Below are 245,924 nucleotides of genomic sequence, written 5' to 3'. Positions count from 1 at the left end.
GCACAGGATAGGCCGTGAGCCGGCTCCCGCTTGCCATCATTGTAGCAGCCTACAAGATTCGGCTTTACACACCCTTGCAGACTGTCCAGCTTGGACTGACGAACGTGGACCCCTCCAGAGCCTGCTGGGAGTAGACACCCAGCTGACTCTGCAGACTCTTGTAGAGACCATGGTCTCCTCCGACGGTGACCGCGCATGGAAGATCGTCGCCACTTTCTGTGCGACGGTAATGAAGAGAAAGGAGGACGCAGAGAGGGCCCGGGAAAACGACCCAGGGGCGGATCCTCTGCGACGACGCAGACCCGGCAGGCGCAGGCGTCTATATGACCAGCGCCAGCCGTAAAACACCCTAGAGAGAAATGGCCGGGGGGAGGTTTTCGTAGATACGCGCATACTAAAGCTATGCCCGCGGCAAGGAAACCGGATCCCCCCGTGACGTAAGGTTAGGATAGGTCCGGAATGGAACGGCGATATTGTTTAATATCGGCGCCCATTACACGCTCCCGGGCCTCGGAGGGTCGCCAAGACGCGGCAGTCGCCACGCAGACGGCGGGGGTATAAGGCCTGGCTGTTAACCCCCGTCGTTAAGGGTGATGGACGGCCACCGTTGGGTTTTAGTGGGTATGGCTTCGCAGCGAGTCCCACATACCCCCTTGGACAGTAAAACTGCCGAGGGGGATGCGTAAAAGCATTTCCCAACGATAAAAAAAAAAAAAAAAAAAAAAAAAAGGTTCGTGTTTTTTAGAACTATACAGAACTGGGAACTTTAAAAAATTCATTTTGTTACTTTTATTAGTAGGTACGATCCTTATAAGTATTTTAGTGTATTCAACCAACTTAAAAAAGTGGGACTATTTTACAACAATTTGAATATGAATTGTATTATTGTATACAATATCGAAGCTTTTTAAGAAATGTATAAAATACTTTTTTAAGAATTATTATCATACATAATATTATGTTACCGGCAATATATTAAACCCGGCATTGTATGCAATTCTTAGTAAATGTAGGTATGTTATTCCGAGAAACAGTCGGAATTAAATAAATTAAATTCGTCACATTATCTATATCTTTAAATCTGAACTTTTCCTAAGTAGCAAACACATTTGCAAATGTGGGTGGTTTTTGGGGTAGCTATTAACCAATATGAGGTCAAATCTAAAATCCAAAATGGCGCCGACGAAAATTTGACATCATTTCGTCATGGGTGTCATTTTCATGGTTTTTGGGGTAGCTATTAACCAATATGAGGTCAAAACTAAAATCCAAGATGGCGCGGCCGAAAATTTTACATATTTTCGTCATGGGTGTCATTTTCATGGTTATTGGGGTATCTAATATCTATTAACCAATATGAGGTCAAAACTAAAATCCAAGATTGCGCCGACGAAAATTTTACATCTTTTCGACACGGGTGTCATTTTCATGGTTTTTGGGGTAGCTATTAACCAATATGAGGTCAAAACTAAAATCCAAGATGGCGCGGACGAAAATTTTACATATTTTCGTCATGGGTGTCATTTTCATGGTTATTGGGGTATCTATTAACCATTATGAGGTCAAAACTAAAATCCAAGATGGCGCGGACGAAAATTTTACATATTTTCGTCATGGGTGTCATTTTCATGGTTATTGGGGTATCTATTAACCAATATGAGGTCAAAACTAAAATCCAAGATGGCGCGGCCGAAAATTTTACATATTTTCGTCATGGGTGTCATTTTCATGGTTATTGGGGTATCTATTAACCAATATGAGGTCAAAACTAAAATCCAAGATGGCGCCGACGAAAATTTTACATCTTTTCGACACAGGTGTCATTTTCATGGTTTTTGGGGTAGCTATTAATCAATATGAGGTCAAAACTAAAATCGAAGATGGCGCTGACGAAAATTTTACATCTTTTCATCACGGGTGTCATTTTCATGGTTTTTGTGGTAGCTATTTACCAATATGTGGTCAAAGCTAAAATCCAAGATGGTGTCGACGAAACTCTTACATCTTTTCGGCATGGGTGTCATTATCAAGGTTTTTGAGACAGCTATGTAGGTATTACCAAATCCCCAATGTAACCGTCGATAATTAGGTATATTTTTCTTACTCCTTTAAAGTAAACTTAAATAAAATAACTAAAACGTTAAAAACTACAGTTTTGTAGAAAGTCTTAAAAAAAACAATAGAACATTGAAATGCATATGCATTTCAATGTTCTTTAAAATTGTGTGTTGTGTTTTATATTACATTTCTAAATTCTAAATATTAGAATTTAGAAATGTAATATAAAACGCAACTCTGTGGCAATCATCATCTGTGTTTATATTCTAACAGATATTATTAACTTTAAATATATTCGCTAAACTTTTTTTAAAATAAAGTTTATCTAAAACATTTAAACGAAGATAATAAAAAAAAGAACGTGTGTGCCGAGAAAACGTGTCAGATTCATAGATACCAAAATCGCCGCCTTGCTCCATAACGCGACAGTATTACCATGACGCGATCTTGAAATTCGACGACCATCTTGGATTTTAGTTTTGACCTCATATTCGTTAATAGCTATCCCAAAAACCATGAAAATGACACCCATCACGAAAAAAGTCAAATTTTCGTCAGCGCCATCTTGGATTATAGTTTTGACCTCATATTCGTTAATAGCTACCCCAAAAACCATGAAAATGACACCCATGATGAAAAGATGTAAAATTTTTCGTCGGCGCCATCTTGGATTTTAGTTTTGACCTCAAACTGGTTAATAGCTACCCCAAAAACCATGAAAATGACACCCATAACGAAAAGATGTACAATTTTCGTCGGCGCCATCTTGGAATTCAGTTTTAACCTCATATTGGTTAATAGCTACCCCAAAAACCATGAAAATGACACCCATGACGAAAAGATGTAAAAGTTTTGTCGGCGCCATCTTGGATTAGAGTTTTGACCTCATATTCGTTAATAGCTACCCCAAAAACCATGAAAATGACACCCATCACGAAAAAAAGTCAAATTTTTCGTCGGCGCCATCTTGGATTTTAGTTTTGACCTCATATTGGTTAATAGCTACCCCAAAAACAATGAAAATGACACCCATGACGAAAAGATGTACAATTTTCATCGGCGCCATCTTGGATTTCAGTTTTGAGTTTGACCTCATATTCGTTAAAGCTACCTCAAAAACTATAAAAATGACACCCATGACGAAAATATGTCAAATTTTTCGTCGGCGCCATCTTGGATTTTAGTTTTGACCTCATATTGGTTAATAGCTACCCCAAAAACCATGAAAATGACACCCATGACGAAAAGATGTACAATTTTTGTCGGCGCCATCTTGGATTTCAGTTTTGACCTCATATTCGTTACTAGCTACCCCAAAAACTATGAAAATGACACCCATCACGAAAAAAAGTCAAATTTTCGTCGACGCCATCTTGAATTGTTTTACCCCACCAATCTATTCAACAACCCATAAAAAAGAGCATCTGAAAAGTATCAAATATTTCAAATCACGAAAACGACAGTGCACGCACAATAATGTTTTTCTAATTCGTTTTATTTTTGGGACAAGGAGCGATACACCCGTCCTTCCAAGAGCGCTTCTGAGCGCGGTCTGACGACCCGCGAGAGCAAAATGTATGAAGAAATCGACAAGTATTTTTAATTTAGCTAATAATTGAAATAAAATTTTGATTTAGATACAAAAAAATTATCAGAATCTATAAAGACTATATTACAATATCCCTCAATAATTTATAGGTAAGAAGATAAGAATAAGAATAAGAATAATTTATTTCGCCAAAAGCCAACAACAGATATAATGAAAAGAATAAGGAATACAAAAAACACAGAAAAAGACAAAAGTGTGGCAGACCTTTAGCAAAAAGATAGATTAGGCTTTTAATTTTCTTAAAATTGTACCGTTTTAGAGCCCATTTTTTTGCATTTTATGCGATCATTGTGCTGGGAAAATCGTATTTCAGCGACAATTTTGTATGACGTCGTACAATTTTTATAAGATGATCGTAGATCTGAATATATTATCTTTAAATTAAGATATTACTTTGTTCTCACGTGTAATTGCTTTGAGTTAAAATGGTACCGTAAAATAGCGTTTTTTGTTAAAAATCGGTAATAGCACCCTTTAATAAATGAAAATTTGATTTGATTAAATATAAGTTGATTTAAGAAATGTTAATTAGTAAGATATTATGAACATATTATTATTATTTTACGGTAAGACTGTTACCCGATTGTCTCAATAAGTGCTATAATAAAAAAAATAACAACGTGTTTTATTACAGAAATCATTAATTACTTTATATACATTTCCTAATACGATATTGGAATTATATATAATTCCAAGGAAGATTATACATTTACTAGGATATTAAAATAATTTTTTTTTAATAATTAATAAAAAATATCCTGTCCAGGATTTTTCCAGTCAAACCATTTTTAATACACTTAATTTATTATAAAATTGGTCTCATTCTATTATCACGCCGTTGCATTTCGACTTATATTCGGATCTTAGACCACTAGGATTTGTATAATTAACAATTCCTTGATTTCATACATTTCCGGTAACATATACATAATTTCATTTTATTTATTTACATTAAGTATATACATAATTACATACTGATATTATATCTACCTATACATATATATATATGTATATATATGTATATCATGTTTTAACTGATGTATTTATTTATTAGTATTTATCATATTAATAGAAATATATCTTTCACATAATATACTCATGTTAAATTATCATTATATACAATTCTAGACTGAAACTCCAATAGTCACTTGGGGTCACTGAAAATCAGTGGTGGTGAGGTATTAATCACCTTGCCATCATATACTGAGTTGGCTCCATTTGTCAGGTCACTCACTGCCACATTACAGTTCTTAGGAATAAGATTATTTTTATTTAATTATTTTTCTTTTTATTTCTTTTTGTTTTTCCTTCGTTTATAAATGTATCTCGTCGATCGACCTAGAAAATAAATATGTTTTATTTATTTATTTATTTAATGTCCCTTACTGCATGCTTTTCATGCAGTTGTCCGCACAATATGTATTGTGGTCTTTGTCCATACACACTTTCTCCAAAGCCCTGCTTTGGTCTTGTTTGATGTATAAGCTCCTGTATATTAGTAAAAGTTAATCAAATATTTAATTCTTATTTCTTGAAATTTGGTATAGTATTCTTTGTGTGATACAAATCAAAACCAACAGTCAGGTTAGGTAGACTACAATTTACAAAACTGGCAGGGTTGCCATGCAATGGTTGGTGGTTAATGAAACACTTGACTCGACTGTAAGCTTGTATTGAACTGCTTAAACTGTAGAACAACAGGACTATATATTCTAGACGCACACATACAATAGATTACACACTACACTGTAAACTGTAGAATTAATATTAAAGACATAGTTCACTATATATTTTGTAGTCTTTGATTATTTATACAACAGACTAGAAATAAATACTATGTATGCGATTATACCTATTCTAGCCATCCATTTTCGTGTTCCTTAAAATTAAGTACATCTTAGTCAAAGGGCAACTTATTGTGCCCTTGCCCGTAATGCACTCATAATAATTTTAAGTTGAATGTTTGTCATTCTTTATGTACCAAACACAGTCACGGCCACGGCGCTCATTCCATTTTACTGGTATTAAAACAGATGAAATCCTTCATGATCCCATATCCTTCTTAGTAGCAAATGTAGAAATCCATAATCCATAAATCCATAATTGTGTCTACAATGTTTTTGTGGAGAATCGTATTTACATTTGGGATGGATTAATTCTTCTCCTCTCTTGAACAAATTTGTTATTGCGAACGTAAGCAATAAGTCTGTAATAAAACAATCTTATATTGGGTTACAAATCCAGAAACCAATCATTAAAAATCATGTTTGTAAAAATTTATGTTCAGAGAAAATATCAGTTTACCATATAAAGCTTATTTTCTGCCTGTAGATTCTACATAACCTCACTCCTCCTCACATCAATCATATTTAGCACTTATTTTTAAAATATTAGTCAACAATTAAAAACGAAAACAAACAAAGCTTCTCGTTTTGGTTTTGACAGAATCTCGTAAATAAACTGAACTAAATACCAGTCATAATAATGTAGGTACATACTCTGTGAGTCAGCTTTGTCTAATTAAAAATCCGAGTAGGTACAAAATCAGTGTTGCCAACTTTTTTTTTCGAACCCACATATTGGAGCCTCGTGGCCCACCAGAAATCCACTAAAGTAATCGGTCTTTAAAACCACCAGAAAAAACACTAAAAAATATCCAGAGACATGTAAATATTGAATGCCCGTTGGCGAATTTTTTGCGAGTTATTTGTAAATAACATCTATTTTGAACTAAGTAATTTTTATTTTTGTTACAATATATGTATTTAAAGATCATCTTCAGAAGAATCTTCTTCTAGAGTTTCAGTATGTGAAGAATAAATTTCTATGAAAGAAATTTTTGTGTGGTTTCGGCATATTTAATGTAAAACCCTTTTAAGGTAAAACTATATTACTTCACAAAATTAATTAAAATACGACAAGCTAGAGGCTACCGCGCGGCCGCGGCATTACCAATACCGACTGATTGTTTATACAGATTGTTTTTGTACACAAATATAGAATGTACAATGTACATATAACCTTTTGAATCAAATCATACTTTAGATCAATAGTTATAAAGTCTATAATCAAAAATATTCAAGCAATAGACAAACAACTTTTGGGGAATTCCCGTATGTTCGTTCTGTTACCAACATGACACAAAATCATACCCTTGTTTCACATAGTTCAAGTCGTTCTTTTTGAGTATTTATGTAAATCTTTCTATTGGTTGAAACTCGTACCTTACCACTAATTGAACTCATCTAAACCACTAGGAAAATCCACCAGCCACTAAAACCAATATTTGTCCGCTAAATGGGGGAGCTAAACCACCAGATGTAGTGGAAATTCCACTGAGTTGGCAACACTGTACAAAATATTATGTTGACAGTTGACAGTTGTCAAGTGTGACGCCAAAGACTTGAAAATAAAAGGTACGTGTACATATATTTACATTAGTGCCATCTAGTGGCTCTAGAAGGAAAAGAACATCAAGTCTGTGTTTAACGTGCCATCTAGTGTGTTAAAAGCAAAATACCAAGAGATATAATCGAACATGTAGTACGTTTATTCCCCACTGGCGCTTTAATTGCGTAAATTTATAGTGCATATTTTTTTGTATGGAGTGAACCGTCTGTTGTATACGTAGTATATTATTATTAGTCTGTGATTTAAGCAAACTAATTTAAAGAGATCACCAATAAATCATATTATGTTACTAAAAAATTAGGGTTGTCATCATCGTTTCAACCAAAAGATTCTGCTACTTAACTAGACTCCCAAGGTTCTAAATTTCCACTGGTAGTATAAATTATATTTAAATAAAATTTTTAGCAGAGTAGTAAATAAAACAATTACTAAAGTCAAAATAATCAATATTTATTGTAATAATATAATATAATTATATTTATTCTTAAAAATAATAACCACTGAATAATCAGCTCTGGTTTAATAGCTGGCTTATGGCTAGCATAATTGTAGATAAAACACTTAATTAAAGTTAAAATAATCAATTTTTAAAGCGCGCCAATTTGTCTCCGCCCCTTTGATCATTTTTTCATTAAAATTATAAATTGATGTATTAAATTGGTAACGAATACTATTAATTTAATATCTGAACAAATAAAATGTTACTACTGTATTGGTGACAAAATATCAAATAAAAAGGAGTCGCAGTCAGGGATCGATAATCGATTTATTTGGTGACAGATCTACCATTCTGAGCACAGAGCTATTATCTAAGTAACAAAACTGTTATTATAAGAACGAAGTTTATATTCATGTAATGCAATATAATTTTATTGGTTATCGATCTCTTATTTTACACATATATTAACATTAATTTGATAATTCATACCTGGGAACAATTTCTGTTTATCTGAGAACGAAAATATTTCGTGGTGATAGATCTATTTATTAGGTGATACAAATTGATGACAAATATAAATTTTGGTGATAGAAAATATAGTTCCCGTACTTTATAAGTTAATCGGAGCATTCTGGGTGAAAACACGAAGCGCAGCTACCACTAGCACTAGGACTTTACTACCCACGTAATAAAGTTAAATCTGAGTTTGTATACAGCTTTATTCGCCATTATTGATTTGCTTCTAATCAGTTTAGTAGTATTTGGAGCGTAGCTTACTTAAAATTGATTAAGTACTTTCTTATCAGAATAAGTCCATGACGTTTTGATAGGTAATGAAATGAAACACAATATATCATAATAAATATATATTTAAGAAGAAAACAAGAATTAAAGCTTATAAACACTGGATAAAATAAATAAACGGTGGAATGATTTTTGTCTTGACATGTCAAAAATTATATTTTTAAACTCTAAATAATCTCTTATTCTATTACAACAATCAAAGCACTTTTAGGCTTTTCTAAGGCCACATGAATTGAGGAAACATTACGTACAATAAATATTCTGTCTACAAATATTCCAATCGTAGCTTTAGTAGGATGTTTAAAAGATTAGTACCTTACAAATACTTTCGTAAACATAGTGTATAATAAATATTAAAACAGCAAAAATTTCGAGATTCCTATGAATCTAAAAGCTGCTAAAACTGTTCCTAAAATCTTGTTTAGGCCGGGCCAAGTAGTGCGATGAGCGCCTTTCTGTAGTCGCCCGAAGTTTCTCCCTGCTGTCGAGTCGCGAAACAGAAAGTTCCATTTTCATCCAACAGATGGCGTTATTTTCAAATGCGTGTTTTTGCGCAAAAGTTTTCATTTCATTCCGTGGCGTGTTGGCAAGCGGCGCGGACGTGCGTGTGGAAGAAACGCGACAACGTTAGTGATTGCAAATGGGAAAGATATTTGTGAATATGAATTGTTAGAGAGGGATAAAGCTATTTTAATAAAATATTGATATTCGACTATTGTTTTGTTTGATTCGATTTGACTATAGAAATTTATCTCATATAATAAAATAAAATATTTTTTTATAGAAAATACTAATTGTGTATGTAATTTAATTGCAACTAAACATGAAATTCATAAAAAACGAACTTTGGGCACTTTCTTTTTATTCAGAACACATTAAAATAATTATAGACATGCAGATTGACGTGGAATAGACAAAATTGAATATTTAAATAGATAATTAATATAAATAACAATATATTAGCGTTACATTACCTCCTGATCCGATGAGAAGCAGTTGAAGAGAAATTTTACATTTATTAATACACATTACGGATATAACAAAATAAATTAAAACAAATCTTGTACAACATTTAAAGCAATAATTTTTTATGATCATATTTACAAATAATGCGTATTAATAAAAGTGGTTAAAAACAAATTCTAGCGAAAGCACAAAGCTTCTTGTAAGCTTTAAAGTATTATAGACTAAATGCATATATGTATGTATTATCTTTATTTATTAAGTTTACAAGTTATTTTGTGTGTCAAAACAGTTGAAATAGCTGTCTGTGTCTTTTTCAGCTAAAATTTTTCTGACTGAAAATATTTGATGGTAAGTAAAATTAGTAATTACCATCAAATATTTTCATAATTTATAATTATTCAATTATTATTGAGAATATGCGCAACAAGCGAAATACATTAACTGCACACAATGCTGCTAAAAAGCGACTTATACAAGTATGAAGCAAATTATTTAAACAATGTTTGACCCATTTCCATGATAAACGTGGTTTTGTGATGTCAAAGTTTTTATTTGAATTTTACACAAAATACAATAAATAAAAAAAACGTCGAATTTGCCGACTTTCTTAAACGATTTTGCCCTTTTTAGTGTACTGTCTAACATTTTTTACCATATACAACATTTACGTTACCAAAAAAGTAGGTTTAAATATAATATCATCTATTACTTCGATATTTTTATTTTCATATTTAAAAACTGCAACGCCCACAAAACCACGTACACTTACCGCAACATCGCTGAGCAGCGTCTTATCGTACAGCACTTCATACTCCCGTTTGACAGCCTCGAGATCGATCTCGGATCTATTCACCAGGATCCTGACTAGGATCCGATCCTCAGTGCCCCCCCCTTGCATGGCATCCCGCAACCTTCGCGCGAACCATGCGGGCGCGTTCTCCACGCACTCCACTGCAACAAATACCTACATACAGGAACCCTTCTTTTTTTCTTTTTTTTAAAGTGGGGAAATCTTGCATAGATCCCTACGGCCGGTAAGAGCCGTGGGTTATGTCGGATTCTTACCGACTAAAACCCCACTGTGTTCCGTCGAGCCGCTATCACTATGGGACCGCGGTTGAAATTCTGCGTCCAACACGATATAGGTTGATATTCTGCGTCCAACACGAACGCTAGGATGTAGGACGTACCCTAACTTCGCTGGCCAGGGTTTTGTCGTACAGTCTCTCGTACTCCATTTTGATGGTGCCCAGGTCTAGTTCGGCTCTGGAGACCAGGATCCTGATGAGTCTCCGGTCATCTGTGCCCATCCCCTGCATGGAGTCCCGCAAGCGTTGCGCGAACCACGCGGCCGCGTTCTCGACGCATTCCACTGAAATGTGCCGGATACACGTGTTCCGTGTATTTTGCTTTCCTACTTTGTTTTTAATAACTCAGGCCCCGGAACCACAGACATAATAGAAAATCTATTGTGTCTGGGACCGATCGGGCCGCTTGGGGCTCAATGGGTTATGTGCAGAGTCTCACGAGAAAGTTGTAGAAGTCACACACACGTGGGAACAAAAAGTAAATCTCCTATTCACGACAAGGACCGAAATTGCCTAAAAGCTGTTTTTTTTATTATTATTATTGATATCTTGAAAATATGCTCACGTGATAATCTATACTAATATTATAAAGCTGAAGAGTTTGTTTGTTTGAACGCGCTAATCTCAGGAAAGACTGCGGTCCGATTTGAAAAATTCTTTCAGTGTTAGATAGCGAATTTATCGAGGAAGGTTATAGGCTATGTACAGTAGAAATATTTTTAAAATATTGTAATTTTACGAGAAATTTAAGATCAGTGTATATTCTATTCTTTATTGTATCAACTTTTTCATTAATTTAAACAAGTTACAGAACTCTCTACTTAAATTAAAAAAACTTTTTCACTAAAATAACTAAGAAATCGCTAAAATACAAACCAATAGCGCTCAATGCCTCAGCGAGTTCCCCGGATATCTCCGCCTTGATCGCCTGCTCGATCGTGCGACCCGAGATGTTCTTGTAAGCTTCGAAAATGGCGCGCAATTGGCCGAAACTCTCGTGGGCTAGGATCTGAGTGCAAATATCATCGTTTAATTATACAAAACTAGCTTTCCGCCCGCAGCTTCGCCCGCTTTGTCTAAAACCTGATAAAACCTTCCTCTTGAATCACTCTATCTATTACAAAAAACCGCATCAAAATTCGTTGCGTAGTTTTAAAGATTTAAGCATACATAGGGACAGAAAAAGCGACTTTGTTTTATACTATGTAGTGATGTTGTATAAAACATTTATGTTATAAAAGTGGCTATATTGACTAATTTTTTTATTATGGGGTGGACTTAAGAACATTACTTAGAAGAAGTAAATTTATGAAGTAAGATGGATTGATTTTTGTTTCTTTTACGCGCACTTGACGGTCAATTAGCATTTGCAAAAGCAAACCATGTGAATAAATGTAGCTTTTAAACAGCTTAATCATTTTTAATCATTCAAATAATTTTAGAGCTAGATAAAAAACACAAAGTATTAAGTAGGTACTTTATAAGATTGTCGTCAAAATCGCTCGAATACATTTTAACTTACAAACAAAAACTTTCTACTCAAATCTTTCCTCTTTTAATTTCTCTTACCTTATTAAATATCTCCTCATCAGTGCCCCACTTGGCCTCTCCCGCCTCATACAGTTGCTGAGCAGCCTCCACAGCGCGAGTCTGGTCCACGCCAGCCTCCTCATCTCTCGCGCCCTGGGACGATCTCTACTTACTTCGTGTTGTGTGTTCGGGGCCGTATCGATGTATTGCAATACTTTTCTAGCTACTTTGCTTTTAACCGACTTCAAAAAAGGAGGCTGAGAACTGCCTCCTTTAGGCTTGTTTTTTATATATGTACACCGATTTCAGAGGGATTCTTTTTTATCTAATATGAAAAATACCAGACATTTTATCTATTATGCGAATATACTGGAGATTGTTTACAAAATCTACTGGGCAAAAAGTCAGAATGACTCCTACGCTACTTTGCGAAGTTTTAGGAAAATCGTGAAAATGTACTTAGCAAAATAATACGAGAATCTAGAAAATGCACTTTGCAAAACGCCAGATTTTCAGTGGAAATTATAAAATGCTATATTTCCATTTTCACTGACTTACACTGTGTGACAGAGATTGTTATATGCTAACTGCTATATCGTTCTCTTTCACATACCGCCAGTAGAAAATGTTTTCTGAACAAAGTACTAGAGTCTTTCTGTGTGATGCTATATTGTTCTCTTCGACAGTGTAATATAACTGATAATATAACCTACTACTATTTAGCTGCGCAGTTGATTGCAATAACATGATACGGCCTCTAGTCTCGGTATAGTTGGTATGATGTCAGGAAATGAAAAAGGTCAGGAATATGAAGAATCAGTTTAAATTGCTATTGCGACAAATTAAGATAGTATCTGCTTTACGTGTGGGATAGTTTATAGATACATCGACACCAACTATACCGAAAATCAAATATAGCAGAAGCGATAGAAAGAATACATTGAATATTGATTATGCGTAGAACTTAATTAACTATAAATCTGTTAATTATCTTTAAACAAAAGTTTTACGTTAAAATTATAAATTTTAACGTAAAACTTGACAAAAAAAATTGTTTCATAAATATACAGAAATAAAATCGACCAGTGAACAATGTGTTAAAATTTCGCTAGAAAATTCATATTAAACAAAAACAACACAATATACATGATGTATAACAGTTAAACTTTGTATAGACGTATTATCAAGTTGTTCAAACAAATGTTTGTTTATCCAAGTGTGATGTATTTTAGTCTCAATATTTTATCAGGTTAATATTATGTATTAGTAACGATAAAAGTGGCTCAAGCTGTAATAGGTAATGTTAATCAACTGTTTTGTTAGCCATATTTTATTAAGAATCAGGTGTGCCACAGGGATGTAAACAAGGGCACCTATTATTCCTTAGTTATGAAAATGGTTTACATTTCAGAGGTACTTAATTTTGGTTTAAACTTAAAATTAATATTGGAACAGATAAATTTGTTTGTTTAATGGCACATTCTTATCTAAATTTGAATTTACTAATAAAAGTATGATTTGAAACTTACAGTAACAATAAGAGTAAGTAGTCTGCGGAAATCCCCAGAGGTCTCTGAACACATGTGCTCAGCTAAAGGTCGGTTGTACACTGAAATAGAAAAATAAAACTCTATTTGAATAAAGTAAAATATAAAATAAAAAACGCATATCCTACTAATATTATAAATGCAAAAGTTTGTTAGCTAGCTGAAGACCCAGAATAAGACATATTAGCTACTTTTTATCCCGGAAATCCCACAGGAACAGGAAGTATGCGGGGTTTTCTTTGAAAAAGCGGGCAAAGCCGCGGGCGGAAATCTAGTTAAAAACAAGATTTTTATTTGTTTTTTGTTTAGTTTATGTTCAAAAACAAATTTATACATAATTTTAATTTTTTACGGTGACTCGAAACAATAAATCAAATTCAAATTTAAATAAGTTTGATCAGAAATTTGTACATACTTATGTGACAGTTTGTGTTTTATGGTCTTCAGTCTTCACAATATGCGATAGAGTCTATAATCATCACTTATTATCCGCTATAACCTACCCAAAAAATCAAAACCAAATCAAAAAACTTCAAACCTACATACAAAAAGAAACAAAAACTCACATCTCTCATAAGTCTCAACAATCTCTGCTATTTCCTTCTTAGTGCGAGTGCACAGTATCTCCACGAGCACCTTCTCATCAGTGCCGATGCCATCCATGCAGTGATGGAGCTCCCTGCAGAGGTACTCCGCTGGGGGCAGCATCAGCGCAATGATCACGTCTTCGAAGTGACCACCGAGCTCGGATTTTAGGTCTTCAATTAAATCCTAGAATAGATTGAATTTTATCTTGGAGCGAAAAAAAATATGTACGTTTGACGATATTATTTCAATGTTTATATGTTTAAAGTTACGAATAATGATTCATATTCCTTGAGATGGTTGTTTAATTATCTCAATAGATGGCGTGGGGAGTCCCTTAGGCACATAAAACCGAAAGAGTAGAAGATATTCGATTGCTGAGGCGGATTCACGGGTAGCCGCGAAGCTAGGCGTTGCCCCGGTTTGGCGTACAGGCGCGGGTTCAAATCCCGCCACGTAATCGATGTTTTCTATTCTTTGAAAATTTCTTACACAGATCAAACCTTGGATTTTATGGGTACATGGTCTGTACCATGTACCCATTAAATCCAAGGTTTTCATTAACACTATGCACTAGAAATTTTTATCAACTTCTATATTTTATTGTTGTTGTTTTTTTAAGCCCCAAGCGGCCCGATCGGTCCCAGACACAATAGATTTTCTATTGTGTCTGTGGTTCCGGGATCTGAGTTATTAAATAATAAGTAATCATTAATTAAAGCTCTAAGTTAAATTAATAACATGATCAATAGGAATTGACAGGTTGCATTATTCATTAATAACATGATTAATAGATTATACAATATAATTATAAAACTATGATACAATTACGTTTTTATTCATGAGTCATTTACAGAGTTCATATAAAGTATGAGAAAATGTGATGATTCATTCGGCATTGTTTCAAACCTAATTTGACCTTCATAAATGGTCTTTATTGGATGTGTCTATTGTTCATTGCACTTTTATTTAAACTACCAAAAATTTCTTAAATATATTGTTTAATTATCTGAAAGGTGGTGTCTTTTTTTTCTTTTTATTAATAACTAGCGGTCCGCCCCGGCTTCGCCCGTGGTACATATTTCGCAATAAAAGGTAGCCTATGTTCTTTCTCAGGGTCTAAACATTGTCTGTGCCAAATTTCATCAAAATCGGTCCAGTAGTTTATGCCTGAAAACCATACATACATACATACATACATACAAACCTTTCCTCTTTATTATATTAGTATAGACTAGCTTTCTGCCGGCGGCTTCGCCCGCTTTGTCTAAAACCTAATAAATTATATACTAAAACCTTCCTCGAAAACCACTCTATCTATTAAAAAACCGCATCAAAATCCGTTACGTAGTTTTAAAGATTTAAGCATACATTGGGACAGAGAAAGCGACTTTGTTTTATACTATGTAGTGATTAACCAATTTGTATTGCATAATACAGAATCATTTGTTTAATAAATCAAGACAATCGCTAGTCTTCTCACTGGGGATTCAGTGGATATGGCATGCATAATGAATTTGCTTATTTGTGTATTTTACAATCACAGTGACACCTGCAGAATTACTAATAACATCTATTATAATCAATTATACTTCATACAAAAAATATATTTGAATACTAAAAATATATAAAATATATTTATTAGAAGAGATCACTCTTTAGTGATAAGGCTGCCCTCTGTGCTAGTTTAGCTATAAGTTTTAGTTTTAAGTAATTTGTATTATTAACTAGCATAGTAAAGTGTTATAAATAAATATATTAATTATTAACAGTTTTGTCTCGGAGGCCAAGACCCACTTCGGGGTTTCAGCGCCACAGGAGTAAGTAAATAAGTAAGTAATTATTAACAGTTTAGCATCGGAAATAAAAGAAAGTCTTACCCTCCCATATTCATGTGTGAAGGCCTGCGATATAGCCTGCCTCTGAGCATTAGATCTGCTGGTGAGGATAGCGATGATAGCATTCTCGTCAGTGCCGAAGCCCTTCATGGCAGCGCGGAGGGCTGCTGCATCCTCCACTGCATTGAACGGAGTCACACCCACTACTGTTGGATCACGCTGGAAATGTGTAATGTTTGAAATGTTAATAATGTGCAACATTTTAATCTGATTAGAGCTATGCAACTTTATATGATTAAAAACTTAAAAAAATAACTTTTTTTTTATGTTCTGCTTCGATTGGTTATACCAAGATAAATTTAGTTTTATAATTTTCTTTGATAGCTTGATACAGCACAAAAATAATATTTCAATTCAAACTAGTAGTTTATGTAAGTATTTATGGTATTTTATATAGATAAATAAGTTGTTTCTGAATACTGAATTTATTTCATTCAAATAAACTTTTCACATTCATTATAGTTATTACAATATTTATCAAATTTGATAATGTAGGTATATAACACATGTAAATATTACCAAATACAGGTTGTATGAGTCATGTTTCACATTTAATATTCATAAAAAAATACTGGTATTGAAATAATTCGAGCATTTTTGGTGTGTAAGCTCAAGGGCTACTACATTAACGGTAATGATGCTTCGTCTTCTTTCTAAAGACGTGACCTCAATTTATTAATTGAAGACAGAATGAATAAGTTTTCACAAGGGAAATGACTTGTCAAGGCCAATTCCACACCCTATAGAAAAGCACTGCCCTTTAGATAATTGCTTTTGTCTCTGACATCATCACAACCGCCCTTATTGAACAATTTACTATTTACGTTTATATAAAAAAACACGTACCTATATTTTCGAAATAAAGTTTTACTTACCACGGTAGCCATTATGATGTATAAGAGTAGATATCAATTAAAACAATGATAGCAGCAAGATATCCGTATAGTAGACTTCGAGTAGCACTTTTATTCACACTTTTATTTATAATTTTATAGCGGCAATTAGCAACACAACCACAACCCACACGTATCAAATCAAACTGTTTGACATTGACATTTGACTTCGATAAAGATGACGTTTAAACTGTTGACAGCTGCTTTTTTTATCACGTACTATCTATGCAAGGAGCATACTCTTTTTGCCAGTTCCAAATTAAATATCGGTAGAGACCTCGAAAATAGATATTTGCACATTAGCAATTTATCCACTTTCTCCATACTCTCTTATTTAGCCACTAAAATATAATCTTCATTCGGTTGTTCATGAACTAAAAGCACCAAAAATTATTTGGAAGTCCGAGCAAAATAATTCTGGTGCTATTGGATCAGTCTGTTGTACCTACGCTGTTTAGTATTAAAAATATATTCCTGACTAGCTGCTCCGCGCGGTTTCACCCCCGTGGCTCCACTCCTGTTGGTCGTAGCGTGATGATCTACACTCTACAGGGTGTAATCGTTAAGTGTGCACAGGCCAAGGCACAGGCGATGTTTCCGTAAGTATTACAGATAACAAAAAACTTTAAACTGATATCGAAAGTACTTAACCTAATGAGTAAAATGGCCGTAATAAATTTTTAAAAATAAATCGAGAAATATCAAAAAAATTATCTTTAAACCCTCCCATACATTAAGTATGAAATATGAATATCCCATATACATTTAATATGAAAGATTTTAGCTGTCTTTTTCTTTTTTGGTTTTCTGCTTTAATTACTTCGCAAATTTGAAGTGGCATTTTTTTTCCACGCTTTTTCCGGACATTTTCACGCATTTTCCGGATATTTTTCGGGGATTTTCCGAGCATTTTCCGGGCAATTTCCAGGCAATTTTCCACGCTTTTTCCGGACATTTCCACGCATTTTCCGGATATTTTCCAGACATTTCCCTGGCATTTTCCGGTTATTTTCCGGGATTTTCCAGGCATTTTCCGGGAATTTCCCAGGTATTTTCCGGGGATTTTCCGAGCATTTCCCGGGGATTTTCCGGATTTTTCCCATACATTTTCAGGACATTTCCCTGGCATTTTCCGGGGATTTTCCACGCATTTCCCAGACATTTTCCAGACATTTCTCAGGCATTTTCCGGGGATTTTCCAGGCATTTTCCGGATAATTTCCTGACATTTTCACGCATTTTCCGGATATTTTCCAGGCATTTTCCAGGGATTTTCCACGGTTTTTCCGGAAATTTCCACGCATTTCCCGAGCATTTCCCGGGAATTTCCCAGGCTTTTATCGGGGATTTTCCGAGCATTTCCCGGGGATTTCCGGATGTTTTCCAGACATTTTCCGGACATTTCCCTGGCATTTTCCGGGGATTTTCCAGACATTTTCCGAGCATTTCCCGGGGATTTTCCAGACATTTACAGGCTATGTCAGGGAAATGTCCGGAAAATGCCTGGAAAATTCCCGGAAAATATCCGGAAAATGCGTGAAAATGTCCGGAAAAACGTGGAAAATGTCACTTCAAATTTGCGAAGTAATTAAAGCAGAAAACCAAAAAAAGAAAAAGAAAGCTAAAATCTTTCATATTAAATGTAGGCTAATTAAATGGGATATTCATATTTCATACTTAATGTATGGGAGGGTTTAAAGATAATATTTTTGATATTTCTCGATTTATTTTTAAAAATTTATTACCGCCATTTTACTCATTAGGTTAAGTACTTTCGATATCAGTTTAAAGTTTTTTTTTATCTGTAATACTTACGGAAAAATCGCCTGTGCACACTTAACGATTACACCCTGTATAGCCTTCCTCGATAAATGAGCTATATACTTAACACCGAAAGAATTTTGCACGCCTCATAAGCGAAGCGTTGAGGTGGGTACTACTGTCACTTCGCGCAAAACATCTGATTTTTCAAACTTAAAATGTCTTTATGTATCATACATTGCACTTATAAGATAATACATACACACACATATTAAGAAAAAACACTATTTTTAACGTTCATGATATTTTTGATGTCATTTTTGTTATTTAAACTAGTTAAAAAACAGTTTAAAAAATTTCTGTCTTGGACGTCCGTGTGTCTGTATGTGCGGATCCTTTTTCTTGTTAACACGATAGCGACCGAAATACTTTACTAATCGAGTCTTTTTTTTTCTCTTACGCTTGAGTATGCTCAGGAATAGAACCCTTTCATTTTTCAGGGTCTGATTCGATGTGGTTTAATTGTTATTAAATAAACAAAAATAATAATTAATAAATATTTATTAAAAAAAAATTATGAGGCGTGCACTTTTGGATTTTCCAAATTTTTTTTCAAATCGGACCAGTAGTTCCAGAGATTAGCGCGTTCAAACAAACAAACAAACTCTTCAGCTTTATAATATTAGTAGTTATAGATTTTTGTTTTGAATTCAGTGTCTTCTTTTTATAAAAATTTTCAACTTCATCACCATTCCAAAGTATTTTGAAAAATCAGTAAGTATACTTAGTAAAAGGATTAAATAAAAGACCAATTTTATTATTAAAATATATTTAATACACTATAATAATTAATACGAATGGAATAAATTCATGCGAAAAAATACTAAACTAGAACATGTTAAAGTCAAAATCATAATTTTAAGTTCTAATTTACTAAAACATGTACTCACTGCTCAAATACCAGTTTACACATAATGTCAAACGGATACTTATAAATTTATAATTATTATTATGGTGATTATGTCCTGTAACCGTACAATTTAATCACAATAAAATACAATACACAGATCATGCAGTGGTAGTATATTTTTAATAAAACATGTAGCACTAACTAAATAATAATTACTACTACGTAACGTCTACTTATCTAAATAATAAGATATTTAAAGAATTCATTCACACCGAGTCTCTTTACTACGTTACAGTCGATGGACTTTCGATGATTGCATTGTTTTTACTTACTTTATACTTAAAATTACATTTTAGAAATATATTTTATCAAAGAATATTATAATATACCTACTTATTTTGTGACATTTAAAACACTCCATTAATATTTAATACTCCTATGAGTTTACAATTTGAGATACATTAATTATTGTTTAATACATAAGTACATAACATAATGCATATGTTAAGATTAGTACCTATACACTAAAATAAAATATCACTATTCAATAGATTACTTATTAAAACATTAATTAACTATTAAATTATATCTCGAAGTATGCATAGGTTTTATTTCATTAAGCGTTATAGTATGTGAATATTGAAAATCCTGAAATATTACTACATATTTGTAAAATTTTTAAAATAGATGAGATAAATTATGGCTGTATCACGAATTTATTTTTACATTCTCAATTTCACATTCTATCAAAATAGTCTATAGCTGCTAAAGGATTTTATTGAAAAATAGTCAAACACATTTAAAATGTATACTTATCTGAGTCGTACTATCTGTAAATCTTGCCAAAATACCAAATTTCAAGTTGCGCATTTATATCCCTCAATAATAATTATAAGTCATGTTTCTTCTCACATAATATGTTATCCATACTCAAGTCATACAGATACATGAAATATGCTACTTGTACTACTTAATTTAAATCTAGCGTCAAATTTCTTTAGCGCTGAACCTGCGCAGAAGTAAAAAATAAAGTATCTGTGTAATAATTGAATGATGGGCGCGACAGACCTAGTAATCCCCTCCACATTTCACTTAGCGCTACAGTTATTTGCCGCCAAAAGTACTGTCAATTCAACTTTATTTTTTATCTACATTATGCTACTGCCACACGACGACTCGATAGTCCGGTTCGACGCTATCTACGTAGAAACCATTCATGTATGGACTCGGCAAGATTTCACCTAGCTGGAATAAAATATGGTAAAATAATTAAATATGTAATTTGTTCATAAACTAGTCCTCCCAAAAAAAAAAAACATAATGTTTAATTGTACATTTATTAAGCGTTTCTTCAAAAATATACATCTAAAAAGTATATCTGAGTTGTATGAACTGACTGTACTAATAGGTCCTTTTGTGTTTTTATGGAAGTGATTTAATGACATACACAAGAACTATAATTAGGATGTAATCACATGTAAGATGTGAAATGACTTATTAACACATGTAATATATTTTAACATCCTGTATGAGATAGTTTCCTTCATTTACAGTACCGACTGTAGTTTCATTAATTTACAGTACCTACTGTAGTTTCATTCATTTACAGTACCTACTGTAGTTTCATTCATTTACAGTACCTAATGTAGTTTCATTCATTTACAGTAGGTACTGTAAATGAATGAAACTCATTTCCTTATTCTAATCTTGCAATCTTTCAACTGAGGCTGCTAGCCATTTTATAAAAATATTGCTTTGTGCATGTTAAGCATTAAGGGCGTTCACAAAATAAAAAAACTGTTTTACTACATATCACAGATTTTATTCATAAACTTACATATTAAATTACAGTCTTCACTTAAAACAAGAACTTCTTAAAATTAATAATGAGATTTTAAAATTATATTTATTTTTTTAAATAATTATCAAAGCAAAAAATCTACAAATCTATTATAGAAAATACATAGTTTTTCATTTTATATTATCCAATTATTAAAAAACACTGAACTGAAATAGTACCTAATTGTTATTTTATACATTTATCTGGACAAATCTCACTTCTACTTTAATTATTATATATTAAGCTCTATAAAGTTTTATTTTCATATTAATTAACAAATAATCTGTATACTATAACCTATAATAAAATTCATTGACAAAATTTTGAGCAATATTTATTCATAAGGCACATACGATCAGATGCCAATATCTATATCCATCCCTGTCGAACCCATTGAAATTATGTTAGCTAGAGCGAGAAAAGATGCTTACAATTTTGTTGTTGTGTCTTCTTATTTGTGTAAGAAAGGGACAGATTCATATTTGAATTGTTATATCTTTATGCATAGAACATATTTAGTTACCTGTGACATTAACTGGAATCAAAACAATCATGATATTTTGATATGAGAGACAGAAGTTAATATTTTCTTGTCTCCTTGTTGTATATGGCCTCAAATCTAAATGAACGAAATGAAATGGTATATCGGATATACCATTTCATACTATATCCACCAATTTACTATTACTTACTTCTATGGCTTGAGACAAGTAGGATCATTTTTCATATCTCCCCATCTGATCATCTAACATTCTAACACATTCCTAAAATTTATATAAGTTTATAACACCAAATATCAAATTAATGATGAAAAACATACACAATTTCTCCCTGTCTAACACTATAAATTTAATACAAGTTTCTTTCTTTAAATGCCAACTGTCGAATTTAAGCTGTCAAACCGAAAAGAGAACATTTTTAAAACTCCCGCCCTGTTCAACCATTCAAATGTCTACAATAAAGCGCAAAAAGCGCTGTACATCATATATTATCGCTGCGTACAGCGCGTGCGTGCAGCGCTTTCATCTGCCAATGGCGTCGTTTCATGCCCGATGCGACATTCTGTAAGAGATATTGTACAATTGAAAATGGACCGAATGCCTTGGGTATAAGGATGACATTCGGAAGAATTGGTGTTGTGTGTATTTTGTAAAAATTGTAATTTTTCTTTTTTTATTATAATAATTGTCAAGATGTACGTTTGTTGCTTTTCCCCAAAAACGCTGATCGAATAGTCTGGATAACCATAGAGGCTAGTTTTGAGTCATACAAGTGGTGTCTATGTATCGGTTACTTGTCATGTCAGAATCGTTGTAATTAGATCCATAGCTTATTAGATATAAACATTTAATGTTATTTTAGATATATTAATTTTGTTACAAAATAAATCTCGCTCTAGCGACCAGACCTTGATAAAAATTGTACTATGAACCCAATGGAATGCATAACTAACTTATACCTTAAATAACTAATCACTATAAGTAATTAATTAATAATTTTCATGCTTAATTAAACTAATAAATAATTTCCACACGACAAACGACTGATTGTTTTTAGCTTTTAATTAGAAACGCTTAATTAGGTCACGTTATAAACTATTTTAAGTTATGCATCAAAATAACAGAATCTAATCTATTTATATGATTACCTAACTAGCTGTGCTCCGCGGTTTTACCCGTAGTGCTCCGTTCCTGCAGTTGGTCTTAACTCTTAGCGAGATGATATATAGCCTATAGCCTTCCTTGATAAATGGTCTATCTAACACCGAAATAATTTTTCAAATCGGACCAGTAGTTCCCGAGATTAGTGTGTTCAAACAAACAAACTCTTCAGCTTTATAATATTAGCATAGATTCATAAAAAACAATTATGAAAAAAAAATACTTTGTTCTTTGTTGTTAAAAATACTTCAACCTACCCACATTTTCTACGTGTTCAAAACTACCAATATCTTAATATCTTAATATATATAAATCTCGTGTCACAATGTTTGTCCTCAATGGACTCCTAAACCACTTAACCGATTATAATAAAATTCGCACATCATGTGCAGTTCGATCCAACTTGAGAGATAGGATAGTTTAAAAATGTAGGTACCACGGGCGAAGCCGGGGCGGACCGCTAGTATGTATATATATAAATCACATTAAAATCCATAAAAAATTAACTTCCTATAAATAAATATTCCACTTTCACAACGGCCTATTAAATTATAACATTATCTATAGAAAACAAAACTATACAAAAACAGTTGTTATAATGTGAACGCCCTCAGTCGCGACTAAACATAGATAAAAAAAATGTCTTAGAAACCCCAAGATAAACTAATATGGCAAAAATAGCACGTGACTAAACAATGTTTTTGTATGTTAAACACGAATTAGTATCATTAATTGATAATTTTAATGAGAATAGTATGAGAGAAATGAAAGTACTACCCGTGCTCAATAAAATGGCGTATTATTAGAATTTTTTGTTATATATTCTGATAAGGGGTTATACGAGTTATAGCATGCATGGAGTGTGTGTTAAATTATATGTATTTAGTCAAAACGGCTGCAACGATTATAATTAAATTCAGTCAATTATGTACTCACACATTTATACTTTTTTTTTGGTTTCGATGTGTGCGACCGGAAAATAAAAATCTAACTTTTACAACTTCTTTACGCGACCATAAAATAATATCAAATCAATGCAGCCATTTTAAAAATTGATATGTGTAATCTGATTTAATAGTGACATGAATGATGGATTAATTAATTGTTTTGGTAAATATACAAAATAAACTTACCACATTTGATGCAACTTTTACTGTTTGTAATTCGACAGCACTGGGTTGTTCCTCATCATCGTTAGATACTTGTCCTGGAAAATATACATAAATATATAAACACTAGAATACACATCTTGTTTCATTAATTGTATTTTTTTCCAGTTAAAACATTTTTAAAAAATTCATAGAGAATGTGATTTTGTTTAAATATTATTTTTGCCTTCTGCTTCGCTTGTGTACCAACACTTTTCTTCACTACATAGTATAAAACAAAGTCGCTATCTTTGTCCCTATGTCCCTATGTATGCTTAAATCTTAACTACGCAACGGATTTTGATGGGGTTTTTTTTAATAGATAGAGTGATTCGAGAGGAAGGTTTTAGTATATAATTTATTATGTTTTAGACAAAGCGGGCGAAGCCGCGGGCGGAAAGCTAGTTTCAAATAAAAGTGTCAGCCAAAAACTGTCTAGATATGGAGATATTAAAAAAATCTTTCGTTTTTTCATGAATGTTCTTTGTTATTACAACCAAAATATAATTGAACATTATATGATCTGTAATCCAAAAATTCAACACGATTTACTTTATCTATATTAATAAAATTCTCCGTAATAATAATAGACGATAACCCAAATTAACAGTCACTTCCGAATAATATATTTTAATCACTTGTTTTGAAAAGCGGTGAACAATAATCGTCTCGTATCATCTATTTGTAAATAAATATAGTATCAATACAGAATTTTCCTATTTGGATGTTAACGACCTGCATGTTTCTGTTAGATATTTTTTGTTACAACTACCTACTATAATTGGCCAATATTTTTTTATTAAAACTACTATCTTGAGCTACAAATAGAAATATTTTGACTCTGAAGAATTTTATGATGATCAGGATACATACATACATATAGGAGAACGCATCTATCAAATTTTTATTTTATATTGAACTAGCTTACCGCCCGCGGCTTCGCCCGCTTTGACTAAAACCTAATAAATCATATACTAAAACCTTCCTCTTGAATCACTCTATCTATTAAAAAAAAACGCATCAAAATCCGTTGCGTAGTTTTAAAGATTTAAGCTTACATAGGGACATAGGGACAGAGAAAGCGACTTTGTTTTATACTATGTAGTGATCATCATCATTTCATTTGTCTATTTATAACACCCTGCATAAAACGGCCTAATTCTGCATTTAACCCATTTAGCATCCTTACAAGACTGGCATTACTAAAACAATTTAATATGGTTAAAAAAAAACTAATTATCGTATCGATCGTTGATATATGTACAAAGTTTAAATGAAATCTATCCGTTTAAAGTGGGTTGAAATTAAAATCGAGTGTAAAAGAGTCGGTTACATACAAACATACAGATAAACTAATTAAAGCGTATCAAACTTACCATCCGTAGGCAATGTAAGCCAGAACTGCGACCTGCACATATACCACAACCCTGGCGGTAATGCCGTCTGTCTGTCATTCCTTAACGACGCTGCTAGTATCTTAGCCGCGTCCACTAAAAGCGAGGCGCGCCAGGAGGCAGCGTATATTAGCAACATGCTCGATTGTGCTGCAGTTGAACATAGCATAGGGTATAGCGCTTGGTGCCTTCGCAGGTTGTAGAATGATATACCTGTTGAAGAACATCCTGTATTATTTATTTATATATTTTATATATAACACTTTATTGCACAAACTAAATTATGACAAAAATAACATTAATACAAAAGAAAGGCATAGTTTGTACAAGTGGCGTCCTTATTGCTAAGCAGCAATCTCTAGGCAACCTGATGGGAAAGGAAATGTATGTAGTAAATGGGATAGTGCAAAAAGAACAAAAATATTAAAAGAAGATCGAAATAAATGATGCTAAAGTGAACTTCGATGTTTTATTAACACCATGTATAAAATTCAAACGTCACGGAACTTAACACTTCCACTGTAAGTAATCGCAGGAAAACTGTTCTAGATGATCTTTAAAATTTACGAAACATTTCCGTGTGTAAACGCAAGAAATACCATTTCTATAAAAATATTGCATTAAATCCTTTGTTTAAAATTTTACCAAACAACACTACATTTACCAAACAAGTTAGTTAACCAACAATTTAAAAAACGACACAAAGCCATGCGTTTAGGTCAACTTTTTTTTTCTTATTTAGATCGTCGAATTTACTTAATTTTCATATATTTTATAAGTGGAAACACATAAACCTTTACTCATTTATATGATAATTTTACTGAATATCGAATTGAAAATTTCGTCACAATTGCACAATATGATTATGTACCCAGTACCTGGAAGCTGCAGTGTTATCTTAAACCTGATGAAACACATGTATACGTTACTAGTAGTTTTTACCTCAAGTTAATTATATATCTTCTGTTATGCAACGGATATTACATAAAAATGTTAGATGAGGATAATCCGCGATTTAAAACTATACTAAAAGGTTTAATCTTCTAGTATAGTTTTGAGGATTGATTCTAAACCTAAAGTTTATTTCTTCTTAAAAATCCTGGTGATCATCCTTTGAGCTCGAGTTTGGCTATGTCAGAGGGAGTTTTATGAGTCACAAAAATGCCGATTTTCTGTGTATGAAGTATGTAGTTAAAATGTATTCTAAATGGTATAAAAACTACTCAACCGTTTTTAGTAATTTATTTACACTAATAATCTACTTAATCTACTTTATTCGTTGATTTCGCATCAGCGAATAAAGTAGATTGAAAGGATTAAGTTTCACCAGTTTTAATCAGACATAATTTAATTTAAAACCCTAGTTCCTACTATATCGGCCCTTAATACTCGATAGCTACAATCAAGCCAATGATAAACTAATATATAGATAAACATCCGAGTGGAAACTTAGGGTACAATGTTAAGAGGTTAAGTGCACTTTATCTAACTACAATGTATTTGGCGTCTTATCGTCGCGTCATATTGGACGGTAGTTTTGAAAAAACGTATAATCGCGAAACTTTTATCATCGGTTTAAATAAAGTGCGTTCAATAAAGATCCCAGGCTATTTATTAAACGGCTAGTTTAATCAGTTGTTTGTGACGAACGGCTAGTTTAATCAGTTGTGTGTATAGACGATTAACTTGTACATATTTGTAAAGAATTGATTCCATTGTTTGTAATTCTTTTGACATTTTAATAATCCTCATATAGATAAAACTATAAACACACTACGTATATTGTTATTAACGCGGGTTTATCGCACTTTATCTAGCCACTTCCGTTCCCCTTTTTTTTTTTTTTTTTTTAGTGGGGAAATCTTGCATAGATACCCACGGCCTCCGGGGAAGAGGCCGTGGGTTATGTCGGATTCCTACCGACCAAAACCCCACTGTGTTCCGTCAAGCCGCATCAACGACGGGGCCACGGGTATGTGTAGAATTCATCCGTGACCCCATCAGCGGCAGCCCGTCGCCGGGCCCACTTCCGTTCCCCTCACATTTTGTTATTAGTTATTTATTAGTTAATACCTACCTACATAAAAAATATTGTAATAAGTATTTATTTATTTCTGTTATCATAAATATTCTAACGTATATTTTGCCGTTGTTACACAAAATAATTCCATTTTACTTCCAAACATTTTTTAAGCTATTGCATAGCGTCTATCGCGGGCCTTGAGCGCGGGGACCGAATCCAGAAATTGCGTAACGAAAAACCTCACGCTCCCCACTCCGACGTGCGGAGGTGTGGCCTGAAGGCATAGCATGCAATAGCTTTACCGCGGCAGTCCCCGATTGCCACACGTCTTTTTATAATTTTGAAACATCCTGTATATAACGACTAACTGCCATAAATCATAAACATACGCCTGATTAACCTTGATTGACCGCAACCGAGTGCAACGCATCGACAGGCGCCTTTATCATGACTAACAACATAAAGATTATCATCTATTTAATTTATTACATATTATCATATGTACTTTTTTCCGTAAACATCTATGATGTTCTATCTATACTAGCAAAAACTTAACCCTTAATTTGGTATAGTCCGGTGTGACGGACACTTATTTAAAATAAATCCTGCCAAGTTTTTATTTCATGTTCATCGATTTTTAATCGATTAAATGTTTATTTATACCATAAACAAATAGTAAAAAATTAAGTAATGATTGTGACAACATTGCATATGTCAATTGGGACGTAAAATGTCTGCGAAAATGCAGCCACCTGTTTTGCTCAAGGTATTTATACCTATTTTTCTTATTTTTTGTGGAAAAATGAATTGAATTATATATTTATTTATTAGATAATAAACATTTCAATAATTATTTACAAAAACATACACACTTTATTACATTTTTATGGTGTTTATTTGTAACCAAAATGTTTTGTTCGTCACAGCGGACATTGCTAATTGTATAGAAAAGTACCACTTTATTACTATGTCCGCTGCGGCGGACACCGCCAAAATGTGGGTGCTTCTGCTTGTTTGGTTATGGTTCTGAGTTTGGATTTTTTTTCTTTGCCAACAGCCTAACCGCGCAAGTAAAATTATTACTTTGCACTATTAACATGCACCTTCCGATGCTAGCGAAATATCAGATTCGGAAACTGAATGGCATGATGCAAGTACTAATTCTTCCACCCCTTGTTTTCTCCTGCACCATATTCCCTTGCTAACGTAACAATAGATACATCCGACGATGAAGAATTACACTCCGAAGATTCTGATAGACCTGCTGATGACCAGAGTCTTTCGTGCGTAAATTGGCGAGTCTTTTTATTAAAATGTTCTATCCCTATCTGCTATTCCTAGATTGCCTGCATCGCCTATAACACCAATAGATTGATTAGCACCCCGAAAAATAAGTACTAAGAAACCACCCACAGTCAAAGCCAAAAGACCAAAAAAAAACAACTTTCAGCTGACTTACAATTATTATTGGAGAGTAACTCAATTCCGTCACCAAGCGACAATAGAAGAAGGTGAGGAGGATGATTACATAGACATGCCAGAATCACCTTTGAGTTTCTTTCACCTTTTTTTCTCAAGATATTTTTACTAGTTTCGTAGAGCAGACAAACTTATATTCAGTTCAAAAAACCGGCAAGTTAATTCAACTAACAGAAGAAGAATTTAGACTACTTTTTTAATTTTCATACAAAATAAACATGAATTGTTTTTTTTTTAATTTCCATATAAAATAAACTGTACTTCGGTATCAAATAGTTCTAAAATGTTCATTTCTGTATTTTTCTTTAGTAAAAAAAATAAAATTAACTGTGGTTTTTATTTTCCGTAATTTGGCAGTGTCCGCTGTGACGGACACCAGTTTTCCCAGCAGTGGGCAATGGTAGATTTTTTTTTTCATTTTTCGAGAACTTTATGACATACTCCTGAAACCACAAAATTGTCAAATTCATATATTTTGAATATTTTTATCGGTGCCAAATTAAGGGTTAATAAATAAAATCAATCGCGGAAAACTTAATAAAAAAACAACAAATCGAAGTATTTTTCATTTTGTGTATGTGATGTCCCATATTCGTAATGCAATTTATATGGTAGTAAATGTGTGAATGCGTGCGTGCGTGCGTGTGCGTGCGTGCGTGCGTGCGTACGTGTGGGTGTGTGTGCGTGCGTATGTGTGTGTAGGCGTAGGTGTGTGTGCGTGCGTGTGAGTGCGTGCGTGCGTGCATGTGTGAGCGAGTGTGTGTGTTTGTGCGATGACGTCACTCACCCTGCGCCCGCCGGTTCAAGTAGAACTCGAGCGTGCCCCGCCACATGTCCACGCGCACGCCCACGATGCTGCCCCTGCAGAAGCCGGGCATCTCCCGCATCTCTGTCGCATTGTGTTTCACAGCGCCCGTGTATGAGAAACCGTACGATTCGCCATCTTGGCCTAATAGGGATGTGAACTCGAAGTTCGTCGTGTTCACTTTGTTTGTACCGAGGCCTACCATCTGTGGAAGGTGGGATAGTATTTTTATTATTAACTAATTTATAGAAAAGATCGAAAAACAAACTCAAAATCTGGGAAAAAATTTATCGGCTATTGGTAGTTTGTAAGTTTTCTCATAGATATGTATGTAGATTAAAATATTGAGTAAGTTCGTGTAGACATAAATACTAACATTACTCGCATATAAACATGCAAAAATACAAACAATCATTATTTTGATAATTTGACAAAATTATTATCGTAATTTTTATCTAGATCTATTTTAAAAACATTCAAGTAGAGAGATTACGAATGATAAATAATATAACGCTCTATTTAAATTCACACGTTTAATGTTCATTATCTTATCTTTTGATTGTTATTGACTTAAATTTATTAATCTCGTTAAACCTTGCTTAGACCACTAAGCTAGATTATTAGGGGTAAACAAACTACTATTTATTACGCATGATACACGTGGAGCGCGATTATTACAATAAAATAGTAAATAAACGAAAGCTATATTAAAATTAACAAAAAATTGTAATTTTAGGTAAAATGGTGCTTATCTACTTACAAACTATTGTTTCTTTAAAAAACATAACCCCGCTACGCAACCTCGCACATCTCTGGTAGAAAATCACCATTATCATCATTGAGAACAATATCTTTGACCATCACTATAATCCACCAACCAAAAATACTTCTTCGATAAAACTTCGTTTTAAATGTAGTTGATAATAATTAACCATCAATATTAAACGCTTTTTTTTTATAGTGGGGAAATCTTCCAAAGATACCCACGCGACGGCACCCGGGGAAGGAGCCAAGGGTTATGTCGGATTCTTACCGACTAAAACCCCACTGTGTTCCGTCGAGCCGCGCAGTAAGCCGGGGCCGCGGGTACTCTTAGAAATCGTCCACGACCCCGGCAGGATATTAAACGCTAATACTGTTTGATTAATTAAAATTTATTTCTTACAAATAAATTTAGTCAACAACTGATCGCAGATGACAATTGAAAAAAAGAAAAAAAATCTTTCAAATAAGGAAAGGTATTATAGTGTTGTGTAGGTGTCTCATTTTACACAGACAAAGCCGTGCTTTAACTAGTATTATGCATATAAATAGCATTAAATGACCTAGATATTTAATTGTCAATTGGTGATTTATGTAAACCGCAGACGTCTGGTCACAATCAATTGAAATATCACTCACTCAAAAAATGAGGAAAAAGGTATATTGATTTAAATTGGTTAAAATAAAAGTCAGTCAACCAGATAAAGCTTAAATCTAGAGCAAAACAGAAGATAATAGGCGACTAATATAGGTTTTGTTCAGTGATATGTTAGTAATTTAAGGCAATATAAAGAAAACATTATTTGTGTTAACAACAATAATTCATGTAATATCTAAGGAAGTGCGAGATGTTCTATCACAAGCATATAATTACTTAAAGGGTGTCTCAATTAAAAAAAAAAAACGGTAAATACACAAAATTGCTATTGAAAAAATATTTTTGATTGTGAACTACTTACAATATCAGTACCATAAGTTTCCGTGAGTATCTTGATCTCCCAGTAGTAGTGGTAGTTGTGGAGCAGGGGTGTGTCGCCCTTAACCGCGGCGGTCCCAGAACTGTAGAACGGGTGGAACGTCACTTGCTTCTTGTCTTCGCTGACAATCACCCAGCTGGAGCCGATGCCGTTTGGCAGCTCCCATTTCCATTCGCTGACTGGAAGGATTATTAAGATTATTAGCTTAAGTAGTAGGTAAATGTTATTAAATATGTAATGACGATTCGAAAGTGCTCCTTAAAGAAGTCATACTCAAGTCTCAAGAGTCTAAGAGTTAGGGTTTTTGTCAGTTATTATTTATTCAAATAAATGTTTGAGTTTGAGTTAGGGTTTTTGTCAGTTGAGATCAGACACATAAGTGAAATTTTGTTTCTCCTCTATCTTTTTGTTAGTTTATTTAAAGTAGATGTATAAAAAGGTCTTGTTTCGCCTTATAGGATATAGTCCATTTCACTGATAAATTTTCTTCACAGACATGGCGGTGATTAACCTTCTGTGCCTTGCTAGACCAAGAACTTTTCTTATAGGAAATCAAATATCTTTGGTTCTATGCTCATATATTAACCAATATACGCAGTAAGCGATCAAATCAGCCAATACTATAATAAAATTACTTAAATTTCCTTAAACTACAGCCTGTAGAGTAGTAACTAAAATAAAATAAGATGACGACAGATTGAATGCAAATATCTATCATCTAGTAACATCGATACACAAGCTATTTCAGCCAATACAAAGACAATCTCACTACAAAGCAGTTGAAACTAAGTATGGCGAGATTCCAACTACTTCACTGTCAGGGTCGCACGGGAGGTCGCGCGTAAATCTTCAAGACAAAGTATAAATGAAATACCTCAACTACATAATAGTTAATACATTTTAGGATTCAGTTAATCCTAATATACTATTATAAAGGCGAAAGTTTGTATGTATGGATGTTTGTTACTCTTTCACGCAAATACTACTGAACCGATTACAATGAAATTAAGCACACATATAGAGGGTAACTTGGATTAACACATAGGATAGGTTTTATCCCGGAAATCCCACGGGAACGGGTTTTTCTTTGAAAACGCGGGCGAAGCCGCGGGCGGAAAGCTAGTCTATATATATAAAATTCAAAGGTGACTGATATAGTGATCTATCAACGCACAGCCCAAACCACTGGACGTATCGGGCTTAAATTTGGCATGCAGGTAGATGTTAGGACGTAGGCATCCGCTAAGAAAGGATTTCCCGAAATTCTTGCGGGAACGGGGAAAAACGGGGATGCACGTACAAAGTCGTGGGCGGAAGCTAGTATGGTATAAAACGAAAAATGTCTTTTGCTGCATAACAAGTTTTTTATTTTTGCATTTTTATCCAGTTTGATGACCAATGTTCGACAAGTGAATTTTCATTAATCTTTAAATGCGATTCTATTTCTTTTTAAAAATAAAGAAATATTTCTTTTCAGCGAAAATTTATTATCTCCAGTATTTTAAGTACTTTTCCTCCAGGGCTCATAGGATAAATATTCTCAATCTGTATAACATGCATAATTGCACATTTGCATCCATTTATTTGCGTATAGCTGGTAACTTGTTATATGGATGAAGAGCTTTTGATATGTTTTATATGTATTGTATGATCTATTTTGACTAGGTTATTCCTATTGAATTTAAATTATAAAAAAAATTAATTAAATGCAATAAGAACAACATCAGAATATTATTTTGCGAATCATTGTTTAATAGTTGTGTTAATTTGAACAAAACACATTTATATCAAACTAAAACAACATGATGCCATTGACCCCAAAGCAATGTTTTGATGATAAATCAATTAAATTTAATGAAATTTACTATTTGTGTAGTTTGTGGTTTATAAAATATTATTATTATAATAACAACAAAATTTGCTACACGAGTTTGCATACAAATATATTATATAAATTATAATGTATTTTGTAAATATTTAAATGTTTTTTAGATTAGTTGTTAATTTTGAGAAATATATTTCTGTAAGTGTATTTAATTTTTTCTTGCAATTAAATAAAAATGATTGAGAAATACCTTATAAGAATTTCAAAACTAAAGAAAAAAAAAACCTAATTCTAGCTAATGATAAATGTAATAAAACTAGGTATAAGGTATGGCGAGTGGCCAGACTTCATTCTACTGGAGTGATGAAAACTAAACGCAATTCTAAACATAGTTAACCAGCATAACCACTAAGCTTCAGTCAGCTTATACAATGGTAACACTTGGCTTTTATTTATGAGTACTAATTTAAAACTAAATTGGTATGTAACTAAAAACTTTAAAGCAAAATTCTTTTTAACTTATTGTTATTTAATAACAGCTTCGCTTCATTTGATTACACATTTTTCTAGTTCTATAAGCATTGTAAAAATTGAATTGATTAAAATATTCTTTTAAAGTGTATTCATTTTGCATTTTCTCCAGTAACGAATTAAGCCACAGATTAGATTGAAAATTAATGTAACGCATATTATTTGAATTGATTACTTATTAATATTCATACTTTATCATTAATTACCATAACGATTGTTATTTTAGTAAATCACTGTTCGACGGTGTGCTATTGTTCTATGATATGTGCTAATTTTATATTCAAAATAAACATACCGTCATTATCTTCTCCACAGGTACAAGATCGTTGTGTCCACGACACTGGTGCCTTTTTATTCCAGCACTGGCAGTAGGGTTTGGCACGTCGTTCGCGATCATTAGTCCGAGAAGGTGAAACTGATCGAGCCACCAGCATTGTGCCTCACTGTTCTTGCACTTTACTTGAATATATACTACGTGTTGCAAGTTTCACAGATAGTTTATTATCACGTTATACAAGCACGATTAGTACATAGTGAATTATTAATCAAAATTCGTATTGTTGGGACAATTAACACACAACATAACCGACACAAATCACACAACTGTCGTCTGTCAATTGTCAACACAAATAAATTCTGATTTTTGCCAACTGCCAACCACTAATACCTAATCTGTGCTGCCAACCAGCGAATTGGCCCGTTTCCGCACGTATTTATACACATGTCCGTTATCGTTCAAAAACTTTTTATGTATAGATGGTATGTATAGGTATTTATTACTTTAAAAAATATTTAAAGGACAAATAAAATGCATATATAATATTGTTTAAAGGTTATTGGTGATACTATGTAGTATATATTGTAAATTTGATTAATTAACGTCTTATTTATAATTTTCTTAAATCAAGTTTTGACACGCTTCAAAAGTTTTTGAACGAAGATATAGAATTTTCCGGAAACATTCCCCCTCTACCTCGCTTCGGCCAGAACAATAGAATGTTTGGCGGTAAAGTTAAACAACTTTATTATTGTGACAAAATTTATGGATACAATTGGTGTTTACAATTGAACGTAAGTGTAATATTCTTTTCAAATATAAATACACATTTACACTTAATCTCTGATCGAAATATTACTTGATATAATATGGAAAGTCGCAATGTGAATTGGGAAAATTGCAATGGCAACCCCTTCCTTCTTTCTGACCCCACCCCATCCCCGCCTTCAACAGCTGAAAAGCCCCAGCCCCCAAGTTGAAATGCGAATAATGGCTGTCATAATTCGCGTATATTTCGCTTCTATTTAATAATCACTTAACTGCTTTAAATTTATATTCTTATATGTTTTTATCAATTCCGTGTTATTCAACTACATTATTTCTCTTATTAGTTGTGTTTTGACGGCAAAACTGAAGGATCTATACTGTTGAAATTGTGGTTATTGTTTTTGTGAAATAAAACAATTTAATTGTGAAACTTAATGCTTCCCGTATATTAAATTATTGCTATCGCTATGTGTATCTATAGTAAATATGCTAGTGTTGAGGCTTATCACTAGTTATTGTTAAAATTAAAGCTTATTGTTAGGGTAGGTATAACAAACTTTATTCCAAATGCATTTTTGGATAGATAAACGTAGTCAGTGCTATAGTGGTCGTCATAGAGTGCCGTCTTCTTTATCTGCAGGTAATTAATTTTACAATAGCTTCAGGAAATAAAGATATAATTTGCTATCCATACAAACTGCATTTGACATTAAATTATTTTTTGGCAGTATTAAAGACAGGAATTATTTTTGATAACAGCAATTCATAGTAGACATTCATATAATAAGAATTGTTAGTATACTCAGCAGTCAGGGGTACACCCCTGTATCCTTCCTTCCTATCCTTCTAATATTATAAATGTGAAAGTTTGTGAGGATGTGTGTGTGTTTGTTACTCTTCCACGCAAATACTACTGAACCAATTACAATGAAATTTAGCACACATATAGAGGGTAACTTGGATTAATACATAGGATAGTTTTATTCCGGACATCCCACGAGAAAGGGAACTATGAAGGGTTTTCTTTGAAAACGCGGGTGAAACCGCGGGCAGAAAGCTAGTGCTCTATAAGGCAGATACATTTCATAGTAGGGGAGCCCAGGATGCTAAATGTGGATTTACTCGAGCGTCACGGGAACCTATTAGAATTGGTAGATTAGACCATAGCGAGAAAAAAAGGTCCTATAATGTTTTCACTTTTAGCGGTGGGGAAGGGTTTTTTGATTTTTTTTAATTTAAAAAAGAAAAAAATTGGCTTGGAAATACTCAAGCGCGTTAGATATTGATATTTTGCATGCTCCAGGACGTCACTGAAAAAAAGTATACGTTAATCTGTCGATTTAAGTGGCGATTTAATCGCTATGAAGAAAGGGTAATAAATTTAAGTAATATTATTCGAGCGCGTCAGATTAATATATGGGGGGGTTAATTACAATATAAGAAGTCCCCATTTCGCTAATCTGACGATTCGAGCTCAACCTTAGGAAATTATGGATTTTCCAGCGGGGCCCCTGAGCGCACCCACCAACCATAACTGCTCATATTGACTAGAGGTACTAATGAATAGCTAAGGTACCGTCCCTTATAGTAATCTGACGCGCTCGAGTAAATCCCAAAATCCCCTCTTGGGCTCCCCTACTATCATGTCTGTTTCAATGATGTATCTCTTTATGGTCATGTTTGTAATTAAATATCTTTTGTCTTCTACATATATTTTTTTGGAGCGAACCCATTTCCTCTACTGTGCGCTCATACTTAAACTATTCTATCAATTGGTTGTAAATAAATAAAACATATTTGTTTGAATTTTACTAAGATAGAGTTCACATTTTGTAAGTAATATAGTCCTAACGATTTGATTGCATAGCCGTATGAAGTATAATATCAATCATGTAAAACATTTCTTGAAAATTGATTTCTTTAGACAGTTTGTGCCTTAGGTCATTATGGGATATTACATACATGCCTGTGTGTGTGAATTTGTCCCATGAGTATTTTTTATTTAAATTTGTTGGGATTCTTTTATTTCTTCCATTTTAATTAAATTTCTTCTAACTAGTTGCTACTTATAAATTCATAATTTACAAACTTCTTGGTCATATTTGGTTTTTTCACCATCATAATAGTAAAATTTATAGTATTGAATTATAATTATTTCATTTGCCTAGCACAAAAAGCGTTATAAAGTTTTCGTGAGCTATAGATTATTTATCGAGTGTATCTGGTTATCAGGGGTGGGTAGATCACGCGGTCGTGTGTGCGCGGGCCCGCCGGGCGGCCGCAAGGGCATGGCGGCGCCCGTGCACCGCTTCGTGCCCGTTGACTGTGCGCCCAGGCGACCGCGTACACAGAGACAGTATAAGTAAGTCGATAGTAATAAGTTTTTAAACCGTTTTATTTATGTATCGTGATCATTTTTGCAGTATGATGATGGAATACATTTCTCTTTTGGCAGGCATAAATATTTTTTTTACCACTTAGGTACCCTCTCATTTATACTTTTAACCATCTATAATTTTGATGATTTTTGGAATTAATTTCATGACGATTCACTACTTCTTTCATCGAAAACATACATTCGAAGTGATTCTCAGTATGTATTCATAATCACAATGAATTAATTTCAAATTAAATATTTGAACGCATTTGTGAATATTGCAACCTTGCAACTTAAACAAAACTAAATCCTTTTTCATTTGCTTTGCAATGCATTTGCAATTATTGTTTTCACTACTTATTATTGAATGTTTTTTTTTCTGTCGTGGATGCCTACAGTGAATGTTATATTCCGAACAGCCCGCCACCAGTGCCACCCGTACACACTTCCCGACGGACGGTAGAAGAGCCAAGCATGTACGTGGAGATACCACTGGAACCGCCACAACCAACTATAGCCAGCCTTGCTGCTGCTAGAAGTGTTACCCCAGATACACTATTACGTACTGCTGCTCTTGGCCTACAACATTCGCCCATGATGGCCCCACATTTGAAGTTTGGGATACTAGTGTCGTTGGCGCTCGCTACAGTGTTTATTGCTGGAGCGAAGTACTATTTCGATCGACAGGTAAGTTCTATTGAAAATTTTTATTTAGAAGTTTTAACTTTGGCTTTGAAATCTGAAGTCAAGTCGTTACTTCGAGTCGTTTTTTAAATTTTAGTAAACCAACGAATATGGGAGGAATAATATCTCGTGTGCGTATTTTTAACTGTAGCATCTTCAAATGTTTTCTACACACGCCCATTACAAGTGTGCACCCTATCCCAGTTTAATATCCATATACCGGGCTTCAACAAAAACTTCCGGGCAGTTTTCCCATATCCATATAGTAGGGTTCAATCACAACTTCTGTGCAGTTTTTTCCATATAGGCCACTTTTCTGCAGGTAATTCACGAAGCGGGTAGTAGCGAAGCGGGGGTAATGTACACAGCTATAGCGTGCGTGTACAATATGTGGCGCGCGTATTTTTGACTTTAGAATCTTCAAATGTTTCCAATACCTTTCATCTTCTCATACAGCTTATAGCATCCCCTTATATTTCCGTAGGTAATTCACGAAGCGGGTAGTAGCGAAGCGGGGGTAATGTGCGCGGCCATGGCGTGCGTGTGTGGCATGGGGTGTGCGCTGTCACTGTGCCGTCCCCGCGCACCCCCGCCCCCAGCTTTCCCACCGGATCGAGTGTGCTCTACTGGTACTAGGGATCGGATGGTGAGTGGCCTTATTTACAGAATTTGTTTATCATTATCGTCCTAAATAATTAAAATGATACCTATTCTTAGCTTTCTACGTATAAATTTATACAATTGGCGGGCTTAACGGTTAGATATTCTATACATATTTTGAAAAAATTCTTTTAAAATTAAATATCATTTCTGTGTAATATTTATGTAACGTGATCAATTTGGCCCAGAAATTTATCATAATTGATATTCAAATACACGCAATGCGAAAATTTATTTGTATGTGTGTGTGAACTTAATTAGACGCCACAAGCAAATTTTTAACATGTGGCTTACAAGATAGATATTTTTTAATTATAGTAATATTTTGTTATCTGAACATTGTCTAACACGTGTCTATTCCATTGCAGCCGCCCTCCGAGCCCTCCGAGGACATATCGCTAGCCACTTTACTCCAGGGCTCGGAGCAGGCGGGCCCCTCGTCCCCGGAGGCCCCGCCGCCCTACCACATCGCGGTGCTGCTCCCGGGGCGCGACGCCCCGTCCCCCCCGCCCCCCGCCTACTCGGCCCTCAGCTAGCTACACTCGCCTGTGAGCCAGGAGTTTATCATATAAACGTATTAGAAAGAACTTTCTTTCTTTGTTATGCGAAGAAAGAACTTTCTCTCTTTGTTATACGAAGAAATAACTTTCTTTGTTATGCAAAGAAAGAACTTTCTTTCTTTGTTATGCAAAGAAAGAGCTTTCTTTCAAGTTTATATTGTAAACTTGTGGTGCACTGGCTCACTGTGCTCCCGGGACCTTGTAGTTTTGACTTTTGAATCGATTTTAGTGCGGGTAGTTTCGGATTTTTTTTTGTCTTGCGCCCTGCAAACGAGGAGTTTGTCATATGAATATGGTACATGTCGTACGCTGGCTCACGGAGCCTCTTAATATCATATAATCCTCGATTTTAGTGCGGGTAGTTTGGATTTTTTTCGTTTTACGGCCAAAAAGAGGACTTTTTCATATAAATGTGGTATACGCTGGCCCACGGAGCCTATTAATACTTTATAATACTCGAATTTAGTGCGGGTAGTTTCGGATTTTTTGTGTGTGTGTGTGTGTTTTTTTTTTCTTTTTGCGGCCTGTCAGTCAAATAATTACGCTGACTCACAGTGCTGGGACCTTGTAGTGTTTCGATTTTAGTGCGGGTTTTTTTCGTCTTGCGGCTTGTGAGCAAGGAGTTTGACATATAAATAAAGTATTGGTATACTGCGGCTCACGAGCCAAGTTGTATCCGGGACCTTGTTGTACTCGATTTTAATGTGGGTAGTTTGGTGTTTTGTTTCGATTTTTGGTTTCGTTTTTCTTTTTGCGGTAGTTTGATATTTGGGTTTCGTGTATTAAATTAAATTTGTTATGGTTAAGAATTAAATATCTAAATGTTATATACGCCTAAAATAAAATATACGAAAATCTAGTCTCTATTTTGTTTCTGATTTTGCGGGTAGTAAGATGTTTGTGAAGGATCCGCGAGAGTTGCTCATTCACTTTAATATTGTTTAATTGATAACTTTAAACGTGAAAACTCGTATACTATGACTTTCCATTAACTTTTATCGTATTACGAGGGTAATTAGAAAAAAACATACCCATAGGTATATATTTATTCTATTTCACACGATCTCAATATGAATCTTAATATACGCACAATATGCATTTTAATAAAATAGCTTTTTCCTTTTCTTTTTTTACTTTTTCCTTGAAGAAAGAAATATTTGCTAGCTAGAGATAAGAAGTTGAAAGAACTGATGGAAATGTGTGAGCAGTCGGCTTTTTGGGTAATTAGACTTTTTAGAAAACTATCGATGTAAGTATTACAATTTTATTTGATTTTGAGTTTACCAAAGCTGTTTTGATCTCAGTAACTTATTACAAATTATTTAGCATTTATTCTATTTTATATTTTATTTTTTATTGTTTTTTTACAACTGAACAGAAGGTTCTGTTTTAAAAGTGCACAAAATTACGACAATTTTAAGGATTTTGGATCCTTTTGATCCTAGGCCATAAACTATGCTATGTGTGTTAGATTTAGTACTTGTATAAGTCGGGAAAAACATGTAAATAAAATGTTCGTAACCAATCGTAAATCGTAATTTTTATTTATTAATAATTTATTTTTTATGGTGTAATTTGTTTGTTATTCACATTACTCATTACTAATAGAAATATAACGTACATTTTTGAACATGGTAATAATATACAAGCTTTGTATTATAGCTCTTTTTGTTATGTATAACGTATTTTATACTATAACGGTAGTTATGTGGATAAGTGTGTAGAAAAATAGTTGTGTGTATAAAATTTAAGCTAAATTGGAGGGAATGTAACCATTTATTTTTATTTCTTCTTCTTTCTTTCTTTCTTTCATTTAAATATAATTTGATTGCCAAGTCAAAAAGCGCCGTATTCATTTAACAACTTTTATTGACAAGTGTAATGTCCTTTGACATTTTAAAACTTTTTTTCTTTTTGAATTTTTGACGTTTGTCAAATTTCAAGTTGGAGGGAAAAAGTTGATTTTTCGTTTTTACCATGAGTAAAAACTAAAACTCAACTTGGCGGTTTTTACTTCGAACGGAATATGTGTGCTTTACGGTAAATGTTCGAAATAAAATCACAGAAAAAGTTTAAAGTTCATAGTTTTCATAAAGTCTTAGATATTATGTGAAATTAACCCCAATAGATTTATAATAAACATATTTCAGCTTGTTACTTAAACAACGATGATGAATGCAGCCTTATGTTCCCCATGATTTATACTCGAAATACAGATAATAAACGGTTATTATTATATCCTCATTATTTATTATATGTATAAAATAAGCAAGTATGTATGTATTATTTGAAAAAGTATGCGATACAAAATTTGTTAATCTTTAAAACATTCCAATGTATGCTCATTTGCACATTATTAATAACTTACAAAATAAATTGTTAATTTGTTGTTTGTAAAGTTGAGGCCAAATGTAATATTATTTCGTTCAATTCAAAATTAGATACGCGAGCTTTGACAATGATATTCAAATATAGTTCTTATAGGCAGATAAAATTCAGCAGAATGCCGTCCGTCCTTGAACAGACCCTACACCTATCAGAATAAGGACTATATTTCAATGAGCATTGTTAATGTTGAAAGTATTATACGGCCGATTTACAAATGCATCTGTTTTGCTCACGGTTCATGCTATCCTTGTCTTTCTCTGTATAGATAACAGAGATAGCGTTATTTCTCTTCAAAAAGCTAATGACTTAAAACGGCCAAGGTTATAACAATGTATAAGACTAACGTATATAGTCTAGTCATAGCAAAATAATTGATGTGATGTAATTATTTTAGTACTGTTATTTTTATATTTATGTATGGTATAGATAAAATCGTCTCTGTAACGGACGCTTGAAATAAATTTTAGTACACGTGATATTTTTTATTTATTAACCATTAAAAAAATAAAACAAACAAATGAAGCTCATATTTCCATTTATTTTCAATAACATTAAGTACATTAGTGATATTATAAAATAAATAGATTTTAACATTATTCTATATAATATTCGACGTAATATTAAAAATGCATTTTGTCATCAGGTATACTTTGTTTCAAAATAAAAAAAAGGAATGGAGCCAATATAAGGTTTAACTTTAACGCCGATTTCTACAAAGGCGGGAAAATTTTAAATGGAATGATAATAAATATATAAACAATTCATAAGAAACATTTTAACAGAGATCGAATATATTTCATTGTCTATGAATTAAAGCATAATTGTATGGAAATTACATCAAAGTACACACACACTGAAAGTGACTAGACCTACAAATAATAAGAAGAATAAAGCATAGATTCATAGAATAAATTTAAAATTTTAACACCTTAAAAATCAAAGTAAATTATTCTAAAGTGCCTCAATCATTCACATTCACTTTATATTACTTTATTTAAAATGCAAAGCAAAAATATTTTACTAAAGTACAGGATATAAGTTATCACAAGGATAAGAATTTAGTCTATTATGCCTTTTTAAAATACGTATATAAACAGGTGGAACAACAGTCTAAATTTATATAAGATTTACATAAAAATGGTAGTTTCCTAAGCCACAAAGTAAATTAAAGCGTAATGTGTTTTAACATAACTATAATAATATGTATTATTTTAACATTGTCATAAACCTAATTTAATTTAGTCGCATTATATGTACATACAATATAAATAAAAATGTCATTTTAACTGTCAAGATGACATTTCACGCATATTATAAGTAATGTTGCTGTTCGTCCTTTATAACAATTAAATTAACTTGGTGTTGGTAATTTCTATATATGTATTGTGTTTCATTTTTTGTTTTGTAGATATCTGCGCTTGACTGATACATTTGAGCTTCTTATAAATCTATGAGATGTAAAACTATCCACAACGTGACATTGGCAAAATTGTGGCAACGCAGCACTGCCATTCATAAAATAAAATTGAATTGAATTGAACGATATACGTGAAATGTCAACTTGACAGTTTAGAAAAGTACAATAATAATTACGGAAATCCGTCCTCACTGGGATCGGGAGTTGCCACTTGAAAAAAGAAGAATTACGTAAATCAATTTCATACTTTTCAAGAAGTTACAAGTCTTTCCGCTTTACCCTATTGGCTTCAACATTCCTTCTAATGTCATATATGAATCCACGTAAACTCGCTACCTTAGTTATATCAATCTAGTTATTATTATTTATTTATTTATTTTATTTAATCATTTATTGTACCACACCATTTAATATTACAATGTACAGTATAATATATATCTGTTTGGATGCGGAGTACAAAATATAATTATATAATTATCTAGATAGTTACAGGCTTTTATAAGCATGTTCGAATACATATAATGCGACTAAATAAAGTTGGCAACAACAATTCAATTTGGAAGTATAAAATGAATATTACGTATAAATTGCAACTAATAATATATTCTAAAACTCAACAAAACCAAACATTGGTTGTGTATAGCTGTAATAACATATACATTGTGATTAATAAATAACTACTTGAAATTTTAAATATAATTTATCTATCTCAAACCCGTTGTATTTCGAATAGCTTGACGTCGGTGTCGTACCAAATCGGCGGATCCACGTTTCTGTAAGTGAAAAAAGGCTTTAGTTCTAAAACATGAAAGCATTTGTTGTTCTCAACTAGCTTTTTCTCCTGTATTAACACGACTTATAAACTTTTTCATCAATGATTGAATTTTTTTATTGATTTCAAATTAATTAAAATAGTATCACTGATACAATTAATCAATGAAATATACAAAAAGAATCTTATCATTTCTTGTGTAAGTGTTTTGTGTGTAACATTTTTACTTTCAGCTGCTTTCAAATGTGTAATTGCGGTTGTGTTCGTGCGCGTGTGTGTACGCGTTTTATGCGTATGTCTACGTGCGCGTTTGTGTGTGTGTATGTGTGTATGCTCGTTTTTGTGTGTATCAATACGCACCGTATATAAATAACGCCCCACATATAAGTGCGGAACCAGGCAGCTGTACCGGCATTCGGCTGGTATTTGCGGATGAGGATCGGATGCGGTACGGGCAACAGGCCGACCAGGGTGCCGTGTTGGAGGAAACGCAAGATCTCGGATTCGTCGGTCAGGCCCCTGGAATTTTTATCACATGACATTAAAAAAAATGGCTACTTAAAACATTGCAGAGTTTTTGAAGAAACTGAATTTCTATGTTTTTTTTTGTTGAAGTGGGGCATCGAACTTATTATATTATTCTAATAGTAAGCGATCACCACATTGCAGACAATATTTGCAGACGTTGGACCTCTAGAAATGCGTTTTATGGGATAAAGAATGATTTGAAGACGGGTCTAAAGGAATCGATTGATCGGTGAAGAAACAGACTAGAAAAGTGACGATTGATCCTTAGATCGAAGGATGAAGACCACCTTTCGGGTCTCTTCGTCCTTCTCACTAGAGATACCCCCTGGAGCCACTCACTTGTCAATGCAGATCTTCTCCACCTGCGGCACGAGCACCTGCAGCAGGCGCATGATGGTCTGCAGCGGCAGTCTGCCGCGCCAGCTCGCCACCCACTCGCTGCTGGCCTTCCAGCCTTCTGGTTTTTCTTCGTCCTTTTCGCTTACGCGGAGGCTATCCCTCTGGGGATATTATTAAAATATTATTAAGAATTTTGTGCTGTGCGCATTTTATTGAAAAATCAGTTAATTTATCATGAAATTTGGTAATGAACTAAAATTTAAAACATTCTTAAACAATCAATTCAACATATTATACAACATAGTATAATAAACGGGACGCGTATATTCACAAGTTCTATTGCTACTTATATTAAAAGCGCAGTTCCATTGCGACTTATACTCATTAATTTTCATTAGAAGAGCCGTAATTTCAATTATAATTTTTACAAACTATCTTTCAATTACAATATTGTCTTTTTCCAAATGTATCAAAACGACACAAAACTGCGTTAAAAAAAATTTCTACAGAATAAAGTCATTTACAATTTTTTATTTCCATTATGACTCAATCTCCCCACACTCACATGTGCCACGCTCCTCTCCTCCCGCACGCCCTCCCCCTCCCCCTCCCCCAGCCCGCCCTCCTCCCCGTCCCCCGCGCGGCGCGGCAGCAGCTGTTCGCGCGCGGGTGGATGGGCCGATTCACGCTCTGTCATTGTCGCGATCGCTGCCATAGATATATAGAGATGACGATATAATTAAACGTTTATTCATCGTACTACCATAGATATGTAGAGGAAATCATAGATATGTGGAAGAGACCATAGACATTTAACAGATAATAGATACGTAAAAATAACCATAGAGTTGATAGACTATAGATATGTAAAGCAATTTCCTTACCATCATAGACACGTAGAGAATACCGAGAATTTAAGCATAGATTAAAAGCGTTTACATCGTATGGCAGTTCATACTATGTGTATGTAGTATTTCAAATACTTTTTGAAAATTTTAACTGAACAATTTTGATGAAATTTCATACCTTAAGGGTGCACTCACACACATCAGTCACCGTCAAGTCACCGATGACTGATCGGTGACGGTTTGTGTACGTATCCACAAACACCAGTCACCGTCATGTTGTCCGTCAGTCACGTCGCCGGTTTGACTGAATCATTGAACACATACATCAGGTTAGTCAGTGATTAGACGTGTGTCACGCTAGAGAACATGTAGCAATTGACGGTAGCACGACGCTGACTGAACTGAGACGTGACGGCACCGGGTGAGTGGGGATAAAAGTATGATACATGTATGGAAAGATTATTTGACGTGCCTGACCGGTGACGTCACTGATAGATTTCGTGCCGGCGACTGTCGTGTGGGAACAGAGTCATACTAGAACTATTGATACATATTTTTTTTTAATCCTGTCCGGTGACGTGCCGTGACGGTGACTGATGTGTGTGAGTGCACCCTTAAACAAGATACATATATGTCTAAAAAGTTTGTTGAAAAAATTTTCTTAAAAATAACGTATCTGTTAAATTAGCGTACCTAACTGTTAATAAAAAAAATACCATACTACCAAAACAAAAGATTAGATATTTCGGAGAACATCTTATAAATGAATAAATGAGACCACTAAAAGAACATCAATACATTATACAATGTATCTTTTATCAAGTGAAAAGTAAAATTTCTCACCTGGTATATCAGGTAACGTGGGATTTAGTGTGCCGGGTTCTGCAGGTTGTGCCGGTCTCGAACCTTCCATCGCCGCTTCCACAACTGACTCTGCACTACGAGACCTGAATAAATTAAAGGAATTGAAAAAATCGCTAAGCTAAACGAAAGAAAAGTTTTAACACTGCAAAATATTTACAACTAGGTTTCCGCCCGCGGCTTCGCCCGCGCAGTCAAAGAAAAACCCGCATAGTTCCCGTTCCCGTGGGATTTCCGGGACTGCGTCATTTTCCCGGGATAAAAAGTAGCCTATGTCCTTTCTCGGGTATCAAAATATCTCCATACCAAATTTCATGCAAATTGGTTCAGTAGTTTAGGCGTGATTAAGTAACAGACAGACAGACAGAGTTACTTTCGCATTTATAATATTAGTATGGATATGAGTATGGATGCGAAGCGTTATAAAGTCATTTTATCGAAAAGTACCCTCCAAACTCGACAGCAAAAACGCAACGAAAAAAGGATCGGGGGAGTAAAGAAATGAACTGGGTAAGGTAAGGAAAATAATTTTCTAACGATAATTATTGAACACTATCTCGCAGATACGAAAAGATGGCAAATGGATATTGCCAGGAGACACAGAATAGGAGTTTGTATCAGAATTCATAACATACTTTGAAGACAATTTTTATTAAACTTCGGCAACACGCTCATGGGACATCGCGACACATGCTCATGGGACAGCTTCATCAGCTTGCGATAGACGTCCACGCTCGCTACAGTAGTTTCGGTAAGTAGAAAAATTCAAACATCATATCACGAAAATGCATTTTTACCCCTGTTTCTTGCCTTAAAAATTGCACATTGCCCCTGGTTTCTGCCCTATGTACCAAACGTCACTAAAGTGCTCTTTGCTTCCTGCCCTGTCTCAAAGGCCTATTTTCTACCTTTTTTTTTAAGTGGGGAAATCTTGCATAGATACCCACGGCCTCCGGGGAAGGGGCCGTGGGTTATGTCGGATTCCTACCGACCAAAACCCCACTGTGTTCCGTCAAGCCGCATCAACGACGGGGCCACGGGTGTGCTATTTTCTACCTGCCCTTTGCCCAAAAAGGCACCAATCTGGAAGCTTGGTGACCCGTAACACAAGTATTTTATACTTATCGCGGGCACCAGTCTCTCACAAATGTTAGTGTTATGATATTATATAGATTAACAATAAATATATATATTGTGCATTTGTGATGAGAAAAATAAATAAATTATTAATTATTTAATTATATAATTATATTTTATATATTTATATAATATTATAAATGTGAAAGTTTGTATGGATGTATGGATGTTTGTTACTCTTTCACGCAAAAACTACTGAACCGATTACAATGAATTTTAGCACACATATAGAAGGTAACTTGGATTAACACATAGGATAGGTTTTATCCCGGAAATCCCACGGGAACGGGAACTATGCGGGTTTATCTTTGAAAATGCGGGCGAAGCCGCGGGCGGAAAGCTAGTAAATTTAATAAATTGAATCTGCCCCTGCCCCCTCACCTGGGCAGCGCGGTGTGATCCCTTGCGCGCGAGGCGGCGGCCAGCGAGCGAGCAATGGACGCGTGCTCGTGAGGCAAGTTTGCCAGGTTGTGGAACACCCCCCGCTTGCGTATAATCGTGTACACTAGGTTCGAGTTGCCTGCGAAATGGAGCAAAATTTTTAAACTACCGTCATAAAAAAGGTAAATTTTAAAACTACCCCCAAAGTAATAGGAATATTTTAAAACTACTATCCTCATGTAAAACTTACAAAATTCTAATTTAAAACAAACCATATCGAAAAGAAATAACCAATTACCGCATATGTTACCCAAATGACCCTTAATAATGTTTCCGTATAAAACACTTTAAATTTTTAAATAGAAAAAGAACCCTTAAATTTTAACAAGTTTTGTAAAGGTATATTAGGAAAAGCTGGAACGTCAACACATTTACACATTGCACATGTTAGGCCGGGAGATACTGACACAAAATTTCGGGTCATTTGTAACAGGATGGCGGTCTAGAGGGGTCTTAGTACGCAATGACAAAAAGAAAAATGATGGTCAGAACGCTGGTACCGGCGGACTAGTCGCGTGGGCGTTAGTCACACTCGTCGGATAAATAGCGAAAGTCCAACGATTTGTAACACAAAAATTTTAGAATTTACCGATAGCCCTTAAAAAAGATGTAGGCGGTAGTGTCATGCCATACAGTTACGATGTGACTTACAGTCCGCCATACCGACGTGAATGCGTTGATTTAAAAAAACAATTCAACCATTTGTACCGGGCTCACTTTTGCACAGGTAACCATCGTCGTGCAGCCATTTACTAAAATCGCCATGCGATACTTTTCGGACGATTCCAAATGGTCGCCATACCGCGGAAAATCTGTATATATATACTATTATGCACAAAAACGAAAAGAAAATACCTTTTTTCGGTATAAAGTTTGCTTTTGTGATAGTTATAATAATAATACTAATTTTTCAATTTTTTCATAAATTTTAATTGATTTTAATATTTTTAAAAAGACCGCGCGGTGAGAGTGGGATATTAACGTTTACACTGTGCCGCTAGATGGCACCCGAGTGGTAAACAACCATCAGGTATTATTTACAAGCCCAGAATAACTTAAAATGTTGTCACGAAAGTGCAAATACGATGCTGATGCATTTTGTTTTATATGAGGTGAATTTATTAAAGTTCGAGACGTGAAATATGAACTAAAGACATCTCACGTTCTCTGTGAAGCCTATGAAGCATATTTGGACTGTCCTGTACGGAATCAAGATAAGCCATGGGCTCCACATGTTGCTTGTAGATATTGTAAATGGTGTTTGGAAGGTAAGGCAAATTCCAATTACAAATATTAAGGCCATGGGCTGCAGGATGTCATTAAAAGTTCATATGCTGCATGCTCATTTGGATAAATTTAAAAACAATATGGGAGCCTATTCCGAAGAGCAAGGAGAACGTTTCCATCAGGACATCATGAATTTTGAACAACGCTATCAAGGCCAATACAATGAAAACATGATGGGCGACTATATTTGGGGTTTATTGAGAGAAAGTAGCTATGAACATAAAAGAAAAAGTAAAAGTGTGCACTTTTAAGTTATTTTCCACTTTTCTGTAAGCTAATTTGATAGTAAAACTTAATAAAAATAATAAACATTTTTATTTCAATAGTTTTATTTTCAATCAAAAATTAAAATCCGAGATTTTTTAAAATTTCCTTCAATCAGTCTTCTAAGCACAAAAGCAAAGTTTTTCATGCCATATATTTTTTTTCCGTCTAATTACGACCTAAACTACGAAATTTAATGCTTTGCAATCAAAGTCAAATTTCATGGTGACCCGTTGTAATATTTCTTAGATATCTTTACTCTACCAAAGTCAGGAATTTAATTATTATTTGATAATTGAATGATTATTAATACTTTTATCCAATTGATTATTATTAGAATAAATAATTAACTTCATCAATTGATTTACTTTTAAATTATAATTTTACAGGTAAATTATGAGAGCTTTCATAAGTAATTATATTTGCATACTAGATTTCCGCCCGCGGCTTCGCCCGCGTTTTCAAAGGAAAACCCGCATAGTTCCCGTTCCCGTGGGATTTCCGGGATAAAACCTATCCTATGTGTTAATCCAAGTTACCCTATATATGTGTGCTAAATTTCATTGTAATCGGTTCAGTAATTTTTACGTGAAAGAGTAACAAACATCCATACATCCATACAAACTTTCGCCTTTATATATATATATATATATATATATCTACAACGCACTCATTTTACAATTCAAGTCTAAAATGAAACTAGAGTCGCATTTATTTTTGAACATACTGTAAGTGAAATTGCATAAGTGTGAGTACTGTGAACATGCCAGCTTTCCCTAATTGACCGATATCAAAATTGAATTTGAATTTGATATTTTTGGTTTTATGGCATTCAAATGTTTTATAAATTTATATTTGAATTTCTCAATTTCCACATAACCCCACTTCATCACGGCTCACCATCAAACTGATACTGTATCATGTTATTGAACATCTCGAGCAGAAAGAACACCAGGTGATGGTTCTGCGGCTGCGAGAACAGGAACCAGGGAGTGCTGAAGGCTTCCAGGAGGTGGAGTAGCTTGGTTGACGCCACCATGGATAGCGTCTTGAGGTATGGGGACACTGAAATTTTCATGTTTAATATGATTTTTTGATGTTTCATGCTGCGCCATCTAGTTATAACAAACTGGTATTATTTTTCTATAGTAATTATAGCTATTTCGTAACATAAAGTTAAATTATAAGAAATCTGATGTTATTTATCTATAGTAATTATATCTATTTCGTAACATAAAGTAAAATTCACACAATCGTACCACTGATTATACCGTACCAGTGTGAAATATTTACGCGCAGTGAGAATAACTTAATAAACGTATTAATAACGTTTATGCTCATCAAAATGTTCAAATAGTCAAAAAGTGGGCGAATTTTATATAATTTACGACGTTTTTCGTCTTCACATAGTAAACATACAACTAACTGCTCTTAATAACCAAGAAAAACCTCAGAAATCATTGAAAAACAAACATACTTTAAAACCAAACTACCCTCAAAAAAATCTCACCATTAACCAAAATAGTCAGCAAGCAGTCGAACAGCGGCTGCAGTCTCTGGTGTCCAGTAGTTACAATCTTATGGAACACCACGACCAATAAATCCGCATGGGTTCCCGTAAACACCGGTATGTCCATAGGCACAGTAGCCGTGTAGGGCTTGTTCAGACGGACCCCAAAGTTCCGTTCCCCGGATAGTAAGAGGAGAATAAATACCCCTATGTGCATGAGCCCTACGCGAGCTGTAGGAAATTAAAAATATTTTATGGTTGTAGCTAAATGCCGTTTTATGTTCTGTTCTCTTTGTGTACTTAAAAAAAATGTAAACAATAGTTATTTTTTTATTTTAACAATGAAATTATTATAAGCGTGTTAAAAACGCAGTGGATATTGCAATTGTTTTAACTATTCAACTTCCACGGCATTTTACTTTAAATTGAAAATTACAATAGAAATCATAATAAAACGCAAGGGTGTTCCACAAGGTTGAGTATTTGGGCCTTTGCTATTTATTATTTATATGATTGGTTTTATGTGTAAAAAACGATATCGAATAGTTAAATGTATTAATTATTATCTAGAACGTGAATCTTAAGTTAATATTTAAAGTCAACAAAAATAAACGAGGACTACTTACATTGATCTGCTCTTGAATCGTTAAGATGATATAGTATAGGCACAAGTACTTCTAACACGTCGCTACTCTTCAAAACGTAGTACATGAATTTCTGTAAATGAAAGTGAAGGTCAAATCAGACCATATTCTTTAGTTCAACATTTAATCCTAAAGCCTTGTATTCATGGTAAACATCTATTATAGCAACAGTTGATCAACTTGTTGGTAACTTTGTTTAGATGTCGCTTCTCAGGCGAGTACTTTTCAATGTTCATTTTCACCTCTCAAACACGTTATGTTGCCAGCAACACCGCAACATGTTGATTCAACATTATTGCTTAGCAAATTTTAACCATGAATGAGGCTTTAAGTGATCCTTGTAGTTACTTTTCAGATAAATTGTTAGGTGAAAAAGTTTAAAGTTTATTTTCCTTATATGTATTGCTTTCATATGGGCATTTTTCTCTCACCTTATTATAGTCGCACATCTTCCAGAACAGCCCGAGCAGTTCCTGGTGCAATGCGACCTTCCTACTCGAGTTTGGCAAGTAAGTCTGCTGTAGAGGATTGTTCAGAAACATTCGAACATTATTCATTCATTCACTAACCTTGTTATAGTCGCACATTTTCCAGAACAACACCAGCAGTTCCTGGTGCAAGGCGACCTTCTTACTCGAGTTTGGTAAGTAAGTCTGCTGTAGAGGATTGTTCAGCAATCTGGTGACACCGCGGAGGACCAGACCGAAGTCCTCGTCCCGGTGGATCCGGGATAAATAGTTTATGAATAAGTTGTCCGGGAGACTCTGCGAAACATTGGGTCTGGTTTATTGTCGCCAGGAAAAGGTGTAGGACGCAAAAAATATTAACCCATTGAGCCCCGAACGGCCCGATCGGTCCACGACACAATAGATTTTCTATTGTGACTGTGATTCCGGGGCCTGAGTTATTACAGATATTTAACTAACTCAATTAAATTCTTCTTAAAGCTATAAAGAATAACTTTATTGGAATTAAATATTCAACATTTTACAAAGATTAGAAAAGTGTTGTTTGTAAAGTATTCTCATCTGTCTATCCATAACAAAATTTATATAAAAATTGAATTGAGCTGCATATTATTCACACATACTTACCTCATCTGAATCTTCATTGACTACATTGCTTGTATCGTGATCTAATGTGACGATTAGAACTTGTAATGCTACCTGAAAATAAACAAATTAGTCTCTTGAATACCATAAAAAAAATTGATAGTAAATACAAAATAGTTATGCATATTGTGTTATCCCATACATTTACTCTATTAAAAAAAGGTTTTAAACACTTGATATAGTGGCGTGAATAGTTATTTTATTTTTATATTGCAATAATTGAAACATACACAAAGTATTGTCGTGAATAGCGGTTTTATTTCTAGCTAACCTCAACCAATGGTTCTAAAGTATCAGCAAACAACAAGTGGTTGTAAGGCACGCCCAAACCGACGGGATCGTATGAACACACTGTGTTCAGTAGTGATGTGAATAGCGGTAGTGCGTGACGATTTTCCGAGCTTGTGAGATATCTGTAATAAAAAAAAATGTTTTGTTGGTTTATGAATATTTTTCATTGTAGGTATTTTTTTCTTCTTCATTATGATAAAATAACGATAAAGAACACTGATGTATTATAATATTTTCATATTAGAGCTTTAAATATGTTTTCTTGTATATTTCTAAACAGCAATTCGATAAAATTTTCAAAGCTGTTTCAGTGGTTAATCAAACTGAGATATACTTTACTTAAACTTTTGATTGTTTTATCCGTCTTTCCGAAAATTGACCAACTTTCGCATTCGAACTTACCTTCATTTTTAAAACGCAACAAACATTAATAAATTCTCTAAACACTCACGCGATCCACTTATTATGATGCGTCGCGGCTTGCTGCGGAGGCCTATACACAGTTTCACTGCAGCATGTAAGCAATAATCTCAACAGTTCAGTCCTAGCTGCTTCATGCTGGGCGGAGCTCGCGGGGCTCCGCGCAAAGCCGACCCCGCCCGCCCAGATGTATTCGCAACTGTCGAGCGAGGATAGTTCTTCGGCACGCTCCTGGGTGGGTAGCAAAATTATTTACTTGAGTGTTGAGAAAATTTTTAGTATAAGTACTACAGTAGTACAGAATTTTTGAAGTGAAAACTTCTTTAGCGGCGTTGAGCACTTTTTCTGTAATGGGTATAAAATCTTAAACTCGCGTCCGGACACGTTGCCGAGGTTTGTGAAGCAAACATGCCGTGGGAACCCACCTTAAGGGACACCCCATATTAAAACATTTCCTACTAATATTATAAATGCGAAAGTTTGTGAGGATGTGTATGTGTGTGTTTGTTACTCTTTAACGCAAATACTACTGAACCGATTACAATGAAATTTAGCACACATATAGAGGGTAACTTGGATTAACATATAGGATATATTTTACCCTGGAAATGCCACGGGAACGGGAACTATGCGGGTTTTTATTTAAAAACGCGGGCGATGCCGCGGGCCGAAAGCTAGTATATTTATAAAACATTTGAATGCCATAAAACTAAAATTTAATAGATTGAGTAGTTTTCTTTTTGTAGCAATGGTTTGGAAAGCAGATTCTATATTGGCATAGAAAAATGTATATCTCTCTAATATATAAAATTCTCGTGTCACAGTTTTCGTTGCCATACTCCTTCGAAACGGCTGGACCGATTTTCATGAAATTTTCTGTGCATATTGGGTAAGTCTGAGATTCGGCCAACATTTATTTTTCATATGTAGGTACCACGGGCGAAGCCGGGGCGGACCGCTAGTTTAATATAAGATTTTGAAGATGATAATGATATACTTACTGGACCTGATCTCTTTGTGCTGGTTACTGTGAAATCTGGGCAGAAGAGCAGATCCTAAAATAGAAAAAAAAACAAATACACATAAAATTCGTAAGATGAGCACAATTTTTAAAATATTTATTTTTATAATCATCATCAGACCTTTATGTTCCCAATACTGGGTTACAGACCTCATATTTTTATAATAGCTTTTAATAAATTACATTTATTAGTACAATTTGTAAAAGGACAAAATAATATCACAATCAAATCTAATCTATACTTAATATTATAAAGCTGAAGAGTTTGTTTGAACTCGGTAATCTCGGGAACTACTGGTCCGATTTGAAAAATTCTTTCAGTGTTGGATAGCCTATTTATTCATCAGGAAGGCTATAGGCTATAAATCATCTCACTAAGACCAACAGGAGTGGAGTATTGCGGGTAAAACCGTGGTGCACAGCTAGTAAAATTATAAACTAATTATTTGTTGAGCACTAATATTCTTGTATTTTTTTTCTTATAAGAATAAAACTTAACTTCCAAAACTTTTAAAACATGAAATAATATAGAATCAACACTGGATTAAGTTTTATTTAACAACTTACACAAATAGCATTTATGAGTGACTGGGCAAGTGGTATAGATTCATTCTCAGCGGCGGCTGGTAGTGACGACCAGAAGAAACTGTGCCACTCTGGCTCCTCCAGCATATATGGTAGGACTCGAGTCAGCAATCTTGCACAGTTTAATGCTAGAACAATAAAATAACATGAAGGTAATAAAAATTTGATTTTTTAATAAAATGCTGTAAGGACAGGGGCGTAGCTACCGCCATATCTGCCGTATCAATTATATGGGGCCCACGCGCCAAGGGGGCCCCCAACGTGCGCTTTTGTGAGAAATCTTTACCCTTCCTAAGGGCCCCCAAACAAATTTTTATACGGGGCCCCGCCAAGGCACGCTACGCTTCTGTGTAAGGATATAACAATTTAAATTTATTTGCTTGAAAAATCTTTTAGAGGCAATGATTTTGCAATTTAAAAAGGAAATAGTTCTTATATTATACGAAATAGTATGAATCAGATGATGAATAGGCAATTGTTTTTGTTTAGTAACAAGTTCCTTACAAGTTTATTGTAATCCATACTAATATTATAAATGCGAAAGTAACTCTGTCTGTCTGTCTGTTACTCAATCACGCTTTATCTACTGAACCAATTTGCATGAAATTTGGTATAGAGATATTTTGATACCCGAGAAAGGACATAGGCTACTTTTTACCCCAGGAAATAGGATAGGTTTTATCCCGGAAATCCCACGGGAACGGGAACTATGCGGGTTTTTCTTTGGCTGCGCGGGCGAAGCTGCGTGTGGAAAGCTAGTATTTATATAAAAATACTGAACATGTACCTGTATGTTGATCACGTTGCGTGCGACAGCTGTTATCTACAATTTTAACCATTTTCTCCACAGCTTTATACACCAGCGTCGCCAAATTATTTGGCGATTCTTCACGCAAGGCACGAATCTCCGCTCCCGGAACCAAAGCGAACACATCTTGGACATTCGTCACGCTTTCCGACCAAAACTGATCCCAGAAATTATCATCAGAAGCGTCGATAGGCTGGAAAAATAATCAAAATCAATAAACACAATCATCCATATCTGAGTGGGTTTATCTATTATCATAAGTGCCCATTACTTGATTCTTCGATGTTAGCTGAACTACAGCTTTTCGGAAGTTCAATTTTGTGTCAGCATTACCCATTTTTGTAATGATATATTACAAAACATTCAAAACATTGAACTTAAGGACATTTCATACGTCTACACAAAACAAATCGAATTTGGCAAATATGAGGACAAGACAGGAGATTTATGACAGCTGTGCGATGTAGGATCAATGTCAGATTGACATCAATTTATTTAATTGACATTATTGCAGGTGTTTCTAGACGTAAAAACGGGTATCCATAATTTTTTTCTTGTTTATTTTGATTTGTTAAATTAAAAAGGAAACAAACACGAATAAATTATTTTTTTCTCGCTTTGAATAATTATTAATATAGTATGTAAAATAGGTTCTCATTGAAAATCAAGTGTTTTGTATAATTTTGATATAATTCGAATGTCCTAGTATCTAACACTCAAAATCTTTATCTCTGTGGGAAAAAAGTAAATCGGTTCCATTCTCAATTTTATTTCATGTCAGTGAAAAATATTGAAATTTGAAGCCAAAAAATGGCTGCAGTGAATATTGTCCGAAGTGCTGTAAGTGGATTACTCCGAAAATCCACCACAATTAAAACTCCGGTAGTATGCCGGCTATCCACTGTAGCTTTACAACAAAAATTCCATACCGTCAAAGCCATCGCTAATCTTTACAACAACAACCACATACAAAATGGGGTAAGACATTTTATCTAGTTGAGGCGATATCTTTTCTTAATTTTTAACTGAGATAAAATCATTATCCGGGTGGCTCAAAACTTTTTTTTGCAAGTTCATAATTTGTTTTTTCTCGTAACTTTAAAGCAAATATAACCTCAAATGTATTGCATAACGTATGTGTAAAGAAGTGCTCCAATGTTTAGGTGCATAGAGCAAGTCGACAATATGCAACCGGGCCGGTGCACAAAGTCACTCAGCAGGACATTGCGGACCGAGTGATGAAAGTTATCAAGGCATACGACAAACTAACTAGTGTGCAGGTACATATTCATATATTTTTCACTTGTTTCAGAAGCCGAAAGTGGCCGTACGAAACTACAGCGGTGGCCCACCGCTAACAATCGATCTTATTAAAAGTAGGGTGCTCCTTGTTCTGCAGCTTTATGATAAAGTTAACCCTGAAAAGGTAGTCGCAAGCTATTTCAGAATCTTTATACTGATATTTTTTCAAATATATACAATATACATCTATATATTGTAGCAAATATTTCAATGTGTAGCTAGAAGAACATCAAATAAATACATTTTTCTACAGCTAATCTCTATAAGTTTATTTCATCAATATCGGTTGAGAATACAGCAGAATATAAATAAATTTAGTTTTTAATTTAGCGAGTACTTAGGTATAATAAGTTGAGTTAAGTTATGCATTAATTATTATATTTTGCTAAGTTAAATGAATATTCTGCAATTTCATTGTAATAAATAATAAACAGTACATATAATTTCAGTGGTCATCATTGTTTTCATATTCCTATAAATATATTATATAATAAATAAAACATGTAATAAAATTTTAATGTATTTATTTTATTGCAGCTTTCCCTGGACTCACACTTCATCCAAGATCTGGGTCTGGACTCCTTAGACCATGTCGAAGTTATAATGGCCATGGAAGACGAGTTTGGCTTTGAAATCCCCGACGGAGACGCGGAGAGGCTCCTACGACCTAAAGACATAGTACAATACATTTGCGACAAGGAAGACGTTTTCGAATAAGCTATTAGACCAGTAATATTCCATTTGGTCTACTGATCAGCTTAGCAACTAGTTTTGTTTTAATTTTAAAGAACAAACATCAAACGGCTGGACATCAAGGGATGTAAAAAGTGTAAATTGTTTATCATTATATGCCTGTTAGAGTAGATCATTGGTTTTTTATTTATGCCCCATTCCCTGATACATCACTACATAGTATAAAACAAAGTCGCTTTCTCTGTCATGTCCTTATGTAAGCTTAAATCTTTAAAACTACGCAACGGATTTTGATGCGGTTTTTTTAAATAGTTCGAGACTCTAGATTCTAGAGTGATGTCCCTTTGTACGACACCACTCTAGATTCTAGAGTGATGTCCCTATGTACGCTACAAAGTGACATAGGGACAGAGAAAGCGACTTTGTTTTATACTATGTAGTGATGATGATAGTGATTGTTTAAGACAAAGCGGGCGAAGCCACGGGCGAAAGCTAGTATATGAGGAGCTGAGCAAGTATAAAAATTTGGTTTGTTTATGGTTATAGGGATTTTTTTTTTTATATTTCACATTTAAAATGTTCATTTTAGAATTCGAATCTACAAACAAATTTGTTTACAGGAATATACTTGCATTTTATTATATACTTGGTGCATTTGAAAACTAATTCACGTTCCAATTAAGCATCAGCATAATTCGACATTGTGCGCCACTGAGTCGCATTATGCTCTGTAATTGGAAAACTACCAAGATTTTAGGAATTGAATTGCTCCGATGTATATTTGAATTTGAATAGATAATAGGAAATAAATAAGAATTCTCTCAGAATAAATAAAATAACTTATTAAAATTATCAGTTTTTATTTTTAAGTATTATTTTTTTTATAAGCTGGGATGAACATCTTTACTTATACTTGATTCAGATTACAAAACTTAGGTAGGATTTAATAGCAGCTGTAAAAAACCCGTTAGTTAGGTACCGTTATTTTACTAAATTTTTGGTTAGCTACCCATAAAGTGCGGTAAATAACGGTTAGTTATCCGACTGCGACCTATAAAAATGGTACTGTGTTTTGTTTTTTTGTAAGTTACTTAACAGTTAACGTAAACTAAACACAATTTATGTATCTAAAATATTCACACTACAAACCTATACCTATAATAAATAACATAACATAAACGACTGATACCTACCTACTATACATATTGATTAAAATAGATTCTTTAATCATTGCAACATATTAATTATTATGAAATGAATAGCCTAAAAACGATAACCTTTCATCATTCACGTATTATTTCATCATTCAGGTATTATTGCATTGATAGATAAGTACAGTCCTTATTGGAATACTGAGCTACACCTACCTACCTACCTACCTACATAATTTGGAGAAATGACGCGATGTTGCCGCTTTGATATAAATATAACGCACGTGAAATTAGTGAGGGGTGACTGGCGAGGCGAGGGGAGAGAGACGCCGCCGCCGCCCGCGCCGGCCGACCCGACTGCATTCAACAGTCAACTCGCCCCGCACCTGTGTCCTGTCGCGAGTCGCGACTCGCGACGGGCTATTCAGTATTCCACGGTGAAAAGGATTGTGCGGTTGTCATTTGAAGTGCGGAGCGCTACACTGATTCGCTAACTAAACATGCCGCGTTATATTGGTGCTGTTTGGGATTACTTTTTAATGATATCGGAAAGTGATAACAAGAAGTATGTATCTTGTAATTACTGTAACGTGCAGTATAAATTTGCCCAAGCAACAAGACTTAAAGAACATTTGTTAAAATGTAAAAAATGTCCAATTGAGGTGAAAAAAAAGTTTCGTCCTGAAAAAAGTGATAATCGCGCCAATATTACGGAAATTCCGGTTTTATCACCTGCATCAAGTTCGAGGTCAAGCGCCTGCACATCGACAGCTTCCTCATCATCAGCGACCACATTACTACAAAATACATCGACGTCATCCGATTTACAGTCATCAAGTCGCGACGTGATTTCGTATAGTCATGCAGACGTTGACACTGTTGTAGCGAGAGCCATTTACGCTAGTGGGGTTCCGTTGTCGCTTTTAGAATGTGAGTATTGGAAAGACGTTTTTAATGTCTTAGATCCATCCTATACGGTGCCGTCAAGACATGCGTTAAGTAATCCCCTTTTACAAGCTGAGCATGTCCGAATAAAAGAGGAAATTGGAAATAAATTACAGAAGTCTGTCGCACTTGGTCTAATTTGTGATGGATGGACAAACATTGTTGGTAAAGGGGTGATAAATTTTATGATTGCAACGCCGAAACCTATTTTTTATAATGCCATATACTGCGAGACACAAAAAGAAACTGGTCAATTTTTGAGTGAGCAAATGATCAAAATTATTGAGGAAGTTGGCCCCGCAAAATTTGTGGCAGTAATAACTGATAATGCCGCTAACATGAAGGCAGCTTGGGCTATTGTAACAGCCAAATTCCCTCACATTGCTTGCGTAGGATGCGTAAGTCATGCTTTGAATTTGATTTATAAAGATATATTTAAAATAACTCTGTTTGAGGAGGTCCTACGCGATGTAGTCAAAGTTATCCGATATATAAAAAGGGCGCACATTGTATTGGCATTGTTTGAAAAGTTTCAAATTGAAAAATACGGACGAACCTCATCCAGCCTTAAATTGTTTTCAAAAACCAGATGGAGTGGTGCTTATATTACAATTAAATCGTATAAAGGAAATAGAGAGGCGCTCGAGTTACTTGCCAAATGTCACGAAACCGACATCCTGTTACAAATAAAAACCATTATTTTGGACAGCCAGATATGGATAAAAATTGACGAGGTGGTTAAAGTCCTTGAACCAATAGCCAAGGCTATTTTGATATCTGAAAAGAACAGTGCTCTACTTTCAGATGTGCCTTATATTTTCAATTTGGTGAGTCAAGAGTTAAACAGTGAATTAGAAACAGCAGAGTTTTTAAGTCAAGTGGACAAAAATGTGATAACGACCATTATCCAAAATAGAAAAAAATTTTGCATGAAGCCAATTCACTACACGGCACACCAACTGGATCCGCGCTATTGCGGCGTTTGTCTAACTGATGAGCAGCTAAGTACGGTTGCAGAATATCTACGAGAAGTTTCTACAATGTTAGGCATTGAAGCTGGTAGAGTACTGAAAGATATGGCAGAATTTAGAGAAAAAGAGAATTTTTTTGATGCTACGAAAGCTATTTGGACCCCAGTTAAGGAGTTGGAACCCAGAATATGGTGGAAAACTTTCGCTTCTAATTCGGCCATTGCCAAAATAGCGCAAAAGATTCTGAGTGTGCCCCCATCGTCAGCTGCTTCCAAACGTAATTGGAGCCTTTTTTCCAGAACACACACCAAACTCCGAAATAGGCTACACAATTCAGGAACTGTGAAATTAATATCCATTCGGTCCAATTTAAACTTATTTCGAAGGGAAAGCACAAACAACGTCACTGTTCCTGACTTATTAGATGAAGACAGTGACGATGTTAGTGATAATGAATGCGAAATTACCGACCGCGATCCTCTTTTGTAATATTTTATTATTTTTAAATACAGGCCGCGCGACGGTTTAAGATCGCTTGGCGAAACTGGTGGGGCTAATTTACGATACAATCGCTTCTTGTATGTACCTACAGTCAAGTGCAACTCAACTTACATTTAGTGCACGTCAATCTTTACACTTTTGCACCTTAGTCCTTATGTGAACCGCATAAGTTGCGAAAGTGTAAAGATTGACGGGCACTAAATGTCAATATTAACATGAACTCGACGGTACATTCTGCCTCTTCTGCTTTTCTCGCCACGCGACCTGTAACTGTAACTACACTACAGCCCCCCTAGACAAGTGGCTTTCTATTAGCGTAAAGTTCAATAGAATAGATTATGAATGTATGAGATTGACGTTTGATTACGACGACGACGACGATTGATTACGTCAATCTCATACATTCATAATCTATTCTATTGAACTTTACGCTAATAGAAAGCCACTTGTCTAGGGGGGCAGATCACACCACATCATATCACACCCACATCTCACACATACATACACACCACACATATTTGAGATGTTACTTTATATTACATCATATCACATATACAATATACATACACACTACACATATTTATGTTACTTAAGGTGTACTTGATAGCAATTAAAAAACATTGTTTTGTTATAATCATAAAGTAGGTATATTGATCTACATTATTCGAATAATTATTTGTATCACTTTTTAAGTCTTATCATTATAATTCTAAGGTACTTACTTATCGTAATTTTTTTTATTACAATTATTTTTTTTTTAATAAATAAAAGTTTTAATTTTTCTTTTTCATTGCTTCTGAAAATTTTTTGCATCAAATCAAATCTTTCATTCCCTTCGCATTTATCGAGTTCGTGAGAAATAAACTTGCAAAACATTAGGTTGCTTATCCTTGAAAAAGCAAAAAAAAAACGGTTAATTAACCGTTAATAACGAAAAATGCATTTTAAACCGCACGGTTAAAATCTATAGTTACTAATATTATAAAGCTGAAAAGTTTGTTTGTTTGTTTGTTTGAACGCGCTAATCTCGGGAACTACTGATTCGATTTGAAAAATTCTTTCGGTGTTAGATAGCCCATTTATCGAGGAAGGTTATAGGCTATATATCATCACGCTACGACCATCAGGAGTGGAGCCACGGGGGTGAAACCGCGCGGAGCAGCTAGTCGTTAATAACCGGCTTTACATCTATGGGCCCCTAGGATATACCTACACTAGACTAGAATCATTCTCTAATCATTTTTTATGTAATGTAACATTCTTATTTCAGTCAAATTAGACCTGAAAATTAGTAGTTAAGTATTGAACAAATATTCCGACAGAGCCAAATTTTCACAATTTCTGTTTTTTAGGGTTCCGAACCTCAAAAGGAATAAACGGAACCCTTATCGGATCACTTTGTTGTACGTTTGTCTGTCTATCAACACCCTTTTTCTCCAGAAAGCGTGGGAGGTATCAAGCTGAAATTTATATCGAATACTTAAGTATAAAAAATATAACTTATAAGATATCGCAATCAAAGCATACACCCGTAAATATGCTGAAAATTTCGACATTCGCAAGGGAATCAAAACCTACATTGTAGGTACTTCCCGTGAACACAGTCTTGAAATTTTGTTAAAATCAATGTCTTATAGCACAAATAGAGGAAAAATTTCTAATACATACCTACATTTTAGAGTTAGTTACAATATAATAAATAATAGGTTTGTTCGGAGCTCTCGGTGCGCAGGTCTGACTCGCACTTGGCCGGTTTTTTATTTGAGTTTTTCTCGAAAACGGTAAATTTTATAAAAAAAAGACCTCAAACCAAAGTGCTGATCTTATATTTTATAATTCTCTTCCTAAATGGTCTCAATGATTTATTTCCCAAGAGTTACCATTCCTAGGTACATATGAAATAATAAGTGAAATACAACATACATAAGTAGTGGCAAATTAACATTTACGATCTTTACGATACAGTAATACTGTAACAATCGAATATCGTATCACGTAGTATATTATTATTTAGTCTGTGGTATCGCACAATGTTCGTACCTCTCTTTGCTCGATAAAATATAATAAAGCTGATAATCTACACCGTAAGTATAAACTACATGAACTACACGAAGTAGGAAGTCTTCTCGGATTTATTTAACACTAGCTGCTCCGCGCGGTTTCACCCCCGTGGCTCCACTCCTGTTGGTCGTAGCGTGATATGTAGCATATAACCTTCCTCGATAAATGGGCTGGGTATTTTATAGGTTCTAGCAAGCATCCTATTATGCACATAATATATTAGTCGAATATCTAATACATAATGTAACACCGATGACTCAATAAATAATCACTAAACATTTACACGGCACGGCTAGCTACAGCTACACATAACACAGCACAATATCTACAGGAAATGCCTTTGATGTCGCGCGATGCCGCCGCCAGTGTAAGTACTCACCATCACGCTGCCTCGTGTAAATATGCTAGGGTTGTCACCAAATGGGAAATAAAACAATTTTTATCATTACTATTAATATGTAATTATTTATTCACATGTACTTACATTAAAAATAATTGTGATAATTGAATCTAATGTAATTATTTATACAGAAAGTGTACAGAAACATAGCTTCTATCGCGGGCCTTGAGCGCGGGAACCGAATCCAGAAATTCCGTAACGAAAAACCTCACGCTCCCCACTCCGACGGGCGCGGAGGTGTGGCTTGAAGGCACGCTATGCAATAGCTTTACCACGGCAGTCCCCGAGTGCCACACGTCTTATTTTTTCAACGTTGTCCTTTCTTTGTACGTTAAAACTTATACGCATGTGGACTTGAGTAATAAATATTTAAACAAAACATTTTAAATTCTTTAGATTTTAGAATATCTGTTATTTCTAGAATGAGGTTTTAAATTCTGAGATTGACTTGTGCTTTGACAATTTGACTTAGATTCGGTGATAAGAACTTGTCACATCCTCGTAAGAACTGTTCATAAGTGACGTCCGTCGACTTAGCTTCTTCCATCAACTTTAACTTTGGAGTCTGATCTGTCAATTTTTTTGTAGTCTGCGATGCTTGGGCACTAGTGGATGCTACAACTGATACGCTTACGGAAGCACAAGCGGTCTGTTGTTGAACACCTCTGGTTGTCAAATCTTTTATAATCTCTATTTTTGCAGTCTCAGTTTGGGTACTCATAGGATGTATTGAAGCAGACGGTAAGTTTGCTACGGGAATAGCAGTGCTCTTTAGTTTTTTTTTCATATACATCCATCTTTCAAAGTGTAAACCACATACATACTTGCGATATAATTGTTCAACTGTTTTACTCTTCAAGTCCGGTCTTTGACAAGCTTCTATCCATAATTCGCGCCTGGAAAATAAGTAGGTACGTATAAATTCAATAAACAAACGCATACCTATAAAATTTTAAAGAATAGAAAATATTTGATCACGAGGTGGGATTCGAACCCGCGTCTTCCGCCATTTCGGGGCAACGCCTGACCACTCGGCCACTCGTGATCCCGCCAGATCAATCGAAGGAAGAAAGAGCAAAGAGTAGAAAAAAATTGATTGCCGATTTTGATTAACTTATCTAAGAACCACCGCTGGAAAACAAGTTTTCCAATAAAAAACCGCATCCAAATCGGTTCACCCATTTAAGAGCTACGATGCCACAGACAGGCAGAATAGCGGTCAAATTAATAACACCCCTTTTTAGTCGGGAGCTGTGGTCGGGAGTTAAAAATATGTATAAGGAAAAGTGGCCGGGGGTTAAAAATATAAGTTTAACCGTAAAATACCGTTTATGCGGTATCACGTGGACTTTTTTCTTTATATATTACTAGAGGTCCGCCCCGGCTTCGCCCGTGGTACATATTTCGCAATAAAAGGTAGCCTATGTCCTTTCTCGGGTAGAGATTGTCTAATCTAAAAATGAACGCCCCTCCACTGTGTTTACGCTCACATTCAAAGTACGTGTATAGACGCAATACACACAAATTGGTCTGCCTCATTGGTCGTTCAGTCCTCCAGTCCAATCCATGCCCGAACGACAGGACCAGTTGGCCAACTAGTGCATAAATGACGCGATGCACGACAGAACGGACGTGTCATTCCGTACATAGCGCGCTCTCCCCGCCATACAATGCTAGGCACCTGAACTGATCGCCCGATTAGTTGACAAATCAGTGCGCGAGTGTCAAAGTTTGCAGTAGAATCGACGCGCGCACACATATAAAGTGGTTCAATAATTATTTGTCCTCACACATTGAAACAATTAAGTTTAGTGGAGGGGCGTTCATTTTTAGATTAGACAATCTCTATCTAAATATCTCCATACCAAATTTCATGCAAATTGGTTCAGTAGTTTAGGCGTGATTGAGTAACAGACAGACAGACAGAGTTACTTTCGCATTTATAATATTAGTATGGATATGTAATGAAATAACATTTTATCATTATTCAAATTTGGCGCGCTTCGCGTGTTCATGTTATCTGTGGCTCAGATTGACGTAGCAGAAACCAGAAAGAAAAAATGGCGAAAAAGCGAGAAACGATTAAACTTACGAATAATATTGTGTGCTTGTGTGCAACGCAATTTATAATAAAACTTAAAGATAGAAGGGATATAATTGAGGATTTATTATAGGATTTGTTAAATGTCGTTTCTTTGAAATTGTGAGATTACTATATTGTTGTAGTAACAAACTATTTGTATGTTAACTATTGTGAAAACTTTCAAATAAAAACTTTGAATTTACAGAGAAACATATTGGTTTTCTTGAAAATCCTCAATAATATATCTTATAATAACTTAAAATATGTATATATATAATTGTTACAAAAAATCATTGACATTTTCTTGTCTCCTAGAGACAACCCTATCTTTGATTTTGTACTAAACAGAATTTGAAAAACCTACCTCTCATCGCGAGGAAATCTATGAAACTTCATGTCCTTGGATTTAAATGTAGATTTGCATCCATGAACACAACAGTTTGTGCGCACAACCATTATAGAATACGTAAGTATAAATTATTAGACAAAAAACTGAAGCGTCTGCCCTTCGCGCTAGGTAAGGCAAACTAAGCGTGTTTGCACTTTGCCAGTTGCGCGGCCCGCGTCGCCCGACCCCCCGCCAGTTGCCCTCCGTTTCTCTGCACAAGTACATTCGTCGCCATACTGTAGGAAATATGGTAATACCACGTAATACTGTGACAATATATTGATCGTAGACAGGTTAAGTAAACTTATACGCGGCTAGTTTATTGATGGGTCATCAACTCATTGTGGCTTTATAGAGCGCACTTAGAAAGCGACTATTATTATTGGTAAATTATGTTCCGTCGCATTAGCACAAGTAAAGAAACTTTAGGTATTTGGTTGTATGGAATAATTAATTTTAGGTAACTATGATCTCATTGAAATTTAATACTAACCGATTTTGACTTATATTTTAATAATTGTTATCGAGTTATCATCATTGTAATTTGTAAGACAATTAAAAGGAAAATAATAGTATTCAGTAATAAGTTTGTAAATCAACACAATTTTTCGGTCTCCTCTACCATTAGTCACTTTTGATGTACTTATCTACTAAACTACTAAACAAATTTTGATAAAATTGACACTGTTCCATGAAATGAATCGTATTATTTTTATTACAGAAACTCGTAATCAGTTTTATTTAAATAAATACAAATAGTTCATATTTCATCCACGTAATAAGAATGTTTAAGGTATTTTGAAAATGCTATAATACTTATATGTAGGATGTAATATTTTAGCCGTCCTTGTTCAAGTTCATGTTAGGTTATTTTATTATTTATTTTATTGTATTATATTATTATCCCGAGACTCCCTCGTGACCACGTTCGCTGCGAAGTTTGCGAAACGTCGGGATAATAATATAATGAATAAATCGCATTCAAAATCTTGAGTTTCTTCATGTTAGGTGTTTAGCAAGTCTATTTCGAAGCGAACTAATTTATTTTGTAGCTTATGCCCCGACTTCACCGATATCTATACTACTACACAATACTTGGATTATCTATTACCGCTTTTTTTGGGAATTTTTCGTGATCAATAGTTTTTGATAGTTACAGGAATAAGTTTAACTTTTCTCTAACACAATTCCTAAATGAAAATTAAGCTAGCTTGTGCCAATTAAAAATATTAGTGTATACTTTTCATATATTGTAGGATATAGAGAGGGATAAATAACAACAAATTTTATGAGTAATTATTTTATTTATACAATGTTACTGATGAACTGACAGTAAACAAATTTCATTTCAAGAAAAGCAACATACTTTAAGCATACGAAAACATTTATGTACAGAGTAAGCTCGCTCTTGAGACACTCTTCATACAACCACAACATTTATACTAAATAGATAACAAAATTTCTAAGTATATTATACATATATTTACAACGGCTACACACAGCCTCGAGACATAAATACTGAAACTTTCATACTAAATTAACATTCAAATAATATAGCTCCAGTTTATAAACATACAAAATAAATATATATTTAATAAGTTATTTTTAGGATTATTTCAGATGTTTCAGACAGACATCGAGAGAATGCAGTATCATAAATTGAACTAATTCTAGGAATTGCATGGTATCGAATTATGCCTTCACATATTATTTAGTATGTATGTGGATTCATATTGAAAATACAAATCGGTTTTTTGAATACGCCGACATTTTAATATTAGTCGTATTCAATGAAACAACACAAGTAACAATTGGTAATCTATTATACACAGAAAGTGGAATCTAAAACATTTAGATAAAAATCTTGTGATACTAATCAATATCACAACTTTACAGGAAAAAACAATATATTCACATCGAAATTCAACATCTATTTGTAACGGTAGCAAAAAAAAATGGACACCAATGCGTCTATATAACACAGATGTTACGGAGAACTACACATAAACTGTCAACTTTGTACCGGTGCTTCAACATCTGAAATTCAATTGTCCTAGTCACTTATTTAGCCACTAAGTCTGGTGGGGGCCGGGCGCTATCTGAACTTGCTGGAGCGAGCCCTGCCAGCCGAGCGGAGCCTTCGCCCCGCACTGGGGTCCACTCTAGCCACGCGCACTACTGGCAGCCAGTCACAAAGTCCCTGCAACGCTCGCTTCTTCTTCTTAAAGTCCACTTTCTCCTCGCCTTCAGACGACGTCCGTTTCTCGGATTCCTTCGACGACCGCTCGCTACATTTATTCTCTATTAAATTCTTATCTACATTCTCAGACTTATTCTCTCCCACGTCCATGGGACACGCCAGCTCGAGCTCCTCAGGATCCGACGATTTCTTATTAGCTACGGGTGTTTCTTTAGATTTCGACTCTTCGGTTAGAGTGTTATCGTTTTCAACTTCTGAATGGTTCTCGTCTGCTTCGCTGAGCGTTTCGAGATCTGGTTCAGCCGACGATCTGTCCAAACTGCCATCCACTTTTTCCCCCTCTGTGCTGCTGTTTCGGGAACCTTTCTTCTTGTTCCTCTTCGTCGGCCAGCCGGTCCGGTTCTTCTTTTTGAATTTGCCGCGTCTGTCTCTCGTCTTGACCGTGTCCTGTTTTATTTCGTTCCGGATAAGATCGCAGTTTTCGCACTCTGACACTAAACTGGACATATCTAGGATCGCTTTCGAGGTAATAACGGACGCATCGCAGTCCATTAATTCCTCTGATACATCGTAATCCGACGCGTCTTCGAATACTTCAGACAGGAATTGCTGTAACCTCTCCGAAGCCTCTTGAGTTTCTGTAAGTATTGGTTCTACTTTGGAGTGAGTATCACTAATTGTCTCTTCGGAAGCTGTTGATTTAGAGTCGTCAACATTTTTCCGCCGATGCAGGAGGCCGGCTGAGCCTAAAATGGCTAACGTAGAAGCATGTTCTCTTGGAGATTTCCTGGGATGACTTTCAAGTGCTAGAATGGCGGCTGTGCGCTTTCTAATCTTTTGTTTTTTCATTCCCCTAGTCCCGTATGAACGTGAAGGCCCAGGTTTTTCCTCGCGGCGAACGAGGTCACTTAACGGACAACAATTTGGCTTCAAAGGTGGTAATTGACCAATTTCGTATGGTAACTTTGGTGACTTTGAGTAAAGCGCTGTAACAAAAAAAGGTAAGGTCAATAATAATAAATTTAAAAATATATCTAAGCTTTAATTAACTAAATAATCCATACATATATTATAAATGCGAAAGTAACTCTGTCTGTCTGTCTGTTACTCAATCACGCCTAAACTACTGAACCAATTTTCATGAAATTTGGTATGGATATATTTTGATACCCGAGAAAGGACATAGGCTACTTTTTATCCCGGGAAAATGACGCAATCCCGGAAATCCCACGGGAACAGGAACTATGCGGGTTTTTCTTTGACTGCGCGGGCGAAGCCGCGGGCGGAAACCTTGTACTAATATTCATGCTTTAAAATCCATAGTTAGTAATTCATATTTACCGAAATACTGAGGAACATTCTTAGCAACAACCTTGTCTTGATCCTGCCGCTTGAACGTCTCAAACCAAGGCTCGCTATGTGGCACAGATTCGAAAGCAAACTCCAACTGTTCTACTGCCGGAGTGTATTTCAATTTTCCGTCTTCCCATTTCATACACTTTTCTGAAGGTTCTTCTCTGAGTGGACTGACTTCTGGCTCCGGTTGTGGGGGTGTTTCTTCAGGTTCAGGCGGTTTACTCGGTGGCTGTAATCTTGGTCTACCGCACCCTCTCTTAGCCCTTTTAATCACTGGTGGTGCCCGTCGCTTCCTTCTCTTATCTTCTTCCGGCCAGCTATCTTCTTCTGAGGATTCTTCTTTCAACGCTACCGGCCTGGCAAGCCTTTGCCTTTCGGTTGCGGGCGGAATCTGCGGCGATGCCTTTTTCCTTGTTTTTGTGTTGATTATCGCGTCATCATCATCAGACGAAGTAGAACTAGTGGAGCTGGCCCGTTTTGGAAACATGAATTGTTCAGCCTCATCGCTCAACACTGATAGTTCTGAACGCCGCACTTTCCTGAACTTAACCACTAGTGGTTTTGTTCCATTACAAACGGGCAATTCCTTCTTCTTGGTGAATCCCCCGCTCGACCGTAACTTTGTACTCACGCCGACTACTTTATAATACTGGCGGTCTTCTGACTGTGTGGACTCACTCGTCTTCTTACTGCATCTGGTGTTGTGTTTCTTTTCCTCATCGAGGCCGCCATTTCGTCTAGGGCTTATATTGCCGTTGATAGCGTCTGGCGATTGAGATCTTTTGGAACGTCTGTTTTTTGGTTCGGAATCACCGTTGCACAATTTGCGCAACGATCGTCTTTCACCGTTTACTGGAGTGGCTTTGTCAAGGAAGGTGTTGACATCTGCGCCTGAGGTTATAAGAGAGTCTAGAGCTAAGAAGTTAGCGTGGTTTCTGACGAACGCAAGATGGTGGGGCGTCCGTCGATGTGTGGTGGCGTCTGGGTAATCAACATTGCACATTTCGCAATAACCACCCTTCTCTTCTTTTATTTCTTTTTCTTTTATACGAGGTCGACTCTTCCGCGTCATTCTGTAACAAGACAAACATTACAATAAATAAATAACGAACACATAGAACACTGTTACAATCAAATTCACAAGCCGTAATATACAATTCTTAGAAAAATTTACATTTCATGTTAAAAACTTACTTGTGACCGATATTATTGTTAGAAGGAATTGCGACGAGATTCTCCGGCGACTCTTTTTTCTCTTTCTTCTCCTTGGGAGGGTCTGGCTCTAGTGAGATCTGTGGCCACTCATCAAATTCCTTATACACAGGTCGGCACGGTCTGCAGAAAGAGGGAATTTATAAATACCATTGATCGCACATCGAATTTTTACTTCATTATAGGGGTCCATACTTGTCCAAAAATTCAATCTTGATAAAATGTTTACTGAAGAAGTTGACCTGCGCTTTACGCTGCGTGAAGAATGTGTCATACAGTTTATCCAATAGACTTATAGCCTGAAAGATGATAAATACATTGTAAGGATATATAAAATATATAGCGAAGAGATTGCGTATTATTTCCCAACCTTATACTATTAAAAAACAAATATTAAACTATATGAAAAACGAACAAAAATTATTTTCTTAGTTGTTTATTACTTGCAGGTTGAGAAATAATAAGTTAAGAATATTAGTAATAATAGTTAAGTTGAAAAAGGGAAATATCTAGCACAAAGTTATTTTTATTAATAGAATTAGTTGACATGCAAATTCTTTAAGTTGCAACTATGCAATTTTTTATAGCACAAGAAACAACAATAAAAGAAAACACTCGCAAGGGTTCTTCTATAGCAGTAATATTGCAAAACTACAATAGTTCACATGTATTTTTATTATTTACAAAAATTCAGACATATTGATTGCAAAATCCTTTCCTGAACATTATTTTTAACTTGTCATGCAATAACTGAGTACTTAAGGTTTCAATTGAATATAGGAAACTCTAAATACACCAAAAATTTACAAAAACAACATTAGAAGCACTATGCTCAAGTTTTTAAAACTATGCACACATTTAGACTAATAGAGATTAGACACTTTACTTTACACACGATAGAAGATTGGACACTTTTTTGTAGATTTAATTGTTAAATAAAAACAAAAAAGATTTATAACCACTTGTTATTACATTTTTTTGTATTTTTTAATATTCTTTGTAAATTTCGACGACCAACCAGGACAAGCAGTTTTTGTAGGGTGTAAAACACTAGTATATCAAGAGTAAATTACTATTTGGTGACCATTGATTAGGTGTTGAGTTTAATTTTTCGAAGCGAACATTGGTACAGAAATATATATGTTATGATTTTTTTTTGTAAATGTATCAGTAACACAATTTTCTCTGTATTTTGATTGTTAAGTACAAGCTGGTATATTATAGTGTACAGGTATCACTATATACCTGCTTGTACTAGTCATACATGTACAGTGTATTGCAATGTGTAACTTGTGAAGATATCAGTATTACAGGTAAAGTAATCAGATGACTAGCGCCTTCGTTGAATGACTAGGCTGAACAATGATTTAACTAAAGTAACTCAACGTCCGACTAGTTAGCTGATTGTAACATATTTACATCTCCTTTTAGTTAGTTAGTTGATTAAAACATAGCTCTTTGAACAGAGGAGATACAAAGCTCGGTATATTGTTGAATGCCTAGCGCGTACATTGAATCAAGTCTCCACTAGTCATTCAATCAAATAGCAGATTCAACCATGTGGCGGCGACATGAACATTCCTATTATACCTGCCAAAGTGTATCGCATATGTAGCGAACACCACATACCTTTTGCACGGTGAGCTGCACGTAATTATGTTGCGCGTGCTTCGGCGATTGCGCGCGCAGTCTCTCGAGCATGGCATCGGCGCGGGCGCGGCTCTCACGCCATACCGCCGGCCGCTCGTCCGCGACCACGTGGGTGACGCGCGATGTTAGGAACACTTCTTCGCGCTGTTGGGGGAATTATAGCTATAGAATTGTTGAAATTATGTGTATACTAGCTTTCCGCTCGCGGCTTCGCCCGCGTTTTCAAAGAAAAACCCGTTCCCGTGGGATTTCCGGGATAAAACCTATCCTATGTGTTAATCCAAGTTACCCTCTATATGTGTGCTTAATTTCACTGTAATCGGTTCAGTAGTATTTGCGTGAAAGAGTTTGTATGTATGGATGTTTGTTAAAACATCCATACATACAAACTTTCGCCTTTATAATAGTATATTAGGATTAGGATTAGGATGGGGTGGATTTTTGAGACGGGTCAGTAAGGGCAGGTACCTTTACCGTTACAGCTATGAGTGAAGTTATGGGTGAAATGGTTCGCTTTTATTGTCCTGGATTAAGAACCCGGCGGAGGCCGCTCGCAACTGCAATTCGAAGCGAAGTCAAAATACGCTCGAATATTGTTGTCTCTGTTGCACAATTCCCGCCAGCCCCACGCTTGAATGCGACAGCACGACGACCGATGAAAATTTGTGATTAATTTGAATGTGTGCCGTAATACCAAAAATGATGAATGAAAACTCGATGCTTTTCCAATTTTTTTTGCATATTGTGTAACTTAACAATATAAGCCATGCTTCCAATTACATTATATTAAGAATATTGCCGTTTTTAATACAGAATTGATGAGTAGAAAACATATCATTTATACTTTAAAAATGTGAGAAATACAAATTGTTTACAATTCGTTGTATTTAAGTATTTTGCAATAAAAATCATTTGGGAACCTAGATAGATACTGTCTTATTCCGAATAACAGCACAATAAAGTGGAAATATGCTCAAACTGAAAATGATTTTGGTATTACGTTTGTATGGAAAAATTGTCGTCCGCCGGCCCCTTAACACTGACAAAGCCGCTAGTATTTTTAATAATAATTAAATCAAGACTAGAAAGAAGACAATATTGTTTCCACTGCTTATGAATTGATCATGAAGTTAAAGGTAGATTAGTTATATTAACCCTTTTTTAAAGTACAATATTGTATTCATGAGTTCCAAGTTGAGGGTAGTCTTATCTTTGTAATGGTATTGAAATCATCTTAGGGAAGAGACTGTGTGTTATCTGCTTAAGTTATTGGCTGCTAAGTCCCATGTAAGTAAAATGTGTTAAGACCACAAAGGGAAATACATGTACATACAATCTTCAAATCAATAGTATCATCTTGAAAAATATTATCAAGTCAACCTAAAATGTGGCATAATGATAAAAAAAATTCAAAGTTAACGAAAACTCATGCTAAATTATGGCCTCGAGACTGTCTTTGGGTATAGAATGTGATATAGGCACAAGCTGTATTTTGACAGTAGCGACTTATAGCTTTTATAAAAAAAGCCACCATCTTTAAGTCATTTCATTAATAAAGTCACAGTCTAAGTTATTAATTGTTTATTGTTTATGAATTTAAATTGAGTTTTATCCAGTGTAAACCAGCATGGTGACATATTTGATCTCGTCATTCTCAGTTCTTAAGTAGATATATGAGCGATCTTCTGTTAACTTTGTTCAAACATTATTGATTATTTCAAACTGGAATATTTTATTTCTAAACATGGATAAAAATATCATCTATACTCAGTGAAGATATTATATTTATTACTAGCTGTGCTCTGCAGTTTTACCTGCATTGCTCAGCTCCTGTTAGTCTTAGCATGATGATATAATATAGCCTATAGCCTTTCTCGATAAACGGGCACACTGAAATAATTTTTCAAATCGGACCAGTAAGTTCCTGAGATTAGCGCGTTCAAACAAACAAACAAACTCTTCAGCTTTATAATATTAGTATAGATTTGAACTTATTAATATTATTTTATAAAATTTTCAAATGTTTGGAAATTACCCCACATAACTATCTACTTAAATATTTTCTACAAAAAAGGTCACCAACATTTCTGGAAGTGGTCCACTCCAGGGTTTAAAATGCTAACAAATGACATCACTTCTCTATTCCTATGATTATCAAATACAGAAATAATCATGTCAATAGTTTGAAATCAGAGTTATCAAGTATAATAAACTAGTGGTCCGCCCCGGCTTCGCCCGTGGTACATATTTTGCAATAAAAGGTAGCCTATGTTCTTTCTCAGGGTCTAAAGATTGTTTGTGCCAAATTTCATCAAGATCGGTCCAGTAGTTTATGCGTGAAAACCATACATACATACAAACCTTTCCTCTTTTTAATATAATTTAGTATAGAGAAGTTGAATTGAGTCATTTGAAATTGTTCCAACAACTTACTTAGTAGTTTTAAATGATACATTCATATATTTTAAACTTATAGGTATTGTAAGCATTGTTATAAATTATAATATACTAGCAATGCCCTGCGGTTTCACCCGCTTAGATAGCGATATCGTTACAGTGAAAAGTCTACTATAGGTCGGACTATAGGTTTAATTTTTAATCACTTGAAAATCACCTTTATCCCGTCCCGCACTACGGCCTTTTTTTTTGTTTTAGTGGGGAAATCTTTCATAGATACCCACGGCCTCCGGGGGAGGGGCCGTGGGTTATGTCGGATTCCTATTTCCTACCGACCAAAACCTCACTGTGTTCCGTCAAGACGCATATTGGTAGAATTCCTCCGTGACCCGCGCACTACGGCCTGCTCGAACAGTATACCTACTATTTTCTGTAGATTGACACTTTTAAAAATTCGTTATATCTTTTGAATGGAATATCCAATTCTTTTCATTTAAAAAGTATTTTGCTGGTATTGAAACAGTCTATAATAAAACATCATTTAATGGGATAAGGATTAATATATGTGTATGGATAACATGGTTTGATTACTGTCGGCACTTCTATTTACTTTGAAAACGTAAAAAAGTTGCTGTAGTAACATAACTACTAAAGATGGACATATGGTATCGCGGACTTTCTTGTAGATATTGATCCATTCTTGAATACCGTAGAACATTTTTTTGTTCTATCTTCAATAGATTCCGCAGCGCACGCGATGACAGAAGTTTTATTGAGGATTTTTTTACACCTTGGGTTACATTATTGCATTTTTGGTAAGGATCTCTAATTTTTTTGAAAATGCAATATAGCCTATGTTGCTCAGTAAAGATGCAGCTTTCTAATGGTGAAAGAATTTTTGAAATCGGTCCAGTAGTTTTTGCGTGAAAACCATACATACATACATACATACATACTTACAAACTTTTCCTCTTTATAATATTAGTATAGATTACTGATAATATGCACCAGGTAGATAACCTGACTGACCCATCATATTATGTCTATATGTCTCTGTATATATTTTTTTTTGTTTTAATGATGACTTAAATCATGTTGCTGCAATTGAATATTGAATTTAAATTATTTTTATAGACTTCATATTTTTTTTAATGTAACTGTTAAAAATAATGATTAATCTGTAACAATAATTAACAAAAAATTGCAATTTGTAAAAAATGGATTGGATATGTTTTAAGTACTATTCATAGACCTTTGTAATATGAAATACCTAATTTTTTAATTATATTAAATGTATTAAAATGTACAGGTTTGATAAATTATGTTAAATTAATTAAAAAAATTAAATAACAATATGCTGTGTTTTTATTCACTTTACTGTTTCTTGAAAGTAAATTCATAAAAATATATAAATAAGTAATTTAATTTAAAACAAACAAGTAAGAATTATCATAATTTTTTTTAAACTTCACAAAAGTATTTGCAATTAATAAATAGGAATAAATAAAGATTTATTAGTGAATAAAAAAATCACTGATATTAATATTGATAAATACAAAAAATCAATTTAATATTTTTGACATATAATAATTATTAAAAGACACTAATTATACTGGCAACTCTTATAAGAACTGTCAAGACAATTTGAATTGTTGTGACATATTATTTTGTTTGATAAAATGTAATTTGAAAGTCATCAAAAACACGTATTTTGACCTGAAAGGTGCACGTATGTGATTTCGTAACGTAAGAAAATTCCGTCCAGAATGCTGACGACGACTTTAAACAGACTCGACAACGGACTGTTTATCAAAACAAGAGAATTACGTGTCGTGGCACTCAAGTGACCGATTATTTCTATGCAATCCGAGTCCGTGCGCAATCATGGAGTTTTCCTTGAAATACACACGGCGAAATTGACGCCAGAACGAGCATCGCGCGGTACCCTGAATCGCGCCAACCGTCCCGCGCAAAAAAATAACACACTACCATCTTACATGCTATTTTCATCCTTAGCTTGACAATCTTAAGAATCATATCGCCTTGACAGTCTAAAAGCAATATCAACTGTCAAAAATTAAGCATACACACGCGTTAGCCAAAGAAAACTACATTTCAAACAGCTTTTAAATGGATGTATTGCAACGCAGCGTGATCGAACGCGGCGCGCGGCCTCGGCCCGTTGCATTTCGCTCTGCGACAGCGGCTCTAACGCGAGCGTACAAAAGATGACCTAAAATCGAACGCAAGCTACGCGCCTAACAAGCCGCTACAACAACTTAATTTTAAACTATTTTCTTATTAATTGTAACTAAAACCAAGTATAACACGGCATATGTGGATATTGGTAGTCGCATATACTCACACAAAAGCCGTCCGGAAGGCCCCCGCGCACCGCTTATCACAAAAATAAGTAACTATATACTAGTCACCGAGACGGGACACTTCGTCACTGCTTGAATTACATGGAAACACAATGTACACTTCATACGTCCACTGCACTGAATATTGTTTCCAAGCACTATCACATACAATCGCGTAATAACTACTTTTTAGTCTTATTTATATAGATTTGCCTAATAAAATCGAAAAAGTAACAACAAACACAAATCTGTCATACAAGATGGAGATATTTTGCTGTAGTTTTTGTTACAGTCACTGGCAGCGCTAGTGTCGCTTGGAAGGGGAAAGGCATGCGATTGGCCGATTCTGATTACGTTCCATTCTATGTATTTTTTGTATATGAAATTATGATTCTAATTTTACATTTTAATTATTAAAAATGATTATATTTAATATATTCACATGTTTTTTCGCACTTCATTTTACATTAATTATTTTAAAACCTAATAATTTAGTTGCATGAATTATTGAAAATATAAGTTTTGCTTTTCTAAGAAAAAATATTGTGAACCTGAACGTGCACGATGTTAAGAAGCCAATTCAAATATTCATTTATTTGTTTGAAATGTGAGGAAATTAATGACGTATATTATGAAACATCTTAGTCAGATTGTATCTATATGTATAACCCAAAAAATTCTAGGAATGCATAGCAAGGTTCTCAGGCATTAAAAACAAATTATTTTCGCGCCAAAATGAATAAAATACTTACTAGGCCCATGTCTTGCAGTCTTCGAGATAGAGATCGCGATATAGATGGTTCTTGTATATCCAAATAAAAACAGAAGTTTTTACGAACTGTAACAACAGAAAAGCTTAGGAATCGTTTCTTATGTAAAAATATATCAATGCTATAATTTATTATTCATACTCTTGTTATATTTTTCTTGTAGTTGCAAAGTCGAAACCATCGTGTTCATGAATAATATTTGTCACCAATATCTATCTATGCGTTGCACTACCACGTAGCAATGTTAAACACATGAAATATATTGCACTTATATGCCATTTTATTTACATATTGTAAAACGTTATATAATTAAAAACTAAACAAGACTTTAAAGTGCAAAATTCACACTATTTTTCGAATGACCCTTGTTTCGTTCGACCCTTGAAAGATGAAATGTCAGTGCCAGCTGTGATGACTTATGACAGATAAACAAAAATCGATGATCTATGGCAGATGATCAATAAGACAATCGATATTTATCGATGTTACTCTTTAAAAATTTAAGTATCCAAACTAAATTGTATTTAAATAATTATTTATAATTTAGATCAATACAATTAGGTCATATTGATCCAATTTTAAGGCTAATTTTTAACGAAGAACAAAAATTATGTAAGTACTTGATTTTATTTACAAATAAATTACGTGACTGCATTATTTATGTATAATAATCGTGACAATTGTAAAGTACTTAAGCACTTTCTGTAGGGAATGCAATTGTCATATCCATAAATGGGGCAGCTCCATTCATTTTATAGCCCGTGATTCTGTAGCAAATGCTACACCGAATGACGAGCCCCGGGGCAGAACATAGGTAGGTACATCGTTTATATATACGTGCTTTATTGATTACTCGTGTTCAATGCTAGGCGTTTATGTATTGGAGTGGACGTCTGACGCACCTACACTTATATAGATATATGTAATACCTATGTACTGTTACATGTATACCCGTTATAGACACGCATAGGTAGTTGGGAATATGACCTATTTCGTAACAAGTTAATCTAGGTCATATGAATGTTACACTATAATGTATTCAAATATCAATTTTCTAGATATTTATTTTTAGAAATATGAAATGTTCAAAACAATGTTCATCTAATGAGCGGCAAAAAATTTAAATTAACGTCTCTGACTTTTGGTAATTAAGTTTGGATCTGTCTTTGCATAAGTGAATCAATAGGTACGTATTTCTAATGTAGGATTAATCTAAATATTATGATCGACGTCTCGAATAGAATATTTTTCATTTTTCTTTGGAATTCATTTAACTAAAGGTATTATAAATATAAATGAATTTATACATTACTTCAATATTTAACCAGAATAATAATTGATAATAGGTATAAGTATAACAATATTACATACTTCCAAGGCACTTATTTCTACCCAACTATTTTGGGCTGTTTCTATTCAGGCATACAAATTGCATAGTAACAAAATAAATCGATACTCAATAGATATAGGTAAGTACCTATTTATTCCGATGTCTGCGCCGCGCCAGTGTATTCAAGGTTGAAATATAGAATTCACGGTAGAATAGATGGCGTTTAAACAAATAACAGGGGATATATTTTGGACCACTTTTGGACACATTTTGGAAGATTACCATCACAGATAATATAATAAATACTAGGTAGTAATTATTATTCAATAATTATTGCTAACTTATTCTCTATGGACACAGGACACGAATGAAATAAGTTATTCCATTCTTTGCTCTAAAATGAGACATTATTTTATACTTATATAATAGGAGCATATAAAACACCATTTTTATATTTGTTAATCCTCACCACTGAGCCACCACTTAAGATGTAGGTACTTATAATATAACACTAGCTTTCCGCCCGCGTTTTCAAAGAAAAACCCACATAGTTCCCGTTCCTGTGGGATTTTCGGGATAAAATCTATCCTATTTGTTAATCCAAGTAACCCTCTATATTTGTGCTAAATTTCATTCTAATCGGTTCAGTAGTATTTGCGTGAAAGAGTAACAATAAACAAACACACACATACACATCCTCACACACTTTCGCATTTATAATACTAGCTTTCCGCCCGCGTTTTCAAAGAAAATCCCCCATAGTTCCCGTTCCCGTGGGATTTCCGGGATAAGACCTATCCTATGTGTTAATCCAAGTTACCCTCTATAATTGCGGTTCAGTATTTGCGTGAAGGAGTAACAAACACACACACATCCTCACAAACTTTCGCATTTATAATATTAGTAGGGTTAGTAGGATAGGATTTAATTGGTCAGATTTTTTTTTATATTATCTTTTGGCATAAAATATCAGTTTGCATTCTACAGAAAAGCAGTTATAAAAACAGCACTAGGTATAATATTATAATAATTAGTATATTATAATATGCCTTTTTTATTTAAACATATAATAAATCTGTAGAAGGGTCATTTCTGTACATTGAAAATATTGAAAAAATAAATAGCAGGGGGTGTTACTGGATCGATACCAAACCCAAATATGTGATTAAAAAAAATTTTGTCTGTCTGTCTGTATGTGAAGACATCACGTGAAAACTACCGGTTCGATTTCGATGAAACTTGGTATACCTTATTATCCTGGGCTTAAAATAAGATACTTTTTATCCTGGAAAAATACGTAGAAAAAAAATTAATCTTAATTTTTCAGTTTTATCCATAGACGTTGTTCTGTAGAACCGCGAACACGTTGCGTATTATTATAGGCCTAGCCGTATTTGGGTCCAATAGATATTTATAAGATGTCATTGTCAGAGTTACTCAAAATGGAGAAATAAACCATCCACGCGAAGACCGACATCCGCGCGGACGGAGTCGCGGGCGGAAGCTAGTTCTTAATAAATTTTAATGTAGAGCAACTTAAATGGTGTGAATTAAAACCAAAAATAGTTATAAAATATAAATTTAATATTGCAGATTGATTTTATAAAATTTTCAGGAGAATAAAAACAACAGGTTCTCTTATAATAAGCTTATATTTAAAATTTAAATAAACAATTACAATAATAGTACAATTAACGTATAGCCACTTTGTAAAAACCCTTATAAATAAATATTATAATATTATCATTAAGATGACGGAAGTATAGACAAATCGATACTTTATAAAAAATATACAACAGCGGAGTCACATACAAAAAAAAAGACGGGTTGCACTCCGGGAGTGCCGGCAGAGGTGAAAACTTGATTATTAACGTTGAGCATGTTTGATATTTTGGAATGGTATCCGTCTTATTACGCTTTTTCGATCAGGTCACGTGTCCTGACGCGAGATTAAGATTTTATACCCATTACAGAAAAAGTGCTCAACGCCGCTAAAGAAGTTTTCACTTCAATATAGAGAAATAGGCTTATGTTTCGATGTAAAAATTAATAGTTTTTAAAATATGAATACTATGGTGTTTTAAATAAGTTTAGGAGTATTGTCAATTTTGACAGTGACATAAATGTCTTCAGCCTGTGATTTGGAAAAAAAAAATCAACTTATAAACTCATACATCGAAACACATTCATCAGTATTTAAGGTGGCATAGAAACTAGAGCAGGATATAACAAATCAAATCTTTGGTAAAGATTAAGAAGTTTAGTCGGTATTTTATACCGAAATTAATCTCAAGAGACTAGTAAATATCTGAAGTATTTTATTATAATATGTTCAAATAATAAACCAATTTAGTTCCATAGGCCGTGTAACGGTTTTTTGTGTTTATACACATTGTCCAATAGCGTGCCTTCGTCTTACTTGAAATTGATAAATAATGCACTTTCTTTTTCATTCTTTTGGAGTAACTTATTGAATTTGTTATTTTATTTCTTCTAACTCTTGATTAAATAAATATGTATAAATATTTCTCAACTACAAGTATAGGAATTATTTTTCTATTGCAATAAAATAAAAATATTTAAATTTAATAAATATAAATGTGACTCCGCACTTTTCATAATATATACAATGGAAATTGATGAAATTTAATTTCATTTTTTTTTACTTTTTATCATGGCGTTTTTAACATGACTTAAGAGTACACTCACTTAACATCAGTCTCATGTCGACATTCTGTGACTTCCCTGGCAACCCAAAAAATATATATTTATTTATGCTAAGAAAATATAACATAATCCTGAAAAAATACAATTTTTTGGAATAATAAAGTAAAATACGAATACCCACTGAGGGTACAATATTGAAATTGGATCAATTAAACGTACTTTTTATAAATATACCATATTTAAAATATTATATTATGTATTAAATAGAAGGTCGTCAGGTGATTGAAGTCATATGCCAGCATATTTACCATTCACGATTTATTGGTCAGAAGCTAAAATGATAAACTTGTCTATGGTGATTATCTATCTATGTTAATGTTGATTGTCTTTATCTTCGCCGTTCGTATCGCCATTCAAAATTGACGGGACGGGAGGCTTTATAGGCGGGGCTGGTATCACCTGTAATAATATAATTTGTTAGTTAAATACAAAATCGATATTTTCAAATAATACAAAACCAATAAAACCATAGACACCTAAAACCATCCGCAACCCCACATAAAAAAAGTAAAAGTGACAGATGACAATGTAGGTAAAAAAAGGCGCGAAAATAACTGTCATAATGAATAGAACTAAATATTTGTCAAACTGTGCAATGTGTGTCGTGATTTCTAAACATAAAAAAACTAAACTAAAAAATAAGAAAACCCCATCCAAAATTCACCAAATACCACAAGCAATTCAAATATCCTTGACAATAATGGATGCAAAATATAAACTAAGTGCCCAAGCTTTCCCATTTTGGAAATTCACACGAAAACATCACACTATTAAAAAATTCCAAAAATATCCACATCCGTATGTATAAAAATTTTGAAAAACTTAACTTCAAATGTGATTTCTTGCGATATTCATACATTTTTGTCTACTAGAGAGATGCATTGATACTTATTGTTCTGAGTTTGTTACCTATAATAATAAGCGATAGTGTTTTTAATATAATAGATACTTAACTATATATATTTAGTTGAAAGTATAGAACTTTAAATATAGGTACTAGTTTATATAAAAAAACTTGGTTGAGATCACTGAGCTATTATTACTACGTATAGAGAAGACACCACGAACAAAATCTGTGCGGCGCGGGGCGGCTGTGAGTCATAGATTAAGCGATGTCTTAAACGACATGAACGCAATCATCGCGCTAAAGCGACTGAGTGCAGTGTGGCCGGTTGACCTCTGTTGAGCGGAACATAAGTGATGTAGGCGGTGTCTTCTCCTTACGTAGTAATTGTATCTCAATGGTTGAGATAGACATTAAGATTCAGTACTTAGTATAACGTAAAAATTACAATATTTTGTTAAGTCAATATTAATTTTATGTTATCGTGCAATATATTATATAAAAATACAACACATCTACTATATAAAAATAAGTCAGGTTTTCCTTTCTGACGCTATAACTCCAGAACGCACGAACCGATTTCCACGGTTTTGCATTTGTTGGAAAGGTCTCGGGCTCCGTGAGGTTTATAGCAAAGAAAAGGTGTCTCTGGTGGCGAAACGGAGTTCGCCGGGTTTGCTAGTATTATGTATAATAAACCATAAATACATATATAAAATATGCTAAAAAATATTTTTTGTACTGGATTAATATGTGTTTTGTATTGATTTATGTTATTGTTAGTCATAGCTCATAAAATAGGTAACATTTACTCATTGCATACGTTATTTTCGACGGCAGCGTCGTCTGCATCCTGTTAAATATTGTAAAGTAATGAATGTTTTAGTAAGTTACAGTTGAATTAAGCTTAAAACAATGAAAACAAAACATAAAAAGTTACAAGAATCCATAACCTTTACATTCAAAACATTTTTTATTTATTTTATACAACCAATATTTTGTTGGTTGATAATATTTTATATGCACATGCTTATGTATTTGTTTGTATGTTATTTAAACTGTACAATATTTGATAAATTCTTTTGTCACATTTTGTGTTGTGTTAAGTGTGCTTTGATTGGTCAATAACATATTAAGCTTGTTATTGATTGGTCAATACAATGCCGTCTCTGATTTGTCTGAAATTATGTATTATAAAAAAAACAAAGACGGGTTGCACTGGGGGAGTGCCGGCAGAAGTGAAAACTTGATTATTAACGTTGAGCATGTTTGATATTTTGGAATGGTATCCGTCTTACGCATGGAATATAAGGGCTAAAAAAAAAAGTCCGTCTTACGCTTTTTCGATCAGGCCACGTGTCCTGACGCGGGTTTAAGATTTTATACCCAACGCCGCTAAAGAAGTTTTCACTTCAAAAATTCAAAACATAAGGGATTAACATAGCACATAGGGCAATCACATCGCTTATCAGCGGTCAATAACGTATTAGCTCGTGAATGGTCGATTGATATTGTATGTTGCATATAGTGTATTTTGATTAGTCAAATACCATGTCTTCTTGCTGTTTGTTAATTAGTTTGTTGAAGTGAAACTTCTTTGTGCGCGTTGTGAGTAAAATTTCATGGTCGCGTCATGGCAATACCGTCACATCATGTAGTGGCGACGATTTTGGTATCTTTGAATCTTCAAAAGAAGTTTCACTTCTGACACGTGTGCTCAGCACACACGCTCTTTTTTACATTGTGTTATGATTGGTCACCGCCACTTTAACTTGCTAATTAGTTACTCACAGAGGGTTTAGGCCGGTGTGTGTCCACGGCATCAACGGATAACTTGATGTGTTCTTCTCTACACCCGTAAGCGACCGGTGTGAGCTTGATCACAGTATGGAGTGGTACATGCAGGTAGGGGAGCTCTTCTGTTGATTATGTTATTTAATATTAATATTTAATTTACCAATTCTACTACTATTATAAATGCGAAAGTAACTCTGTCTGTCTGTCTGTTACTCAATCACGCCTAAACTACTGAACCAATTTGCATGAAATTTGGTATGGTGATATTTTGATACCCGAGAAAGGACATAGGCTACCTTTTATTGGGAAATATGTACCACGTGCGAAGCCGGGGCGGACCTCTAGTTACAAATAAGTAAGGTCGGAATACGGATACGGAAATTTCCAATTGTTATATTTTACTAGTTGACTCATGCAAATTTTTCTACTCTCAAAAGTAACTTCAAAAGTATAATAATACTTCCTGATATTATGCTTAACGTTTAATAATAATTAACGTAAAAGATTAAATTGTGTATTTATCAATAAAAATAGCTTCTTAGTAGTACAGTTGAATAAATAAATGTATGAGTAAGATTATATTTTAAATACTATACATTTTTCCACTCTACTAATATGATCTACATATGCATGTCGTGATTGTAATAAGCCTAATATACCGTTTGTATTCTTTAAGTGTGCACAGGCGTTTATTCCGTAACTATTGCAGATTAAAAAAAAAAAACATTGAATTGATATCCAAAGTACTTAACCTAATGAGTAAAATGGCAATAATAACTTTTTAAAAATAAAACGAGAAATATCTAAAAATTTAACTTTAAGACCTCATAATCTAATCATATTGTAATTTATCAACGATCTGTTACCACGACAACTATCACTATCAAAAATGCCCGTATTATTGGTTGCCATCTCACCAGCGGACTTATCCAGGAAGTAAGCCAGCAGGCACCTCATGACCGCCTGGTGGGAGACCACCAGCACGTTGCCCTGCCGCTCCAGCTCCATGATGACGGGCTCCAACCTCGCCACCAGGTCCTCGTAGCTCTCCCCCCGGGGGTACCGGTATGCGAACTTGTTCGCGTCTCTAGCGTTGAAGTCTGTCGGGTATTTTTCCTGGATTTCAGCGTATGTCATCTCTTCGCAGATGCCCTGGATTGATAGGAAATTGTTGTTACATGTTTTTGAAAACAAAAAAATGTAGATGTAGATTTGATGTTAGAAATTTTAAGGTTATCATTTGGTTGGAAGTTATGGTTTGTTACGGTAGATTTGATGAAATTCAGTATTGTTACTTCATAAACGGCTTGTATTGAGTATGTAAAAACATTGATTATATATTTTGTGAACAATTTTGACAAATGATTTTTTTAAATACTTAATTTTAATTAACAAACGTTGTAGAGCTTGAGAACGCAATAAATATAGCTTTTACTAATTCGTGAAAATGTGGGCGTAGGAGAATAAACCTACGCATGCGCACCGCCACCAGGCTACAAACGCAGTAAACAAACAAACAGATGCGTAAGTACCTATGCGTTTCGTCTGGACACGACGAATTTTCAGGTGTATTGTATGGAGTTTGCGCTACTGTCCGCGTATGTACTGTTGGGTCGATTACACCTAACGAGTACAGTGGTGAGTCAGTAAATAAGCTCTCGGCCGATAGAGTTGCCGAACCGAATGGGTGTTTACACGTACATATTTACACTAGCGAGTCAGTTTAGTTTGCAATGGATCGAAAAAAAAGACGGGTTGCACTCCGGGAGTGCCGGCAGAAGTGAAAACTTGATTATTAATGTTGAGCATGTTTGATATTTTGGAATGGTATCCGTCTAACGCTTTTTCGATCAGGTCACGTGTCCTGACGCGAGTTTAAGATTTTATACCCATTACAGAAAAAGTGCTCAACGCCGCTAAAGAAGTTTTCACTTCAATAAAGATTTATTTATTTATTTATTGTACTCGTTAGGTGTAACCGACCCACGTGTAACTGTTAGGTGTAACCGCCCCATGTGTCACTCACCGCATCGATCTCGTTGAGCGCCTTCCACCGCTCCTGCGGCGCGCGCACGTCCTTCACCGTCTGTATGGCGCGCTTCATCCACGAGCTCCACACGCGGAGCCCCGGGATGTGCTGCTGGTCTATGTACCCCGCCAGGGCGCTGGCGTACTGCTGGCCCCGGGTAGAGAGCGAACTGTCCCCGCCGATACGACCCACCAGGTTGTGCATGCTCTCACCGTGCTGGAATATCAATGATAAATAAATAAATGTTATGAAATAAAATTTCATCAATATTCAAATTTGCCGCGCTTCGCGCGTTCATATTATCTGTGGCACGGATTGACGTAGCGGTAAGAAAAAATGGCGAGATACGATTGAAGTATTGTTAGCTGGTGTGCAACGCAATTTATAATAAAACTTAAAGATAGAAGGGATATAATTGGGGATTTATTATATGTGGACTTTAAATGTCGTTTCTTTGAATTTACAGGTGAGATTACATAATATTTTAAGTTGTTGTAGTAACAAACTTGTACATTAACTATTGTGAAAACTTTCTAAAATAAAAACTGAATTTACAGAGAAACAAATTGGTTTTCTTGAAAATCCTCAATAATATATCTTATATAAATATTAAACTATTGCATAGCTTCCATCGCGGGCCTTGAGCGCGAGGACCGAATCAAGAAATTCCGTAACGAAAAAAACCTCACGCTCCCCACTCCGACGGGCTCGGAGGTGTGGCTTGAAGGCATGCTATGCAATAGCTTTACCGCGGCAATCCCCGGGTGCCACAGGTCTTTTTTCTGGACAATTTTCACATACGGCACGATCTGATCCCATACTAAGCTTTCGCTTGTGTTATGGAAACCAGATGGCTGATAAACATACATATATATATATCATCTTAAATAAATACTTATATAGATAGAAACTTTATTGCACATAATTTTTAAATTTCGAGTCAGAACGGGACATTATTAAAATGGAACCAACAGAAAAGCTCTAGCTTTCAAATAAAAAAAAAAACAATGATCAAGATCGGACCTTCCACTTAAAATAATTGAGATAACAAACTCAAGAAAAAAAAAACAAAAACCGTAAAATTGAAAACCTTCTTTATAGAAGTAGGTTGAAAATACATACACATATTCCACAAAGAACCACTATTCAAAAACCTATTTAAAAAATATGTATCCCAATCTGTTGCATACTTTAAAGATCTAAGCATACATAGGGATAATACAAACAGCAACATTCTTATAATACCCTATGTTTTAGAAAAAAGCACAGAACTCACCCTCGTCAAATAAATAGTCCTTGGAACTATGTGTATATTCATCAAGTAGTAAACAATTCGGCTCTGTATATGCCCTTCGTGTTTATGGACCACCACCTTCTCGCCCGTATCATATATCTTCATGAAACTATACTCTGACTCCAGGTTTTCGTCGAGCGGTTCATACTTTTCCATGTAATGCTCTATGCGAAGGAGGAAGTCGTTTAGAACGTTGTCTGTGTTCTGTATGTTTGTGTAGTCTGGACTGCTGACTTTTACTTCCTGAAAAGGTAAGGTTTTTTGATAAATAAAGGATTGAATAAATAAGATGTTTTAGATTTTTGATTTGAACATTTTTTAAGCTATTGCATAGCTTCTATCGCGGGCCTTGAGCGCGGGGACCGAATCGAAAAATTCCGTAACGAAAAAGCCTCACGCTCCCCACTCCGACGGGCTCGGAGGTGAGGCTTGAAGGCATAGCATGCAATAGCTTTACCGCGGCAGTCCCCGAGTGCCACACGTCTTTTTTTTGATAAATAAGATGTTTTAGATTTTTGATATTTTATAAACATTTTTTTTTATTTATTACCAATACATATTTGTAGGAATATTTTATTCACCAATGACTTTCATGGTAATAAAAAAGACAATAGTTTACTTACATATTTTTATTTAATTAACCTTAGTACACATAAAAGTGTTTGAAGATTTGTCAGATTTTTTTTATGTTTTATAGCATTAAATATCCAAACCATATTCGCATCTATATCCTTTACATAAGGTTCAATTTCCCATACTCACCATAATATTCTGCTCAATGATCCTAGGGTCGTCACAGATAGACTCCACAAAGAAGAGTTTAAAGCCCATTTTGTGAACAACGATGTCACGGATCATCCGCCGCCGCTCCATCGTTGAGTTTGTCGCGTCGAACACCTGGAAAGAGGTAATTGCTATTTAAAGTTTTGAGAGATAGAAAAATACACAAAAAATAAAGCAATTTTTTTTTTGAAGTGAAACTTCTTTATCGGGGTTGGAAAAAAAATAGTGTAACATTTTTTCGTTACGCGTGACATTTTTCCGTTACGCACCATCTTTTTCTTATCCCTACCACACGTGATTCGACGTATTTCTGTAAAGTTGCATATAGTAAATTATTTTTTTGAAAAATAAGGTCATAAAGAAGTTTCACTTCTTACGTGTGTACACACTAGTACACGCACACATTTTCTTTTATATGGTGATGTCTACTATTTTGGTCATTATGGTTGGTATTTGACTGGCTAACTGACGTTGAACTGCCGAAATTATTTGGGTCTAGCAGGATATCTCCTACTCATCTATATCAGATGTTTTTTTACAATTTATTGACTACATGTGAAATGCACCTTCTCCATCACCTATACCATCCTGATAGAAACAACATAAATGAAAAAAGGAGCAGTAACATATTTTTAATTCTAAATAAGTAATTATATATTCATGAACATACATAAAAAAATATACCGGCCGAATTGATAACCTCCTCCTTTTTTGAAGTCGATTAATTAAAAATTATTCTAGTCTTAACACCCAAGATTCAACAGCAATAAAAATAAAATCAGTCGACTTCGACTTGTAAGAAAACCTATCAAATTCACATTAAGATAATTACTTAGGCCATTCTCCCATTGCGATACGCACAGGCGATTCAACTACAAGTCTGCAAGTCTCGGAGACTAGTCGCCGCAGAATATCTCACATACATTGTACCGGTAGCGTAGTGTGCGAGCCTACAAACAAATGTGTGTGTGCCTGTGCGTATCGTAATGGGAGAATGGCCTTAGTAAGGATACTCACAGCCACCTCCCCCCCCTTGACCAGCCACTCGCACACATCATGCAAGGCGTCCAACGCACACTGCTGTCTGATGGCCATCGCCTCTTTATTGTCAGCGCGGAAGAACTCATGACTCGTGTACGCGGTGGTCGCATGCCGTCTGTACTCGCCGAGGTTGAATACTGAAATATTTAATAGTAAGTTTTATAGCATTTATTAATATTTTAAGAAACTGTAAATTTATTATTCAATTTGATCATTCTTTATTCTTAACTAGCTTTCCGCCTGCATAGTTCCAGTCCCAAATTTCCAAATCGGTTCAGTAGTTTAGGCGTGAAGGATAGACAGATAAACAGAGTTATTTTTGCAATTTATAAGTAATATTAATAATATTGGGAGGGTAAAGTAGTTTCTATTTTTATTCATTGCCAATTTCGTTATCACATTATTGTTGGATTATCAGTATGTACTTCAAGTATTGATTATCTCATTTTAATAATGCATGTTTTGACTAGATAGCACTGTATTCAAACTCAAACATTTATTTATTCAATTAGATTTCTTCTAGAAGCACTTTTGAAACGTCATTACATATTTTTAACATTTACCACCGATTCGGAAAGCAGTATCTACGGAGAAGAACCGGCAAGAAACTCCATAGTTGTTCTTTTTAATCATGTCAGTTTTACAATTTAATTTTACAAAATACATTTGTAACATCATATTATATTATCATAATATTATGACAAAGAACTGTACAAAACAAGTTATTGAGTCAGAAACTTGAATCTTGTTTATTCTTTCTGGAAATCAATATCTATGTAATACAATATAACATAATATGATAGACTCTATATATTTAACTAGCTTTCCACCCGTGGCTTCACCTGCGTTGTCTAAAAGTTAACAAATCATATACAAAAATATTTCAGAACAGCTCTTTTTATTAAAAAAACGCATCAAAATCCGTTGCATAGTTTAGAAGATTAAAGAAAACAGGGACGGATAGGCAGCGATTTAGTTTTAATAAACTATGTAATGATTTGGGCCTTTATATAGTACCTAAACAAAAATTCAACTTGTTCAATAGAAGATTTTAAAACTAAATTTACTTGACAAAACAATTATTATCGACATAACAACTTACCCCTGGTATTTATTCCAATCCAATTAAGGTACCGTGACAGTTTCTTTGAGATATACGTCTTGCCGCGCGCAGGCAGCCCTACCATCGCGATTACATGGGGAATGTTAACATAGTTGGCCCTTTCACCTGGAAAGAAGAAATACATAGTTAAAATCTGTTCGATTGTCGATTGTTGAGACATGGTAAGTATTTTTTGAACAGTTGATTATTAATGACGCTAGAAACTTCGTTTAAAATATGTTGATGCTCCTCAGGAGAGAAGTTTGATTGTCTATTGGTATATTTTTTGAGCAACAGTTCATTAATAACTAGCTTTCCACCCGCGGCTTCGCCCGCTTTGTCTAAAACATAATAAATTATATATACTAAAACCTTCCTCTTGAATCACTCTATCTATTAAAACGCATCAAAATGCGTTGCGTAGTTTTAAAGATTTAAGCATACATAGGGACATAGGGACAGAGAAAGCGACTTTGTTTTATACTATGTAGTGATATTGCTGGAAACAATGTTTAAACTGTGGGGATCCTCAGGAGAGAATGAAATAAATAATTTAAAAAATCTATTTAATAATATGTATGTTAAATATTAATACAGGTTCATCTTTAACTTTAGTAATGGCTTAGGTACAGAAAGTTAAGAAGAGTTAAGTTTACATAGTTAATTTTCTTGTAATCAGTACTAAAAAACAATGAAACAGAATGCATCAAGCCTTTTTTTTGCATCAACCTTTCTTTATTTCAGTTATTTCTATGTAACATTGGTTGATGTTTAACCCATTGAGCCCGATCGGTCCACGTCACAATAGATTTTCTATTGTGTCTGTGATTCCGGGGCCTGATGGATTAAGCGACATTTGATTATATGTTTATGTTTTCTTTCCATAAGAACCATCCTCGTACTTCAAGGAATATTATAAAAAGAGAATTATTGAAATCAGACCATCCCTTCACGAGTGATGTTGTGACCAAGGAAAACGGGTTTCATTTTTTATATACAGGGTTACTTGTAAAACACCAGCAACCTCGCGCAATCATAAGTAACAACATTTGTTTTACGACTTTGGATAATTTGTTAGATTTTATTCTCATACAAAAATAAATATTCATTTAATTTTCCGTTTGAATATTATAAACTCTACGCGCATCCCAAAAATTACATAAACAAGAAGCGAACGAGAGGGGGAAGGGGGCGTCGCGTCGTCCTTTCGATAATGAATAGAACATAGACTTACAAATGTTAGGAGAGTACAATAAAAGCTTAAAAAATCATTTAAAAATAATTTATTGCGTTATGCCAATAGTCGTAGAACAAATGTTGTTACTTATGATGTTAGCTATCTTGTCCTGTGAGGTTGCTGGTGTTTTACAAGTAACCCTGTATATAGATTAATAAATACACAAGTAAACAATATCACTTTGATATTGAATTACATTATGTATGCAGTAGTTATATCCTATACCTAGATGTGAGTACTAAGTATATACATTTTATTAGCACATTTGACAGGTGTTAAGTCTTATGTATTATTGTAATAATCTAACGTTGAAAATATTCCTTACTAGCGGTCCGCCCCGGCTTCGCCCGTGGTACATGTTTACGTTTTCTCTACATAAAAACCATCCTCGTACTTCAAGGAATGTAATAAAAAAAGAATTATCGAAATCGGTTCAGCCGTTCTCGAGTTATGCGCTTACCAACACATTTTGCGATTCATTTTTATATATAAGATTTCACAGGTGTTAAGTCTTATGTATTATTGTAATAATCTAACGTTGAAAATATTCCTTATTATGATTTAGTATATTTGTAGTTTCCTTTAGGGATTTGTATTTTTCTCTATTAAAAAATTCTATAATAAATTTTTTTTACTGTAAAAAGTTACCAAAGTTAAAACAAATTTAAATTAATATTTATACAAATAAAATCTAGATTTTTCAATTTAATAAACTTTACTGTACTTTTATGAAAGAAAGAAAGAAAGAAAGAAAATACATTTATGGTGATACAATCTTATATGATTTTAAATACAATATGGATTCTTTAAACTTCAAGGGTGTAGTAAGTTCCTATATAAGTACTAAGATTTGGCGATCAATAAAAATCTTTGATGGTTCAAAATAATTTATTGAAAACTAGCTGTGCCCCGCGGTTTCACCCGCATTGCTCCGCTTCTGTTGGTCTTAGCGAGATGATATAGAGCCTATAACCCTCCTCGATAAATGGGCTATCTAACACCGAAAGATTTTTTCAAATCGGACTAGTAGTTCCCGAGATTAGTGCGTTCAAACAAACAAACTCTTCAGCTTTATAATATTAGTATAGATGAATTGAAATCAAGGAAAATTAGTTAAATCACAGCAATGTTCTACATGCTATGCACAAGATTATGTCGAAAAGGTAGTAATTATCTTGTGTACTATATAATTATGTTTGCTTTATTGATAACCATTATATAATAAAATCCTTGATAATAATCACTTGAAAATAACCTAAACAAGGGCTATTATACAAAATTGTACCGTAAATTGTAGGTACATAGTATGGAGTATGTATGTTTAGGAAAGTATAATCAATAAACTAATGAAATGCTAATTATTAAAATGAAAACAACCAATAAGTCAATTATCAGCATACACCCATCTTCATATACAGACTAAGCAGTATTCATGATTAATTACATAGTTTATATGACGAGTAATTAGCGATAAAGACAACAAGCCAATATTGTTGTATATAAGAAGCAGATAGAACACCTTTTTGACCCCGTCTCTATTATTCGAACGCCTTAATCATATCAAAGTCTAAACGTGTATCGTAATGAAAACAACAATTTTCATATAAAATCTCGTAGTCATATCAAGACGGATTGACGAGGAATCTAAATATTTCCAACACATGTCCTTGATATTCATAAATTCCTTGATTACACCTTTCCACTTTTTGATTGATCTCAAATTATACAAACCATCACCGAAATACTGTTTATTTAAATATTTCCAGCCTTCAGCACGATTATCTTCTAGATCCATTGTAACCACTAACTTTATTCGCAAAAGTCTATGATAATATAACTAATTAATTATAATTTATTAATTTAATTCACTGCTTTAATACAACTCACAGCCGTATCACTTGTATACTTATTCGCGACTGTCAAGTGTCAGCGGTCAGCCGATTTTAATCAATTCAGTGTATGTCACATTGACTTAAGACTTTGATGCGTAGACAGAGAAACCAATAGACAAATTGATATCTTATGTCGCATTCACACAAGAAAAAGAGCAACTTATGCCGGTGTTGTGTAAAGAAATGAGAGAGAACGATAAAATTTTTTGTTTCACCCAGCGTGCCACTTTTTTCAAGAAAAGAAACCTACTTTGCTAAACAAAGTTTGACAGCTAACTATCGTCTTCCCTAAAAATATAGTTTTTACATGTTATAAGTTAGAAGTAATTCATTGTGTTTGGTTTTGCATAATTTAAACTTACCGTTAATACCTTATAAAATAATACCATGGTGCGGTGTAGTGTTAAAGGGTGTAAAAGTGATAGTGGAACGAAAATGCCTGGATTGTCTTTTCACTCGTAAGTATACAACTCTTTATCAGTTAATAGGCCTTCATGATACTTTAGCGTGTTAATATATTGTGTATCACGTGCTGTTGACTTGAATACATTGTTTAAAAACCACAAAAATAACAATTATAAATTTTAACCTAAAAAATTTTGTGTTGCCAACTTTTCTACAAATTGTTACCCACTATTATGGGAAATCTTAATATATATAAATCTCGTGTCACAATGTTTGTCCTCAATGGACTCCTAAACCACTTAACCGATTATAATAAAATTCGCACACCATGTGCAGTTCGATCCAACTTGAGAGATAGGATAGTTAAAAACATGTAGGTACCACGGGCGAAGCCGGGGCGGACCGCTAGTAATAATATATATTCTGCAGTGTGTATTTAATTAAATATCTGAAATATTCAATGGCTTTTTCCAGTTTTCCTGGACCGGATAATTTACGAAAAATTTGGATTGTAGCTACAGGACGAACAGCTTGGAAACCAAAACCGTCATCAAAAATTTGCAGCAACCATTTTGAGAAAAAAATGTTGATCCAAAAGAAAAAACTTACAATGCTATATCCTTATGCTGTACCTATTCTGGTAAATATTTAGTGGCATATTAATCTTATCATTTAAAGTCTCAACTTTTATATTATGTTTTATGTTTTTAAAATTTAATCACCTGTAGAAAAACATTATTTTGTGCATTTTATTACTTTTATAGACATTTTATTATTATATTATTTTATTATATATATATTATTTTACATTTATAGACAAATGTTAATATCTAACGAAATTTTTTTGAACTTCCGTCCTTATTGCACATTAAAAAATGTTAAAATAATTGTCGGTAAAATATTTCACTTTTTGGAGCCCTTCATATAAATATACTTAACAAGATCGCGCCATAAAAGTTTAAAAAATGTTAATACTTTGTTTATAATATTTTTTCAAGTTAAGTAACTTGAACAAAAAACTAGAAATTTCTAGTGTTTTGTTAACTTGAAAAATTTTTTTCTTAGAAATTTCTAGTTTTTTGTTAACTTTTTGTTAAGTACATATAACACGCATTGATTATAGGAAGATGCATAAGGCCACCCAGTAAGGACTTGTACCCAGTAACGATTGCGACATCGCGCACACCTGCGGTTCCAGAAAGTATTACGGCAATCACCACCACCGCAACGCTGCCCTGCCGAAGTCAATGGACGCTCTTGGTTCCAACATTGAACCGGAGGGACGTAGTTAATTAAGTTAGAGATAATTTAAATGTAATTTTTTTATTACAATAAATTATTATTAAGTAAATTTCGTTTTTTTTGCGCCTTCGCGGGTTGGTCAATATAATTAAAGTGTGTATCTGTTAATTTACGAAAATAAACATTATTTTATTTATTTTATTTTATAAAAAATAATAAACAATCGAGTTTTCATCTGCATTATCATTACATACACATATTCATATGGGATTATGATAATGATATATGTACATATTATATAATACATAGGTATGTGTAAATACATAATATGTATTACCCATCTAAAAGTAATATGTTTATTATATACTAGCTGCGCTCCGCGGTTTCACCCGCGTGTCTCCACTCCTGTTGGTCTTAGTGTTACGGTACAATATAGCCTTCCTCGATCAATGGGCTATCTAACACTGAAAGAATTTTTCAAATCGGATTTTCAAAGTAGTTCCTGCGAATATCCCTTCCCTACTCACCTTCACCCCGTCCCGTACTACGCCTCCTCATTGAATTATACAGTATACCTACTATTTTCTGTAAATTGACACTTTTAAAAATTCGTTATATCTTTTGAATGGAATATCGCGGACTTTCTTGTAGATATTGATCCATTCTATAATACCGTAGAACATTTTTTTGTTCTATCTTCAATAGATTCCGCAGCGCACGCGATGACAGAATTTTTATTAAGGATACATTATTGCATTTTTGGTAAGGATCTCTAATTTTTTTGAAAATGCAATATAGCCTATGTTGCTCAGTGAAGATGCAGCTTTCTAATGGTGAAAGAATTTTTGAAATCGGTCCAGTAGTTTATGCGTGAAAACCATACATACATACATAATTACAAACCTTTCCTCTTTATAATATTAAGTATAGAAATGTAAGTATGTATCTACATAATATCATTATGTGGATATCTCATTATTATCCACTTATGTGAATAATGATATTGAGAGATTTGTATCTTACAAATTGTGGGGTAAATTTTCCCTCATATGGTAACCCTAAATATTGTGACGTAATCTTTTCTATCCCTTTCTGCGACACGCATTGCCGGTGTCTATTGGATTCTCCGTCTACGCTTTGATGGAAGTTTTTATTTTATGTAAAGATAATAATTACTAAATACTAATTTTGGAATTTTTACTTGATGAATCATTTATGAATACATAAACAAATATCAGCTTTTTGCCTTTTATTCTCATCTTGTTTATAAACAGCAGTGAATTTATATTATATTACGTACAGCTAGGTAGTTTTTAGTAGTCTGTGGTGGCCGTACCGTACCCACGAAAGGAAAAAAACAAATTCTCTATTGATTATTTCGCATTCATACCAGTCTACCCTCACTATTAATAAGTGAGATTTTTCATTTATTTCCGTGTTATAGTATATAATCGTGGAAGCCGTGGAAGAAAGGAAGAAAGAAGGGAAGCCGGAAGATACAATTTCACCTGTGACGTATTATTTATTTAATTTTATCTAATACAGGAAATCGGTTATTTTTAATTAAGGATTCGATAAGACTATCCTGATTCCAGTTCATTATTACAATGAAGATAGTCATTTGTTATTAGGTACAATGTGTAGGACGTAATATCCTCAAATATTCAGTCAGACGGTAGGCGTTTTCATGTGGGACGTCTAGTAATTTTGTTGATGTAGTTTATTTTAACCGGCATTTCAAGTTAATTACCAACGCTCAAACCGACCATGTTTCGTGACGTCATAGCGGTAAGACAAAACGTTTTTTTTTAATGGGAGGCAAGAGAAAATATTCTTTGGATAGACAGGTACATAATGCATAAATAATGCAAAGTTATTGAAACAAGTTGCATAGCCTATATTATGTAGATGGGTTATCGAGTTTCCGATATCACGAGTCTACCGTATGATAGCCAGAGTGAATGTACGCGATGATATTAGTAAATTATTGTTTATATAGATATATGTACTCAGATTATATTATATTGTTTTATAATCGGGAAAACATTCAGAATACGTACTGATATAGTATCTAGTACATAGTATATGTATAGTAACATAGATTAATCTTGTTAGCGATAACATTTTTATTAGTTATTTGATTTTGTTAAATTATATCTATGTAGATGGACATAAGATATATTCCCCACGTATGGAGATGATATTTACATAATACATATTATAATTAATAATTATAATAGTTAATAAAATGAAGGATATACTTATTGTATTATATTTACTACGTTTTTAGTGGGAAGAGGGTTAATCATCGTTTATCATTATTAGTTTTCTGTACTTTATGCCCCCTTTTTACTCTATGTACTACTTAGATTACGTCGGCACTCAGAATACATATTTTAAATTTGAATAGAGTTTCCATCATTATTTAGCAATGATTTTTGTTTACTATCTAAATTCCATGGACGTATAAAAAAAGACGGACGCCGTATTACGAACTAACAACGTGAAGCCACCATAGTAAGCTAGCGATCGTGTAAAGACAATAAACACGCACACACTCTCACCATAGTAAGCTAGTCGGCCGCCATTACGTCGTGAACTACCGACTGATTAACTGCGTCACTGTTTCACAAAAAATATTTATAATGCCGTCTTGCGTGGTTAAATGGTGTCGCAACAGTACAATTTTAAATAACAAATCACAAGGGATTACATTCCACAGGTAAGCAAGTTATTTCTTTTATGTTTAAATGACAAAATTATTACGGCAAAATTTATAGAAAAAAATACAGCCGCCATTGTCATCAACACAGCTGTTGCCATGGCAACATGGCACACACACATGGATGTTTCGCCGCCATTACTAGGCTTCACTCAATGTTTAGGCGATATACCGTCCGTCTTTTTTTATACGTCCATGCTAAATTCATTATAATTAGCATTGTACGGTGTGCTTACATTAAAAACGCTGTGAAGGGAGCGTCCATAAATTACTTGAGGTGTTTTCCGAGCCCCAATCTCACGTGAGATTTTTCAAAATGTGGGTTTTTTTATGTAAAATTGATTTGTCATTGAAAAAAATGCTTTGTGCTTTTATTTACGACCAGTTAAGTAGTACATGGTAGTACCTAGTACCTACCTAATAAAAATTGCTGAAAGTTGTGTTATAAAAATTTTACAATAGAATATGTACTAGTGAATTGAATATGGGTCTTCAATTCATGAAAGTACTGAAAAAATAATTCAGAAAATGATAAGGAAAGTTTTGATAATTCTTCATTTATAATCTTTTATACCTAATCATATTATGCAAATTAAAATAATTTTGTGATAATATATTTTATTGATTAATGGAATTACCGCGCTGATGAAAACTTAATGAAGGAATAACCGGTAGGTAAGTACTTAATTGTTTTTTAATTTGTAATACTGCACAAAGAGGAGTAACACCTACCTACATTAATGTTTTTAATCCTGAGGAGTCAGGGTATTATACATATAATGTAAATATCGCCTATTATATATTATGATTAATCTTCACACTTAATTTTTTTTTAATGTGACTCAATTACCTCAGTTTTTTTCAAATAATCATTTTTAAAACTTACGGACAATATGCTCAAATCTAGAAAGATCCAGAAAGCTCTATGATAAACTTAATTCTTTAAAACATGAATTTGCATATTTATCTTAATAATTTATCAACAACGTAAAAAAAATATTATATTAATTTATAATTTATTTTATAGCAATAATATCAAATTAAACTTACGCCATATGTATTACTTTACTCTTTGACTTACGTCAATGTTGTTTTAATGACAAAATTATTACTCACGTGCCTTGCTTGTTGACCATCGACAATATAGATAAGAAATACATCACATTATGGAACTATATCAATAATTAGAACAGTTTATGTTCTGTACCTATCGTTTTTTTTTTCTTTTTGCTTCCCGCTTTTTTCTTATTCTGTGTTGAAACTTGAAAGTTACCTAAAAACTTTTCGAACCTAGTTAATTTATGTATTGTTTTGTGATATTCAAAAGAAATTAAAATTTGATCATTCTTTTTCATTGGGTTCGATCAATAGATATGTATATGCATGGACGTATAAAAAAAGACGGACGCCGTATTACGAACAAGCAACGTGAAGCCACCATAGTAAGCTAGCGATCGTGTAAAGACAATAAACACGCACACACTCTCACCATAGTAAGCTAGTCGGCCGCCATTACGTCGTGAACTACCGACTGATTAACTGCGACCTGCGTCACTGTTTCACAAAAAATATTTAAAATGCCGTCTTGCGTGGTTAAATGGTGTCGCAAGTCGCAACAGTACAATTTTAAATAACAAAACACAAGGGATTACATTCCACAGGGAAGCAAGTTATTTCTTTTATGTTTTAATGACAAAATTATTACGGCAAAATTTATAGAAAAAAATACAGCCGCCATTGTCATCAGGACAGCTGTTGCCATAGTGTTGCCATGGCAACATGGCACACACACATGGATGTCTCGCCGCCATTACTAGGCTTCACTCAATGTTTCTAGGCGATATACCGTCCGTCTTTTTTTATACGTCCATGTGTATATGTATTTAAAAACACCGGAACATTAGACAAGAAATTCTAGTAAGTACCTACCACAAGATTTAAATATATTCGTAAGGGAGCTAATAAGTAGTTATGTAGGTAGGTATGAATAAATTCTTTAGAATTGATAGGTACCTAAGTAAGTATATAAGATTTAGATAGAATAAATAATTTGAATTTCTAAAGAAGCTGCAGTGCCGGTGTAAAGGGCCACTGACACGGTGACACCCCGGTCGAAAATATTGTGGCGCCCACTTGAGGAGTTCTGAAGGTTTGCACCAGAAGAGGCAAGAGCATAAGAATTTCCAACAACGAGTAGGTATGTAACAATGAAATATAAACATTTAACATAACACGTTTGTATTGTTATTGCAATTTTATGTCTAACTATAATATATAAAATCGATAAGTTTTGTATGTTTTTACATGACCATGATATCAATTAACATTAACATTAACCAAAGATTATTTTAATTGTACCTAACCTATTTGAAACACGTGCTGTTGTCGTGTGAAGGTAGTTATTTTATGTCTTTATTCGTTTTACATCGTAAAGTTGATATGGACAAACGATAATTATTATTATTGCTTATTGAGACTGATATAATATATAGAGACTAGCGGTCCGCCCCGGCTTCGCCCGTGGTACATATGAAAAATAGATGTTGGCCGATTCTCAGACTTACCCGATATGCACAGAAAATTTCATGAGAATCGGTCCACCCGTTTCGGAGGAGTATGCAGACTAACATTGTGACACGAGAATTTTATACTTATATAAGATTAGAGATGTATATGAGATTGCTGTTGTGTGTCGTATGTACCTATGTATATAAACTATCTAACTATTATTATCTATAATCTATATGTTTGAAGTTTAAAAATTTAAAAATAATTTAGGTAGAAAAGATGCATTTTATTATTACATAAATACTCTTTTATTTTAGCAGCCGGCGCGCGCCTCAATTTTATACATTACTAGCTTTCCGCCCGCGGCTTCGCACACGTTTTCAAAGAAAACCCGCATAGTTCCCGTTCCCGTTGGATTTCCGAGATAAAACCTATCCTATGTGTTAATCCAAGTTACCCTCTATATGTGTACTAAATTTCATTGTAATCGGTAGTCGGTCAAGTAGTATTTGCGTAAAAGAGTAACAAACACACACACACTTCCTCACAAACTTTCGCATTTATAATATTATTAGTAGGATAGAAAAATGGGTAGGCAATTTAATATAGTTTTCAGATAGTTAAGCATAACACTATAACATTCCAAAAAAATATTTCGTTTTTGTAGACGATGATGCGGATAAGCCCTTATAATATCGCATATTTATTCACATGGTATGTACGTAGGAGATGAGTTGTCAAGATATGTGGGAAAAACCGCATTTTATATAGGTAGGTAGATTGAAATTAATATGCTTAATTACCTAGTCAGGTAGGACATTTAATAGTTTTGTAGTCTTTCCGCCCGCGACTTCGCCCGCTTTTTCTAAATCCTAATAAATATATACCTACTAAAACCTTGCTCTTGAATCACTCAATTTATTAAAAAAACAGATTTAAGCATACATAGGGGACAGAGAAAACGACTTTGTTTTACACTATTAGTAAGTAATTGTTACATATAGGTAGTGGGATAGATATACAGATTTTATTGTAACTGTGAATAAGATCCGTCTTTGCATTGGCAATGTTTTAATTAATCAAAGGATTTGAATTTCTGTTCTGTGATTTACATATTACTTAATGAGATTTTACTAGTGAATTTTTTTTATAGTCTACATGTAGAATTATTTATTACCTAAGAATTATTTATTTATTTATGGTCCATATTCTTATTTTGTATATAGTGAAACGATTGGAAAATATGTCTTACACAAATACCAGCTTATGGAAAGACCTCAATGGGTGATTTAAATTTTCCTTTATAATTATGATACATTTAATAATGGTTGCTAATTCATTTCACTGACCGCGACAACTTTTACAGAAACAATGATACCGCGACCTTTGTAACGCAAGAGATAATATTATAATTATCTTTATGGGTAACACAAAACCGGTGGTAACTGCATTTTATATTCATTTTTATGTATTATGTAACTCGTAAAGAATTATGTGCAATTGTAAAACACAATATTCAAATTATTATTTTTAACAAATGGAAAACTAACAATGTTATGTAAATAAATATCTATTGAAACAAAAAAGACAATAACCATCGTTAAAAATTGTAAACTATGAATAATAATTAGTATCATTGTAACTACCAAAGTCCATTACATGTCCATTACTTATAAATTATAATACTTACTAGCGGCCCGCCCCGGCTTCGCCCGTGGTACCTACATGTTTAAACTATCCTATCTCTCAAGTTGGATCGAACTGCACATGGTGTGCGAATTTTATTATAATCGGTTAAGTGGTTTAGGAGTCCATTGAGGACAAACATTGTGACACGAGATTTATACAGGGTGTCCCAGCATCGGTATACTAAGTCCCAAGGAGGTAATAGTTTTGCATACGCTGAGTACGTAAATGATGAATTCTTAAAACTCTTTGTGTACACCCCTAACAAGTAACCCGCTCAACTTTACCCTTAGATCATTACTTAATGATCTAAGACTTTACCACCCGCACGTGAGCTATCGTTTAAAATTATATTTTCATAGACCAAATGCTCACATTAGCGAAGCGGTATTTGCCGGCTGCGTGAAGCTAGAGACGAAAACATGGATTTTAAGGAAAAAGTAAGCAAACATTTTTGGCGTAATTTTGTTGTTTAAGTATTTTTTACGTGATCAGTGTATGCCAAACTACAAGTCCCTTCGCGCTTAGTATACCAATAGTGGGACACCCTGTATATATTAAGAAGATAAAAATGTTACCATGTCACTCATGGGAGTCAATATTCGTTAAATCATTTCAAGATAAGAATTAAGAACTCAACATTATAAAAAGAAAATACTTTTTGTTGTACCTAAGTAGTAAGTACATATGGCCGACTATAAGCCGACCAAGCATTGGTTTTTACTTTTTAGCAAAATAATGCGGATATAATAAAAAGGAAGGTTAGACTTTAGGTAGATTAAAATTTAAATAATACCACATTTAATAGAAAAATAGTAACTACATACATAAAATTAGGACAAACAGAAATATAATGTTTCTTTTATGATTTTTTTTGAAGTGAAACTTCTTTATCGGGGTTGGACAAAAATTTAGTGTAACATTTTTGCGTTACGCCGTACGCGTGACATTTTTGCGTTACGCCGTACGCGTGACATTTTTGCGTTACGCCATACTCGTGACATTTTTAAGGTCATAAAGAAGTTTCACTTCTTACGTGTGTACACTAGTACACACAGACATTTTTTTATGTTATATTTTAAACTAATTGGTACTTGGTAGGAATTCGACTCTCTCTTTGTAAAGATTGCTCCGTACTCCACGTATATCGCGATGAAACATATCTACTGTTTTGGAATAATCTGCATTCTACCATAAATAAAATCTATGAATTTAGAACATCTGACGTACAGTGCGACACAAAAGAGATGAAAATAAATGAGGGCGCCACCGTCGCTCATATAGCAACACTGATACTGCGACGCAAGCGATCTTGATACTATAGAATAAAAATCCAAAAATCTATATAATATAATCTAAAATAAATACCGCGATTTAAACCGTTATAATTGTTTCATTGTAGCAATAGTGTAAATTTAAGACAAAAATACATTAGTATTTTAATTGACCTACCTAGGTCAAATTTTACTTATTAATGTATTTGGAATTAGTTATTTTATAAAAATCGGTCAAGTGTTTAGACTGCAGAGGCGCACATAGAATCAAACATACAAACAAACAAGCATACATGCAGCTCAAACACATTACCCTCTTTCTGGGTCCGTCGGGTAGAAAAAAACAAGGCGATTTGAAAACCACATATTTTTATTTTTTTTGTAGATAAATTTTGTACATTAATATAATTCATCAAAATCTAAATATTCTACTCCTTCAAAGGACTGATCATCACTCTGTTTCGAAGTACTGGCAAGAGGGTACTGGGCATCTTCAGTATCTGTAAATATGATACAGTAAATATGATTTTTTTCTTATGTTTTGATTGATTAATAGATAGATAGCTGTATGAAAACAGTTATCACTATACTTTGTAGTAAAATCTAAACTAGGTACTTTATTTGAGGCTGGTTGGATTGGATATAACTTCTTGACTCAAATTGTGCTGGTCGCACTATAAAAACTAGTTTTTGTTTACATACAAATAACCTCAAATTAAATTGCGAAAACGTAATAATCGCCATACATACATACATTAAACACTCGTCACTAATGGAATATTCTATTTTACGTAGTATTGAGCAAAAATAAATGGAATCTCACCGGTATATTCTGCTGTACGTTTGTAAACGTTTTCCAAATCAGTCAATAAATTTCCAGCTTGAAATTCGGACAAACACCGAATAAAAACTTTATACACCACATCACGGACACCGCTACGTTTAACCTTTTTCATGATGTCTCCTTTTTTATTTAAATTTCTTGTTCTAAATAACAATTTTATCTCAATAATTCTCCACTTCACGAAAAAAACAACAAATTTTTATTCAACTTGACAGCTACATTGCCAATTCAGGGTTGCCAGGTAATGAAAAACGAATTAGTTCCAAAATAATTAATTTCATCTCTTTTATGTCGTACTATATTTGCTATTGCGATTTGCGACTAATTGATGGTACCAAAATTTAACTTGACAGTTAGTAATTTTTGGTAGTTGGTAAAACTCTAATTTTGTGAGTTGACAACCCTATGGGAATTTTTGTAAACTAAAACAAATCTTGCAGAACGCTAAGTCTGTATTTATCTTTATCCAAACTTTATCCTAGCTTATCCAACATTAACGTTAAGTCCTTTATCTATCAATCAATATTAATGAATGATGCTAGCAACTACAGTTTATCAAGAGCCAAGTGGCTGCATTAAAAACACCAAGCAAATCGATTAATCTATCGCGATAAAGGACAATCTATCGTTGGACAGATAATGATTATAATCGAATGTATACATTTATTATGGGGCATAACAATATGATAAACTTTTATAAGTAGAAACATTAATCGGAATTTAATAATTTATTCTAATATTTTCAGAGACGAACCGATGAAGTTCATTGTTTCATTGTAACTTAAGTTGTCAATATAGAAATACAAGTTGCCAGTTGCTATACTTATCAATAACGAGTTCCCTATCTGTGTTATCTTTAAATCTTTGACTTTGCCGATCACGACTTTTGTACAATGTTCTAATTTGTTGTAATAAAAATATAGAACATGGCTACATTGTACAGGCATCGACCTGTTACAATTACATAATATGTACGTCGTAATTCCAATAAGAACACTAAGTAGACGATAGTTCTTCCTCACATACAGTACAATACAAAATTATAAATAGCATTGTTTGTTTACACTTAGCCAAATAAATTATAACGGCCTGATAGACGACCACGCGGGCGAACCGTGCCCGTGACTCAAGCCGCAAGCGTGTTGGCGGTTAAATAATTTACATCAAATATTTTATTATTATTTATTTTTTAAACATGTTGTTTTGTCTAGCGATGTTGTTTACGTCACAGTATTATTCTATTAGTCCATGGTATTACAATATTATGTTCAGTTAAACCGGAGTTAGAACGTTAGAACAAAGATGGTTCATTGCTCTTGAATTCTTGATTGAATTTTTTGAAGGTTGGTTGATTTTATAATTAGAATATCTTTAGAATATATATCTCATGGCTACATTTTTTAATTTACCTATAGACTACTGGTAATAATGTACTGTTTTATTTGGCTATTTTTTTGTATTTTGTAAGACATTTTTTTTAACCAAAAAACACGAGTGTCGCGAGTGACGTATTGGAATATATTGATTAAAAATTCGCGGACGATAAACTCACGGTCAATGAACTGTTTATCCCCGACCTATATACATAAATATACAATCAAATAGGATTAATCGATTCGACAAATTATTCAAAATATTCGGTGATGACCGACACTATTGTGGTTAGTAGTAGGTAGTTTTAACTTCCATAATGAACATTCTTGTACTGTTCCGATTTTCGATTGTCATTTTCATCATCTTTAATAAAGCATTAGTAAATCCTATAAAAAAAAAGACGGGTTGCACTCCGGGAGTGCCGCGGCCGGCAGAAGTGAAAACTTGATTAGGTATTAACGTTCAGCATGTTTGATATTTTGGAATGGTATCCGTCTTACGCATGGAATATAAGGGCTAAAAAAAAAAACATCCGTCTTACGCTTTTTCGATCAGGCCACGTGTCCTGACGCGAGTTTAAGATTTTATACCCAACGCCGCTAAAGAAGTTTTCACTTCAAAAAATACGTAAAAAGAAACTTAGAACAATTATTTATCTAAGTATTATTATTTATTTTCCACATTAAATAACAATATAAATTAAGTATTAAATATTTTACTACGACGCGATAGTACCTATCTAAAACAAATTAAGATCAATTAAAAAAGAGATCATTGGTATCTAATTGGTGGGGGCTGAGGTAATTTGTTTCAAGTGACAATTTAAAGTATCATCGTGTTTTCCTATCTAAGATTCGTTCAAATTGATACCTACTCCGTTAAAATTAGCTGCTACAACCAGTTATTGCGGGTTCGTATTTGGTTACACCAAACAAATTCGGTTTCTATTGAAGAGCATAAATATGAGGAATGAGTCTAAACATTTATTGTACGCCAGTATTAGAAATAACAGGTTGAAATCGAAGAATAAACATCACTTGAAGGTATGTATGTTCCTCAAGTGAAGTTTATTCTCCGATAAGTTAAACAATATTAAAGGAACACACAAAAATCTAACGAACTATGTATATGAAATTAAACTAATGACAAATAAGATAATCACTTTGAAATATAAATATTTGTTCATCCTTTGGACTGGATTAGGAATTTTAAATTATCACTACATAGTATAAAACAAAGTCGCTTTCCCTGTCCCTATGTCCCTATGTCCCTATGTCCCTTTGTACGCTTAAATCTTTGAAACTACGCAACGGATTTTGATGCGGTTTTTTTTAATAGATAGAGTGATTCAAGAGGAAGGTTTATATGTATAATAACATCCATTAAATAGTGGAGAAATACTGTTATTTTTGAGGTTTCTAATGTGATGTCGTAAATAATTACATTTTTTCCGCTTAAATTGCAAACGCAGGCTGAACCCTACGAGTTTTATCAAAATATAATGTACTAAGTATTATACACATTGAAAAGGTCTACAGAAAAGTCCGCGATGGTATATGTCTATCTCTTATGGATAACCCACAATAACTTTTTTTTGTCATTTACTTTTTACGACAAATAATGGCTAATTTTCGATGCGATTTTAACCAATACAGCATTAATCCTTAACCAATTAAATACCTTGAATACATTGTTCATTTAATATAGATCTATATGGCCCTTTACACCGTATGATTTAAGTGAATATTTTCGAAGATATTACAGATTTAAAAATTGCGGGACGTAGCGTTTGCAGCGCTACAGGCCGGCCGCCCGGCTATCTATTTTATACCCGTGCGAAGCCGGAGCGGGCGACGCTATGTTTTTATATACAACGTTCACAGTTTTTCTGTAGTGTATTTAGTATCAGCATTGCACCCGTGCGAAGCCGGGGCGGGTCGCTAGTTACTAATAAAGATCGTATTTTTTTACTACACAAGAAATTTAATTTATGGCGGGCGGTGGTTGTCATCACAGATTATCTAACGAATGCTCGAATATACGAGTTGCCATAAAAATGAAAATGCGCGGCAATCACGTTTGACATTCATGATAGCCGAATTTGCTATCAAAATAGAATAGTGTCTAGTACCAGTTTTATTCGTTGCTACTTGCTGCCTATATTTATAGATTTGACTGTGGTATTCGAACGAAAAAAAAACAAATTAAAAGTTCGGGTGAGACCCGCGCAATTTTATTCAAACCGGCTTTTTTGATAAGTATTTAGGCGGGAATCTATTTTATTATCAACTCTAAACCTAAATGAATGTTAGGTACTTTAACTGGCTAATCACATTGTTAAGGTACACATAGTACGATCATTGAAAAACAATTATTATTAGTTGTCATCTTTGCTTCTAAACAGTAAAGTAATAAATTTAGCTTTTCATAGATTTTCCTCTACAAATGCAATAACTTCAGTGTTATTATGTATTCTTGATAAAATGATTATTATTATTATTTATTACTCGACATTGAATGCAACAATAAATTTTACGATTATCTCTCTAAAAATGTAAAAACCACTTATTACTTACTTTTTTTTAATAAATGTTGCCAGTTAAATGCGAAAGTAACTTTGTCTGTCTGTCTGTTACTCAATCACGCCTAAACTACTGAACCAATTTGCATGAAATTTGGTATGGAGATATTTTGATACCCGAGAAAGGACATAGGCTACCTTTTATTGCGAAATATGTACCACGGGCGAAGCCGGGGCGGACCACTAGTATACTACATATATAGTTTCTCGTATCAAGGATACGTAACCTCTCATAATGCTGCACTTATCATGTAGGTATCATGTGACATTTGAGTGCATTGATAATTATGTTTTACTGACATAGATATTTATTTTATATATCCTTAATCTTAAATGTATTGTCATGGAGTGCTTTAGTGGATTTTATACACATAATAAAAGTAAGTATAAAAATTTTCCAAACGTTGAAAATGTTTACTTTCTCTGTGGCACGTTTAAAAAAAATCGAATGCAAAAAAAAATATGTGTAAAAGTTGAATAGATTTTCGAACGCGGTTTTTTATTCAGCCATTTACAATTGGTATTAAGTACTAATTTACTTACGTATATATTCAATGATTACTACTTACTACTACTTATAATTTAATTAAATTTAATTAAATTCGATAAAAGAATAAATGGAATTGGATCCGTGAGTCATGTTCAACTCTAATAATTAGGTAAGTACCTATTCATTCATTTCTATTTGAAGAAAGATTAATTTTTCCAAAAAAACATGTAAAAGATACGCAAGTACATCCGAGGTCGTTAAACTTGTACGTTTAAACAAAAAATAACGTCATTTGATAAATAGTCGATTAGAAAAACGCATAAATAGATAGACTGTGGGTCAAGGAGTAACTGCTATTGAAGGTCAAATACAGCGTGACTGTATCATATCGACGTTATATTAGTAATCGTCTGTAGTCTATAAGTTGTTTGATAATTCAATCTAGATAAGACGGTATTGTTTATTTTATAAAACAGTTTTTTATCGTGGTGTTGGGAGATCTTTTAATTATGGCAAAAAAAACCCTGATTTTAGTACACACTAGCTGTGCTCCGCGGTGAAATTGCAGCATTGCTTCCCTCCTGTTGGTCTGTGTGATGATATAAACATAAAGCCTTACTCGATAAATGGACTATCTAACATCGAAATAATTTTTCAAATCGGACCAGTAGTTTCTGAGATTAGCGCGTTCAAACAAACAAACTCTTCAGCTTTATTAGTACAGATTCTAGTATAGCCACAGTTAATATACTTAAATTAAATTATGATTGGTACAGGCTTCTGGAGTTTTATTTTAGAATAAGCTATTTTATTTTGTAATATTGGCCTATTACGTGCATGTTAATAAAATCGATTAGTGAAACAGATGTGAGATGCACCTGTCCTATTATTTCACAAAGGGGAAACCGAGCTTCACTTTTTGATGAAAATAAAATCATGCAAATAGGTAGTATATGTAACACAAACAGTTTTAAAACACAAATTCCAGAAAATGCTTAGCAATTTTTTTCAAGATAATTTCTTTGAACGAAAAAATATACTTATCATTGATTGATGCATTAATAATATGTACACTAAGGAATATTCAAGTAATAAGTGAAAAAAAAACTAAACAAAAAAATACTTTGATTGACAGGTGTTTAACATAAATAAAAATACTTATAGAATAGTATTCATATCTGATAGAGATAAAGTAAGTTTAGGTTAATAGAAAATTACATTAAATGAATACATAATGCTTATAGGTTTCAGCATTGTTCATTTTCTATAGTGACATTTTATGACTCTACCTGCAACTTAACGAGAGCACCTTTCTCGAAAACATAATTGCGAGCTCTACAATTTACTAATAATAATACACTACAAGCATTTGAACTTGTCATAAATATGTATATAAAAAAAAACCTTCAAGAAGACTACTGTAATAATATTATGTATAATAAAACGGTTTTTGTAGCATGTGTATAGGATATGTTAAGTAGAGATTAAATAAATGTAAAGCGACTTCAGGAAAACTTTTTAAATGTAGAGACAAAATTTAAAGCTTTTAAAAATATAGAGACGAAATGTAGAGACACACAAATCAACAAAAACGATAGAGAAAGACGAAGAGAGAACGACTCTACATTCCTTCAATTCGATCCCGCCTCAATCACAAAACATTTCGAATCGGATCTCACAGATTTCCGCGAACGCACCGCAGCTGTCACGGAGCGCTTTGTATTTTTAGCGGGCGATATTACCTCGTATGGGAAACGGTTTCGTCATGATTGTCTCCGACGTCGGCGGCAGCAGCCGTTGCGTCTCCGGTGACATGGCACTGGTGCACATATTCAACTCATGTTTTTTACTCTCACAGTTTGTGTTGACGCCGCCGCGTAAACGCAGCGACGGGCCGTTTAACGCGTCCATTTGCGCGTGCTATCGCGGCATGACTGACGGTTAGAGATGTAGGAGCGCTCCGAGCGGTCGGTTCGCTCGTCTTTATATCAGCTGATTTTGTGGAATTATTCGTTCAACGCGGTTGATCTGTTGCGCGCTTGCACAAATGCGCAGTTACAAGATTGCCGGAACGTCATGCATACACGCGCGATGCTGTATGCGCCGCGGTCAGACTGGACCGATTTTCGGCAGATTGCCATAATACGAGATAGCAATTTTTACGTCACATTCTTGTGACGTCACTCGATTCACTGTCTGGATTCGAATCAAGGTAGGCTGCTTTATCTATGTGGCTGTGAATTTGGCGGAGTTTTGAAAAATATAGAGCTCTCTATGTACATGCAGTTGTTCCGGTATTTCCTATATCTACAACTTTTTTATGTTTAATAAATATTAGTTATTAGAATATTCAAATTTACTCATTATAATCCTGAATTTCTGTAGCAGTGTGCTGAAAATCAATTTTATTAACCAGCTATAATCGATCCTGAGATCCTTTTTCACTATTGCGTCATTATGTCTGTTAATACAAAACAAATAAAAAATAATCTTTTATGTATTGATGCAAATAAATAAATGGCACAATAAACAATAGAGAAACGTGCCTCGATTTAAATCAATTGATAGACTCTTATTATCAATTAATAATTGTTAGACTGTTTGTCTATTCAAACTCTACATAATCTATAGATAGAAAACATAAACGCTCTATAATTGAGCGTTTATGCTCTATATTCTATATGATAGTCATTATTATTATCTTTTAAAATATGTTTATCCACTGTATCATGTATTTTTGTAATCGTATTAAAATTCAAATTACCTATTTTCGTTACATTATTAGATGAATACAGAATATTTACTATTTAATCATTGTATTACATACATTTGTTATTAAATTTTGAAACGCTGCACTGAATGTGGGACTGCATATTGCATAAGCATACGAAAAATGTACCTTTTTTTAAGTGGGGAAATCTTCCAATGATACCCACGGCTCCCGGGGAAGGAGCCGTGGGTTATGTCGGATTCTTACCGACTAAAACCCCACTGTGTTCCGTCGAGCCGCTTTAATGATGGGGCCGCGGGTATTGGTTGGAATTCTTCCGCGACCCCCTCGGCGGCAGTCCGTCTCCAGGCCAGGCGCAAACCAAAAACAGGAAAGGTGGTTTGCCTGTTCTCCTCTCTGTTGGCGGCAAGAGCGGAACACGTCTCAAGCCGCCTCACCGCAACGGACAATGGATTACATTCCCCGTTCCACCGCCCGGCGACGAAAAATGTACCTAATTAAAGAATACATTGATACAAACCAAATACATATATGTATTTGGTTTAAATCAACAACCAACAATCATTAGGTATATACCTAGCAAATATACAGAATTGCATCAATAACTTATTAGATCTGTTATTAGAGATGTGTTCTGTTCGATTGTAAATACTTAGGTTAAGGTAACTCTGTGGTCGAAATACGAACGTTTTCGTCCACATTATATAGAAAATGATATGTTGGACTGTGTTTTCGTCTCTATTTTTATATGAAACAATAATAAATCATCTTAGCTCTTAAGTATTAAACACGATAGGCAATATCATATGACCTCTACATAATATTATCTTTAGCTATAACCCGCATCTCTCAAACTCAGTCATCATAGGTTGCTGCTTGGCCTGTTTTCATCTGGAATTTCTAATACTCGGCGCTACTGACCCGTTTTAGCTGACTGATTTTAGGTTACATTTACATATAGTTCGTTATAAAATGTAATAATTCGTTATAAAATGACTGACCGGTTGGCTTGGTTGATAGTGGCCCTGCCTTCCAAGCCAGAGGTCGTGGGTTCGATTCCCACCCGGGGCAAATATTTGTGTGATGAACGTAGATGTTTGCTCTGTGTCTGGGTTTTAATCATCTATATAAGTATTTATTTAAAAATTATATATGTAGGTATGTTTATAAGCCATTTGGTTTCCATAACACAAGCGAAAGCCTATTTATGTAGGCTCTCTGATATTTTAGTATAGGTATAGTATCACAACAGAAGGCATATTATAGGCATTAAGTTTCTCTTACAGCATCGATTACAATACAAGCCTTGATAAATACGGTTAGTAGGTACCTACATTATAAAAATGTTCTAGGAAATGACGTTTATAAATAACTGATCTACCTCAAGGTGCCATGGTACGTATCTACAGGAAAATTATAAATAATTACCACTCAAAGGTGGATATTATTTTGCTATCTAGTAAATCTATTGTGGCATAAACGCGTGTGCATGTATGTTTGTGTTTATATTTCGATTGAATCAAAACGAAAGCACCAATATTTAATGAATATAGAAATAAATTTGGGATCTTGAAGAAGGATATTTCATTTGGCATGAAATACTTTATTATAAAAGATGCTGTGAAGGTGAAAAAGATAGGGAGCTCATTTTTTTCCATGACGACAAAATAATATCTTAGTCTTCTAAGTTAAAGTTAAAAATAAATAAAAACATAATGATTTAATTACATTTATTGTGATTGGAAAATACACTTGGATAAGTCTATAATAAGAACAATCATTTAATCCTCTTGGGAGGCTTCGTCTTATGAATCCGTATAAGGTTTCCATTGAAATAAATTCAATCAATGCCACTAAGTCTTTTACAGTCGATTTGTTTAAAAAAAATGAGCGTGTGAGCACATAATATTATGTCAGTAGTGAAACTTCTTTGGACAACACAACACTTTCTCAAGATTAGACACAACAATCGTCGCCATACTCCATGACGTGACGGTATTGCCATGACGCGACCTTGAAATTTTATTCTCATCACGCCTAAAGAAGTTTCATTTCAATAACTTTTATGCAGTAAAAAGATGCCATAATATCTTTTTGCAGGTTGACAATGGACTTGAAGACTCATCAAAGATGAAAGGAGAATTTTTAAGTGGTCTTCTTCATTTACTTGTATCTTCAATCTTCATACTTCAAATTACTGAGATCTTAAAATATATAAGGCCTTTCTTATCATAATATCCATAAGTACCACCGAAAGATATATAAATATATATATATATATTTTATGTAGTCAGCAGTATACATATTATTTGTATCTACCTACATCATGTCTTCTTAAATAATTTCTCTTCTCTGTTAAGAAATTCGTCAAAATTATGATTCTGGATAATGAATACTGTGAATACTGATCCAGAATTAGGGTACTATAAACTTAAATAATTTGGAAAATCCAAAAGTGCACGCCTCATAATTTTTTTTAATAATTATTTATTAATTATTATTTTTGTTTATTTAATAACAATTAAACCACATCGAATCAGACCCTGAAAAATGAAAGGGTTCTATTCCTGAGCATACTCAAGCGTAAGAGAAAAAAAAAGACTCGATTAGTAAAGTATTTCGGTCGCTATCGTGTTAACAAGAAAATCCTCCGCACATACAGACACACGGACGTCCAAGACAGAACTTTTTTAAACTGTTTTTTAACTAGTTTAAATAACAAAAATGACATCAAAAATATCATGAATGTTAAAAATAGTGTTTTTTCTTAATATGTGTGTGTATGTATTATCTTACAAGTGCAATGTATGATACATAAAGACATTTTAAGTTTGAAAAATCAGATGTTTTGCGCGAAGTGACAGTAGTACCCACCTCAACGCTTCGCTTATGAGGCGTGCAATAATAACTTCCAATTTAAGTTATTATTTTTATTATCTAAAATAGCTCTAGATCTCTCAGTCATTATTCAAGTCATTATAAAGAACAATAGGTACTTATTGTATGTTAACTCAATACTTACTCGGGTATTACGAGTATATGTATATGTTTTGTTGTCTTTAAGAAAATAATATTATACCACATCACAACATATTATATTATTTTATTCTTTCTCATTAGCTTGTTATGTTCTTATTTGTTACAGAATATTTGTATGTGATCTTCGTCCACTAGACGAAGTCCAATTAAATTGAAACGTCCTCATATCCGACAAATACAAACAATAATCCAATAATAATTAATTGGAGATAGTTTAGCAACCTTTGGATATGTCCTGTTTAGCTTAGATAACAAATAATGTGTGAAAATATAAGTTAACAGTTTCAAAAGTGTTTTTTTATAATCCAGAATCACATCGTAAAGCATGATGTTTATGATGTTGTTTTTGTTTTCTTCTTTCTAATTATATAATTAAAATGTTGCACTTGTATCCAAGAATTCAAGAGGTGTGTATGTTAATAATGAATGTATTTATAGTTATTGACGTAAATCTAGTTACCTACATAATATTATGTACTACATAGTCACCATATAGTCACAGAGATCGACACAGGGTATGTTTGGCACGCGGACGACGCCCATCTAATTAAATGTAGTAAGTATATGGTGCAAGTATTATTTATAATATTATTATTTAATAATGCAAGTATGTAATTGTATGTTCTATTGATGAAAATTCTGATGACGTAGGTAGATATGCCTAATGTACGTATTTTCAGTTTTAACGATGATATAGAATTTCAGCAATTTTTTGTGGCAAGCGATAGTAACAGTAGTCTATCGCTTGATAATGTGGAGTGAACGTAAACGAAGTCGCGATAAAAAGATAGTTTACATTAACACGTTCACTGCGGCACCTAAAATGCCAAACTTACCGTTGTTGCGGCATGTCTTCAATACTTCACATCGGCAAGTTCACCACTGTGCGTCATGAGCCATTTTTATCACATCGCACCTACTGACTTTGAAGGTTAATAATTTCATGAAATTTCAAGATATTTCAAAAAAATTTTTTTCGGATAATAGTATATATAGTCTAGTATATACCGCATAAATAGCTTTTAGTTTGACTCAATAGTTTAAAAGATATGAGGGAAAATGTAAACCCCTGATTTTGTGAAAAATTATTTGCCATCCCGCACTGCGTTGATACGGCATGTTTATAGTAATAGCGATGGGAAACACTGTAAAATAAAACATCGATATCGATATAAATCAATTTTGTATATTTCAGTCTGTTTGTTGTACAAGGTACTTGATAGAGTACTATCAGGAAATTGTTCAGTAACTTTTGTTTTAATTTGTTCAGTAACTTTTGTTTTAATGTTTTATATTATTTTCACAACTGTCATCACATTTTTGCATTTATGCTACGAAATAAAAGAAAGTAAAAAAACTAAAGCCTCTAAGGTATCATTGTCATTTAAAAATTTGATAACGACGCGTGCGGTCCTGGTACAACACTATGCGAGATTGACACGCGGCGCGCTCGCAGTACAGTGCGGCATGAGGTGCTTGTCCAAGGCAAAATATTTGACATGCCGCACACAAAAGAAACGGTTTCTTTTCTATGCGTGTGTCCAATATTTAGCCATACGATTTTTTAAACGAAATTGAGTCCTACTTCAAACTGTGATCACAAAAATATATTTGTCTCTTTTCTAGTCATTGATTAACATATAAAAAACCTCGCCGCACCACGGTGAAAACTGCGATTTTGGGCGCCGCACTGTGGTGTAGTCGCTGATGGCCCGATACTGGACATGCCGCAGTGAACGTGTTAATACTTAGTAAGTATCATATTAGCTAAGCTAGCAAAACAACGGAAGACTCCCATCTCCTATCAATAAATAAATATGATGTTGATTTTTGAGATAAACGTGGCTTATGTTTCTTTTCGTCTATGATAATAAATCTATAGATTATTCTTTCCAAATTTCATACAAATTGTTCTTGTGAATCCGGGAAAGCGGACGGACAAATTCTCGCATTTTTATTGTACATAGAAGTAGGCATGGATAAATGTAATAATAGCGTATCAACTTCATCTATTATGAAGGTGTGGCTCTGGGTAATAGAGAGAATTATTGTTATTGAGCGTATAATACGATAAAGTAGTGCTTTTAATAAATTGTTGATTAAATTGTACTGACGTCATCGAAGTTCATTGTTTTTATTGTGTGTATTTAGCCATAGCTTGCCAATAGAACACGCCTAATTACTACTAACAGCTTTCGCATTTTTGGTCGTATATCATAATGGTTGAGGTCTTTTCTGTAATACCTTACCTACAGTATGACTGACAACTTTTTACAATCCTTACCAACTATTTTTCCAATCATCGAAATCGAGATGTTTTGTGAAACTGTTGCGTGGTTACGATCACGTATCGACCAAATTTGAAGACGAAAGTCTTTGCCAGGCTTACGTGACCGTTGCCTCGTCTATCAGTTATAAACACTTACGCAAAAATCAGTCCAGTACCTAGGTACGCAGTTTAATGTAAAGATTTAGAAAATCGAGGGTTATTATTTTGTAAGTAGAAATTATTTGTTCTTAGATACCTAAAACTGTAAAATATAAAACGTTACTCTTCTCGAACTTTAACCGGAGTAGATGTGAAGAAAAAATATACAAGTACCATTGAGATATACATATATGGAGACGACACCGCCTACATCACTTATGTTCCGCTCAACATACGCCACATGACGTATGTTGAGCGGTTTTTTTTAATGGTTTTAAAGTGAAACGCATCAAACATGCCTTCGTGTGTGTTACGATTTTACACAAATAATACAAATAATACGGAAATGTGCAAAGGAATAACTTTCATCGGTAAGAACATAACTAGATAATAATTTTTAAAACTTAGAGCAAAAAAATGGCGCACAGATTTTGTTCGTGGTGTCTCCTCCATACGTATAGTAATATTATCTCAATGACAAGTACATATTGTTTATTTACAGCAGTCAATTAATAAATTTACGTAAGTAATAAGTATATGTTGTTATACTATAGATATAAGTATCTATATCGTTGGAATTTGGAAACAATCGTCATGTAAAGTAGAGTTTATAAAAAAGAGAGCCATCATAACTCTAATCGTATTTTAATTTAATTCCAATTCAGGCTGCTTGTCTTAACATATAAAAAATAATAAAATAAACACAGGCGCTGAACTATGGACATGTTTCCATCGCTCCTTGACTCAGTACCTAAAACCAGGTCTCAATTCGTAAATGACCTGGACATACCAGAGATTCCCGTAACACCATACATCTGGACTCCAGAGGTGTCACCAAGGCACAGTATATCGTCACTCAGTGAGGAGGAAGTTAGGACAGAGTCCTCTGACTCAAGTTTAGCTCTGTCCAGGGCTATGACAGACTCGGAGATAGATTATGAGAGGTTTAGACGGGTGAGATTTGTTTAAACAAGGTTAATTAATTACGTATTTTAGTAAATTGAAGTCGTACCTTATACCTAAACAACTTCTTTTAAACAATGAAGATTTTTAAAACTAATAAAAATATATATAATAAAACACCAAGGATGCGATGATCCTACAGGCAAAAGCAAGTATTTATTTAGATGATGATGTGTGTTATTCTGGTATTATAAGTTACATTACTGCAAAGTATCATCAAAATCGGTTCAGTGGTTTCATTGTGAAACAGTAACCATCAAACATAGTACATTCTATAAGTTCTCGTGTTGTAAATGTCGGCAAATAGTAAATTTATAATAATATAAATAAAAATCAGTTTCAGAAGAGAACTCTCAGTGATCCGTGGATAGAAATGAGAAAAGTTTTGAACTCTTTTCCACCTGGATATTTAGATTCACTGAATAAGTAAGAAATATTAATATTTTCTACAATTCTAGACATACCTGGGTGGATTTCCCAAACCGCTTTTTTACGCGGCAAGGCTGAAAACTATCCTATTTTTTCAAGATATTGTTTTTATTTTTTGTTTTAATCGTAAAGCACAATGTTTATAATATGGCCCTATCATTATAGTTTAAAAATAATTATTATTTTCCAAGAAAATGAAGTAAATATAGGCGATTTCCAATTTTGGTGGCTTGTCGCCGACCTACTTCACTCAATATCAAGATCGATTAACTAAAAACTAGACGTAGGATTCGATTTTAATTTTTATGTAGTCGTTTTATAATAGTTGACCATTCAAAATATATCAATTTAATTATATTAAGTACTATAGTATAGTTTTACAGGCACAATAGAGGTCTGTCGCCGAGAATTTTCTAATTTTGGTGTCATTTACAAAACAATATTTCTACAAAACACCAGTGATTCCTAAAGCATACAAATTACGTTATGCACTTCATTTAGCCACGCGCTATCCGGCTTAGCAGGTGGTTGTGTGCTGTGTCGTACCAGTTTCCCGCCAAAAATGTAAGTAAACAGTTTCATTGCAACACCCCCGATTTTATGCAATTTTGGTGTACTTAAATAATCATACTTGTGACAGTAATATTTTATTGTTATTTTGAGTATTAGTAGAGTTTTGGTTTGTTTATTGTTTAGTAAAAATGTTATTATTTTAGTACACGTAGTTTTTTTTTAAGAATTTTTTTCTTGCAATTTCCAATTTTGGTGGGACAATTTTGGTGGTTTTGGTGGCATTTTTAGACCCACCAAAATTGCTTCCTTACACCAAAATTATAAAATTCAAATAAAAATGTTTATTTACTAAAACCAACATTGCTTCATGAGACCAAAATTATAAAATCAATTAATAAATCGAATTATATACAATCATACAATCATACAATCATACAAATCACAAAAAATGCTGATATTTTCACAGTAAACTCTATAACTCTATATACATAACACTATTTTTTTATCCTGTAGATAGATATTTTCAAATTAAGAAGGTATTCTGTTACAGGAATCCAAAGAAAAAAACTAAACAAACTAGAGCAGAGCAGTTACAAAGAAAGAGAGAAAAGAAAACATCAGAAAAGATCCTCTCAAGCTTGAAGAACTGAGAAGATAAGAACGCGAAAGATACCACAGAAAGAAAGCTGAAGGCAAAATTGTACCGTTGTCCGAATTACCACCTCGAGCCCGTAGACTGAAACAGAGACGAAATTATATTAACTTCAAAGCGTACTGTGAAAGAAAAAACGAAGAGGTTTACCTTCAATACTGTCCAGCTACATTCCACTATATATAATTTACCCATCGAAATAACGTCACAGCCTACGTCACAGCAAACACATCAGCCAATTCCAAATTCACCTCGAGTTTTGCGATCCCATAACAAAAGTCTTACTTTTACCGTTGAAGCTGCTCCTGCTGCTCCAATTGAAGAAACTTTATCCATCGATGCTATTCAAAGAAGCACACCCGTTAATGAGACCGCTTCTCCATTTATAAGTCCCAACATAAGCTGCATACACTCTCCCAGTTCTATGTCTGGGCGAAACAGTCCACAGTCAGATATTTCTACAAGTAGCATCTTTAAACGAGAACTGAACAACCAACTTAGAAAATACTGAGAACAGAAAAAGTCCAAAATAAGATTACTTAAAAAGCTCTTCTGAAGGAACAACAACAAAAGTTTTTGTATAGAAAAAGACTTGAGAGGTTGGAAAAAAAGATGAAGATAAGGCCAAAAAAGATTGGGTGTAGCAAACGTATGGTAAGTCCTAAATCAATCAGTCCTAAACAAAAAAGACTACGCAATATTGTGAAAAACTTCTTTGAAGGTGATGAAAATAGTCGAATTTGTCCGGGCAAGCAAGATTATATAACAAGAGGTGGATTGAGAAAGCAAAAACGATATTGGAATGATTCTCTAAGAAATTTACATCGAAAATGTTGATTATCCTACCTTTACAATGAAAGTTTATTTAAAGTATAAGAAGTCCCAGTAATTCGTTATTCTTGTAATAAAAAATCTTTATATACTATTTGTGTTATTTTAACGGTAGTAACTGTGATTGTACTGTGATTGATTATTTGAAGAATTACATAAAATAATTAACATGTTTCCTATTAATTTTTAAGTAACTTACACTACACTCCTTACTCCGTTGTAAAAGAGCTGGACTGTTGAAAATAAAAGACTGTAATTAACTGTAACTTGTGGGAATAATTAATAATAAATTATAATTACAAATTATATGCCCAACATATTATTTCATTCGGTTAGTATCACAAAAAGTTCTTTTATACTTTTATCACGAACCATTAAATGTTAGATTATTAATGGTACATTTTTTTTCTTAATAAAATATGTTGCCCAGTCATGGGATTATCTTTCAAACTAGACAATCATATTAAGATTATATTTTTTTTAAATATGCTACATATTCGGTTAGTCTTTAAAATATATGTATAAGTAGGTACAGCCATTAGGATTCATCTTTATATACTAGTACATGTTCTGTCCATCTTTAAAGCTGCACGCTAGCTTTTACATGACATGAATTTTAAGGTAAAGTTATTCAGGCAGGCAAGCCAGCCAAGGCAGTCAGCAGATCTGTTACCAAAAGGCAATTTTTATTATTATTTTTCATTTTTTTATTGCAGTACAAGGTTTTTTTCCATCCAAATATAATTTTGGTGGGGTGTAACAATTTTGGTGGTATCATTTTCAATTTTGGTGTCAAAAAACCAATTTTGGTGGGAGGTCAATTTCGGTGTCAGGAATAACATGATTATTTAAGGGAATATTCTTATTCTTGTTGATAATTTAATTAAAAGATAGTACTATCTAACACCTAAAATCAAATTGAATAAAAAAAAATCATAAACAAAAATTTCCACCAAAATTAGTAAAAAATGCTAGTTGTTGAAATCCACTCACCTATCTTTATTCTACCAAGAACATGCATTTCAATAATATTTAAATTAAATATTTTAATAAAGGACTTTTAAATTTCCTCTAGACTATTATATCTCAAAACTATATATTATATCTCAAAACCACAAAACCATATTTTAAACTATAGGGAATAGGGATAATTCACATTCTCATAACATTATATCTCATGTTAATCGGTTCAAACCCTTCACAGTTTCAGCTATCAAGAATCAGAATCCGAATGTACCGATACCGATTCAATAATCGGTAAACCCAATTACAATGAGGAATTACGTCTGAAGATGGAGCGGTTCTTCGACGAGGAGTGTCGAGCGTTCAGTCCTGATGGCCCTGGGTACATTGCGCTGCAGGAGGCTCTAGCTGATTCGGAAGTAAAGGTATAATTTTGTCAAGGAAAAAATAAAACACTTTTTGCCAGTATCTATTTATTAAAAAAAAATCGTATGTGATAAAAAAAATAAAACGCTTTAAAATATTTTTATATTTAAATTTTTAAACGTATTTAATATATTTTATTATAACTTTGGTTTTATTACGTTTCATAAACAATCGAAAGAAAACAGATATTTTAAATTTTAATGAACGTCATAAAATTAAAGTTTGCAAAAACACTAATTGCTTATGCAATGACTAATAAATAATTAAACTCAGACTCTAGACTGATCAAAAAAATCAATCAATACATAATGAATCAGAGTTCAATAATCTGCTTTCCTAGAAATCATTGACATCACAAACGAGGAGATGTGACTCGATTCAAATACATTGACCATAGGAACAAAATGAATGAATTTCGCAAGATTTCAAATGAATATGACCAAGAATATGACTCATAGTTTAACTACTAGTATATTATATTATCTGAGATTTAACGTGATGTTGCGTGCGTATGTTTAAAGATTACACATGAAATAAATAATAATAAAACAGCTGACAAGTCTGATAAAAGATTTGTCATTTGTTACGAGAGTTGCTAAGGCTTTCCTATACCGGATGAAATTCAATAATACATATTATTATGAAATCTAACAGTACTTTATGGATAATATTTTTTGCTAAATGCAATTTTAATGGAGCTGTAAAAATGTATTTTTTTATATTCTATTTACCCATTCTTATAATATAATCAGAGAAGTTAATATATCTGTTGAAACTAAATGATGTAAAAGTGTTGTATAACTAGCTTCTGCTGACAACTTTACTCGTACGACCTTTGAAAATATGACTTGTTATTTATAAAACTAAAGGTCGAAAAAAAAAATCCAAAAAATAGTGTTTTTAACTATATTAAGTATTACAGTTTTGCACTATTATTTTATGTATTCATATGCCTAACTATATTTGAGAATAATTATTATGAGGCAATTGATACTATTTTTTTACTTTTCCAGGACTCTGATTTGGAGAGCAGCCTATCGTGAGGGATCGAAACTTTTTCAATGAAGATTATTTTTGTGTAATGTGTGGTGTGTTTATTTAACAAAAGAATTACTATTGAATAAATCATTATCATATATGTATTATATAAATGGTGTCTTTCATTCTATCGACCAACCTTTAAATGAACTTTTTATTAATGCAAGAATATTTAACAGATGGCGCTAGCAGTCGTGTTCATACATATTACCATCTTCATAGCTAATTAATAAAAAACAACTTAAGAAAATGTTCATTAATTTGTGTGTTACATTTAAATGTGATATCAATGAATATTGTTTTAGATAAGCAAAGTATATTGCTTTAGACTTATAATTAGTTAATTGTTTACAACGGGATTCGAACCCATCAGGATTGAATATTATGTTAAGCTAGCATAGGTAAATGAATCATGGTATTGCTACCAGTCAAATAAAAGTAAATAAATGATAAGGTATAGGATAGGGATAGGTATGTCAAGTAAAATAAAACAAAATATATTTTGTGTAAAAAGTATTTTTAATGGGAATGGCTGCCAACATCACAACAACTGTATAAACTGCATTGTACTTCAGTTTTATTAGTTTTCTTTACATAATTATTATATAATAATAAAACTAAATGAGATTTTCATACGAAATACGTCATAAAATATACTAATCGGAAATCCAATGAAAAAGTTAATTGTATTTTTTGAAACATATAAGAGATTAAGAATATTTGATATGAAATTCCAGAGCCCAGATGTGAATTATTACTTATTTATAAGAAATTGTATTTAAAATATTATTTTAAAAATAATTTATACATGACGTATTTCGTACTTTTAGTGTACAATTTTTAACATACAATTTTAGATTAAACTTAACATAAATTCCTTAACCCAAGTAACGAAAAAATCTAAAAAAGAATACATTTTGTAATATAAAAAAAACTTTTACATAAATTTAACCCAATTTCAACATATAATTAAAAAGATACATATTGCACATTTTGTTTTGGATCCAATGAGATTCATAGTTATCTTACAAAGAGTAAGCAGGACGAATATATATTTTCGAGCGACCATTTTAAAGGGTTAGAGTGAAACAGCATTATAAAATCCTTTTTACTTAAAACAATGTGCTTAAATTAAAATATTACACGTAGATTATAAACCAAATCGTGATTAAATTTGTCATTTGTTGGTAATTTTTAAAACACCATAGACAATTTTTTTCATTTTGGTTATTGTTTCAAAAGTTATAGGTACCGTCTGTACTTACAGATGACCCTTAAATAATAAAAAAAGGAATTTTATTTTTCAAAGGCGTATTTTACCGATATTTCTTGTTAAATCAAAATATGTACGCAAACCATTTTGTACCTATTTCGAAAATTGTCTATGGCGTGCTTTGAAATGGGATAGTGATCACTTCTATTTAACATTGATAGAACACTTAAAGCGTTTTGTCGTCTAATCTTGCATTTGTTCCTTAGTGTTGTTTTGTTAAGCTTAAATCTACTAGGATGACCCGAATCAGGAAGACAGAAAATTAAAAGTTGGTCAGTCTACTTCATACAAACATTTACCGCCAAACTTTAAAATTTGGAACACAATGTGACCATAGACAGAATATTTTTTTTAAAGTAGGCACCGACAAATAACCATTCTGCCTTTCTCGTCCGGTCCGAATAAAGCTAATCTTAAATTTACTTATAGAAAAATATTGCCAATCAATTGAATAATTTGGTAACATAGCCTTATGTATAAGTTATCTATATAAAGGCAAAGTAACATACATTCGCTGCCCTATATCATGGACGTGCTTATAAAAGGCGATCTTAACCTAAAATATTACTTTAATATAAAGTAAAATAGTTGTAATTGAGATTTGGTGAATAAACTAGCTGATTATTATTATTTCGTGGATACAAATTTCAACGGAATGTTTTATGAACGTCGGAATGCTCATAAGAGAGATGTTTCAAAAGGCATGGAGCTTTGGCTTATAGAACTTCGTAAATTTCAAAGTTTACGAATATCCTATGAAGAATATATATTAATAATTGGAAGATTTCTGCGTGTTATTTAATATTAATGAGTAACTATGAAAACAACGCGCGAAGATATTACAAAAAAAAAAACAATATCATGGCTCTATAATTGTCATTTTTCTTATTAGAGAAAAATTATAAGCCCCATATGAAACATCTCTTATCTCTAACATATAATTTATAGGCTAGCAACATTAAATCATGATATTTTTTAATATGACAAACGAAAACATTTGTTGCCATACAAAAATTGTTGCGCCTCTGTTGTCTATGCTTTCATGCAATAAATATAATATGTATGTAATTATGTACGATAACATCACAGCGAAAGTATCACTGAATATAATTTATAAACACAAATAATTTGACACAACAATCGTGCATGTTAATTATAAAAATAAAATAAAAAGCCACACGTATTTTCTAAATGGTGGGTTGCTTAAAATTATTATATTACGATATGAGACAAAATAACGTGACGTCGACTCGTTTATATGGATTTATTAAATTAACTAATAATCCATACTTTTGTAATGTTAAACCAGTTATTTTTATGTCCTCAAACAGACAGAAAGACAGGTGAAAAGTTTTCTTGTATGAATGTTTTTAGTGTGTTTTAATTCTCTTTTTATTTGAGTCTACTATTTAAAAATGTCTTTTATGAAATAAATTCATTTGGTATAAGCTTAGAAAATGTGAAATTTTCAGCAGAATTATTTTTCTTCTCAAACATTGAAATAAAAAATGAAAAATACTGTACTATAGATCAATTAAAAAACATGGTTATATTTTCTATGTGCGTTTTCCATAGAGTAATTTACTGTAGAATCATAGACAACAAACGACATTTGCACGAAAATAAAAAAAGGAATTCTATGACACAATTTCACAGCAGCTATGAACACTGTAGGTGTAAGAAAATACTAGAACTTACCTTTTTATAAAGCGGTAAAAAATACAGAGTACTAAAAAGCTACCATTGCCATGTGCAACTACCAAGCCACGTAGCCCCCATGCAAAGTTTTCATGCAACCTGTAAACTGTTGTAAAGACAATAATATTCGTTATCACTGAGGCCTGAAACTAAAAGGAAATTTGAAGAAACGAGGCATTATTTCTATTTTTTAACAGAAGTAATAAAACTTTTAAGCTGTCTTAATCATTTTTAGGTTAAAAGAACATCGCTGTAATTTTTCACCACAACATTAAATTTTTTATTGAAATTTAATTTTGTTAGTTACCTAGTAGTATTTTTAGCTGATTAGACAATTTGCCAAAAAACTTCCCTTTTAGCATCAGACCACAGCATTACAATTTACAAACACCTGTTAACAATAGGAATGCTTTAACAATAACCATTCTGTGTATTCACACGACTACAAACAACATTACTCGATTTAAGTTGCCAGTTACAAAAACAATTTAGCAGCCCACATATATTGTCGCCTATAAAACCTCCCACCGACCCAGTCTTGATTCTCGGGCTATCCTACGTGCGTCTAAATCTAGCGAAAACACCTAAATCTATTAACGATATATTATCTTTATCTAGTATTGTTTTCGCGTCAAAATTTCATTTCGACTCACGGCAATGACGTCACAAGCGTGCCGCAAAATCTTCACAACAAAATTACAAATTATAACGTGAAAACTTACCAAAACATTATACTAAATACATATTTTATATATGGCAAACATATTCATATTAAACATACAACACTTTTTTTATTTAATTTAATTTAAATAATACCAGAAAGCATCGCTTGTAAAGATTGCCATCGTCAAAAATTCAGATTAAAAACTACCAGTACCCAACATTTCACTGATAAACCGCTTAAACTAACCTATAAAAGCCCTTATCTATATGTTAATTACAATTAACAACGCTTCATTTGATATCTTATTACGCTCATACAAAAATAAGTTAATTATGGTTAAAACTTTTAAATATTCTGTTACAAGAGTACTATAGAAATTGACTGGCTCTTTATGAGAACGGAATAGTATATAGAGACGATAGAATGATTTAACCTTAGAGACAGGATTAAAATAGGTATTTAAAAAAAGATAAAGGAAATTTTCTTAAATCTACATTAAATAAAATAGAAGACAGTACATACTATACAAGGAATTCTATTAAAATGTGCGTTTTATACCACACTAGGAAAATATTATATAAACACAGCTAGGAAGTGCTTTTGAGACACGCATACAAGACCGATAGTTTGACCAGAATAATATCATTTATAAAGCCAGCAAGATTAAGAAAAACGAGCACTGTTCACCAAATTAAAGATTTTGTACAACTATTGCTTCATTATTTATAATTTGCCATCAAATATATGAAAATTCTCGATATGATTTAATTTTGCGAACAGCGCATAGTTTTTAAAGGACAGGGTTAAAATTTGATATATTTCATATTCTTTATTCTAAGGCGCTTGTGATATGCTTATGACGTGTACAAAAATAATGCTCTACCAATTAATAACAACCACTTTATATAATATTACAATTTTATACTATTGTTTGCATGTGATGATATTATGCTTCATAAATTTTACTCGTGAGCACATTTAATTTTCCCTACTAGCAACATTTTTAACATATTGTCTCTGGTCGCGGTTCATATACAAGCTGTGGTAACGCGGTCACTCGTTCACATTAAATTCTACTTACATTTTAATATCATAAGCAACAATGACACAAATACAAAAATATATAAGCATATCGTATATTATTATTAAAATAAAACTGCAATAATATTTGGAAGGAAAATAATCACAGTAAAAAATCACAATAAAACATCATATCAATCCATTCACTTGAGATCCATATTAACACTTAAATCCATAACACAAGTATTACTATCTATGTACACAGCTAGCAACATTAACAATTTATTGCGAACGGTAAGCAATATCACTAAAAAACCTCGTGCCAGGGTTGCCACAGTCGAAAAGCCGGAATTTACGTATTCATAACAAGTTGCAATTCTAAAATATATGGCAGCCCCAATACTTTTAAACTTACGCTAAGTTCTCTCTCAGTTTTATAAGCTAAGCCCATTCGAGTTGTTGTTTAAATGTGCAAGTGTTGCTATATCGAAAAATAATTGACTGAATATTTGATTGACATTGAAACGTTTATAGGTAGATAAATTTTAGACATCCCTGTGTATGTTGAAATAGTATAATACGACCATTTGAAAAACAACTCGCAATGTATTAAAGTTAGTTACATTTCCAAAAGTCATCAATCGTTAGGATATTCTATCCGCACCACAATTCACTCTGATATGTCCATTATTACCCTTGCCAAATGCTTTGGACATAACTCCTATTCAATAACTTCGCTACGCAATGCTTGAAACACAAAAAGATCTGGTAACACCAAGTTATAATTTCCCAAATCCCTTTAAATAAAAAACAGCACTTAATAAAAGTTAGCATCGCTCGCAAAATTCCCCATTCCACCATCGTTTTCGGATCATGACAAAAGGCCAGGATCGCTCAGATAGAATATCCTAAGGTTGAGTATGGACGAGAATCAAACGCGCCTGGGTTTCCCGGGGCCGGGGCATTCTGCCGACTTGATGATATGCCCACGCCCCTCCCTGGGCACCGGGTCGGTTTCCATGAAGCCCGGGTTCAGTATAATGTTAGGAACTAGTTCTATGACGTCTTGTTCCTCTGTGAAATCTACATGGAGCAATGCGGAGGGCAAATCATACATACCATAACCAGTGTTAGTGTCCCGCGGTCCAAGCGTGCGATAGAAGGAAAGAAGAAAAATTTTGAATGAATAAAATGAATCAATTTGCGTTTGAGGTTATGCATCATGCTGTCGGGTGTTCACTCCTGTGTGCGGAGTTTGGGACAATGCAAGTAGAGGTTTTTAGTTTGAATTGAAATTATAAACGGTTAGTTGAAGAAGCAATACGTTAAAGAAGAAGCGAAAAATCTGTAGAGCTCTTTTTGTAGTTTTAGACCTAAAGAGTTGTAGTTTTTTTAAGCAAAAAAATCAATTTGAACATGAAAAAATTCAAAAAGCTCGTCGTGAATTCATCCAAGAATGGATACAGTTATTGCTTCTTTAACTATCAATATAGAAAATTAGAAAAAATAAGAACTTGAATACCTTACCTATACCTATACCTTACCTATACAGAAGTTGACGCTTCCACAGGAGTGAACCTTCCCATATTAAAACGCTTTAAATTCTCTTTCGCATACAAATTAGTAATAACATAATATAATATAAAAGTTTTGGGAATTGAATCTATGTCTAATTCTGCTGTAAATGTAAAATAATACTAGTCTATGTTATAACCTGTGCCAAAAAAGAATCCTTTGCAGCTATCTCTTTTCCACCAACAATATAATTATATCTCTATCTCGCACACATATGGACTGTGATTTATTTATTCGATTTGTTTATTTATTGGCACGGGTTATACTTAATTGTCCTTCATTTTGTTCATGTAATTTCTGGTTTAACTTTTTTTGATCTACTTGATGACTATATGATCAGGCTATGACTTTTTATATGTATAAATATACATACATATATACATCCATACTAATACATATTAGGTATAAATGCGAAAGTAACTCTGTCTGTCTGTTACTCAATCACGTCTAAACTACTGAACCAATTTTCATGAAATTTGGTATGGAGATATTTTGATACCCGAGAAAGGACATAGGCTACTTTTTATCCCGGGAAAATGACGCAATCCCGGAAATCCCACGGGAACGGGAACTATGCGAGTTTTTCTTTGACTGTGCGGACGAAGCCGCGGGCGGAAACCTAATAGTAAATAACTCTAATGTCACGTTATTCTGCCTCATGAATTTCTAAATAATAATTAATATTATCTTAATTCACTATCCTTTACTTTTAAAGTTTATTGAATCCGATTTTAAATGAGATTTCACTAAATTATTATGTTGAAATATACCTACGAAGTGTATAATAAAATCTATTAGTGTAAATATATAATGTAGAAATTCCTAAAGTTTAAAGCTGAAATGTGCATTGAATTATAGACTCTATTGTGTAGTAGGATAGGTATATTTTCGCGTGGAACATTCTAATAGGGACTTTAATATTGAAGGCATGTCTTATATGTATATTTTTATGCTTAATAGGTACTTATTAAGTTTGAACTCACGAGGCAAGAGATAGGATAATAAGCTAATCTAAATGTACAAAAAATGTGATTATTAGATTCTATAGAATCGTTTTACATAAAGTTTCCAACCTTTTTTTTAATTTTCACAAATATTTTAAATCGAATCACAGACCAAAATCTAAAAAAAATGTATAGACTGATATGATTCATTTATTTTTACTTCAAAAATTATAGAACATTTGATAATAGTATATTTTTACTTAATAAGTACCTAAAAATGCAATAAATTATTTAATTTTATATGTCTTAGAGCGTATACGCACTATGCGGGTAGCCGCATTGCGGGTAGCCGTCCGGCTGACCGCAAGCACAATTATGTACGTAATATTCATTTCTATGCGCACTGCGATGCGGCTACCGCAACCGCACAGTGCGCATAGAAATGCGGCTACCCGCATAGTGCGTATACGCTCTTAGCTTTTATACTATTAAGGTAATTGTTTGCTAAAAGATATGTGTAAAGTGGTCCTAAGCGGTCATAAGAGTTGGAGTTAGATAAATAGTACCCTGGAAGCTGATTGGTGCCAAAATAGCTTTTATCCTAATATAGATAGAGTCGAATATCATTTGAAATATTAACTTTAGCATCGGAAATGTGATTATGCTTATATTTATTTATTTATCGATTCGATTTATTGCTAAACTCGATTAAAGCTATACATTTTTTTGCAAGGCTTATTAGTTTTCTTAAAAAAAAAATCTAAATTTCACACAAAAAACACTACACATTATTGTTTTTTAACTAATAATTTGGCAAGACCGTCGTATACGCTAATAAAATTCCTACGGCTAGTTAAAACATATTTTTTTCTCATGTCTATGACATTGTTTTTTCTATTTATTATCCTCTAATGGAAGCATAAGCTATTATTGATCTCCAACACCTCAAAATTTATAACTACTCTAGCGAAAACTAGCGAAAAATATTAATTTGCCAAAGGACTGATGTCCAGGCACAAAAAATAATATACATAATTGAAATCTACGATCAGCTTACTACGGTATAATTGACTTTTAGTAGCCGTTGGTCCATGACTTACCTAAGAATATGTTAAGAATTCGTGAAAAAGTGGAATACATTTGATAATAAGTAAAAACCCTAAGCCGTATAAGCGTGCATTTAAAAGATACGCTGTTTCAAAAACGGGAAGGCACAATACTTCGATTTGCGCATTTATTTTATCAAAATAATGATTTGAAACACGAAAAAAAGAACAAGAAAATACAAAAAATATCAACAGAACATTTCCCACCAAAACCTAATTTAACGATTAAATTAGCTTTAAAAAATTAGTTATCTAATTAAAGTATACATAAAGCATATCTTTTAAACGCATTAAATAATCATAATAATATTTGAAAAATTTAATGCAGCCGAATATATTGGCACTTGTCATTTTACTACTTTCAAGAAAAGCGTGCATTTTATCAAAATATTGAAGTGAAGTTCATATATTATTTAGATATGTATAAAAGTTAGTAAGGAATATATTTTAAACGCGAATTTTAAAATAGCGTGTTATAATTGATTGAAAAAAAAAATAATTTTTAAAATAATTTTCATAAGCTCAACGTAAATTTCCTATTGAATATTTTTTTATGAAAGCAAAGAAAGAAAATTATTAACATGAATATTTATTTTTTAGAGAAGCAAAAATATTTATTTTTTATATTGTCTAATTATTTTTTCTCAAATCATAAATAACACGTTATAGGCCACGTTAGTTTAGTGCAAATATACTTACATAAATTTAGCTTTTAAAACCATACCCTAGGTATAAATATAATAATTACTTTCTAGTAATATTGCATTGCTTTTGTATTGCTCATATTATTGTTCTTTTACTTAACGGTGCTTTTACATCAAACGAACATAGAACTAGAGCAAGAGTATTCTTTCGTGATCTTTTAGTGTAAACGAAAACTCGTATTCAGTGTTGTTCAGTGTTAGAACATTGCATAGAATCTTTTCGAACGCACTAAGAACAACGAAATAATGTTCTACGCGTGTTTACACTAAACGAATTTGACATAGTGGGGTTAGAATGAGCATTCGGTCGTTTGATGTAAATGCACCGTAATATCCTAAGAGAGATAAACGCCACCTACAATCTAGATTATGTGAATTGTCTATGATTGTCACAGATGATATAATATGTCAACCATAGACACCAACTATATACAGTGTACAACATAACTATATGTATTAAAGAAATAGGCCTATATGCACCTATAAATTTATATTCCACTCTAATGGGAAAAAAGTCAATTGTAAATATAAAATATCTAATTTTTTATCAGAAAATTTTAATGGAATGTTACCATTAAATATATCTCTACTCATATTCAATGTACTTGTATCCTAAATTAAAGGCTACCCTACATTCCTGCTCTTTATAAAAAAAAAGACTCGACATTCTATTTTCCAGATCTTAGATGAATTATCACTTTTTGCTTCTAATAGCTAAAAACTTAACCATTTATCATCCCAATACTCAATTATATTTTTCCTTATTTATAATATTGAAACTAGGCGACAAGGCGACGATAATTCCTTATTCACAATTTAAATCCCTTATTCACAATTTTCCATGATTTCTTAGAAAAGTTCTTGGTCTTTAGTTTATGGTCCTTTGAGGAATAGTTTTTTTATAATCAATTTATGGGGTTTGGCGGCGTCACTCGCGTCCGTAGGTTTTAACCACCTAATTATAATAGGCTTGCCCTACACGTGCCCCCCGGGTGGTGCCAACCGAGTGACAACTGGCCGGAGGGCTGCTAAATAATACTCCTAGGTGATGGTATGTGCGCAGCATCACCTAGTACTGGGGTTGGGGCCGATGAGGCCGCTGTGGAGCCGAAAGGGCCCAGCCCCAGATAGCGGCTGGCGGGTTTTATCCCGGCAGGCGTACTGCAAACTGGAGGGGAGAGGAGGAGAAAAATGGAAGCAGGTTTTAAAAATGAACTACCCCAGGAGGGTACCACCAAGGGTGGAGAATCCCTCCCTGAGTCGAACTCAGGCAGCCCCACGTATTCTGGGGGGGGCAAAAACTTGCTTAAAGAAACTGTCACTGAGGAGGTGGGATCCCAGGCCTCCTCGGTGTCAAATACTACTGGACCGAGAAACACTATTAGTGCTTTAGGCGCTGGGCCCCCGGGGAAACCCAAGGGACCAAAGCCTGCAAATTTGGGGCGGGGCTCTGCTTCGGCCAAGGTGACGCGACCACCCCCGGGCTTGTGTTGCCGACCTGCGGCTGAGGCGGGGCCTCGTTCTAAACACGGCCATCCTAAGGGAAAACCCAAAAAGTTGGCCAGCTCGGCGTGCGCTTCTCCGCCGAGCTACACTGAAGCCTCGGCTGACGTGGTGAACGAGTTGAGTAGCGCATCAAACCAAAAAACACAGAAACCGACAGCGGAACGAGTTGTTGCGTCAAAGTCGCGACCAGCCGGTGCACCGACGACCATGAACAGAGGGACCTCAGAATACCTGACGGGACCGAAGGAATTGGTTGAAGGAAATCCGGCTTTGGGTGTGACCGAGATGCAATCGTACTCCCGCCACCCTACAACATTACAAAATCCTACAGCGGAACAAGCTGCTGCGTCAAAGTCGCGACCAGATGGTGCACCGACGACCGCGCACGGAGGGACCTCAGAATGCCTGATGGGCCCGATGGAACTGGTTGAAGGGAATCCGTTAGTGGGTGTGACTGAGAAGCAATCATGCTCCCGCCCCCCTACAAATTTGGTTGTCCCCACTGCGCCGAAGGTTGGGCTGCGGGGGACCCTCGACCCTGCAGGGGAGAAATCTCCTGCGGGGCCTGAGTCGTGTCGCCCACAGTCATCGGTCGGTGGTGATCTGTCCTCGGACTGGACCGTTGTTCCCCAACAGAGTCGCAAAGCAAAGAATGCACCAGTTGGGAAACACCAAGAAAGCGACCCATCAGGGAAGCGGACCTCCAACTCGAGCGTCGGAACGACAAAAAACCGATTGAGCAGAAAACGACGACGCAAATTAATGGCTCGTGATCAACTACAATCTGAAGTAGATAAAACTACCGGCCCAAATCCGCATGTGCCCGCGGCTATGAGCGGTTCAGCTGCCGCTGCTACGGGTTCCGGACCAGGGCCAAATCGGCATTCAAAACCCGTTCAGACAAGCTCGAGAGACCATGCTGGCTCTAAAAGATCGCGTCTCGATGACACTATATCACCGAGAGGGGCGAAAAAGAAGCCATGCCTTAATGAGTCCCGGGCAGTCCATTCCGCGAGCTATGCGGATGCAGTTAAAGGTGATCTAATTGTGGCGATAACGTCTGACACACCAACTGGTCACCTCAACCAAGAACAAGCCGACCACATCCTGGCATCACTCCAACCCTTGCTTCATCAGGAAGCATTGAACTATAGGGAAGGAGACGCTCGCATCCTATTTAAGGGCAAACCCATATTTAAAGGGGGCGTCCTTAAGCTATGGTGCGACGATGCGAGGACGGTGGATTGGCTCAAAGCAGCCACCAAGAAGGTTACACTGCCCTCTGGTGACAAAATCTGCGTCAGAAGACTTGCGGACGTGCCGCGTAGAGTGCGCTGTGGCATCCTGCTCCCAGGTGTGTGGAAGGATATGAAGGTTGTTGGCCTTCAACTCCAGTACCACAATGACTGGGCGCAGGTACACCGCTGGTTGCTCCTTCGGGCTGAGGTACAGGAAGCGGAAACGTTTGTTGTCGTCAGCATACCGGAGGATTTGGTCTCTACGGTCATGGAGCATAACCGATGCCTAGGATTCTTCTTTGGCTCGGTCTATATTAAGTTCCAGGGGCCAAAGGGTAAATTTACCGAACGGCCCCCCGTATGGAACAAACCAACGGTGGAAAACGTGACCACGTCTGCAAAGTCGGTTTCTGACTTAAACAAGGCTGCAATACCGCCTAGTTTAACAACAGAAAGTGAGGAGCAAGCCACAGCTCCCTCCACATCGCGCGACACAACTGATGCGCCTATGGAGGTGACGCCTGACGATGAACTCATCCTGCTCTCAGTAGATTCGGGCGACCTAGAGTCGGCTGATTCGGAGAGCAGTGATGAGTACACCAGAAGGTTCGGTGGCTTGGCCCTTGGTCAGGAAGAAGGGGGGATGCTATCTGATGATGGCGAACCCCTCATCTGAATGCCACTTTCTTCAGGCAAACCTCCAGCACAGTCAGAGCGCTACGGCTCAGCTCAGGAAATGGCTGGAGGTAACCACTACGGCCATTGTGCTTATCCAAGAGCCGTGGGTAAGCAACTCTGGCAAAATCAACGGCCTCACTAACATCGGAGGTAAGATTATTTCCATAACAGGTTCTAATAAACCCAGATCCTGTATTTATGTCTCTAATAATCTACAAGTGCATCCACTAACAGAATTCTGTTCTAGGGATGTATGCGCCATCCTACTACTAGGGGATAACAACTACAGGCCCAACATTGTGATCGCCTCGACGTACATGCCGGCAGACGAAGACCCACCACCGCGAGAATTTGCCAGGCTGGTGGAGTACTGCGCGGGAGAGGGTCTGGAGCTTATCGCTGGTACAGACTGCAATGCACACCACCCCCTATGGGGGATGCCTACAGGTAACAACAGAGGCAGAGACCTTGTTGAATACTTATTTACAACTAGTCTTAATTTAGTAAATACAGGTGCTGAACCAACCTTCGTTACTCGCCGATGTAGAACTATCATTGATCTCACACTGGCGACCCCTGGCATCATAGATAGCATTAACAACTGGCACGTGTCAAAGGAGGCTTCTTGCTCCGATCACAGGTGGCTACGTTTTAACCTACAGGTTAACACTATTACACCCATTCCTACAAGGAATCCCAGGAAAACTGATAGGACACTCTATCGGGCCCATCTTGAAAACCTCCTCGCGAATTCATGCTTTCCAGACAGAATAATGCTTATACAGGATTTAGAACGTCTGGCAGAGCAACTAACTACAAATATTATTTCCAGCTATAACACTGCCTGCCCACTGCGGGTAACGAAAGCAACAGGTGCCAAACAGCAATCCTGGTGGGGACCGGAACTTGCCAAACAAAGACAATTGGTCAGAAGATCACTGAACCGTGCAATGAACACTAACTGCGACCACGATTGGAACACTTACAAAGTAAACAAAGCTGAATACAAAAGACAAATAAGATTCAGAAGCAGTGCAGGATGGAAGAAATTCTGTGATGGCATTGAATCCTGTAATCAAGCAAACAGAGTGCGCAAAGTCATCTCCTGCTGCAATACGTCCAAGCTGGGATCGATCAAAAAATGCGACAACACTCTTACAAAAACACCAGCTGAGACGGAAGCTGTTCTGATGCAGACACACTTCCCCGGCTGCAAATTCATACAACGACATGAAAGGAAAGACACAGCAACCCACACACCATGTGAGGAAAACTGGAGTACTGCTGAGCTCATAGTCAGTAAGGAAAAAGTACAATGGGCAATCGACAGCTTTCAAGCATACAAGGCACCTGGTCCAGATGGTATATACCCGGCTTTACTACAATGGGGGGGGCCGGTACTCACGTCTCACCTATCTGCCATTCTGACATCCAGCCTCGCTCACGGCTATATACCGACCAGCTGGAGGACTGTTGATGTTATTTTCATTCCTAAACCAGGGAAAACAGACTACACGGATGCGAAAGCCCACAGACCTATCAGCCTCACATCCTTTTTACTCAAAACATTAGAACGGCTCTGTGACAGACACATTAGGGATACTGCCCTCGTGCGTATTCCATTACATCGGAACCAACATGCTTACAGCCACGGTAAATCTACCGATTCGGCCTTACACTGTGTAGTGTCCAAAATAGAAGAAGCCCTACAAGAAAAATCAATGTGCTTGGGCACTTTCGTAGACATTGAGGGAGCTTTCGATAAGACACACTACTCAAGTATACAAAATGCCCTATCACAGCATGAGGTTAACCCCACAGTAGTCTCATGGATTATAAACATGCTAGGCAGTAGAGAGATACAACTTAGCAAGAATAAAACAAAGAAAGTGCTGGTCACCAGAGGCTGCCCACAAGGGGGAGTTCTCTCACCGCTCCTGTGGAACCTAGTTGTGAACGACTTGATCAGCACACTAAACAAAAACAAATTCCATACCATTGGATATGCAGATGACCTAGTAATACTTATCTCTGGTAAGTTCACGAGTGTTGTCTGTGAAATTACACAGAGAGCTCTATCAATAGTTGAGCGCTGGTGCAACAAATATGACCTTTCAGTGAACCCGCGCAAGACGGAACTTGTTCTATTCACTAACCGACGCCTTCTAGGAAGCTACCAGCTACCAAAGCTATTTGGCTCCGTACTTCAGTTATCGAAAGAGGTTAAGTACCTCGGGATTACCTTAGACGATAAACTCAACTGGAACAAACACCTTGAGAATAAGATCGAAAAAACAAGCATTTCTTTCTGGCAGTGCCACAAAATGATTGGTAATAGATGGGGGCTCTCCCCGAAAGTCACAATGTGGCTCTACAAAACTGTCATAAGACCAATGCTAACTTACGGCTCTGTGGTTTGGTGGCCAAAGACACAACAATCGGCGGCTATAAGCAAACTGCAGAGATTTCAAAGACTCGCCTGTCTGGCAATCACTGGCAGCATGAGCACAACACCGACTGCTGCGATTGAGGCAATGCTCGACCTGCCACCCCTACATCTTTTTGTAAGACAAGAAGCTCTAGCGACAGCTGTAAGGTTAAAGACACAAAACCTATGGAGAATGGTGCCTACAGCACACAGTAAGATCTTAACTATGGCAGCTGAGAAGGAGTCCTCACTCCTTGCCATAAGTGATAAGATCCCAAAACAATTCATCTTTGACAAGAAATATAAGATACAGCTACGTGAATACACGTCAGAACACAACGGCGTTGAAGACCTACTAATCTTCACGGACGGGTCTAAGACTGGAAATGGCACGGGTGCTGGGGTCTTCTCTGAGGACCTAAACATTAACATCTCGCACCCCTTGGGACCCCATAATACAGTCTTTCAGGCTGAATGCCTAGGACTTCTACTTGCAGCTTCGGCCATAATTAAAAGAAATGTAACAAACTATTCGATTCGGATCTTATCGGATAGTAAAGCAGCACTCATGGCAATCAAAAGCCATGAATTCACTTCAGGGTTGACCCTTGAGTGTCACTTAGCCCTCACTAAGGTATGTGACCTGGGAAATTCCCTAGTATTACAATGGATAAAAGGACACAGTAGCTCACGTGGAAACGATGCTGCTGATATACTAGCCAGAAGGGCATCTGAAACACCGGTCATGGGACCTTTTCCCATTATACCGCTACCTGCTAGCTGGACCCGGATGATGATTACCCAGCTCACTAGCACTGCTCAGAGAGCGGAATGGTCATGCAGATCTGATTGCAAGCAAGCCAGAGAAGCCCTACCGGACATTGACTCGAGACTTGCACGTCGGCTTCTCAACCTACGTAGAGTGCAACTACGCGTAATAACAGGGACCCTCACAGGGCACGGCCCCTTTAACAAACATCTCTTCAATCTAGGGATCACAGACAGTCCGCTATGCAGAGCATGCATGGAGACCGAGGAAACGGCAGCCCACGTCATCATGGAATGTAAGGGGGTTGCGGAGTACAGGGCAAGACACCTGGGGTCTCCCGGGTCCCTCCCCGAAGCCTTTGGCAGCCCTCACAAGCTGCTTGGCTTCATGGAGGAGCTCGGGTGGTTTCAATTTTAGCTGGTTTCCCCCACCTCCCTCTCTCACGCAAAATAGGCGCTTGACGTCGAGTTGCGGAGAAATGCCCGTATTATTATTTATTATTATTATTATTAATCAATTTATGAAAAACGCGAAAAAGCCTTTTTTCCTAATTTTTCTTAGAAATATGATGGAAAATTGTGAATTCAGCTACATACACAATAAATGCTAACTCTCGACGTACTCAGTAACGACCTTAACCTTTGAGACAGTGTAACGATTTTTTTTCGCTATAGCTATAGCTTCGAAATAACGTTTGAGATTTCCATCCGTTTTCTAGATGCCATCAATTACCTCCTGATAACGGATTAGGGTCGCTACCTTTAGGTATTAATCTATCTATTGCCTAAAGGCGCCCTTTAGCTACCAGTTCCTACTCGTTTGGTATAAAAACAGGCGTGTGTAACGGCTATTATAAAGACTATGTAGCTCAATCACTACTTCTACGTAGAAACCGAGAAATAACGACGCCGAATTTAGCTCTATCACCGTCTCTACATATGAAACAAAGTTAGAATCACACACAGACTCTATCGCTCTACCACCATTTACCCGCTACGTATATTTAGAAAGTAGAGTCGCGCTTAGTAGAGCTTTTATCACCCTACCACCATTTACCCGCTACGCATAACTAGAAAGTAGAGTCACGCCTAATGTAGAGCCTATGTAGCGCTATCACAAACTCAACGTAAAAAGAGAGCCACTCTACCACCATCTGCCCGCTATAAATAACCAGGATATAGAGTCACACACAAACTCTATCACGTTATAGAGCCGACTCTACAAATAGAACAGAAAGTAGAGTCTCGGCAGCGGCTGGGGCTACAAGGCCGGCTCACCTGAGCGCCGCCACTCGCGGCACAGCACCGCGCACGTGCCTGCAGCGAGCACAGCGAGTGTTCCCATCACAACGCACACCGCGGCCACCCACGTGCGTGTGTCGAACGTTTCAGCGCCTTCCAGGAAGTGCTTGTAGAGCTCTGTGGAGAGATGGTTGGATGTGTTTGCAAAATGTTATATAATGTATATCAATATCATTAAACAAGCAAGCGTTCCCATGACCACGCACACTGCGGCCACTCAGGTACGCGTATCGAAGGTTTCCGCACCTTCCAAAAAGTGCTTGTATAGCTCTGTGGGGGGAAATTGTTGGGTGTGTTTTATATAAAGTAACTCTATTGAAAGGTTTGTTTTACGGATGATGTGTTTAGAAAAATTTATAAAATGTAAATAATTAAACGAGAACAGCGTTAACTAGCGTTTCCATGACAACGCACACAGCGGCTACCCAACTACGCGTGTCGAATGTTTCAGCACGTCAGCACCTTCCAGGAAGTGCTTGTAGAGCTCTGTGGGGAGAAATTGTTGGGTGTGTTTGGTATAAAGTTAATCTGTGGAAAGGTTTGTGTCTGGAAAAGCTAAGGTATATAATGTAAATCATTAAACGAGCACAGCTAGCGTTCCCATGACAACGCACACTGCGGCCACCCACGTGCGTGTGTCGAACGTTTCCGCACCTTCGAGGAAGTGCTTGTAGAGCTCTGTGGAGAGATGGTTGGATGTGTTTGGAAAAAGTTATATAATGTAAATCATTAAACAAGCTAGCGTTCCCATGACAACGCACACTGCGGCACCCACGTGCGTGTGTCCAATGTTTCAGCACCTTCCAGGAAGTGCTTGTAGAGCTCTGTGGGGAGAAATTGTTGGGTGTGTTTGGTATAAAGTTACTCTGTGGAAAGGTTTGTGTCTGGAAAAGCTAGGTATATAATGTAAATCATTAAACGAGTACAGCTAGTGTTCCCATCACAACGCACACCGCGGCCACCCACGTGCGTGTGTCGAAGGTTTCAGCGCCTTCCAGGAAGTGCTTGTAGAGCTCTGTGGAAATGTTTGTTATGTGGAAAGTGTTTTTGGTAATATAGTAATGTGATGAAGGTCATTAAATAGTTTAGTTTGTAAAAGATTTCGAGTGAAAAGCAACAGGAAAAGTGTAGACCCGTGTCTGTTTTGAAATATGTACAAGAGGATATGGTTAAATTGTAATAAAACCATAGTAAATTGTAAGTTATCAGTTTGGTTAGAAATAAATTTATATAATATAGAGTGAATGAATGAGCTGTATTCTATTATGGTCATTACGAAGATAGAACCTTGCTATGACGGTCGATTATTGAACCATCGAGCGTTTAGAGTCACATGACATCATCCATCACTATCATCACCACCGGTAACCATAGCAACGGTTACTATGGCAACACTCACCAGCCTCCTGGTCGCTAAACAGCGTAGTGGCGAGCACTTCTACGGGTGGTCCTGGACCAAGCACATTGTTCGCCCATACACGGAACCAGTATGATGCGTTAGGTTCTAGGTGGTATACGTCGATTTGGCGCTGAAATGTTATAAGGAGGTCGATTATTACAAAAGAAAAAGTTTGGCTAATACATTTCGGCTGAAATTAATAAAATTAAATAACCCCTCTATGATTTACGATAAATTTTATTCCCCAAAATTGTAGTATAGTGAAACTATATCAACATCGTCAATTAACTGCAAAAATGTGACCATACACACTTTTTAGTGCCTGTTATTTATTTTTATTTCATAGTAGTAATAATTTCATTCAACTAGACATCTTTTAGAAGCTTTTTAATCTATATATGGAGATAAATTAATCGGCAGTTTCCCAACTGCCGATTAATCAGCTTTTACGGAAACGAGCCGGCAAGGAACTCTGTAGAAGCTATTCCTAGCCACTCATATTCTAAACTTACCGAATTAGGACTAATATGGTTGGGGCTGATCGGCCGCCACGCCTCCAGGCTGCCGTTCACAGGCATCGCGGAGCGGTACTGTGCTGTGAAGTCTATGATCGGATGCCCACCGTCACCAGCCACGTTCCATAAAATGATGGCCAGGATGGTCGACGCGTGGACCGTCACATTCACTAACGGGGGAGGTTCCGCTGAAAAGGAAAAAGATAATATGAGTATTATATTATTCACTAATCGGGAAGATTCTGCTGGAAGGAACACGTTTTGAAGTTTAAGATTGAAGATGGTAGTGGTCTTTTGTTAAGTTATGGGCCGATGCCATGAAATATGGTTATTTTACCAATGTTGTTAACGATAACATAAAAGTATTTTGTCTATATTTCCGTTTTATAAGTAATAAGTTTTCTATGTCGGTAGGTTTGAAGCAGATAGAGAGAGAGATATATTATGACTTATTTATTAGATATGGAAGTTTGCCTTGCCTTTGGTGCATTCATTATGTTGTTATCTTTAGAGATAAGCATACACACCAAAATGAATAAGCAGCACATCCGTAGATATAGAATGCACCAAAAATATATTTCAGCAGTGAAATATTGACGTTTCTCATAATTAACGAGATACCGAGAGCTACTCAAAATTCGTTAAGCATAGAAGTACTTGCGGTTTTAATTACAACTGCTACACAGAACCCGTGCATGCCGAAAAATTAATGATCTGTTTAAAGGTGCTGACGTTTTTTATCTCCGCTCGATGTTGAAGCTGTCCCAAATTAAAAAACGCGTAATGACCTAAAATTTAAGAGATCCGGATATTGCTGAATATGTTATAGTGGACCCAAGAAACTCTACACGGACAAGTATTTATTTGCCCTTAATCTTTTTCGAAATAAGATTGTTATAATCTATATTCCTTTAATTTAAATGTGTGCGTGTACTAGTGTACACACGTAAGAAGTGAAACTTCTTTATGACCTTATTTTTCAAAAAAAAATTTACTATAATTGCAACTTTACAGAAATACGTCGAATCACGCGTGGTAGGGATAAGACAAAGATGGCGGGTAACAGAAAAATGTCACGCGTAACGAAAATATGTTACACTAAATTTTTTTCCAACCCCGATAAAGAAGTTTCACTTCAAAAAGAAAATTAAACTTTTCAGTCTTTCATTTTCTAAGAATTGTTATGCCCAGTTACAGAAACAGTTTTTCTGCGGTGGATATTTAATTTCTTTTGTTTTAGCGAAGCAAAAGTATTTCATATTTTTCAACAAACATATATTTTTACATGATCTTTTCTCGTATTGCAATAGGGCCTATAAAGTTTTTGAAGTAAACTTCTTTATCGGGGTTGGAAAAAAATTTAGTGTAACATTTTTTCGTTACGCGTGACATTTTTCCGTTACGCGCCATCTTTTTCTTATCCCTACCCCGCGTGATTCGACGTATTTCTGTAAAGTTGCATATAGTAAATTATTTTTTTAATAATAAGGTCATAAATAAGTTTCACTTCTTACGTGTGTACACTAGTACACGCACACATTTTTTTTAAATATTACAATGCAGATTTTTCGAATGTATGTTTTTCATTTTATTCATCATTTATCCAAGACAGTTAAGTCTTTTAATAATTTTATCAGCGACCCAACCCTGTTGGATTAAAGGCAACATAAACAATTTAAACAGGCACCATTAAAGTACAAAGACAATTTATTATAATACTACCTCATTGCATGTAAATGATGGCCTGATGACGGGTTTCGGATAATGCGACATTGCATAATGAACGGAAAGTCAATTATTTGCCGTATTATTGCTGATGCGTTCTAGAAACAACTAAATATGCAGTTCCACTTTGGTACTATGTAACAAAGAATTGTATTCATTTCGATAATTTTATACAGGTATAGCTGGAGCCTGCGCTTTTAATGAAGTGGTAATTGGTATCTTTACAATGAGAAGTAGCTTATGGGCGTACTGCAAAACCAGACTATAGTCTAAATCTGTATTAAATTTTATATTAAGTAATCTCTCATCTCACGTAGGTATTCATTAGTAACATTAGAAAATAGTATAGTATAGATAAGTATACATTTGAAGTGTAACTACAAACAACAAACAAATAATCACATCATAATAGCCGCAATAACTATCATTTTGTACATAAGAGACTTTAATTTTCAAAGAACTTAATTTATTTCAATCTTCTCTTTGACAGAACCCTCCTTATATCCTCCATCCACTTTTTCTAACTCATTTGCATCATAGATTTGGCTTCCCCTAGCGTATCCTGTAAGGCAGTATCGATCGATCATCAGCAGCGCTTGTATGCAAATTCACGACCAGCACGCAAGGGCCCACTGTATTTGCATTCACTTATCCGTTATTTTGATTTGTCCGGGATTTCCATTCCACTCCCAACTCTACAAAGGCTCAGTTCAATGAAAAAAGATATTGTAGATAGTACCTTTGTTTAGTGTTAGCCGGATTTCTTTATTTTCAGTCTATTCCTGGTCTTACAAAGGTTCTGTTCAATGGAAAATGTACCTTTGTTTTGTGTTGGCTGGATTTACATTTTCCAGTCCATTCGCGGTTCTACAAAGATTCGCTTTAACTAGGGGAATTACTTAAAAAAGTGAATGGACGTATCTGTTAATTTGATTTTGCTCGAATTACCATCCATTGTAGTGTAGCTGTTATTTGTTGTATATGTTTAAAAGCTAGTAAACAGTATTTGACTAGAATACTGAATGCGTTGAGCGAAATTAGTTTGGTGACGGTCGGAGCAGTTGGTTAACATATTACAAGATAGTCGGTTTGGGTTTGATATTTCTAATATTATTATATTTTATTAGCTATCTCGGCTCGGTTGTTCTGTCTTACTCCACTTAGGTTTTAGGAGTTTGAAAAATAGATGTTGTGCGATTGTTAGGTCTACCCGATAACCACGAAAAGTAAGCAGTTTCGTGAAAAGTATGCTAAAAATAAGAAAATAATATAAAAGGACTAACATCGATCCGTCTAACATAAATCTATTTTAATCACATTTATTCCTGCGATACTCCACCTTATCAAAATAGAACTGTATGAATATTTTAATCACGCTAATGTATTTCTGTTTACGAATCAATACTAAAACGTTCATCTGCAAATTGTGTGCTTGGAAAGGGAGAAGGTACTCCACTGACGCCGTTTTTACCTAACGACATAGCGACGATGATATATCGGTCATTTATACTTGATGATATATCGTGATATGGTAACTCATAACACAATTTTGTCATTGCATTTTTGGGTGTATCAGTTATTACATGTATCAATGTAAAGACCTACAAGTAGGTAATTCATTTGCCAATTTCATCAAATTCTTAAACTATATTATCTAAACATATAATTACAAATTGATAATAAATATAACTAGCAGAATAAAACTAAATAACATGTACTATTTATTATACTTATATCTACATATCAAGCGACTTTCATGTCGATCATTTTGATTGGAGCCTTATCCGTCGTTCCTTTGAGAAATATCTTTTATACGCCGCGCCGCTTCATATTGACAAGTGAGTCGTGTTTGCATACGAGTTATACAAATATTATACGGAAATAAATACTTCTTTCCCAGTTATATTCATATTGATTCGTTTAAAATTAAGTTTACCTATTTTATTTTCTAGACATTATCTTAGACTTCTGGATAAAAATTACTATTTCATAATAATATTAATTTTTATCCAGAAGGGTTTGAATTTTGTATTTGCTCTAGTGAAAAAAAAAATTTGTACAAAAGGAAAAAAAAAAGTTCAATTAATTTTAACTTATTTTGTAAGCGCGTCACGTTTCACCCTTCTCTGTACAAATTTCCATATCCTATTTCAACTATGTTAATTGCTTTGTCCATCTCCAAATTGAAATTCTGTGAATTTTATCAAATTCATCCATTAATAGCGAACGTACCTTTACGTTTACCTACACACTTTTTCATCAAATAAAACGCTTTTATTATACAAAAGGCCTATCTATACTAATATTATAATGCTGAAGAGTTTGTATGTTTTTTTTTTGAACGCGCTAATCTCAAGAACTACTGGTCCGATTTGATACATTCGATGTTGGATAGCCCATTTATCGAGGAAGGCTATAGGCTACATATCATCACGCTAAGACCAACAGAAGCGGAGCCAAGCGGGTGAAACCGTACCTAAGTATGGAGATAGTTAAGAGACTAAAGAGTCATATAGGCCTCTTATGACCGAGGTGAAACATCGTATTACGACAGGAATTTCCTCTTCCAATTCGGACGAGGTCGGTAACATCCAGTTCACCATAGACAAAACAAATCACTATCATCAGGGAATTGCTCTCATAGATTGATAACAAGACAGACTCTGTCTCTACCAACACATGATCAGTGGTTACTGGCTGTAAACCAGTTACATCTCCATATTAATTGGCGACAGATGTCCCATCTGTTACCCTAATTGCTTTTTATTGTCGTTAACGAAAGTAGGCAGCCTACCTCAACGTCTAATGGGTAGTTAAGGTCAATTTGTTTGGGCGGGAATATGTTCTATGTACAATTCGAAGAGTGCTTTTGAAGGAAGACTAAACTAGTCGAAAATGCAATGCGTAGTTTTCGTAACATTTTTAATACCTAGTTTTCAGGAGTTTAAATAGCTTTGATTCTAAGATTATAGAAACATTTTACTAGAACCATAGCAGTGAAATAGATACATAGTTTTTTCAAAGATAATGTTTTTGAAACACTGCCTAATACACCCGCAATAACATCGAACCATCTCTGCCGTTCTTATCAATTACAAATTTACCAGTAAATTTCACAGTGATCTTTTTCCTATAGAATTCTTAAAAGGTACATGTTCTGTGTGATTGAATAAAGGAGAGCCTTACAAATTGATATTTGTAGGATCGACGCGCACTGCCAAATATGAAAGTCGATGGAAAGGGGAGTTTCCTAATTACTTAGTGGCAATCAGATACCCTTCGGCAAATTCAATAACGCTTTGAAAAGTATTTGGCAAATGATGGCTGGTATGTACCTACATATTTAGGGAATGGTTCATTAGGCTGTCTTTGAGTTACGGAAATATCATTATTTGTGTTAGGTTTGTCTTTTTCTTAATATAGGTACACTGTCTTATATGACTGTCCTTCCAATAAGGGGTTTGTGTTTGTATGAATAACTTTGCACCATCTAAATACCTTAAATCTGAACATATCATTCTAGTTATACAAAATACACCTTCAAAATCTAAAATTAACAAAATTATTATTATGTATATTAATTTCTACGCAAAAATACAACATGAACGGGAAGACGCGAGAAAATATACATATCCACACCGACTATCTGGCTTATACTGAATAAATAACTACTGAAAATTTCAACACACATAAAAGTGTTAATAAAAACACCCAACACTGAAACTCTTGCATTCACCAATTAAGTGCAGCAATGCACTCAAACGCCTACAAAGATATGCTAACTCTTTTGAAAGTGTCGTTACTCGTTGCATATGCAAGTGAGGCATTAATATTATAAATGGATGGAGATTGTTAGGAAAAGTAGGTTCTTTTTTTCGAAAAACGTATACTTAGTCATATTTGTTATACGGATAGTTCGTGTTCTTCTTCAGAAGTATAGTCAACTAGAAAATTGTAGTATGTAGTAAATCGTAGTTAAGAATTTACTTCTGTATAAACTGTATAAATAGATGTAAGCTGGAAGAGACTATTCTCCACAACACAGGGAATCCTAGTGTGGAGATTACTGCATTGTATTATTTTCGGAATGTTTTAGTAACAACTAGCTTACCGCCCGCGGCTTCGCCCGCTTTGTCTAAAACCCAATAAATTATATACTAAAACTTTCCTCTTGAATCACTCTATCTATTTAAAAAAACCGCATCCAAATCCGTTGCGTAGTTTTAAAGATTTAAGCATACAAAGGGACATAGGGAAAGAGAAAGCGACTTTGTTTTATACTATGTAGTGATAATGATTTTTGTATTTTTTCTTGCTTTGGGAGAGGAACATAATTGGTAACAATGTATAGTAATATCAGTAATACGATATAGTTTGTCCTCTCGTAAGTTTGATCTCTATCAATTCCTTATGTAGACCGCGAGGACTTAGGTCGCTATATGGTCAATTTTAATCCTGTGGTCAATTTTCTTCTTATAGCATTTACTGAGGATTAATTACAGATTACAGATGAAGAGTTGACCTCTTAACGGAGTTAATAAACTTATTGGGATTAAACGAATTCCAATAGCAGATCAAAGTCAGAAAGTTGGCTTAAACAGTTGGGAACTAACCACTTCGAGTATCGCATCAAATTCAACTACACGAATGACCAGCTTCGATTGACCCCTTTTAAATTTTGATCGTTGTTCAAACGATTCATCATTTCAAAACTAAATATAAATATGCAACACTTGCTTTAAATATATCTTAAAAATATTTAAATATGATTGAAGTACTCCGGTAAAAAACATATACTTGTACAAAAATACAAGACAAATAATATTGAAAAAACAAAAAACACGTTCTACTACACGAAATGATTTTTTATCGCCTAATGTGTGTGTAAACGTGATTTTACGTTTAGGTTGAAATTGATTTATATTTTGATAAGAAAAACCATAAATATTTTTTTACTATTAATTTTACTACTATTTCATAACTACGCTACTTATCTTCGGAAATTAAGATACAGTAAAAATAAAATAGTTCAGAAATGTCACAGGAAAAGGGGTGGATCCAGCCCTTTGAAATAGTTTTAGGTCACAGTGATCGGTCAAGGTCAATCGATCAGGATTTTGTGATGGTCACAAGTCTATACCGATTAAAGGCATATCCATCTTGCCCAAGTGTGAATCTGCCCTTGCAAGAACAATACGATTTAAGGAAATACATTCTCTTATAATCTATACTAATATTAGCAAGTTGAAGAAGTTTTTTCTTTGGTTAAATGCATTAATCTCAGGAATTACGGGTCCGATTTTAAAAATTCTTTCAGTGTTAGATAGCCCATTTATCGAGGAAGACTAAAGGCTTATATATCTTTACGCTAAGAACAATAGAAGCGCAGCAATGCGGCTAAATCCGCGAGACACAGCTAGTACATAATGTTTTGAAAATTAAACGCTAATGTCCGCAAAGTAAATTAATGGTTGCACATGTCCACGCGTCAGATTCTGCTGAGCAAAACCCCGGAAGATTAATGGCTCTAAGACTTACTTGACGGTTAACTTCTTGGTAACGAGGACTTTCTTGGTAACTGGAAAGTTCTTATGGGATATAGTGGGATTTCTTAAAGATTTTGTTCATGTTATAGCCATTTTTAGAATGTCGAAATTTTCAGCGTTTCGGTGATGGCATTTTGACAACAAACAGTTGAAAAATATTGTAGGCTATATGGTGTTAAATATCACAAAATGTCGTCAAAAGTGGAAGATGATCGACGTGAAATAGTTGCATGCGAATGCTTGTTTATATTTTCATAAACAAAAAACATATACAAATATGTTCATCAGTTTTCTTTACTCTTTGTTATAGAAGTCCATGCATTCTTCTTTACTGTACTATCACAATAACTCTCAATACCATACCTTTAAAATAACTCAAAGTAAATAACTTATATAGCCTGTATATTGATCGGATGTACTTCTAATAATCGTACCGCAACAGTGTACACGATACGTATAAAGGAAGCCAGTGTCATTGCAATCAGGGGGGCAACGAAGCGTGTATGATCACTGATGTTTTATATCTACATCTAGATTATAGATATCTATAGTTATGCTAGCTGTCCCGGCAAACGTTGTTCTGCCTTACTCTTATCACTAGAATCATAACAATGATATTTATTAAATGTGGTTTGGGAGCAGCTGAAGATTTGAGGAATTGAGTTACTATTTAATCACAACCCCTATGAAAGATCGATTTCCTTTCGTATGTGCACAAATTGTTATTTTTTTATTATTGTTTTTAAAGGTTAGTACGAGTATTTTTTAGAAAGAAAAGTTTAAGTACTTGTTATGTAAACATAGATCATACTCTGAAATCTGAATAAATTAAATACAAATAATGCTTAATACCGTTACTACTGTTAAGTAAAAATAGTCAAATATAAAAATTATGAACGAAAAGATTAATAACTTCAGTTCTGCACTTCTTACTTATTTCTAGACTGCTTTGGACAAAAAAGGGACAGCTAAGTATATTAAAAAATATGAACAATATAAAAACAAATACCTATTTCAAATTTATTATTTCCCAGCGGGAGTTTAGCGAGATTTTAGTATCAAGAAATGAAATCCTTTTTAATTAAAACCAGACTTGGTTTGTGCGAATTCAAAGTTAGTAGATGTAATGTAGGTCAACAAGTATTATCTCTAGGAATATTAATGTATTGTACATTTATTTTCTTGAGTTTGTTTACGAATGGCAAATACATAAGATTAACATTATAACGGTTTAAAAACGCGATGTATTAGTGATTTCATCTATACTAATATTATAAAGAGGAAAGGTTTGTATGTATGTATGTATGTATGGTTTTCACGCATAAACTACTGGACCGATTTTGATGAAATTTGGCACAGATAATCTTTAGACCCTGAGAAAGAACATAGGCTACTTTATTGCGAAATATGTACCACGAGCGAAGCCGGGGCGGACCGCTAGTATGATATAAAAACTAACTATGTACCTACTTTATTTAATCATTTTTTTAACTAGTAACGAATAAGGCCGCCAATTGAATGATATATATATTTTACATCTACCAACTTTGTTTTATATATTACTTAACTCTTATACAATAAATAACTATAAATTCAACTAACGAAAGCAGGAGCAGCAAATACGGATTTTACGACAGGGTATTGCCCCTCATTTACCGGAAGGATCGATTTTTATATTTGTGTGAGTAGAAAAACTCTTAAAACATAGGAGAAATCCACAAAATATTTGTATACTAGATCTCCGCCCTCGGCTTCGCTCGCGATATCAAAGAAAAACCCGCATAGTTCCCGTTCCTGTAGGATTTCCGGGATAAAAAGTAGCCTATGTCTTATTCTGGCTACCTATATACCAACTTACATTGGAATTGGTTTAGTAGTAAGAGTAATAAACATCCATCCATCCTTAAAATATAAACTTTCGCATTTATAATATTAGTAGGATATATCTATAAATGAAACCCGTTTTCCTTGGTCACAGCATCACGCGTGAACGGTTGGACCGATTTCGATAATTCTTTTTTATAATATTCCTTGGAGTACGATGATGGTTCTTATGATGTAAAGAAAACGTAGATATCTACCACGGGCGAAGCCGGGGCGGACCGCTAGTATTTTTCATCAGGTCATCTAGTCATAATAAATATTTTATAGAGGTAGATATTAAACAGCTATTTCAAGGACGTGAATATAATAATTTCACGTGATACTGTCGCTATAGAATAAACACAATGTCATTAACACGGTATTGTTTTTACTATTTATTATTTATTTATATCTTTCTGACGACTTTGTATATTTACCAACGTAAATTATTATTTTTTGTATTTTAGAGAATAATTTATAGTATTTCTATGTGCCTTTAAAAAGATTTCTTTCCATATCTGGATGTGTTTTTTACCATTTTGTTTTGACACCTTCCAAGCTGGTGAGTTTGAATTATTAAACGAATAAAAATATCTGGTACAGAGTCTGAACATCTAACAAAAAATGCATTTTTTGTATGCTCTATGCACGCACTGTTACTTTGAAACTTGACGTTTAAATTCAAGTTACTCTACTCACTATAAACCACAATATAAGTCCTTAAAATCATTTTCTCACTCTACACAACCATTTATCATTGATCCCTCCTCTCCTCAACTACCCGCAAATCATTTCACGGTAGTTGGTACATCCCGGGGCTCAAGCAAGTCTGGTCGTTATAATGATAGTCATTACCCGACCTTCACGTTATGCGTTGTATGCATGTGAAAATTGCAGTTGGATGGGCGTTTTTCTATTTTTAGCTTGCATTATTTTTAACCGATTGTGAAAAAGGAGGTTATTGTTGACATGTGTTTGTATAAAAAGTTTATTATTTAATTACAAACAGACAGCTCACAACATAATTTAAAATATAAGGATGATAAGATGAAGAAAGTTGATACTTTAATAAACAGGCTAGGCCATTAATTAAATGGCTGATTCAGCTCCTAGTAAATAACAGTGCAACCGTCTTTATTAAATAATGAACCAGAACCTGCTCACCTGTACCTATAGGTATCAAAGAAACTACCCAGTCCACACTTTTATATCATACCTACTAGCGGTCCGCCCCGGCTTCGCCCGTGGTACATATTTCGCAATAAAAGGTAGCCTATGTTCTTTCTCAGGGTCTAAAGATTGTCTGTGCCAAATTTCATCAAAATCGGTTGAGAGGTTTAAGCGGGAAAGCGTAACATACATACATACATACATACATAATTACAAACCTTTCCTCTTTATAATATTAGTAAAGATTGGAGATTCATATAACTCTTGGTTTATAGACCCTTGGCACTAGAATATTCGACATTTTCTGCTGGCTTCCAGCCACATGAAATACGTTAAACTCATAAAAATTGATCGTCCTCTTGAGTTGTTCCCGTGTGAACGTGAAACGATTGGATCCCGATGGTGATGGATACTTTAAGAATTTTCCAGAAGACTGATCATTTACTTGGTAATAAAGAAATTCGATCAATGAACTATGAAGTCGATGTGAAAAGCATCTGCCCTATATCCTAATAACGATGTCATTATTTATTATTATTTGTATGAAGCAGTAATTCACTTCAACACCTTTTATAATTTTTTTTTAGATATTGGATTTGACCACTATTGGAAAATATTTCTGATGATAAATACATACCCACGAGTGATGCGTTGATCATTTCATTTACTAGTTTTCCGTTCGCTTTTTAAAGACTAAAAAAATATTAATTATTAATTAATTTATAAAAATAATTATACTTTTCTCAAGAACCACGCTATTCGTTAGTGAAAACAGAATGAAAATCGTTGTAGTTGATTTTGATGTTTTCGCGAACAGATAGACGCGACAGAGGACTTTTTATAATATGTTGTGATGTCTGTTCTTCCAAAATAAGGAAACCTATTAGTCGTTAAGTATCCACTACAAGTTTTTCTCATTTTAGAATTTAAATGCTCGTTTGTGAAATAGCCGGAAATATTAATTACTGACCCGCAAATTCATAACAGAGTGAATGAGACTCGCCATTTCCTCTTACAATTTCCAACATTTTTCATTGATGCGCTGCTTCTACGACGTGATGATACAAGAGTCATCTCATTCACCTCGTTTGTATGGTAATCCTACAATAAAGTGTGTTTTACATTCTTCAGTAGTTTCTGATATCAGCGCACTCAACCACACTAAACTTTCAACACTGAAGTATGTTCTACTGCTTCAGACCTTTCCAAATTTTGCACCTTCCAACAAACTCTTCTGCCATAAAACCTTAGTGCTAAAGAAGAACTTACTTCTGACAGTGACGTTAACTCTATCAACGAAGGAAGTTTCGTTTTCCACACCGCACTCGTAGAGGCCCTCGTCTTCTACCCCCACGTGGGGTAAAAGCAAGCTGCCGTCCACCTGGGAAAGATATAACAATTTAATATTTTAGCCATATCATTAGTGTATCCCTTGCTGTTCTTAGCAATGGTTTAAGACGTCGTTAGGTTTGGATGTGTCTTATTTTTTTCCCCTCAAAAATTTGTAAAGAAAAACAGAAGCCTGAACAGTGATCAACTCAGACACTTAAATAATTTTCTAATAATTTAGATGTAGTCTGAAATTTCATTATAAATTTTCTCTTTATCATTTGATTCATGCTGAAGCGACGTTACGAACACTATTAAAATCCAAGACCCAGGAAACATTTTTAAATCATTCTTTTCATAATAAAACGAGCTACTAAAAATATGAAGCCGTCCGTATATTCTTTCCTGCAAATAGATTAACCTAAATCAAATTCACCTACAATTTACCGGCATACTAAACTACAATCACCGGAGACATTTTACGTATTCATTCTATGCATTTGTGACAGGGGAAAATGACACTTAGACCCCTGTAATAGAACTGCATTTCCCGTATCCTCCCTTTTGCTTTTACTACCCGTTTTGCCCTGAAGAAATACACTTTTATGGCACCCGAATGACCATCGGTCTATATGATTAATAGGCTGTAATATCCAACCCCATTTCAGTTTCATTTATATGAATTAAACGTGAATCACGCCGGTTTCTGAATGTAGAGATTATGATGATTTTGATAATTTCTTTTAAATTTGTTTTTGACTGACTTAAAAGATTTAATTTGAATTTGTTTAGTTTGTAGGTAACGAAAATATTCTTAAAGATTAAATTATTGTGATCATAATTATTTTAAAGTGTATTAGATTTTTATTAGATCTCATATTATAAATTTTAGAAATGAAAATGCTAAACAGAACGCAGAGATAACGCTTAATATTTAATGTATTTTGACTTTAGTACCTATGTAATAACTTATTTACTCTTAAAAAAATATTTCCTATTTTTAGCGTGTAGGCGTTCCAAACGTAGGATGAGATTAGATGTGACGGACCATCTAAATTAATTTTACAGCTGTTAAATGCGTAGGATGGATAAATCTTGTTGGAGATAATATTATGGTCTGGTAAATTTATACTACGTTAGCTAAGCAAATTAATTTCTACGTTATCTCTGTTTCCTTTTAGAGGACAGCAACACATCCATCTCCTAGTGGCGTGGATGCTTATGGTCGCGTGTATCGCTTAACACCAGGCGACACGTCTGCTCGTTTGCTATCCTATAACATTAATTGACGACGCGGTTGGCGCAGTGGTAAAGTAACTGCCTACTGAGGCACTGAGTCCCGGGTTCGATCCCCAGTCAGGGCAAATATTTGTGTGATGAACTCAATTATTTGTTCTTGGGTCTGGGTGTTATTATCAATATATGTATTTATTAAATACTAGCGGTCCGCCCCGGCTTCGCCCGTGGTACATGTTTACGTTTTCTCTACATAAGAACCATCCTCGTACTTCAAGGAATATAATAAAAAAAGAATTATCGAAATCGGTTCAGCCGTTCTCGAGTTATGCGCTTACCAACACATTTTGCGATTCATTTTTATATATAAGATTATATTTATCGTCGCCTAGTACCCACAACACAAGCCTTAATTGAGCTTACTGTGGGACTAGGTTGATTTGTGTAATAATGTCCTATAATATTTATATTTATTTATTTATTTATATTAATAAAAACCTGTACGGATAAAGTACCTAGTAATGGGAATCCGAATAAAAAACTATCCCTATGCAAAATTTGCGTGAAAGAGAGATACATAAATAAGTTACGAGTCCATAACAGTAATTGGCGGATAGGACAGTAGGATATTATAGCCCACTCAACGGGTTTCGGGTTTCCCAGCTAATTTAGGGTAGGGCTATTATTATTTTGTTTTACTCTTTATAGCCACACTTGAGCAATAATGCCTACCATTATGTTTGAGAACAGCTTTTCACGGACGTAAATGCTGTTAAATTGTATGCATAGTGGTCCGTTTTTGGGTGCCTTTTGCTCTTTTGCGGAATTTTCAAGTAGTTGCCGTTTGTGATAATAATAAAACAGGTCGGTGTATAGCCACAGAAAAGTACGACGAATTAAAATTTTGTTGAATAGCTGTTTATACATAGAATTGAAAATAATATGTAGAATAGAGAAGAATATGAATCTCCAATAGTTTGGGAATCCAAGATAATAAAAATCCTGAGGCATTCTCAATCCTGACACTCAGTGGCGTGCCTAGGGTATAAGGACTGGGCAAGCCCAAATTTTTCAAAGTGTTTGTTGGGTACCCTTTTCATGAATAAGATACCTACCTAGGTATACTGTGTAATTATGTTCGTTATAAAACTTATAAAAAAACGTGAACATATTACCTACATACCGAATCAAATCTTTTAAATTTTCACGCGCGCCCTCAAACAGTTGAGTCAAACGTTTATCATTAAAATCGATAAATTATATAAAACTGTATGACATTTAATTATATTATTAATAAAATTGTACAGATCATTTATATTCTAATTCAAAACGCCAATCTTTCTGAAGGAAAGATTTTATAACATCGGAATTATAGAAAGTAGGTGTTTGTTTTAGAATTCAATTAAGTAGGTACCTAACAGCTACTTTTCTATGGCAATTACCTAATACAGAAAGGCGTTCTTGGCCAAATAAATACTTATACGTATTTCTTAATAATTAATACGTACCTATGAATACGATTTAACGATGAGAAAGCACGCTCCGTGGAAGAACTACTACCTATTTACTAGCAGGAATCGTAACTAACAAAATATGTGCAAGTTTCAACAGCTGGGGAAAGGCTTCTTCTAAGTTATTCTCATTCATGAAATCGTTCGTAAACATTACAATTAAAATTTCGTTTATGTGACTTACTAGTTTCGGTAATGCACAAATCGGGAGTTGGTTTTGATGAAGAAATTAATAGTTTTTCAGTAAAGTTTAATGATTTTACCTTTCCCCCGCTGAGCACAAAGCAAACCACCACAATTTACAACACAATCTGCTGTCGCGACACGTATTTTACCACAAAATTCGAAAAACTTAACCTAAATTACACCGATATAATCACCCGCTCAAACAAACTATAATTTAACAATAATATTCACGACGTTCGTTCGCGCAATCGTAACTATCTTCACACTGTTAAAGCCGGGCCTTTTTTCCCTTAGAAATTGCTATAGAGTTCTATAGCTAGGTATGTATCTGTCGTGGCCATATCGTAGATTTGCTCATTTCATGATATGATCGATCATTTCGTGAAATGGTCGCATTTCATGAAATGCTCGAATGTCTATTGGCCACATCATGATGTGGTTTGGGCAGATCAATGATAAGAAATCGTTTCTCGATATGGCCAACTAAACGCGCGGTTTTTTCATGAAATGATCAAAATTATTTGATCATATCGTAAAATAGTTACATTAATTATTGGTAGAGGCGCTGCAAGCGCTGTGTTTATGTGATAAGATGGCGGCCGCTGGCAAAAATTTAATTATTCGCAATTTAAAACTTCATAGTTCGTTTTATTACAATATGAAGAAAGTCATAGCAAATAATTTACGACGAAGAGGTTCGAGTACTATGGAAAATGCGGATATCTTATATTGAGGAAAAAATGCGTCTAAAATCCTTTACATAAATATATTTACATATCCTATGTTATTATAATTGTTCCTTTTTTTAAAAAAGCGATTCGCTTCTGGCACTCGCCGGCCGCTGCCGCGGCACGCTCGCTTTGCTCGCTCGGCTCGTGCGTTCTTTATTAAAGTCTAACCTAACCTAACCTAAATGTTTTCTATTGCAAAAACCATTCGCTTCTGGCATTCGCCGGCCACTGCCGTGGCACTAACTTATATGACAATAAACAAGTTCTAAAAATATTCAGAATTTTTTAATGTTTTATGGACTTTATATATTTTATACGATCTGGCCAAATGTGGATGACCATATCGTGAAACGTTGACGATTTAACGATCTGATCAAACCATGTTGGCCATTTCATGAAATGCGACCATTTCGTGAAATGGCCACTCATATCATGAAATGATCAAATCTACGATATGACCACGACATATCTACTCCGACGAAATTTCATACGTTAGAAGAGATGAGCGCAAAGCCCGGTAAAAGCCCACGCGTGCAAGCGAGACACCGCACTGTTTATAATCCATCGAATTTAGGTTGTAACGTCCAAATAAAAGGTACGACCTTATTCCGATAGCAAGAAGGATGAAATTAAAAAGTTTACTCGAATTCGTCATTGTTTTATGCTAGGCGTATTATACGTATTATATTATATTATTGTAGGTGAGTTTTCATTGAATTCGGAGCAGATTATGAATTGCTCATTGCGCGCGAATATTCAAACGTGAATATAGGTATTTTCCTGTCTCGTAGCGAATTTCTAAGGCAAGCCGGGCTTTTCGGCTTGTATGAATTTACCGCCACTGCTGACACTAATAACGAAAAAATAAGAAGCTTTTTAGGTGAAGGTCATTGAATATCCTATAGACCATCAAGGAATTACGAATCTGGATAAATTGAGCGATAAAACTTATTTAATCAACGTTTCAATTAATCACATTTTTGATTCTTGCTTCCGTAAGTCAGAAAAGTTGAAAGTGAAGGACAGATGAACTGATTAAACGAATCAGTGACAAATTATTTTCCATAGATAGGGACAGTAGATTCTGTTTTTCTTGTGTTATTGTTGACAATATTTTTAGCAAGCAAAGTTAAAAGTCAGAGAAACTTTAATACATAAACTTTTAAAGAGACATAAAATACGAACTTACTACAATAATAACATGAATTATTATTATTTATTAACCAAAGCATTAGAACAATTTATAACTTGTATTAAACTTTGGACAATACAATACAATATTTTTCGATTTATATGTATCTAAATGTTTTATCAATTATTAATTAATTAGAAATGAAGTATATTATATTTTAATTTTTGTATAATAATTTTTGACATTGTTATAAAATGCATGTATTTTTGAGTTATTTTTGATTTTGTAAAATGATAATTTTTTATTCATATGTAGGTACCTAAATTTATTTACTATGGACTTCATGTGTCTGCAAATAAATGATTATTTATTTATTTAATACCAACATTTCAGAAAGGACTATCCACAGAATATTAACGTTTTTGAATCACAAAGAAAACAAAAACACGAAAAGGGGGTTAATTATAATTAAAGGCTTAATTTTTCACAGAAAGTGAGTAGGGCGTGACTGGGGTGTGCTGAAATATGCTACCTCATGTTTTACCTCCACGTCGTGAACGTCGGCAACGCGAGGAGGGTGACAGACTGTTGTGGCTGCAGTCTGTTGCAGTGATAGGCATGCGCGTAGGGTAGTCGCGACTACATACGAGTGGATTGCCAATGGCAGGCGCGCGAGGGGTACCGTGAGCGTTCCTACCGGAGATCCCGGGATCCCCTCTTTACTTGCGCGGTAGTAGGCCACCGTGAGGTTTTAGTCAGTAGGAGTCTGACATAACCGTGCTGCTGCCCCCGAAGCAGTCGGTATTCATGATGAATTTCCTCACGTTAAAAAAAAAAAAAAAAAAAAAAATGTTTTCATACCTCATACCTATAAGCAGTGCAGAATTAAGCAGGCGCGGAGCCCTAGTAACTAATTCTTTCACGGGGCCTTTGATCTACTTAGTGTTCTTAAGTATAAAGTGGTAAAAAATAATTCAGAATATTTTTGGTTAAAGTTAACAATGTCTACACCACATCTTAATAGATTTCGCTATTGTTAAATCAGGGATGTTTATTATGATTTTCCAACAATAATTTGCTAGGAATATGTTTGTAAAGAACCAATCCTTTCTTTTCATTTAGTTTGAAGTTTTAGCGAAGCGTTTAGCTTTTGAAGCAATACTATTGGTTATTTAAAAATACATTCCACGCCTTACATCCTCACACATTATTGGTGGAAAAGCAACCTTAGGGGCCCTATACGGCGCCCTTTTCGCGCGGGGCCCGTAGCAGTTACTCTTGCTACTATAGTTAATCCGACACTGCCTCTATGGTATGTTTTTGCGGCCAAGCATGAATGCTCTCGCATCCAATTTTGGAGTTTCCCAATATCAGCCTTAGCGTAATCCTGTAAAGTCTTTATTTGTTACGGTCGATTTATTCGATATGCAAGGGTATGATTACAATATTTTGTAAACAATTTCGACGGTAATGTAAAGAGGATTAAACATATTTAAATATCAACAAACACAATACACAATAGGTCACTGGCATCGCTACAGGAAGTATGAATTTTATTTATCTTTTTCCCGATAAATAAAGGTATTTTTCTGTCTTTCAAGTTTCAATGGAGCATTTTCTTTCAAGTAAAATTTTGGGTAAATGCAAGATCATCCAGAATTGTTATAAATTTTATGTCGTCATTCATTAACGCGCTTTTATTAGCTTCACCTGTATGACACATGACAACACAATAATTTCATGACCGTGCTTTTTTTTAGTTTTTTTTAGCACATTATTAATTTTTACCTGCTTTCCAAAGTCAAATAAAGCCTAGTCAAAATGCACATATCGTGTTTCGATCTAGGTTCAAGTGGATAGGTGACCTGGCCTTGCGGTGTGGCTGCCTTGAACACCGATCAATATGCCCGTCTCCTTTGTACAAAGTCGAAAACTGTGTAAGATTTCATTTAAACTTTATCAGACTGCATTCGGTGTGACGTGGGGAAGGGAACGGAACGGCTGGATATATTTATGACCTAGTTTTGGGTGGTATCTTTTTAGAAGTGTTGTAATTTTTTATGTAAGTATAGAGCGATTTTGGTGAAGTTCGATGGACGGAAGGACTAAATAAAATTTTCATCCAATAACGGGTCAATTACAGGAAGTTTTGAGCAGTTTTCAGCGTAAGAAATGTCAAATGTGCTTCGTGAAAACTAAAAGTAATTGGGTTATTGTTATCTTAACGAAATTTTGTATTTGTTGTAGACAGCTAAGGTATGTTTTTAAACAAAAGTTCTATATTGAAAATGAAATTTTCAAAGATTTAATAGCATCTCTACTATAGTAGTTCATATTTAAAATGTTCCTCTCTTGTTCTTTTTAAAGTTAGGTGTTCTTTTTGAATATTAAGGCGAACCGCAATCGCCGGTACAGCCTGAAAATCAGCGCTGCTTTTGTGCAGCATTTTGCTGAGGCTGTATCCGTTTGCCTAATTTTAAGATAAATTTTGTAATGTTTTTTTTTTGCAATAAATTTCTTTTCTTTCCTTTATTCCCCATTAATAAAATTTACCAATCAGATTTTTTGACAAACAAACGTGTAAAGAAACGTTCCAGAATCTTGAAAGCCTCCATAAATATCTTCAGGCGCTTCTCCGATAGCGTTATAAAAAAAATTAACACAATAGGTACTCTCACAAAATGCGTTTGACAGGCGATTTATAACACAAAGAGCTGAATTATTATCAGCGCGGTATGCTGCATAAGCAAATTTCGATCGGCGTGCGATTTCATCCCCTTGTACAATACAATAACGTCTAATTTCCTCTGGAGGGGAAACACCTATATAGGAAAACCGTAGTTTACGAAGTTATTTTAAATTCAATTATTTGAATTAGTATAATTTGACAGGTTCTATTAAATTTTATGGCATTTTTATGCAGGGTGAGGTATGTGGTCCGTGGATGGCACTACCCTCATAATCAAGATCTTTAAACATGAAGGTTTGATTATAATAAGAAAATATATACGACCATACAAGTTAGGTACTCATAATTGCTATTTGCAAGTTATCCACTCCTAATATTTGCCTAGCATACGATACTACAAAATATACATAAATTAAAACTTGAATTTTAAGAATGTTTCAACTTTTCATGTTTAATAACAACAGTCGAAATACCTTAAAAGAAAAGTAAATAAAAATCTTAACTAATCTGAAAACTTATTACAAAAGTTCCCTGAATTACAGTCGAATTGAGAAACTTTAAATTTAGTGCAAGCGCAATTATTTCACGCGAGTGGTCCGACTTTAGAGTCAGTTAGTGACTTTCAGAGTTCCATGAGATTTAAGTCCATAGACACTTTGTATTGAAAATATATAAATTACCGTTAGAGTAATTTCACGAACAATCACAAAGAGAGAGCATTTATAGAAGTATTCTTTCGAATGGTGATAAAGGGCAAAACTATGTAACGACGATTCGAAAGTGCTTTTAGAAGAAGTCTAATTGAATAAATAAATTTTAGAGTTTGAGACTTGAGTATGAATTTACTAAATTGTAAGTAATTTAGACAATGGTGTTTAATAACGATTCATTGATGATATAAGTCGCTTCAGCGATTTGCTTTTTCCTCCATATAAAATGTTTTCCAGTCAACATAAGGAGATGAATATATGATATCCTATTAATATGATAAGAAAAACTTTGTTAGAATGTATGTTTGTTACTATTTATACACGAAAAAACTACAGGAGGGATTTGGTTTCACCTTCATAGGCAATATGGGTTATACATCACAATAACACAATCAAGATTACTAGATTTTGCCGGGTTCGCGTGTAAAACCGCGCGGCACAGCTAGTTCAACATAATACATACTGTAAAGTGTAAACGCATCTACGCAGCGATATAAACAACATTCACAGACGAAGTTATCCATAGAAATGTTTCTATTCCAATCGGACTCGGACGCTAGGTCCCCTAGACATGAGTCAGGCGAGGGGAGACATTTTAATGCGACACGTCACGCAGCCCGGCGTTACTCATAGGGGGAGACGACTGCGTCTTATTAAAAAGTTCTAAGTATAAAATATTTTATTTGTCGTTTTGTCGCATTGCGTTTAGAAGGGTTAAAGTTTTCAGACAATTTTGTATGAGCATGAAGATATTGAATGTTTGTGAAAGGTTGTTTATTCGTTAGTTCTTTGAAATGAAACTTCTTAAGACGCGTTAAGGGTAAAATTTCAAGGTCGCGTCATGGCAATACCGTCACGTCATGGAGTAAGGCGAAGATTTTGGTTTCTTTGAATCTTGCCAAAGAAGTTTCACATCTGAGAAGTATGCTGATGCTCGGCCCACACGCCCTTTTTTGTATTATAAGAAGTTATTTATGAAAGGGGAAGATAGTTTTGTATGTATGCATTATAGCACAACGTATTTCATGTTTTTCCATTTAAGTTACACAACGCGTAAAGGTAGCATTTTCAGCTGGATAGTTTTCAATAGACACAGTGGCTTGCAACTTTTAGAGTACCTTATATTCTGCTATATAATACAATTCGACATTGTTTTTGGGTCAGACGTGAAGCTTCACCAACAACCAATACTTTTGATTTAAAAATATTAGGCGTTTTCCGCCCGCCCATAAAATTAATAAAGATAATTAAAGATATAAGCTATCTTTTTTGCCTTGTTTTCAAAAACTAAACATTCTTTCTTTTTCATATTCGAGTAACAAACATCAAACACATAAATGGGATGCCATTAGCAAAAACAAGGCAAGCCCGAAGCCACAACAAGAGGCAATAAAGTAAAAACTTTTACACCTGTACTTCAGACGGGAGACTCATAAGTTATAAGACTCATAAGAAGCTGGTGCGTCCGACTCGCCAGACCGAAAGAGTTAACTTATATCTTATGCGTCTGGCATTTCAGGCATAAAGCTTGCTTTAGTGTTGGTAACGATAAACTTCTTTCATTAAGCTAAAACTTGTAACAAGTGAATTTTTCATGTGAGCGTGAATGAAATTAATTAAATTCGGAAATGGCACCAATAATTCCAATTATGTGGCAGATATTTTCACTGTTATTTTTAATTATTTTCTCAAAATATTCATTAATATAAACACATTGATAATTTTACACTAATAGTAACAAGCATACAGGTTTATTAATAAGGTAACAGTAGCAAGTAACTACGTAGAATTTATTAACTACACATCGGTAATTAATCAAGTAATAAATACATATCCCAATGGTTCCAATTCAGATAAACGATCCCTCTCAAAGCTTGCACTATACATTCGAATGCAGTCATGAATCCAAAGAGCGCATTTAATCAACTGTGCATATTGACTTTGTAAACAACAAGTCAATATGCACAATTTATATTATTTCCGCGGAAATTTGATTTGGATTTGAGTACCTATTGATAGTTGATTAGAAATTTTAAAGAATAGGTATAATAGGGCAGTACCGAGATTCAAATCACGCCTTGTGATCAATTTTTCCTATTCTTTAAAAAATTCGCATTTGAATGCTGTAAAACTAATTATTATCATATTGTTAATTAATAATTTATTAACAGTAGGTCTGATACATTCTGAAAGAATTCACTGACATTTGACAAATCTCATGTTATCTTGTACTAGATCTGTGCATGTTATAATGAAAATATGGAGTACTGGGTAACGGTCCGCAAATCTATTTCTGACCACTAAAATAATATTAAAGTACCTAATTTATTATCAGACAATAATCCTTACAAGCAATGTATACTAATAATCCAGCAAATGATTATAGTGACCTCATCTACGAATCATTAAGGACTACCTACATCGGATACAATGTATCAAATTAAAGCTTTGTGGACACTCCCATTCATTATTATTGCTAATCTATTTGTGTACGTGCAGGAAATAAATAGGTTATTCAATTTATCTGCGCATGTTATAACATCACAACTACTCGAACGGCGAAGGAAAACATCGTGAGGGAACCGACATGTCTTAAGCGCGTCACACACGGTGAAGATTTTATCTTAAGATACTGTTATATTTTATATTACAGTATCTTAACGCATCCGGTATCAGCGTTCGGACCATCATTTTTCTTTTTGTCATTGCGTACTAAGACTCCTGTAGAACCGCCAACCTGTTACAAATGACCCACAAAATTTCGCGTCATTTGTAACAGGATGGCGGTTCTACAGGGGTGGGTGGTACGCAATGACAAAAAGAAAAATGATGGTCCGAACGCTGATACCGGAAGCGTTAAGATACTGTAATATAAAATATAACAGTATCTTAAGATAAAATATTATAGTATCTTCACCGTGTGTGACGCGCTTTAGAATCAAAAGTTCGACGACATTGACATCCGCCGATTCGCCATTATTAATTCTTGTAACATTTAAAATCACCTAATTATATTCTTATCTATTCATCGTTGTTGTATAATAACAAGCGGAAAATTATATTCAAAGTACATTGTAATCCACAAAAGGCGAAATTAACATAACACTGAAGCGTACAAAAATACCTTTTAAATTGGGCATACGTTAATTACTTCGCATAATATGTGATAAATTCTGCGGAAAATACACGTTTTTTGTGAGGATACTTCATCATACTAAATCAATATTATGCCGTTCGAATAATTTCGTTCATTCTTCAATTTTGTACAAAAATTTAATGGAGATAGTTTGTTACCTACTATTTAGTATCCTACTAATATTATAAATGCGAAAGTTTGTGAGGATGTGTGTGTGTTTGTTACTCTTTCACGCAAATACTACTGAACCGATTACAATGAAATTTAGCACACATATAGAGGGTAACTTGGATAAACACATAGGATAGGTTTTATCCTGGAAATCCCACGGGAACGGGAACTATGCGGGTTTTCGTTTGAAAACGCGAGCGAAGCCGCGGGCGGAAATCTAGTCGTCTATATTGCTAAAATTCACGAAAATAGGTATAGCACTTATGTCGTCAAAACGGTAACTTTAAAAAGTATAAAATTGTAAATAAGTATCTGCATTATGTATAAGTTGGTATGGAAACGATATTTTAATAGTGATAAGATTTTCCTATCGGAACAAATACTAGGAAATACTTTATCTAAAGGCAAGCAAGAAACACCTATAAGTTTCACAACGTATCCGTATAGGTAATAATTATTAATTATTAATTATTATCCATTTTTACCCTCTATTTCTGCATAAATAGGATATAAATTCTTTAGAAAACACTTAAATTGACTTGGAAAACATGTTTTAAGTACTTTCAGTTTTAGGTACTTTTTTTTTTACTTAGAATTATTGTACCTACAAAGAAAAAGAAAAACAAAATCGATCTGTCAGAAGCATGTTTTTACAGGATATTCAGAGAAAGATAATACGTTATTGCACACAAAATTAACATAAGAAAATTGAAGGAAAATACACAAAAAATATGTACAAATGACGGATGTAATTCATTTCCTATTTTTTCAAGTTCAATCGATAAATCGATTTAAATTACCATGTTTTATTGTTTTTAACCGACTTCAAAAAAAGGAGGTTCTCAATTCAGACGGTATATTTTTTATGTCGTCTTAAAGGAAACACAGCTTTGAATTGAATACCGTCACGTCATGGAGTAAGGCGACAATTTTGGTATCTTTTGAATCTTGCCAAAGAAGTTTCACTTCTGACACGTATGCTTGGTACATACGCTCTTTTTTTCAATATGTCACATCATTAGCAAATATCTTAAGTATATTCGATGTCAGTTTATCCCAGTTATTCGTATTGTTACTGTCCACTGAAACAATCCATTCTGCGTTGACTAGACACTTTTGTATTTAACCGCAGCGGCCGATAAACACAAAGAGCACAATTAAGACAATATTCTTTTTCAAACTCTGTTCTAAACAGACTTCTTTCTTGTCAATTCTTTTAAGAACTCGCCTTTTCATAAACTTGATATCATTCCATTAGGATTATTTTACAAACCAAATCGTCAAATTACACAATCATTAAGAACCATAGATGTAACTAACAATTACATATTTGCCATATGCTAAAAGGTCTTTCAAAGAAGCAACAAGAAGTGGAAATAACTCTTCCAATCAAACTAACAGTTTCAGATTCAAAGACGCTCTTCACAGGCCGGTAAGAAAATCGAATTCCCGAAAAAAAAAAAAAACTGAGTCACAAAAAGGCGCCAATAAGTACATTCATTCATTAGAGCCGTGATACCGCCTGAAGCGCCCTCATCTCCAGTGCATTATAGTGCGCCTTTTCGTGATGGCACTTAACATTGCCCTCGTATCGTACATGCTAGCCTTTTTATGTTCATAATAAGTTTAAAAATAGCGTTTTGTCATTGATTTTAGATTATGCTCTCGATGTTTAGCAGAATTTGATATACAGCCTGCTTTGAATTCCATCATTCAAAGACATGATGATCACATAGACTGTCATATGAAAATGAATCATATTAAAACTCTTTAGATAGAAGGAACTATGCCCATAAGAATATGATACAAGTGGTTATTGAGCGATAGTGCCATGGAAAAGCACTGCTTGAAATTTATTTATTTATGCTCCAAATAATTTATATTCGGCATTCGTTTTGATTTCACATTATGAAGGTCTTTAAGATCGTAATTATGAAGACATCGACCACATCGTTTCGCTATTTTAAGTATTTATAATATTGCACTGTCATTCATAATTAAAATGAGTTTATAGTTCTCAAACTAGAGTCTATCAATCTATTAACGCCACAGAACTGACCAATGAAATACATACACATACATTTACCACAATATTAAAGTAAACTAGAAACACAACCCTCCTACCAATCGGGTAAAGAGCCACTCAAAAGAATTGGTGACACTTGCATATGAAACTAGAACCAATTACCTTAACCCTTCGCCATAAAAAATCTACAAAAAAACCATAAATTCAAAGAGACACAGTACATTTTTTTAAATCTTAATTTAATTATTGAGTACGTTATTTTAGTCCTTATAGCCATAACAATCTACGGAATACATCAATTTAAAGGGGGATAAAACAAAACATTTTAAATCTGTATATTATTAACGAAGGTTTGATCAACCATGGTATCAAATCAAATCATGATATTTCCACTACCATTGGTAAACACAAAACTAAAGGAAAAACTGAAAGAGGACCACCAAAAATCTAAACTCATCCAGAACATCATTCAAATCCACGTTACAAAGCCATTGTGATAGTACCGAGTTAAATTCGCCACTATTCCAATGTTCCAATTGTACTATATTATTTATTTGATGTCACGGTCATATACGTTAGCGCGGATGTGAGCAGTGAAACTGGCTGCGATTTAAGATTTATCTATTTGTTTAGTAACTGCTTGGCTTTGAATAGTTCAATTTATTGTTCCGTTAATAACAACAAGGATTTTCTTCAAGTAATGGTTATTTAACGTCTTGGTGTGGTTAGAATTCCACAATGTAAAAATTGAGAATATTTTCAGTTTTGCTACCTGGGTATTATTGTGTATTTATGTTCTGGCTTCTGGTATACATGATTGATGATATACATTGAAATTCTCATCGACTCAATCCTACAGAAGAGAAGAGCCTATCTTTAGTCTTTTTTCATCAAGTTGATGAAAACTGCAGAATATCTTAATTTCTCATGCTTACGATTTTAAATACGAAAGCTTTTTGTATGCTCCGTTTACACATTAACAGATGGACTGATAAATAAATGCGAAATTTATAGATGCTAGGGCCACTTCTAGATGACAAAACAAAATTTTATAAGGTACAATGTACAGCGTACGCAGTACACATAAGAAAATTTTACAGAGAACTTCTATCACGTTTCCACGCGCAGTACATACTTCAGAAGTGGCGAAAGGAAACTTCCTATATCAAAATCCCGTATCAGTAAAACTTTGTTTACTTTCCGTGCATTGTCTACATTAGGTCAAGACCGGGTTTGTCGTCACTGGCCATGCCGTTGAAAGTCAAGTGACCTTGACGGTGATTCGCGTCATTTCCTCATTTTTCTTCAAGCCTGACGGTCTGGACAAGTTACAATCTTGTTTAATTAATCGAAACATGTTTTTTATATTGGAGACTTGGAGATTTTACGGTTGAAATTTCAAGACGTAAACAATAAACATAGAGCTACTTTGGCGTCAAAATGATGTTTTGGTCATTAGAATAAGTAAAGAAAGAAACAAATATTTTTGTAGATACGTCAATTTAGATAAGCAGTTAAAACTAGCTTTTTACTAGGTTTTACTAGGTTTTGTTCTTATTATTTGAATATAAGATGTAGTCGAACGTTTATGGTAATTGCACTTAACAGTCATTGTAATTATGTGTGAAATTGTTCCTCAGTTCATTTTCATGATTTATAGATTTGTTATTACTGAAAAGTGAATGTAAAGTTATAATATAACTTGGTGACTATAAGTGAACGATTTAGTAAACTACCGTGTACAATTTGAACAATATAATAAATGTTAATGAAGAAATGAAGAACCTTATTAACCAAGCACAGAAAAAAATGTATTCAACATTAAAACAATTAAAACACGCACACATATTTTTCTCTATCATGAATCACACACACCTTACTAGATTCTTTGAAAACATACACAGCAACACCTAACAAATATTTCTCTAACGAGAATCAAACCCATATCCCACAGTAGGCAGTCATACCAGCTACAATCAGGTCGACATGAATATCTTTGAACAAACAGAGCGTACAGATGAGAAGCTGTAACAATAGCTTCTCGTCTAGCTTCTATACATAATAGCGATCCCACAAACTACCCGCAACGAACTATCTTATACATGAGTAAGTGCAATGTGGAATATTATGTGGGAAATAAATAGTTCACATGTTTCAAATACCTTCTGCTTGCGACTGAACGAGTGATTTCTGAAGAAATATGGAATTTCAGGAGGGAAGTCCAAGACTGTGTGTCAAAATTGTGAATGTTTTGTAGTATCTATTAAAGTGAAAAAATAACCTTTGAGATCCATTAATAAATTGGTGATTAGCAATACTGCGTTAGAACAGTTATTTTAATTATATTTTTAAAGAAAGAAAGAAAAATGTTTTGATGCGAGATCGCGAGTACTAGTTCTGGGAATATATCTTCACGTTGTGCCATCATAAGAAATTCGTAACAAGCTCCTCCTTAATAAACTAACGAAGTTTTAATTGGTCTAGCCAATACCGAGTCACAACGACGATTCCAATACTGTATGTATTGGAAGAATGTACCAAAAGTCCCAAAGAGTTATGTCCCAAATCTACATCACTACCTATAGCTTCTAACGTAAAGAACTTTGAAAAATAAGCCGCTACAAAAACCCAGCATCACAAAAGGCATAATTTCTCTTCCAATTAACGAGAGCACAGAGCTCATATAACAAATAACAATGGGGCAATCTCCTCAATCCGCAGACACGTTGTAATAACTGACAAACAACCTTCATGAACTAACTGTTGGACTAATGACTGAATTACGTGAACGTTTTAGCACTTAAATGCTTGAAGCTACTCTTGTTGGTTTAGTTTTTAATAATGGGATTTAGATTGCAGGTGCATTGTTAGATATATGCAAATGCTATTTGAATACATTTGTAATCATAAAAATGATTCTTAGTTGAAATAATTCAATTTCTGCTATATGCTACGAACACGAAACATTTATTAATATTTAATTCGACTAGCCTTCTTCTGGAAGAGATATCGAGTCGAATATTTTCAATAAAGGGTACAATCTTCAAACCCTTTACTCTCTCTATTTCTCTCTATTTCTCTATTACAAGTGAGGAGGATATAATCACCAAATAACAGGAAGAAATTTGTTTTTATAAAAATAATGGATAAAAAGTCACATGTTATCATGTGTTCGCGACTAATATAGAAGATCAAAGGTCATGACCGTAACTTGTAAATACCCGTACGTAAATTTATCAAAATCATCTTATCTGAATGCTCTTTAATATCCTTCAGAAGATAATCCTTTTCAATAATGTTCAATTATACTCGTCCAGCGTCCTTCCTAATATTAATTCTCTTCTAATTTTTTTCGCATGTATATGTTCATAAAACTTATTGTGTAACTTTTTTCTATAAGCCAAAATCCTTTACATATAATACAATTGTCCCAGTTATTCCTGCACGATCATGATTTTCCGGGTGACTTCATCTCATACGGATTAATATTATTATAAACCCATCCTGAAATCATTCAATAAAAACCCAATCTTCATCCCTAGCAATTCATATAACATCATTGACCCTTCTTTTCGGAGACATTCGAGAGCCCAAGTGCAATTTGCAATGGACGCAAAATACGATCCCGCCAAATCTGAACCGAACTGGTAACGCTTTGCCGATTCAATTGGAGATAATCAACGAGCAAGGAGGCTATTTGCCATCTCCCTCATCGCTAAGGAGAGGGAAAGAGATGATGGTACTTACTGGGTGCTCACAACGGGTCCGTCAAATTTCACGAATGAATTATTTTTTCATAGCTACGATGCTTCAGCTGAGGCTTTGGGTTCATTAACCAAATTCGTGTTAAAAATTCAGTGGCTTGCCCAAGGTTTCGTAATAAATTGTAATCATTGGAAGCCTTTATATGAATATTTTATCTGGTACACAAATAGATATACACGATAAAGATGGTTAAGGAATATTTGGCACTATTTCTTATATTTCTTAGATTACCTTTCCATATTTATTTCCCTACAGTTTTAATGTGTAATCTAACTGTGTTAAGACTTTTCCACTCAGAGGAATTATACCTACGTCTGAGAATCCTAATTCTGCCAATTAATTAATTTTACGATTTAGCCAGTCGAAGTAATTGCAGAACGGCATTAATTGCACATAAAAACCTGTTTTGAACGACGATTGTTTACTATCATGTCTAAATCTAGAATTTTAACGACCTTGTTTGTTTTTTGGAGATAAATGGCAAAATCAATATTTAAACTTCTTATTTGAGAATCGATCACTTGAGATGTTTTGTTTTGGGAAGGTTTGATTGTGGAAATTTGCACAGAAAATTATAAAGAATTTATTTCAACACCAAGGAAACAGTTAATGTTTCGTTTTAAATACTGTCGTACCTATCCTACCTCCCCTAACTTTCATTCTGGTGATACGACTTCCTCTTAGCTACAACAAAATAGGCACAGCCTTAGTAATAAAATCAGCATTTAATTAAAAGAAAATGCAATCAAACTGACATATTACGGTTATTTACAGTAAACAATACTCTTCTCTCTCAAATCTTAACGATAGCATCAACAAATGAGCACTTAATGGCTATTTAAGACGAATTAACAGCATCCATCCACTTAAGTGGATATCTTGCTACAATCTCAAGTGGCTAACATTCTTAGTTATTTTTCTTAGCAATTAAGTGTTCCAACGACCCGATGTTTTGACGGTCACTTGAATTGGACATTGTGTATTTAATTTACTTAAAGCGAAGAATTAACGAGATTATATCTTTGATATACGATAGCTACTTGTTTTCAATTAAAATATCAAAAAATTATGTTTAAAGTTGAGGTGTTAAAACGAGTAAATAAACGCAATGTTATAAGTAAATTAACATTATGCTTATAAAGCGTTTAAATGGCATTTCAAGTATTTTCTTAATAAACTTATTTCAAATATGTTTTTTTGCATACGAATTTAGCACGACCTAACTTCACTTACTTACACATTTATCAAACCACAAAAAAAATTCTAAAAAACGTTTTAACCACTCTTTATAATACCTAACCTAACCAACAAAAATAGTCAACAAAGGCGAATCAATTACTTTCCCGCGTCAAATACAAACTCTATTGTTTTCCAACGCTTTGGCAAGAGATGATCAAAGGAGTCACATCCGTGACGGGATCGCGGTGTGGGGGATTTTATTCTTCGTACAGACGCAATATAAACGTAATAGAATTTTTAACCTCACAAAAGATGGAAGATTTTCCACACGTATTTTTAAGGGTTGATCGGATTAGTCTCATGTCTCATGTGGGTTTTTTTACGTTTTACGCTACATTTCAGAATTATTTCAATGTATTTTGAAATCTATATGAATTTCTATTTCAGCCTGTTCGTAGACAGTATGGAGCAGCCGAGTTTCGTGGTGTCCTATGTATAGTTGTACATATATCTATTTAGGCTAATAGGTAGATGGCCATTGCTAGAAAAGGCCTCCCGCAAATAGTGCCCAAGTATACGGTCATTAGCAAGTGTCACCCATCTACCCCATCTACTATACCTACTGTAGAATAGGAAGAATAAATTCGATCTAGATTCTATATGGTCATGGCTAAATTAAAGATGGCGACGATAAAGTTTAGAATATAATATCATACACGAGCTTTTTTGACCGTACGAATTTAATTTTTAGTCTCTGTCGTGTCTATCTTATATTTCACTAGCTGTGCCCCGCGGTTTTACCCGCATTGCTCCGGTCTTGTTGGTCTTAGCGTGATGATATATAGCCTTCCTCGATAAATGGGCTATCCCCGAAAAAATTTTTCAAATTGGACCAGTAAGTAGGACCTGAGATTAGCGCGTTCAAACAGACAAACTCTTCAGCTTTATAGTAGGTATTAGTATAGATAGACATATACAACCTAATCTATAAAATCGATATAACTCCACGTGTTCGTTGCAATTCAATAGTTGATCGATTTTTCCATTGCATGTAATCTTATTATCAACCCGTTGACCTGTGTTATATTATATAATGTTCCTAACAAACCATATAAAGGTTATGTAATATTACTGTCTGAAATTAGATTCAATTTCTATTTATAGAGCTTTAGAGGTGATGAATAAATAAACATACTCAGAATAATATTGCTATTGTCTTAGTTGCATGATTGTTTTGCGCGTGTAAAACCATTTTGACATACCTACAATATAAGTTTTAATAAAAAAATATTACGCTTAAAAATAGGAATAAAGATAAAAGTTTTATACATTTAACATGAATTTTAATGGGCGGCCTTTTGCTTTATAAAATACTAGCATTCCGCCTGCGGCTTCGCCCCCGTTTTCAAAAAAAAACCCGCATAGTTCCCGTTCCCGTGGGATTTCCGGGATAAAACCTAGCCTATGTCACTCAGAAATGATGTAGCTTTCCAACAGTGAAAGAATTTTTCAAATCCGCCAAGTAGTTTCGGAGCCTATTCAATTCATACAAACAAACAAACAAAAAATCAAACCTTTCCTCTTTATAATATTTGTATAGACGATGTATTTTTCATAAACATGTTTTACTACAAACTATAAATATCCTAATTGATTGATAGAATTGAATATCCTAATATCCTGAACTATAACGTTATAAAATATACAAAAGCCTTACAAATCTAGAAAAGATATTCTCACAACAAATAAACTATAACAGCCGTACGATTTATCACATCTCATCAAATTAATACACCTGAAAGCTTTCGAATGTGGAGACAAATATTGAGTCACAGTATTCACTTCAGCATCCTTCAATTTATTAGATTTACTTTATTTTTGATGCGTCATCTGAAACGTACAGATTTATAGCAAGCTTTTCCATAGAACGCGTCAGAGCGCTAACCTGACGACGCGCTATGACGGCGAATTGTGTTGTACTACGCGGTAACATACCGCCAAACGACGTTCTGATGCACGTCAAGTGCGCTTTCTATCTGACAGAGCCAATAGCGCGTAGTAAATTACACCTCGGCGTTATAGCGCTTCAGGTTAACACTCTGACGCGTGTTAAGTATTCAATCTATCGGTAAAGCCAATATGGCTCTGTCAGATAAAATGCATATTTAGCGCGCGTCGGAACGTTGTCGTTCTGTAACCGCGTAGAACAACACAATTGTGCGTCATAGCGCAGCGTCAGGTAAACGCTCTGACGCGTGTTAAGAACTCGATCTATCTGTTAAAGCCATTCCATAAATTCCCTTAAAGCTTTCCATGAAATCAAAGGGAATACTCTTTAAATTTCATTGATTCAGTGTAAATATTTCCTTTATGTATTTAAAGTGAGATCCAACAATTGATTCTTAACAAGAGCACCGATGACTAATAAACTTTAAGCCTTTGTAAATAGTCTGTCTTCGATATTACGATGTACATTTTAATTGTGTTTATATTTACCTACTGACATAAAATTAGATTTGCTACAGATCATTTTAAAGCATTTTATGGCACTTTTACGCAAAATTACGCAACCAAATAACTGCAGTTAAGTGCCCAGATAGTCCTATCTCGAACAATGAATATTCTATTAAGCTCATTCATGAAGCATGTATGATGTAGAAGCACCTTCCTATATGCATTTGCCCAATACAAGTGTTCTACAATATCACCTTCAAATCCAAACAAAACACTAGCTCGTTAAAATCAATACGGACACATTGTCTCGTAGGACTATAAATAGATATTCTGGTGAATTAAGACATCGGCCAATTCATTTTACGACCAGCGGCAATTTTTTCGCAATCGTAGCGACAAGCGACTGATTGGACGTTATGGGAACGATTTGAAGCGAACATTTGTATAGCATATAATATGTTTTGTATGTTGGACAGACTATCATATAGAGATGGTATTTCTGAAAATAGGTACCTATGATGCATTTTCAGGACAGAATTAAACAGAAATTTATGGAAATTGGCGACTATATTATGTGCCAAAATCACTGAAGGAATGCCATAAAGTTAACTGCAATTCGAAAAGAATATGGTTTTGCGTAAGAGCCACTGATAAAATACTATTTTTTTTTAATATAAAAACTTTATATTTGCATACATAGAAAAGTTTTTCAACTTATCTTAAGAAATTTCATAAAGGAATTGATATATAGGTAGGTACTTTATATCCTAACTTCCAGACAGCTTTTATAAACTATTGTAGGTAAGAACGATTGATAGAAATTCGACAATAAAAAAGAACTACGTTATGATCGAAAAAGATTTCATACTTTGTCATCTCAAATAACGTAGGTCCGCCGTCCGGCACTCACACGGGCAAATAATAGACGTGATTTAGGGTTCTCGAGCCATATAGGAATAACACTTGAGGACATCCTTTGTTATATTTCTCAGCATTATAGGAGATACTTATAAAAATCGGGACTTTACACTATTTTTTTACTTTGCTAGGCTATATCCGTTTCCATTTTTTTCCTATTAATAAAACTTGAACATATTTAAAAATGTTGAAGTGTATGAAGAATATCACAACTTAATATATAGCTAATTATATAATTACTTAGATCAGGGAAACAATATAAACTACTAGCAAACCCGGCGAACTCCGTTTCGCCACCAGAGACACCTTTTCTTTGCTATAAACCTTTTCTTTACGGAGCCCAAGACCTTTCCAACGAATGCAAAACTGTGGAAATTGGTTCGTGCGTTCTGGAGTTATAGCGTCAGGAAGGAAAACCCGACTTATTTTTATATAGTAGATATAGCTAGAAGAATAACAAATAAATAACGCATCTGCAAAATCTGCTTTTGTCCTAGTAGAATGGCTATAGAAATGAAAATTTCGCGTAGAATTGAATTTATTCACGCTATAAGCTCTATTATAATACGCAAAGCAGCATTGTTGTGTAATTTAGAAAATGAAAAAATACAAAAGAATATACTGCATTGAACTGTAAGAACTTTATTGTACTAAGTATATGTAGTAGATACCTAAAGGGATGATAGATGAACCTGTTAGTTAGAGCACAGATTAACAATTTAGAGTATGAAGAACTATTTTTTCGCATATAGTCGACAGGAGCATATACCCGGAGGCTCGGGTCCCAGCAGTGGGAACGTAAATGGTCTGATGATGATGATGATAATCGACTAAATACATTTAAATATATCCATAAATAAATTTATACATCTCAATTCGGGCCAATCCAGCTTTAAGCTTTTCGATTTTCATAAGTAAATAACTTTTATAAAATACTAAAGTATTAGAAATAGCTGTAGATCAATACTACCCTACACTATCCTGTCATTTAATTCGTGACATGCAATATCCGTCTCCCAAAGTTGGGGTTGCGCACGTGACTCAAACAAATATGCCCAATCGGGCGAATCTAGCAATTTCCACGCAAGAAGCTATGCTATCGATTATTTAATTAGTTCAGAATACACAAAGTATAACAGAATGCGATTGGGAAAACTTTTATTTAATGTGATTTTCTTTCTTCTTTAATATAAAAAGTTTTGACAATAATTTTGCGGGTCTATTCTAGCCTCCATGAAGGTGGTGATCCTTCAACCAAGATTAGATCTCTTTCTAAGTTATTTTAATTGATTGAATACATCCTTAGTGATAAGACCCATACAATACGTGCTTGCATGCTTCATGCCAGACACTGTATCAAGGAAGTTTTAATGCCCTTTTCTATAAGAATCGTTATCTAGGACCAAAATTACAGATTATACAATTAATTTATCACCTGCATTTTTTATCCTTCAATATTCGTACAGGCAAATTCTTCAGTACTTCAAAACTTTCCTGCATATTATTATTTCCATAACCGACACAGCAATAAGAGCCAAACCCATAACTTCTCGTAAACCAGGAAATCTTGGAAGTTCGTAACAAACGGTCACACTTCACTTGAGAGCCCCACGAATGGAAAAGCTTAATTGTGAGGTGCGAATATAATAATTGTCTGTGATTGAACGATTTGGCGCCGAATTACTCTGTAATTGTTTATGGTTTGTTTGAGTGTAGGTACTTAAATAGTATACATAGCTTTGGATATGCGGGTAAAATATTTAATGCTATTTTGTTAAGGCTAAAAGGTTAAGGCGCCCTTGTTCAAAATGTATGTTTCTAAATCATGGTTTTTGGATAGAAATCATCATATTTAAAATCCTAAAAAAATATATAGCACAGATAAACGTTTGATCTAGTGACTTTTTTGGATAAAAACACAATATTAAACATTTAACTCGATCAAAAAAAAATCAGAAGTAACATCGATTTTGAAAGCATAATCAGTTTTATGAGAATTAGGGGAACGCTATGTTTATGAAAATTTTACATTTCATTTACTAATCAGGTTTTACAGGGAAATTTTTGGATAGATTTATAATTTAGCCCTTATTTTTTTCTATATAAAATATAATACGTAAAATGCGACTCGCGCGCACCACGTCAGTGCCGCCAGAGTCCAGCCGGACGTCATCGAAGGAGGACCTGTGCTAGTTTTGCTCCCGACCACGTTGTAGTCGCCGCTCGCGTATTAGAACCGAGCGGCGAGTAAAACGGCGAGCACGTCACGGTATAAATAAATCAGTAGTTTGATTTTATTACCTATCTTAGGATTGTTGGTGTAAATAAATTAACTTCTTATTCTATACTATTAAACGAGCAATATTTGCATATTTATATATTTTGTTTGTAAATACTAAATACAGTGTGGAAATTTTCGATGGGCCCTGGGTGAAAGTACTAGAAATACTGGAGATAGCAAATTTTGCTGAAAGGAAACATTCCTTTATTTTTAAAAAGAAATAGAACTGCATTCAAAGATTTTCAAAAATTCATATTGTTCGACCGGGAATCAAAAGAACTAAAAATGTAAAAAAATAAAATTTTCCATTTTATTCTTCAAATCAACACAAGTTTCATATTACAATTACCAGAAAGAAAGAAAGAAAGAAAAAATGTTTATTTGTAATTTAAAATTATTATGTTTTAAAAATTACCTTGCCTGAGATCCTCTATATTATGGGTTGTTGAATAGGAATAGCGGCAAAGTTTTGAAGTACTAGTAGGAAGACTATTATACTATTATGATATTGGTTCATCTGTATGAGTATGACAATTATTATTTTTATGAAACAACAATCCAAGATGGCGCCGACGACAATTTTACATCTTTTCGTCATGGGTGTCATTTTCATGGTTTTTGGGGTAGCTATTAACCAATATGAGGTCAAAACTAAAATCCAAGATGGCGCCGACGAAAATTTTACATCTTTTCGTCATGGGTGTCATTTTCATGGTTTTTGGGGTAGCTATTAACCAATATGAGGTCAAAACTAAAATCCAAGATGGCGCCGACGAAAAATTTGACATCTTTTCGTCATGGGTGTCATTTTCATGGTTTTTGGGGTAGCTATTAACCAATATGAGGTCAAAACTAAAATCCAAGATGGCGCCGACAAAAAATTTGACATCTTCTCGTCATGGATGTCATTTTCACGGTTTTTGGGGTAGCTATTAACGAATATTAGGTCGAAACTATAATCCAAGATGGCACTGACGAAAATTTGACTTATTTTCGTGATGGGTGTCATTTTCATTGTTTTTGGGCAAGCTATTAACGAATATGAGGTCAAAACTATAATCCAAGATGGCGCCGACGAAAATTTTACATCTTTTCGTCATGGGTGTCATTTTCATGGTTTTTGGGGTAGCTATTAACCAATATGATGTCAAAACTAAAATCCAAGATGGCGCCGACGAAAAATTTGACATCTTTTCGTCATGGGTGTCATTTTCATGGTTTTTGGGGTAGCTATTAACGAATATGAGGTCAAAACTATAATCCAAGATGGCACTGACGAAAATTTGACTTATTTTCGTGATGGGTGTCATTTTCATGGTTTTTGGGCAAGCTATTAACGAATATGAGGTCAAAACTATAATCCAAGATGGCGCCGACAAAAATTTTACATCTATTCGTCATGGGTGTCATTTTCATGGTTTTTGCGGTAGCTATTAGTGAATATGAGGTCAAAACTATAATCCAAGATGGCGCCGACGAAAATTTTACATCTATTCGTCATGGGTGTCATTTTCATGGTTTTTGCGGTAGCTATTAGTGAATATGAGGTCAAAACTATAATCCAATCTCAACAACCTTGAAAATGACACCCGTGACGAAAAGATGTCAAATTTTTCGTCGGCGCCATCTTGGATTTTAGTTTTGACCTCATATTGGTAAATAGCTACCCCAAAAACCATGAAATAGACACCCATGACGAAAATATGTAAAATTTTCGTCAGCGCCATCTTGGATTTTAGTTTTGACCTCGTATTGGTTAATAGCTACCCCAAAAACCATGAAAATGACACCCATAACGAAAAGATTTCAAATTTTTCGTCGGCGCCATCTTGGATTTTAGTTTTGACCTCATATTGGTAAATAGATACCCCAAAAACCATGAAAAAGACACCCATCACGAAAAGATATCAAATTTTCGTCAGCGCCATCTTGGATTTTAGTTTTGACCTCATATTGGTTAATAGCTACCCCCAAAACCATGAAAATGACACCCGTGACGACATGATGTCAAATTTTCGTCGGCGCCATTTTGGATTTTAGATTTGACCTCATATTGATTAATAGCTACTCCAACTCTTTGAAAATGACACCCATGACGAAAACATTTCAAATTTTCGTCGGCGCCATCTTGGATTTTAGTTTTGACCTCATATTGGATAATCGCTACCCCAAAAACCACCGACATTTGCAAATGTGCATGCTACTGAAGGAAAGTTCAGATTTAAAGATGTGACGAATATAATTTATATCATTCCGACCGTTTCTCGGAATAACATACATTTACTAAGAAGGGTTTAATATATTGCCGGTAACATAATATTATGTATGATAATAATAATTAATAATTCATAAAAAAGTATTTTATTCATTTCTTAAAAAGGTTCGATATTGTATACAATAATATTCATTAATTGATTATTTTGCCTTTTTTATTTGTTTTACTTTTAATTATTATTACCAATATTTTCAGAAGAAAATAAATTAATGTACCTATCCAGAACGAGAGTTTCATTTTAAATTTTAAATGTATTTATGAAATAGACCAAAAAACCAGTAGCGTTCTTTATGTTTACATATGATGTTGATGCCACAATAAAAATGTTCGATTCCATGATATTTTTATTTCTAAGAGCAAATATTTTTACGATAAATAAACAATAAATTATCTTTTATATTGTTTCTATCGATTTGAAAAATAAAATTAGATTTTTCGTTTCCCAGTCGAAGCAAGTGAATTTTAGATACTCTTTGAATTTAGTTCTATTTTTTTTAAATAAAGGAATGTTTCCTTTCAGAAAAATTTGATATCCTTAGTATTTCAAGTACTTTCCTTTCAGGGCACATCGAAAATTTCCACACTGTATGAATACAAACAAATATATGTATATAAATATACAAATATTGCTCGCTTAATGGTATATGTAGTGAATTTATTTATCAACAACATTCCCACGATAGCAAATAAAATCGAACTACTGATTTATTTATACTGTGTCGTAATCGCCCGCCTTCTTAGGTCACCGGAGTTCATGTCGCGCCGGCTCCTGCGCAACGCGGGCGCGAGCCGTCTCAGTGCCTAAAATGCCTAAATTGTCAGTACAAGGGGGCCTTAAGTAACCTAACACGACTTTATGAGCAAACACGCTCAGCTTTTTGGAACACTTTACAGCAATTAACAATTTAGCTAAGCAATGCTGATGTTTGTGTACACATTATACATATGTTTTGTGTACCTAGGTGTGTATGCATATGTGTTAGGAGTTTAGGACAACATGTTTTCTACTCTCTCAAACGGAGTTGGAAATACTAGAAATATACTTTACTTACTATATATCTTGAAAATTTGGTAAGTACTATCGAAATCAAAGTTGTAGAACACAAGGAAGTTTTTATTGTATTCTTTAATAAAATTAGTTTGTTAGATATTAGCTATTATGTTTAGTATTAGGTAATTATCTCGATTGTACATTCCGTTCAAATTGAACGTCACAATAAAGCTGTCTATGTCCCAGATCCACTGATTAAAGTGAAGCCAATGCAATGTCTTTAACCAATTTAAATGTTTACTAGCGGCCCGCCCCGGCTTCGCCCGTGGTACGTACATATGAAAAATAGATGTTGGCCGATTCTCAGACTTACCCGATATGCACAGAAAATTTCATGAGAATCGGTCCACCCGTTTCGGAGGAGTATGCAGACTAACATTGTGACACGAGAATTTTATATAGGTATATAAGAAGATTATGCTTTGACTGTGTTGTGGATATGACAGGTATTAAAAACATAGATATGCGAAAGTTCTCTTGTTTCTTTTATCTTAAGGGCTTGGTCTAGTAGTGCAAACAAATGCATCCTGTCATCCTATATGTAAATAATACAAATGTAGAGGGAAAGTTGCTCCACTTAATTTTTAAAAATTAAATCATTCGTATGCATAATTTAATATTCGTAATAAGTACCAAAAATTATAATTTGAAACAATTTTCGTGAAAATTACACCGGGTGATTTTTTTTTATCAGTACACAAAATTTGCGAATACTTTCTATTGATATCTTCAACTTCATGTTTATATAACTGATCAACTTTTACAAAGAAATTTGGACGAAATATAAAAAAAAATAAGCTTTCCATACAAAATGCATAACTCTATACATTTTTTTTCGACCTAAGTTTCTTAGTGAAAGTTGTTCAGTTTAACTAATAAAACGGATAAACAAATTTTGTATATAATAAAAAAAATGTAATGTTTGTGTTAAAAAATTATAAAATAGAAAAATACGCAAATGAAAACAAAAGATATTTATTTCTGACTAGCTTCCGCCCGCGACTCCGTCCGCGCGGATGTCGGTCTTCGCGTCTTCTACAGATTTATTATATTATGTATAATATATAGATTTATATTGATAAACCTAATAAATCTTTTGCTAGCATTCTGATGCTTTATCGGTTGCACTGGATTTATCTCTTTTTTTTTCAATCGCTTGAATGATATAGGATGGGTCCTTGATGGGCATCGAATGCTGAAGTCTCGAATCAATCAATTCTGACAGTAGGCAATTTATGTAAAATCTTGATAATGGTCCATCATTTTATTTTGCCTGAACGTTACATAATTTTTTATATATTCTATTTTTAACGAATGATTCACTCCAGTCCAAACAGCAAATAAGCAGACTTCTGCTTCTGCAACGTTTAGTTGCAGAAGCAGAAGTCTGCTTATTTGTATTTCAAAAGTGTTATTTTTTGCATTGTATTTCAAATATTATTTTTTTTATTTTTAACCGCATCTTCCGCATTCATGTCTTTTGCCGGAATTAGACATTTAACTTCTACTAGTCCCATTTTCCCTTTTTGATATGGGAGTGTATAAAGTAAATTTTTTAGATATTTCTCGTTATACTTTTAAAAAGTTATTATTGTCATTTTGCTCATTAGGTAAAGTAATTTCGATATCAGTTTTAAGTTTTTTGATACCTGCAATAATAACGTCATAATCGCCTGCACATACTTAACGATTACACCCTGTATACAATCCACCATCCACATTCATAATGTTTTCCTGTCCTCCTCTACTTTACGCTGTTCACCGATACATTTTAAATGAGTAAATCTGCTACCACTGAAGGATGTTTCATTGTGATCAGCAAATTTTCACCACTGTTGTCGATTATTTGTTTTTCATTTTTAATCAGCAATTGGGAATCATCAGTTTTGTTTTTTGCAGATTGGTGATGCACCCTAACAATATGTCGAAAAGGGAAAGCATCAACGAATTATCGTTTTCGTCCTCTTTTTTTATTCTTCGCGTCTCTGTTACTTGTGTTTGTTTAGTTCTCAACACCCACTGAATTTTCTATGTTATTGTGATCTTCCATTACATCTGAGTTTTGATGATGTGATGATAATCCATTCGTTTTAATATTGGTACTTAGAGTTGGTGGACTAAACTAGAAATGGCGGACTAAATTTGTCAGCGCGTCTGTAAGATCAGAATATAAAACCAACATCCTGTATTTAAGTTACAAAATTAATAATCAAACAACATGCCGCTACGTTGAAAATGACTAGAAGAAAAAATTAAAACACCTCGGCATATAATTTTGGAGTAAACAAATCATTTTCCCCGTATGGGGATTTCCCCGGATGAACTTGGGAAGTTCAAGTTCTCAATACAAGTTTATATTATATTTCGTATTTCTGAAACGAAAAATAAACATTTTTGGAACGTCAAAAAAAAATATATTATAAGACAATTTATGAGCTTACTTTAGTTTTAAAGAAATATACATCCCTTTACTGACACCCCGTAAAATAAAGAAATTGTTGCCAATCACCTTTGCAATCTATTTGGTTTCATTAACTTTATGTTCGAAGATAATTTTTTTTCTAGTAGTTACACGCGTATTTTTTTCGTTTATTTTCCATATCGAAATCAAATGTTTAAAAATACGAATATTTGCACAAAACTAAGATAAAAATAATCAATTAACAAAAATATTAAATTTAATGAAGTAGAGCAACTTTCACTTCGGTATGAAGGAAAATCGAGCGTAGAGCACACGTCAGAACGCTCCGGCCCAAGGAGCGCGACTAAAGAAATTCGCTAGGATTTTTCCTAATTATTTTAAATATTTTTTTAATATTTAAAGAATTATCAAAATTCAAAAAAAAATTTTTTTAAAGGATTAATACTCATTGGTCTTCAACCAACTCGAATAAATTAATGGAAAAAATAACTTTTAGCAGTATTTATCAATAGATTTTGTAAGGCAAAAAATGGGAAATTTAATGAATTTATAACGTTCTAATTAGGAAAATCATAAGTTTTTCGGCAATTGTATTAAGCAGTTTTTAATAACGACTATATAAGGATAATAATGCGCTGATCAGATTGTGTAAATTGTAATCGGTTGCAACGTAGTGAGTGCACAAACTTAGCTCGAAATGTCTTTGGGGGAAAGAGACTTATCTTGAAGGCCTGATTAAGGTAACATAAAGTAACTTTATAAATGTGAAAAAATTCACGCGCATTGCGTATATAACACTTATTGATAAACAAGAAAAAAAAATTCAGTTTATCATTTCATTAGCCGGGAAAAAATTGTCAAATAACTTGTTGAAAACGCAATTTTGCTAGACTGCAGCCTTAAGTTAAAACTAACTTTCCTCGTACGGCTTCGTCCACTTTGTCTAAAACTTATATATTTCACAATTGCTACTTAAACAAATTAAACCTTCCTCGAGAACCACTATCTATTTGAAAACCGCATCATAATCTCTTATATAAAGACAACGGAAAGCGTTGTACAATGTACATGTGTAGGGTAAAAGTGGGATAGATGCCCCACTTTTTGAAATAGCCTCATAATTTTAAAAACATGAATCTTATACGAACACTTTGTATGAATATAGCTAGGTTAATTATCTGTTTTGAATTACTATATATATTTTTTGTCCTATCATTTATAGATAATGTGTAATAAATATTTTTGTAGAACACCTTTTTTGAGGATAGATGCCTACCTAGTTGGATAGTTGCCCCACCATGAAAATACTAAGGAGGATAGATGCCTGCAGAGTGGGATAGATGCCTTACATACTCTATAAACGCGAAATCTAATAAAATTTATATGATAAACCAGCAAATGTCATGTTAACATAGTTGTTCTGTTGTCCAAGAATATACTTGCGCTCGCACTCCTTCTTTTCTTTTGTATTTTCGTGGCGTGGTTCTCCTACAATCAGTATAAGGGCAGGTCATTAATAAGTAAGTATACATAACAAGAAAAAGCAAATTAAACGAGTAAAATCGGTTAACATAGAGAAAAATTCTGACGCAATCAGGTAAAAATATAAACAGTACCTGTGATTATCGATAATAACATGTACATATGTATTGAGGGATAGATGCCCTTAGAGGCTCCTAAGGGCATCTATCCCTCGAAAAAAAAGGGGCAACTATACTTTTTGGTAAGGATAGATGCCCCAGTATTTTTTTTTAATAAATAAAAACAAAAGAGCCACTATTTTCACTTAGATTTGTACTTAATGAACCAGTGTATAGACATAATAAGAAATATAGTGAAATTTATTAATACTTATAAAGTAATACAAAGGCAAATATCAACCTTTTTAAATTTTAACGTGTTCGTGAAGTTCGCCGCCGATATTATAACACGCACTAGCGAAACACGTCTTCACCAAACAACAGCTCATGCGTACCCGAGGTGCGAGGTGATAAGAGCTCCTATTTAAATCATTAATTCGTAGTCAGGACTCTGGGAAGTGAGGTTTTTTGAAAATGGGGCATCTATCCTAGTGCGGCATCTATCCCACTTTTACCCTATGTGTACGTACAATGTACTACTGATAATAAAACGAAAAATACTGAGCCGCTCTGAAAGGCAATAATGGATAAGCGGAAAAAATAAGCCATGAAAATGTATATAGTCAAGTATTAAATGATAATCGGTACATAATCCATATTATTATTGCTCAAACTGAACAAGGGCTTATAGTTGTTTCCGATGACGCTATACTTACACGCATATACACACATTACACTATATGCGGGTATTAAGGTTAAGCTTAATTTTAGGTTACAAATTAATTATTATCAGTAGGTCAAGTTATTTTTTTTGTACCTATTGCTAATCACACGACGATAAAGTACTTATGTGAAAATAACTGTAAATATAAAATTATGATTTCGTTTTCGTTTGACGTTTTCTATGTTCATTTGGTTTCTTCGTTAAATTAACTTAGTAAAAAATTGTTGGAATTTTTTATTGGGCCTTTGAAGCACTTGAAATGGTTCGCACTTCGCAGTAGGTACATACGACAATTTTTTTAGCAATAATATTTATTCGTTTTCAAATGTGGGGATCGAGTAAAGAACTTGGAAAAACCTAACGTAGGTACTCTGTCAGGTAGAAAAAAGAACATAAATTATTGTCGCAGCGGAAATAATACTTACATCGCGCAAAAAAGATTATTATTCCATTATAGTGAATGAAGTTTTTCAACAATAAATATTTAGTGATTAGTGATGCCGGCCGGCAACTAAAAAATCTATACAGAGTTTGTTTTTTTTTGTTTGTTTGAACGCGCTAATCTCAGAACTACTGGTACGATTTGAAAATTCTTTCGGTGTTAGATATCCCATTTATCGAGGAAGGCTGTAGGCTACATAATATCATCACGCTAAGACCAACAGGAGCGGAGCACCCGGGTGAAACCGCGGGACGCTATAGTCGTATAGAAAAGTGACACTGTATTTTAATTGAAATGAAGATATTTGCGTACCTAATTATTAATTACACATATTATTTTAACCCTTACACAGGGGTTAAGTCAAATCTAACAGGAAAAACATTAGATTTGATTCGTGAGCGATATAATTTATTCAATAGCACTTACATTAAGCACATAGCAGTATTTATTCAGGTGTTTTATAGACAAACACAATATACTAGAACAGGTTGTTTAAGTCAATAACATCTAAACAAGATGGGATGTTTACATTAGAATATGGGCATGCTAAAATACGCTACGAATTACGAATTGAGAACCTCCAACGTTTTTGCGTAAAAGTTGGTTAAAAAGGTGGTCAATTTATTTCTATTTACTAATTTTTGAAATCTAAATTAATAACTTATCTCATTCAAGTCTCATTCCTCTTTGTGTCATTTTTTACGAAATTTAAATGTTATCGTTATCAAAATAAAGTCATGAATAATTCATTAGTTCAATTTTTAAAATCATGTAGGTAGTTATAAAACGCATTTGAATAATAAGTTTAAGGGCCCTTAGTAGGTGAAAACGGCAAAATGGACTGTTTTCTATGAGCTATAATTGAAAATATTGAAGTTTTTTCGCACTGAAATTTCTAATATGTATTACAGAACGTATGTGTGATGGGATGACTGTTTCCAAAACACGATTGGAAAAATTTTGCTCGATAAAAAAAAATCCTGAAGTTACCTGTAAAATATCATATAAATGCTCATTACAAGCGTATTTTACGATAATAATTCGTATAAAATCACAAATACATAGGTATTTTACCTTCTCGATTTCGTGACTGTTTTAGATTTAGAAAATACTAAATATTTTCATTCACTTTTTGATAAAAATGTGAATGGCGCTTACGATTTTTAGTTTCGAGCACGTTGATTCCATACTAAACGCGGACCCCCTCACCGCTTACCTCAGGCCCGAATAGCTGAATTTTCGCTGACCGCCTAACCCCCCTTAATACCTACCTGTTTAGTTTTTCATACTACTTAATTACTTATTCGTAGGTTGGTGGTATTATTATGATTAGGTAACACCCTTGTTACTTCTTATAGATTTCTCTGTTTGCGAAATAATTGTTTAGAGATGCATGAGCCTCTGTATTCAATGCAAAATTGGATAGGATAAGTAGCTTTATGTTTTCGGTTTGTGTGTTTTTAGCAAAAATATAGGAAAACTCAATTTGTGTGTCCCCTGGTGGTGACACTTACGAAGATAAATATCTAGAATTTTTTTTAAAGATGTTCCCTCTGCATTTTCTCTTGAATCATGAATATTTATAATATTTCCGGTAAGAAAGACTGTACCAGTATTTCGTGGTGTGTGCGGTTGCCTCTGTGAACCCACTGGACGTTGACTGCCGGCGAGAGGGGCTCGGTTCCACAAGGAATGGTCACATTTATTGTTCCCTTGTCTGATGCTACCTGGCGAATTTCCACTTCCTCGCCAAGTACGCGCCCGAACACTAAATAAAAAACAAACAATATTGAACCACCGGGAGACAAAGGCCAAATAGTTGTACTTCGATCAATTCAATTATTTTACCTTCTATTCCAAGGCAGAACAGAGGCACCAATATACGTTCCAGTAACATCCTACTATTTCTACATCTAAACCCTATGAAAAAATCTCACTAACTCTACCTACTTGTAAAGTAAAAAGATTTATTCAAACTAGTTTATTTACATTACACCGATTTTTTTAAATGACGGAAGGCGAAATAATAGGAAACAAAATTCACAACAAACGTCTTCACTCCATTGATAAAATGCATAGACTATTTTTTTTTAGCTGCGGGCTGCCTGACATTTGATATTTCAAAATAATTGCCATGCTAAAAGATTGTGACATTTATTACCCGTACAAAAAATTGAACAGCTGTCAAAAACTGTCTATGACAGTGTATTGTCATAGAGAAAAATATAGATTTTCTTCGGACATGGCCGCTGTATCGGCAATACAACACTTGCAATGTTTTGTATATTCATATTCATTTTTTATAATGAATAAGTTGTTTTATACTTACAAGTAGTGATTAGTGGTTTGTGTAGAGTGCTGTGATATTTGTAATGGATGCAGAGAGCGGATATGAAATCAAAAGAGCCCGTGATGCAATTCAGATGATAGAGACCATACAGTCAATGATAGATGTTTCGGCTGATAGACTGGAAGGTTTGAGGACACAATGCTTAACAAGCGCAGAACTGACGCAGCAGGAGATTCGGACTCTGGAGGTAGGGCCGGTGCAATCATTTTATTATGACATGTAGTTAAAAAAATGAGTTATGCCCTTGAAATACTTGCAAGGCCTAAACTTCAAGGCCTCTGGGCTCAAGGATCCTTTCAATGCCGATAGTAGAAAGTGTAAGCGTGCGCAGTCCCTGTTGCCTTGAAATAATATAATCTTTTTTATCGAATTTCTATTTACTAGTAATTTATTGCTTAAAAGCCACATTAGATATATCTGATGATTTCATACATAAGATTACTGTTTTCTACAATGTCTTGACGTAATTCTATACTTAGTTTCATTTACAAAAACTATAAAAACAAACATTTAAACCCCAACTCACAAATTCCAAGAATTAAAAATGGAAACTGAACTTTATATTCTCATTATTTTTAATTAGATTTAATGCATGAATGTATGTTCCGTATGAATTATTATAAACTAGCGGTCCGCCCCAGCTTCGCCCGTGGTACATATTTACGTTTTCTCTACATAATAACCATCCTCGTACTTCAAGGAATATAATAAAAAAAGAATTATCGAAATCGGTTCAGCCGTTCTCGAGTTATGCGCTTACCAACACATTTTGCGATTCATTTTTATATATAAGAAGAAGATATCAGATTATTATAATACATGTCAGTCTTTTTGGATAGTGTTAACAATAGTTATTTAACAATTCAATATTTTATATGTGATATTGTAATACAATAGTTTTTCTTACCATTAAGGGATACTATAAACACTTGATGACAAAACTGATTATATTAACTTATTAGAGCTTAGCTTGGGCATGTGACTCAATTTCATAACTTAAACATACCCTATGTTCTGTATCTCTGTTAATAAGTAAGTAAATAGAAAATGTAAATTCATTACTATTGATAAAAGTAGTAGTAATTCACATTAAAAATTTGGTTAAAATGACCTATTTAACATAAATTAAAGTACTTTGATTGTGCATTCCTTCTCCAAATGAAAATTTACAAAGTATCCAATAAAATCTATAAAAATAAAAATAATCTCAATCTTAATAGACAAGTAATGTTAATCTCAATCTCATTTGGTGAGTAACATGTTTATTTTTAATGTAATATGTGTTAACAAACATGAGTCTTTTAATAGACACTATAACTAAACAATTAGTAATGCAACGCTATGCATCATTCAATACAAACATTACTAGAAATGTGTATGTAGGCCTGCATTTGATGAGAAATAATATTAATTCTTTATAATGCCGGGTCCAGACTGGTGAAACGTAACATGCAATGTAACATTCTGCCTTTCATTGCATGTTCGCTGCTGGTGTGGACGCATAGCGCGCTCATAACGCGCATTCACTACGAACCTCCCTTAGTCGTGTTCCTTGCCCCTTTGTGTTTGTCGAAAAACCGACAAATTTCGGATCGCTCCACGCGCGGCTTGTAATGTTCGTAGCATGCGCGTGTAATGCACAATTCGCGCGCGCAAGACGTCCAAACTATGAGAAATTGTTACAAAGTGTGTTACCTTTCATGATACATTGCAGCAATGTGGACGGTGAATTCTTTCATTGCATGTTACGTTTCACCAGTCTGGACCCGGCATAAGATAATTGGACACTGTTCTCTGTAAGAATCTTTATATTATGTTCAATGTACAAAAATGCAGTGATAAATGCTTTTAGAATTATTATTCTAGTAAAATAAAATTGAAATATTGAAGTGAAACTGCAAAATATGAATTTATGTGATATTACTTTTAGGGATGTTAAAATAATTATTAACTTACTTTTCTCAAGTTCAAAGCAATCTATACTATTTTGTTTCCAAGACAGAAGTATTGATTGCTATTGTCGAGCCAATTTAATAGGCAACATTTGACGTCTATCAATTTTATCTTCGAAGAGAGGTAACCTGCTTAAAAACATCGATTAAAGTGAATTAATCGATACGGATTTGAAACATTTGTCAATCGAATTTATTAATTTATGATAATTTTTATTCACAAGTAATCAATACATTCGATTCTAGATGTCATATTTCGATTTTTAGAGTAACGTCTCTGGTATTTAAAAAGAAAAAAGGTTTATTGACACAAAATTGTAGTGACGTCAGTTCTTCAATTCAGAAATTGTTTATTATGTTTAAAATGGTTTATCAGTAAAATGAAATCTTAAAATTACTTGTATCGGTCATTGTTATTATAAATATGTAGTTGTAATTGAAAAAAGTCAAGCAAATGTGCAGTTCTAACAAAACGAAATATCATGTTATTCTATGTCGTCGTTACTAGGTTACGTTCTTGAATTTTGTTGAACTGTCAAATGTTGCCTATTAAAATGGCTCTACTATAATCCATACTAATATTATAAATGCGAAAGTAACTCTGTCTGTCTGTCTGTTACTCAATCACACCTTAACTACTGAACCAATTTTCATGAAATTTGGTATGGAGATATTTTGATACCCGAGAAAGGACATAGGATAGGTTTTATCCCGGAAATCCTACGGGAACGGGATTTTCTTTAAAAACGCGGGCGGAAAGCTAGTTGTGAATAAAACAAATTATCATATACATACTTATTTCTTACTGAAATATTCAAAGTAACAAAGTTTGTATGTGTTTTTTTTAAATAATAGTTAATATAAGTGGTGTTGAGATTTGTTCAAGTATCTATTGGGAACAACTAAGGGCATTTTGAGTGCTTTTTATAGTAGAGATTATTTGAATAGTCAATATATAAATCTTCAAATATTTACAAACCAGATAAAGTTTTATAAATGAATTCTTTACTTTCTTATTACATAATACAAATAAGTAATCCATAGTTTTAAGTTTAAGAGGTTGAACACAATTTTATATGAAATAGATTATTAGATTATTGTGTTTCTGCTCCACTTCATATCATGAACAGATAAATTTCTTTGTATACAGTATTTATTATTAATTTGAAAATACTTCAACAAATATTTACTTAATTCTAAACAATACTTGAAAAATCTATTAGTAGTAAATATAGAGTTAAATATTAAATTCAATATTTTAATTTCCAGGGTAAACTAGTGAAACATTTTTCTCGGCAACTTGTGATAAAGGCAAAGTTTGGCGAGGAGCTACAGAGGGAGCTACGGGATGTGCCGAGTTTGAGACAGTGGCTGAGGGTCGTGGGGCTTAGTGTGGACGCTATTGAGGTAAACTTAGATAGAAATCGTTTATTTAATGGCATATAGCCTTAGAAGAATAGTGCAGAAAGACATTGAAGTGTACTGTCTGTGAAGTATAATGCACTTTCATATTTAACTTGCATAGAATATTTATTTTATTACTTTAAGTAGGTAATAAGTTGCATATAATTCACTCTCATAAGTAATACATATGAGTAAAGTCTTAAAGGTCTTTTAAACGCTAGGTTAGGGATTTGTTGCCATGCAGTTTAAACTTTAAAGTATACTGTATCAGTTGTTTGTAAAGACTCAGATCATAATTTATTTTTCTCTCAAATTTGTGATACAGACTACAACAAATTAACAGTACTTTCTATAACAATAGTCTTGATAGTCAGATGAATGATGTTGTGCGATTCCGAGATATTTCATCGATTATCGAAAAAATACGTCAAACGTATATTATACACTTCCATATTTTTAAGATTCTGTATAATCTATACTAATATTATAAAGCTGAAGAGTTTGTTTGTTTGTTTGAACGCGCTAATCTCAGGAACTACTGGTCCGATTTGAAAAATTCTTTCGGTGTTAGATAGCCCATTTATCGAGGAAGGTTATAGGCTATATATCATCACGGTAAGACCAACAGGAGCGGAGCAATGCGTTTGAAACCGCGGGGAACAGTTAGTAATAAATAAAGTGACCGCAAATGTTATACAAAGTAACATTAGAATGTCGTAGACACGTTCAGCGGCGAATGTGTATTACGTCACGTTTAAATTATTTAGCTAGCGTTGCACCTTAATATAAACAATAATGTAACAAAATTGCATTCCAGCGCATAAGAGCTAGGTAATAAATATTTATTTTATAATAATTGGTAGCTTGTAGAATTTTGTTTAGAAATAAAAGTTGTTTTAATTTTCTTGGTCTGTTTCTATTATTGTTAACATTTAGAAATTCTAGACTTAAAATATATTTCACCTTGAATCAAACAAAATAAAATGAGATCAATAAACATTCTTTAGTCTTATTTTAATTAAATAATTGTTTGCGTTCATGTTGGAAAGTCATAGTTAAATTAATTTGAGGATCATAGATACATATACATACTTAGGAATAAAAATTATGTATGATCTTTTTTCGAAATTATCTTAGATAAAACCATATTTGCTATCTTGTTGTAAGTTCCAAGATCTTTTAAATAAATGTTCACTTATGCCTCATAGGCATTAGCAAGTGGTCTGGTAGAAATCACTTGTAAGTGATAAGACCGCCTTTTGTACAATGTTCCTATGTGCTTTTTTCCTTCTCTGTTATTTTATTTGATGTGCAATAAAGTATTTACTACACTCAAATTATGATCAATCATATCATAAAAATAAACACTCCCTATACACATCTCTATATGTAGTTATATCACATAATTCTATAGCTATAAAATCCAATATTCCAGGCGGTCTGTTCCCGCATATCGTCGCTAGAGGCGCTCCGCGAGCGTTCGGAACATGAGTTACGCGCGATACTGTGCGGCGCGCGGGATGAAGAGGTGCGCAGGCTGGGGCGGGCCATGCAACGGCTTAGGAGTTATACAGGTATTGTAGAAAGTGGTAAAAAGGTAGTATTATTTTTAAGCTATTGCATAGCTTCTATCGCGGGCCTTGAGCGCGGGGACCGAATCCAGAAATTCCGTAACGAAAAAACCTCACGCACCCCACTCCGACGGGCACGGAGGTGTGGCTTGAAGGCATGCTATGCAATAGCTTTACCGCGGCAGTCCTCGAGTGCCACACGTCTTTTTGTTCATTTCATGTTCACATTTGTTGTTTATCTTATAGATGTGAATGTTAATGCTTGGGGGCCTGGTGACACAAGTATTTTATACTTATCACGGGCCCCAGTCTCTCGAAAATGTGATTGTTCATTTGTGATGAGGAAATAAATAAATTTATTAAAGTTATTATTTAGAGATTGACTTGCCTTACACCTAAAATGAAAACTAACTTTTGTTTTTTACAGAATATTTGCAAAAATTGAACTGATTTAATTTATATGAAAGAATTTTTACAAAATGATTGACTTGCTAATTTTTAATTTGAATTTGAATTTCCTGCGATAACAGAGTCTTTGTATCAGACAATTCCGAGATTACGTCATTTATCGAAAAATTCTTATATATAAAAATGAATCGCAAAATGTGTTGGTAAGCGCATAACTCGAGAACGGCTGAACCGATTTCGATAATTCTTTTTTTATTATATTCCTTGAAGTACGAGGATGGTTCTTATGTAGAGAAAACGTAAACATGTACCACGGGCGAAGCCGGGGCGGACCGCTAGTCTATAATATAAAAATGAATCGCAAAATGTGTTGGTAAGCGCATAACTCGAGAACGGCTGAACCGATTTCGATAATTCTTTTTTTATTATATTTCTTGAAGTACGAGGATAGTTTATATGTAGAGAAAACGTAAATATGTACCACGGGCGAAGCCGGGGCGGACCGCTAGTAATAAATAAAAATGTGTATAAATGTTTTCGAAATTTGAAATGGCCTAAAAATTTTGCAGAGGCCCTAGCGCGGGGCCATGAAGCGGTGGAGCTGCCCCTGTACTGGGACAGCTGGGAGCGGCACGGGCGGGGCTCGCCGCGCACGAGGGACGAGCGGAACCACAGGCGGGCCCCGAGGGCACAGGGCAACGGTGAGTGGGGCACGGGGCAACATTGCAGGGGCCCCAGTGGGGGCACGAGGCGGTGGAGCTGCCCCTCTATACGTAATAACTCAGGACCTGGAATCACAGACACAATAGAAAATCTATTGTGTCGTGGACCGATCGGGCCGTTCGGGGCTCAATGGGTTAACAGATCTATATAAAACTAAGTGTCCAAAAACTATAAAAAGATAAACTTGGGTCTTTTTAAACAGTGTATTTAAAACATTTTGGTTACCGTTGCTCTAGACAAAGACGTTTTATGAATAACTAATAAGTAATACAAATTTCAATTATCAACGAAAATAAAACTATTGAATTAGGATAAATAAAGTTTTATAGTCACGGCCACAAATAATTTTGTCATGCCCACATAACAATAAATACATACATATATTAACATTCAAACACAACAACAACAACATTAGAATTTGAACACTAGAATTTGAACACTACCAATATTAACATCTTCGTATACCATGTTTACTGGCAAATATAAACTAACATACTAAATCGCACACGTTTCCACACAATTCCAGGCGGCAAATCTCCCACGACCCCGGTGGGGAAACGGAAGCAGAACTCCCACTTGCCCGCGCCGGACTCGCTGACGAAGTCGCGCTCGCACGAGTCGCAGCTGTCCGTGCGACCGGACGCGTCTGATCATAGGTGCGTTTTTGCATAAAAAATTAAAATTTATTCAATACAAATCAAATTATTCTTCTTGGAAAATATGATAACTTTAACTTAACAAGATGTACAAATTTATACACTGCCATTTTTATTTTAAAAAATCTAGATGAATCATTTTCAGCTTCCATTATGCATTTTTATGTTATGCATTATCAACAATCAAATTGTTGTTTTACATATTCTACATTATAACATTACTGTACAGATTTTCACTAATTTTAACTATACATACAGTCAAAAAACACATTAATTCCATAAAAATTATTTCCAGTGACAACAGCCAATCATCAGCGGTAGGCAATACAGAGACGAGTCCGCCCGCCTCGCCGCATGAGCACGAACACCCACAAAGGATATATGATACTCATCATGTAAGTTATTGTATTTATATAGAAAAAGAATTAAAATAGTCCATTCTGTATGCTTATATTTGACTGTAAAGTATTCATCTAATTTGATTCCAAATTTAATTCAATTTAACATTTCCAAAAATAAATGAACCAAAATAGCTTCAATCATTCTCTAGTTGCAAGTTCACTCGATTATACACTATCTTTAACCCATCTTTTCGCTCAAGTCATTCTCGAGTTTTAGCAAGAGCTCCACGTCAGCGTAGCACCGAGGGGTCCTGGGTTCGATTCCCGGTGGAGACGAAGAAAAAAAAATCTCGGTCTGGTAGGACACAGAAGGCTGATCACCTACTTGTAACTAAAGAAAATTGATCAGTGAAACAGATGTATAGTGCATCTGCCCCTTACCCCACTAGGGGACATGGGACTTTACTACTACTATACTTCTCTACATACATACATTACCTTTAACCTTTATTTCCATTTCAGGGCAGTCCCGCTATGAGCGTGGGCGGGCCTCGCTCACCGCGAGTAAGCACGGTCACGCCCATGACCGCGAGCATGGTCACGGTCACGGGCACGGGCGCGGTCACGGGCACGGGCGCGACCATGGGCGCCGTGGGCGGCTGCATGGCCCACGATATAGCGCACCGCTTCACGAAGACCTTCAATATGATCGCCACTTGTGACTTTTGTGATAAGCAAATGCTGTTCGGGTCGGGGTTGAAGTGTAAAGAGTGCAAGTTTAAGTGTCACAGGTAAATCTTATATACATATAAAATTCCCGTGTCACAATGTTAGTTACCATACTCCATCAAAACGGCTGGACCAATTCTCATGAAATTTTCTGTGCACATCGGGTAAGTCTGAGAATCGGCCAACATATATTTTTCATATGTACCACGGGCGAAGCCGGGGCGGACCGCTAGTAGTATTATAAATTGCCATTGCCACAAATGAAACTACTAGATATTATTATTATTAAATTTCGTAAAAGAAAAAGTTTTTGTGTAAATTGTGGACATGTATACAGTAATAGAAAATTAAAAATATTATTGCATTGAAACATGGTCCACTGTGAATGTAAATCCATTATAATATAATAATTATAAATTGCAAGAATAAACTAATAAATGGAATCAATTATTTTAGTTTTGATTAGACAGTAATTAAAATAGACTATTTATAATCGTGTTAGTTTCAGTTTTAAGTAGTGAAGTAGTGAAAAAAAAACTAATTAATTTGTGTAATGATTTATTGCAGAGATTGCGAGAGCAAAGTGCCACCATCCTGTGGACTGCCGCAGGAATTTGTTAATGCGTTCAAAGAAAAGTTTCATAAAGACGGTATGTCTATTGGTAGTTTTTGCTGAAAAATAAAATTTATGGTAGTCCGTAGAGTTTAAAAGCACTAAAAATAAAAATTAAAAGAGTATTTTTTTGAATACACACATGTTACATACAGTAATATTTTCAACATTATTTTTGAAAAATTTTAACATTTTGCAACGTTTCATTCCATCGTAAACATACTTAAATACGAAAAAAAAGGAATTGTAAAACAATGTGATATTTGTTTAGGTGGTTACTATTTATCATCTCCGGGTCGAATTATCCCGCCGCTAACGCCCAAGCGAAGACAGAGGCCGCCAGCACATCATTATTCGGTAAGTTACACTCACTATAATAATTATTTTATCTGTTGATCTTTTATGCATCTGGGGAAACCTGTAATAAATGATGTTTTGCTGTATTCAATATTATTAACGGTGTGAATAAATATGTAGTATAAAAATTAAGATATTATAATTGCTGTTTTCTACTACATTATGACATTTTTATATTACCGTCTAATACTTTTTCATACAAATAACCGAGGAATGAATAATCGCCCTGAATTAAAAAAAAATGTGTACTAGTGTACACACGTAAGAAGTGAAACTTCTTTATGACCTTATTTTTCAAAAAATAATTTACTTTAGAAATACGTCGAATCACGCATGGTAGGGATAAGAAAAAGATGGCGCGTAACGGAAAAATGTCACGCGTAACGAAAAAATGTTACACTAAATTTTTTTCCAACCCCGATAAAGAAGTTTCACTTCAATAATAAAAATGTATTTCATTGCTGTTTATAAAAAAAAGATATATGAAAGCCAATTAGGCATTAAAATTTAATGCTATTCAATGCACACAGGGCAACCCCGACTCATCATCGAACACATCATCGTGCAACAGTTCGACCCCCTCATCACCGGCTCTAGCCCCGCCTGCGCCAGTTCATCACCAGCATCATCACCAGCACCAGGTGGACAGGAGACGGTTCCACTTTCCCGGTAAGTGGGTGAAAAGTGATTGGTGAAATGTACTCGCATAACTTCCAAATGACTGAAGCAAATTGGATTACTCACTACATATAATTAGAATTAAACAAAGACAGTCAATGATAAGATTTTTTAAATTTTATGAGATTTTTTTTATAATTCAAAAGAAAGAATTATTTGTCTGGTGGTAAACAAAGCGGGCGAATCTGCGGGCGTAAAGCTGTTTATTTCATATTTATTAATATGGATTAAATAAATGTCTTTGTTAGCCGAGTGAGCAATGAGCATGCCTGCAAAATGTATGTCAGTTATTGATAGAAAATATTTGCATAATGTAGAGAAGAGAAAACTAGGTCGTCTGTAAAGTCGGTTTACTGACGATAGATGAACGTGACAACGTCCGATTGTGCTTCTTTGTCACTCGTTCCGCGCTCTCGCTTGCACTTCAAGCCTACATGGAACGCCTCAGAGCGAGGTAACGCCGCATGAGTCATGTTTTTTCGTGCGTCCAGCCGGCTCTATCGAATTATAAGACGTTGTCACGTCAAAAGGAATCTGTGAAATGTTTGTGCATAACTCCCAAATGACTGAACAAATTGGATTACTCACTACATAGAAGTAAACAAAGTAGCTATCCGCCGTCTATGTGTCTGTATGCTTAGATTTGTAAATTACGCAACAGATTTTTATGGGTTTTTTTATAGATAGATCAAGAAAACGTTATTTGTCTGGTGGTAAACATAGCGGGTGAGGATGCGGATGTAAGGCTTTGTTGGTCTTAGCGTGATGATATATAGCCTATAATAGCCTTCTTCGATAAATGGGCTATATAACACTGAAATAATTTTTCAAATCGGACCAGAAGTTCCTGAGATTAGCGCGATCAAACAAACAAACTTTTCAGCATTATAATATTAGTATAGATTTATAAATATGGATTAAATAAATGTCTTTGTTAGCCGAGTGAGCAGTCCTGCAAAATCAGTCAGTTATTGCCTGGAAAATATTTGCATAATATAGAGAAGAAGAAAAAAAATCCCTAATAAAAATGTTACTTACAGACGTGAAACCAACAGTATCAAGTCCAAACCACACATCGGCTGTGCAATCCCCAGCGAGGACGATAGCGGACTCCAAGCATGATCTCACTTGCAGTGTAAGGAGTGGTGAGTGTTGGATGTACATATAGACAAACATACAGAAAGTTTATATTTACATTGCATGTTTCGATCGATAATGGTGCTTAGGAAGGTAAATAAAGTAAAGAATGCAACATAATATTATGTGTTTAATAAAAAGCAGGATGTATTTGAACATAATAATATGTACTGTCGTTCAAACTCAATTTTAATGTATTAAGAAATATATTAGCGAAAACTTATTAGTTATTAGTATTATGGCTATAGTAGCTGTAATAATCTCTAAAATTATAGCGAAATAAAATTAGGTCTGCTACAAATTACTTCATACAATGAAAATCGCGTAATAGTTTGATGAATAATTTCTCTATCTTTTTGTTGTATTGTTTTTACCACCTTTTGAGAGATATAGTTATTAAATTCAATATTCTATCTATTATTACAACATTCAGTACTGTTACAGTTCGCTTCAAACTTAATGGCGGTTCGGAAGTAAGCTTATATGTATGTGCGCGCAGGTATCAGTCCCTTAACGTCCCGCTGATTGGCTGATATCTAAAATTGTTTTCTGCGCATCGAATCGTACGATGTTCCGAGCCGCCATTAAGTTTGAATCGTACTGTACGCTTCTATTGTTCGTAACGTGATGTATTTTCTGTACCAGGGCGCCGAGACAACCGGCAAAACGCTAAGGAATAAAATACGCTATCGATACAAATTGACATAAGAGTATGATGTTTAAACATTCAAACATTTTAACATTTTTATTTATTTTAACCATTACTAAAATGTCATGAGCTTATGTCAATAATAATTATTAGCGATAGCAGTTTCTATTCCTTAGCGTTTATTCTATTCTCTGCCGTTAGTCTTGGCCTGCTGTTTTTTCAAAAATAAACTTGTTCAAACAATCAACAAATTCAGTTAAGTCGTGTCAAATGAAAACAAAATCTTTATAACATATATACAATTATAGAAGGTTCGGGGCAAGTATCGCTGAGCGGTTCTGGTTCGACTGACAGTGGAGGTCCGGCGAGAGACAATTCCGTGGATCTCGCTTCACATGACGACCGGTGGCCGAGGCAGAATAGCGTGAGTTTATTTTTAAACAAAACCTAAATAAAATATTTATGTGTGGATTATAAAAGTGCAAGAAACAAATTCTGAAATGTATTTATTGTATTTGATATCAAAATATATTAATATTTAACAAAATAGAAAAAAATATAATTGGACTAAATTACTATATTATATTATTTATATTTTATTCGTTATTAAAAAACCTGGGACAGGCAATAAAGACAGACAACACATTAAAAAAACAAAACTTTTGCACGACTCATGATGCGAAGCATCAGAGAGTGCTTTACGATCGAAAAATTTTTTTCGCCTCATTTTTGCAGCTATTCTTATTATTATAGCCTTGTTAGTTCACGGAATCAAGATATTTTGCATACTATTGTAGAGTACTTTTTAAAAATTGATTTACTTCAATAGAATGGAAAAAAACACCGAAATAGGTCAAAAAATTTTCCTGTCCGTCATGTGTGAAACCTGAAAACACTAGAACTTGTGAAAAAATCCATCATTTGAGTTAAATTTTTTTTAAATATTCTAATCGACGATTGTAGGTCACTGAATGCGAATGATTAATTAATTCAGTGTCGTTTAATTGCAATTAATAAAAAACGAAAACTACAAGACTGTATATCTATATATATCCATGTAAAATTAACATGGATGGTGATATATCTATATTTATTTTTATATTTCATAATTAAATGAGCATTATGAGTCGTGCACTTTTGGATTTTCCAAACTTTTTTTTTATATTTTCTTACGCCTGAGCTCTGACCTCATAGTTCTGTGTATAAATCTTAAACCCTTAGCCAAAGAGTTTAAACAAAATAAATGATTAAAAATAATTAAAGTCCAACACACAACATGCAATTTATTTGTAAATAAATAAAATACGTGATTACGCCGAAGCTTCGAACAAAACTTTCTTATCAATCTGCCGAGTTATAATTCATAATATGTAATTCATTTCCGAAGTGACGTTACTGATAAGAGAATGTCATAGTGCGAGTTGAACCTTGTAGCTTTGTAGTGTTTTTGTTCAAACTTTGGTTTTAAATAAGATTTAAGCTAAAATGTCGACTATAATACATCGCAGGAGGTTGTTTGAGGAAGTATGTGATTGAGTTGTGTTATTTTTTTATGAAATAAGGAATTTTTTGTGTGAAATAAGGTGTTTGATTGTTGAACTATAAATTACTTTACTTGTGTTATGGGTTTGGGTTATGCCGATTTAGTATTTATAAATGCGTTTTATATAAAATGCAATAGTTAGGATCATTTTTGAAAAATGTGCATGTCACATCGTCTGTTTGATGGTTATAGGTAATTTTAATGTATTTTTTTAGTTTAAATGTGTGAAAATAAATACCACTGTCTATATTTACGAATATTTATTCGTATTTGGTCAAAATAATATCCGTAAAGATAGAGAATAATGTTCCAAATTTGCAAAAAAATATTATTGAACTATATTTATACAGTCCATGGTGATTAAGTAGCGTTCTAAAATCAATTAGACTCACAATCAAATTCGCAAAAATAATTCCGAGCAACATTCTATAAATCATTTACTCAAAATTGCATCTTATTTCTTGTCTTTAATATTCGATATAAAACTCTGCCCAATAGACGCATAGGCAGAGTTTTGCTTCAGACAATTTTTAAACACAATTGTGAGTGTAGTCATTCATTGTATGTCAACGAGTACTATTGGCAGATAACTCTTCCACAGCTGTCCATGAAAGAGTGGGACATCCCGTACGACGAGCTGAAGCTGTACGAGGTGATCGGCGCCGGGCGCTTCGGCACCGTGTACCGCGGCAGCTGGCACGGAGCAGTCGCCGTCAAGCTGCTCCACGTGCACGCGCTCAGCGACCACTGCGCGCCGCTCGACACCTTCAAGCACGAGGTGAGTGTACCGCGGCAGCTGGCACGGAGCAGTCGCCGTCAAGCTGCTCCACGTGCACGCGCTCAGCGACCACTGCGCGCCGCTCGACACCTTCAAGCACGAGGTGAGTGTACCGCGGCAGCTGGCACGGAGCAGTCGCCGTCAAGCTGCTTGACAGCGCTGGTTCGGTCTACACAAAGGAAGCAGGTTGAAGCAGACCAAGACAAATTTTATATGGCAGCGCCCAGCGCTGAGCAGCGCGGGTTGAAGCTTGTCGGAACTTGTCGGCGCCGTTCAGCGCTTATCGGCGCGTGTTCATATATTTTCCGCGGGTTACCAGCGCTGTCAAGCGCCGGTAAGCGCTTATAAGTTTCCAGCTTTCTTTCTGCATACGCCAACACATGAAACAGCACGAGACGCTCACCAACTTACTTAACAGAAACAAAAGTTCACTGTGAAAATAGACCTTAACACGTGAAATACAAGGTTAAGAATCAATTAACGGTTGTAATTGGCGCGCTGCCAAATTTGACTTTACTTAGTGCTATTTATATTATAGACTCTAACCCACTAAACATAAGACAAAAAATCACGAAGGTCGCGATTCGTGACTTCGTAATCTTCGTCAACTTTGTGCTATTTTATTATAGACTCTATCCCACCAATCATAAAGTCTAAAATCCCACACATGGCGACATTCCGCAACACGCCTCATCCTACGCATGAACTTTGTGCTATTCCATTATCGACCCTATCTTACTAACGATAAAGTCTATATTCCCGCAGGTGGCAACATTCCGAAAAACACGGCACGAGAACCTAGTACTGTTCATGGGCGCGTGTATGAAACCGCCTAGACTTGCGATCGTGACGTCACTGTGCAAGGGCATGACGCTATATACGCATATTCACCTGCGAAAGGATAAATTTACGGCGAATAAAAGTGTGCTCGTTGCGCAGCAGATATCGCAGGTATATTTGGAAATGAATAAAATTAATTTGTTGTTGTTTTTTTTTTGTTTTTTGTAAGTGTGAATACTTGCGTAAATATACAATTTTGTCAAGCAACCAACAATATTTTTTGTGGCATGAAATACATATATGCATATCAAGACACCAGATATTCTTGACATGTTTTTTATTTTTATTAAATGCTTTAGGTAAGCTATAATTCTTCTATTTTCTATAATATCAATAAATTGGTGATCGACATTTAGATATTTTTGAAAAATAATTGTCCCTAAAATTTGTTTATGTGTGTATTTAAGATATAAGTTGATGCGTTATTTTATTTTGAAACGTCAATGAAAACTTTTTAACTTATATTTTCAGGGTATGGGCTATCTACACGCGAGAGGCATCGTCCACAAAGACCTTAAAACGAAAAATATATTCTTAGAGAATGGCAAGGTGGTGATCACTGATTTTGGTCTGTTCAGTGTGACGAAGCTATGTTTTGGGAACAAGTGAGTTGTTTATCTTTTGTTAGTATTACAGTATTAAGGAGCACTATCCCGATAGAAGCATGTTCTCATTGCAAATACAAACTTTATTACTATATCACTAAAGTCAACATTCGTTCACAACGCTCGCAGCAACGAGCACGGTGGCACTGCGCTAAACATCACACGCAATACAAACTTTATTACCAAACTACTTAGATTGACGTGCATCAAAACAATTTACTAAATACCCTTATAACAATTGTTATGACAACAATCTCCGTATCCCATCTACGAATATCACCCTTATAACATACTAGCGGTCCGCCCCGGCTTCGCCCGTGGTACATATTTCGCAATAAAAGGTAGCCTATGTTCTTTCTCAGGGTCTAAAGATTATCTGTGCCAAATTTCATCAAAATCGGTCCAGTAGTTTAAGCGTGAAAACCATACATACATACATACATACAAACCTTTCCTCTTTATAATATTAGTATAGATGTACGAAAGGCCACTTTCATACACAGCCCCTGCATCGACATATACAACCAATATCAACCTTAACACCACGCCGCCAAATTTCACATTCGTTCATAACACTACCGGTGGGCGGTGACGCGATAGCACATCCCTGCCCAATCAAAACATATTGTCGACCGTATTAATATATCGACATCCACCCTGTACTACTAAACACTATCTTAGCATAATAATTGTCTTAGCAATATCACCCTTAAAGCCAAGCACATAAAGCTCACAATTCCGCAGCCCCCGCGGCGACAGTCTCGGCATTCCATCCGGCTGGTTATGCTACCTGACGCTCATTACTAATACAAACCGTATTACCTAACCATTAGGGTTGAAATTGACGTGCATGGACCATCAAAACTTTGTACTAATATCACCTTTATAACAAGTCCACTAAAATCCAAATTCGCCCACAGCCCTCGCGGTGACAGTCTCGGCACACCATCATGTTATCTGTACTACTAAACACTATCTTAGCATAATAATGTCTTAGCAATATCACCCTTAAAGCCATGTACTTAAAGCCTACAATTCCACAGCCCTCGCGGCGACAGTCTTCGCATCCACCCTGTACTACTAAACACTATCTTAGCATAATTGTCTTAGCAATATCACCCTTAAAGCCAAGTAAATAAAGCTCACAATTCCGCAGCCCCCGCGGCGACAGTCTCGGCATTCCATCCGGCTGGCTGTGCTACCTAGCCCCGGAGTTAGTACGTGCGCTGCGACCGCACGCGTCATTGCATCTACCGTTCTCGAAGCACACGGACGTGTATGCTTTTGGGTATGTTAGTTTATCTATTTATAAGTGATTTATTGTAACTTCAGAATAGACAAATGTGTGTTTGTTATGGGCCAATTTTTGTAATAAAATATGTTGTGATTTTATGATTTATAGCTAGCTTTTGTGTTTATTGTTTTCTATCTTCCTTTTCCTTAATGCCTTTCTTTATTAACCCATTGAGCCCCAAGCGGCCCGATCGGTCCCAGACGTGGTTGGGGGCCTGAGTTACTACACAGACAAACAAGATTTGTAATTTTTTATACTGAATAAATACAAAAGTATTAAGGTGATTTTTAGAATTCTCTTTGCTACTTAGAAGTTTTTCCGAGGCATAACATAACACCAGTTGTTTATTTCACTATGTCCTAGAATTTAATATTTATAATCAATATGTTACATTATATCCTAAATAATAATATACCTCTGAACATTCCAGAACTGTATGGTACGAACTACTATGCGGCGAGTATCCGTTCAAAGGCCAGCCAGCGGAGGCGGTGATATGGCAAGTGGGCAAGGGGGCGAAGCAGTCGCTCGCTAACATGCAGGCCTCTAGAGATATTAAGGTGAGGCTTATTACAAACTAGTATTTTAATAATTGAATGGTTATTATATTATACTAGCTGTTGCCCGCAGCTTCGCCTGTGTGGAAAAGATTAATTTTCATGGTACAAACTTTCATCCCCTATTTGATCCCCTTGGGGGATGAATTTTCTAAAATCCTTTCTTAGGGGACGCCTACGTTATGACATCTACCTGCATGCCAAATTTCAGCCCGATACGTCCAGTGGTTTGGGCTGTGCGTTGATAGATCACTATATCAGTCACCTTTGAGTTTTATATATATAGATTGCAATAATAACAGGTAAAATACTGCTTATATTTAAGTTTTTTGTAGATTATTACTGCTTCATAGAATACTGAAAGAGCTTCATTATAAAATATGAGTCACTTGTAACAAAATAACAGTCACCAAGAATGAATGATTTATGAAGTTATTACAAAAGTTTCAAATAACAACGGTCTATAGAAATAGAAAAGCATGTTACCCTAATAAAAAACCAGTAAGATTATTTTTACCATGATAGATTTATTTTATATACACAGACAAGCCTGTAAAATTCCAAAAGGATTGACATAACAACAACTAAAAATACAATTTTTTTTACTTTTCCAGGACATCCTTATGCTCTGCTGGTCGTACAGAGCGAGCGAACGACCAGACTTTCCGCACCTGCTCTCCACACTAGAGAAGTTACCCCGAAAGCGTCTAGCTCGCTCGCCCTCACACCCTGTACACTTGTCTCGTTCAGCGGACTCGGTGTTCTGAGAGCGGCTCGGCGCGCTGTGCGTACGCCCGTAACAGTGCAGTGATGTAACAGTGATTTGTAATAACAGTGAAGTGATGTAACAGTGCAGTGATGTAACGGTGATTTGTAACAGTCATTTGTCACAGTGATAAAATAGGGAAATGTCACTGTGATTTATAACAGTGATTAGTAACTGTGAAGTGATGTAACAGTGCAGTGATTTGTAACTGTGAAGTGAAGTAACAGTGATTTGTCACAGTGATATAACAGGGAATTGTCACTGTGATTTGTAACAGTCATTTAACAGTGGAGTGATGGGACAGTGTTTGAAAGTGGGATGGGATGTGGTAAGTGGGAGCGGTTGATATTGGATCGAAAATTTAGTGTATTTAAGCAGTTTTGAATGTTTGTTTGTGCAATTACATTTTCTGGTATTTTGTCATGTTTTTTTTTTGAAGTAATATGGGTCAGATATAATTAAAAAATCTTATTTAACAAAAATATATTATCTGTCTAAAGTTGTACATTTTTTAAGGTAATTGTATGGGAAGCCTAATTGCACAAATAAATGTTTGAGCCCAATGTTGTCTCACATTTATTGACCAAATGATGAATTAACTCATCAACAAGAGTGCCTAATTGTACGCAATCCAGTGGTGAACATCTCAAATGTCTTTGGTAAAATATTTTGCAATAAAAAAAAATCTATTTTATAATCTGTTGCAAATAAGTGTCAAGATTTAGAATTTGAAAACGCAATTGAAATTTATTATTATTTAATAATTTCATATTGTCCAACAATTATTAAAGATAAAAGCAATTAGCGTTCAATGAAGAAATTCAATACTGTAACCGAGGAATAGTAAATAAGTGTAACATAAAATTTATAATTGTTTAAAATGCATATTTTCAAAAATTTGAAAAAGAATGTTATACATACTGCTGCAAGAGAAAATGTTTTAAATATTTAAAATATAAACAAAACTGCATGCTAGTTGCTACTAAATTATAATTTTTTAAATGTGTACATAGTCATTTATTAATAACTAGCGGTCCGCCTCGGCTTCGCCCGTGGTACATATTTACGTTTTCTCTACATAAGAACCATCCTCGTACTTCAAGGAATATAATAAAAAAAGAATTATCGAAATCAGTTCAGCCGTTCACGCGTCTTTCCAAACTATACAAGGCCAGTACGCAACGGTGTGAAACTAATCACGTATAGTTTGGAACTAACTTTTTTACAAAGTTCTTCCAATCTATACAACAGCAGTACGCAAATACTCGCGTATACTTTGTAGTGAAGTAAGTAAGAATAGCGCTCCAAAATATACAGCGCCAGTACGCATGCGGACTAATCGTGTATGTTTCGGAGTAAGCGCGGCGTCTTTCCATTGCTCGCGCTTATATTATTGTATTGCTGCTTTGAAATCTATTATTAAAATGCATGTGTATTGTGTATGTAATGTTACGTACTGATCGTATATTTTTTGTATCGAGGATGCTTGTGTCTTCGTCTTGTCTGCACGACTTACAATTGACAATAGTGCTAAAATGTAAGAATCTAATAAGTCCAGAAGAAGACGGTTGCGAGGCGACGGTATTTAACCTATTTTTGTGTAGTTAAAAAAAAACACGAACCTAATCTAACCCAACCTAACCCTTATATCTGTTACCTATTTATTTTTCTAAGCTCAGCTAATAATATTTTACTGAATCAATCAAGAAGAATAAAAGTAGATAGATATAGCCAGATATAGCTGTACAAGTCTTTGATTGCCTATATATTTATTATTTCCCTCAAGCGTAAGTGGTGTAGTAGGTATATTTATATTTTGCGTACTGCGTGTATAGTTTGGAACGAAGAAGCAAGCATCCGCGTTACAAAGTATACACGATCAGTACGCAAAATTCGTGTATATTTTGTAATAACAAACTTAAAAACAGCATTACAAAGTATACATGAGCAGTTTCCTATGGTTGCGTTCTGGCTATGTATAGTTTGGAAATACGCGCCGTTCACACGTGATGCGGTGACAACGCGAAACGGGTTTCATTTTTATATAGATAGATAGATAGTGCGACAGACAATGTTTATTTTAAATTGTAGTGACAAAAATCTTCACTATTTTAACGAAATAAAGGGCTAAGAGCCCAAAATACATGGTAAATATAATAAATATTCGAGTTTTGAATTTATTACTATACAAGATATAGTTTTAAAATTCAATGTAATAATTTTATACAAAGATTGGTAAATGCTATCGAAAATTTTATTTTATTTCTGTATTACGCAAGTAACACTTTAAAATAAAAATATTATAATGGGTTCCAAGTCCAGGGAAATTCTTAGTGAAATAGCTCCATCTCCCCTTGTCTAACTAAGGGGTTTGTATGATTATCTAATTAATAATTATTAATAGAGATAAAATGTGAAAAATACGGATTTTGGGGGTCTGTTTCTCAATGTCTAAGTAAAAGTTGTAATACATTTCTAACTATTTGTTACATTTTTAGACATAGTTACATTGGATATTAACAAAAGAATTGTAATATTTATTAAAAAAAAACTAGCTGTGCCCTGCAGTTTTGCTTGCAAAGAAAATCACAGACAAAAAGACACTACTAATCACACTTTACGTTGAAAATGAACTATTTTGATTACAAAATTCATCTGAATGACAGACGGACTGGCATTTTCCCATTTATAAATTATTACTATGGATTACTTGATACCTGAGAAACAGACCCTCTATGTCTTAGGGCGTATTCAGAAAGAAAGCTGGAAACTTATAAGTGCTTAGTGCTTACCAGCGCTTTGAACGAACTACGAACCAGCGCTGGCAAGCGCCGGTAAGCGCTTATAAGTTTCCAGCTTTCTTTCTGAATACGCCCTTAAGGGCAATGCTCATTATACTTTTTAAATATAATGTTAAAGTAAGAATCGAACGGGTACTTGCTACTTAGTATTGTAACAAGAAAGCACCTTTAACTTGTTAAGCTCTGATCTCTGATGTCAATAGATAGTATTTTCGTATTTGTAAGTAAATACCGAAAATCCGACTGCATAATATAATTGTACATAGCGTGTTGACTTTTTGTTGTGTGCAATGCTTATTTTTTATGTTATAAAGGATTTTTTTAAATAATTCATGGATTTTGAAATAATGTTTACACATCAAAATGTTGTTACAATATTGTGAACTTTGTCATAGAATATTATTTGCATAATGTAAAAGTTTTAACCATAGGACGTTATTTTTTTATCTCTATCTGTTCATTTTCCAGTAAGTTATTTTAGGGCTGATTTTTCAATCCTTGGTCGTATTTGACAGTTTACCGGTGACATTTTAATATATTGTGTAATACTTTATTGGGCAGATAAGTTTGAACCATGGATTTAAAAATCGGCCCTTAAAATAATAATTTTATAAGTAAATGCATAGATTTTAAATTGCACACAACAAGAATTTTTAATAAAGTAAATAAGGGTTCTTTCAAGGGAATTGTATCTTAAAAAAATACCTAGATAAGACTTCAAAGGAAACATTGAGTACTAATTTGTGAATTTAATGTAAATATGGATATGTTATTATTATGTATTTCTTATAATAGAATATTTAATGAATACCCACATTTTGTGTGAATACATTATTTGTATAGAATGTAGATAAAAAAATTGGCACCTTGAAAAATATTAAACTTTGATTTCATCAATTATAATACAATATATTATATAGATTTTCATAACTTCATTACAATATCATGTCATTTTCAAACTTGTATTATAAATATAATAATAGTATGTATCTTTCAAATTAAATTATAATATAAATTTATAAAGTAATGTGATTCGAAAATCATCTCTTATACAGGGTGTCCCACTGTTGGTATACTAAGCTCAAAGGAGGTTATAGTTTAGCATATGCTGAGTTTGTAAAAAATACTTATAAAATTCCAGACGCATTTTTTTTCAAATAGATGAATTCTTAAAACTCTATGTGTATACCCATAACAAGCAACCCGCCCAACTTTGCCACCAGCATGTGAGCTATCGTTTAAGATTATGTTTTCATAAACAAAATGCTCACATTAGCGAAGCGGTATTTGCTGGCGAAGGTAGAGAAGAAAACATGGATTTTCAGGAAAAATGTAGCAAAAAATTTTTGACGTAATTTTGATTTTTTACGTGATCAGTGTATGCAAAACTACAAGTAACTTCGCGCTTAGTATAGTGGGACATCCTGTATAATAGAATGTTATTTTTTCAAGAGGCTTTTCTAATTAAGGTGAAATTGTAGCTTTTAAAGAACATGCAATTAGTATTTATTTTCCTAATAATGTAAGTAACTATTGTTTCCAATGAAATGTAAAAATTGTAAAAACATGAACATAGCTTAACTAATGTATAAAGATAATAAGAGAAATAGCTCATATTGTTATTTTATTGTTTACTAAATTATTATTAAATAAGATAGAAATTTATTCTGGTCACTCAGCTCCTATTGTAATAATTGTTATGTATTGATAATGGAGTGGCGGCCACATTGATGTGTATATAGTGCAAGTGGCGTGGCTTGATCAATTATTATTATTCATAGTTTGACACATTTGGTTTTTCAGTTTTGATATATGGTTACTTTTGCTTATCGGCAATCAACTTTATAATAAATAATAAGCTCCATCATAAGTAAAATTGTGATTTGTACTCATTGTATTTAATACATATAAGACAGGATTACCCCACCTATTTTTATTATTATCATTAGATAATTTTGCATTAGATAGATTCTGCTTTACATGGAGTAAAATGAAGATGATACAATAGAATTCAAAGCAATTTTACTTCTTTGCTATTTCTTAACTCAAGGAATGTTTTATGATTTACTGTGAAGATAATAAGCCAAATTTAGAGTTCCTTTGAAAGTCAAACAATTTGTTTCATACTGATAAGCAAAAGTAATCATTGAATTGAGTTCAGACATTGTACAGTTTGATGTCTGAGTAGTTACACATGTATTGAGATTTCCGTTACTAGGTTAGTTGCATTTGCCAAAATAAATCTCCCATCACTGTTCTTGTCTTTTTTATTTAAACCTTATATATACTACATTATTGTTATAAAATAAGTATTATGATATGTGACCAGCCAGAATTGTAGCTATATTAGTACAGATGCTCTTTATTTCTTCATTGCTAAGGTATTCGGCGCCTAGTATAGCATTTCCTACAGCTATAGTTTCTCTCATTGTGTTTGCTTTTATCCAAATTCTTCCGTTCATTCCTGCTGCTAATTCAAAAGGCCACTCGTTTTTTATAGAATCTAGTAAGGGACAACTCGGATTAAGTATTTTCCTTATAAGATTTAATGAGCATTTAAACACAAATCCGTCTGTTAAAACGCCAAGACGTCCCTTTTTGCCGTGCGAGTCTACACAAACTAGCTCTGGTTCCATATCTTTGCTTGCAACTAACATTTTTGCATACACGACATCTCCAATTTGAACTTCTGGCCGGTTTTTCTTTGTAGCACCTTCGAAAGATAGATATGATAATGCTGCGGTACAGCTTCCTCCAACATCGACTCTGAATATGTCTCCCGCCTTTTGAACAACTACGCCGATGACATTTTCTCCCTTCGAAGGTACGTATCGCTTCTGGTAACTGTCTACCCAAAAGGTATTTGGATTTCGCTTCCTTAAAACTCCTGGTTTTGTAACAAAAACATGGTCAGTTTCTTTCCTTAACCCCGGACCGATCACAACTTTTGACCTGGCACCAACGGCACATATTTCATCGCAATAATCTCCCGGTAAAACAACGTCACCGATTTCGACTTTCATTTTTACAAATTAACAGTTATATTCTAAAGTAAAATGTTCAATTCAATTCAATTTATTTTATAAATGGCAGTGCTGCGTATGTTATTTTCTATCAAAATAAATACACATGTCGCTGAAGTTGTACTTTTGACGTCAAAATAATGACATGCACAGGCTCACACAGGCCATAGACCATGATATTATATTTCATGTAATCTGTCAGCGTTGTTTATTTTTTTGTCTGTATCTAAATAATGAACTCCCAAAAATAATTAAATGAATTAGGTAAGGTTTCCCTTATCTATTCATTAATTAATTTGTTAAAATGTGTAAATTCCCAGAGTTTATCTTCTGTCTGTCTTTATTTTATAAGCTGTACAAAAATCCTGACAGATACACTGTCCGAACTCCGATGACCGGTCTATCAATGTCAGCTTTGTTTTGAAACTGGTCCCACGTGCGGTTTCAAAGTATAGACCATGTTATTTTGTAAATATTGAAAATAAGACATTATAAAAACTAATTACAATGCCGGCTGTAGTTCAGAATGACGTTCTCATCTATAAGGGAAGCAATTTTTTCCGCCAACGCCTGTTATTATCAACACTAAGTGGTCGGTCAGTGAGGATCGAGGATATTCGAAGTTCGAATGACGATCCTGGGCTCAGAGAGTATGAAGTGAACTTAATACGGCTGCTTGATAAAATAACTAACGGTACACGCGTAGAGTTGAGTGAGACTGGTACATCCCTTTACTTCCAGCCCGGACTATTAATTGGTGGCCAGGTTACACATACATGCTGTCCTCAACGAGGCATAGGTTAGTTAACGCAAGTTATTTAAATTTACTAGCGAACTAAATTATTTGTGTATGTTTTAAGTGTTTAAAATATATTAAAAAAATAGATATCTTACATAAGTAGCAAAATTTATTTGTTTTTCATTACATTTCAGGTTATTATTTGGAAGTTCTATTAGCCCTTGGCCCATTCTGTAAGGAACCTCTAAACGCAGTATTACAAGGAGTGACCCACCATGATTTAGATGTGTCTGTAGACAAGGTTAAAACTGCAGCACTGCCTATACTATTGAAGTTCATACTTGTAGATGATGGCTTGGAATTAAAAGTAACTAGAAGAGGTAAGCTGTTTTGGTAATAACATGCTAATTGTAAAAGAATTCGTACAAACACCTGTTTGTTGTCTTTTCTACATGGTATGTGAATAGCATTCTGATAGTGTAGTTTTCATATAAAAATTAGCTGAATGAAAAGTAGATTAGAATCTACATTTATATTAACATTTTTGTTGAACCAGTCCATTCATTTGTCTATAGAAAAAAATCTATTTCACACTTTTAGCTTCTAATAGAACTAAGTTTTAATAAGCATGTCTATTTTGTATATTGTTGTGCTAAGTATCTATTTTGTTAATTAAACAACGATATAATTTTTAATAAATAAATAAATGCATAATCATGGACGTATAAAAAAAGACGGACGCCGTATTACGAACAAACAACGTGAAGCCACCATAGTAAGCTAGCGATCGTGTAAAGACAATAAACACGCACACACTCTCACCATAGTAAGCTAGTCGGCCGCCATTACGTCGTGAACTACCGACTGATTAACTGCGTCACTGTTTCACAAAAAAAATTTAAAATGCCGTCTTGCGTGGTTAAATGGTGTCGCAACAGTACAATTTTAAATAACAAAACACAAGGGATTACATTCCACAGGGAAGCAAGTTATTTCTTTTATGTTTTAATTACAAAATTATTACGACAAAATTTATAGAAAAAAATACAGCCGCCATTGTCATCAGGACAGCTGTTGCCATGGCAACAAGGCACACACACATGGATGTGTCGCCGCCATTACTAGGCTTCACTGAATGTTTAGGCGATATACCGTCCGTCTTTTTTTATACGTCCATGTGCATAATAAATAAATTTTATTTTCAGGTGCACCACCTCTAGGTGGAGGTGAAATAGTATTCAGATGTCCAGTCAGGAGGCATTTAAGACCATTGCAATGGACTAAATGGGGCCTCGTCAAGAGAATAAGAGGTGTTGTGTATGCGCTGAGGGTCTCTCCTACTATGGCCAATAGGGTTGTTGAAGCTGCTAAAGGGGTAAGCAAATTTAATAAATTGAATAAATAAATATAATTGATAATTATTTTTATAGCATTCAAATGCTTTACAAATGAGAAAATTTTAAAGATTAGAAAAAAATTGATCAAGAGGCGGGATTCAAACCCCTCGTCTTCCACTTAGCTGAGACAAAGTCAATTTTTTCATTTACTTGTATGTACCTACTTCTTAATTTTAAAATAGGTTGATTTTTGATTTCCACAATCTAAGATATCATGGCAATGTTGTTATTATGACTATGGAACAGTGTAGCTTCCTGTTTATTTTAGAATTTTAGAATTTTCATCAAATCTCTTAAAAAATTTGTAAAGCTTGAATTTTAAATTAAATTATAGATTTTTATTTCAGGTGATGCTTAACTTCCTTCCAGACGTGTATATAAATACAGATCAATGTCGAGGATCTAACGCAGGCAAGAGTCCAGGGTTCGGCATCAGTCTTGTAGCGGAAACCAATGATAAAACATTTTATTGTGCGGAAGCTGTAAGTATTTTTATAAGCCTTTTTTAAATGTAAGTTTTGCAGTTATATTTATAATAAAAGAATTAAAATATGTAATGGAAGTTTCTAAATCTGCATTTCGTGAATTTTACTATTATTATTTAGGCCACAGTGTTGCCAGAGTTTAAGTAGTGAATATTTATTTCATTGCTTGAGTGCAAGTTATAAGGTTTAATTAAAACACGCATATTGTTCCATAAAATTTTAATGCTCATACATAACATTAGAACATTTTTACAGAAATCAGTAGAGGCAGGTACAGGAGACAGCACACTACCAGAGGACCTCGGCAAGGAGTGTGCGATGAGACTCCTAGATGAGATCCACAGAGGGGGAGCAGTGGACTCCTCGCTGCAGTGGTTGCTTGCCTTGTGGATGGCGCTCGGACAGAAGGATGTTAGTGAAGCTGTGGTGAGTTGTTTTTGATATTAGCATGTAAAATGTCTTAAAATAAATGACCATAACAGAAATCAGAACCATAACAGAATTCGAAACCATAACAGAATTCGGAACCACAACAGTAATTGGAACCATAACAGAAATCGGAACCATAACAGAATTCGGAACCATAACAGAAATCGGAACCAAAGCAGAATTTGGAACCATAACAGAAATCGGAACCATAACAGAATTCGGAACCTTAACAGAATACGGAACCATAACAGAATTAGGAACCATAACATAAATCGGAACCATAACAGAATTTGGAACCATAACAGAATTCGGAACCCTTAATAGAATTCGGAACCATAACAGAATTCGGAACCATAACAGAAATCGGAACCATAACAGAATTCGGAACCATAACAGAAATCGGAACCATAACAGAATTCCGAACCATATCTTAAAATTATTACACACATATAGGGTAGCTCGGATTAATAAATAGGATAGGTTTTATGCCGGAAATCCGAGGACTATGCGGGTATTTCTTTGAAAACGCGGGCGAAGCCGTGGTCGGAATCGGAAAGCTAGTATCATTATATTATTAAACACACTAACTACTACATTAACAAGTCATTCATTCCATTGAAATGTATAATTTTATAGATTTTATGTAAAATCTTGTTATTTTGGATTCTCTTGTCGAAGATTATATGAATAAAAAAATGTTTTCCAGGTGGGTCCACTATCAGAGTACACGATAAAATTCCTGCAACATCTAAAAGAGTTTTTCGGAGTGATGTTCAAGTTGGAAGTGCTCCGGGATGAAGATGAAGACTCTGATGAAGAGCTGGTGGTCTCCCAGAAGGTCAAGATGACGTGTGTGGGCATCGGTTATATTAATATTAGTAAACGGACGTTGTAATAAATTGTTATATTAGAAATTGTGTTTTATTTTCTTTCTCTCATCAGAATTTTACGTAATAAGGCAATTTGTAGAAAATAATACAAAAATTACATGAAATAAATTTAGTAATTCTTAATTTATAGTTCTACAAAAAGAAACATGACGTAACTATTGATTTTAATGTTTTATCTATAATATGTACATATTTGTTATATACTCCATTGAAATGTTACATTTTTTAGGCCTAACCTTGCAGTGTTTAGAGGACGAAATTTTATGTTTTTGATGTGTAGGGGGGGTCAGTGAGTAGCTAAAACCAAGTTTGAGGGGTTGCCACCCTTGTCCCACGGCCGCCATCTTGAAAATAGCGGTTGAAATGGTTTTTACGATATATCTCTTAAACTATTTATCTGATAAAAAAAATTGTTAGCATTATTTGTTGCAAATTAAATTTTCTACAACTTTTGTCCAGTAACTTTTTGTCGTAGAACTATAAATAAAAAAGTTATAAGCGAAAACGTTCAGAAATTAGAGCTTTTTATATTTTTCAATAAAACTTTTTTTTATCAATTTACGAAGAAATGATATCAGACCATTTTTGTAGATTGTTTTTCGAGGAACAACTTTTATATACAACATTTTTTCATTACGTCAATAGCTAAGGTTTTACAGCGCTCTGAAGTGAGTACTATTTTTCAGTACTCCTAACTATACATATACATATTAGCTCTTTTCCCAGACTCCAGAACAATGGAAGCACACTGCAGAACATTAATTCAGCCCTGCTTTTCGACGTAAAAAAAAACGCGCTTCCAGGGTTCAAGTCAGTTCAGTCAATAATTAATTATTAATAATATTGCAAAATTAATTATTAATTATTAAAAACATTAAAAACAATTACTGATGACAAATTATTATTAGTACACACATAATATATGTATACTGTACAGTAAAGAGTACTGAAAAATAGTACCTACTCACTTCGGAGCGCTGTAAAATCTTAGCTATTTACTTAATGAAAAAATGTTGTATATAAAAGTTGTTCCTCAAAAAACAATCTACAATAATGGTCTGATATCATTTCTTCGTAAAATGATAAAAAAAAGTTTTATTGAAAAATATAAATATCTCTAATTTCTGAACATTTTCGCTTATAACTTTTTTATTTATAGTTCTACGACAAAAAGTTACTGGACCAAAGTTGTAGAGAATTTAATTTGCAACAAACAATGTTAACAATTTTTTTTATCAAATAAATAGTTAAAGAGATATATCGTAAAAACCATATCAACCGCTATTTTCAAGATGGCGGCCGTGGGACAAGGGTGGCGACCCCACAAACTTGGTGATAGCTTCACACTGAACCCCCCTACACATCAAAAAAATAAAATTGCGTCCTCTAAAAAATGCAACCCCAAATGTAACTTTTCAATGGAATAATATTATTTGTACTCTGCGTATGATTTCGTATGTCAAGTCACGCCACCTAGCGCCCCTGTTGATGGCATTTAGAGAAAGGTGTGCTCTTATTTTCAAATTTATTTATCTTATGGCGGAGGCTAATTGAATCGCTTAAAAAGCTTACCTATAAATTATTGATAAAATGTAAAATATAAGTTAGAACACAATTAAGGCGCTGTACTAAATTGGTAATTTACCATCGTATTCGCATATAATTATGATTCCATAAATTCTCAACATGTAATAATTCTAGCTGTGACGGTCTATGATTTAAAAAGTATCAATATAAGTTGTATACGTAGTATATTATTAATAGTCTGTGATATAAGCTATCAATAACACAATGATTTTTATAGTAGATGTCGATAGGTGCGTCCTTTATGATTTTTCAATGTTAGGTAAGTAAAAAGATAGGTATCTTTTGTCATTCTAGGATAATGAGTAGTAAATCGGAGGCATAGAAAGGGCATGAAATAATAAAACCGTATTTAATTTTATATTTTATTTGTCTAACTATAAAATATCTTATAGCTATAATTGTATATAATAATTAAGGCACATTGTGAAATATTTTACAATATTTCTTTGATTTAGATTTAAGAATACGTACAATAATAACTTCATTTAGGTGTATAAAATTTAAAATAAAAAACGAAGAAAATGGCAGTGAATACATGAATAAAGTAGTAAAAAGGTAAAAATAATAGGAAACCATTTGTTTTATATAAAATATAAAAATGAGTATTAAGTTTCTAGTCTTAAAGATAAAAATGTACATAATTTTGACTTAGTTTAAAAAGTAGATAATCTTATTGTTGCAAGATTGTGGAAAGAATGGATAACATTAGTCTGGAATATCACAAGGATAAAGCATAAGATTATATTACAAAGAATTTAAGTACAAATTACAACAATATAATTTCACAGGGCAGTATTATTTTATTACAGAGCCCTCTATCAACAAAATAACACGTCGAAGAGATCTTGTCAATTCCAATTTGTCAAAAAAGTCAAATGATTTCGTTATTCAACATTTTTAAATTTTTAACGAACTGTGTGTCGTTCATTAATATCAATTATTTAGGTGCGTTTTCAACACCAAGTTAAGCTTGATTTCGCTTAAATATTTCGTTCCAACATGGTTCCAACATAATTTTACAAGCACACTAGACATTTTTTAACAATTTATTGTATCGATTGTTTTGTTGTTATTATTGATCGAAAAAAACAATTTTATTTAAATATCTTTCTCCTGGCATCCCAACCCCGCGGACCAGTTACAAATGCCTCCAACGGGATCGAACGAGAGACCTTTGGGACAGATATATTCCCAACCAAGCACTGAACCGCCGCGGATTCGAGCACAAGATATGAACTTCTTACAAGATGTTGGGTGAGCGAAGTTACCGATGTCGAGACATTCTATGTTACCTGGGGAAAAAGATTATATTATGAAATTTAAACATCGTGAAAGAGAAAAGCAAATAAAACAATGAAAGGTTAAAAAGGTTTAAATACAAAAAAGGGGGTGTGTGCCGAGCACACGTGTCAGAAGTGAAACTTCTTTGGCAAGATGCAAAGATACCAAAATCGTGGCCTTACTCCATGATGTGACGGTATTGCCAAGTCACGACCTTGAAGTTTTACTCTCAGAACGAAAGAAGTTACACTTCAAAAATAATTCAGTTTGCAAAGCACTGTTGTAATAAATGGTAGATAAATATCGATATTTTTTTTATTTTTTAGTGTTTTTTGTGAGAGTAGGTTAAAAATAAAGATCAAATAAGTTTACACTTATTTAGAAAAAGAAAATATTATGTTGACCTATATAGCGTTATTGGTTCGTTATATTCATATTCTTACCTTTGCTGTCTATAAAGACTTGGTTCTCTTTCTCATATTTGACTCCAATCTTCTCTTGATTATCATCATAATAATCGTATTCGGATATCGGCTTGATTCTATTAGGAATATCTGCTTTCGTATTCTTTACTATTTCTTTAGTATCTTTTTCAGTAACTGGTATTTTTTCAAAAGGTTTTCTTGTAGTTTGTCTCGGTTTAATAGTTTCTGGGACTAAAGGTGAGGTGGGTCGGGGTGTTGTGGAAATCCTTCTGTAGACTGTTTTCCTTCTTGGAGGTTTTCTGGTTGTTGTTTGTGGTGTCGTTATTGGAGATAGGTATTGGTATTCATCTGGAAGAATTTATTTTGAATTTAATAAAGTTATTTTTTGGGTTGTTTTCTAGGTACTTCTATTATTTCTTATAAAAGAACTTAAGGCTTGTTTTGTTTTTCCAAGATTTTTCCATTTTTACACCCTTTACACATTAAGAAACATTTTTTTAAACTCTTTTTCGTGTCTACTCATATGAATATAACGAATTTAATTGAACGAAACAAATCCATAATACGAATAACATAATACAATTTCAAAGTAAATGTCAATTTATAACCGACTTACCATCATAAGCCTTAGTCACAGGAGACTCCAAAAGATATTCTCTTGTAAAGTAAGAAGGTTCTTGACTTGGTCCATTCTCAGTAGAAACTGGAATCTTCGCACTGGACCCAAAGTACCTCGCAGTAGACGGTCCGGGGTTCGAATCCAGTCTTAACGTCGACTGACCATCAGTTTCAAAGCCTAGGCTTACTAAATTGGGAGAAAATCCAGCTGGTCTTGGGAATTTATTGGCAACTGTCGAAGGATAGCTTGAAGCTCCCGTAGTGAATCTTGCTGTAGGTACATTTATGTCACTAACTGTAGGACTTATTGTAGTGGAAAGTCTTGGTCTAGTAACTCTAGTTTCGAAATCACTAAAAGTAGTAGACGGGAAAGTATCATATGCAAATTTAGCTGTAGAGTCTCCGGAATTTTCTGACCCAACTGTTATTGAAACTCCTGAAGGTCTAGGAGGGTTGGCATATGTTCTAGTTCTGGTGAAGGCTTCTGGGGTATTGTATGTCGTTCTTGTAAATGTTTCTGGAGTATTACTGTATGTGGTTCTTGTATTGAAAGCTTCGGGAGTTGTGTATGTTCTGGTGTCTGTGTAGTCTGTGTTTGGTCTGGTGTTTGTGTAGTCTGTGTTTGGTCTGGTGTTAGTGTAAGTGTCTGGTGTGTTTGTGTATGTCGTTCTTGATCTAGTGCTCGTAGATTCTGTAGATGGTATTCTAGTGTCTGTAAAATATGTGGAAGAAATTTCAGATTGGTAGTAGGGTGTTGATGTTTCTACGAAGCCTTGTCTAGTGGGAATGTTAGTTGTTCTATAATATTCTTCAGTGAAGTCCTGATTTTTATAATCTTCAGTGTAATACGGGCTTGTGTATTTGTAGTCGACGATTGTTTGTGTAGTTTTTGGCTTTCGCGTCGTTTTTGGTTCTTCGTAATCTGGCACTATTGGTACCGGGGCTGCGAGGAGCTGGTGCGCTGCTAAAGCTACAGCCGTTTCGGAGTTGTAATCTGGAAGTAAAGGGGAAGTTGAAATCATTGAAGACATTGGAAAAAAATATATATTTTTAATACAAACTTGAAAATTTATTAAGTAATTTGTAAATTTATTATGTAACCTTATGGTTTAAGGACTTTTAACAAGTCTATGAATAAAATATAAATATGGATAAACATGTAAACATTGTTCATTTCGTATATGTTGCTATTCATTTAATCAATAATATAAGATCAATTATCATGTTTAGCATATTGTATTTGACCATAACATTTATACCATCAATATTCGGTGTTGATGTCATCCGAACTAGCCTATTCCCCAGCTGCAATGCCATTTATATCTAGTTATTCTTTACCATTAACCCATTGAGCCCCAAGCGGCCCGATCGGTCCACGACACAATAGATTTTCTATTGTGTCTGTGGTTCCGGGGCCTGAGTTAATAACGACCGTCCTCTCCATGGTGACGTCACCAGCACCAACCTAATCCTGCTCTAAACTAACACTCACCATCAGCGACACTCCTCTCAGTGCCATCGATCTGGTTGCGGAAGCTGGCGCTGTACTTCTTGCTCTGTCTCTCGCTCGCGTCGTCAGTACTGGCGGCGGGGTTCTGGTCCGCGCGGGGCAGTTGGAGCGGGCGGCGGTAGTGGAGGGTCGAGTTCTGGGTACTGGGCTGGATTAGGGATGGGTCTTCGAATGTGTCTGGGAAGAGATAGAGTAAATTGACAAGATATACTTATAAAAAAAACTGGTATGCGCACTATGCAGCCTTTTCTTTATTCAAAATATGATTGTTTTCGTAAAACAGAAAACATAATCGAGCAAGAAGTTCAAGACAAAGAATTCATTGATCTGCTAAGATTAAAGTTCAAAATAAGTAAAGTTAAAATGAAATTATTATAAATTTTCTATTCCGGGACCTAAAATTTAACATTTCCTCAAGTTTGCCGGTTTCGTAAATTGAATCATGATTATAATAAGTTTAACTCGAATTTCATGAAAAATCTGAAAAAATACATCTAGTTATAGGTACAGAACCATATTCTGTAACTTCATTATCTTCTCCATTTACCTGTATCAATCTCTTGCAAAGACTCTTCGCTTTCCAACACTTGTGTGGTAGCTTGCGTGGTGGTAGTGGTACTGGTGGTAGAAGGAGTGAAGGGTCGTCTGCGGCTGGCTACACGGAAGGGTCTGCGTGATGGCGCGACCGTTGTTGATGAAGTTTGTACTGAAGCGGTCGTAGTGGTAGTAGCTGGGAAAATTGTAAAAGAGGCTTAGTTATTTAAGATTTTAATGGTAAATAGATTCAGACTACATAGCTTTGTATGTAAGGTTTTTTTTAAGAAAAGGCAGCTTTTGGGTTCTTTATAAAAGTTTGCACATTTAAATACAGAAGGACCAAAGGTTGAATTGTGGAGATACATACGCTGTCTATGGTCAAAAAGCGTTAATAATAACTTACTCTACTTTTTCTACAATAATAATTCTGTTAACACAAAATAGAAATTCAACTATCCATCATAATGTTTTTTATTTGAACACAACGCAATTAAATAATGCGACATTATTTCTACACATTCATTACTTTAATTATCTCCATCAAGTTACAACTAATAAATCGTCATAACGACTTCCTAACATAACGCACGCAGTTGAGTAAAGAATACATTTTCATTATTTGGTAACCTTCCGCGTTGTTATTTTGTTTCTCTGATGTACAATGGATACCTTCACCAATGATTGTTGGAAACACTTGAAGCGGTAAACAACAGGAAACGAGTGTCCTAATGCTTTGTGCATCACGATGGTTGAGAGTTGAGACGAATGCTTTTAGAAATAGACTCTAATGACGACAAAGTTTATAGATCTGCGTATTGTTATTTCTTGATATAAGGGTTAGCTAGGAGAAGGATTACCTATTTTGATTTTTGTCGCAAAAACAAAGAAGAGCTAAAGAAACAGAAGCTATATAGATTGTCAAAAAATAGGGCTGTTGCATAGTGGCAATATACAGTACCAACGAACAACGAACAGTAAGAAAATAATTACAAATAGGTTGTCATCTTTAACAGAGAATAGTGTGTATGTTAATGTTATTTATTTTTCTTCAACAATCGTTGAAAATGCACGCGTGTGCTGATTGCTTTTCATTAAAATAAACAACAGATAGACTACAATTTATATTAATTATTTTACTATGATTCGTATTGAAAATTAGATCGTCAAAAAGCACGCAACAACTATTGCGATAAACTCTTTCAATGTTTGCATTGTAATCGTTATCAAAATTCCATTCTAATTAGAAAATTTATGGGAACAGAAAACAAACAATTAACAAAACAATAAAGTTTTGACTCTATATGGTAATAATAAACACAAGCAATAGAACAACAATCAGGTGATAATTGAATGAATAAAAAGATAATTATTGGAAAAACTATTCAATAAGATTTCGAGGTGGGAATAAATAGGTATGTGAAATTGTTCAGACAATGTATATTAGAAATTAATGGGGAATGAAGTAACTTCATTACTTGGAATTGTGAAAGCGCATTGATTTTGTATTGCATACTCGATTATTAAGTTTATTTTAGTTAACTCATTAGATTGTTATTTTTAAAGTAGGTACTATAGATAGTAACTTTACAATGCTAAATGAAATTATTGAAAATTTAACCGTTTCTGTATTTTCAGTGAACTTGCGTTTAAATTTTACTATTCTATTTTTGCCCAAATCGGACGCGTTTGAACTATTTTTTGTGGTGAAAATAAAAGGGACAAAATAGGAGATGGAAAGGAAAATTTTGACGAACGCTTCTCGCATGACAATGTGAAGTTTACACGATAAAAGCTTTGAGCTAAAAGCTTATCAATGTAAGCTTCATCGAAATATTTGATTGCGGTAAGGAATTCGTTGTTTAATTGGACATCTTATGATTTGTACACGTATCTTTTAATCCACCATTCAAAGTGATTGAAAAACAAAAGAACATAAATATCTATATATAAATTTGAAGAGAATAAGAATTCCATGGCGAAATTGTTAACTCTTTATGTGGTACAACATGAAGGTCAACCATTTAAAGAGATTTAATTGAATAGCTTCACGCTATCAAACAGTTAATTATAAACGTATTGCACATGTCACACAACAACACCATAATGTTATCGACTCTAGTTCGCTCCAATTTCTTTCACGGCGTTTCGCAACATTCGTGTAGCAACGCTAAATTGGAGCATGCAGCATATAATGATTTTAATAGTAGCTGTTATGTTAGACTAAGTGTATTGACAGTGGCTATTTGCTGTTTCCACTTTATAGTTAATAGACACCTTTTACGACATTGAATATTAAACAATTTTTCGTTAATAATTTAGAAATAGTAGGTCTTTTTTTATAAATAACCGTTATTTGTGTGTTTGTATTGGTATTCGTAATCGACTTCAGACTTGATTTAAACTCACTTTAACAGAGAGATTTAATTCAAACTTCGGTGAGCATAATTAAAGCCTATTTTTAAGTTTTATTAAACTAATTATTTTATCATCAATAATGAAGTCGTTTTGGCATTCATTATATTGTACAGACAAGACTTTCCATTCCTTCTTATTTCTAAAATATTTATATAGTATTGGTAGCATGCGTGGTTTACTGTGAAATTTTCCCAAGAGAAAATGAGAAATGCGTCAGCGGTATGAAAGGTACCGGTAGTATCGAAAAATGGGTCATTCTCACGGTTGGTCTTAATTATTTGCGACATGTTTTGGCGTGTGTCTATCTATTATTGAGCAATCTTTTGCTATTAAAGGCATTTATTACGTGACTATAAAAATGCCACAATGAACATTTTAAATGACATATTATAATTTCGTTGTGATTGTTATAAAATATCAAAATTTCAGGCAATGTTCTTTTTTTAATCGATGGATAATATGATGGTAACAGTTCATAAATTGAAATTTAAGACAACATTGCTATGATTAAATACTTTCTATTTCATTCATTTAAACTAACAACCTAGGTACTCTATCCTTTAAAAAAGGCTAAGTGCTTTGGGAAAAGTTTTAAACAACCGTCGTTTAAAATTTTACCTCTTATTTCCTTCACTTAAATTAACGACAGTCAACAATAGGCGTCTTTTCTTTTGTAAACAAAGTACCATTCTTTTTCATGGAACCAAAGTAGGGCATTGCGTGTAAATATTTTAGCAATTATCCGATTCTAGAGCATGTAACACGTTACGATACTTACATAATATGTAAAAACTGTCATAAATATAGCTGTTATATAACTATGGAAGAAAGTTGACTACAACTGGTTGCTTTCACTGGGCGAGCCGACCTCTAGTGTTAAGTGTAGATCTAAGTTAAAGTTTCAAAGATGCGGTATTTCAGTTATGTTGAACCTTTTGTTTATGTGTAAACTATAAATATTAAATAGTCTTTTTTACGTATAATAAAAAAAAAACTTGCAAGTCTCCAATTTTTATGATAAAATTATTAAATCCAATTTTTATGGTAAGCATAACATGTATAATTTGATATCAAGCCTAATACACTGAATCAACAGTTTTTAATGTTATATCATTACTTTATTATCATTGATCATAAAGCTTTTTTATAACTACTTGTCACGAAAATAAAAACCGAACACTAACATGTAAAAAAAAAATATATTTTAATGAAAACGCGGTAATACTAAAAATAGAATCTTGAAAAAAACCAATAGATTTTTATTAACATTCCTTGTCTAAATACGCGGCATATTTCTAACAAACTGTTTTTTTCTAATTGATTTTACCGCATTCTATGGATACTAGAGTATATTTCGTTTAAATAATTTCCGTATCGATTTTTAAACATCAATTCTATAAATATATATATATCTAAATATTAATTCAACATTTGAAATTGATTGTTATAAGTAAATTCTTATATTTTATACAAACGTGATGTTTTTATAGATTGAAATAATAAAGATAAGCTTTAAGCTTTTTAATAAGATTTCAAAGCATTTATAACGACACTTTATAGTACATACAATAAACTATTTCCTAAATGCCTCCGAGAATATTTATTTAAGAAAGAAACACAAATTATAATTTACTAACTGTAGATCGTAATTTTGATAAGATCGGGAGCAAAGGTTATCGGATTTAGGAATATCGTAAATCAGAATGTAAAAGCTTGGATTACGTGATTCAAACCGAACTGTTCCACACAAACCAATATAAATTGTATTCATTGAATAAAGATTACAAAGGGCAGATGATAGCGATTGATTTAGAAGAATATAATAAAATCGTAGGAAAGTCAAAACTGTACATTGAATATTTTTTTAAAAGAATACATAATCCATGATCTATAATCGATATAGAAGCCAAAAACATAGTTTTTAGAATTTTTGTCTGTTTGTCTGTTTGTCTGTTTGTCGGTTTGTCTGTTTGTCTGTATGTTTGTCCAGGCTAATCTCAGAAAGTACTGCACGGATTTACTTCAAATTTTGCATGAATATTACTAACAGGTCGGGTCAGGCTGTTATATACATATTATCATGCTATCACCTTCGGGGGAGGAGCTGTGAACCTTTATTTTTCTTACGTATTCCGTGTACTACGACAGCGTACAATATAAAGACTCATGTTTAAATGTTGTTTTTGAGTAAGCCATGCTATTGTCTACCTTTACACTATAAAAACTACATCATTTAAGTAATTTTGGCAGAGAAACAGTATAATGAATCTTAGTAGTATAAAGACAAATTTAAAACAGCGCCATCTATGAGATTTCATTAAAATTAAATCAATTTACATAATATTAACGCTCCTTGGAAATTCATAATTTAAATATTATGATGTTGGTGAGTTTGTTTTTTTTTAAAGTTAAATAAATAATTCATATTTCCAGAGTAAATTTCAGGTGCGCTTATATTTCATGTACATACTAAATTTTTATAAGTGAGGGTAGATGTTTATTATTTGATGTTAGTTACAGTTATATAGGTAATAGACGTAGTATTTGTATTCTCTTTGGGTAATAGTAGATAACAGTGATTGTGTTCATTGGTTACATTTTTAAAAATCTTCGGCTTTTTTTAATTTTCGCCTTCTTGCGTTCCCACAAAAGGTAAGTTATAGCTTTTATATTTATTGTTTATTATAATTATATAGTTAGACTCATGTTTTTAATTAGTTAAAGTTATGACAAAATAAGAAAATGATGAAATTTTATTTTTATCATGTACATATAACTTTTACAAGACTATATTATACGCCCAAAGAAGGTCACTTTAGTTCTTGATAAAACTTTATTTGTTAGTAGCTTTTTATTAAAATTAGGTACACTTATCTTTTGATTTTTTTTTTATTTACAGATTCAATGTTCATAAAAATTGACGATTTGCGTGAGGATGTAGTGGAAATTAGTAACCTTGCGCGTGGTCAATCAATATTCAATACATATTATAATAAAATTCTAGAAAAGTGATGTCTGTACAATGAAAATATGTAAAAAAAATAGCAGGGGTTATTATTAAATCGATCTCAAACCCAAAACTGTAGTTATAATTTTTTTGTCTGTTTGTCTGCATGTTTGTGCACGCTAATCTCAGAAACGACTTATCCGATTTAGATGCGGTTTTCACTAATATATTTTGGTAATCTTCATTTAACATTAAGTGTTTATTTCATGTTAATCGTTTTGTAAATAAAAAAGTTATGACCATTTAAGTATTCACGGCGAACATTTGCAAAGGCATTCTATTGTACACTATACAGTGTACGATAAAACGTAAGTTATCTGTTATACGCTACAGTAATTATTCCTTATAAATGTCCAGGTGATCATATCGAAAGTCCCCAAGGATGGGGGGGTAAGCTGAGGTAGTAGGGGGGGAAGGGGTCAAATTAGAATTATGCTTACTTCTAGGTAAATTTTATACATAAAATGTCCTTTAAATTATGTCGTATTATATTTTTAACCCCTTTTAACCATTTTTAACCATCAAAAAGATGGGTGATAAGTGTTTGACCGCTATGTTTGTCTGTTTGTGCCACCGTAGCTCGCTAACAGGTAATACGAATTAGATGCATGTTAGGCAGCATATTTTCCGACGCTGGTTCTTAGATAAAGTGTATCAAAATCGGTTCATCCATTTATTATACCTAGGTATATAGAGGTAAAAGTGGGAATGTGGTAAAAAATATTAGTTATATTTTAAAGTGAAATTTTTATTACATCGTCTCAAACTTTTTGGTCTGTGTAGCGCATGTCGCGTGTATCGCGGCTGCCGAGTAGGTATACCTACTCGGCAGCCGACCGACACGCGACATGCGCTACACAAAGCAGTGTTCGGAACCGTTCGAACAGTTTCACTTTTACCGTGGTTTCATAAAACCACACAACATTTTTTATCCAATTCGGTTTATCCATTTATTAGATTACAGCGGTGAAAGTGGGAATGAACAATAATCGAATGTGGTTAAATAATATACTCAAGCGGCATATCAAAATATAAAAGAGCAACGTGTTTTATCGAAATCGGTTCATCCGTTTATTACATTTAGGGGTGACAGGGGTTAGATAAATAAACCAAATGGAGCATCAAACGACAGGATATGACGTGTACATATAGGTATAATTAGATAATATGGTTTACATCAAAATCGGTTCTGCCATTTACTAGGTGTGGAAAGAGAAGGGTTGAAAGTCTGTGAAAGAAGAGGGGGATATGGGAGCGAGAGGATAGCCACACCCTGGAAATTTTGAACTCTACTCAAAGCCACATAGGCCTGGCTCTTGGCAATTTTTTTTCCTAAAGATACCACTTCTTTTGCCACTGTGATCCATTACAATTTGTGCACGGTTACGGCCCAACTTAAAAGATGTCAAGGAGCAACAAACTTATAGATATCAATATGATGTAGGAATGTAATATGGAGGTAGAGGTAGGTCTCGCTCACTTGAAAATATCACATGAAAATAAGAAACCGAAGTTAAAAATTTAAAAATTAAAAAGAAAAACCCAACGCAACGAAGGAAAAGGAATAAATAATAATTTTACAAACTTCCCGACGATCTTTAAAATTAAGTACCATTATAAAAAAAATATAATTGTATATGATATGATAATGATGGTATGGCAGCCCCGATGACTTTGTTTTTTTTATTTTTATAAATATTTAAAATGGTATTTATTTTTAAAGATCTTCGGGAAGTTTGTAAAATTAGTGAAACTTTTATTACATCGTCTCAAACTTTTTGGTCTGTGTAGCGCATGTCGCGTGACGGTCGGCTGCCGAGTAGGTATAAAGCAGTGTTCGGAGTCATTATCGTACAAATACGATAATTTTGAGCCTAAGTTTCACTTTTACCGTGGTTTCATAAAACCACACAACATTTTTTCCTTTTTCTATGCACTTTTCTTCGTTGCGTTGAGTTTTTTTTTTATTTAATTTTTATTGCACGGTCTAAACGGTTTAGTTACTACGGCGTGAGACAGGAAAGATCTGAGCGCTGAGACAAACATCAAAACGCAAAGGAATAGAATCCGCTATCGATACTAATTATTGTCTTAAGCGTATGATGTTTTGATAAGGATTTGTTCATCTTACCAACGACGACGACGACCACGAACAAAATTTTCATCCAGTCGTAATTTAACAAAATTGTGCAAAACACAATTAAAAATAAATTATTAAAATTTCCTGTCGTTCTGGTGATTGGAATTTTTATTTTTGAGATCAACGAATGAAAAAATAGATTTTTCGTAGAAACGGTTATACATATATATTGTCAAAAACATCCATACAAGGAAGGAATTTATTTTTATTTTTTAGCTCAGTTTAGTAATAAATTTTACTAACAGTTCGTTTAATTATTTATGGTAGTACGTGTTTATTCAATAAAAGTTAAGTAGTAACTACCTACTATGCAGTCACTATTCCACGCGGACGAAGTCGCGGGCACAGCTAGTTTAGAAGATAAATTAATATTTCTTAATTAATAAAAAAATCTAAGTATTAATAAGTTAAATATGAATATAATAGGTATATCGATAGATAAGCTACCATCTTTCTTCGACTAAACAATTAGGAATTTTAAAGATGAAAAGAAGGGAAATCCTAGATTTAGAAGTGTAATATTGCAAGCTGTGTTGGTCTTCAATAATTCACTAGCTAGCTATGTTTTTATCTTTATTACTTTCTAGCTTCGCCTGGGTGGTGTTTTTTCACAATAAAAGTAGTTTCTCAGTGCCTAAAGATTCTAAAGTAAAGTCTGTGCCAAATTTCATCAAAATCGGTTGAGAGGTTTAAGCGGGAAAACGTAACAGACAGACAGACAGACAGAGTTACTTTCGCATTTATAATATTAGTAGCGAAGTAGGGATACTTATAAATTGTGAAAAAACATATTATGTTAACAAACACGAAAAAAGTTGCATAATTATACACAGAATTGCTATCTACGTCGTTAACATACTATTTAATATATTTCGTATCTAAAATCGAGTATCAGACGCTACTGTATAATAATTCATGGTGTGTGACAGTAAACCAAAATGTTGCAAGCCAGTGTTGCCAAATGCGTAAACGTTCGTGAGAACCAAGCGAGGGGCATGATACATTGCCATCATCAAAAATTCTCATTACTTATGTCTTCCCGTAATGGTCGAAGTAATTGGTTTCAAATGTGTTTTATAATTGAAATATTGAATGAAGGTTGTAAATCAATTACGCAATATTTTATTACTACACTATCACAGACTAATAATAATATACTACGTATACAAACACTATTAAGTGGAATTAATTTCAAATTATTGAGTGAAATATTTATTTCATACAATTTTTCGTCAAATGAAAGATACAAACTATAGTGGATTTCGAAACAAGCAATTAATCTACTTTAATTTTATCTATTAGATATGATTAATATTAATGATTACATGCAATAAAAACAGTTTCAGGTTTATTATTGACATGCTTATCATTAAAATTCATCCATCCGGCCATCAAAAAGAGTGAAAAGGATGTGAAACAGGTGTGAAAATAAACTTGTTCTGTGTTAGCATCTTGGCGACCTCGAAAGAGGACAATTACATCCTTTTTTGATGGGAATTAGTAGCACATGTTTGACTACATATTTTCGAGAGAACAATTCTGTTTCTGAACGTTTAATATAGTAGTTTGCAGATTGCCTAATTGATTTTTTCTATAAAGTTGTATAGGTCTTGCACCTGATCTTGCCAAGATATTGCGAGTCTATCCTGGTCTATCCCATGACCCATCGCACTAAGCTAAAGAAACTGTCAGTTTAGTATAGTCAAGATATAAGAAAAGGTCAAAATCTGTTCCTTAAATATAAATATAGTAGAAAAAGATTCTCTATTGCTTTTTGCATTTAGTTAGGTAAGCTGTCAAACTATGAGAGCAAAGAAAAAACATCATCACTACATAGTATAAAACAAAGTCATTTTTTCTGTCCCTGTGTCCCTTTGTATGCTTAAATCTTTAAAACTATGCAACGGATTTTGATGCGGTTTTTTAATAGATAGAGCTTTTAGTATATAATTTATTAGGTTTTAGACAAAGCGGGCGAAGCCGCAGGCGGAAAGCTAGTACAACAATATAATATAAAGACCTGCAATACAACATATAACCACGTGATAATCCATGCGTGTTTACAAACTTATAAGGTAAGGTCACGAGTAAACATTGTCACGGTCGATTCATAAGGGATATAAATGAACCGTAATAATATAGGAGAGGTCGGATCGTAAGGACGAATTGTGCAATGATTTCGCGTTTTCTTGTTATTTTTTGTATTGGCTTGAGACTGAGAATCTTTTTAGGGATGTGTTATGTAAAATATACTACATATTTAACTAGCCGCTCCGCGCGGTTTCACCTCCGTGGCTCCTCTCCTGTTGGTCGTAGCGTGATGGTATATAGCCTATAGCCTTCCTCGATAAATGAGCTATCTAAAACCGAAAGAATTTTTCAAATCGGACCAGTAGTTCCCGAGATTAGCCAGTTCAAACAAACAAACAAACAAACAAACTCTTCAGCTTTATAATATTAGTATAGATGTGATATTTGGAAGCAGATTTAAGTATACTTGAATTATGGAACAGCATCATACGATATAATACCTACTAATAAAAATCTATTACACAATAATACACATCCAGATATCTTGTTTAAAACAGCTTCCCTATGGTTTTGCAATAGTCATATTAACCTTTTGACCGCCAGAGCAAAAACGCATCGCCGTGCCCTCCACGCCAAGCCACAAATTCAATGAGATAACCTTGAAAATAGTAGGGATTCCAAAATGTTATCGATAAACATAATAATTCACGTCTGAATATTTGAATAAACAGCTTATAACACAAAAATTATATTTATTTAACCTCATCTCCTACTGTAAAAACTTAAGACCACATTTATAGCAACTATCAACAAAAAAAATCAACCTTTTGAGATACAAAAATACATATAAAATTGCAGCAAGTTACAGCACTATTCTCTATCAGTTACGCCCCATTGGCATGTATACATGCCAATGGCGCGGGCAACCATCCTTTTTTTTATAATCTCTCGCTTCTGATTAGGGATGTGTAGCTGTATATTATTATAACTTATCGAGTTTATTTATTAAGTTTATATGAACTATAGGTATTATTGTGGAGTGTTTATTTGTAAATATCAAAACAACTATTACCTTTAAATAAAGGGAATTGCATTAACTATATATTTATTTTCCAATCATTTAGTTTAATACTTGAGTTATTACAAATACTAATTATATGTACCTACATATAATTAGTATTTGTACCTATTTAGGTCAATTACCATATTTTGATATGACATAGCGACAATTTGTATCATAAGAATATTCTAATAAAGGCACTCACACTCTCGGCAATACTCGATAAAATATTTTTACAACTTTCCGCACTTAACAACACGGCACGCGCTTACGACGTCACCAGTCCGACATCTATTCATGTCAATGGCGCAGAAGGGATTGCATATCGATACTGTGCTAGGGATGCGCATGATTGGCGAAAAGGAAAATATTCAAATCAACAATATCCACAATATAGACAATATGGTATTATACCAAAGAATGTAGTATTTACCTTTTTTCTCAGTGACTAAGCTTATATATTTTTTTTGTAGTTATTACAAAAATTAAGCGAATTAGAGTAATTTCGCTGAAATTTTAATGAAGTTACTTGAATATTACACTACATCACTAGTAGGCACGTATACATGTCATTGGCGCGAGAGAACATGCTTTTTTAGCCATTAATTAAGTTATTTTTTGTCATCAAATATTTGAATAACTACTTGGTAATTTTGTTTACTGTGTACAATTATGTAATAACTGGGGATTCAGTTCATAAACTGTATAAATAAAACACGTAAAAGTAAAGGTTTAATATGTTTATTTTGTATTTATCTATGATCTGTTTCTTGGCATGTATAGGTGTCGCTGGCGCACAGGGCACGATTGCGCATGACATCTATAGATGTCATTGGCGTTCAAAAGGTTAATCATAATTACAACTGTATTTTGAACTAATTGTTACAAATTTCAATATGAAACTAAAACCCCAAAAATAATTTTCCCTCGTTTTCATTCAAACGATGTCAAGTGAGACCTATAATTTTCATGGTCCATAAAATAACTTTCCAAAGCGAATTAGTCATGCTACGGGCTGAGGTTGTTCGTTAAGGTTATTTGAGCACTATTTATAAGAAACTATTAACTGATTTTGTTTTATTTAAGTGAAATTTTAATTAAGAAAGACAATATTGTCGCAAGGTAGGAAAGAGGATCGATCTTTACCTTTACCATAGTGATGTCTTGACCATGAGCTTAATGAGTAATAATTGATTTTTAACTCTAAAATGTAGAGTTATTTCAGGAGAATTATTTTGTCTATTCTGTATTGACGCCAAACTATTTAAATCAACAGAAGCAAGATCAGCATCAGTATACATTAGCTTACAATTAATGAATTAAGTGACATCTGTATTCTAAAAATGTTTTGTAAAATATGTTAAATCCTATCTTGAAGTTTTCGTGGAAGCTTTTCAACCGGAATATAAATATTCGACGTCATGACAAGTTGTTACAAAAAATATGATTATCTGATATGATCTCGTTGGTCGTGGAATGCATAATACCTGCTAGTGCCTTGTAAATCCAGTCAAATTCAAGTTATGGCTATGCCTTGTATCTTTAGAGGATATCTAAATTAGCATAGGTACGCAACCTCTTCATTTCTGCAAGGAATCTTAAGAAAAGCTCTAAGTACAATTTTCTTTTCATAGCCAATCAAATGAGTCACTATCGTGTAATCATTAGATCAACATACTTGTAAGTCAATTGACTACGTGTCCATAACAAGGGCATAGTAATCACATTGATACAATGCATACAACGGCAAAATCTAAATTGCGCCGTAGCTATACATTCTACCAATTAATATACTATCGTGATCTGTTCTGCAAAGGAATTTGAGTGTGTATTGTGTGTAAGATATAGTGTGTAAGGTACATAATCGTGTGCTAATAAATGTGAATGTAACTTACAGCTTGCCCCACCAGGCCGGCGGCGTACGAACGAGCGCTGCGGTTTCTCACTCCGCGTCGGTTTCTCCAGCGATGGCTTGTCTTTATCACTCGCATCTTTTTCCGTTTTTCGGCTCTTGAATTTATTGTTCCCGCGCCTTGTGAACTTGTTTGTTGTTGTTTCGACGTCCAAGGATTCTGTTGTTGTTTCCACGGAGGGCCGTGTGCGACGCAGGAAGGGCCGGCGCTCCCTCGCCGCCTGAACAAAATGGTAAGTCAATGTTTAGTTACTTAGGAGAATAGACTGCGTAATTTATCAAGATGTATTCAATTTCATAACGCTCTTCCTTATAATTTATAACTTACAGTTTATCTTGGAAATATAGGATTGGTTTTGTACGAATTATTTCTATTAAAATACACCATAAATTATAATAGATTTGTACCGATAAAACTATTGTTACCGTATACGTTGAAACCTATAAAATATTTAATACCTAGCTTAAAAATAACAATCCAGTTTCAATGCCGGATCTTTTCACATCTAAATGTTAAATTTAAATAATAAATATAAGTTAGTAATGGATAAATATCACGACTGCGAAATTCTAGAAAATTTATGCCATGTGTCTTTCTGGTTTCCTTGCGGTTTCATTCGAAAACTAATATTATGTGGCGAAGTTTATATTTTATTTATACTGTATTGCAATTAAACCTGATTTCAAAGTAATTTATCAAAATGTTGATTATTTTCCAAACTAGTTGTACAAGTTGTTTTTAATACTTGTAACATTAATTAGATGAAAGAATGCTGATTGAAATTCATTTTTTGTTTATCTTTATTGCAATTAATATGTTTTATACAATTTTATATGAATTTATTCAAGAAATACACTACGTTTTTCTATAAACCACATTTTTTACGCTACAATGATACAAAAATATAAATAATCATCTACTAGGTACTACATACAGGTAACTTGTATATTACAAAATATGTATTTACAATTAAAAAATAACAGGTCTATTAGATTGCGTTCCGGGCACATGCCATTAAGAGCTTTTGCACATATGATGGGTAAAATAGAGTCTCCTTTGTGTATAATTTGTGGAAAGACCGAGGACGTGCATCATGTGCTTGTGGAGTGTGTCCGGAATGAGACGAAACGTGTGAAATTATTTCAAAAGCTAGATGCTTCGCGGGCCAATATGGGAATTTTTTATAGCTCGTTATCCAACCCTTGCTCGGAGGAGGCAGGGTTGGTGTATGGCATGGTGGGAGATTTTCTTTCAACGTATAGCGCTGGCTCCTAGGCGTTCTCATTGTTATTTAGATATATATTATGTTTATTAATTTGTGTTTAGTTTGTAAGTTGATTGTTACAATGGGGCTGCCATGAACATTCGTTCAAAAGCCTTGAATAAATGATTTAAAAAAAAAAACAGGTCTATTACTTAAACTAAGATCTACGATAAAAATAATACATCAATTTTATGACTACAGATAGACTAGTTCTAAAAAGATGTTACAAAATTGTATAGATTTATCACTACATAGTATAAAACAAAGTCGTTTTCTCTGTCCCTAAGTCCCTTTGTATGCTTAAATCTTTAAAACTACGCAACGGATTTTGATGCAGTTTTTTTTAATAATTTCAAGTGAGTGATTCAAGAGGAAGGTTTTGGTATATAATTTATTACGTTTTAGACAAAGCGGGCGAAGCCGCGGGCGGAAAGCTAGTTAAATTATAAACTTTAAAAATATGTTTTACGTAATAAAATTATTAAGAAAATCTCGAAGTGGCGTAATATTTAACAAAACTCTCACATAATTTACATAACGCTCTTGTAAATACATATATTTGGAATGTGTTGAAAACTTGATTTTAAAATATTCATTTAGTTATCTTCGTTCTCTGTGACATTGTTTTATGAATATATTTATTTAAATCGAGCTTTTTGGTTATTTTGAAAATTATACTTAATCGTCTGACCTGAAATCATTTCTTTAGAACATATAAAAATATAAGCTCTTGATTTAGCTCGAAGATATTCAACGTATGTAACAATATATTTTTAGTCTTTTCATTGACTGGATTTAATATTTTATTATATGCGAATGTCAAGATAAATCTTAAATATTAGATCGTTCATACTTCACTATTAATTAAACTATCCGTATGATAAATTTGCTTCAAAATGGTTTATCATTCAGTAATACAGACATACATTTACAAAACTTGTTTTTATACCTAAGAATAACTTAAATATCTATAAAATATTTTGCCCTAGTGGTATTTAAGGCTTCCGGTCACTAACCCTAGTGCATACTTTCAGTCGACTACAATCTAAGCTAATTAGACTCTATGTAGCTTGAAAATGTACGCTTTGTGAAACCGTATTCACTCAAATGTGAAAAATTACTTTTTCTATATTATTACGCGATGAGTTTTATGCTTTGTGACTTTGTATGTATTGTTATTGTTTATTAATTTAAAATATTAATTTAGGTTTTTATGTCTATTCTTTCTCCGAAATACAAAGTTTAAGTATATACTTAGTCTAACGGAATATATTATATGTATAAAATATAAATTTTGGTAGATACAAAGATTTTCATTTCACATCAAATCATCTAAATAGTGTTTAAAAATCTCTATAAAAGAGGTTATATTTTTTCTCGAAATCGTTATAAATACCTTAAAATCAAATAACATTAGACATAATTTAGATAGATTTAGTAATAGATACTTAGAGGATTAATTATTAATTGATATTTAATGAGTTTTAGCTATTACGAAGCCATTACTTAAATTAAGCTTAATCAGAACTTATATGTCCAATAATTATTATGAAGAAACTAATGAATTTAATTATATAAAAAGCACACGTTTAGTTGGCTAAGTTTCATAAAAAGATATCTACTAGTAATAATTTACTCTGCATTTTTTGCACGGAATTATAAATTAAATTATGAATCGGTACACAGATATCGATCAGTCACACGTATTGAGACATATTTTATCTAAAATTGCGGGCAATTTTCTTATCTAATTTTATATATACATAGTTCTAACTTCTAAGCAAAAAATAATGTACCTAGGTAAACTAATTTCCTATAAAAGTGAAGTCCCGTGTCCCCTAATGTGGTAAGGGACAGATGTATTATGCATACATCTATTTCACTGATCGATTTTTTTCTTTAGGGACAATAAGGTGATTATAGCCTTCTGTGTCCTGCCAGACCGAGACCTTTTTTTTTCGTCTCCACTGGGAATCGAACCCCTCGGTTCTACGCTCATGCGTCAACCACTGTACCAAGGAGGCGGTCAGTTTCTTATACATTCTTCTAAACCTTAGAACCCACGTTTAGTCCCTCTACATGAAGCAACAACTATAATTAAACTAAATTGGTGAACACGAAGCGATTACTGCGTCAACGAAGATTAATCAAACGCAACTATTGCTCCTGACACCAAACCAGTTATACGTCAATTATTTACAACAATAGCTATCAAGTGTTGCGTCACACATTGATTGTTGGTTCACAAAGATAAAAATACGTGGGATGGGCCGGTATTGTACGAAAACTCACAAGGCTGTGCATAAGCTTATTGGTATTATCCTTATATGTTTTAGTCTAATATTTCACTCTTTCAAGTTTTGACTGGCTTTTTTTGTGTGGTGTCTCTTGATGATAGCTAGGCCGTTTCTACATCTTAATGCGTACGCGTGGGTGAACTGAAGGTTCACTCTGGTTTGATTGGCTAGCGCGTAGACTATTATATACATCTAGCTGTTCAAATTATTTTTATGTTAACATATCTATGTAGGTATCTGTACGCAAAAATTAATCACAATCGATTCAGAAGTTCTGACGTAGAAAAGAAAACCATTACGATCCTACTTGTTTCGGACTATTCTAGAAGCTTTTGTTCTCCAGACAACCAAAAACGGTTATAATCACATCAATCAGTTTTAAAAATCTATTAATAACAATGACGTTTTTGTATAGACTTAAGCCTACGAATAATTTAAATTAAGTTCCTTACATAACCCACGCGATTCATAAATAATTCAAGAGTGTTTTTGACGACCTTGTGTTCGGATATTAGCAAATAATAATTTAATCGGTGTTATTTCTATATAAAACTATTACTTAATAGTTCTTAAAATTTAGACTTAATATTTGCATATTTTAACGATTGTAATTGCAAATTACCAATATATTCTTTTTTATTATTGATTAAAACGGATGTACTATATAATTACTCGTATATGTTGATGATTTAATGTTTTTTTTTAAATATAGTTCAGTTAAACGAATTAATGAGATTGTTTTGGTTTGTTCTTTATAGGAGCTTCACAAAAACACGGGAAGTCAATTGTAGGTTGTACGTAGGTCACAAGTCTTAAGGCTTTATAGGAATGTAGTCAAGGTGAACTGGCCGCTTCGTACTCGCAAGAAAATATTTACTCTGTGTAAATGACCACAGATAATTACAAAAACAGATTAAAAATATGCCGCCAATTCTCACTAAGTACGGAGATATTTATAATCCTACTAATATTATAAATGCGAAAGTTTGTGAGGATTTGTATGTGTGTGTTTGTTATTCTTTCACGCAAATACTACTGAACCGATTACAATAAAATTTAGCACAAATATAGAGGGTAACTTGGATTTACACATAGGATAGGTTTTATCCCGGAAATCGCACGGGAACGGGAACTATTCGGGTTTTTCTTTGAAAACGCGGGCGAAGCCGCAGGCGTAATGCTTGGCTTTATATTTGGCAATGTTTCTTAGGTCAATGCTAATTTTAATGCAATGTCTGATAATTTGATAGTTTAGTTCTTGTATTTTACGTTATTTCCAATAAACCGTATTGAATAATAATAAACAGCATGAATAATAATCTGTACGAAATTGTCACAATAAATTGGTATACCATATTTAATCGCTTGTTAAATTCATAGCTAAATTAATTTCGAATATACAATTCATTTCACAACAAATTATTGTTTTAATAATACTAGTATGTAAAACTTAATAGAATACGCTTTCCGCCCGCGGCTTCGCCCGCGCTTTCAAAGAAAAACCCGCATAGTTCCCGTTCCCGTGGGATTTCCAGGATAAAACCTATGTGTTAATCCAAGTTACCCTCTATATGTGTGCTAAATTTTATTGTAATCGGTTCAGTAATATTTGCGTGAAAGAGTAACAAACACACACACACACACACACACATCCTCACAAACTCGCATTTATAATATTAGTAGGACTCGTTTTTATAGCTGTATGATAACAACAAAGACTGACATGTACTTTTTAACGTTACAATGGCCAATATTAGCAATCTGCAAGTATACATCGAATTAAAACGATCTTTAAAAGCATCTAGAATAATAAATGAGGTAAAACTACGTGATACGACTTTATATAGCTCTATCATCTTGAGTTACTCGTAGCAAAGGTCATATTCGAAGTAGAATTACAATTTGTAGGTCCATTACGAAAGCCAGGTGCAGTTATATCTTTGTGTATTTTTAATCTATATTATTATGTATATTTGAGAGGTAATTTTTGGTTTGCGATTTTGTACGTAATTATGATAATATATGATTATGGTAGGGTTCGAATGGCTAACGTGAGTAAAGAAGGTCAAATAAATAAATAGTCAATAATTTTGGACATGCAAAAGAATAAGTTGAAGTAATAATATGAAAATATGGGTTTTTACGAGTTGGTAATGACTAGGGTATGAGGATGAAGGAGGTTTAAATGTCATGGAAGATTTGTAGAGACGAAAATTATACCCACAAAATAAGATACTAATCATAGTTTATTTTAAATCCGTCGCCTACCGAGTTTATAAACCAAATCAGTTTTTCATTACAGCAAAAAACCGCAAAACATTACGAATAACCTTCGTTTTTTTATGAAACTCCTACTTGATACATTTCAATATAAACGTGGATAGACTTTGTGGCTCCAAATAATACGTATTTAATTTTTTGCACGTACTTAGTATACTGTATTTACAGTTTATTTAAAAACGTGAATAACTGAGTAATATATTTTTGCGATGTGTACAGTTACTAACTAGTAGTTCTTTAAAGAGTTCTGCCTTGAATACATAAATATTTCAATGACTTAAGTTTAGACAAATTGAACTACATGACAAAGAAATTATATTTATTGATTACGTGCATTTATACTAATACTAGCTTACCACCTGCGGCTTCGCCCGCTTCGTCTTAAACCTTATAAATTATATACTAAAACCTTCCTCAAGAATCACACTATCTGTTAAAAAAACCGCATAAAAATCCGTTGCGTAGTTTTAAAGATATAAGCATACATACAGAGGAAATATACTTTGTTTTATACTATGTAGTGATACGTATTATACTAATAGGAATCGCATAGAAACAACAATACGACTTTGAGAGTACGAAATATACCAATAGATATACCATAAAAACAAAACGACTTTGAGAGTAGGTACGAAAGAGATATCGAAATCCGGTCTTATAAATTGGTATTATAACAATGACTAGTTAGATTACATTCCATATAAACACCTGACAATAGGTTTGTAATCAAAATATTGATTAGAATATTCGAATAGCATTCTAATACTAATATTTATTTGAGATGGTTATAAAATGATTATAAACAGAAAGATACTCTATTTAAAAGTAATATCTATAATATATTAATAATATATACTATGTAGAGATTATAGAGACTATATAGAGATTGTCTAACTATGTATGTTTGTAAGGCATAATATTCGGAAAATCATGAAAATTCTCACTTATAGAACGCGGACTATTCAGGAGTTTCATAGGCGATTTTATATCTCTGTCGACCCGGGGGAACCGGGCAAGTGGATAATAATTCATATAATCTTATACAAAAGTAATTTGCGCCTAGTTAGCCAATCCAAAGTACACCATATCACGCATGGTAATCTTAAACTTGTCCAGCATGTAAGGCTGTGTCGACACGTCAGCCTTGGCTCGAATTGGAAATTAGCATTATTGGCTCCCTTGAATCATTGGTACTTTGTATACTAAACGTGACCTAAGCGTTTGCGTGGTCACCTTGTGTACTCCTAATGTGTAATCATTTATTTGGGCAATTCAGGGGCGGATAAAGAATCGCGTTGTTCGATAACTGAGAAAGAGGTGTGATAGTACATAAGTAAGGTAAATTTACAATACCAACACAATTTTTTTTCCAAAGAATAGAGCTTAAATTTACTTTTGTCCCTGCATAGAAAATTCTTACTTACAATAAGGTAATCCGCATAATATATTACTTAGCAAGACATGGAAACAAAACTTGATCACATTTTCCGACAAATTCATGTCTTAAATTTTATGTATGAAACTTGAGATGCAATTAATTTCATAAGGTACATTAACATTAAAAACAACAAGTACATCAGACGGACAACGCAATATATTTACTTATATTTTCACTTAAACTAATACTATTATTTACTTATTTTGATTGCTTTAGCTCTAAACTACCATTTTAAAAAAGTATTCTAATCGTCCGTATTTGACAGTTTTCGTGACATTTTAATATTATCGTGTAACTTTATTGGACGGATAAGTTTTAACCAAGCATTGAAAAATCGGCCCTTAGGCCATTCTCCCATTGCGATACGCACAGGCGATTCAAGTATCCTGCAAGTCTCGGAGACTAGTCGCCGCGGAATATCTCACATACATTGTACCGGTAGCGTAGTGTGCGAGCCAAATGTATGTGAGATACTCTGCGGCGACTAGTATCCGAGACTTGCAGGATACTTGAATCTCCTGTGCGTATCGTAATGGGATAATGGCCTTACTGTCATGTCTACGCGTATCATTACTAAACCATATTTACTCGGGCGAGTTATGCGGTATGTTTGTATTGATCTTGAATGACATAACCGCATACCAGTTTCGCAATGGGGTTTCTTAATAGCTTTCTCTAGCATTTCCTATTTGGGGTTTATCTTTGGTAATCTGAATGGTTCCTTTTGTTATTGTAATAAGAATCTTTTGTAATACTAGCTGTGCTCCGCGGTTTTACCCGCAGTGCTCCGCTCCTCCTGTAGCCTATGCCCTATAGCCTTCCTGGGTGAATGGGCTATCTAACACCGTAAGAATTTTTCAAATAGGACCAGTAGTTCCCGAGAGCGCGTTCAAACAAACAAACTCTTCAGCTTTATAATATGTATTAGTATAGATTACTTCTACTGAGTAAGATATAGCCGACTCGAAGGATCAATATGACAAGGAAACCACAAAGAAAACTAATGTAAAGTAATGTTAATTTATCAGGACACATTCTGTCATAGAATTATGTGTACTGCTTAAAAATTATAGTTTTTTAACCCGAGATTGTTTAATTAAAATACTACTTATAAAAGAATTAAACGCGTGATAGAGCTCTACAATTATTATGTTCATGATCTTGTAACTCCATTATTGAAGCATTATTCATTCATAAATTAATAAACAAGACTAAGAAATAATAAATAATTCAACAATATAGGTATTATTACTATTGTTACTAAGAATCTAGATGCCTTTTGTGGTAAATTAAAGTATTACTCATACAATTAGAATTTTTATTTTTTAACTAAACATTACGCCCACTACAGTGATTTTACATAAAATTTACATACAAAATGTTCTCTAGAACCGGATTTCGTTACTCAACATACCATAATCATAAAATTGTGATGCCACAGGGTTTTACGTCGCTATGCCTTGTAAAAAATTATAATGACATTGTTTTTTTTTAAGAGACGTTTATTTTATGAGGAAAAAGAAACGTCGAGGAATTTCAAGTTATTTTAAGATTGTTGTTAACAAGATTTAGTGATAAGAAGCTTTGGTATTGTTGAAATGTAGGGTTTTGTAGAAAAGTGTTGAAGTTTCATTTTAACTCGGTACTGGCAAATAAAGAGCGAAAAATAACGAACACACATTATATTTCAATGTGTTCCACATCGTCTAGACTCTAGTCCAACATTTCATTCTTATCTATAAATACATAAACTACGAATGAAAGTCGTGTTACACCACTTAGGTATAACTAATGAATGAACGAATTCGATTTTTGCTTCATTGCATTTATCTCCGCTTGGATTAGGATTTCTATATAATTGAAAAGCTAATAAACGACTATCCAGGCATAGCGAGGCGTAGCAGCATTCGCTTTTTATTTTAATTGTAATCATAGTCATCGTCAACATGATTAATTTATCAAACGCTCATCGCGTATTATAAACTAATAATTAGATAAACATTATATAAGAGAGACGGTAACAGAGAAAGTAGTTTTCACTGATCGGATGCTGCGAAGTTTTTATACCTGTTCCCCGTCAATGGAGAGAAACCGAATGTTGACTTAAGCCCTTCGCTCATGGAGCTACTCAAAAAGAACTAGTCACAAACGCAAATTACTAACGAATTGCCTGAGTGTCACAGCCCATACATGTTCTATGGAGATTCGCACACGACGCGACTAGTTACTAACTGGTGAGTAACGCGTTAGCAACAAATCACGCGCGACGCGTCGTGTCGGTCTCCACGATACTGGTTTCCCGAGTTTCTTTGTTTTTTATGATAAAAATGAACGAGCAAACATTGACAAGTGACTGAAACCTTATAACTTGAGTAGCGTTGTATGCGAGATACAATTTGTAACTGGTTTGTAATCGTAATTACTGATTAGTTCAGTCATTTTTGAGTAGCTCCATGAGCGAAGGGCCTTAATCTCTCTGCGTTTCGTCTTGACTGACAAGTTGTGAATTATAATTAAATCGGTACGGATAAACAGATTTTACTTTAAGATTACGTTTTATATGTAGACTACTACGAACTAAGAAGTTACTAACAAAGTTTCTTATCGGCTCTCTGTAGGAACTTTTTTCCGAAGCGTAGTAAATGCAACTGTGTTATGACGATTCGAAAAAAATGTCTGTGTTTGACCTTTGAGGATGAAGTCTATAAATTATCTATTTTTAATTGCCCACAAAAGCATCTGTACCCTATGATATAACTTATAATATTGTTCTATATTAAAATATGCATACTAAGGTATACTTTTTTAATTACAGGTCCGGCAAAGCGGAATCGAGTTTGGTGCCAAAGAAGATGAAAACTAGGTTAATCTTAAGGCTAAATTTATCGAAATTGTAAAATAAAACAAGCATACTTTTGTGTTTTATTTATAAACCTTTAACACTAGATACTATTCCTTTAGACTATTTCTTTTACTTCCTGTCATATAATTATCAATTTTTCTGTCACTAACATAATATAATTAAAAGCATTATAATTTGATGAACATAAGGTAAGATTACCTATAATATTCAATAAACTAATATTTCATAAATAATGAATTTAATTTGTATAAATATATAAACGAAAGAATATGAAAAAGTATATAAACAGTTGACAAGATTGAATAATACAGTTTCTTTTAAAACAAAAGAGCGTAACCAAGTTTTTTCTCAAAAGTGAATGTAACCAAATTTCAGTCTGAATTAAGAGAATAATAATTATGACTATGTTACACAACGTGTTAATCTATTCCTCTTTCTTATGGTAATTATCGTTACATATTCATTAATTTAAATGAGATTATGAATAATGTTTTTTAATTATCAACAAGTATGAATTAAGATGTAGTTATGTATTCAGAGTAATAAGTACTTTCTCAGAAGACATCTGGGAATTAGGTAGGGAAGATAAAAATCTCGACAATATACATATAGATTGAACCGAGAACTGAAAAATATATACCTCCAATAATATAATTGGTGCAAATATTAATTAAATAGTCTGCGAGATCATAACTAGGTCAATAAACACTTACGTAGAATAAAGAATAAGAAGTAAGATAGTTAATCCTTATCTTCTCTAATGCTCTAATAAGGAGAGAAGTCAAATTATTATCAGTATACCTTAGCATGACCTGTTTCCATCAGATGCACTTTGTTTCAATGCAATGAATTAATTTTAATAAGTAGTTATAA

General features: G+C 34.0%; 15 protein-coding genes and 2 long non-coding RNA genes across 31 annotated transcripts; 8 read left to right on the top strand and 9 right to left on the bottom strand.

Annotated features, from left to right (window-relative positions):
* Nucleotides 1–5,323: 5,323 nt before the first annotated feature.
* LOC149903660 (uncharacterized) lies at nt 5,324–7,314 on the bottom strand. Its single transcript, XR_016457395.1, has 2 exons — nt 5,972–7,314; nt 5,324–5,873 (listed from the first exon to the last, which is right to left on the bottom strand). It is a non-coding gene; the product is annotated as an uncharacterized LOC149903660 (long non-coding RNA).
* Nucleotides 7,315–8,368: 1,054 nt separating this feature from the next.
* On the bottom strand, nt 8,369–16,983 carry AnxB10 (Annexin B10). Of its 5 annotated transcripts, none has more exons than XM_090108678.1 (8): nt 16,811–16,983; nt 15,918–16,094; nt 14,019–14,223; nt 13,435–13,514; nt 11,945–12,070; nt 11,252–11,384; nt 10,478–10,659; nt 8,369–8,799 (listed from the first exon to the last, which is right to left on the bottom strand). In XM_090108678.1, the coding sequence occupies exons 1-8, from the start codon at nt 16,820–16,822 to the stop codon at nt 8,743–8,745; spliced, it is 972 nt and encodes a 323-aa protein (XP_089964804.1). In that variant the 5' UTR covers nt 16,823–16,983; the 3' UTR covers nt 8,369–8,742. The 5 variants fall into 5 exon arrangements, with proteins under 5 accessions (XP_089964804.1, XP_089964802.1, XP_089964803.1 ...); XM_090108676.1 differs by lacking the exon at nt 10,478–10,659 and adding an exon at nt 10,057–10,238 and having other exon boundaries at nt 8,369–8,802; XM_090108677.1 differs by lacking the exon at nt 10,478–10,659 and adding an exon at nt 10,057–10,238.
* A 3,193-nt stretch (nt 16,984–20,176) lies between these two features.
* Nucleotides 20,177–34,597, bottom strand: LOC149903658 (SPRY domain-containing SOCS box protein 3-like). 2 transcript variants are annotated; one of them, XM_090108811.1, is made up of 6 exons: nt 34,239–34,597; nt 31,570–31,766; nt 29,831–30,053; nt 25,524–25,754; nt 24,133–24,206; nt 20,177–20,743 (listed from the first exon to the last, which is right to left on the bottom strand). In XM_090108811.1, the coding sequence occupies exons 1-6, from the start codon at nt 34,375–34,377 to the stop codon at nt 20,657–20,659; spliced, it is 951 nt and encodes a 316-aa protein (XP_089964937.1). In that variant the 5' UTR covers nt 34,378–34,597; the 3' UTR covers nt 20,177–20,656. The 2 variants fall into 2 exon arrangements, with proteins under 2 accessions (XP_089964937.1, XP_089964938.1); XM_090108812.1 differs by lacking the exon at nt 20,177–20,743 and adding an exon at nt 22,010–22,400.
* A 593-nt stretch (nt 34,598–35,190) lies between these two features.
* On the top strand, nt 35,191–39,798 carry LOC149903657 (uncharacterized). The gene is made up of 5 exons (XM_090108684.1): nt 35,191–35,628; nt 37,221–37,350; nt 37,785–38,052; nt 38,534–38,695; nt 39,078–39,798. Exons 1-5 carry the CDS (start codon nt 35,556–35,558, stop codon nt 39,243–39,245), a joined length of 801 nt encoding a protein of 266 aa, XP_089964810.1. The 5' UTR covers nt 35,191–35,555; the 3' UTR covers nt 39,246–39,798.
* Nucleotides 39,799–43,592: 3,794 nt separating this feature from the next.
* On the bottom strand, nt 43,593–56,381 carry LOC149903656 (protein HID1). The gene is made up of 17 exons (XM_090108864.1): nt 56,214–56,381; nt 55,922–56,135; nt 55,117–55,262; nt 54,530–54,583; nt 53,560–53,759; nt 53,089–53,230; nt 52,800–52,871; nt 52,275–52,469; nt 51,688–51,778; nt 51,062–51,292; nt 50,452–50,616; nt 47,941–48,079; nt 46,405–46,508; nt 45,279–45,421; nt 44,714–44,874; nt 44,207–44,365; nt 43,593–43,847 (listed from the first exon to the last, which is right to left on the bottom strand). The coding sequence occupies exons 1-17, from the start codon at nt 56,277–56,279 to the stop codon at nt 43,784–43,786; spliced, it is 2,346 nt and encodes a 781-aa protein (XP_089964990.1). The 5' UTR covers nt 56,280–56,381; the 3' UTR covers nt 43,593–43,783.
* A 304-nt stretch (nt 56,382–56,685) lies between these two features.
* On the top strand, nt 56,686–58,109 carry ND-ACP (NADH dehydrogenase (ubiquinone) acyl carrier protein). Of its 2 annotated transcripts, none has more exons than XM_090108683.1 (3): nt 56,686–56,920; nt 57,255–57,368; nt 57,782–58,109. In XM_090108683.1, exons 1-3 carry the CDS (start codon nt 56,753–56,755, stop codon nt 57,959–57,961), a joined length of 462 nt encoding a protein of 153 aa, XP_089964809.1. In that variant the 5' UTR covers nt 56,686–56,752; the 3' UTR covers nt 57,962–58,109. The 2 variants fall into 2 exon arrangements, with proteins under 2 accessions (XP_089964809.1, XP_089964808.1); XM_090108682.1 differs by lacking the exon at nt 57,255–57,368 and adding an exon at nt 57,106–57,222 and having other exon boundaries at nt 56,688–56,920.
* Nucleotides 58,110–63,990: 5,881 nt separating this feature from the next.
* On the bottom strand, nt 63,991–66,565 carry LOC149903654 (uncharacterized). Its single transcript, XM_090108759.1, has 2 exons — nt 66,414–66,565; nt 63,991–64,862 (listed from the first exon to the last, which is right to left on the bottom strand). Exons 1-2 carry the CDS (start codon nt 66,503–66,505, stop codon nt 64,397–64,399), a joined length of 558 nt encoding a protein of 185 aa, XP_089964885.1. The 5' UTR covers nt 66,506–66,565; the 3' UTR covers nt 63,991–64,396.
* Nucleotides 66,566–67,721: 1,156 nt separating this feature from the next.
* Nucleotides 67,722–78,916, bottom strand: LOC149903653 (uncharacterized). 4 transcript variants are annotated; one of them, XM_090108581.1, is made up of 7 exons: nt 78,527–78,916; nt 78,368–78,453; nt 72,835–72,999; nt 71,401–71,504; nt 71,188–71,328; nt 69,979–71,066; nt 67,722–69,623 (listed from the first exon to the last, which is right to left on the bottom strand). In XM_090108581.1, exons 1-7 carry the CDS (start codon nt 78,573–78,575, stop codon nt 68,533–68,535), a joined length of 2,724 nt encoding a protein of 907 aa, XP_089964707.1. In that variant the 5' UTR covers nt 78,576–78,916; the 3' UTR covers nt 67,722–68,532. The 4 variants fall into 4 exon arrangements, with proteins under 4 accessions (XP_089964707.1, XP_089964708.1, XP_089964710.1 ...); XM_090108582.1 differs by lacking the exons at nt 78,368–78,453; nt 78,527–78,916 and adding an exon at nt 77,618–77,889; XM_090108584.1 differs by lacking the exons at nt 71,401–71,504; nt 78,527–78,916.
* Nucleotides 78,917–81,348: 2,432 nt separating this feature from the next.
* On the bottom strand, nt 81,349–111,610 carry Pfrx (6-phosphofructo-2-kinase/fructose-2,6-biphosphatase). Of its 6 annotated transcripts, XR_016457377.1 has the most exons (11): nt 111,330–111,610; nt 91,333–91,458; nt 90,207–90,367; nt 89,169–89,303; nt 88,389–88,649; nt 87,110–87,328; nt 86,001–86,235; nt 85,078–85,205; nt 84,110–84,139; nt 83,271–83,351; nt 81,349–82,843 (listed from the first exon to the last, which is right to left on the bottom strand). XR_016457377.1 is itself a non-coding variant. In XM_090108413.1 (10 exons), exons 1-10 carry the CDS (start codon nt 111,496–111,498, stop codon nt 82,755–82,757), a joined length of 1,551 nt encoding a protein of 516 aa, XP_089964539.1. In that variant the 5' UTR covers nt 111,499–111,610; the 3' UTR covers nt 81,349–82,754. The 6 variants fall into 6 exon arrangements, 4 of the variants coding, with proteins under 4 accessions (XP_089964539.1, XP_089964542.1, XP_089964540.1 ...); XR_016457378.1 differs by lacking the exon at nt 84,110–84,139; XM_090108413.1 differs by lacking the exon at nt 83,271–83,351 and having other exon boundaries at nt 81,349–82,841.
* Nucleotides 94,555–96,263, top strand: LOC149903652 (THAP domain-containing protein 6-like). Its single transcript, XM_090109050.1, has 3 exons — nt 94,555–94,919; nt 95,341–95,506; nt 95,990–96,263. The coding sequence occupies exons 1-3, from the start codon at nt 94,849–94,851 to the stop codon at nt 95,999–96,001; spliced, it is 249 nt and encodes an 82-aa protein (XP_089965176.1). The 5' UTR covers nt 94,555–94,848; the 3' UTR covers nt 96,002–96,263.
* A 97-nt stretch (nt 111,611–111,707) lies between the features above and the next one.
* Nucleotides 111,708–123,668, top strand: LOC149903650 (uncharacterized). Its single transcript, XM_090108417.1, has 5 exons — nt 111,708–111,799; nt 118,493–118,739; nt 119,086–119,174; nt 122,378–122,561; nt 123,576–123,668. Exons 2-5 carry the CDS (start codon nt 118,503–118,505, stop codon nt 123,603–123,605), a joined length of 540 nt encoding a protein of 179 aa, XP_089964543.1. The 5' UTR covers nt 111,708–111,799; nt 118,493–118,502; the 3' UTR covers nt 123,606–123,668.
* A 10,388-nt stretch (nt 123,669–134,056) lies between these two features.
* LOC149903649 (uncharacterized) lies at nt 134,057–136,004 on the top strand. Its single transcript, XM_090108820.1, has one exon. It carries the CDS (start codon nt 134,298–134,300, stop codon nt 136,002–136,004), a length of 1,707 nt encoding a protein of 568 aa, XP_089964946.1. The 5' UTR covers nt 134,057–134,297.
* Nucleotides 136,005–140,407: 4,403 nt separating this feature from the next.
* On the bottom strand, nt 140,408–188,718 carry LOC149903648 (contactin-1a). The gene is made up of 6 exons (XM_090108685.1): nt 188,519–188,718; nt 188,281–188,438; nt 153,992–154,103; nt 142,416–142,606; nt 141,904–142,033; nt 140,408–140,621 (listed from the first exon to the last, which is right to left on the bottom strand). Exons 1-6 carry the CDS (start codon nt 188,565–188,567, stop codon nt 140,464–140,466), a joined length of 798 nt encoding a protein of 265 aa, XP_089964811.1. The 5' UTR covers nt 188,568–188,718; the 3' UTR covers nt 140,408–140,463.
* Nucleotides 188,719–188,910: 192 nt separating this feature from the next.
* Nucleotides 188,911–206,705, top strand: ksr (kinase suppressor of ras). Its single transcript, XM_090108965.1, has 18 exons — nt 188,911–189,207; nt 192,242–192,379; nt 193,812–193,950; nt 194,925–195,056; nt 195,605–195,734; nt 196,030–196,129; nt 196,598–196,866; nt 197,372–197,454; nt 197,689–197,774; nt 198,305–198,443; nt 199,493–199,597; nt 200,547–200,662; nt 202,383–202,559; nt 203,325–203,510; nt 203,871–204,004; nt 205,161–205,292; nt 205,729–205,858; nt 206,470–206,705. The coding sequence occupies exons 1-18, from the start codon at nt 189,043–189,045 to the stop codon at nt 206,620–206,622; spliced, it is 2,514 nt and encodes an 837-aa protein (XP_089965091.1). The 5' UTR covers nt 188,911–189,042; the 3' UTR covers nt 206,623–206,705.
* Nucleotides 206,706–211,474: 4,769 nt separating this feature from the next.
* Nucleotides 211,475–212,481, bottom strand: Rrp40 (exosome complex component Rrp40). Its single transcript, XM_090109044.1, has one exon. It carries the CDS (start codon nt 212,443–212,445, stop codon nt 211,735–211,737), a length of 711 nt encoding a protein of 236 aa, XP_089965170.1. The 5' UTR covers nt 212,446–212,481; the 3' UTR covers nt 211,475–211,734.
* A 378-nt stretch (nt 212,482–212,859) lies between these two features.
* On the top strand, nt 212,860–216,409 carry Rtc1 (RNA terminal phosphate cyclase 1). The gene is made up of 6 exons (XM_090108596.1): nt 212,860–213,244; nt 213,379–213,564; nt 214,390–214,559; nt 214,929–215,063; nt 215,322–215,492; nt 216,202–216,409. Exons 1-6 carry the CDS (start codon nt 212,953–212,955, stop codon nt 216,388–216,390), a joined length of 1,143 nt encoding a protein of 380 aa, XP_089964722.1. The 5' UTR covers nt 212,860–212,952; the 3' UTR covers nt 216,391–216,409.
* An 18,505-nt stretch (nt 216,410–234,914) lies between these two features.
* Nucleotides 234,915–245,100, top strand: LOC149903644 (uncharacterized). The gene is made up of 2 exons (XR_016457430.1): nt 234,915–235,141; nt 245,004–245,100. It is a non-coding gene; the product is annotated as an uncharacterized LOC149903644 (long non-coding RNA).
* The last annotated feature ends 824 nt before the right edge of the window (nt 245,101–245,924 follow it).

This window comes from Colias eurytheme, chromosome 13 (genome assembly GCF_061535395.1).
Source record: "Colias eurytheme isolate Ceu_HAF_F1 chromosome 13, ilColEury1 Martin Lab GWU primary, whole genome shotgun sequence".
NCBI classification, from domain to species: domain Eukaryota; kingdom Metazoa; phylum Arthropoda; class Insecta; order Lepidoptera; family Pieridae; genus Colias; species Colias eurytheme.
Note: the sequence above shows the minus strand (reverse complement) of the source record. Positions and strands in the feature narration are given on the sequence as shown.

Coding starts and splice junctions, on each gene's coding strand:
- AnxB10 (XM_090108676.1), bottom strand. Junction 13,515..14,018: donor TGTTGAGACTTATGAGAGAT/GTGAGTTTTTGT, acceptor TTTCTATTTCAG/TGTACAACCGACCTTTAGCT. Junction 8,803..10,056: donor CGCTGCTCAGCGATGTTGCG/GTAAGTGTACGT, acceptor GCGACTCGACAG/CAGGGAGAAACTTCGGGCGA.
- LOC149903652 (XM_090109050.1), top strand. CDS start 94,849: ATGGTGCGGTGTAGTGTTAAAGGGTGTAAAAGTGATAGTGGAACGAAA. Junction 94,920..95,340: donor CCTGGATTGTCTTTTCACTC/GTAAGTATACAA, acceptor GGCTTTTTCCAG/TTTTCCTGGACCGGATAATT.
- LOC149903658 (XM_090108811.1), bottom strand. CDS start 34,377: ATGCTGGTGGCTCGATCAGTTTCACCTTCTCGGACTAATGATCGCGAA. Junction 31,767..34,238: donor CTGTGGAGAAGATAATGACG/GTATGTTTATTT, acceptor TAATCCTTCCAG/TCAGCGAATGGAAATGGGAG. Junction 20,744..24,132: donor TAAAAGTTGCATCAAATGTG/GTAAGTTTATTT, acceptor ATTTTATTCCAG/CTAGGTGAAATCTTGCCGAG.
- Rrp40 (XM_090109044.1), bottom strand. CDS start 212,445: ATGAAAGTCGAAATCGGTGACGTTGTTTTACCGGGAGATTATTGCGAT.
- LOC149903656 (XM_090108864.1), bottom strand. CDS start 56,279: ATGGGTAATGCTGACACAAAATTGAACTTCCGAAAAGCTGTAGTTCAG. Junction 51,779..52,274: donor AAATGTGCGACTATAACAAG/GTTAGTGAATGA, acceptor TTTCATTTACAG/AAATTCATGTACTACGTTTT. Junction 43,848..44,206: donor TGGGGCGTTATTTATATACG/GTGCGTATTGAT, acceptor TTTCACTTACAG/AAACGTGGATCCGCCGATTT.
- LOC149903648 (XM_090108685.1), bottom strand. CDS start 188,567: ATGTTACTGGAACGTATATTGGTGCCTCTGTTCTGCCTTGGAATAGAA. Junction 142,607..153,991: donor AGTTAACGTCACTGTCAGAA/GTAAGTTCTTCT, acceptor TTTCCTTTTCAG/CGGAACCTCCCCCGTTAGTG. Junction 142,034..142,415: donor ACCATATTAGTCCTAATTCG/GTAAGTTTAGAA, acceptor ATAACATTTCAG/CGCCAAATCGACGTATACCA.
- Pfrx (XM_090108413.1), bottom strand. CDS start 111,498: ATGGACGCGTTAAACGGCCCGTCGCTGCGTTTACGCGGCGGCGTCAAC. Junction 86,236..87,109: donor CGCTCAACGAGATCGATGCG/GTGAGTGACACA, acceptor CTATCAATCCAG/GGCATCTGCGAAGAGATGAC. Junction 82,842..84,109: donor ACGCTGCCGTCGAAAATAAC/GTATGCAATGAG, acceptor ATATTATTACAG/GTGATACCAGCCCCGCCTAT.
- LOC149903654 (XM_090108759.1), bottom strand. CDS start 66,505: ATGGTTGTGCGCACAAACTGTTGTGTTCATGGATGCAAATCTACATTT. Junction 64,863..66,413: donor AGATTTCCTCGCGATGAGAG/GTAGGTTTTTCA, acceptor CTTATTTTCCAG/GCGCGAATTATGGATAGAAG.
- LOC149903649 (XM_090108820.1), top strand. CDS start 134,298: ATGAACAGAGGGACCTCAGAATACCTGACGGGACCGAAGGAATTGGTT.
- ksr (XM_090108965.1), top strand. CDS start 189,043: ATGGATGCAGAGAGCGGATATGAAATCAAAAGAGCCCGTGATGCAATT. Junction 202,560..203,324: donor TCGACACCTTCAAGCACGAG/GTGAGTGTACCG, acceptor ATATTCCCGCAG/GTGGCAACATTCCGAAAAAC. Junction 205,859..206,469: donor AGGCCTCTAGAGATATTAAG/GTGAGGCTTATT, acceptor TTACTTTTCCAG/GACATCCTTATGCTCTGCTG.
- LOC149903650 (XM_090108417.1), top strand. CDS start 118,503: ATGGACATGTTTCCATCGCTCCTTGACTCAGTACCTAAAACCAGGTCT. Junction 118,740..119,085: donor ATTATGAGAGGTTTAGACGG/GTGAGATTTGTT, acceptor AATAAAAATCAG/TTTCAGAAGAGAACTCTCAG. Junction 119,175..122,377: donor TATTTAGATTCACTGAATAA/GTAAGAAATATT, acceptor AACCCTTCACAG/TTTCAGCTATCAAGAATCAG.
- LOC149903653 (XM_090108581.1), bottom strand. CDS start 78,575: ATGAACACGATGGTTTCGACTTTGCAACTACAAGAAAAATATAACAAG. Junction 78,454..78,526: donor ACAAGAAAAATATAACAAGA/GTATGAATAATA, acceptor CTGTTGTTACAG/TTCGTAAAAACTTCTGTTTT. Junction 69,624..69,978: donor GAATGTTCCTCAGTATTTCG/GTAAATATGAAT, acceptor TTTTTGTTACAG/CGCTTTACTCAAAGTCACCA.
- LOC149903657 (XM_090108684.1), top strand. CDS start 35,556: ATGCATTTTTGGATAGATAAACGTAGTCAGTGCTATAGTGGTCGTCAT. Junction 35,629..37,220: donor GCCGTCTTCTTTATCTGCAG/GTAATTAATTTT, acceptor TCTGGTTATCAG/GGGTGGGTAGATCACGCGGT. Junction 38,696..39,077: donor CTGGTACTAGGGATCGGATG/GTGAGTGGCCTT, acceptor ATTCCATTGCAG/CCGCCCTCCGAGCCCTCCGA.
- Rtc1 (XM_090108596.1), top strand. CDS start 212,953: ATGCCGGCTGTAGTTCAGAATGACGTTCTCATCTATAAGGGAAGCAAT. Junction 213,245..213,378: donor CTGTCCTCAACGAGGCATAG/GTTAGTTAACGC, acceptor ATTACATTTCAG/GTTATTATTTGGAAGTTCTA. Junction 215,064..215,321: donor CATTTTATTGTGCGGAAGCT/GTAAGTATTTTT, acceptor ACATTTTTACAG/AAATCAGTAGAGGCAGGTAC.
- ND-ACP (XM_090108682.1), top strand. CDS start 56,753: ATGGCTGCAGTGAATATTGTCCGAAGTGCTGTAAGTGGATTACTCCGA. Junction 56,921..57,105: donor ACAACCACATACAAAATGGG/GTAAGACATTTT, acceptor TCCAATGTTTAG/GTGCATAGAGCAAGTCGACA. Junction 57,223..57,781: donor ACAAACTAACTAGTGTGCAG/GTACATATTCAT, acceptor ATTTTATTGCAG/CTTTCCCTGGACTCACACTT.